Source organism: Clytia hemisphaerica, unplaced genomic scaffold, assembly GCF_902728285.1.
Source record: "Clytia hemisphaerica strain Z4C2 unplaced genomic scaffold, Clytia hemisphaerica genome assembly, whole genome shotgun sequence".
NCBI lineage: Eukaryota > Metazoa > Cnidaria > Hydrozoa > Leptothecata > Clytiidae > Clytia > Clytia hemisphaerica.
The window spans coordinates 130,229-416,964 of NW_027104234.1; the positions used below are offsets into that span (position 1 = coordinate 130,229).

A 286,736-nucleotide genomic window follows, 5' to 3' on the forward strand; every position below is an offset into this window, starting at 1 on the left:
ATAGAACACATAGAACGCATCAAACACATAGAAAACTAGAACGCTAGAACACATAGAACACTAGAACACATAGAACACTAGAACAAATAGAACGCATCAAACACATAGAAAACTAGAACACTAGAACACATAGAACACTAGGACACATAGAACACTAGGACACATAGAACACCTAGAATGCAGAGAACACTAGAACGCATAGAACACATAGAACGCATAGAACGCATAGAACACTAGAATGCATAGAACACTAGGACACATAGAACACTAGGACACATAGAACACCTAGAACGCAGAGAACACTAGAACGCATAGAACACTAGGACACATAGAACACTAGAACGTATAGAACACTAAAACGCATAAGAACACTAGAACACTAGAACGCATAGAATAAATAGAACACTAGAACACTAGAACACATAGAACACTAGAACACTACACATATAACACTAGAACACATATAACACTAGAACACATATAGAACACTAGAACACATAGAACACATAGAACACTAGAACACTAGAACACTAGAACGCATAGAACACTAGAACGCATAGAACACTAGAATGCATAGAACACTAGAACGCATAGAATACTAGAACGCATAGAACACTAGAACGCATAGAACACTAGAATGCATAGAACACTAGAACGCATAGAACACTAGAACACATAGAACACATAGAACACATAGAACACTAGAACGCATAGAAAACTAGAACGCATAGAACACTAGAACGTATAGAACACTAGAACACTAGAACACATAGAACACATAGAACGCATAGAACACTAGAACACATAGAACACTAGAACACATAGAACACATAGAACACATAGAACACTAGAACGCATAGAAAACTAGAACGCATAGAACACTAGAACGTATAGAACACTAGAACACTAGAACACATAGAACACATAGAACGCATAGAACACTAGAACACATAGAACACTAGAACACATAGAACCATAGAACACATAGAACACTAGAACGCATAGAACACTAGAACACATTTTGGTGACCGAAATTAGGACCGACTAAAATTAAGGCCGACTAAGTTTTGGCCGATAAGGTACCCCACGCGTTAAATCTAAATCATAGATTGGGAATCATGCGATTAATAACTTTAAGCAGAGTTGCAATGGTGAAGTAGCTCTGTCTCTGTCGTTATATGCTTTGTTTATGGTTTCAGAGCTTGAAGATGTTTTTTCTATTTCTTCAATGCTGGTGGATCGTCATTAATTTTCATACCTTCAGATAGTTTTTGTAATTCCTTAACAAATATCGGGATTTTATCGTACAGTTCATGTGGAGTCGAATCTTTTGACGGATTATTTGAATTGTGTGTTTGAAAATGATTCGTTAACTTTTGGGTCGAGCAAGAGCTTTTAACTGGTTTTAAGGTGGTTTCTTGGCTGCAGGCACGATGAAAAAGTTTATCAAGTTGTCTATTTATTGCCAATGTGTTTATCTTTCCCGCCTCCTGTCTGAAATGTTCATCATATTTCAAATATCAAATATCAGCTATTAGAATAGGTGAAAATTGGCTTTCAACCTGTGTGGACGATCTCCCCTGTCTCACAATCAAGTGGAATTTCTATTGAAATCTCAATGGGGATAAAAATTCTATTGTTCCAAGCTTAAGAAGTCCAGTGGGGATGGTTTCAGAGTACATTTTGAAACATTGAATTTCGAATGAGGATGAAATTATAAGGTATTTTCCCCAACAGGGATGAAATTTTGGCCTTTTTTCCGGGGGCTGGGGTCCAACTGGGTCAATGACACAGGAGTGTTATAAATGAATTTTTATCGGGCATTTCTCTGTCTAATTACTGTTCTGTTATGTTTTAAGATGATACTCATATACTCATTGGAATTATTCTACGCGTTTTTAAGCTGGGATTTGATTAATTGACCTTAATCAAAGATCTTTGATGTATTGTTATCCAGGGTGGTTTTTTATCTACCCATGATAGGTATTAAGATGCTATTCATGGGTATGTGCGAACTGGCCCTCCACAGTAGCGTAGACAAGAGGGTTGTAGCGGGCATTGCCCTAATTTTATTCAATATTATGAGAAATTACAATTTTGTTTCAATATCATATTATCTCCTTAATGTCAATTTGTAGAACAGTTCATTTGTTTACATTTTCTATTATTATAGAGATAATCTTATCATATATGCTTAGTAATTTTATCTCCTTAGCTTTTATTATATCCTTAATATGTGGCCTTAAATAGTGCACACTCACACTTTTCTTCAGTTAACATCAAGTCACCACAGAGGAAGGAGCTCTCTAACTCAACTCAATATTTTTCATGGTCTTGTGGATCAATCATACATTCACTTGATTTATTGCTGCCACAGCATTTTATATCTGGCAAGCTGGTAAGTTTTGCTTTCCTTGTTTTTCTTTCATGGCAGCCATCTTGTTTTTACTTTTGTTGGGCCTCTGTCTTTGCACTACTAAGTTAAGCCTTAATTTATGAGTAGTGTCATGCATCTCGCTCATCCGTCAAGTAGTGTCCAACGCCTCGCTCATCCGTCAAGTGTCCAACGTCTCGCTCATCCGTCAAGCGTCCAACGTCTCGCTCATCCGTCAAGTGTCCAACGTCTCGCTCATCCGTCAAGCGTCCGGCGTCTCGCTCACCCGTCAAGCGTTCGACGTTTCGCTCATCCACCAAGTGACTGACATCTCGCTCACCCGTCAAGTGTCCGACGTTTCACTCATCTGTCAAGTGTCCGACGTTTCGCTCATCCGTCAATTGTCTAACATCTCACTCATCCGTTACAAATCAGATGTCTCGCTCATCCATCAATTTTCTGACATCTCACTCAGCCTGAAACCACATGCAAAGGCCAAGGAGAACTTGTGCCAAGCGAATCAACTACAATATATTTGGTTCTATATGTGAAAAGATACCTCCAGCAATGGCTGAGAACAAACCTATCCAAGCAATTCCAACTGCAGTCAGTGTGTCAATCCTTTAAGGTGAAATAGGAGATTTCATCAATGACAGCGACCCCACAACCATTCAAGATTCGTATGACTTAATTATGAACTGTCTTGAGAAAATCCAATCACTGCGTGCTTAGTTCCGAACACAACAACACTCTTTCTTACAAGCTGAACTTGGTGAAGAGGCATACCAACCTCACGCAATGAAGTACAAAGAAGTGAATGATTCCATCAGCACGTATGTTCAAAGTGTCAACAAAGTCATCCAAGAGGCAAATAGTTCAGTAAAGACAATCAAAACTAATAAAACCACTTTCTTGACTGATGACAATTTATCCACCTTGCATGTTGAAATCTTTCTGATTGAGGATCGAATGTTTTTCATACACCCCTGTCTCAGTGCCCCGGTGGCCTGATTTCAGTACATGATTTTTTTCAGTACATGGTTTCAGTACATGATTTTTTCCTACGTCACTGCAGTAATCAAATTTTTATTGCACTCATTTGTGAATTGAGATATAAATTGAATAAAGACAGCGACAATAAAAAACAGTTCTTGAATTCCCAAGCCATTTAGGATGATTACAAATGAGTGCAATAAAAATTTGATTACTGCAGTGACGTAGGAAAAAATCATGTACTGAAACCATGTACTGAAAAAAATCATGTACTGAAATCAGGCCACCGGGGCACTGAGACAGGGGTGTATGAAAAACATTCGATCCTCAATCAGAAAGATTTCAACATGCAAGGTGGATAAATTGTCAAATGAGGAAGTAAAGGTTCGCAATCAAGACCTCAGTAAATCCACCAAGACTGTTACGTCATTGTCAGCAAAATTCAAAGAATATATTGAACTAGAACCATCGAAAGTCATCTTTGAAGCTGCAAAGAGGGATTATGATACCATTATGCAACTATGGGAAACCTACAAAGCCCTTATTATCAAAGAGTCCAAAGATCGTGAGATGGATAAAATTGATTCATTCAACAAATCGCAACTCAACATCAATCTTGGCAAGCTCAGTGGGTATGGATCTTCAACCAACATCTACGACTTCAAAAGCAATTTCAATAAACTTTTTGCTCAATCTGCACCTGCACATCTCCAAGCTGATTTGCTCAAAAACAACTACTTGGAGAAGGATGCACTAACACTCGTTAAAAATGTGTTAGAGACAAAGATATTTTTTCATTTGGGAACGCCTCAAGAAAGCCTACGGGGACACAAAGATACTTCTCACAAACAAAATATTAGAACTGACCGATTGTGAAGCACTCAAATCCAAAGATCCTACCAAAATCATCAATAGCATCAGAAAGATTTCCAACTTGATGACAGACCTGATGCAAAGATCCACTGAATACCACATCGAGAACGAGCTGTACTATTCTGACGCATTCGATCAAGCTTGTAATCTACTTGGTGAGGAGAGATCAATCAGATGGCTAACCCTCAGCTGTGAGATACCAAAGGAAGGCAGATGGAAGTAGAGACAAATGCTGGACTTTCTCGATAAGGAAGTCAAGATGCAACAACAACGAGCGATTCTTCAGTCAAAGTCAAAAAAGCAGGAACAATCAAAACAACCAACCAGACGTGGATCTGGCCATCAGACATACTCAAATCCGCCAGCAACAAAACCACAGGCAAATCCTCCACCATGGAATCCATCTCCATCCAGTCAACCAACGACCAATTAAACCATCTGTTTCATTTGTGGAAAGAATGACCACGTCCAAACAAGAGGTATACGTGGTATGAAACTGATTTAATATTTCTCATGCAAAACCTTCGTTGATATGACACCCAGCTGAACGTCTCACTGCACTGAAATCCAAGAATCTGTGCTTTCAATGCTTGTTCCCTGGAGCAAGTGCCAACCAAGAGAAGCTGTCAACATACATTCGTTTGTCAACACACCTACCATCAATCATTTCCAATGAAGAAGCACATTCTTGTTTGTGAGAAACACAAGAATAACGCACAGAACCAGGAAACACTCGAGCGGTTACAAATCAAGATGTATCATCAATCAATCAATCAACCAGTCCTGAATTTCTCCAAAGAGATCAAACTATCTTTCTATGCCGATATTGAAGATAGCAACACAGGATGCCATCTATATGTTCCAAAACATCCTCGTTGCTGACAAAAAGGTGTATAACATCTTCTATGATAATGGATGTAGTGATTTCATCAGCCGCTTCAAAGCCGTTAAACAACTCAAGACACGTGCCAAACAAGTTTATGCTGGATCAATACAAACTAATGGTTTTGGCGATCATAGTCAGCCTATCAAGCAATGACATCTACTCTGTCAACATACCTCTCGCAAATGGAGAAGATGCAACCATGATTGGAGTTTGTATGGACAAGCTCGCACACGACTTTCCAATGTACAAGCTCAATGGTGATGTTATCAATGACATTCACAATGGCTTCAAAGATATTGGTGGTGATCCCAAGAAACTCCCACTGGTATCAGCGCAAGTTGGTGGAGAAGTCGATTTTATGATAGGTATACAATACATGCGTTACCATCCCAAATTCATTTTTCAATTGCCATCAGGGCTCATCCGTCCCGAGTCCCAAAAATGGTGGGAGAGAGTAGATTTTTATGATTAATTATCCATTCATAATATAAAAACATAATTACCGTCTCATAAAAATCTGCTCTCCAACACAAATTTTGCGGCTCTATTGCCTACGCTACTGTTGCAGACCCATGAAAAAACCCGACCCTAAAGAGAGTTTTTTCTTGATTTTTTTGTTTGGATGAAAACAATGGAAAGGATGCGGGAAAGGATGACAGGAAAAAAGACATAGACTTTGGAACCAAATGACATCAATGACAAGCAATGAGAAGAAAATGGTGGGAAGCAGGAGCGTGGTGGAAATTCCGTAAAAACTGTTTATTTCTGCAATACCGAAATTTCATATGTATTGAAATTGAGTTTGAATCCTAGAAGGCAGGGGCTAGAGTTTGGAGCAAATGAAGCCAATAATTTCATACATCTAAAACACGTGAACTGCGTATGTTTTCATGCCAGATAGAAACTAAAATCCATCGCCAGATTTCAAAAAATATGACGCGTGAATAAAAAAGAAAGAAACTCAGTGCTTGTACCTCACACCTTTGTTGTTCGATCCCCAGAGCGGGGCTTCTTAGTACTGGATGCAGGTATGCAGACAGTTTGGTCAGTTTTTTTACTTTTCCTCAAGGGAACTAATTTTCACGGGACCTACTTTCGATGCAAAGGTACTAAACTGGTGCATTTTGCGGAACTATTTTTCGTGATTGACACCCGCTTTTTGCCGAATTTTTTTCATATTAGGGGTTTTTGAGGATTTTTAGTAAAAATTAACTTTCCCGCCCAGTTGACACCCAAAAAATTTGAAAGGACTCTTTTATCAAAATTTTGCTGACATCAGTTTCAGACGAGTCGGGTGTATATAACACCGTATAATTCCTTTAAGCTTATGTAACTTTTGATAAGACTAAGAATGGTCTCTTCGTCTTCGCAGATTGTTTATTAAATTTCCACCAATATAAGATTGGCTATGACTTTGTGTAAGAATACATATAGACGACGTATATTACAATAGACGATATCGGCTTAACGAATTCTCCCCGAATGATTACCCATGATGCATTGCGTAAAAAAATTCACGGACTATATTGACTTACTGAATTTTTTTGCGAAATGCATCATGGGTAATCATTCGGGGAGAATTTCGTTAAGCCGATATCGTCTATTATTATGTATTACATGACCTTGCTCCTGTTCTTATTCCCGTGTTGTTATTCCCTACACTATTTCTTTTCTTTTGTCCTCCCATTCTTGCTCCCGTTCCCATTCTTGCTCCCGTTCCCATTCTTGCTCCCGTTCCCATCCTTGCTCCCCCGTTCCCATTCTTGCTCTCCCGTTCCCAAATTACACACGGCTCTTTTTTCTGTGCCCGTGGCCTCTCAGTGCCTTGTAGGAAGGTTACGTCCACGGCAGCCGTGGTAGTAGTCACTTCGTTTTATTTACATTTTGATAAAGACAGATAAAGATGCAAAGGTCAGTGATAAAAGATGGCGCGGATGTCGGATGTTGAAACAGACAGTGTTTTTGTTTTTTTTGTATCCAATTTAAGATACTCTCCTAAGTAGGAGAGACTGTAGCAGTTATCCTAATTTCTAATAGTCCTTGACTGTCTTTTATTTGTTTCGATTCGTGATCCTAAGGTGTGTAGACTTTTTTTTCATCTTCAGACAGAGAGAAGAAAGCAGCAGGATGCGCAGATCTAGTTCTAGTCATATTTCTAATTCTAGTAGAGTCAAGTTCTAGATTGTTAACAAAGTGCTGTAAAAAATTATGAATGAAAGAAGAACTTAAAATCCTAAATATTTTCATTTTGAAGAATTGGTATGCGAAAAAGTGAAACATGGAAATGTTTCTATGTTTGGTTTTATTTTTGTACAAACCCCTGTAACTATGGGCGTGCACCCCGTTGCTAAGATGTTGGCTTAAGTCGAAAATGAAACCACTGAAAACAAAAGTATAATTGACCCGCACACTCGGACCTGTAATCTTTTGATATAGTTATAGGAGATTTTTAGTCTAAACTTTGGGGCGGGGGACGGCCCTCGACATGGCCCGAGAATTCTCGGGCCTCTTCGGGCCATGTTCAGGCCGAGAGACACTATCAATTCTTTTGGCCCGAACATGACCCGAGTCATTCGGGCCATGTTGGGGCCATGTTAAATGTTAAATTGATTCAGCATGCCCAGTCAAACAAAATAGTACAAAACAAGGTTTGTCTGTTTTGTTTATATCGCTCAAAAAAACTTTACGAGCTTCCCGTGGACACGCTTCAGTTTAAAACCAGGACCAGTTTACTGTCAGACGTCCGCGCTCGATAGGATCGATCATCGGATCGATGACGGATCGATATGTGGTCGATGGATTACTTAACGATCCGGATGTGAGATCGATGGAAGATTCAGCCATAAAAAGTCTTGAGTATCGATCCTTCATTGATCCATTATCAAGCTAGTATTTCAATCGAGTATATCGATCGTTCATCGATCGATCATTAATCGATTCGTCATCGATCGTTAATCGCTTTGTTCTCGATCGTAAATCGAGTATGAGTCGATAGGGTCAATAAAAAATCGATGATAGATCGATAAATAATCGATAACTAATCATAAGCTTAAAAAAATCTTGAGTATCGATCCTCCATCGATCTCCCATCCGGATCGTTAAGTAATCCATCGATCACATATCGATCCATCATCGAGCCGTTCCGATGATCGATCCGTCATCGAGCGCGGATGTCTGGTTTACTAGCAAATATTTCCACCCTAAGTATATTTATAACTATGTTTTCATACCAAATAAGACATTTAATATTTATATGAATTTACAACATTCATATATTTAATATAATTAAGAGAAACCAAGTTTTTCTTAAAGAAAATGGCCCGAATTCTTGGGCCAGCTTGGGCCATACTCGGGCTTTACGCGAATTCCAATAAAACTTTTGGCCCGAGAATTCTCGGGCCATGTCGAGGGTCGTGGCGGGGGAGGTGGCTTTATTATTCTGGATTTGGTTTCAAAATAACAGGTGTGTTTTGGACCCCAGTAACAGATTTTTATATGCAATTGCACTCTTGCAGCCTCGGGAGTTAAGTGCACAATTAAGACAGTCACACTTAGGAAAAACAAGCTTTCAGAAAAGCCAATCAGGTTCGCGCACTTCCAATCGAAACAACAATATCACGTGATTTCAACAATTGTTTAACAGCCAATAGAATTCTGCAACCAGATTTGGCATCTACAAAAATACCCGGCTAATCTGTTATTTCTATAATATTATTTGTTTTAACTAAATGCTATACCTCGAAATCACACGAACAGAGTAGACAGGTCTCCCAGCTAGGGGGGTTCTGTCTTCCCCGAAGATCTTTTTCTTGGGAAGTTGTTCTTTACTGTAAATTTGTTTTCAAGGTTGACTCAGTTCAAATTTTTTCATCTATGGCTCAAAATTCAGGTAATTTCACATAGTTTTTGAAAATGTTAATTTCATTAAAAAGCTCCGGTTTGTTTTTTCATGAATTCCTTTAGAAGTTTAGCGGCGCATTTTTTGCTTGCGAGTCAAGTAGAGGATATACCGTGAAGTCGGGTAACTTGCATCAGTGGAGGGAAACTTGCATAGCCATCAAATGACTGACCAATCAAAGCAGCAAAATTTCAAAACAAATGAACTACACAGCTCTGCTCGCAGCTCTACTCTACCATTTTTGTTTTGATTTAACTTTGTATTTTAATGACCAGCCAGGTCATTCATTTCAGGGCTATGCATGTTAGCCTCCACTGATGCAAGTTACCCGATCTCACGGTTAGCGCTTTTGCAGCATTAAAATCTTGTTTTTATATGCAATTTTTAATTTTAAGTTATTTTTAAGACATAATACTATATTTCTTATCACTACTTATTTACCTTATTCATATTCTTTTCTAGATAATATTTGTTAGAATAGGTTTTGTAAAACCTCCTGTAAATTATCAAATAGAAATAGAAACAATGCTAAGCCTAAAATTACTCAATTTCCAGCAATGTAGGGGTCAAAATATTAAGAATTGGGTATGTATAACGCCTAGAAAATACCTCAATTACACCCTGTATAAATAAGAACAGGATAAGAACAATTTGAGGCTCAAAGTGTCCAAAAAATAAGAACAGCGCTGAGCCTAATCAAAGTTTTACTGGTTCTTATGATAAAGAGGTATCAATTGATTCCGATAGTCAATGGGTAATCAAGCCTATTATTTTGAGACTTGATTGATCATCGATTGTTTTTTTCATCAATAGATCTTTTCGCATTTCCATCTGCCATATTGAATTATTATATCCAAAAAGTTCTGGTGGATTTTCCGTGGTCAGATTTCATAGGAAAATATGCAAAATCTATGCAAATAAAAATCACGCCATTAGACATAAACTCAAGATGAAAAATCAGCAGCAGGTGGTATGACGTCAGGCACACCTCAGGCATAACAAATTTGTGATTTTGATATTAAAAGTTTGGTAATAATTGCTGGTTGAATCTAATGTTCTTTGCTTTCAGTAGCAGAGGAGGTCTGTCTCAATAACAGACTCAATGTTTTTAATGTTCTCAAGAAACACCAAAACAATACAAATAAATGTTACCTTTCTATTTGGATAATTTGATTGAGCAGGATACTTTAGGCGTATAAACTTTCCCGAACAAAAACTTTCGCGATTTTCGCAGATTTTGGCCCTTTTCGCGAAAGTAAATGTCTTTAAAAATTCTAGGAAGGGCCACTCGCGAAGGGCCACTTGACAAAATAGAAAATCTGTAAAACTACAAACTTTGAATAAAATGTAACTTTTATGGCATTTTTAGCCTGCTAAAAGACTATAAGTCAAAGGACAAGTGTTTCAAGCCAATTCAAGAAGTATTTGTCCCTCTAAGCCATTTTTTCATGTAAAAATTCTCTGTTTTATGTCTTGATTTGCGAAAGTTTATGCTCGCAAAAAATATTTTTCCGTTAAATTCGCGAAAGTAAATGTCATGAATTTCGCAATTTTTCGTCATCGCCAGGGGGGGTGCAGTTACTACAAGACAGTATGACACTTACTACCGTGGTGGTACTGTATTCAGAAGTTATGAAAACAGTTACTACACAGTGTAGTAACTGCTGTTTGGGGGTGGTGCCAAGCACTAAACTAGCACTTTTGGTGTAGTAAGTGCTTATATTTTAATTCTTTTAAAAGAACTTTCAAAATTTTTCACAAAAAATGAATTTTTTTTTGAGAAAAAATTCTTTGTTAAAAAAAATATTTTTGTTATAAATGGAAGATATATTTTTTTCAGACCCAACTTTGAAATTATGCTTTCCCTAATTATCATTAAAATGTTCTCAACAGCTGTTAACCAACTACTCTCGGGTACCTAATAGCCGGGGGGGGGGGGCCCGCTAATTAATTTTTCGAAAATTTTCCACCCAGGACATTCTTATTCCAACCCCCCCATTTATTGATTTAGGAATATTTTTTCTGAAAGTTCCCTCTTTTGCCCTAATTCTGCTTTATTAGCCTCCTTTTCGAACATTTTCCACCCAGGGCATTTTTATTCCAACCCCCCCCCCCCGCTTATTAAATTTTTAGATTTTTTCCAACCCCCCGGCTATTAGGTACCCAAGACTGCCCGAGAGTAAATGAAAAGAAAATCTAGCACAAAAATGGCTTTAGGTTAAAAAATTATTGCAATTTAGGGTAATTTCGAGCATGTTTTTGATTATATCACTCAAAAACAGGGGTGGTACCTGGAAATCTTTTCTGAAAACAGTTACTACCAAGGTGTAGTAACTGCAAAGGGTGGTGGTCCTGAAAAAAGTGTTGAAAAAGCACTTACTACACATCATGTCTTGTAGTAACTGCGTGCCCCCCCTGTCCTCGCAAAAGTTTGTACGCCTAAAGTATTCGATGTATATTTTCTTAGATAAAAAATTGTTGATGAAACTTTCCTGCCAATTTATTTTATTTATTTTATTTATTTTTGTTAACTTGTTTTGTTAACTTTGACTTCTAACATTAAACTGTTACAAAATTGTTCTTTAACTTACTGTAATAAAACTGTAATAATTTTGTCATTTTATAGTGAACAGAGAAAAATGTCATTATATTGTGCTGATAATGCGTGTTATATACCTATCGAAGCTTCAGTTTAAAAGTTTGAAAAAAGAAATTACATGTTTACTCAGCTTTATTTTTGCTATATTGGCAATCATCCAGATCACACACCACGAATCAAGAGTTAATTATCATTGCTTGTTGTTTGGGAAGATATCAGAACGTGACCGACTTTTCGAGGAAGGATCAATTCCATTATGTTTGCTTTATGTGTTGACTCAATATTTCATGGCCTTCTCATCTTTGTTCCTTTGGTACCACACTAGAAAATTCCCAGAATTCTCATGGTAAGTATTTATCTCAAAGCTAGATTTAAAAAAAATCAAAACTGGATCAAAAATCGAAAAAAGATTTCAGGATATTTCCTTCATTTTTTTTTCTTTGAAAATTTGTATGATTGAAGAATGGTTTGGCCATGATAATCATGAAATGCGAGACAACTCTCTAATAAATTCTTGATGAAGAATCGTTTACTTTTTAAAATCAATTGTTCGGATATAATGCACACAACCAGTACAACTTCCAGGTCAGAGTGAAATTAATATCCAATTTTCTTTCTTCAGGGCAGGCACGATACAATCAAGAATATGCTGGGCTGTCTGGTTTTTATACCTTTTATCCATGTACACCACAGTGCTTCTAGGGATACGATCAATTTGTAACAGTCTTACAACACCCATGTATATATTGTCTTATATTAATAGCCAAGTATTTTGTTGGTCACCTTCTGCGCCCGAAATGTCCCTCCCCTCATTTCAAGGGTAGATCATACACCACTTTAAAAAATCTCTGATTTGAAAACGAATTTCCAGAGAGCCAAGGTAGAAAATTTCCCCACCATTCAATTTTTTAAGAATAAAAGTCAAGTCTGTTACTCCACCAATATACACCTACCATAGCGTCAGCCCGCCCTTGAAGGTGGGGGGGGGCAGGGGTTACCTTAAAATATACCAATATAAAGAGGGGCTGGAAGTCTACCACTTTTTTGGGGGACCTAATGTACCTGGGGGTTAGAATCTAATCACTAAGTTTAGGGGCTGAATGCTTCAGCCAAATAGAACCAATTTTCCCTGGAACAATATTTGAAAGTATTGAAGTTCGAAATTCCCAGGGGCAGACCCTTTTTCTTACATAAAGGTAGAGTTGTATATATGCCCTACATACGGATGAACAGATGTTTTAAAAAACATCCATTATTCATATTCTTTTTTTTACATTCTAGTTGTGATGATAGCATGATTCTTTACATCGATTTCAAAGTGTTCAAACCGAAATATTTTGACGCTTGGTACTTTCTGCGTTTTTGGAAAAGATCAATGGTGAGCTTTTTACTGCTTTACTTCGCTGTGAGAAACTGTGTATATAATATACCCCTTACTGACTTACTTACAAGGGTTAAACTTTGTACACGGATCTCGAAACCGAAGCATTGCTTTTCTTAGAATTACTTTCATGAAACTGTTAGTTTTAAGTTTGAAAAATTTAAGCAAGTTCTGACCATTTCACAACCACGAAATTTCACCTAGTTTCACTTTTCAGTGCCTTGTGTGTTGCACATTGTGTTTTTTGAGATGAACATAATACTCTCCTTTTTTGGAAAAACTTTTCTTTCAAAATTTACGCATTTCCCCTTATGCCTTTAATAACTTTGGATCTCTTTTTGTATTACAAATTTAAATTCGTTTAACTATCAATTTCTTTCTTTTTTCATTAGATATTTTCATCCCTGTGTATGGTGTCAACCATGTTATTTTGTTTCTTTAATTGGTCCAGCAAAGATGACACGATAACGCCCTCTCCGCCACAAGAGAAGTATACCATCGTGTCAGTATAAAGGAGGGAGATTTCTTATTGTTTCTACTTGACCAATAATGTGGTTTGTGATAACTGCTCTGAATGCTATCAAGCTAACCTACCATATTATGCTCTTTGGCAGGTTTGAAACGTGTATGTTTCATTGTTTTAATCGTCCTACCTGTTGTAATTGGAGCAAGACAGCCCTATATTTAAAGAGCAACTATTTAAGAAGCGTTTGATAGAAAATATTTAAAAAATTGACGCTTGGATGATAACTTTCAAAATCTTTGATAATATGAGAATAGACGTTTCATCTTGTTTGTACATACTATTTTAATCTAAATACGTTTGTAGAGTAGATTTGACGAACTAACTTCATGCCCTTTCTTTAAAGAGATAAGATTTCGTGGTTGATCCCATCCACGAAATTTTGAGTTTTTATGGGGACTTTAAATTTTTGTTTTTAAATAAGAGTGATATCGTTTGCTTACTCATCAATTTTATTTTACAAGCTTTTTGATATTGAATAAACACGAATGTGGAGCAAGATTGGTCAGAAAGAGGGAAAGAAAAACATTTTATTGTTTATATCAGCATAATAAAACAATAGTAAGACACCGTCCTGATATGAAATACGCGTCTGATATGAAACGGAAACATAAAAGATAAAACCTTTAATATGGCGGATGCGCTACTCGAAACTTTTCTGTAGGAACTTCCATAGACCATAGAGGCTTTCTGATACTGTCATAAAACACATTTTTTTGATAATATCTTGGCTACGTTGGCCATCCGCTGTGATGATCTAATCTAAGTTTAGTAGTTTTAATTGGAATAGTTTTTATATTTAATGTAGTTAAACTGGGTTGCTTTAGCTGTATGATATTTTTTTTAGAAATGAGATGATTTAAAGATTAAGTATAAATTTTGACATAATTTATTTAGGTTAGGTCGGATTCTTTATGTAATTTTTACTTTTTTTCTGTTATTCATGTTTTCTCGTTATTTCCGACTATTTCATTCACACATTTAATTTTTAATTTTTTATAGAATAATTTCTTTTACTTTCTGAATTCCTTAACGTACTATAGTTTTTGAATTTTTCAGACGAATTTCTGTAATTGTAAATTTGATTCACTTTCAGCTTTAACTTGCGCCCTTTTACCCCAAAATCGAGAAAACCGTAAGAAATGATTCCATCGGAAATTGTTTCTCCTAAGGTTTTTTGCATTTGATTATTGTGTGTTTTGTTTAATATTTCTTTTTTTGCGAAAGCTAAAGTGCAATTCTTGATGGAAACATTTTGAAAAACAGACTATATCAACAGTTTTATAACTTACATTTCAAAATTGGTGGCGAAATCTGTCTTTTTAAGTTTGTTTTCTCACAAGATATTATTGCTATCAAGATTAATGTAATGTAATAAAAATCTAAGATAATTTGCCTTGCCTTTAGAAATGAAAAACGATCCCAAAAACCAGCGCCCTTTGTAGATAGATATCATTTTCTTGAATTCTGAGTTTGTTGGAAATTACAATTGTTTCTCATCAATCTCTAATTCCGTAGTCAATCATCTGATAAAAATTTTCCTTTCTTGGGGAACTTTCCGATCAATCCTGGTTAACCGGGTAGGAATAGCGGAAAGGTCCACTTCTAGTAGTAGTAGGATGTTATCCCGGGAATCAGAAAATATTGCGGTTGTTCTATAACCGTATAATATAGTTTCGTTTTTTTTATAACAATTGTTTCGTTTTTTATAGTGAACATAATGTTTTTACGATTATTTGGTTTGGAAAAGATATCTGACTTTTTTAGAAATTCACGAAATTGTTAATGTCTCCATTGTCTTGTACTGTAGGATAGATATTTCTATACATTAAGACCGCATAGTATAATATTTGACATAATATTTGGTACAAAAGAAATTTTCCTGCAAAATATTAAAACCCTAAGTAGTTTCATGTGCCTTAACCCTATTCATACTAGGCTTTCAGGGCCGGTTCAGAACAAGGGGGCTTTTCCTGTACCCCCTATAACTTTTTGTATGGAATGATGTCACTCATCATGCCTAAAGTGAGCAAAATCCTAAGATTTCCTTTGTTCATTCTTAAAGCTATTGTGATCTAACAAAGGCTTCAGAAAAAAGTTCCCTTAGCTTAAAAGGCTTATTTTGTCCTAAATATTAAAAAAATTACGGCTTAAACGATTCATATATTCGGAACTTTTTTTTCCGAAAATATATGTCATTTTTTATGACACTTTACTCTCAGAAATGTCATAATGCTAAGATGTGACAATTTATAAGTGTCAAAAATTATTTTATTTTGAAGCTAAATAAATGTTAGCAGTTCACAGGCTTTACAGAATATTTCATTCATGTCCAAATCTCTATCTCGATCTCTATTATTTCAGGAGTTATTAACATTACAAGCTTTTTTTATACGAATGGTGTTTTTTCAATTCATCATAAATGTTCTTTATTTTTTGGAGAAAATCATCCTGAAATATTCTTACAGTATTCTTAGGTTTGGATCCAATCCAAGCCAAAATCTAGTATATGTAATACATACCTCATGCAAAATTTACCATTTTTAGCATTGCTGGGTAATAACTGACAACTTAACGGTAAAATGCTCTAAAAATAACATTCTTGGATTCAGTTACCAGCTTCCATGATGGTGCTATTCTTAACATATTCTTAATTTTTTGGCAAATCTCATCATGCATATTCTTATAAAGTATAATCTTATAAAAGAAGCGTGTAGTTTCCCACGGAACAGAAAAAGCCCCCCCCCCTTAGTAAGAATAAGGTTCATATAGGGTTGGAAAGTAGAGTTTTAACTTGAAACATGGGAGCTTAGGATCTGATAATCCTAGGCTGAGAATAAAGCCTTGAAGCCATTATACCCCTCCAAATCGAAAAGTCCGATCAGATAAAGTAGAAAGCGTGAGAATTTCATTCTCACTCATCCAAACTTTAAATTCTGCAAAACGTTAAAATGCCCAGAAATACCAACATATTCTAACCTGCATTGTAGCTAAGGAGAGAAATGAAAGTATGGCTTTATGCGACAGCGTCTAGAAAGGATCAATAGAAAGAGGTTGTATTCAGCCAACGTAATTAGTGTGTGCACTTAACTTGCAGCGATGTGGTTTACTAGTCTCTAGTATCTATCATCGCCACTTTACAGAGGGAATACCGTGAGATCGGGTAACTTGCATCAGTGGAGGCTAACATGCATAGCACTCAAATGAATGACCTGGCTGGTCATTAAAAATACAAAGTTAAATCAAAACAAAAATGGTAGAGTAGAGCTATGGCTATGCAAATTTCCCTCCGCTGATGCAAGCTACTTATCTGATATTCCGATGGCGGATTGGCGGCCGTCCACGCTAAAGCTCTAAAGGGAGCGGGCCAATTTCCCATCGGAGAGGAATGATAGTCGGCCTTTGATGTGCCGCATCCTCAGTCGGGTTCAACAGTCCTTATCCGTAAACCTAGAAATATTTCGGTTGGACCCGCCAATCCCCGAAAACGAGGGCTGGGTTACCAGACCTCCCGCTGCAAAATTCCTGACGCGGTCTCGCAAAATTCCGTAATGTAAACCTTCCAGATGTTGAAAATTTTCCCGACCTTCAGGGCTTTAGCGTGTCGGAATTTCACCATCTGGGTGCCACATAAGCAAGCTACCCGACTTCACGGTACAATCAGGGACAAAATACTTGGCACAAAAGGGAAATTCACCGGGGTGTTTTGAAACCACAATCGATTTGTAAGTGCTCTAAAGTAGGTTCGAAGGGTAGAGTTTGAACGCGGATTTAATGAGGATCCAAAAGTTCAAAAATGGTCCAGTAGGGCTTGAAATATAGCCTAAAAACCAATAAATCCCTCCCAGATCGAAATACTCGATGAAATCAAGTTGAAGGCCTAAAAATTGACATTCTCGCTCGAACTTCAATTTTCGAAAAATTGTAAATTTGCCAAAAGTCCCAATATATTATGACACTGATGATTGTACCTTAATTAATTCGCTTAATTCGCGGTTTTTCGCCTAAGAACCTGCCAATTACAAATTTTGCCATTTTTCATCAAAAAATTAGAAAACTTTCTAGGAAAATGAAGGAAAAGTTTCCAAGATAAATAAAATTAATTCCCACGAAATGTGCTTTTTTTCGACCGCGAAAATTAGTTCCCTTAAGGTAAGATCAAAACTCGTTAGATAAGTTAAAAAAGGAGCTTCAATTAATTAGACGGACAGTTTCTAAATTGTAGGGTGCTGTCTAGGCCTTTATACGCAGCCTTTTTTCTGCTATTCCTGATGACGAAGAAATCGGAAATGACTCAGGTAAGTTTACTCAAATTAATTCTTTTCGATTTTTGCAGAAAAAATACTTTCCAATTTTAGATTTCAACGATTTCAAGTATCTCTAGTCTGCTCCTACACAACTCTTCCCCAGATCAAAACAAATTTTGAACAATAATTAAAAAAGACATGGTATGCCAAATATGAACATTTTTGAGCTCAAAGTTTTGGGACAGATATACATACATATATTGTCAGATTCTAGATAAACTAAAGTCGATAAAAGAATTCAAAACCAGTCAACCACATCAAAACATATTCATGAAAGAAAGTTTCATAATTTTTTCAGTATTCATTTTCTGAATTCTTTTCTTTTCACGATGGAAGGACATAATTTGTACAAAATCTAGAATATGTTTTTTAACCAAAGAAAGAAGAACTAAAGTGCCAACTACACTGTATTCGAATTTGGATTGCACTATCGAGACAAACATAGCTGATTGGAAAAGGACATTGGACATCTAAACAAAGTACAATTTACTTTTGTAACCAGTACGGCACGATAACCTATATTTAAGGACCGTCCTTATATATAGGGATGTCCTTATATTTGAAGACCTTTTTTTCCCTAGTGATCTTCGATTAACCAACCCTATCTAGTGAGCAGGGGTAAAGATATATGTCCCTATTTATAGGACGTCCTTAAATATAGTGTATCGTGGGGATGAGCTGGAGTTTTTACAAGATACTTCACTAATTTAAAGTGATAGAGATGACGCGTTCTTTAAAAAAAGTAATGAGATTCTTTTATTACATCTAAACGACCAAACAAATCAAATAGGAGCTTGTAAAAACTCCAGCTTGTCCCGTATCGTGCGGTACTGATAACATGTTATACAAAAATAATAGAATGGAATCCGAAATAGACAGCGGTTCTGCACACGTCAATCAGGAATGAAATATTATAAAATTCAAAATAATTTAACAAATTTGAAAAATGAAGAAAAAATCAGCTTCTCATAAAATTGTGTTATAATCACCATTTTCATATATCAGAAAAACTTCAATCTTTGTAAAAAAAAGTCTCAAAAAATATATTTATTCCGTCAACAGCTACAGCTTCAAACTTTTGTCTGGTTATTACTCTACTCTGTACAAGAGTGTATCTCACGTTTATCGTTGTGTATTGCCTCTACGGCAAGGAATTTCGAAATTAGCCGTATATCGGGTCTGTGTACAGACTACTTAAAGACTTTTTTTATTCTAGGTATTTTTGATGACTATTACAGTCAATCAGTGATCAACTTTGGACTAAATCTTTCAATTGAATAAACATTTTTTTGATCACACTGATCATGTTATGAAATAAAAAAAAATCACTCTGGTGAAATGGTAATCAAAAAAGCTCTTATTTTTTGAATTCTTCATCTTCTAATTCTTTCGAAATTGTTCTATTTTTTAATATTCCACTCCACACACTGAATATGTTTACAACAAGCTCAAAACCGCTATCTAATTCGAATTAGATAAACCTAACCCTTTTCTTGTCTTCGCTACAGATTATATTGAGACTTAGTGGAAATTGAAGGTTTTGGCAAACGAAAGGAATTTTAAAAATGAATGAAATGAAATTAACGAAAAAGGAATTCCACGATGTTTTAAAAAAATTACTACAAATAAAACAATTAAGTTAAAATCTAAATTATTGTATTTTTTAATGTAAATGCTACTTTTAATAAATCAAAATTGTCAAAATAATTTTAAAATAATAAAGAAATATTCTAGTAGAAATATCTTTTGTGTAAAATTACTAACAGCTATTGTATTAATGTTCCGCCTCCACCGCCATCAGTAACGCCCTGGAATGAAGGAGAACAATATATTTTGAATGCAGGGGGTAAGATTTTATAAGAGGGAGAGGATATTCATGGGGTGTAAGACAGAAAGCCTTGATATCCAAGGGGTACAGGACAAAATGCTTGGATATCCAAGGGGTACAGGACAAAATACCTGTATATCCAGGGGGTACAGGACAAAATGGTTGGATATCCAAGGGGTACAGGACAAAATGCTTGGATATCCAAGGGGTACAGGACAAAATACCTGTATATCCAGGGGGTACAGGACAAAATGCTTGGATATCCAAGGGGTACAGGACAAAATGCTTGGATATCCAAGGGGTACAGGACAAAATACCTGTATATCCAGGGGGTACAGGACAAAATGCTTGGATATCCAAGGGGTACAGGACAAAATACCTGTATATCCAGGGGGTACAGGACAAAATGGTTGGATATCCAAGGGGTACAGGACAAAATGCTTGGATATCCGAGGGGTACAGGACAAAATGCCTGGATATCCGAGGGGTACAGGACAAAATGCATGGATATCCGAGGGGTACAGGACAAAATACCTGTATATCCAGGGGGTACAGGACAAAATGCTTGGATATCCAAGGGGTACAGGACAAAATACCTGTATATCCAGGGGGTACAGGACAAAATGGTTGGATATCCAAGGGGTACAGGACAAAATGCTTGGATATCCAAGGTGGTACAGGACAAAATACCTGTATATCCAGGGGGTACAGGACAAAATGCTTGGATATCCAAGGGGTACAGGACAAAATACCTGTATATCCAGGGGGTACAGGACAAAATGGTTGGATATCCAAGGGGTACAGGACAAAATGCTTGGATATCCAAGGGGTACAGGACAAAATACCTGTATATCCAGGGGGTACAGGACAAAATGCTTGGATATCCAAGGGGTACAGGACAAAATACCTGTATATCCAGGGGGTGATTCTGTTTTAGGTTGGATATCCAGGGGGCTGTGGATATCCTCAACAGTGGGGGTACGGAAAATTTCTGGAAAAGCCCAATTCTCGGAATTAACCAACACGCTTTGAGAACGCACTAAATTTCTTTGTCTTAGAACGGGACTACACATTTAAAAATTGTATTCTTACCGGGTCATCAGGTCTTGCCCACACGTTGATGTAGCCTTCATACGTAGACGTGACAATACAATCTTCACGAAAAACCAACGAACTAATCCTGTCGTAAGCAATCTTTTTCGCCACTAACGGTTCAAGTTTAGAAGTCTCTGTCATCCGTGGACATATTTTACTACCTAATAACAGATCGTCCATTTCCACGTGTGGCGGTGTATAACTAGAAACAGAGTTTTGATTTTTAGAAGTCAGTCTATTAAGTGTATGAAATTTACCGCTAGATGGCATCTCATCGTTTTTATCATATCGACTAGATGGTTTCATCGTATTACTCGAGAAAGTCCATGAAGGTTGAACGTTCACCGAACTCGAACTAACCGAAGTTGGCACGCGCGCACTCCTCGTTCGAACACGCTGTGGTTTCAGGATTTCTTCATCAATGTCCCATAATAATAACTGCGTATCGTCACCTACGGATCCAATCCTGTACGAAAGAACGTCCTTATTACGACTCTGAGAATGATTCAACGATGCATTCGATGATTCATTTGTTTCTTCGTCTTCACTGTTATCGAGTGAGAATCGATCATTTATTTGTGTCGTGTATGCATCAAAAGAGACCACATTCACCCAGGAACGATGTCCCTCGCCACGCGCGACCACACGCTGCTCGTAAAACGACCAGATGGTCACCAAATCATCTTCACCTCCAGTAACGACGTATTTACCATCCGGGCTCCAACAAACGCATAGAATGCCACCAAAATATGATCGCATGCTACTTATCAGTTCTTGTTTCTCGAAATCAAATATACGTAAATACCCGTCCTGGCTGGCTATCGCTAAATGTTTACAGTCCGGTGAAAAAGCTAATTCATTGACACCTCCATGACCAACTTTCCAGCGGCATAAAGGATTATAGTCTTGTTTATTTTTACATACTTCTACAGTATATCCGTTGCCTCGTTTGGAGACGGCTAATTGTGGTTCAGTAATGAGTGAAGGTAAATTTTTATCGTATATGTAAATGTTCGGATTGTTATAAGAGACTAAGAATTTGGATTCGCTACCAGGTAACCATTTGACACAAGTCACTGCGCCCTTTTCGATCAATCTCTGTTAAAAGAAAGCCAAACAAAATGATGAGTACATATTTCTTTTATAAGCAACCCTAATTTCCGGCTCAGGGCTGCAGTTGCTAAGGGTTTCCCCGATTTCAGCCAAAAAGTTGCCTATGGAGTTTGAGCCAAAAATGCCTAGCAACTTCAAAAATCTTGGCTTTTTTATCTCATTTTACGTCAAAAATACCTCAAATTTGGTATTCAAATACAATCTGTAACACAATTTAATCCTAAATAATGCCGAAAATGCCTCTTTTAGGTATTTTTGTTTGCTTTCCCGGTTCAAGCTTAGTTTCATGGCTAGGTTGCTAAGGCCAAGTATAGGCCCGACCGACCAGAAAATCTTAGTAGCATCCTAATCGTGAACTGCTCACTTTAAGCAAGACCAAATTAATTCAGTGTATGTTCTATAAGCCCGACCGACCAGAAAGTCAAAATTTTATAATATCATCCTTTTTGGAGGGAGACTAAATTATAAACACTTCCCCTAGAGCAAAAACAGGAAGGACACCCTTATAATTTAAGTGGCAAAGAAAAGACAACATAGACCATCAAACCTCATCATTGAAACATTTTCGGCATTCGTGCTGGATGGGATCCATCAATTGAATTTGGCCAGCTGTAAACCCGATGAGTAGATCGATTGATTGCGGTGTCCTTGTCATCAAGTTGATATCGTGACATGTTGGTATGGGACCTTTGTATGTTCGTCTGTCTATTGGATGATTGAGATCAGGTGCCTGTCAAGGGAAATGAGCAATTTGGTTAGACAAAAAAGTGACAATAAAGAAGAAGAAAGGTCTGATAAGAAAGTGTTTTTATGTGAACGAGGTCAATTCATTTACCGATATATAAAGTCGAATGTGTGCAGCGCACTGGGCTCAACTTCAGATGCTTCAAATTATTCATACGGTCAATAATAGCAAAAAAAAAGACCTAAAAGATAACTGCGCAGGCCTTGAAAATCAAAAATTTTGAAAAGTAAAAAAAAGCACCCTCAGATATTCACCCATGGAACAAGTGTGCCAAATTTCAGCCAGATCCGACCATTTTTGACAGACACACAGACACATTCTCAGATTCTAGCTCAACTGGGCTTGAGAATATGTTATCCATATCCAAAAAACTCCCTCCTTTTAATTTTCGACCTAAAAAAATCGAACAACACATTTAGTAAGCCTCCACTTTTCCAAAGGAAGTTTGACCCCCTTCAGTTCAAAAGTGTATTGAATTATAATGAAAAATGGCGGTTTTCTCAGAAGGTAGGTAGATTTTGCATTTTTTTCTCCTCTTCGATTGAACCTCAATTATTGGGAACAACTTAAACATCTGAACATGTACAGTCTCGAGAGAAGGCGTGAAAGATGTCGAATTATATACACATGGAGTATACTTGAAGTGGTGCCAAATTTCGAAGGGGGAAGGTCATTTATTCCATAATTTATTCCCCTATACCTAAAATCAAAATTTTGCATCCCCCTTCAGTTTTCGCCACCTTTGCTCCCAAAATTTTCCAGGCCCAATAGAAGCTTTTAAAAAATGAACCGGTCGATTGGTGAAGCTAAAATTGGAACCTTTTTCATTTTCCCACTGAAAAACCTCAATTTTTGACTTCATTCCTCAAGCAATTGCACAATCCTGGAATCCAACAACGAACGTAAAGAAATAGCCTGGATAGCTCTGGATCCACAAAGTCATGTATCGCAATCACAAGATCACTTCTACACTTGAAGAATATAAGGCGTTCTCAGCATGTTCTTAAGGAATAGTCAGGACTCCCTGATTTTAAAAGCTTAATATTTGTTTCTAAGTATAGCACCTTAAAATCTAAGGTTTGTGGGTTCGATCCCCAGTCACCGCCAACTCAGCGGATGAGTAGCTTAGATTGGGTAATCTGATCTAGGCGGTAAGTTACTGGGAGCTGAGAGTAGGTGCGGCGCTCCACCTCAGCATTCTATCTCCCAGGTCTGGCGCAAATAGAAAAGGAGATAGACTCCCTCACTCCCGGCTCCACCGACAGCCACCAGATGAATATACTTACTTACCATAGGTTACACAGGGACTAGCTATCAATTGCATAGTTACCAAGTATCCCTCATCCTGCGGGACACGTATGCAAATCACCCTTTTGTCCAGCTATACACCCGCATCATCTGTGTGTCCCGCATTTTCAAATATTCATAATTAGAATTGTCTCATCAATGGCTCTAAATTGGGACCATTCTATCAAAACAAGGGACAACAATTCGGCACCCATTTCACCAAACACACAAAGTTTGTTATTGGTTGATTGACAATAGGCTGTTATTTTGTCGTTGTTTACTACTTTATAAAGCCAACCAGCAATAATTTTTGTTTGATATCTTTTGATTGAATGAATATTTTTGAAAATTTTTTTCACAGTGATGATGATCTAAGATTGAAGAATCACTCCTGTGAAAATGGTAATCATACCACATTTCTACAAGAAGTTTTTTTTCTTATTCATTTTCCATTTTCATTTATCTTTTTTTCCAGTTTTTTTTTTGCTTGATAATACAACACTCACAAATACCTTTTCAATGAGCACAAAACCGCAACTCGATTCGAATTCTATCAAAAGTTAGCCATTTTTGTCTCAGATGCAAATTATTTTGAGACATACTTTAGTGAAGGTCGAATATATAGTTTTTTTAAGTAAAAACTTGACGCTTCTGGTTATCATTTTCACAATTAAATCATTAGCCCAAGGAAATTTCTTTTAATATTCATTAGAATCACGCTCAAATACACGCAAAAATGACAAAATACAACCAATAACATAATGAAGATGATCGTAGTTCAGAAGGGAGTCACTACCCCTAGTCTAGAGCAACCTACTCTAGGTCATTGGGATTTTTTCCCCCCGCTTTCAAGACATTATTATGCACCACTCATATTAACCAAAATGATAGCTAATTCACTCCTAAAAAGAGGTGCTTTTGAGTGTATTTATAATATGCCTTCTGAAAAATAGATTGCTAGCGAAGCGAGCATGAAAATCTAACCCAGTCCAGGACTGCAAAACTAGATTTTTAGAAAGATGGGTTCAAAGAATTTTGCGAAGGCGTCAACACCCTCTCAGTTCTAGATGAACATACCCCTTTTAAAAGCTTCCCCCTTTCTACAGGAAATTCTCTTATCCACCCTTTCTGAGATTTTTTAAACATTGCTACCCCCCCCCCTTATAAAGGGAGGGGATGTACAAATTCTTTAGATATGTTTTTGTAATTTTCCCATTAAATCTGATTAAATCAATGTTTAAAATTTTTCTTAGGGGGCTCTGCCCTCTAGAATCCCATTGGAAATCCCCAGCTCTATTTTGTGCATGCTGCACCAGCCTCGGATATCCAGACCATAAACTATTTCACCGTCTATAGTTTTTTATAATCTTGTCTCTGGTTTCTTGTCTGGTCCAACTAACTTGTCTGCAGGGATATTTGTCCCTGCATGCGAGGGCAGCTAATTGATTAAAACGCGACCAGTCACTGAGCAGAATCCTTGTTGAAAAACTTTAAAATTTTAGAAACTTTGTATGTTGAGGTAAGAGTTTTTTTTCTGAAATTTTGAGTCTGGATACCCAAGCTAATGCTGTGCTCGCATCTTGTCCTGCATTCAGAATTTCAAAACTTGGCGACTATGTAATTGGACTTGGGCATATTAAATTACATTGGACAGGACAAAAAAACGTCTTGTGTCTGTTTTTGCGTTACAATATGCAACTTCTTGACACTTTTTGACACAAAACTTTTTCTTTAGCATTTTATTATGCACTGGACGCACCAAACTGATTTAACCTGTTTGGTGTTTCAATACACCTTTCCCATAATTTGATCTTGATTGACAGAACTTAAAAACAGTGGAGAGCATCAAAATAATGCGCGTACATCTGTTTTTTGAATTACGGGAAAGGTAAATTGTCTAGTAGGCGGAAAGAGTTTTCTCTTTTGGCCATAATTTGTAAAAAACTGTTTGGTTCCCCCGTCACCCAACCGAACATTCCAATTTTTCATCAGAAATAGCAGTTGGAGGGTCGGGATGCCGGTTTGTCGCTAGGCTAGAAATCCTTTGTCACCCGCTGATCGCAGTAATTTTATCATACAGCACGTGGCCTGCAAGTGGAATTCTCTGAAATAAATCTAAAATCCAGCTATTTCCCAATTATTTTCACACGTTTTTTCTTACACTCGTTTTTTATTTTTCAAAATTTTAAAAATCAAATCACATGCAGCGCCTTCTCTCTTTCTTTTAAAAACAAGACAAAGATGTTGGATTAGGATGAGTTACGTAATCATGTCTGGTACCGTCAACTGCTCTAACTTGGGACGATTGGTCAAAACATGGGACTGTTGCATATCTGGTCTGTATTTTCACTTAATGTAAAATCGAAAGAGAAATCATGTATTTTTTAATACGCCGTTCCTTAACTCAAATCAAATGACTTAAATGGTTTGGTGAAATGGTGGCCGAATTGCCGTCCCATGTTTTGTCAGATAGTCCCAAGCTAGAGCAGTTGACGGTACAAAAATGTACAACAGAATTTTTTTACCACCAACTACTGACCGATCCACCCACTTTTTCGAAGTTGAAAGACGAGAACCAAACAATTTTTTGCCACCGCATATTTTGGCATCCGGTGCTTAACACCAAAACAGAAAAAGAAAAAACTAGAGACTGTGAACAACACTTAAACAAAACCAGAGGGGTTTTATCCCAAGTAGACTACATGGGGACTACATAGACCAGATGGTACTAATCGAACGTTCGATTGTGATCGAAGTAATCAATAATGATCGATAACAATCGAAGGTGATCAATGTTGCATGAGCAAAATTGACTCTCAAGACTGCAAAATTTCTAATGATCAAGTCATATCTCAAATTTGATCACAGCTTTCAGTTTAGGATCTATCTACATTTTCATCATTTTATTGCATGTCCACTTTGCCTTTTTCTAGTAGTTTTTCTGTTCTGCAAAATACAAATCCCAATTCAAGTTTATTTATGATAATTTATGCATAGAAATTAATTAATTTATATTTATTTATCAATTTTGTCAACTATGTTTAGTATTTATCCACTTTGCTTTTTGTTTATATATCATACTTCAAAACCACATCATCACACATCATCATTCAGTTGTCACTCAGACTTTGAAGAGTCAACATCAAATACAAATGACATCAAATACTTAGTTTTCATATTTTTCAATTCATTCATATACTCTACATCACATCAAGATTTCACATCATTCTTTTATTTGCATTTTCACTTTTGCTTCACACTTTGCAGCTCCCCATTCCTGGCATACTGGTAATTATTCATTTATATATTATATTTATTACATTTCAATTTCAAGACTTTTCTATTCACTTTTGTATTCAACTATTGTTCAATTTCAAGTAGACATTAAAGGATTTAGGTCAGTTTCAACTTTTGTCAACTTTTTGTATAAAAGTAGGCGTGTCATTTATTTTTGTTTAGATTTTGATTTTCATTTTGTATTTACTTTTTAGTTTTGAATCATCTTTGATTACAAATATGTGCTGCGATAAAGGAAAAGTGTGACTCATTTCTTGGTGGACACCCTTCTGTTACATTCAAAACAGTGACCATTCAAAGGTTCAACACTGGTATCCAAAACAGTGGACACACTCAGACCAAAAAAGATGTCAATCATCATTGAGGAAATAGTGTAAATTATAACAAATCAATCAAAGAAATCAACATGGTCAGTATCTTCAAACATCCTCAACAAACTTCAACCAATAAGAATAACGTGAAAGATCTTTTGATAGAGCAAAATGTTATCTCTAGTAATATCATTGAGGACTTCCCATATGATTATGACATAGAAGAGATGTTGAAATTTGAAATCAAGCCTCTCACCGAGGAAATGGAAACTTTAAAATGTCGATATTTGACAATTCAAAAGGAACTAAAAATCATATTCCCTCAAGCCTACGAAGAACAATTTTCAAATCAATACCATCAAACTGTGTTAGCTTTCAAGAAGTTTGAAGAACGCTTAGCATCTAGACTAGTAGTACTGGGCAAGAAAGAACAACGACAACAAGAAAGAGCTGAACTACTAATGAGATTCAGGCGCAAAAGAGATCTAACTGAATCAACCGACAACTTCCAAACTTCAACCGACAACTTCCAAACTTCAACTGACAACTTCCAAACTTCAACCGACAACTTCCAAACTTCAACCGACAACTTCCAAACTTCAACCGCCAACCTCCAAACTTCAACCGACAACTTCCAAACTTCAACCGACAACTTCCAAACTTCAACCGACAACTTCCAAACTTCAACTGACAACTTCCAAACTTCAACCGACAACTTCCAAACTTCAACTGACAACTTCCAAACTTCAACCGACAACTTCCAAACTTCAACCGACAACCTCCAAAATTCAACCGACAACTTCCAAACTTCAACTGACAACTTCCAAACTTCAACCGACAACTTCCAAACTTCAACTGACAACTTCCAAATCTCAACCAAGTACCTACAAAATTCAACCATCAATTCTCATATCCCAAATGCCAGCAACATCAGATTCTTGTTTGTCAATCTCCAAAAGCAATTCCACTTGCTGGAAACATCCCATCCAATCGAAATACTCAAAACACCTCAACCTATCGAAATACTTGAAACATCTCAACAAATCAGCTTGCTCAAAGCACCTCATTTAATCGACTTGATCGAATCATCTCAATCAATCGAATCGTTCGAATTGTCTCACTCGTTCGAATCGTCTCACTCAATCGAATCGTGCGAATTGTATCACTCAATCGAATCGTTCGAATCGTCTCACTCAATCGAATCGTTCGAATCGTCTCACTCAATCGAATCGCTCGAATCGTCTCACTCAATCGAATTGTCTCACTCAATCGAATCGTCTCGCTCAATCGAATCGTCTCACTCAATCGAATCGTTGGGATCGTCTCACTCAATCGAATCGTTCGAATCGTCTCACTCAATCGAATCGTTCGAATCGTCTCACTCAATCGAATCGTTCGAATCGTCTCACTCAATCGTATCGCTCGAATCGTCTCACTCAATCGAATCGTCTCACTCAATCGAATCGTCTCACTCAATCGAATCGTCTCACTCAATCGAATCGTCTCACTCAATCGAATCGTCTCACTCGCTCGAATCGTCTCACTCAATCGAATTGCTCGAATCGTCTCACTCAATCGAAGCATGCAAATCGTCTCACTCAATCGAATCGTTTGAATCGTCTCACTCAATCGAATCGTTTGAATCGTCTCATTCAATCGAATCGTTTGAATCATCTCACTCAATCGAATCATCTCACTCAATCGAATCGTCTCACTCAATCGAATCGTTTGACTCATCTCACTCAATCAAATTGTTCGAATCGTCTCACTCAATCGAAACGCTCAAATCGCTCGAATCGTCTCACTCAATTGAATCACTCAAATTGTTTCAATCAAGAGTTGACTTGCTTGCATTGTATCAATCAAATGGCTTGTTTGCATCTTATCAGCCAAATGGCTTGTTAGAGATTGTTTGTTTTATTTCAGTTTGTTGCACTTTGGTTCTTGTTGTTCTTGAAAGATTATTGCTTTTCAAATTATTATTCATTCGCCTTATATGGGAAAGGTGGAAATTTATTCATTCAAAACTTAGCTTTGGCACAGGCTAGAACGTTTTTAACTCATTCAAAACAATTGAAATTTTGCATCTGCTGTCCGTGCAGTGTTGCATGAGCAAAATTGACTCTCAAGACTGCAAAATTTCTAATGATCAAGTCATATCTCAAATTTGATCACAGCTTTCAGTTTAGGATCTATCTACATTTTCATCATTTTATTGCATGTCCACTTTGCCTTTTTCTAGTAGTTTTTCTGTTCTGCAAAATACAAATCCCAATTCAAGTTTATTCATGATAATTTATGCATAGAAATTAATTAATTTATATTTATTTATCAATTTTGTCAACTATGTTTAGTATTTATCCACTTTGCTTTTTGTTTATATATCATACTTCAAAACCACATCATCACACATCATCATTCAGTTGTCACTCAGACTTTGAAGAGTCAACATCAAATACAAATGACATCAAATACTTAGTTTTCATATTTTTCAATTCATTCATATACTCTACATCACATCAAGATTTCACATCATTCTTTTGTTTGCATTTTCACTTTTGCTTCACACTTTGCAGCTCCCCATTCCTGGCATACTGGTAATTATTCATTTATATATTATATTTATTACATTTCAATTTCAAGACTTTTCTATTCACTTTTGTATTCAACTATTGTTCAATTTCAAGTAGACATTAAAGGATTTAGGTCAGTTTCAACTTTTGTCAACTTTTTGTATAAAAGTAGGCGTGTCATTTATTTTTGTTTAGATTTTGATTTTCATTTTGTATTTACTTTTTAGTTTTGAATCATCTTTGATTACAAATATGTGCTGCGATAAAGGAAAAGTGTGACTCATTTCTTGGTGGACACCCTTCTGTTACAATCAATGACCACTTATCGATTCTATCGGTGGTTGAATACTCACTCAACTCCAAATTATGGCATTTTTATCAACCATTTTTGATTCGTTCGATCGTTTTGATTACTGTTCGATTACTTTCAATCACTTTCGATCATATTGAATACCTTCGATTTAATCAAATATGTTTCCAGTAGCAGCGCGTCAAAATAATCTGAAACCAAATTTATTTTGGCCAATTAAAACATGCGATTCACGCGCGAAAACCACTTTTGTTTTCTCCGACCAATCAGAACGCGCAATATGAGTTACTTGAGGAAACCCAGGGCGAAGGCACACAAAATAGCAGGCAAAATGGGTGGGAAATAAGAGGTCAATCTTTATGGCGGGTCTTCTTTTTGTGCTTTGGTTCTAGGTCAGTTTTTTTGGTTTTTCTTAAAGATATATACATCATAGTAATTGGTTATTGAAGCAATCAATTGGTTATCGAAGTTGTCAAAGTTATCGAAAGTAATCAATAACAATCAAAGTACTCAAACGGTAATCGATTCGTCGAAGGGTTGTTAATAGCCTGGATATCCAGACCGTAAACTATTTCACCGTCTAGTTTTTTTAATATTTTGTCTCTGGTTTACGGTCTGGTCCAAGTAACTCGTCTGCAGGGATATCTATCCCTACAAATGCGAGTGTCTCTAATTGGTCAGTACGCGCCCAGTCACTGAGCAGAATTTTCGTGGGGTTTGTGATATTTTTCGATGTGTGCGCATAATTTATGGAAAAAGCTGACCTTGCAAAAAAAGATAAACAAATGAAAATGAAAACGCAGGTTCATTTCTAAACAAAATGGCCGCTGGAAAAGAGCCTTTATAAATGTGGCTGATGTTTTGATGTAGCTTAAAGTAGTTTTGAAAGTTTTTTGAGTTTGTAAAAGAGGTTTTATATTAAGTAAATTATGTGTGTCTGCCTGCGTTTACAAAGTTTTGATAGTCTGTAAACAAGGGTTCACTCACAGACTGTGTCATTCAAAACTGCATCAGACTTTTTTAGTCGCACCAGACTCTAAAATTTTAGAAACTTTGTATGTTGAGGTAAGAGTGTTTTTTTCTGAAATTTTGAGTCTGGATACCCAGGCTAGGTTGTTAAGATCAGACGTCCGCGCTCGATAGGATCGATCATCGGAACGGCTCGATGACGGATCGATATGTGATCGATGGATTACTTAACGATCCGGATAGGAGATCGATAGAGGATCGATACTCAAGATTTTTTTAAGCTTATGATTAGTTATCGATTATTTATTGATCTATCATTGATCTTTTATCGATTTTATCAACCCTATCGACTCATACTCGATTTACGATTGATAACAAATCGATTAACGATCGATGACGAATCGATTAACGATCGATGACGAATCGCTTAACGATCGATGACGAATCGCTTAACGATCGATGACGAATCGATATACTTGATTGAAATACTAGCTCGATAATGGATCAACGAAGGATCGATACTCAAGACTTTTTAATGGCTGAATCTTCCATCGATCTTCTATCCGGATCGTTAAGTAATCCATCGATCACATATCGATCCGCCATCGAGCCTTTCCGATGATCGATCCTATCGAGCGCGGACGTCTGGTTAAGAAAGTGATCGAAGACTCACAACTTTTTTGAAATTTTGGTACTCAAATTTGATTGTTAATTGATAAATGGTTGTTCGATTACTTCGATCATTATCGACTACTTCGATAATCGAATTTATCGATTAGTACCGTCTGGCATAGACAGAGTTTGTCTGTTTGTTATTGTCTTTTTTTTGTCTTATTTAAATACCTTGTCAGTTACCTTTCGGAATTTGCTGATATAATAAGTATACTTTAACCCTTTAGAGATTTCAACAGTTTTTACTATACTTTATAAACTGAATTTGTCTTAATTTCAGCCTCTATCTGCTCTGGTTTTGTTGCTGATTGAAAAAACTGATGAAAAATCTGTTTCAAAAATTGTTAAAGTTGTAAGTTTTGGCCAACTTGATCATATTTCAAAAATTTTAAAAGAAAGGTTGGAATCTGCTTGTTCCATAGAATAATCTAAATACCTTTTTTACGCCACGAAAGTTGTAGAAAAACATATCTCGTCCAATATTGAAAGCAATTTTGTCTTCGTTATCACCATCAGAATCTCCTCCTCCTTTCAATGTTACAAAAGACAGCTTGACTGGAATATTATTTGGTGTATTGTTCATAGGTCTAGAATAGTCTGAAAGTCTCAATACTCTATACTTCCCCTCTTTCGTACAAAACTGTGTTTTAATTTCATTTCCATGGTGGGTTTTACCAGCAGCAGCTGCCGCCATCTTGGATAGCCTTCGTATGTCTTAGAAACAGGGACAAGATCGAAATTTTTGAGCAATAGTCGATCTCATTGGCCAGAATTTGCGACTTTGTACCTCATCTTTGGGTTAATTTTTGTTGATTTCACAAAAAATTTTGACTTCACCCATCTCAGAAAATCGGGATATCGGAAAACCGGGAAATCCCCGTAATCATTTTTTTGAGTCGTGACGTCATGATTAAATATCTGTGACGTCATCATTAAAATCTTAAATGGCTTGGGGCTGCCGCTGATTGATAGAGGTTTGGCAATTTACAGTTAAAACGGCTCTGTTAGCTTTCTTAGCATATTCTCAATTTTTTTGTTCAATTTCATCATAAATTAAATATTCTTAAATCTTATAAAGTATATTCTAAAAATATGAAATATCGATCCTTATCGAGTTTCAGTCCGTTGTTTTTATCCCCCACTGGCTGAAGAAATCTTCTTAATTATACCGGGTTAGTTGGTGTAGGTGTAGTTGATAAAAAAGGATGTTTATATGAGTTAATATTGAGTTTAAAGTCACCAGGAGCTGGAGGAGAATCTTCGACCTTAAACCAGGCATGACAAAGTAAAGCCTCAAGATTGCGCCGCACTCGTGATGATATCAAGTAATAAATTATATTTTCAAATCAATGTATCGTTTAAAAACCATGTAACCCCCGGGGGATACTTAGGCAAATAATGTGCCGCCGTTAAGGGTACTTTTTTGGATTTCCAAAGTCCCGCTAAGAGTCGGAAAAATCAGAAAATCAAATTTCAGTCCCACTAAGGGTCGGAGAAATAAGAAAATTTCAACTTTTTACCCCCGGAAAGATCGAGATTTGGTCAAAATTGGTCAAATTTGTCCTGCTAAGGGTCGTAAAATTCCCAAAATTTTCCTTTGTTTTCTCTATTTTTTCTAGTCCCGGTAAGGGTCCAAAGGTCGAAAGTCGTGCGGCACCCCCAATGAAGTATAATAAGCCTGAAGGGCTAGAAGTCAATCTCCTTGGTAGGATTTGAAGCCAACAAATGACACAAATGACAGATTGAAACTAAAATTTATCGCTAAATTTAGAAAAAATATTAATCGTAAACAAAGGAATTGCTAGATTCAATCTGTCGTCAAAAATTTTAAGGCTTCACTTTTTCTTGCCTGAGAAAAGTTAGAGATTGAACTCTAGCCCTTCGGGCTTTAAACTCAATGGGCACCCCCCGTCAGCTGGCAACCCTAGTACCCCCGGGCATGTAACTCAAGCGTTATGGATGAGAAATAAATGGCCTTCATTTCACATCGAAATTCAAACTCAACATGGTAATGGATGAAAAATAAAAAATTCATAGATTGTTATTCTATATAAAAAATAGTATTTTCTTTCATTTTTGATGCTTGGAAATAATTTTTTATGTCTTTAAAATTTATTTATCAAGAAAAATTATAAAGGTGTCAATGCTTTGATTGTCTTTAATTACAACATTATTATAAATATCAATTAAAAAGCCTCTCTCGTCCTTAAAAACAAACTATTGAAAATCAATATTATTTATTAGATAAGACAGAATCAAAGAGGCATGATGACCAATTCCTTAACATTTCAGCCATTAATCTTGAAGAATATTCACTACTCCTTGAAGGGCAACAAGTTCAAATGTCAGCCAATATAGACCATTTCCTGTGACTCAATTTTCGTCCACTTTTGATAATTTTTCTGAGCGATAGCACAAAAAATATGTATCTTGAGCTTGCATATGTCAAAGGCTGTTAATACGGAAACAAAATTTAAGTTACTTCAAATTTTACACTTATATTACGTAAGACGTATTGAAAGATACGTCAGAAAGCCTAGGGTTTAGTGTTTTTTTGATAACCCTATATTTTCCGTTTGGTTATGTCAGTTAAGAACAGGCATCGTGCTTAAGTTTTGATTTAACTTAAGATTTCGGAGAATACGACTAAAAGGTACCTGTAAAAACCAAAATACCACTAAAACAGATTCGGCAAGAATAATACAAGAAAATTATCATTAAAATCATATAATGGGCTTAAGAGGTCATTCCAATATAATTTGGCTTGACGATTTCAAACAATAACTTCAAAGGGCTGTTGGGATCGAAGATAAATTTTTAATTAGGGTTGTAATATTAAATTACCCAAATAAGTGGATATCAAAATCAAATTTCAAAAAAATAAAATTATTAATCAAAAACAAAAATAATTATCAAAATGATACCAAAAAATGTATCTCAGAAAAAGAAACCTTCTAATCTTTATTTCTTCGGATATTTTAGTTTAAAGTCAGGATATATTCTTTATATCAAATCAAACGTAGGTCTGTGTTGCCATTTAAATAAAACTCTAAAATAACTTTGTCGAACGTTTCAATATTAGATGTCAGAATTACAAAACAATAAGATTCAATATAAGGCCATATAAGACAAGAATTTTATCCGGTAGCGTAGACAAGGGAGGCGCAAAATTCGTGTAGGAGAGCAGATTTTTATGATACTTTTACCACTCTACTACACAAATTTTGCGCCCCACTTGCCCCCTTACACTACTGATTTCTCTATACCATTAAAATACAATACACTCTACTAGCTTAGACTTCCCATTAAAGCCAATCTGGTATATGATGCTAGCAAGTCCCATAAGCGTAGCAAGATGTAATTATTGTCTTTGCTTTATCAAAAGATAATGAATCTGTCATCATAAACGTCGGCACTCCCTCATAAATTTTGCAGGGTATCTCGCTACGCCTATGCAGTCTAATGTGTAACCAATAACAGTTGGATATGTTTATAGTATCAGGAAACCGACTTCCCAACACTTGCAAGGGGCTGGAACGAGTTTCTTACTTTCATGACAGGATGAGATAATCACGAAGCGACAGAATACTCAACGGGAGTTTTTGAGCGATTGAGTCAATGAAGAAGGAAGGTAAGTAACTTTTTCCAACATCAATCTAAAAACAGAAATTGCATATTAGTAGTTAATAATTTGTGGGCCTAGTATGAATTTCAGGGTGTTGAAAATTGTACTCAAATTTTCAGAGTGGGGAATAAAAGCTGTTCTTTTTTGTTCAATCATTTATGAGCAAAGCAATTTTTTCCCAACGGGTATACAATTCTTAATTATATTTCACGCATTTTCTCAAGGTTATCCTTTTGACCTGGAATAATTGTTTAACCCTTTTTTAGAGACAATAAATGGAACAGCCCTATTCAAAAGAGGTCATATTATTGGTAGAAGATGTATATATTACCTGTATTAAATACCAGACTAGACTCCAGTCCTCGCCGTGTTCTGTATATGGCTCAACAATCCAGCCACTCGGTAATACCTGAATGTTAGAGCGAGTTTTCTTTTATATTGTAATCATAGTTAGAGTTTCCCCTTTAGAAAAGAAGGCACCAGAAAAACCCGAAGAAAAGATAAGAATAAGAAATCAGTCTCAGTACTAAGGGGTTACCTTTCAAATTAAATTGTTTGTATCGATGAGAACTTTACCATTGCTAGAATATGATATCATTAGAATCGAACCATAAAATTAAAATCATTTCGTCATTATACAGTGGACGCTCTCTAATTCGACGTTCTACTATTCGATAAGCTCCCGTTCTCGATCAAATTGGAAGTCACCGTCAAATTTCCTTAAGAAACTCTTATAAACTACGCTCTACTATTCGACATTCTATTATTCGATAAGCTCCCGTTTTCGATGAAAATTTTAAGTCCCTTGAAGGTTTTTCGCTCTCTTATTCGATTTCTAGCGTGTAAAAAGGCCTTTAGGACGGAGTTCGAAATTCAAATTTTCGATTTTTTTGCGTTTGAATTATAATTTCGAAATTCGACTCCTCAAAACTTTTCAAAACAGGCAAATATCGAAAGTTTTCTTCCGAAGAACTTAGGTTTTCAGCAAGAACTTAGACATTTGTCCGGATTCGCGTTCAAACCAATCGAGTCTCGCTTATATTTTTCTTTCTCAGCTCTATAATTCGATATTTACCTCGTGTTTATCGGATTAGGGAGACTTCCCACTATTTGGTACGCTCCCGTATTCGATGAAAATCCGATTCCCCTTGAAAATCGAATTAGAGAGCGTCAACTGTACGTTATTTTTTAAGAACAAACTATTTAAGAGCATAAGGCTTGGATAGCAAAAATATTAAGAGCAATTTCAAAAATTTTGGATGTCCTTATGAAAAACGTGCATTCCAACGAAATTTACCTTTAGGCGTGAATAATTTTTGCGTTCAGGACAATCAGGATGTTCGATTGAGGTGTGCGTTGCGATGAATTTGTTGCGCTCGCTGCGCTCATTGTGTACACAACAACAATCTTTCTTTTGTTTGACGAACAATAAACGGGTCTGGTGCTGCATGTACACTAGAAGAACAATATCATACATACAGTGGATACTCCATGACTCGACGAACACATTAACAAAGTAGAAATTTATTCGAATTATGTATGAGTTATAGAAACTGTTACAAGGCCAAAAAATTAGAAGATTTCGAGGATAGACGAGAAATAACGATACAGAATTTTAGCTAATTTTCTAGAAGTGTCAACAAATTTATAGGAATGTCGAATCCTGAGAGGGATTCGCGTATAAAACATCAAATTTGGTCAACTTGTTGCGAAATTACAAGGTTTTTAAGTTTCGACTTTTAAGTTTTGACTGGAATATTCTCAAAAAAATATTTTTTTTGCCCAGCCATCATCTAACGGGTGGCCAGGTCACAAAATTTGGTGTTACTGTTTAAAATCAAGTTTTAAATCCTCTTAGGGTCGTCTGTGTCAAATTTCATGCTTTTATCACTGTCTGAAGTATTTTTGTACTAACAGACCTTACAATTAGGAGGAGAGCTTTGTTTAAAGGTTTTATTTTTACACAAGTGTTCCCGTTTCATATCAGACACCTATTTCATATCAGGACAGTGTCTTCCTATTGTTATATCCCGGAGGGGGGGTACTACCCTTGTCGACCGACGGGGGTGCTCCGCTGGAGTTCGAAAAATGAACCCTACGTGGGACTCGAAATTTGCGAAAAAAGTGACCCTGAATGGGACTGAAATTCCAAAATGTTCTCAAATTTTCTACTTTTTCCCCAAATTTTCCAAAAATAGGCACCCTACGAGGGACTGATATTTCTATTTTGTTGTTTTTTTGCGACCCTACCTGGGACTCGTGGATGTTAAAAAAGGTACCCTGACCAGCGGAGCATCCCCGTAACCCATCTTGCCCTAGTACCCCCCCGGGTGTTATATTATGCTGATATAAGCAAAAAAAAACGTTTTTCTTTTCCTCTTTCTGACCAATCTTGCTCCACATCCGTGTCAATTCAATGTGAAAAAGCTTGTAATTTAAAATTGATGAGTAAGCAAACGATAACACTCTTATTTACTAACAAAACCTTTAAAATGGGTAAACATTTCAGTCCATTAAAAAAGGAATTGTGACTTACCAACTTTGAGTTGTTCTGAAAAATCCTCCACTATATTGATTTTCTATAAAAGAATGAATTATTTTTAAGATACAGTTTTGACGTTATTGAAAAACGCAGATGTTAATTATTCCAAATTACGAAAGATTTGTGACTTTGAAATGCAAAGCCAAGAATAACATAAAGATCTATTAAAAAAACTGAAAGATCAATAAATTAACTGAGATCAGACCAGAATGAGGAGTTTACTCGTGTGTACTGGATACTTTAGGCCATAGCGCCTGACAACATTGTAAAGCAAGAACTAAAGACCTCTCCAATGGAGTTCTTAAGCCATTATATAACTCTCTTTGCCACTGTGAGTTTTATATTTCATAAAGAAAGGTTAAAAAATGTTAATAAAAACTTGTGCATACTTTAATCAGTTTATCATAGATCAATCTTGACAAAGGATTTCGAACAGTTTCCCAAACACGTTTTGCAGAAGTTTTGATAATGCCACGCCCCATCATACTGAAAATGAAAAGTAATAGATAACCATTACTGGATAGTTTATAATACACTAATCGTGCATTTCCTTAGTCTAGCAAGCTAGACGACTAATTCGAACATAGTAGAAATAAAGCAAAAAGTAATAAAGGGAACAACTAAATCCCGTAACAATAATCGTATTATCATATAACGCCTATACTACCGTATTACACGCATTATAAACGACTCCAGTCTAGTATTTCCTTCACATTTTTTTTATCAAAACACAACCAGTCTCGAAATTAGTAACTTAATCTAATAAGTTTTAATATTGACCCCTTCAGTGAGAACGTGACTCAAAACTTGGATTGAGATGGTAGTACCTGATGATTTGTGGTGTATCAGACCTCTTCTTGAATAACCAAACATCTTTTTGTTGACCAAGGTATCTGTAATGAATGAGTCAATTCGCCTTAAATCAACGTCATCATTTCAAATTCAAAAGGAAAGACATTATAGTCTACAGGGGATAAATTCAGATGATAAAATTTGAAGACTATCCTGTAAGTTTTGGGGATTTGGGTACAACGTTGGTCAGCGTATAACCATCAAGGTATGCAAATAGAAAAGTATTTGCAATTCTGGAACTTTACACCGCCATTAACCAATAAAGTACCTCCCTGATTGTAAAACAGCCTTTGCATTGACCAAAAAGGGAACATACATATATATCAACTCTTAAAGTGTGAGAAGTCTGGGTTAGGAGTTTGCCAGGTAGGATTGACGCCCAAATTCTTTGTCCGTGAGAAAATCAATGGAACGTCTTTAGCTATTTGACCATAGCCATTATAAAAACACTGGTCTGGAAGGCTTTTGTCTCTTTTTATTGGTAAAAGACGGAGCTTACGTACCAAAATCGATTTATTTTGCAAACTTTTTGATCATGTGATTCGAAAATAGACCAATCCCAAGAGGAGATTTTGGTAACGTGGTCAAAAAGTATGCAAATCGCAACTTGTCTTTTGTTTGTAGCAAAAGAAAATTGAACAAAAAGCTAACACAATACAATGCCAGACCGGGTTTTTTTATAATGACTATGATTTGACGTTAATCTTACCTAGACTCAGACCCAGTCTCCTCACGCTTCCAACGTTGAAAGGTGAACTACAAGATTATCCCGGTAAAATAAAGAGAAACTTACGACCATCCACCACAAGTCGTTTTATATGAATGTTCAAAACCAGTTTTCTTTAGCGCTTCCATCAAATTTTCACCCATAAATACCTGTAATAACAGCATATCGAAAAATTCTTAAAAGTTTCATTCTAAGTTACAACATAATGTCGTTTTATAAATGTATGTATGGATACATCAATTTCTAAATCATAATAAAGATGGTTGGAAAAAGCGAAACCATATTATTTCTTTGGGTAGAATAGACCTTTTCATAAATTACGTCACAAACATCACTTGCCTCGTATTCAAACAATTACCATGGTGATTATGTCTCTTGAGACATTAAATGATTTTTTAATGAAAAGAAAGTAGTTTGAATAAAATCCGCTGGGAGTTAATCACCATGTCAACAATTTCAAAACGAGGCATGATGTTCGTAACGTAATTTATGAAAAGGTCTATTCACACAGAAAATCTCAGCAATTGGGCAACATTGTGAAGGAAGATTAGAAAGAACATTCACCTCTCGTAGTGCGTCTGCGGCCGCTTTGTTCCCTTCTGTTTGAAATAAGGTGTGCCGTTCATCGCGATACTCTGAAAAAATATTTTCGGTTTGAATAAAGAAAGAGAGGTCGGTTTGATGGTAGGAAGGTAACCAAGGTAGCCAAGGTAGCCAATGTACGTCTCTACAAAATTCATATGAGACTCCATCCTGCTCCTGATTGCACAACTTTGTAGAGCACTTTAGAGTTGATGTTATACGTTATCATCCACTATCCAAGATGGAGAAATTTTCAATGGAATACTCGACCAAAAATATACCGATGGAAGATAACTTTTAATATATTCATATTAGACCCCCTCTCAAAAAAGTTTCAAAATCCTATCTACTTTCTTAACCAGTTGCGCCCCACCAAAGATGTTACGAATCCTTAGGGTTTGCCCCTACTAAGAACCATCTTTTTTGATACCCCCTTGAATTTTGGTCTAAATCTCAGATACTTCCTCATTCGAAGAGACATTAGAATGAGTGAAAAGAAGAGACGCTTACCTTGTCCAATGACGTCATAACCATCCTTGCTCCTATCAAAAGGATAAGTAAGAAGAAATATAGAGGAAGAATTAGCGGAGAACTTGATTAAAATAAAACGCTTCGGAAAGATATTCTTGAAATTTGAATAAAAATCGACCAGCCGTTTAGGGCAATGAAAAAATCATTGCATAGTGTGAGTGTTATGGTAACGGTCTTTTGGGAATACAGTGAAGTCGCTTTAACTCGAACCTCTATAACTCGAATGGCTCCTTAATTCGAACAGGTTTTATGGTCCCTTCAGTTAACAATGCCTTATAAACCTTACTCGATAACTCGAAATTTCCTTAACCCTCTTTTGAAGAGAGAGTGACAATGAAACTAATTAATATATCTCGAGAAGAGGGTGTTAAGGTGTAAAGCTAACTTTTTACCTCAACAATTCCAAATAATCTTTACGTTCATCAAACAAACGTTCTTGTAATTCATTGATCAAATTCTCGCATTTCACTTTCTCCGCGTTTAATGAGTCGTATTCACTCGATAATTCAGGATTCTCGCTCGATAGCATCGTGTTTTCGATCGAAAATGTATCGAGTGCTGTCGATAATTTCTCGTTGATAGCATCTAATCGTTCTTGTAAATCGTAATTCTCGGTGATTTTTTGATACATTCTGAAACCAAAAAGATACAAGGTAGGAAAATAAATCTTTATCAGTTAAGTATTACTTCTTCGACAATAAATATGTTTAATTCGAATAAATTTAACCTTTGTGTGATTAAATCACATGAAAACTTCTAGACAATGGTTTCAGTACAATGGGAAAGATATTTTTATTTTTTTCATAAAAGCATCAGGTTTATGCCCTTCAATAAAGTGGGTAGTTATAGAGCTCTGTATAATGGACTGATCTTTTTCACTTCCTTAAAATTCTTGCTCACTATTTCGCAAATTCTCTCCCTGACACGGTAAGGTACAGTTGACGCTCTCTAATTCGATCTTCAAGGGGAATTTGATTTTCATCGAATAAGGGAGCGTCGTTTATGAGAGTTTCTTGTTGACGGGGAGTTTAAATTTCATCGAATAAGGGAGCCTATCGAATAACAGAACGTCGAATTACAGAGCGTTAACTGTAGATCTAAATTTAAAGATTAATACAACAATTTATCATAAACTTTCAACAAAAAATCAACCAATCATTACTTACTGGTTTTCCAGTTCATCCAATCTTCGTTGGTGCTCAATGATTCTTTCCGATTCTTTGAAAATATGTGATAATAATTCATCATCATTGTCCGCACTGTCTAAAATTAAAGTCTGTATTGTATCATGTATATCTTTTCGTTCCTGTGATCGCACTTCCTCAAATAAACTTTTCTGCGTTAAAAAGTTTTCAGCAACTTCACGATGGAGTGTCATTTGATATTTCATCAAGTCTTGAAGTTCAGTTCGAATGTTTCCTAAAACTCTCCTTCGTTGTTCATATTGATTATTTTTCTTGATCAAACTTTCAATATACGTTGACGAATTCCCTGCATGGAAAACTAAATTGACAGCTTTATCGACCGCGCTTGACGATTCCGTTTCCACAGGCGGCGCATCATCTCCATCCTGCGCTCTCGTAGCTTTAAGTTCATTGAATTCCTCACGTAAAGTAGCCTCAAGTATTTTCCGTACTTTATCTTTAGACTGTAATAATTGTTCAATTTGTTGCTCGTTTGCAATAACATCCTCCTCTGATTCCTCAGGGCACGCGCTGATGAACGAACGCGGTCGCTCGTGAGCTTTCAACTCATTCTTCAAACTCAAATGATGGTCTGTTTCTTCGCTAATTTGCTGTTCCAATCTAACGACGACGCTTTTTCTATCGGCTATTTTATTCCGACACTCCTCCAATGCCGTTATTTTATCCTGCCTCAAATCTGCTAAAGCGTCCTGTGCATTTTGAAGCATGATCTTATACTTCTCAACCTTTTTGTCATAAGTTGTTTCAAGTTCTTGTTTTTCTTGATATAAATCGTCTAAGGCGGAACGTTGTTTGTCCTCTGTTAAATTGCAATCTAAGCTGTCTTCTTGTGTACTATCGTTATGGCAACAATCTCCGCCATCTTGGCTGCATTCGTGCATTTTATAAATAGTATAATGATGTAATTTCTCTTTGATTTGATCCATCTTTTTATCAACACGTGTAATATCGTCCTTACATGAAGATAACATCTCCTTTTCCTGTTGTTTCACGTCAAGCGCAAAACGCTCAGAATCGCTTATCTTTCTATCATAATCCTGTTCTGTAGAACCGAGCTCATCTGCCGTGACCGATAATCGTTCTTTCTCTTCTTCAAGCTGTAAAGTGTACGTCTCAATATCATGTTTGGTCACGGCAATTTGTTCACGGATTTCATTCAATTCATTTTGTTGTTGAGTCTCATACTCCTTAATTCGTTCTTGTAATTTTTCATCGACCTCCTGTTTCACTTTATTCCTCTCTAATTCGAGTTCGAGTAACAGAGTTTCGTATAAATCCATTCTTTTCCAATACTCTTCAATTTTGACTTTCAGTTTGAATTTCTTTTTACGTAACTCGTGTTCGCTCCAATCGTAACACGCGCGGTGCTCTTGTTTAAGACGCATAAGATTATCGACTTCATTTTCAACGTTTACCCGCTGGTGTTGTTTCTCTACTGATAAAACCTTTTGAAAATCACCCAAGTCCGCGCGGGCCTCACGTAATTTTTCTTTCTGCTGTTGTAACAAGTCTTCTAGGTGGTGTTGTTGCTTGGTGAATATTGCTTCGTTCTCGCGCGCTCGCCTCATGTTCTCACGCTCGATTTCCACACGACTGATTTCAGCTTCACGATAACTTTCGATTAATAGCTTCAGTTGTTCTCTAGAAAGTTAACAAAAAAAAAATTAGTTATTCTAGTGTCATTGTACCTACAAATTTCCGTTGAAGAAATATATCTTAATATGAGGTAAGTCAGAGTCAAGCTATTATCTTATCATATAAGAATCGTAAAAAGCAAGAGACTTTTTGGGGTGTGGAAGCCAGTAATGGAGAGCCAGCTTCATTTACAAAACAATAGAATACTAGAAACTAAACTAGCCGTTACCCGGCGTCGCACCCGCCGAGCAGTAGATAAGCTGAACGCATCATAGTGCATAATTTTATCATTATGATTTTAAGTGACAATAAGTCAAGAAATATTTAGCCAAAAAGGTCAATTATAGACTTTTTAGATGGTTAAATGTTGAAGAAGCTCATAATCTTGTACCGGGTATTTTAATAGTCAAATGTGATATTTGTGCTGCCTTTTAAAAACGATCAAATGAATGGTAAAATTCTCACTTTTTCTCCTTCAGAATATCTGCAGCATCAAGTGCTTCTTGAGCGAGTGCCGAACCCGAGTTTGAGTTATCGGCATGAACGAAAAACTCTTCGAAGTTGAACGACCGACGATTTAATACCGACAAACTTTCGGCTTGTACGATGTCACCAGTCGTTTCTTGTTCAAATTTTCTTGGTGATAAATCCCAAGCACTTTGTGTTTTATCATCGGCGTAATTGGGGAACGACAATTTTTTCGGCGCCTTCCCATCGATTGAAGAGGACGACGAAGAATTTCTCATTTGCGATTGTAAAAGAAAATTAAACGCTAAATCGTCGGTAGATAACGACAAATCTGAAGCCGACGAGTTCCGACTTTTACCGAAAGGCGATAACATTGGGCTTCGGTGTAACGGAGAAGGGCTCGTTTTCATTTCTCTTTTATGTTCGTTTCTTGATCGGGACCGAGAAGTTCTCGGCGTTAATTGATCGGCCGATAAGTAAAGTTCGTTTCGATCAGAATCGTTTAAATTTACGGCTACCGAGGCGTTTGCTTCTTCATGTTTCGGTTTGTCTAAAATATCCGACGCTGATGCCGATTTCAACATTTGCCGACGGGAAGTTCTCGTCTCCAAGTTGTTCTTCGGTGATATTTTTTCTCGTTTTTCGAGACGAGTATCTCTTGAAGATCGTAAAATGACGAGATCTGAATTTGTTGATTTTGGTCGTTCTTTTACTCTTTCTGCACGACAAGGTACTTGTAAGGATAAATCTCTCGGTGGTGAGCTGAAATAAAAGAAAAACCAAAAGACAGTACAAAAACTTATCGTTGGAAAGATATATACATAATAACATTCAAAACGATTTTGAAAGGACCAGGAATTTTATTCAAAGTACAGAAAAATTCGAATAATAGAGGACCGAATTAATGAGTTGGCTTTAAATATTCCCTAAAGCCCGAACGTGAAAGTAAACAACTAGCTTTATTACTGTACATCGTAAGACTACACGAATTCTATGTAATTTTTCAGATGTTAGTGCACGCGTTATATTTCAGATAGCTTTTAAGGAGTTTTTCTGGTTCGAAATAGTTATCATATAATCTGAAAGATTAAAGAGCCAAACCAAACCAAGAATGTCCAATAAAATAGTTCCAAAGTCTTCAATTAACATTCTCAGGCTAATAAATACCTTCTTTGTATTGAAGAGTCGTTTTGAGAAGCGATCGTAGAATTCAAGACAAGTTCGTTTCCACCCACATTCAAAATTCTACGAGTGGTACAATGATCATATCCAAAGTCTTGTTCAAAATCATCAGGGCTAGATAGTCCTGAATCCAGGCTACGGTAATGGTGCATCACCTAATAAGAGATGAGAAAATATAGATAAACCGAGAACTATATCAGACAAAATTATTATATTTTACCAAGATAAAATAACTTCAAAATTTACATCCAGAATTTTGGGCTGAGGCTTCGAGTTAATGCTTTCGAAATTTGTATGTTCCCTAGTCCCTAATCCCTTTTTTTGTTTCATTTAATAGGAAAAATTTCCAACCTATAATCTAATACACCCAATAAAATCGCATTTATTGTCGGTATTACTTCATAATCTCAACACAGATTTTTCATTCCAACATAAATTTACTTTCCTAGAAAAATATACCCTACTGAAATCCGAATTTGACCCAGGAAAAATATGTTGTTTGGATGTGTAAATATAACAGTTGAGTTCTAATCTTCTAAAATTCTTTGTGAATTTTTTTTACATATACCAATTCTTTTTACATATACCAATTTTTATCATCTCTAAACAAACCATAGCTAAAAAGGTCAAATTTTATTACTCATAACATTGTTTGGTGGTTGGTAGGCAGGCATGTAATCAAAGTTTAGAGTCTATAAAAGCTGGGACGAAAAAGAGGAACGATAAAAAAAACCGTTTGACAATATCGGAATATTTATGCAATCGAAGATTTATTTAACATCAGAAAAACTCTTTGATAAGTAAGAAATTCTCTTACCAGAAGAAATTAAGCGAGATATGAAAGAAGTGGTCAAATCTCAAATTCTCCTTATTTCAAATAAATTATCAACGATTCAAGTAATGAAAATTCACTTTCGAAAATCATTTTAAATATCATTTTTTCATCTTCACGCAAACAATTTTCTTGTCAATTAAATTTTCAGAATAAGTTTATAATTGGTTTTACGAAGACGCTGTTTGAGATACCTATATGCAAATAGTAACGTATGAACATAAAAAAATTCAAGTGATAAAAACATCGTCAAGACGTTGAAAAGACAAATATTTGTGATTAAAAATACATCAAAAACTGAAAACTACTACTTTCGCAGGCAGAAACTACACGAGAAATTCGCGAAAGTTTTTTTCCGCGAAAAGTACACTTTTTTTGCTATTTTATACTCAGTTTTCAGTTTTTGTGCATTTTTATTGCATTTTTGTCTGCCAAATGAAATAACATTCGCGAAAGTTATATCCGCTAAAATTCGTGAAAGTTAAATTCGCCAAATTTCGCGATTTTGCAACCTCGCGAAAGTTTCTCCTCTTAAAGTAGTTATTATTACTCCTGGTTAGTAACCACCACAATTTTTCCGTCAACAAAGACGAGAACCTATTTATTGGTAGTCTAGCAAGCTAGACGACTAATTTATACATAATAGAAATAAAGCAAAAAGTAATGAATGGAACAATTTTAGTCGTCTAGAAACTTTTGTGCACTAACTCCAAACAAAAGAAAAGTGTCAATATTGCAATTATAATTTTTTCCTGCTCAAAATAATTCTTGAGAAAAAAAATATATGTGGATTTGTGTATTGAAAGTTTTTCATTTGAGTTGATTTCGTTTTGAGAGTTTGTTGTTGCTTGATAAATTATTTTCTCGCTACGCAAGTTTCTACGTAGCTAGCCCCTGTATCTATAAGGCTGGAACACCGGATTCTTCCAGTCGTTTATACAAACTAAATCCCGTATTATTATTATTAGTATTGGTATTATTAGTATTACACGCATTATAAACGACTCCAGTCTAATTTATTGGCCGAACAATTTAATCCTTTTATATACTGTATCTTTAGTATGAATTTTGTTAACAACGAAGACTTCTTCGTTTCGGTCCTCAACAGTACAGTAAAAGATTGAAATTAAAACTAATTTATTGGTCTCTTTATAGGTCAAAATCTAAATCAATCGGCTGAAGACCCGTTATGATTGTAACTTCCCGAGATGAACAAAATAAAATATCAATTATAATTTTGCAGCAGCTATTATGGACTCTCTATTCGATAGCCTATCCCCTTTTCCAAGATGTCTCCATCTACCTACGCCACGCTATTCTCTTATTGCTGGACATTAACTACTTTAGGCGTACAAACTTTCGCGAGCAGAAACTTTTGCGATTTTCGCGAATTTTGGCCCTTTTCGCGAAAGTAAATGTCTTTAAAAATTCGAGGAAGGGCCATTCGCGAAAGTTTATGTTCGCGAAAAATGCTTGACAAAATAGAAAATCTGTAAAACTTCAAACTTTGAATAAAATGTAAATTTTATGGCACTTTTTAGACTGCTAAAAGAATAATAAATCAAAGAACAAATGTCTCAAGCCAATCCAAGAAGTACTTGTCCCTCTAAGCCATTTTTTTCATGTGAAAATTCTAAATTATACGTCTTGATTGGCGAAAGTTTATGTTCGCGAGAAATATTTTTCCGTTAAATTCGCGAAAGTAAATGTCGTGAATTTCGCGATTTTTCATCCTCGCGAAAGTTTCTGCTCGCGAAAGTTTGTACGCCTAAAGTAAAGAGGAATCAAAAGTACCCTATTTCGGCAATTTTACATTCTATGAAAAACACTTCGAAAAATACTTTACTTATAGACGCGTATTCAAGTAATGTAAAATTACATTTGTCACGAATGATGACACGTGGTTTTCCTTATCTACTTTGTGCTATACAAAGCGTAACAAGCGACGACTTACACATCTCGTACTACACTCCCATGAGTATTTGAAATATAACCTCACTTATTATGAATGAGTGTCATACTATCATACTACACTTACACATGATTGCAGACTTCCCCATATTTCAAGGATTTGTGGTGAGGCCCAATTTAGGGCCCAATCCCACACAATCTAACCGTGTAAGAGATCGGAGAGGTGATTTGAAACAATATTCAAGAGAACAGAAAAAGCTTACCTGGAGATAATATTTTAATCTTGGATCATCCATGTTATTCTGTATTCTGATTATTTTGAAGTTAAAAATTAACAGGAAATTTTTCAAATTCTATATGCCGTTGAGTTAACTATATTCAAAATTTGAATAACATTTCTACAGCTGAAATAATTTCCAATATAATTTTCGCAAGTCAACTTTCATTTTTTCTTAGTGTCTTCTTCTTGATATATTTTTCTGTTTTCAACTTATTTATTTCGCGCGTTTTCTAAAATGTGAGAAAATGATTAAAGTCCAAATCCGTTATCCTCTCTAGCCTGTACCAAACTTTTACCGTGTTTCAAGAAGTTACATAGAACAGAGTGTTTAGTACAGGACAAAGAATCACAAAAAAAAAACAGAGAACTTATGTAAGAGAAATGACTCATCCTCGAAATTCTTACTTATATAAGCTTTTAAAAATAAAATTTCCTATGCCATTTAACAAAGACAAAGGTAAGGTGGAGCCTTTTCTAATGGGCGTTTTTTGAGTGGTCTAGCATAAAAAACAAGAGACTATACCTACAATCAGCGCCGAAATATATTGGCAATTTTGGGTATTTTAACGTTTTTCAGAATTCAAAGGTTGGAGCGATTTCACGTTTCAGTAGTTAAGTGGCTTCCAGTCTATATTTTCAGCCTTATTGGAACATTTTTAAGCTTTTAGATCCTCAGATCCTAGGATCCTAAGTTTTAAGTCTAATGTTAAAACTCAGAGTTAAAACTCTACTGTACTTCAAAGCACTTAAAAATCACTTGCGGTTTTAAAGTCTTGAGGGAACTCCCCTTTTGTGTCAAATATTTCGGCACCGATTGTAGTTCAAAATCTCGTACAGTTCATTGATAGCAGAGCAGACTGAGCGTGGAATCCGTAAAGCGATCGAAACACTGTCTTTCTAAAAGTGCTAGACTTACTGGAATATCTTTTGAACACTTTTCATCCGTCAAACTTGGTCAAATTTTTAAATCAATTTGGGTATTTTACAAAATGTATGTCTTTTATGTGTACTATCAAAGATGAAAACCACATATTATTTCAACTGGGTGGATTTCCGTACTCTAAAACTCCCGTAAACATAAACAACTTTATTATCGTATTCAAATTCTGTCCAGAAAATTCCAAAGCTATCTTCTTATATTGAAAATCTAATTAACCCAAACTTTTGATGCAAGACAATCTTACGGTAGCCAGAAAGCCTTATAGTACTAGAGCTATCCCAGCTGGCACACAACGTTGTTTTAACGTTTAAATAACGTTATTTGGACATTATGAATGTCACATGGACGTTGTTTTGACGTTGTGTGCCATCTGGGATATTCCACACTGTCCGTTCCACACCGTCGTCTGATGAAGAAGGTCCATCGAGTAAGTTGATCTATGGTTTCCAGAACTTAGAACACCAAGAACGTTCGCGCAGACTCGATCTTCCGAAGCTTCCATAGACGAGAGCGGAACGATATGATTGAAATAAATAAACATTTCAACGTCTACGATATATCTTCAATACACAAAAACAAAAAGGAACCATGAACACAACCTTTAACTCGTTGAGCGAATCCCAAAAGAAGGTGTGAGATGTGGACAGTTCAATTCATTTCATTATCGAACACGATCCTTGTAATAATCTACCAGCCGACGTCGTCAAATCCGAAACCGTGCTCCAATTCGAGGTTAACCTGGACGAAGCATGGAAAGAAAGACAGCAAAGATTCCAGCAACCAAACGGGATAGAAGAGAACTTCTTTTCTAAACATCCTTATTGTAGATCCTTTCGGAGAGGCAGAAATGCCTGCGAAGGAGAATTCATTAAATAACAAGCTAGATGCTGAATGGACCTACCTGATGATGAAAGTTGGATAGCAATTCGAGGAGAAAAAAATCAGTCAAAAAATATAGCGTTTAGCGAAAATGCATAACGCAATAAATTCATCATTGATTGTTGATGGGGGGAGAGGGAAGGGTTGTAGGGGAAAAAAATAGAAAGTTCTGGTCGCAAAAATCAGTTTTATTGACAATTGAATCATGCTTGATGGTGAGCATTGTTATCAATAATGTTTTTGTGTGAAAAACATAGAAATACAAGGAAAAAATCTAATGAAAATCTGCAAAAACGGCGATTTCCGGCATTTTCAACCAAAAAAAAAAAACTCAAACTCAGCCATGTTTTGAGCATTGGGAACACGCATCTTTCTGTAAAAAATCAGAAAAAACTTTTGATGAAAATTCGAGAAAATGTAAAAAAACCGGTTTTTCCGGCATTTCTAAAATCGGGCTCCGTCACATTTTAGATATTGTCATATTGCATCAGTGTGCAAAATTTCAAAAAAAAAATATAATGTACAAGAAATACTGTTTTTCCGGCAAAAATAGGTTGTTCCGGCGATTTTTAAATAGCTCCGGCTTCAAAAATCAATTTAAAAAAAAAAAGAAACATGCTTGATGGTGGGCATTGCTATTAATAATGTTTTTGAATGGAAAAACAACCAATTGTAAGGAAAAAGTCTAATGAAAATCCAGAAAAACGGCGATTTCCGGCATATTTACGGCATTTTCGGCCGGAAAAAAAATTTCCTCAAAAATCGAACTCGGCCATGTTTTGAACAATATTACTACGCATCTTTGAGCAAAAAATCAGAAAAAACTAATGATAAAATCTCGAGAAAATGCCAAAAAAACAGTTTTTCCGGTATATTTCCGGCATTTTCGGCCGGAAAAAAATGTTTTTCGAAAATCGGGCTCCATCACTTTTTAGGTATTGTCATTTTACATCAGTGTGCAAAATTTCATAAAAAAATATAAAGTACAGCTCGAGAAATTCAAGAAATACCGTTTTTCCGGCGAAAATCGGCTGTTCCGGCAATTTTTAGAAAGTTCCGGCTTCAAAAATCAGTTTTATCGACAATTGAACCATGCTTGATCGTGGACATTGCTATTAACAATGTTTTTGTGTGAAAAAACAACCAATTATAAGGAAAAAGTCCGATAAAAATCTGTAAAAACGGCGATTTCCGGCATATTTCCGGCAGTTTCGGCAGGAAAAGAATTTTTCTCAAAAATCGGACTCTGCCTTGTTTTGGGCATTGCTAATACGCATCTTTGTGCAAAAAATCTGAAAAAACTAATGATGAAATCTCGAGAAAATGCCAAAAAACCGGTTTTTCCGGCATATTTCCGGCATTTTCGGCCGGAAATGATTTTTTTTCGAAAATCGGGCTCCGTCACATTTTGGGCATTACCATTTTGCATCATTCAGCCAAAAATCAGAAAAAACTAATGAGCCAATCTCGAGAAAAGCTGGTAACAGACGGACGGACGAACGAACGAACGAACGAACGAACGAACGAACGGACGGACGGACATCGGTTAATTTATAGGACCTCCAAGGTAGGTCCAAAAATAAATAAAATAAATATAATCAAAGAGCGCCCATAGCCCAGAAGCACGTAATGAAAGTATTAGCCGAGTAAACGAAGAACATTAAGAAGAACATTAATGAACTCAAAAAAAAAAACTATTCTTGAAAAGGAATAAGAAGAAGTAAGAAGAGATATTTTCATAATATTCTTCGTCTGTGCTTTTGTGTCTTTAAAGAGGGGAAAAAGAGGTGAAAATATAAAAAAATAGACCTTTAAAAAAAATTCTTTTTGTTTTGATAAATCATCAAAGGTGAGATGCTGAGCTATAAAATAGAACTAGACAGGAAAGTTGACAAATATTGAAATTGATTGATTGCTAAAGTGTTGGATGTTAATTTGTTGATGTTGTCATATTTCCTTGATGTTATCCAGTTTTTCAAAAGTAGTCTTCAGACTATCCAGCATTTTCATCAATGTCCAAAGAACTAGAATGTGATCTTCTATTCAGGATTTAAAGCCAGTTCTTTTCTATAACCCCCACTGTAATATTTGACACAAAAGGGGAATTCCCTCAAAATTTGAAAACCGCAAGTGATTTTTAAGTGCTTTAAACTTAAAGTACGGTTGGAAAGTAGAGTTTTAACTCTAAGTTTTAACATGAGACTTAAGACTTAAGCACCTTAGATTCTCAGGATCTAAAAGCTCAAAAACGTTCTAATAAGGCTGAGAATATAGCCTGAAAGCCACTTAACCACTCCCAAATAGAAAAACCCAATGAAACAAAAGTGGAAGTACTGAAATCGCAATTCTCACCCGAAATTTAAATTCTGACAAATATTAAAATACCCAAAAGTGCCATGTACTCGGTAGGGATTGTTCACTAGTCACACAAAACACAGGTTTAACCCATACCGTCACTTGCATCATACGAGTTCGCTAAATCTTTTTATTCCTGTATGGGTAGTTCTGGACGTCCCCCGGCGTGTTTTTTTTTTAGTTAGGGTGTGTACACGCATTTGAAATCAAATAATTTTTGACAATTTTAAGTAACAGAGTGATGGCAGTTCATTGACAAATCTTGAAAACTCTACCACTGCAAACCAGATTCGACCCGACGGATTTCTTTGTTGGGAAGGGTTAAAACGATTCTCTCTTAGCTTTCTAGTTTATACTTCATTGATTTTCACCATATAACGCAACCTCGTCGCCGTGTATTCCAAGCTTTTTTTACGTTACTTATGGACGCCACCAGTGAGCATCAAAAAGCTGATAATACGCTGGGAGCGAGGTTGCATATGACGTACTCCATTCACCATCCAGTCTAACGTAGAATCTTTTTTTTTTTCTTTTTTTTTTCTTTATAATATAGGTTACACGGTACACTAACGAACAAATAAGACGAAACACTACTGGCAAAAAATAATAGCCTTATTCCCCCGCTAGGCACCAAGAAGGGGATATCGCCAGAGGTACAATCTTACAACCCTTGCAACGCAACGTATGTCTGAATGCTTTTTTCTTCTTACACTCATTTACCAAAAAACACAGCTTGGTGGCATATCATAGACACAAATGATTTTGAGTGGAAATAAAATGTGAATACATCACAGCATTAAATACTAATACCATCTAAGTTCTATTATATCTTACTTTTGTTAAAGTGTATTTATTTCCTAAACTGCCTGTATAAGTGACTGATGATTTATTCGAAAGAAAAAATGATATTTTAATTGAAAGACTAAAAGAATCTTTTACACGTCAAATGCTAACTGACAAAGGGCCTTGTATCAGAGGCGTTTGTCCAAAATTATCGTTTTTATCCAGAGGGTTATTCGTCAGAAAATCGTAAATCGATGGAATAATAAGAATTTTCAAGTTTTAATCATTCTTGAAATATGGGGTACAAAGTATGAGTATGTAAGAACGAGCCTAGATTCAATGCTGAAAATGTACTTTCAAATAACAAAAATCTAAAATTTGACAGGGTAAAGGAGTTTTTCTGGAAAACCCCAAATTCGTGGCACGTTAAAAAAAAACAAAAAGAAATCTGTCAATAAGTAACCCTTTCAAGGACCAGATCCTTGTATGTATGACAAATTAGAACGCAACATTGTTAAATCTAAAGCAGATGCTACAATCATAATAAAGGGATAAGCTAAGTCATTAATCGCTAAACGATTTTTGATTACAATCCCTACAATTTGAGAAAGATGAATCAAGTATCACTAAGCAATTGAAATGATTTGAATCTAAAGCGTCAATATTGAAATTCAGAGAGATTTACTTTAAAAGATCAACCAGAACCAATGACATACAGTGTTATAGACTCTCTCGTATTGGATATCAATGAATGCCGAATCATCTACTTTATTTTTTATATGAGAACAATTTTATAAGAACAATGAGGCTCAACAATGAGGCTCAAAAACAACAAGAAATAAGAACCATTTAAGAACAAAGATGGAATTACTGAATTTCAAGGAATTTAAGGGTGAAAAAAGTAAAAATTGGGTAACAAGCCTAAAATACTTCATTTTCGCCCAAAAAGAAAGAACAGGATAATCTGGGATAATAAATAACAAATTGAGGCACCAAAGAACAAAACACAAAAGAACTGGTTCTTTTAACAAAAGAGTGAAGTTAAAGATTCGAGTAACGGTTTTGTCTCTTCGTAAGTCTTTTCAAGCTGGGTTTGTCCTATTGAAGCTATTCTATTGAGTTATTGCTCAGTATTCAAAAGGTGGTACGTGCATACAAAACTGCCTAGGTACAGAAATTGGAGCGGTAACTCGTAATAATAAAACTCCCTGACTTAAGCAAACCTTAAACGCAGCGAAAACCCGGACAAACTATTCTTCACTTATAATGAACCTTTCAAAATACTTTAGGACACTGCCAACTAGCGGATAACCTTCATAACCCAAAACTATAATTAATATGACCTAGAGAAAAGCTGAAAAACACACAACAAAACACACATCTTGCCAAAAAGATTATGACCTCGTATACTAAGTATATAGTACCACACCATAAACACTAACAACTTCAAGCACATAGTAACCCCTCTCCCTGTAACTCAGACATTTGTCATCACACAAGATAAACATACAACAATCGTTTATAATAACAAATCCAACCCCAACTGCTCTATTTAATATAATGACATCTATTTACTTTTTCTCTACATTTCGATCTAAAAGATTGATACCTGTGTGCTTAAAAAATTGTCAAATCTCTCGCGATATTAGATGTAATTGTCCAAATTTCACAAAAATTGCTTTTGTTTTCTGTGTATGCTGTTTTGATGATGACATAGATCAGGAAGTTTGAAATTTTGATAAGTGGCCACAAACAAGAAGAAAAGTCTCGTATATGAATGAAACGCAAGGTCGTTCTTTATCAAAAACGGAACTCTGTGAAAAGTAATTGAAAATGTTTTAAGTAGTTTCCTGGCCAGAATTTTATTGCTACATTAGAGAGGTTGTTCAGATAAATTAATTGAAAAGCGTCAATGCAACACTCTTCATTTAAAAGTAAAAGTTAGAGTAAACTTTTTTTTGCCTTTAAACATTCGATGCAAAAATAAAATTCAATCACTAGACTAAAAGAGAAAGGCAAAATGTAACAGAGCTTGCGCATTAGGATTGCAAAATAAAACTCTATTAAATCATATTTCAATTGAAGACAAATTATCAAATTTCGCAACGCAAGCCAATCATTGAATATATTGTATTAACTGTTGTTTAGTGGCTTTTAGCTTTTCTACGAATTCTTATAGAAAAGTTGCTGGCGGACGGAAAGACAAACAGACACGAAGAAAGCAATACAGAGCTGTTAATGAAGGCCAAAACCTACCTTTTCAAAAGAAAAAGTTTAACAACTGAACCCAAAACCAGCAAATCAATCCAAAGAAAAAATATATACGACAAAATCAATAGTAAAGATCATTGATGGAAAAAGTTCAAAACAAATGCTCAAATACTACCACTATCCAAGCCTAATGTAAAAACTGCCACTTAGTACATATCCATCGACCCAATGCCACACACCTAGATAACCATTTCCATCCGACATATACATTAAAAGACATACAGATTTACCTTATTACACGAATTGAAAAATTTCATGTTAACAAAAACCCCCTTAATTAAAATCAGCCGTGGTGTCCTTAAAAAAGCAAATAAGATTCGTGTTAATTTCAAGGCCGTTGAATACTTGCCTAATAATATTCGCGTAATAAGGTAAACGAACGGACCTGAATGCAATTAATCAATAAGCAACAAAGTGAAAAATAGTAACCTGGGGTAAACGATGGTCTATATTAACTACAATTATCTTAACATAGTATGAACTCACCGCTGGAGAAACACGTCCACTAGTAGAATTATCTGGCAATGAATTCATCCGTCCTGATCTTCTCTTCTCGCGAAGCATGGCTGCTTCCATTGGGTTATGAAAACGAAATTTCCAGAAATGACCGAATTGTAGGATATCACCTTGACGTAATTCCCAGTCTTGTACAGCAAGTTGGCTATTAATGTATGTTGCACCAGCGATAGGGTGTAGTATTACTCGTTCAGAGGTCACGTGCAAATCACAATGTTCTTGCTCGATACCAGACCCCTCAAGCGCTGAAATAGTTTATAAAGATTGTATGATTGTATGGTTGAGATAGCTATTGCCAAGTAACAATTTTATTTTCTTGGGAAGTCAAAAAAAAATCCAGGCCTACAATTGTAAATATTTAGGCCTAAACGGCCTATCCTGGCTCTAAACGCTACCAATTTATCACTTGGGGAAATAATATTCAAACTTACAATCAAGAAAACACTTTAATTCTACCAAATGTTAAACCAAAAGTGGGACTTCACGGACATCACTTACATTGCTTTATCCTTCGTTTTCCAAAAGGGCTATGGGAAAATGACCTTCGAGTCGAAGGAAGGGGCGCCAAATACCGAAATAGAAAATCACTCGTTAGGTACCTTAAAAAGTAGAACAGTTCTAAATACTCAATCCTTTTCAGGGTCACACAAATTTCAACTTAATGTCCATATTTTGAACCTCGAGACCACATTGTCGGTTAGCAAGGTAAGTACCCCGAGTACTCCATTACATGATTTTATAATCTTACCAATGCCTTGCTCATCGGATAAATCGCTACTTCCAATAATCGTTTTTCCTTCCTGAAAATAAATTATAAATGAAAATTTTTTTTAGAAGAAAGAGCAAAGATTCAGCAACTTCTTAGAATTCGTCTCCAAAGTTAAAGTTTCCTTATAAATAAAGATTTTCAATTTTTCTAACTTGCGAGCCATAATCTAAACGTTCACATCTACAGCATGCAATAAATCAATATTGCTAAATCATAACTGCAGAATTTCCACATGGCCATAGAGATACAATAGATTGAAAGGGTCATCTTTCTTACACTTTAGATTGACAAGTTTCAGAACAAAGATATCAGTTTTCTATCAAAATATGTTTTGTTGGTTAGATGCAGTGGTGAGATCCACTGTGGTAAACTTATGTTTGAAATTTGAAACCAAAAAGATAAAAACTTTTATTCGCATACGCGTAATAGTTCTTAGGAGCCAAACATGTATCGTTTCCTATTGACGTGGAAATTTTAGTGGGAGCTAAACGTTTTTTATAAGAGCACTCTCAATTTTTTAAGCCTTCGCTTCAGGTGTTCTTAACTTTTTGAGTTTCAACCCTTTAAATATTCTTCACATGTTCTTATTTTCAGCATTTTTGTGAGTAGTTTTTTTTTGTCCATTTTCCTAAGAAATTGGGTGTTTTAGAGTCCGCAAAGCCTTAAAATGTTCTTAACTTATTCTTAAATTTTTTGTCATCGAAGCCTTATGTTCTTATATGGTTTGTTCTTATAAAAAAACATTAAGAATCAAACAAGTGACCCTTGCCGATTTTAGAGTGATTTCGGTTCCAGTACCAAGAATGTTAAAAGCTCTTTTATCCCAAAATTACATAAAACTTCCTTTCTTTCTTTTTTTCTCTGCACGCATGGCACGTATTCACTAAGGTCATGGATGGCTGCGTAAGAGAATCTGCTTTTGTCAGCGCTCCATTTTGATCTTTTTCATCCAGATTTGGGATGAATACACGTTTTTTTTTTATTAGAACACCTAAAATTTGGCTGAGCCTGGATGTGCTTATTTTTTTTAGCAATTTTCAGCCTAAAATGTTCTTAAATGCGTTCTTGATTTTTCAGACTACTCTAAATCGACAATATGATACAAAATAAAGAGCACTTAAATTTAGCAAAATTTTGATAATATTTGACTCTCGAATTTTGAAGATCCACCCCTAAATTCGGTTAAAACTGCTTAAAAAGAGGAAAAAATTGTAGTTTCTTGTCATTTTTCCAAACTGAGGCTGGGCATGTTCTTAAGATGTTCTTAATTTTTCGACGAATTTCAGCCTATATGTTCTTATAAACTAGGTTCTAATAAAAAAAAAACGTGTATTAAAAGAGCCTTTGAACACGGTGATTGGCTAAAGCAAAAACAATCTCACCAAAATCAAATGTCAATACATTTGAAAATGTTCAATTTTTTCCAGGAAAATCAACTGACCTTTTAAAAAAGCTTACGAAAGAAAAACCTGCTCAAAAGCACAAGGGGGAAGAATTTGAGACTTTATGAAAACAAATCAAAGCATTACAATGACGTGATGGAAATTTCACACCTATTTATTTTTCAAGACCGTCCCATCTGTTTTGAATATCGTCACCTATCATTTTCAAAGACGGTAGTCAATCTCTGTATATTGCATGTTTAAATATATTTTGAGTTTTTTAACCATAATTCTGCCATTCCCCCATTTAGGGCAAAGTTTGGCAAAGTTGAGATATTCTAAGCTTAACCCTTTAAGTGCCGATGTCGTATATATACGACATGGGCTATATAGGAGGGCGAAGCCCTCCTGTAATGCCCAGTTTGAGTTAGAAATCGTTATTTTTGGTCGAACTCGTAGGAATTAGATTGTCCTTTATGGTCAAGCAAAAAAAAAATTCAAAAGTGAGTCTTTCCAGCGAAATTTTAAGCAAAAAAGTCAAAAAAATGCAAAAAATTGACAAAAATTCACTTTTTTGAGATTCTGACCGTTTTTTGACTATTTTTGGTCAACGAGTGATCCAAGAACCTCCAAATTTGGCCCTGTTTTACTTTATTCTGTCTTCTAGTGAATTGATTTGAAATTTTACCACTGGGCACCTTTTCATCAGTTCAGTCAGGTCCGCGCAGCGGGCCTGACTGCTTTAATTCCCTAACCTACCCCCCCCCTTGGCCGCCGCCCACCACGCCCTTCCTAAATCGGGCGGCGCCGAAGGCGCCCAAAAGAAAGAAGAGACTCTAAGCTATCCAACGAGCTATATACGAGCTTCTAATTCCTTCTAGATCAGGAGATATAAGCCCTTAAAGTTTGAACTAGCGATTTTTTAAAAAAAACTTAGAAAAAAGGACCCTGGCACTCAAAGGGTTAAAGCCCCTGTTTTTACCTTTTTACATTGAAATTCAGTTATTCATGACATTCTTTTCTCATTTTGTTGGTGTTTGAGCCATATATTGGTCTTTGAGTGTAATATCGCCGCACTGTTTAGAATAAACAGCAGTTCGGCACTCTTAAATCTGTCGCTGGGGGCAGCTAATGTTCAGATTTACGAATAAATTGTCCTCACTATATCTTATTAGGATCCTGACAAGTGTTCTCTCAGAGCATCATGCATGCATTTTCAAAACTCACAATAAATCATAGAACGGAATAATTCCATAGTCGATTATTCTTTTTACTGAGCTCCTAACTTTTTGAGCCGATTTCCTAGTCTAGTTTGTATACTTATACCTTTTTATGATACCGTTGAAAGACAAAATCAAACATCTCGAAAATGTTATACAATTCAGTATTATATAACAATACTAACGGACGAATCTTATAGACCTTTCTGATTGTGCGATATCAAAATACATGCATTGTCAAAAAGGATGTTTATGTTTGAAAACAAAATGTCAATTTAAAACTGTTTAAAAAATAGTCATTGTAAAATCACATAGTGGAATTTACATTTATTTATAAGAATATAAGACTGACAATGTTATAAGGTAATTTAAGAAAGCGTATGGACAAACTAAAGCTATCACGTAATAGTTATTGCCTTATCATACAACTGTAACACTTATTATAAACGAATCCAGTCTAGGGTCGAGGGTGAAGGAGAGAACTGAGGCTCAAAACTAAATGTAAGATTTTGAGATTATAAGATATTTTTTCAACTTTCATCATTACCCTTGGACTCTTTTTGACCAGGTTTTAAGTAAAAGAAAACGCTTATATAAAAGCTTGTCAAATTCAAGATTACACGTTTTTTTTATAAGAACATACAAAAGTTTTGAAGCCTTGGGATATTCTTAACTTTTTGAGTTTTAAGCCTAAAAATATTCTAAACATGTTCTTATTTTCGCCATTTTTTTAGTATTTTTGTCCGTTTTCCTATGAAATTCGGTGTTCTAGAGTCAATACCTTAAAATGTTCTTTAACTTGTTCTTAACTTTTTGGCCATCGAAGCCTAATGTTCTTATATAGTTTGTTCTTATAAAAAACGTGTTTTACACTCACTATTATCAAGATAAGGAATCCAGAGATGGCAGTTAAAAAGTTATGACAAGAAAAAATGAAAGTGAGGATTTTATACATACCTCCAAATGATAGATGACAATATCTGTACTGAGAGGGTCCACTTCTAATCCAACAAGATGTGGTTTTGATGACGTCAGCACTGTTTGCTGTCCTTGTTGACTCAATGACATACATTTCTCCTTGAAAATGAGTAAAAGCAAGGTTTTACAATTCGTCAATTTTGTTCAAATTGAAAAGCACCGCAACCTCTTCAAAGGAGAGTTTCTGCCCTGTAAATCCCTACAATCTTAAAATTACAATCGCTATATTTTATGTTCGGGAAAGACTATCAGTTTGGTTTAGAACTTAGATTTTTGTTCAGACCGCAATGTTCGTTATTTGTAATCAAATCAGCCTATGCCCAGGCTAGCTCTCAACAACCTGGTTGGATTTTGCGAAACTTTCTTTTAAAATCTTATCGAGAAAGAAGAAGGATGCTTTTATACAATTTCTGTTTAATTTCTTTTTGTCATTCAACCGTGTTGTGGCAACATCTCTCCTGCTTCCAAGTGCCATGAACAATAAGGATTAATTTTTGAAAGGTATGTTGCTTTTTTTCTGGCCGTCGAAATAGATTTACCTCGCTCGCAGACAAACATAAAAAGACTCAAAAAGTGTTTGTTTACATGCATCAACTTTACAGGGGGGGGGGGTTCAGGGGGTACCTGATTCCGCAATTCCGCCAATTTTTTCTCCAATTTCCGTCAAACCGTCTTAAATTGAACCAAAATTCCGTCACCGAAAATTCCTTTGAAATTCAATATTTTTGTCGAAAATTCCGCAAATTTGGAATATCTTTTACCAATTCCGAAATTCCGTAATTTTTTTTGCTAAATTCCGTTTTTCCGCACTAAAATTGTCTAATTTTCTGTCTCCGTCAGAGAACCCAATTTCCGTAATTCCGTCTAAATTTTCGCCAAATTCCGCCACTCCGTCCGAAAAAAGGGCCGATTCCTCTCCTCCGCCAAACGTGAAATCCCCCCCCTTTACAGGCACATGTTCAACTTTTTCGCACTTAGACCTTTTTATCTAAACTTTGTCATCTTTACCCCTGCGGACGAAATTTTCGTAAAAATTAGGGCCTTGGCTTGGAATTTCCTTCCCAGACCCCTGCGCTCAATAATACAATAGGATCTATCATCGGGACAGGAGCTTGCTGACAGATCAAGATGTGATTGATGGATTACTTATCGATTCGGATAGGAGATTGATCAAAGATTGATACTCAAGATTTTATAAGCTTATGATTAATTATCGATTATGCATTCGATTTATCATCAATAATATTTTTCGATCATATTGATTTTATCCATTCTTTCTAATGATCGAGCTCTATCGATTTACAATCGATATACTTGATTGAACTAATACTAGCTCGATAAATAATCAGCAAAGGATCAATAAGAATTTTTTATGGCTGAATCCTCTATCAATCTCCTAGGCGGCAATCACAAAATATCTTCATTTCGCGTCCTCGTCTGGATTTAAAAAGTGAGTCTGTCGGTCGGGTCGGTAGTAAAATTTTCAGTTTTCTTAAAATTGGTCTGTGAGGCGGTGTAAAAGGTAAAGGGCGCGTTAACTGAGGCGGCAGGAGGCCCAATCGCGTGTATGTTTTGCGTGGTTTCAGATCATGAGATTTAAACACTGTGACCTTTGACACTAATGGCACACGTGTAATGATAAACAAAGTTAAAATGCTGCGAATGCGCTAGAAATCGCTCACAAAAATCGACAAAAATAAAATTTTTGAGCAAAGGAAACGTCATCAAAACAAAAAGTCCGAAAAATTTACCGACTCTCCGACTCAATTTCACTCAATTTTCAGGATTCGGTCGGGCGACGCGAAACGAAGATATTTGTGATTGCCGCCCTATCTGGATCGATAAGTAATCCATCAATCACATATCGCTCTGTCATCAAGCCATCCCGATGGTCGATAGGATTGATCACATAGGTCGGGTCATTTTTCAGAAAATGTCTTAGAAATCCCAAGTTTTTCAAAAATCATTTTGACTTAAATTCTGTGTTGCCCCCCCCTCCCATTTAAAGATTGGAATGGCAGGCATTTGCATACGCTTTGGAACAGGGGCAGGGGTACCAAATTTTCAATATTTTCAGTGCACAAATACCATGTGGACAGCCCCAATAGTGGTTTAAATTTTCTTATCTATCGCGTGGATACAAAATAGGAGATGCATAAGATTTTTTATATTGTTGCTGTAAAATGAAAAGGTCTACAGTATTACTGGTATTTTATTGGTTTGATTGTCATATGACTGGCTAGTTTAAAACGCAGGTCACAATTTCTCTCAAAAGAAAGTGTTAATAGAGCAACAGTACTCTGAGGCCATAAAGATTACATCATTTAACCCAGAATTCCCTCTCACCAAACCATTTTCCAAAAGTGACCCAGGAGGGGGAGTGGGTTTGAGTCTTCCCTTAAAATTTAAGAATCTTTGTTTTAATCCCGGATGCGTCAAAAAAAGCAGTGGCACAAAACAATTCAGGAGAAGTTTTAACTTTGGCGAGAACTGAGTTGGGTGTAATCAGTGAAAAAATGACCACCCTGGAGATGGTTTATTTTCAGACAGATACTAATAATCTTTTTTTTTCTTTACAGTGTCCTGGTCAGTTCAATCAACCTTAAAGGCATAGGCAACAGAAGGTCAATACTGGTACCCAATTTTAGGTGAGTTCTCTGTCAGTTTCACAGATTGAAGTGGAAGAAAATGCTTGAGTGATTCTAAATAATCACACTTTTTCCAAAAACATATTTGACCTTTACTATGAGCGTACTGAGGCCACTTTTTTCATCTACTCTTCAAGCCCTACCAGTTGGTCGGGTTAGATATGAGAATTTCAGACCTTCAAATTTTCGTTTGTAAAGGGGACCCTTGATGATCACTTCAGCCCGGGGACCCCCGTGAGGCCCAAACTGGGCCTGTTTGGCCCGTCAACCCTGTGGATTTCTACGTATCAGTGGGAATAAAAAACACTAAGAGAATTTTTCTATTGAAAAGTGTTGGGACAGCGAGTCATGGCCTGGTCTATTTCCCCAAGATTAGTCAGTCATAGTCTGAACCCCTTCAAAAGAGACTTAAAGTGCAAAAAGAGGGGGGGGGGGTCTGGGAGAAAAAGCTTCATAGAAAGGAGATGCAACAAATATTTATGTTATATAATTAATGAAACTCCTTGGCAGTGATTAAATTAAGTAATTTTTCTTTGTAGGGGGCTCAATTGCATAGAATCACATCAACAGATCAATGTTGTTTAATTTTAAAACACCCCTTTTAATTGAAGATCTTGAGATGTATACATTTAATATATTGATTTTTTTCTGTTTTAGATATCATTGCGTCATCATCAGGTGGAGTGCAACAATAGTTATAAATCAGCGAACTTGCATCTATTCAGCTTTCACGGATTTACTTTGAAAACTCAGCTAATCTGGAATCTATTCAGTTTATACGGATTTACTCGGCAAACTCGTTTAACTCTGTTACACTGATTTATTCGGAAACTCGGCTAAACTTGAATCTAATCGGCTTATATTGATATACTCGGCATCTACTCGGTTTAACTCGGCTCAGATTTATATAGCGAATTCGACCCATCTTACAGCTTACTCAACCAATTCGAATTCCTTGAGTTTGCTCGGTTTAAAAGAAATAAATACATTAATATTGTTATTTAACTCTCATTTCTTGTACCTGTTCCCTTCTAAATTTTTTCAAAGCATGATTTTTGCGGTCCCACCGTGCAAAATTTGTGCGAGTAAGGACTTAAACCCGGCCTTCGGAAGCAAAAACAAACTAGATATGTTTTTAGACTCTGGGCCTTCATGCCCTTGGGCCTCTTGTTTGTTTATTATATTTGTCAAGTCTTATTCTCTTTGGTCTTAAAGAATTCGCGATATTTCATTAGTAAAATTTCTTCCAAAAGAAGAATTCGCGAAACATTATGGCTTTTAAAGCACTTAGTATAATTCAAAATATTCTCGAATTAGAAAAGCAGTAGATAAGCTCGTAACAGTATTTCCATCTAAATCTTTGAAATATATAGTGGAAAGAAATCATCAGGTCCAATTGTTCGTTTGAAAATTTAAGAATCGATAATATGACTTGGATATTTATCAATACCTTGAATATTTGTTGACCTTCAGTTATTTTGTTGAGCCAATGTTTGGTTAATTTATCAACTTTCTCTTCATTTTCTTTCAATTTCGCTTCCACCTTTTGACTAACCAATCCACTCTGATCCTGACCCTAAGGATAATAAAGGTACTCTCAGTTTACAATCAATTATCCATTATCAATTATCGCACATCGACGGTGAGTCAGTATAGACCAGTTCGAGTTGTAGAGAATTCAAGCAATTAGGAGACAATATCCCAATGTTTTCTCAAGAACAATTCCATTCCAAAGGATTCAGCGTATAAAATTATAAAAAAAAACCTCAAGTCAAAGAATTCCATTTTTGGACCAGTAATAATTACTGATGAAACGAGAATACCCTCAAAATGTTTATTTAACTCTTTGCAGTTCCCTAAATAATGAAAATCATTTGGCTTAAATGGTCAAATTTGGCGAGATCTTGATATATGTACAGAAGCACCCACCGACCTAAAATTTACAAATATCTGTTCTGATTTGCCAGCTGGAAGGATTTCCCCGAAATTAAGAACAGTTCTTCGTTTTCCAGGGGAGAAATTTTTACTTCAGAGCAGTTATATTTTTCCAGCTAGGAGGTAAAAAAACTTTCGGAACAGGTACGAAATTACCAGATTTTATGCAAGTTAAGGACATGTTTTTTTTTGACTGTACCAAAATCAGGTTTTCGAAAATCGTGAAAATCACTTTATTTCAATTATTTCGTCATTCGCATGATGAATTTTCCCAAAATTTTGATATGTATTGAAATTTGGGAAGGGCTTTAAAATGAGCTATTTGAAATTTCAAAATTCGGAGTATTTCAGGATTAATTAATCATGGAGTGTTTTGGATCTCCATGACTCATTATTCGGTCCTGAGGAGGTTTCTATGCATTCCTGAGGTAGCCTAAAATCATAAAATAGCCTGAGGAGTAATTTTTTTAAAGGCCGGAGTGAGTTATGATAAAAAAAAACAAAGGACTTTTTTAATCATTTTTCACTCATTTTAACAATTCCCGTTTTCTTTAGTTCGTTCCTTTCTTATCAACTAAACAAAAATCTCAAATCACTTCCCCGATAGATAGACTTGTCAGGAAAATATATACGATTAGAATTAGCACCTAGATTTCAAAAATGATCAATTTGATCCCATTTTCCTCCGGTTTTTTCCAAAAAAAAGAGGTCGATGTAAAAATTCAATCCTTTAGCTACACCCTGATATAAGTTTCGTATATAAATTGGACACGACAAAGGCCAAATATAGAGCCGACTTTATAAATCCGAAATAGACTATGATTTTTTTTCATCCTGAAATACTCCGCATTCAACAAGCGATATCTAAGTTCCATAAAAGCTATCAAGATCGGACAAAAAGTATCGGACAGAGCTACTAATCTATTTTCTTATTTTTGAATAACGATAAGAAAGGGTTAGTGCCGATTTGAACCGGGTTGGTTGAAAATCGGCATTTTGGTACAGTCAAAAAAAAAACATGTCCTTAACTGTTCTTATCAACCAGGGCTGACAAAATCTTATAAGAACAGATCGCTAAATTCCAGCTCGACTGAAGGACTTTTAAGAACAGAAACTTTAACTTCCAACTAACAGTTTAAATATCTGTGCGAACAGATTGAACATTTCCAGATGTTCTACACAGATGGAGAATTTTCAGCTGCCACTCCAGGCAACCACATTCAGAAGGAAAAGAACAGATCTCAAAGACTTTTCGAGTTCTTTTGAAATTCCCTCAGAACAGATAGGAAATTTTTAGACACCTTATTTTTTGGATATCAAACTATTTTTTCATAAGAACAGATCATATTTTTCCAGCTGATCCCAATCTTAAGTAGAACAGACCACTTTTTTTCCAGCAGACTTTTTTCTTTAGTCCGCTAAGAACAGACCGCCATATCCAGCTGGAACGTGCCTTCAGAAAAGATATTTTGAAGTCCCTCTTCGGTGGATGCTTACGTATGTATTTGTTCCCTTTAATAAGAGAAGGTCTAATAGTTTAAATTTTTTCGGGCAACTGTTGCGAGAATCTGTTATGAGTGAGACAATCTCAACAAGAGCCCTTAAACAAAGCCATGTTTAAAAAAATATATTGCTTACCATTTTCAAATTCAAAAGCTCGCTTAAAGAAGACCTTTAACTTCCCGACATCCCTGCCTGAAGTTTGCCAAAGCCATCAGATTCGTTTAAATCCATATGAAGATATATAGAAATGTTAAATTACTTTTATAGATAGATTGTAACGGGCATTAGATAACTTGTTAACTTGCAATGAAATATTCAACGATGTAAATAAGCTGTAAATTGTGGTTAATTTATCAAAACCATTTTTACTTTAGAAGAATACTTTTAGAATATTCTTAGCAAGTTATTCAATAAGTTGGCGATGATGGTTAGCGATGATGCATGAATGGAACAATACTGTATTCAATAACATGGATTATGATTATGAAAACTTTGTCCCATTCAATCACAATGGAATAACAGTTGAACACGTGTTTTGAGTTTTGTAAACTTACAACTTTTACATTTTGAAGAACTGCTTGACTGTGTGTGATCAAGGATAATCTTACCTTATTAAGATGTAGTTGTTTTCGAAGTTTTTCAATTTCCGAACGTAATTCACGTATTGTTTTCACGTTGGGATCCTGTATGAAAAATGAAATATTGAAAATAGACTGAGAAAGAGGTCTCTGGCCTAAATTTATATGTTAGGTAAATTGGATCAGGTCGGGTTAGCGTGGTACATGGGTATAACCCGGACAGTGAAAGCGACTGTCCCGCTTTGCGCCCAACAACAATTTTACTGACCAAAAGATTTCCGTCACTTTCGACTGTCCCGCGTCACACCCAAAACGACTTTTTTCGACTGTCCCGCTTCGTATCCAAGACGACGATTGTCGACTGTCCCGCTTCGTACCCAAATCGGAATTACGCCACATCCTTCCACTGTCCCGTTTCGTACCCAAATCGGAATTACGCCACACCCTTCCACTGTCCCGCTTCGTACCCAAATCCGAATTACGCCACACCCTTCCACTGTCCCGCTTCGTACCCAAATAAGAATTGAGCCACACCCTTTCACTGTCCCGCTTCGCACCCAAATTGGAATTATGCCACACCCTTCCACTGGCCCGCTTCGTACCCAAACAAGAATTACGCCACACCCTTCCACTGTCTCGCTTCGCACCCAAATCGGAATTATGCCACACCCTTCCACTGTCCCGCTTCGTACCCAAATTGGAATTATGCCACACCCTTCCACTGTCCTGCTTCGTACCCAAATTGGAATTGTGCCACACCTTTCCACTGGCCCGCTTCATACCCAAACAAGAATTACGCCACACCCTTCCACTGTCCCGCTTCGTACCCAAACAAGAGTTAAGCCACACCCTTGGCCTTTCACTGTCCCGCTTCGTACCCAAACAAGAGTTAAGCCACACCCTTGGCCTTTCACTGTCCCGCTTCGTATCAATTGAATAATAAAAAACAAACTTTATTTGTGTGAAAACCACGCGGGTCAAGTGGGAAATAAGTGGCTTCATTTCCCATCCAGGAGTCTCGTGTCTAGCTTTTTGAGCTTGTAATTTAATGGGTTTCGTAGCCGAAGAATCCTGCTTTGATAGAGTAAGTTATTTTCAAATCACAAGATATTTCTCTTATAGTCAAAACACATCATGTCAACTATTTGGCCTTTTCTCAACGCCAAGAAAACTCAAGTAAATGTGCAAATAGGTTACACGCTTTTTTTTTATAAGAGTGGTGTAAATCCATTTCATCGTGGATATTCTTTTTGGGAAAATCATCCTAAAATATTCTTACAGCATTCTTAGGTTGGGATCCTACTTCAGACTAGATTTAACATTTAGTACAAACGTGTAAAGCATAAAATGGCATTTTTGTGAAAGGAGTGAGCCTTACTTGAGTGTAATTGACAATTTTTAATTGAAAATGCTCTAAAAATGGCATTCTTAGCCTGAGTAGCAAAATTCCATGATGGTGATATTCATTATTCTTAATTTTTTGGCCATTTTTAGCATGGACATTCTTATAAAGTGTATTCTTATAAAAAAGCGTTTTTATTGACAGAAGTCAAAGTTGAATCCTTCAACTAAATGAAGTAAAATCCCGAAGGGCTAAAAGCGAATTTCATACGTAGGATTTGAAGCTGCTAAATCCTACCTAAATTGTGCGGCCTTAGTTGGCTCGTCTTGTGTTTATACAAATTCCAGGATGAAAGTGACATTTTTTTGCTATATTTAAAAAAATATACCACTCGAAAACAAAGAAAACGCTAAATTCAATCCGTCGTCAAAAACACATTGCTTTCATTGTTTTAACCTGCGAGCATCTATGGATTTTTTGATAACTTTTCAAATATTTATCCAATAGATCTTTTCATAAATTACGTCACAAACATCTCTTGCACCGTTTTGAATTTATTGCCCAGCGGATTTTATGGTCAGCCTCGGTGACCCTTCAAATCGGTTCCGCGATTTTTTTCCCGCTCCAGCTCTGGATCAAAATTTTGGAACATTTAAAACCGATTTCCCGATCTCACTTTGATTTCTAAACTTTCTTCCGATCGGGTTAACTTTTCGGGTACTTTTAGCGTGTGTTGTTTTTACAGATCATAATGTGGGGTTTCAAGATGGCGGCTCGAGCGATAAGTCGATAAAGTGTTGTTCCAAAGAATTTCCAGGGTGAATCTGTTGCAAGCTTCAATTTCTGTCATTTATTTTTCTAACTCGGCAAATCAAACACATGATTTTCATCAAGGGGATTCTTTTTCTACATCTTTTGAAGGTTTAAAGCCGTTTGCTCAAGTTTTTGTTTATGTTGAATTTTCTGATACTTTTTATTGTTGCTTTTTATTACAGTACAGTGGTTTTTGCAATAAAAACATATTTTTCTTGTTTGCCTTTAGAGGGGGGATTGATGGTGTTATAATGCTATTGGAATTTGATAAAGACTGGATGCAATCGTGTTTTTTTGGGCTTGGACGTGTTTGGCTTCAGACGACCCTGCCGATACACCGTACACATTCCGGCGTTATTTTTTGTGTGGTGTTTTCTTCATTAAATTTTCAAAAGTGCACACCGGACTACACCGGACTGTCTGGTACATTTTTCTCTCGGAAACAAAGTACACCAGACACTAACCGGAACTTTTGTCCAGTGATTTATCCATATATTTGTGCACCTGACAAACTGCACCGGAATGTCCTGTGTATCGGCAAGGTTGTGGCTTCAGTCATATTATATAAGGCGGATCGCAAAAAAATGTTTGTTTCCCGTCATTTCTACTTTAAAAAGTGGGTCGTTCAGTCGGTCGATCGAAAATATTTTTCTGTTAAAGAAGCAGCTACATCTTGTTGAAAGGGAATCGGCGTGGACTGGTCCGAATAAAAAAATTGAGAAACCGTCAACCGTGGATAAACTGGTTTTCGGTTTACCCTCTATTAGCACGCGGCTCGCTACTTCGATTTGAAAACTTGTAAACACAGAGCGTGCAGAGGTTGATAGTGGGAATCCAGCAAAGCAGCGGAAAAGCTTTCAGACTTACAAACTCATCCTGCTGCCGTGGTACAGTGGTCATCGACCTTGATTCCTGTACGGGAGATCAAGGTTATATTCTTACTCACAGCAGCTCGCTTGGCAAGCGATACAGTTTTTGTTGAAATTGATCAAATTATTTTTCACGCAGTTTCGAACAGCAGATTTTTCTGATCTTTGCGCACGTTTTTGGCTTCAACTAAATGGTTGATATGGAATGAATGGCGACAACAGTTTTTACATATCTTTTATCGGACTTGCAGAAAGCGGACTGCGGAAAGTTATGAGATTATGGTTTCTAGATTTTTTAATGAAGTATATATACCAATACCATCAAGTTGCACAGCATGGCCACTCTTTGGCAAATTGTGTTTTTCTAGAGTGTGCGGTTTGTGACTACTGTAGCTTAAAATTGTTAATGGCGGCCAGTTACAATTTCTGGTAGGAGCTGCAGAGAATTGTGACAAGGTGTTATATATTGGAATTTAGTAAAGTATACAGACTAAAATTGTTCCTGCTTTAGAAATTTATGATGGATAAAAATATTTCTCACAAAGTTATATATATACTGAAGATGCAGTCATTTTAAGGAAAGGAAAAGATTTGATATATAAGCAGCTTAAAAAGATCTAAATTAAAAAGAAAATAATGTTTTTGTATTTTTTGAAGATTATACATTTTTTGATTTATTATTTTTTTGAAATCATTCCAATATCAGATGAAAAATACAATAAGAAAGATTTGGGACTTTGAAACAAAAGAGAGATGGTCAATTTAAAAGAATGAGAAACACAAAACCACCAAATAACAACTCTCAACACACATATATAAATAGAAAACAAAAACTATGCCTGAAGTCCCGGACTTGTGACCGGTTCAAAGCGACTTTACACATGTTACGGGTACCCAACACTCAGTCTCCCTCAGGCAATATGTAAAACCGACCTGCAGTTCCAAACACATAAACAAACTAAATAATGAAATAAAATTAAGAAGAGCTAAACAAAGCTAAAAGATATTTATAACTGATCCATTTCTATATAGGCAGAAACTATGTTTTTCAGGAGTTTGCGGTTTTCTTAAAGTTTGTAGCTTAATGGCAGTCAGTTACAATTTTTAGAGGAAGCTGCAGAGAGTTACGGCAAAGTGTTATAATGGGGTTTTAACAAGTAAACAAAAAAAGTACAGTTTCTATGTAATGAAAACTAAAAATGGTTCTGCACTAAAATTATGGCATGTATCTCTATTTTGGGTTTGACTTTTTGGCAATTTTCTTATTTATTTGTAGTATAACACTTTGGTCAGATATGGATATTGTCTACACCCAACAGAAAAAATGTATTATAACTGACTAAAATGAACAAAGAGTTTAATTACACTAGACTAACTAACATCCCAAACGAGCGATGTTCCTGGACTTTTCAACCGGCAGATAATTGCCATTGTATCGAACGCTGATCTAACATTTGCTCGCATCTCATCAAAATTATCCCTTTCACCCCTTTGACCCTCTAACCCCTTTGACTCTCTAACCCTTAACCCTCTTAGCTCTTTTGGCTGACCTTCCAGCCTCGGCTGGTTTATTACAACTACTTTCTATTCATAAAAAAATCATTTAATGTCTCAAGGAATATGATCATCATGGAAATACGAGGAATACGAGGCAAGTGATATTCGTGACGTAATTTATGAAAAGGTCTATTGACTTTAAATCATGTAAGTGTGCACGAAATATGAATTGGCATCTCAACCTCGCCCCGGTGTATTCCATCCTTTATTTACGTTACTGATATACGCCAGAGAATATTATTATCTAGCGCCGCGCCATCAGTAAGCATCAAAAAGCCGATAATACGCAGGGAACGAGTTTGTTGGCATCTTTGGTAAAAATTCTACCATCATTGATTGCCATTGTCACCTGATGACGTCGTCATTCTTGAAAATACCGAAAGTATTTTCTAACTTGTTTCATTTTATTTTTCTTGCTCGAATTTTGTAAGGTAGTTCCAAATGACATGTTTTTTTCTGGGCAAAAGATCAATTTTTTGCCACCTGTTGATATCGTGTATTTTACAGAACGGCCCAAATATGCCCTTTTTGCTTAAATCAGCCCTAGGATACTGCAATGACTGATTAGTAAATGTTATTGACTTATTATTTTGACAAGTGTTAGGTATTGATAGTACACATTTGCGGTCAAATTTCAGCAAAATCAGACGAGTGGTGTTGGTGCTGAGAGTGAGTATATTTCAGGTAGGATACGGACCGATCTGTAAAATTTTGCACATTGTCTTAGATGGTCAATATTTATGACTAGGAAGAATTTCAAGTCAAAAGCTCCAGTATTTCCTGAGTTCCAGCAGGCGATGAACGTGTATTTTACAGATCGTTCTGCAAAGTTCCAAATACTCACGGGAACGAATATATTTTGTTATTGATCTCTTTTCTTCGACAAATCACCCTTCAGCGGAAAAAGTCAACCAGTCGAAACACGATTTCAGTCAAGTTTACATTCTGGTCTGTAAAATACCAACCAGACGAAGAAAAATAGATGCTTACCCTAGTAAAAAAGTGAGAAGATGCTCGAACTTTAAGTCGAAGGGCTATGCAAACAGTTAATAATTACTTATCAAATTTCAGCCCACTAATTTTAGTGTTGGAGATAGCACAGGACCATTTTAGAAATCTAAACTAGAATTTCCACTTCTTATTATAATGGCACTAATACTTTTGACGATTGATCTGATCAGGTAGAATTATGAATTCAGTTTTTTTTACAGTAAATTACATTAATTTAGCTGGGTAACGTTACCTGTATTTTGTGCGTTTTTCAAGTCTATACCAATCAACGTAGAATTTCACTTTGATTCAAAAAATCCGAAAGAAAAGCAAAAGTTTTTATATCAAAGTTATCTTATCAAAGGCTCTTAAAGCCCGGTACTCACTTGTGCAAAAAAATCGTGTTTAATTGCGTCTAAGTGCGCCTAAGCCTAAGTGCGTTTATCAGTTAGGCGCACTTAAACGCTATTTATGTACTCACTGCAAAGTGATTTGAATGAAAGAGAGTGAAAAATGAGTTAAGCGCACTTAAACGCAATAGAATATCCCCATCTCTCTTCAAATCCAAAAGAACTGAAAAGTGTTTATACGCGGTGTCTTTGATGATCGCGTCGAAATATCGAAACTTTTTTATATTCGCGTTTAAGCGCGCCCAGCAAAATCAAGGCGTTCATGTGCGTATGTGTGTCTAAGTGCGCTTAATTTTGTTTAGCAAACGTACTCACTAGAAAGAAAAGATGTGTTCGACGCACTTAAGCGCAGTTAGACGCACTTAAACGCGATTTTTTGCACAAGTGAGTACCAAGCTTAAGCATACGAGTATGCTCGTATTTGGCAGCGAATGTGTTAAAATTCGAAATACCTCAACTAAATGACGTTAGATTATCCTTGATGCAATGGTAACTTTCGTTTTTCAAAAAGAGTACTCCTATGCATGGAGGTATAATGAAACAGGAGAAGTATACTATTGTAACCAAGCTCGCCCTACGATTAAAAAAGTTACGATGTATGCATGCTCATATCTTTAATGAGCTCTTTTATCCATAGGTGAAATCTTATTGGCTCATTTAAGCTTTAGAAATTGAATGAGACGAGATTCATTGTTTATTCTGACATCCGAGTAAGAAAATATTTGGACTAAAAAAAGACCTGTACACTTGGCAATCCTTCATCAAATGATAAGATTTTTTGATCAATGTTTTCTTTAAGGTGAACTCTATTGCTTGATACTTTCCTCCAAAATTCTCCAGTGACTTTATGTCTACAAATTGAGTCTGAAATTGTGTCTGCTTATAAAGGACTTATTTCATCGGGTGGGCTTAGAATTTCTTTTGATACATTTTATAAAAGAAATAAAAAGACTTTAACAACCAATTACCGACATATTCAACTCCTGTTTTTCTTTATACCTCCATGTCCTATGCAACTTCTCGAAAAGCTGTGTGAACATCAAAATTCAAAACATCAAGAAACATCAGAAACCGTATTCTTTAAAATAACATGAACATATAAATTACTGGACACCCATCTCCTTTGTATTTTTGAAGATAACACTGCTAGCTTCGTTGCCGCCTCGTTAAAGTCATAAAATGAAACAATAAATTTTGATGATATACCTCTTGGGAATAACTTGCTAACAACGTCAAAACTTTGACAAAAGTCTCTGTTGTTCTACTCTTCTCAAGTCTTTTATCTATATCATGACAAAGATAACCGAGGCAAAATCATCAACAGCTTGTCAAAATTGCGACTAATATTCTTAAATTTGGACTCAAAAGTATGGAATAATTTTAGAGAGTATGGGATTCAAATAATGATAATCTTGTGACACAGCCTCTCAACTTTGGCACACAATGTTTTTCATGTCATAAAAAAGATTATTGGAGTGACAAAAGTGATTCAAAAGTAAACACGTAGTTGAAATTCTGCATTTCTGCGTTGAAAAATGTTGATATAATATATTGCAAACTTACTAAAACATTTAGAATAATTCTTTTGTGAATCATGATTAATGTTCAAGCTCCATGAATCCTTTTACCTAAGTAATTCCAAGAAATGAAATTGTGACAGAATATTGTCAGATTTTTTCTACCAATTTTGAAATACAGACGGCAACGAAGCTCGCTTCAAAGACACAACGGAAGATAGACGTCCAGTCGTTTATATGTTCATGATAATAATAATGATTCAAGATTGGGTACGAAGCGGGACAATGGAAGGGTGTGGCCCAATTCTAATTCGGCCACGAAGCGGGACAGTGGAGGGGTGTGGCAGCATCCCACTTTAGGTACAAAGCGGGACAGTGGAAGGGTGTGGCACAATCCCACTTTGGGTACGAAGCGGGACAGTGGAAGGGTGTGGCATAATTCCGATTTGGGTGCGAAGTGGGACAGTGGAAGGATGTGGTTCAATTATTATTTGGGTACGAAGCGGGACAGTGGAAGGGTGTGGCGTAATTCGGATTTGGGTGCGAAGCGGGACAGTGGAAGGGTGTGGCGTAATTCCGATTTGGGTACGAAGCGGGACAGTGGAAGGGTGTGGCATAATTCCGATTTGGGTGCGAAGCGGGACAGTGAAAGGGTGTGGCTCAATTTTTATTTGGGTACGAAGCGGGACAGTGGAAGGGTGTAGCGTAATTCCGATTTGGGTACGAAGCGGGACAGTGGAAGGGTGTGGTGTAATTCTTGTTTGGGTACGAAACAGGACAGTGGAAGGGTGTGGCGTAATTCTTGTTTGGGTACGAAGCGGGCCAGTGGAAGGGTGTGGCGTAATTCTTGTTTGGGTACGAAGCGGGCCAGTGGAAGGGTGTGGCACTATTCTTGTTTGGGTACGAAGCGGGCCAGTGGAAGGGCGTGGCACAATTCCAATTTGGGTACGAAGCAGGACAGTGGAAGGTTGTGGCGTAATTCGGATTTGGGTGCGAAGCGGGACAGTGGAAGGGTGTGGCGTAATTCCGATTTGGGTACGAAGCGGGACAGTGGAAGGGTGTGGCATAATTCCGATTTGGGTGCGAAGCGAGACAGTGAAAGGGTGTGGCTTAATTCTTGTTTGGGTACGAAACAGGACAGTGGAAGGGTGTGGCACAATTCCAATTTAGGTACGAAGCGGGACAGTGGAAGGGTGTGGCGTAATTTTTGTTTGGGTACGAAGCGGGACAGTGGAAGGGTGTGGCGTAATTTTTGTTTGGGTACGAAGCGGGACAGTGGAAGGGTGTGGCATAATTCTTGTTTGGGTACGAAGCGGGACAGTGGAAGGGTGTGGCGTAATTCTTGTTTGGGTACGAAGCGGGCCAGTGGAAGGGTGTGGCACTATTCTTGTTTGGGTACGAAGCGGGCCAGTGGAAGGGTGTGGCACAATTCCAATTTGGGTACGAAGCAGGACAGTGGAAGGTTGTGGCGTAATTCGGATTTGGGTGCGAAGCGGGACAGTGGAAGGGTGTGGCGTAATTCCGATTTGGGTACGAAGCGGGACAGTGGAAGGGTGTGGCATAATTCCGATTTGGGTGCGAAGCGAGACAGTGAAAGGGTGTGGCTTAATTCTTATTTGGGTACGAAGCGGGACAGTGGAAGGGTGTGGTATAATTCCGATTTGGGTGCGAAGCGGGACAGTGGAAGGGTGTGGCTCAATTCTTATTTGGGTATGAAGCGGGACAGTGGAAGGGTGTGGCGTAATTCGGATTTGGGTGCGAAGCGGGACAGTGGAAGGGTGTGGCGCAATTCCGATTTGGGTACGAAGCGGGACGGTGGAAGGGTGTGGCATAATTCCGATTTGGGTGCGAAGCGGGACAGTGAAAGGGTGTGGCTCAATTCTTATTTGGGTACGAAGCGGGACAGTGGAAGGGTGTGGCGTAATTCGGATTTGGGTACGAAGCGGGACAGTGGAAGGGTGTGGCGTAATTCCGATTTGGGTACGAAGCGGGACAGTCGACAATCGTCGTCTTGGGTACGAAGCGGGACAGTCGAAAAAAGTCGTTTTGGGTGTGACGCGGGGCAGTCGAAAGTGACGGAAATCTTTTGGTCAGTAAAATTGTTGTTGGGCGCAAAGCGGGACAGTCGCTTTCACTGTCCGGGTTATACCCATGTGCCACGCTAACCCGACCTGATCCGGTAAATTGAACTAGGCGGTATTTAGCTGTATGTCGATAAAAAAACCTAGAGCAAGGAAGAGTAAATAAATTTCCTCGATCCTAGCGACCAGATGACCCTCTAACTTAGTATCAAGAATTAGGTTTCAACTTAAATGAAAAGGACAAAATTAAACGAAATGAAATCAGCCTGACCTCGTTGATGATAGGTTTGTTGACGATTTTTCGTGCACGACTCGCGTACCGGAGTGTACTCAAAGTTTCTCCGTAATGATGCGATGCTGGTGAAACAGCTAGAAACGAAAATATTTACTCAAAGTTAATGAAAGGTTTACACATATTTGCGACATCTTTTTTAAATGAAAATAAATCAAAGCGGTATTCGAAGTGTTTAAGATTCCTAAAAAATTCCCTAAATTCCCAATTATTTGGAATTTCCGAAATTCCCAATTATCCGCCAATTCCTTTGCTCCAACCACAGTGTACTCGACTATAAACTTAAGAAAAAAAACCTATAGGGTTTTATATCTGGTAGTGGTAGGTTGTTTGCATTGAGTGCTCTCCGGAGAAATAGATACCAGTAAAAACGAAAATATATCAAACTTTACTACAGTTTCATCAACACTTACTAGCAATCATGATGGTTTTGGAATTTCCACCGATGCTATCTTTCAATAACCAAGTTAATATAGAATCACGATAAGGGACAAAAGAAGTTTTGCGTGGTATCTTTCCTTCACTTGATTTCCGACTCGAATTCTCCGCTAGAAAGACAAAAGAAAATCGAACAAAATATGGAAAAGTTTATGTGTATAGTTAAAAAGAGTTTGTAGGGAGTCTTTGGGGAGAGCTAATTTATCGTCATAGGTCTGACTGATATACCTAGGGGCTCCAGTGGCTAAAACAAACTTTAAAGTAACTCTACAGAATTCTTTTCTTATCATATTCAATATCCTGCAATATCCTGAGAAGAGTAATTTGTGATTCCTTGATTCTTACCCAAAGCAGAGATAACAAGTCCAAGAGTGGTCAAACTTTTATTGATATTTCCACCCTCTTTCAATCGTATACCGCTTGCTCCCGATTTCGATATTCTTTCACTAAAAATGAAGACGAGAATTCGAACTTTATAAACAAGATACCTCTTTGAATAATCTTGTTTTTAAACCTTATCTAGATCAAACTATACGCTCAAGTATTGTTATTCACTTCTAGCGATTCATAAAAACTCAAAAACGAATTTATCTGACATAATACTAAAGTCAGTCAAAAATATAAAACATAATATTAAACTCAAGTAAATGAATCACCTTAAATTAAACCAATGCCAAACACCAATGAAAACATTATTTTTTTCAAAAATCATAGACTTTATCAAGGGTACTAAAGAAATACAAACCTTCCAGCCAAATCCACCAAATTGATTTTACTAACAGTCTCACTGGGAATATTACCACAAAATTTTGCTTGCGTCAGTTTCATCATAAAAATTGAATGTGATCTACTACTAGTACTATTCATTTTGGTTCCTGCCGTCACCCTGAAAAAAAATCAACATTATGAAGGTGAAATCCTTATTTTGACTTCAAGATATTTTATCCTAATATCACTTTTTTGAACTGTTTTTTGGACTAAATCGAGGTGTCAAAAGAAAGGGAGTTTTCTAGTAAAATAGCTAGATCTCGAAAATTCTCAAAAAAGTTTTATCATTTATTATTTATTGAATAGTCGCAAAAAAGGGATGGTAGTTATTCTGATCTGGTTCAAGCCATAGTGTAGTACTAAGTGCCGGCAAATTAAATACAATCAAATAAGACATATAAGGAACGTCTTTCAAACCCTTCATACATCAAAAATATCTAACCACTTCACATATGAAAGTGAATAATAATAGGTATTTTTCTAACCTCAATCTGTTACCTTCTTCAATGATGGCAGATATTGATGTATAATCTGTGACTGGATGGATGCTCAAATCTGAATAAAATAAGAAATGCTATCAGCCCTTCACCTCTGTGGACTTTTTTGAAAATTATCTCTTTTTGCTTCTTGTGGACACTTAACTTTTTTAACAATTTCTCACCATCCATTTATGTATTTAAAAGGTTACAAACCGTTGGAAAGATATCTAGGTGAATAATCTAATGGATAAACATACTTAAAAGATAATTAAATTTGGTCTAATATCTGAAACATAGGTAAAAGTTGCATAGTTTTCATATAAACAAAAGTCTAGTACTTAAAGGCCAAAAAAAAGTACAACGAAGCTAACAATATTGTCAAAATTATTATGCAATACCTTGAACAAAGGGTCCTTCTTTTGGATGTTCTCGAACTTTTAAAGCCTGTGGTGCATCTGCTTTGGATTTCTTTTTCAGTAAATCACGACATTGTTCGTTATAAATCTCCATATAACTAACTTCAAGGCGTGATGTAACATCTTCTCTCATTTTCAAAAGTTCTTTGAAAAGTCCCTGGTGAAAAAATGAATCTATATAGGATATTGACATCATAATGAGATTACTCAATGGTCTTATACTGGTGGTAGGTCTGAACCTAGGAGTGAAATGACCCATTCTGCCCTTTTGTTTTACACCAGAATAAATAACTAGTCCAGATTGGCATTCTTTTCTTAGTTGTTAAGAATCAAAAAGTGTTTGAAAAGTTGAAGTAACGGAATGATGGGACCTGAAGGGTTAAACAAATGCGATAGACAGAAAAGGAAAAGGATGATATAATTAAAAATTGAGATCAAATTTAGATTGACTGAGCTTTGAGCAGAAATAATGTCTAGGATAGATAAGATTGATCGATTTCATTAAATAAATAAAAAAGAGGGAATAATAAAGTGAAGAAGGAATCAGAAAATTGTGAAAACAAAAATATACCTGGCAAATTCTTGGAATCAATCCAATGTTATCTTCAGTCCCCATCATTGTGTAAGATTTCCCAGATCCTGTTTGTCCATATGCAAAAACACACGCATTGTACCCTTCGATTGCTGATTGCACTACATTCTTACCATACTCCAAAAAAATCTATGGGAAGAATAGAGAATATGGGAGAATAGCACATGAATTAATAACAAATTCAAAGATTTTCAATAAATTTCAGCACCAAATCACAGGGATTAACTATATGTTCCTGTTTGGCTGCCTGCCTATAGTAACAACTGGTAAAGATGTACCAGAGAAATATCTTTCCCACAATGGTTTCATAAACACAAACACACAATTAATCTCCTTGCATTTACGCGATAAAGTCATATCAATTTGGTTGAGCTAATTCAATTTGCTAGAAAAAATGTCTATCATATTGAATGAGGTTTTTGCTTGGCTTAAGATATCACCTAAAATTCAACACCCTAGAAAAAAAATTAAGATTGTAGATTGTTGAGCAGAAATTTTCAATTTTAATTTGAATAAAAATGTGATTGAAAATAAAATTCATAATACCTGTTGCTGGTCTACAAAGTGTTCATCTTCTTTATTTACTGACCAGAACGAGCGGTCAAAAAGAAATTGCTTTTGGGAAAAGCTGTCCCTTTTTCCAAGTCCTAAACTTTCACTGCTGTCATCCTAAAAGGCGTAAATAATTATATTAAATGAATAACTTTATACTAGATTTTTGTTCAAGTAAACTTTCCCCAAAAAACCCTATCACAATACAATTGTAGACCTGCTCTGTGAAGTTGGTTTACTGTTTTTCATGAGCTAAAAATATAAAAAGTTTTCATGATAAAATATATTTACCCTGACATAATTCAAGTAGGTTTTCTGTTTTTCCATGGAAAGGATGATTTCAGCTCCATCTTCTATCTCACTGAAATCAAAACAAAATTTTCATTTTCATGCAGTCAGAAAGGAGTTTTTACAAATTTTACTTGATTTTTTTCCATACAGTAACTAACAACAAATTGGTAAAAATGAGCTGGAAGAAGCATGCAAAGAACCTGTAGAAAAGAGAATGAAATCAACAAAATGTTAATTCATTATAAATTCTCTTACCTTTTAGAAAATGGTCTTGCTCTTAAGATGACATTAACAGAAGACATCACGATTAAGGTACTTTTTCAAAAAAAAATTATCTCCATTTGTCTAAAAATAAAATTGTTATTTCTGAATAAGAACAATTTTGTAATCTATGTGCTCAGTAAACATATCTTGCACCCCCTTTTTTATAGGGGGTAATGCCAAAAATTTTGATGGCCTTTGTAGGGGGGATGGGGATGTATGGTGGGGTCAAATAAGAATGGGGTGTTGGAGATTTTGGTCAATTTAATCATATACAAATGGCTATAGTCTGTTTTAAAAATTAAAAACATGTACCAACAAAACACAAAATATGTGTACAGTATCATAAAATAATAAATATGAAATAAAATGTTAATAAAAGCGCTAGTTATATTGTTATATTGTGAAATTTTTGGCTTATGATTATATATATTTTTTGTACTCTTTGATCACTTTGGTGGTGCATAGAGCGAAAGGTTTTCTGACCTCTAAGGTTTGGTTTCCAATTTTAGCTCCATCTAAAGTATGGATATGTACCATGGACTAATGTTGCCATCCCTAATTCCAACATTTTTTTTAGAAATATGAATAAGAAAGCAGGTCGAAATCACTGATTAAAAAAAATATTTACTAAAGAATGATCGCTAAGGAAAGAAGTACACTTTTTTTTATAAAACCAGTAAAATTTTTCTGAAGCTAGGCTGTTCTTATTTTTTTGGCACTTTGAGCCTCAAATTGTTCTTATCCTGTTCTTATTATAGGGTGTAATTGAGGTATTTTGGGCGTTATATCAAATTTTTACTACTTTAACCCTTTATTTGCTTGAAATTGAGTAATTTCAGGCTCAGCATTGTTCTTATTTTTTGGCAATTTTGAGCCTTATTGTTCTTATATAAAAAAAATGTATACATAGTTTAAATAAAAAATTTTAACTACCACAATTGAGACGGATAATTCCTTTTGACTTTAGGAAAACAAGGGTTGACCAAATGAAGATTTTAAGTTTCTTCATGGATTGTCATTGTCTAATATTCTATCTGAAGCATAGAATTAAAAGTATACTCCTTTAGGCGAACAAACTGTCTACACGTTTTTTTTTTTATAAGGAACCTCAACTTTGCTCTGAGCCTGGAGTTCCTTATTTTTACAGAGAATTTCAGTCTCAAAGTTCCTTATCGAGTTCCTTACTACATAGGAAATTTTGAACTTTTTGCCCCTTGAAAGATCAAAATTTGGTCAAATTAGTCCCAATAAGGTACCTCTTTTTTACGTGTTTTTTACACTTTCCGAAAAGTGAATTTTGACTTTAAAAGCTCATAAGTAGAGAACAAGTTGGTCAAATTTAAAAAGTGATAGCTCAAATTTTAAGCTAGGATATTTACTTTCTAAATATCAAAACTCCAAGCACTTTGGGACATTTGTTCGGCCTCAAGATGTCGGGAAACGTCTAAACTTTTTCGTGGGTCACCCGGTATATTATACCTATAAATAAGTTTCGTTCAAATAGAAACTAAAGGGTAAAATTCTCCCCAATTAGCATGCGATAACATACTGTAACACTGCAAATCTACCCATGTGATTATTAGGGACTAGGGTTATGTTAAGGTTTTATTTCCAAAATACGGAGCAAAAAATTTCTGGCCTGAAGTGGTGGAGTAATTCAATATGGCAGAACTGAGTTGATAGGCCTTTGCATTCTCCTAAACAACTATTTGAGAGAAATCTCTAGAGAGCATCAGTTACGCCATCTTTGTCATCCTAAGAGCTTTTGATGCGCAACTTAACAAGCTAAACCGGCATTTGCCACAATGGGAACATTCTAGTAGCTTCTATCTATCAGCAATCAGCTATTACAACCTTCCTCCTATAGTTGTCGAAATTAGGTCTCTTACATTTAGCAGCTAGAAGTAGATTGTATTTTTCTATTCTACACACGACACACAGATTCTTGGATCCAACTGTATACACAACAACACCTCTTCAGTTCAGATAGAGTAGTCGTAGAGAAAGCCGCACATAAAAAGCATAAACCCAGCCAGTTAAAAGTTTGAAAACAAAAAATAGCTTTACCTGATATCAAATTTTATAAAACTGCTGACATTGCTGTCAAAAATTAAACAAACAAATAAATTTGACTTCAAAAAGACACAGACATACAAAAAATAAATTAAGATCAAATGACAAAGATACACACACATGACATGACGTTCAACGTTGGCGGTGTTTAGGAAAATAAATGTTGATTTCCCGCGGTAAATAGATCTCTTGATCTCGTGTCCAGACTTCTTTCGCAATTCCAAGAATTACGAAACGCACGCCCCTTGCACGCCCTTGTCCTGTGTTGACACCATTGAGTTTCAAGCCCGAAGGGCTAGAGGTCAATCTCTTTGGTAGGATTTGAAGCCAACAAATCCTACCAAAGTTGCGCGGTCTTGAGCGACCCGCCTGGTTTTTACACAAATAACAGATTGAAACTAAAATTTACCCCTTAATTTCGAAAAATATATCACTCGAAAACAAAGGAATTGCTAGATTCAATCCGTCATCAAAAATACGGCGCATATTTTAAGGCTTCAATTTTTCTTGCCTGAGAAAGGTTAGAGATTGACCTCTAGCCCTTCGGGCTTGAAACTCAATGGTTGCGTCCTTTAGATTTTGACAGATGAACTCATATCGAGAAATCTTCTTTGTACTCTTTTTCATTAAGACGATATACCGCGACGATCAATGTGGCCCAAAGAAGCTACTTTATGCATGCGGAACTTTTTATTGATCAAAGGGAAAAATTAGTTACCCCTGCCTTCTGCAACCTAGACGATGCTATCGCCCGTTCATATTTTCACTGCCTGTCCGATGGCGATAACTAGCTCAATTACTTTCAACTTCAAGTGTTTGTGTTTCACAACCCCGTTCATCAACTTTTGTGTGATGTGTGTTATCACCTCAACATTTTTATATAGAAAAAACTTGTTGTTGTTGATGCCGGTTATACAACGCTGTTTTGGTTTTAAATATTTACTAGATTGCTATATGATAACTGTCACATCTATCTTGAAAATAAAGTTTCCGACCCCAAAAAAACAAATTCTATCAATTCTACTTGATCATATCACGAGTTTAATTTTACTATATTTAAAAGACAAACTCAAATAAAAGAAGTAACAAAAACCACGTCATTGCAAACATTAGAGTTAGAATATTAACATAGGTTTGACATTTCTCGGAAACCAAGGATACTGTTTGTCCTAAACCGTCCTGCCCGAAGTCAATGTACACGTTCTTTTATAAAAATGAACTATATAAGACCAAAAGGCTTCGATGACCAGAATGTTAAGGATAAGGCTTCAAAAATTCAGAAAATGAATGGTGGGCGTTGCCGGCAATATTTAAAGTTTTAAATGATTTTCGAGACTAAATAAAACCTATAGAAAAATAAAGCAGCTAAAATATTTGTACAAAAAATGAAACAGTGAAAGGTTAAACCACGAATAAAAAAATTAAAACATCAAAAATCGATAAACAAAATCAAAAATGAATTCTAAAAACATCATCAAAAAGTACCAGCTCAAATCACTCTTGCCAATAACCAAGTTTTCTCAAACAATCAACACAGAAAAAAATAAACAGTTAGGTAGAGTACACAACAAAATGACGGAAATATTTCTATAGAAACTTTCTAACAATCATTAATTAATTTAATCACACAAGATGATTTATAACACACTTCCGTAATTACAAAATCAAAGACTTTTTATATGAACCGTACACCCTCGTAAGTATTCTTAGATTGTTCTTATAATTTTGTTTTTCTAAGGTTGACATATCCTTACAAAAGAATGGTTTCTCAAGTCACAAGTTTTAGAGATTAAGAAACTTCTTTTTCAGCAATTTTTGAAATTCCACAGACTCCAGTTCCTCCAGTTGTCCTCCTTTTGTTAATTGAGCATCGAGTTTTTATAAAATTATTCTTATAAAAAATTAGTATTTAGTGAATAAAAGCTAAAATAAATTTGAAAGAATAAAAAAGCAGTAAATAATAATTTCCTTATGACGGATACAGTAGTCCGGCAATGACACTAAAGATACATAAACTAAAAACGAACCTCATTTTTAGGTGAAAAGTGTGAAAACTTTCCTCTCCTCTTCTCAATCGAGTCAATTTGAAACTTGTCAATTTAATGAAATGTAAATTAGCAGGGAATTAGCAAAAAAACAACAACAACAATATCCCGGAACGGTTTCTCATTCATTCCCAAGTAAAATATTATTTATCTACTCTTTCGATGTTTTCTTGACCGCTCATCATGTCTTTCCGCGCGTTCCTCTTGTCTTTCCGCTTTTCGTTTTGCGCGTTTTTCTAATCTACGTTGTTCTCGTTTCGCTTGTTTTTCTTTTCTTCGTGCTTCTCTCTTTGACAGTCGTCTCACTGCACCTTTTTCGTCAACTACCATGCTATCACCTGATGCTGGTGGAATGATGGCTCTGGTTCTTCGCAAATGTTGAAGCTAAGATAACAAATGGATTTAAGATAAAAGTTAAAAGCTTAACCGTGTTTATATTCAGTTATAGTTCTAATCCGCACCATTCCAAACGCTCAATGCGTACCGGCCGTCCACGCCCGGGGCTCTAAAGCTATCTAATACACCTTTTCGAGCGTAGCCGCGGGCCGCGCAGGCATATTTTTGTCCGCTTTATCCCACTAAAACCGTTCCAGTAATTTTTTTCGCAACTATAGACAATAGAAAAATGTGTCAGGATTGGATCGAGTTTAGGGAGATAATTAAATAATTAAGTGGCACGCGCCTGACGGCGCGACTACGGTCGGAAAGGTATCTTAAAAAGCTGAATATTTTTCCGATCTTTAGATCTTAAGCAAACCTCTAACCAGGCTTCTGCTCATCCTCTAGCGAAAAAAGTTTCTTATAGAGGAAGTATAGGTCTGCGAATCAGACTAACCTCAAACCAAATACGTTATTGTCGAGGAAAAAGCCATGGTCGTTTGTTTGGTACAGAAAAATCTTAAGCGCGTCGTGAGAAAAATTTTACATCGAGATAAAAAAAGACTGTCGCTCATCACATTGGTCGCATTTCTTTAAAAAAGAGCGTAAGTACTGGCGGAATAGAATCTCTAAAAGCAAAATGACAGCACATTCTTCTACGGTTGAAATATTACCTAATCGGTCCTTTTTACAGCGGCCCTTATTGGCGTCTTTTTGGGGCTCGTGGCGTAAAAAGGACCGGTGTTAAAAGGGCCAGTGTAAAAAGGGGCAAGATTTTGCAATTTTAACGTAAAAGCGGCGTAAATTTTGTATCATTATTTCTCAATTTAAAGGGCATATGAAGAAAAAACGATAAAGTATTCATATTATTAGTACCTGATGTGGCGAATAGAATGAGATGTAGAATTCAGTCCAACCACCAGTTCTCACTCGAACCAAATCATATTGCTCAGGGTTTTTCATCGCTCCATGGAAAGTGTCTTGATCCGCAACAGTGACTAAAGGAATAATAATTTCAATTAAGAGTTGACTTTCATTAAGTATCATAGCGTTTAATACAACCATATTTCACACAGGATTTTCTTCAAATCCGCCAAATTAAGTTCCCGCCAAATTCTATTTTCCGCCATCCACCAAATTGAATTTCAGCTAAATTTAAGTTGTTGCATTCATTCCCCATGTGTATGCTGTTTCAGGCCTTAAAACAGGTTTTTTGTTATTTAACATATCCTTCATATTAAATTCCCATCTAATTCAATTTATCAAGCCATCCACCAAATTAAATTCCCTCTCGAAAAAACTTTTTCAACCATCCGCCAAATTCAATTTCCACCAAAATTTCTTCCCTTAAGGTACTTGTTAACCCCCTTTCATAAATTACGTCAACATCAACGTTTACCTCGTTTTCAAAATATTGCTATGGTAATTGATTCCCAGAGGAGTTTATAAAAAAGTGAAATTTTATCATCTTGGAAATGGTTTCAAAACGAGGCAATCTTTACACTCAAAATAATTTATGAAAAGGCATATTTAGTTTCCGTTGATTTGCACAATTTCTCTTCTGATCGTCAGCCGTGCAAAATTACTCGAATCTGATTGGTTTAGAGGAGTGCGTTTAATCGTTAATTGCACTATTACCACTTTTTGCACTCTTCGGCGGGGGGACACTTTTGTCCCCTTATTCTTTTCTCTCCAAAAAAAAAATATAAGAAGGATCGTGCTTTTTTATGAATTTAGTCCTCATACTTCAAAAATTCGCTTTATGTACATAAGTTGCATTGCAATTCGAATGTCAAAAATTTTCCCTTTTTCTAAAAAAACTATGATTTACTAATGATTAGTTACTGACGATTACCTCGGAATCGTATGATTTGTCGTGCAATTAACGATTAATCACTCGTAACAAAGGAGAAAATACCGTAATTTGCACTCGTCTTTCGGACTCGTGCAAATTACTATTTTCTCCTTTGTTACTCGTGATTAATCGTTAATTGCACTCCAAACCATACGATTACTAGTACTAATAGACCTTTCCATAAATTACGTTACGAACATCACTTGCCTCGTTTTGAAATCGTTGCTATGGTTATTTACTCCCAGCGGATTTTATTAAAACTACTTCCTATTCATAACAAAATCATTCAATGTCTAAAGAGACATAATCACCATGGTAACTGTTTGAATACGAGGCAAGTGATGTTCATGATGTATTTATGAAAAGGTCTGTTGGGCGGAGGATATCTTTCAAACCTTGAGCAAATCATTGTTTTATAATAGATTAAAAAAGAAGACTTTAAGACATTCAAAGGTTCGAATTAGAAAGATCTGAACATAAAAATTGACTTGATTGATTGTCAGCCACTTACTGGTCAAGATATTTCCACCGAGGTTTTTTTCCTGATTAGCATAATGACGTAAAAAGTCGGTGAGGTTATTCTCATCAGTCGCTTCACTGATGGTCAAGTCAATTTCGCAACCATTCGAATATTTTGTCTTTAATTCTTCAATATCCATGTATGGTAAAATTCTGAAGATGATAAAGAAAAGTTATCTAACGGCCATGTTTTTTAAGCTAATCCGGAAATAACGGAAAAATGTTTATTTTTGATAGAATCGTTGTTTAAATATTATGATGTTTGAAGAGTTATCACCACTGACCTTTATATATCCCTGGACCAAGTTACTCAATCCCGGCCAACCAAGATCTTTGAGCGGAGTTTTTTTTGAAATTGGTATTACTCAATAGCGGTGAGAATGCATCGGAAGCGCTAGATCTACTTTTCCTCGAATACTTTTGATGATGTAGCGTCGTTAGACGTTATTTTTAACATTGTAATGGCTTCTTCTCGGGTACCAATTTCGAAAAAAACTCCAATCAAAGATGGCGGATATAGCTCGGTCCAGGCATATATAAAGGTCAGTGATTATCACTTACTTGTAAATGTCATCAATCTTGACAACAGTATCTGACACGTCTTGAGGTGTTGGTGTAGGGCTCATATCAGATGCAATAGGTTGTGCTAAAAATATTTAAATACAATTGTAATGATAACTAATGATAGTATTACACGCTTTTTTTATAAGATTGAACTTTATAAGAATATTCATGATGAAATTGTCCAAAGAGTTAGGAATATGCTAAGAATATCACTATCATGGAATTTGATAGTAGGACCTAAGAATGCAATTTTTAGATAATTTTTAACTGTAAATTGTCAATTATCCCCAAGTAAATCTCAATGCCATTTTATACTTCAGGTATGTTTTAATTTTACAATTAGGTTCAATGTCGACCCTAATCTAACAAGAATACTTTAAGAATATTTTCGGATGTTTTTTCTCAAAAAAAGTTTAGAATATCCATGATAAAATGATAAAACACCATTGTTATAAAAAAAGCGTGTAGCTAAATTTACATTTTTTTTTTCTTTAGAAAGACGCTTCTTTGACATGCAGCACACTCTAACTTATTCGAATTTCTTATTATTCGAATCTCTCTACAATTCTTACTTATTCCCAGTTTCTCCTGGAATGTGGGATCTCTCCCTCTTGAAATATATTCTAAGATTCGAATCTCTCCGTAATTCGAGTATATAAGATTCCTTACTCGAACTCCAATCAGCCAAATTCAATAAATGATTAATAGCTTTTACAAGACTAGGTTACATGCTTTTTGGGTTCATTGTTTTTATAAAATTATTCTTAAAGAAAGAAGAGGCTAATCATTTGAAGAAGTTTAAAGTTCACCTTTGCGTCTGCCATCAGCTGATGCAGCACATCCTAATCCCCATCCAACATATCCTTCAAAGGTTCCTGAACCCAATGCATAGTGGAATTCATTAGGATATTTTTCATCCAATCCTTTACGAATGGAATTACAGAATGGATATTTTCCATCGGTGGTGACATCTTTGAATGATTCTACAATCTCCTTGGCTAACCATGTGGCAATATCTTTCAAACTTTCACGATTTGATGTTGTCAAACGTTCAGCATCTTTGGCATCTTCTCTGGTTTTTAAACCATATTTCGGTAATTTTAATGATTTCTCTCGGAGTAGCTTCATGTTTAAGCCTCTCATTTCAGCAGACACTTTACCATCAGTTGGATCTTGCCATGGCTCTTGCAAATTGAATCCCCAGTCAGACATCAAAGCCAACAATAAATAATCCAAAGACACTTGTGAATCGTCACCAAAGCATAACTCTTGTATAGCATAAATGGAATCGACTGTATTGGCAAATGAAATAGCCATCAAGCCAATCAGTTTGATGTCAGCGCCGCCATTATAGATATCGAGCCCTTTATCCAAGCAACCATCAATCATACAGGAGAGCATTTGTGAGGCGTAGATGTTGTAAATGTTGCCATAGCTACCAAGGAATGACAGGGCATCATTCATCTGCAGGCGGAGATGTTTAGCAAACTGCTTCTTGAGATCATTAATGGACTTAATATCTGCAGACCCTGGTCGGAATTCTTGCGACACAGTATAACCTCTCATACCTTCTGGTCCGGCATCAGAGATAGTAGCACCACGGTTGATGGTCATTTCCAGGACTTGCAGTAAGGGAACGTAACAGAATGAGAATTCAGATTTGCCAGGAATGATTGGTTCGTAGCAACCATCTGAAGAATAGCCAGCAGCTCTTTCTAAAGATAATCCAGTGGTCTGAAGAGCAGGGATGATTCTATCATCATGGTCAATGACTGGGTGAGCACCACCACTTAAGATGGTCTTTGAAGCCTCCTTCAAAACCTCCTCGTTGGTCATATTGTGCAACCTTAAAGTGAAAGAGTAGAGAAGTAGTAAGGTAAAATTTTTTGGATATCAATAGATTGTTTAAGGAGTCTGACCAGCCGGTTTGGTTATCTAAGAGCTGAGTGAGTGGCACCCTCCCTTACCTTCGGGTAGACAGCTATCGGGTCGCCCTCGACTGCAGTCGCAAACTTACTTACTAAGAGCTGGACGAAGGAAAGGGGATTCGAACGAGGGATCCTTGGATCGCCGTTGCCTTGGACAATTCGGTCATTGCTCCTTAATTCTGTATTTCTGTATTAAACCAAAGAATACTACTAATCAAGAACTCAAAATTAAAAAGTAGAAATGTCGAAGACAAATTTCGAATCAGACGCTTACCTTAAAGATACGCAAGGAGCGTTTAAAGGTAATCTTCGAGCAGCTTTTAAACACAACTTGACGATTTCATTTCTGGTGTCGCTTGGAGGGACCAATTTGACACCATCTGGTGAAGTATAACCACCAATAGTAACTTGCTGCACCCACTGGTTACACCCATCACCTCTTGGGAAACGCCCATCACTACGGTACGGTACAGCAATAGTTCCAACTTTGTACAAATCAAGACGTGTCTCACGACTTAATTGAACTTTCTCTCCAATCTTGATCCAGAAAGCATCAATGACATCTTGGTAAAATTGAGGATCAGCTATGAACTGGTCATACTCTTTTTGCAAGAACGGCTCCAACATCATATCAAGACGGCCAATCGATACAGGTTCGGACGTCATGTGCAAGCAAGCATGAAGTGTTAAAATCAGTTGGACAGCATCAATGAACGTAACTGGTGGACCAGTGTTGGCTAGATAGTTCATCCTGTCAGCAACTACACGGAGATTAGCAATTTGATCTCCATTTAATGCATAATCAACACCAGAACCAGTGCCCTTGTCAGCTAGATGAGTAGCAAGGTTTGCATAATTCTGCATATATTCTTGTACGCCAGTGTAAACGAGTATGCAGCAATAATAATATTCTTTCTTAGTTTGATCCGTGCATTTGTTGTAACGATTCTGCAGTTGTTGGAGAAAGCCTGGTATACCAGCATCGATGAGTGTTTGATAATTAGGTACCACATGACCAAAACCAGAGACTTCATTCAATTTATGAGCATAAGCATCGATGTTTTCTGCCGATAATCCACCCTCTGGATCTGGGTTCAAATATGGCATTGCAATTTGACCAATACCAAGACCATAACCTGGCATCTTACCAGCTAGGATATCATAAGGACTGATTCGAAACAAATCGTTAGCCACACCATAAGAATTTTTGAAATCACCTGTAAAATCATTGGTAGTATAAACCGAGCTTAGTGTAAGTCGAACAGCGTGAGCTTGACGAAGGAGTTTAGAATACGTCTTGATGTTTGTGTCCGTGCTTGTCTCGTACAAGTGAGGGATGGGATCAGCACGTCTTGGATGGAACCACGTATCTTCCCAATTCTCAAACATCTCTTCAACAAGATGTAAGACTCTCTGCGATGGTGGATCTGGATATGGATCATTCTCAGCATTCTCTTCTCCACTGACATTAGCTTTTCTTGCGGAAGACATACGACTCATATATTCTTTATGATTATAGAACAAATATTCATTATCTTCAGGCTTCACATCCCAGTGATCAAACAAAAGATCTGACATTGGTAAAACACCTGGTGGTTCCATACCAAATTCCCTTACAGCTGGTAGGTAATAGAAACCACCCTTCATACAAGTCGTGGATGCGATCAAAGAATCATGGGTAACTCCTTTGCGATCTCCAACCATACTTGTCAACAATTTCATGACGTAATCTTGAGATTTTGAAAAAGAGATGTAGAAAAGACCAGATTCTTTGCTACCTCCACCAAATCCTCCTGGTGTCTCCTCCTTTTCTTCATCATCATCAAAAGGCATGGAAATACGATGTATACGGAAATTTGATGTGTTATGTGGGTGTGGCTCCACGTGGTGAACACGTGTTAAATGGGTTCGCTCATTGTTGCCGAATACCAATGTATTTTCTTTATGACGACCAATCATTTTGGCCAAGTCGTGAGCACCTTTAAATAAAAGAATTCAAACGTTTTAGCTGACAGATGAAGACTTACTAGTTTTAGAAGTGGACATCAAAAGACTATTCATCCTATTAACTCATTTTGACAAAATCCCGAAACGAATGCAATACGACCTGTTTAAACTTGTAAGGCCATGAAAGTTAAACATGCAATGGACTCTTTCAGAAAATGTCCGTACATGGGGGGTGGAAGGTTTAGTGTCCCGGGGGTAGTGAAGAATCTACAAAATTTGCCCTGTCCGGGGGGTAAACTTGCTCTATTTAGGGGTAATTTTGCTCAGTTTGAGGGTTATTTTGAATACCCAGGGGGTCAGCTGATGCTTGTCCGGGGGGTCGAAATTCAGAATATCCGGGAGGTAAATTTCTAAAAAATGGTATATCCTACAGCCCCCATATTCAAATTTTTTCTGGAAAAAGTCCAATGGTTCAATTGAATTCTTTGCACTATCAGTCTATTTAATGGTTCAATTGAACTCTTCGCACTATCAATTTTTTTAAAACATGTAGTCTAGCAAGCTAGACGACTAATTCAGACATATTAGAAATAAAGCAAAAAAGTAAATTTTAGTCGTCTAGAAACCTTTGTGCACTAACTCCAAACAAAAAAAAAGTGTTAATATCGCTATTAAAAATTTTTCCCGCTCAAAAAAAAATTTTGAAAATAAAATGTGTGTGGATTTGTGTGTTAAAAGTTTTTCATTTCAGTTGATTTTATTTTGAGAGTTTATTGTTGCTTGATAAATTGTTTTCTCGCTACGCAAGTTTCTGCGTAGCTAGCCCCTGTATCTATAAGGCTGGAACACCGGATTCTTCCAGTCGTTTATACAAACTAAATGCCGTAACATTATTTGTGTTTATTATAAGTATTACATCCATTATAAACGACTCCAGTCTATAAAACATGGGATATGGAGTGCACTTCATGTTAAATTGACAATGCGGTGATTTTATGTACAAAACACGGATCCCTAACTACTTGACTGGATCGTGCTTCCCATATAAAAGGAAGTGTGTCCAGTCTAAGAGCTGCTTAGTTCGCCATCTTATATCATATTCTGATTGTCAACAGCGGGATTCGAATGTTTTGATGTTCAAACTATCGAAAATCTAGTGTAAAATAAAAACAACATGGCTAGACTAGTCGACCATAAAACTAGACATGCTTTCACTGGAAACCCTATGTAGTTTGTAAAGCAATATAATGTTTGTGGTACAAACTGGTACAAAGTCTGTTTTTTACCAACCTTTTTCACTGAGTAAATCCCATGCAAATCGGAATTTTTGCTGCAACATGTAACTACCCCCAGGATATCCATTAACGCCCCCTTTACACGCCACAGCGGCCTGCAAGGCCGAAGATTCTGATTTATTTCCAAGACCATCAACAAAAAGACCACTTAAGGCATCTTTGGCGCCACAAACGGTTTTATCAATTGTTAATCCATATTTGGAAGCAATGGTGTTGAACTGTTTTTCCACTATTGCTAAACGTTCGTGAAATCCTGCCACATCTTTTTCGACTGATCGACACATTACAACAGCGAATCCTGAAAAAGGAGATATCTATGTATTCGTTCAGTTTTCAACAAGTTTACCAGTTAAACTTTCATGGGTGAAATAGCTGTTAGTTCTACTTAGGAATTTTAATGCAGCGAGAAGATAAAGTTTGACTACTTCATAGCGAATAATATCTAAAGAAAACTGGCGGAAGAAATTACTCCTATTAGTGTATCCTCGGACTATAATGGTTCGAAAGTAAAATTATCTGAGATTCCATGGTTCCTGGTTTTCTCTAAAAGCTTTCGCAAGCTTTTCTTTTCCCGGTTTACCGGTTTCAATTTGAATATCATAGACGTTGTTTAGACATTCTGTAACGGCTTGGGGCCTATTTGTTTCACTTACTATAAATGCTGTAGATGCTATTTGCTAAAAGTGCTATGAAATTCCATGAAAACTTTGAAAATGATAGTAAATATTACAAGTTTTGTTGTCTGCCATCTTTATGATCCCTGGTTGTACTTTGAATTTTGAAAAGTAATTTTCAATCCACTGTTTATTTACGGTTGTGTGACCACCATCCCGCCATTATGAAAACAACTGCTATTTTGATTTCAGATATAGACCCGTGCGTGGAGCAAGCTACAGTTTCAGCTCTTCACTTCTCTAATTTTATTGGTTTAAAATCGGCAATCAGGCTAAGAAAGTATCATCCAGTCTAATTTTAGATGCAATTTTTACTGTGAAGAAATTGCAAACTTTGCTTTGCTTGCAGAAGGTTGATGTCTTTACTATTTTTGCTAAAAGGGAGTTTGCAAGTTTATTTACAAAAAGTGCTACAGATCTGGACAGAAAAAATTGAATCGAGTGCACTTGTAGTAAACATAGCAAAAATAGTGATGAAACAAATAGGCCCTTGGATTACCATATGAGGACCGATAACTGTTAATCCAACCCGCATATGCTAGCCTCCTGTATTCTTATATACTGATTCATATTCATAGCACATGTTTTAAATAGAAAATAAAGAATGGGCAAAGATGGTTATGATTAAATAGTATCTGGTTAAAAATCTTACTTACATCCTTAACGCCCTTAACGGTTTTAAGATATTTAGACTTAAAATCAATTTACTTTTTTTTAGACCCACCCGGTATCTCTGTTACTACGAATTTTTCACTTTTTGGGGACAAAGCAGTCTCAAAAATAACTAAAAAAATTAAGCACCTCCGGTATTCAAGAATTTATCACTGCCTTCAATAATTTGTCTTGGTGATTTTCGCATTTCTAGATTACCAGCAGCTGCTGACCATCCTTCCACATTAGCCATTGTCTGATTCCATACTTCTGGATCAAAACCTGCCACAACATTGAATTTTGTGGTACTGACCTGTGGTTTCCATTGATCGGCTATGACTTGCTTCAGTTCAATGCACGCCTGGTAGAGAAAGAAAATGGTTTAACTAAAGTCAAAGGATTTATTGTAATACGTCAATTTTTAATGTATTTTGCTTTGGCTTTGGCTAAATAGGTCATGTTTGGATACTTTGGAAAACTGCCAATTTTTTTCTCATTGAGTCCTCAGTTGAAATTACCGGTAGACGAAAAGATCGTTCATAAATGAAGGGAAGTTAGCTGGGTTGAAAGAGTAAAAAACCCTCTATTGTTTTCTAAAAGTGTGTGATTCAGTCCGATTTGAGTCATTTCAGTACTCATTAAAAGCATAGTGTATCCGATGCATAAACCTATTTGTAAAGGTATACATACGTATTATGACAAATAGCTAATTCTTCATTATTTGCAGTCCAACCCGCCGCGTACCAGTAATAGAGAACCCTTTGATCCAATGTTTATGAGATTCTAAGTAACAATAATTTTAAATCCCTTCTGATGAAGAAAACCTAATACATTACCCAAAAGTATATAATGGAGTCTACAAACTATGGAGTAAGGTCTATAAGGCATTGTTAACTGAAGGGATCATAAAACTTGTTTGAGTTAAGAAACATTCGAGTTATAGAGGTTCGAGTTATAAAGAGACTCCACTGTAGACTCAGGATTGCCCATTTTTAGACATTACGGCTAGCCTGGTGCAAAGAGGTATTGGAGTAAGTATGGATTGATTATCGAAAACCAAAAAATTCTCCGGAAAAATAATTTTTTCTTGTTTTTCTTTTCTTCTATTCTCTATTACACATTTCCCGTAATTCAAACTTCTCAGAAATGGTCCGGGAAAATTTGCGCTCCACCGTTGTGTATAAAATTGTTTGGGAGGTAAACGAACGCCGTTTTGCCTACGAGAGGTTAGGGAAAGTGGGTTTTCAACTTTTGATAACAATCTTTGTTTGGCAAAAAGATTTCAGGGTGGTATAATATCACGAATAGAAAGAACATACTAAAATTTGAAGGGATTTTGATCGACAGAGCAGAAGAAAAACACAAAAAACCAACTTTCCCTAAGGAAACGCAGGCAAAAACGGGTTTGTTTACCTCTAAAGACCAAACGGTGGAGAGCATCAAAACAATGCGCGCGCAACTGTTTTGCGAATTATGGGAAAGGTGTATTTCTCCGCCTACCAATTGAAACAAAAACTAATCTAATAAAAATCTTTTTTTTTTCTCTGTGGGTGGTGGTCTCAGATTGATCCACCATACCTTTAAAATCTAATTCCCTTGAAAAGCTTATAATTGTATCAAAGGGCAATGGAATAGAAAAGGTATTGAATAATTCGATTAGAATTCTCTTCGGTCGAACTTTACAGGTTCACTGCACTTAAAAAATTGTTCTTTCTGTCTTAAATGAGATCAATTCGGATTTGTAGAAAGCATAACAGGATGATTGAATTTTCACTTTCGGGTGGCTTAAAAAAACTGGTTTCCAGGGAAGAGTTTCGTTAGGTAAGATCGGAGACTGGAGACTACAATTGGCGCTGAAATGATTGGCACAAAAGGGGAATTTCCTCAAAACTTTAAAAATACAAGTGATTTTTAAGTGCTTTGATATACAGTTCAGAAGTAGAGTTTTAACATTAGACCTTAGGTTCTCAGGATCTAAAAGCTCAAAAATGCTCCAATAAGGCTGAGAATATAGCCTGGAAGCCACTTAACCCCTCCCTAATCGAAAAATCCAATGAAGCAAAGTGGAAGTACTGAAACTGCAATTCTTGCCTGACCTTTAAAGTCAAAATTGCCAATATATTTCGGCGTTAATTGTAGATCAATCTAAATGGATTCACATATTATTTTTCCGCGTTTCCTCTAACGAATTGCAAGGGTTTATTTAACACGCGGACTGCTTTTATATGATTAAGGATCAGAGAAATAAATTGCCTTTGTGTGGCTTATACGCAACGGTTGAAAAGAGCTTGGATGGATTTCTGGTTTAAATATTTTTATCATAAGAGCAAAGAATATAGGAACATGAAATGAGTTCAAAAGATATTAAGTGCATTGTAAGGACATTGTAAGGAATTTGTAAGGATTAGCAGATGTAATTATCTAAAAAAAATTAGAACATTTCTATGGTAGTATAAGAAACCAAAAAAGTCATCTATCCGAAAAATTGATTTCAATTCTAAATTCGTATAAAAAATTTATTTAAATAGACCATTTCATGAATTACGTCATGAACACATGCCTCCTTTTGGAATTATTGCCATGGTGATTAACTCCCAGCGTATTTCATCAAAACTACTTTCTATTTATAAAAAAATCATCTAATATCTCAAGGAACATAATCACCATGGTAATTGTTTGAAAGCGAGGCAAGTGATGTTCGTTCGAACTCGTATAAAAAACGTGTAATGGAATCAGACAACAAATTAGATTGTGCAAACGAAAACCAGACACCTCAAATCTTTGAAAAAATTAATCACTGCTTAATTAGATCAAGGGCATAATTAATTTTAGATTGACTCTAATACTAAATATGGAGGCTGCAAAAGATCTTCTAATTGCTGCATCTCGTGCAGCTTGAGTAGCTTGTCAAATTAGATATTTATGATGTCTGAAAAGTTAATTGGTTTGAGGACCCGACATCTTCAAATTCTTGTTTAAGTAGGCAATAATTGCTTACTTCTTAGCTAGATTTTTGGAATAAAATTTTCCTCTTTCGATTTGCATTCAGCCGTTTAATTACCTGAGCACGTGTTCATGTTTTTGAATTGGTTGCCTGTACCAGACGTATACGGTCACACTTTTATAAAAAATCGTGATAGATTTAGGCTACTTCCGATGTTCTTGAAAAGAAATTTAAGTTCAGGCTCTCCAAATTCGTTCACCTCAATATTTTGTCTGTATTCTACGAAAATACAGAAGGCAGCTGACCAGGCATTTGATAAAACATGAAAAAGAGGTTACAAACAGACTAGTGCTTTGGCAGCCAACAAATTGACGACCCTCAAGAGGTAGAAAAAAAAGAACCTACATCCAAAATACTTTTGAGGAGACAAGAACAGAGGTTGTGAGCGAGCTGACCATGCTTATGAAAGACCGAAGCACCTGGTATGTAAGATCGCGAGTCAAATAATCACTAGGGCGCCCAGGAAGGCAACCTAGGTAGTTTAGAATTTTGGTTAAAGCTAGTTAAGAAATTGTTTTTGAGAATTCGTAAAATTTTAACAGTTCTTAACAAGGTTCTTATCTTTTAGCTTCTGAAGCCTTTTGTTCTAATATAGAATTTTTAACAAAAAAAGAGTAAGGAAGGAAACTCTCCCGGATTTGTAAAAGGCTTCCCACAATGGGGAAAAACCAGATAAAACATCCACTAAATCTCCCTGATGTAAAATTATGTTTGTTAAAAAGTGTTGACGTCTAACCAACCCATAGCGGTACTTTAGCTCGTCCTGTTCCAACATATCTATTTACAAATTGTATGATTTTAAACAAATCAAAAGAAAGAAAACAATAAACAAATTTACTTACATTAACTCTATCCACTAAACCAGTGCTTGGTTCTTCGAAAACAAACACTGTGCCGTATTTAGGTTTAGTGTACAATAAACCTTCTTGCATCAAAAACTTATCTGCAGCTTCTGTTGCCATTTTGCAACGATTTTTTGTTGTCGTTGAAAATCTGCAAATTTTGTAAAACGCCCTTTTTTTGATTACTCGAGCATGCGTCCTTTCCTGCAGAAAGACGGAGAAAGAGTGATATTAGATTTACAGGGATGGTATAGTAATAGGGTAATGACGTCTGCCTTAATCAATTAAATTACAATATATTTCATTCGAGAACAATTAAATAAATGGTCTATTTTTGACGAAAAGATGTCTGAAGCTTTTGTTAAACTCATAATCATGCGAATTATACTACGTGTAAATAACAAAATAATAGGCCAAGTTTGTACCCAGGCTATTCTTTCAATACTCAATGAAGTATAAGCCCGAAGGGCTAGAACCAAATCTCTAACCTTTCTCAGGCAAGAAAAAGTGAAGCCTTAAAATATGCGCCATATTTTTGAATCTAGCAATTCTTTTGTTTTCGAGTGATATTTTTTTCAAAATTTAGCGGTAAATCTAAGTTTCAATCAGCTATTTGTGTAAAAATCAGGCGGGCCGCGCTAGGCCGCGCAACTTTCGTAGGATTTGTTGGCTTCAAATCCTACCAAGGAGATTCCATTCTAGCCCTTCGGGCTTATACTTCATTGTCAATACTGCTAAATGTTTATGTCCAGAAAATAAAATGGATTATCGCAGATTGGTTTTACCTTTTAGGACGATAACTCCCATCCAACTGAACAAGAAGCACCAACTCCCTCTGTCTAAATCACAAAGTCTGAAGATCATTCTGATAAAATAGATTTGTTGTTGTTTTTGTTGTTGTACTTGGACTTCAATGTTTGTTGTTTCTTTTTCACTAAAAATAACAATCTCAGGGAAAAAGAAAATAAATGATTTTAATCGAAATCAATGTCTCTTCTAGCCAACAAGTAAATTCAGCTTTAAATCCCGTTGATTAGAAACGTTTGTTGTTGACTTGCCCAAAATAACACTTCCAAGGGAAATTGAAAAACAACACAATATACATTAATCTAAATTAACGACCTCGAACCCAAACCAAACATAGACCTATACTTCATTAAATTATTCACCTTTTTGTTCTGAATGGACTTTGATAATCAGACTCAAAACACCGCTCAAAAGTCAACGAAGTAGTCGTCATTAAAATTCCTCGTCTTATTTTTATTATCTTTTAAAAATTCTATATTTATACAAAATAGCAAAATTAATTCTTTATAAATTACACAATAAAGGCGACCTAAAAGTTTAGGCTTCAGTGTATCTTTAAATTAGGAATTCTTAATTCCTTGGCCTACTAGCCTAATTTTCAAGAGAACATAATATTTTGTACATAATTGCAAAGCTGAATTTAGTTTTATGTTTGAGCGATTCTTTTGGTTGTCGGTAATTTTTTATCGAGAACTTAAACTGGCAGAGTAAAAGATAGATTTGAATAAAGCGGTCCAACGAACCCAAAAATGACACTGAAAAAAGGGACAAATCAAATGTTTTAACGACACCTCTTTAATATGATTTGTTGCTGAAAAAGTGTCCCTACGTTAAACATTTCTTTACAAGAGCTTTTCGGTAAAGTTATCTTAACAGTGCTCTTATTGCAACCCCTACCCTCATAGTTTAATCCATCAACAACTTCCTTAAAGTTTTGACGGGCGTACGCCTATCCTTCTGTACATAGTGACTACTGCAGCACCACCGATTCCAAAATTATGTTGCAAACCAATCTGAGCTCCTTCCACTTGACGCTTGCCAGCTTCACCACGAAGCTAAAATACAAGGAAATTGAAATTGAATTAGAGCCTTAACTAATCTAGCATCTTGGAGTCCTCGACCCGCCCCCAAGGATGCTTCGCCTAGTAAAAAAATAGGAAGATACTCGAAGGGTTTAAATTTGCTCACAGTATTACACATTATCATCCTTAATAAAGAGACAACACAAATTTAGAAAAAATGCTTAAGATGGGCTCCTGATAACCTTTAGATTGATATTCAAAAGATATGTATGTATAAGGTATTTATGTAAAAAAACCTAAAATTACATCTCTTTCTTGAATTTAGTAAGACATAATCATAAATAATTATTTACAGTTATGGAGACCGTACTGTATAACGGATATAGGGAATTAGGTTTCATAACATCTTAACCTGATATACAATTTCGGCGCATTGTGCGATACCAGTAGCACCAATTGGATGACCTTTAGATTCTAATCCACCATCTGTGTTCACCACCCATTTGTTACCGAGTTGACAAAGTTTACCACCTGAAAAATATCATAACATTTTGTTTAACGTCTGATTTCTTTCCCCCATCTTAAAATTTAATTGAACTTGCAAACCGACAATCGTGCAGCATTTCATTTCTCCAACTATTTAAAGACCAAGGATGTAATTTTCATGAAACGCTTGTCCCCAGGCAAAGCATTTCAAAAAAGAAACTTAGCTTATTAACCGGAGCAATTACGATTACGTGAATCTTCAACCATATTTGATCATATGGTACCTAGCCAAGTTTATTACCAGGAAAATCAATCTCAATCTCCTTGAAGCTGGCTAAACTTCATTATTTTTCAAACTAGTTGGAAGGTTAATCGGAGATTTTATGAAAATAAAAGATAATTATGAAGGACAATATTCAAGTATCAAAGCTTGGTTCATGTTGTCATACAAAATAAATAGCTATACCTTGTTTATTCTCAATCCATTTCGCGTTATCGATCAATTCTCCAGCTTTGCCAGTTTCACACAAACCAAGTGCTTCATACAGAAGTAACTGAGAAAAAAGAGTAGACTTTTAATCCTTCATTGGAGGTTCTTTTTAATATAACCCATTATCATGTGATATTGAATAATGATTTATACGACTCTGCACCGATAAGGTTTAACGCTTAAACATAGTACAGTGGAACCTCTAATTAGCGGACACCATCGGGGAAAGGGGTCCGCCTTTTAGAAACTTTTGATCTCGGAGCTCCAATTTTGAAATTAGGCCATCCCAGGGTGTCGAAAATACAAAATTGGGATCTGAAGTACTTATCTGCAGACATTAGGCCATAGAAGAGCTCGAGTGACTGGCAAGAGGTTAAATCGAGGTACGAACTTGAAGTACCAGTGATTTATGATTTCTTTGGCCCACCTAAATTCGTTGAATGGGTCAAGGGAAAACTGGAAATTTGTAGAAATAATTTGAATAATAAGACTAGTAAGTGCTTGAAATAAAAATACCTAAATTTTTTTTTTTCAATTTTGGACGTCTGTGACCCGTTTGATATTCAACGTCCGCTAATTGGAGAGCTAAAATAGGGGGTTTTGGCCATTTCGTGCGAAAAAAATTGTCCGCTAACCAGAGGGTCCGCTAATTGAGTGTCCGCCTTTTAGAAATTTTTTATGAGAATTTGACTAGGAAACGGCTGGGGAAAATGAAATTGTCCGCTAATCAGAGGTGTCCGCTAATCAGAGGTGTCCGCCTTTTAGAGTGTCCGTTAATTAGAGGTTTTACTGTAGCATCGCGACCCATGAAATTTTACATAAATACGAGTATCGAGGTCGCGTAAACAGATTCATGACGTTATTTTACTTCTTGCTGTCGTAAGAAATGAGAATTTGTGATGGGAAGTTTTTGCTTTATAAACATATGAATTTATTACAAATCTTCCCCAATTCATTAGTAGGGTAAACACAGTCCGTTTCACGAGGAAAAAAAAAGGAGTTCCAACGCAAGTTGACTTTTAGAGGCTTGAAAAGGCTTCAATTTGAACGGAAATGAACGCAAGGTTTCATATACATTTCAAAAATGCGCAATAAATAAGTAAAATGTTTGTATCAAAAGTTATTGCCATTGGAGGTTCCTCTCGTATTTTGATGCCTCTAGTTCGGGAGCAAATGTATTAACATCTATCACTCGTTGAAAAAACTGCATACAAACCTCAGTTGGGGCGAAGCAATCATGTAACTCAATAACATCAACATCGCGCGCCGTATACCCTGATTTTTCATAGCAATAATTGGCAGCTTGACGCGCCATTTCCAATCCACCAACATTGGTGACATCAGTATTGAAAGATGAAGGAAGGTCGGTGGTCATTTGTTGAGCTATGATTTCTACCGCTTTGTTCTGTGAATTTAAAGGGATAATCAGGTGGTTTGAGATTTTTTTGAAATTCATACTAGATTTTGCTCAAGATCATGTAAGGAATCTACAGGTAAAATAGCTGAAACCATCGCCATAATCCCTTTAAAACCGTCATAGAATATAGCTAGAAATCTAAGCTAGTTTGATTCAGTCACCAGGATAAATCTGATAGTAAGTTGGGACTGAATAACTAGTATTTCAAAGCAAACTTAAAATTCGCAAATATAAAAAATCTTTAAAGCCCCGAAGCCGCTATATTACCATAAGCCGTGTGTCCTAACCTTGTGAATACGGGCTTAGTTAACTAGGCTACATAGAATAAACTTATTTAAAAATAATGCTTACCACTGCTTACCATATAACCCTCAAGGAAATTTTCTAAAATATTTGTGCAACGCTGTGCTCTTGACTATGTTCTTAAACTGACTTTCTCCTTGATTAAAGTCTATTTCAAATTAGCTTGCATTGTTTTTTCAAACCTCTATAACTTTTGATAGAATTTGGATTAAGTAGCAATTTTGTGCTCGTTGAAAAGACAAACAGGAGTGGGATATTGTCATAAAGAAAAAACTCAAAAAAGATCGGAAAATGAAGATTGAAAATGAAGAAGAAGAAAGCTGTTTCACATTTGTGACGTTCTAAGATTGAAGAGTTTCTGATACAAAAATGAAGATCATAGCATTATTTTTAAGTTGATTTTCTTCTTAATTTTTCGTTTTTCCATTGTTTAAATTTTTTTTTATTTTGATTATTCCACTCCGGATTATCTTTTTAACAAGCACAAAACCGCTAACTAATTCAAATTCTATCAAAAGTTATTGAGGTTTGAAAAAACACTGCCATCTAATTTGGAATAGACTTTAATAGGATTATAAATTCATTGCACATAAAGGAAGGCTTTCATGAGATTTTTAAATATGGGTGGTCTATGAGTTTCCCTCTAATGAAATTTACTATTAACCAATTAACCACAGAGAAAATTTAGCATGTACAATGAAGTACGCCCTATGGTGAGATTCAAAGAAAACACATACTTGTAGTTTATGCTTGATCATGAAATCCTTATTACACACCACGGCCGCTGCACCACCGTCGGCCGTCAGAGCGCACATGGCGAGCGTGAGCGGATAAACGATTTCACGAGCGTTTATTGCTTCCATGGGTAAAACTTTTTGTAAGGAAGCATTGGGGTTGTATTGACTGTGGAAGTGGTTCTTGTATGCGATTTTAGCAGAGTGTTCTTTGGTTGTCCCATACCGCTTCTCATGCTCGCGAGCACTGTAAGCGTATATCTGAAGGAAGAGGTTTAAAATAAATAAAATTAAAGAGCAAAGACAGATATATAGATCAATCAGGTCCTTTTTATTTTATTCGAGGGGTTCCGATGAATACGTATTAATAATTATCGGACAGTTGCGAGTACAATATGAGAAATATTGTTACGAGATTTTTCTGTACAATATAGGCTCGGAAAATATCGTTGCTACCGCTACAATGCAACAACATCTTTTCGTCAATTTATATTTATGCATGGAAAATACAAGATATATTGTACTGTACTCTTTTTAACCAATCAGATTGCTGATATTTTGGATCGCCGATGAAGTTGAGGTATAATTAAGCTGGCCGACCCTAAATATTTTGTTACAGAGATAAAATCTAACGAGCATCAATAAATATGAAAAGGAGTAATGAGTGAGTTTGAGTATGAAGAATTAAAAATTTGATTGGTGAAAAGATATCACTGGTTACTTTTTGAGTAAACTTCCGTGTGTCAAAGAAGGGGTCTTAATCGAAAGTTGGTCAAAAAGGGGAAAAACTCTTAAACTCCATTCTAAATCGTTGAGACAGGGCTGTGTAGTGAGAGTAATGATTACGAGTATTTTACCTTCATAACTTCCGAAGTAAAATGAGACAGGGTTGGAGTAACAGAGCCTTTCGGTACACCACATTCTTCCATACGATCAAAATGTCGTTGAGATGGATGTATTCGATCATCCCATTTCACTGTCAATCCTGAATCCATTTTCTCAAATCCTAGTGAAGTGAGAAGAACAATTTTCAAAAATTTTACGCCCTATGTCGACGAGGTCATTATTTTTGGAATTTCAAACCTCTTGGATTTTTGCGGGAATTTTAACGACCTCCCCTTGAATGTTGCTTGTTAAACCCTCCCTGGGTAATTTTCAAGCTCGTCTCCTTACCAACGTTTTGGTGTTTCTGAAAATTTAGTTTAAATGTATACCACTATTAATTGTTACCCACCATGGTTGGACGACAAAGAAAATTATCACCCTCTAAAACACCCTAAATAAGTGCTACCATGCATCTTAGCCTAAAACTTTTACATTGATTATGAAAATCAATAAACTTTTATTTGAAATACTCTTTTTTAATGGTGGATGGTGTTGATCCTCATCTTAATTGATTTCCCTTTAAGTTTTTGAATCCTTAAATACCGTGAATTCTCTACTTTGCATTTTTTAAACTTTATCATTGTTTACTTCTTGAGTTTGAAAATTCAATTTTAAAGTCTGTCCAGATATAATTGGCAGTGGAAACAAGAATGCCTGTAACTTTTGATAGTCAAATATAATTATGGAATTTTTTTTTGCTTGTTTCAGAGAATCAAAAGCGCTATATTTGAATGTATTTTTGGTTGAAAAATTCGCGATTTTTAGCGGTTAAATTTGCGATTGCAAAAATTGAGCCTTTTTTCTACTTATGCTATAACGTTCATTTTTACACCAGTGGTAGTTCAACCTTTGGTCAAGAAGTTAGTTAAATTTCAAGGCGAACAAAAAATTCCTTTGGAAGATATGGGACCCGAAATACTCCTTGGTAGCACTTTTCTGTGAAATATCAAATCTCCAACTTATTACTAAAACGGGGGTAGTGACATGATAAAACAGTTGTTTGATCATAACACATTTTACGATCTCTTTATTGACCTCATAGCCAAACTGTATTTAGTGTTTTGGGAATTAGCAAAATTCTTTAATGACTTAAAAATAACAAAGGCAATATAAGTTCATGCTTATCTTTTCAATAAAAACAATTATACTGTGATTTCACTTCGTTTCGAAATAATCAATGATATCAATAATACCAATGCACAAACACTTTCCAACTTTTAATTGCACTGTTCAAAAAAGATAACAAAACCCCCGTTTTTAGTAATAAGTTGGAGATACGATATTTCACAGAAAAGTGCTACCAAGGGGTATTTCGGGTCCCATATCTTCCGAAGGACTTTTCTGTTCGCCTTGAAATTTAACAAACTTCTTAACCTAAGGTTGAACTACCACTGGTGTAAAAATGAACGTTATAGCATAAGTAGAAAAAAAGCTCAATTTTTACAATCGCAAATTTAACCGCTAAAATCGCGAATTTTTCAACCAAAAATACATTCAAATATAGCGCTTTTGATTCTCTGACACAAGCAAATAAAAATTCCATAATTATATTTGACTATCAAAAGTTACAGGCATTCTTGTTTCCACTGCCAATTATATCTGGACAGACTTTAAATCGAGTTTTTGGTAAATACGTGTTTGAGAAATACCCCAATCTCTTGAATTTTCAATGTCTTTCGAGGGCACCTCGTCAGGAGCTATCGTCGAGTGTTCAAGGCGCCAGAGCCTAACCAGTGGTCTCCTGCTCAATTCTATATGTTCCGTTCAGTTTATAGATAGGACCCCGCAAAACAAATCTAAAGACTGTCTGGCTAGTGTCTGTTTCATTCTTAATTCTCGAAGAGACTTTTAGAGAAAAAATAATGCTATAAATTGAGCTGGTCCGAGCAAGGTCAATATTTAGAGCAAATCTTATTATTGTGTAGTCTAAGTAGCCCTTTACTTCTACAAATAGAATGTGCTTGTTGAAAAGACTTTTCTTTGTTTTTTTTTTTAGTATTTTACTCCGTTGGTCAAAAACGATCTTCTAGTTAAAAGAGATGAATATTATTATTACAAAGTTCAAGGCTAATGCTATCTTTCTCAGTTTTCTGCTTTAGTGAGTAGAAACTAAGTTTTCGCTAAGAAGTCGCACAGGAAAATCAATTAAATGGCATCACCTAACTATGACGCAACGAAGACTTTTGCTTTATTATCATTAATAATTTGTGCTATTATAGGGGTAAAAGACGAAGACAAACATCATTATTAAAAATCTCTGTTGACAGAAGCAGGAAAATTGCATTATTTTCCTCTACTGTGGACGTCTTATATCTAAGTATAAGAGTGATGTTTTAAGATCATATTACTTCAAACAGTCAAAGCTCTTCCTATGCTCTTATGGTTTAAGTTTTTATACATGTAGATTATGTAGAACAACAGTGTATGTAGTTTTGTATTTCTGCGACTTGTCTTTATATTTTATAAATGACATGCGAGGATGAGAATTCTTGAATTAAACGAGAGCATATCTATGCCTCTATTTTCGTGTTAAAATTTTAAACCTTAACATATAATCTTACACTTCCTATTTTTTCAGAATATCAAAAAAAACAGCAGCGATAGTTACGATGTTGATATACTTTGCAACATTCCTTGCACTCCTATTGGCAACATTATACATTATATGGCGAATCAGAATTGCTCAGATTGTGGGTATCAAAGCGTTGCCACATTCTTTCCCTGTCATTGGGTCGTGTCTCCATGTGGAGACAGACGGCCCTAAATTTTATAAACAAATCAGAAAGTGGATCCCTGAGAATGGTTATTTGTTTGTTGTTTGGTTGTGCTGGTATCCTTTCATATGGATAGGCAAGGTTGAGATGGCTGAAGCTGTCCTTAAAAGTCAAGAGATTCTATCCAAATCAATTGTTTATGATTGTATACAACCATGGCTTAGCACTGGTCTGTTAACTTCTACACATCAAAAATGGAAAACAAGGCGTCGAGCGATAACACCTTCATTCCATTTCAATATTTTAAATGAATTTCAAAATATCTTTGTGAAACAAGCTGAGGTTTTAGCACATAAATTGAAATCGTATGCCGATAAAGCCACTCCGTTCGACGTACAAATACCCGTCAGCCTTGCCACTTTGGATACCATATGTGAGACAGCTATGGGTGTTACTGTCAATGCTCAAAAAGATGCTGATTCGGAATATGTGAATGCTATCAATGCTGGCAACAAACTTTTGCAAGAACGGCAAAAATATCCCTGGTTATGGCCTGATATGGTCTATTGGAATACTGGAAATGGAAAACTTTTCCGTGAGAAATTGAACATTTTACACGGATTTACAACTAATGTGATTAACAATAATATCAAAGAGAGAAGCCAAGACCCAACCAGCGAACCAAGGAAAGCTAAAGCTTTTATGGACATGTTACTGGACCTATATGAGAAAGGGGAAATAGACATTGAAGGGATCCGAGAAGAGGTGGATACATTCATGTTTGAAGGCCATGATACAACCGCATCAGGGTTAAGTTGGATTTTATACATGCTTGGTTTGTATCCTGACATCCAACAAAAGCTACATGAGGAGATTGACCAAGTAGCTGATAAGGCTGGTGATTTAGTTGAAAGGATAAGAGGTATCAAGTACTTGGAGCATGTTATTAAAGAAGGATTACGTTTACATCCACCTGTTTTGATATACGCTCGCAAGTTGGAGAAAGATAGTAAAATTTGTGGAGTCTCCATGCCAAAGGGAACCCAACTGGTGATCGATGCACACGCTCTGCACACCAATCCAGAGTACTGGGACGAACCAATGAAATTCAACCCAGACCGATTTGCTGAAGAAAAATTCGCTAAACGTAACCCGTATTGTTACGTCCCATTTTCAGCTGGTCCGAGAAATTGTATTGGGCAAAAATTTGCGATGTTGAATGAGAAGATTTTATTGTATCACGTGATGTTGAAGTATAAAGTTGTTTCGGTACAAAAGGAGGAAGATGTTGCTGAATGTTTTGAGATTATTCACAAATCGGAAAATGGACTAGTGGTGAAATTGGAACACAGAAATCATACTTCTGCAAAATAAACACTTACTCTCTTGTTTGGATTTTTCTAAATAAACTCACAGTTCATGTTTGGATGATTGTATGATCATTTAAAATAAACAATCATAATTATGAAATTGTTACACTTTCGATTTACTAAAATGAATAAGGAGACATAGCTAGGATCTGAATTTAGAGATCTTTATATCAGAAACACTAACAAGAAATAGGAACAAGTACTCGTTTGAAAAATGCATGATGTAGGTTTTGAGAAACTATTATCAAGAAAAACACCACTCTATTTTACTCTCGAAGATCTTTTATCGTTTGAAGTGTGAGATACAAGTGCAAAATTAATTTTCCTAAGGTCACGATATTAGCAAATTTCTTACTGGCTTGGAAAATACACGGAAAATCGTTCTGATCTAATATAACATATGGAATTGATTTTACGATATTATTATATTCTTAATTATGCCAAGATTTTTTACCTAATTGTAATTTTATCCCCGATGAAACACAACCGAGTTTAGTACAAAATTATTTCGAAAGCATTTTTCTTTGATTGGAGGTCAGCAATTTAAAACAAAACTTTCTCATGCAGTCAAACGAGAAAGATTTTATGGAAAATATTTTTTTCTGAATGCCCCAGGAAATATCTAGCTACAATGGGTAAAAAAGTCAAGGCTGCAAAAAAACTATTATGTTTGAATTTAACAAGATCAGATTTTTCAAAAAATATTATCACTTTTACTCCTATCAAGTACAATGTCTCCCCCATACGGCCGTGTGCGATAGACTAAATGTCCTCTCCTATCAGTAACGCAAATAAAGCCTGGAATACACAGGGACGGGAATCCCAATTATAGCAATTCAAAGTGCAAATCCCACCTTTTCTAAAGGGAGGGAGGGGCAGAACCCCCTAGACTTTTGAGTCTCACCCACATTTCTGGTACAGAATGATGGTAAAGATTTGTTCTGGAACAAATGATCATTTCTAAATTAGATGAATATATTTTTGTTTGTTCGTTGCTTTTTAGTCACTTGATAAAACAGTGCCGTAGGAAGCATTTTCATATTGGGGGGGGTGAAGTTTAGTGACACCGCGAGGGCCAACCATGGTTTGGCCCGAGGGGGGAAATTTTGAAAATTTGAGCTCTAGATTGCTTAAAAATACACTCAAAACATGCACATAAATTAAAAAAGAAAAACTTTTTATTTTGCAAAATAACCATTTTTGAAAAAATTATTGGGGGGGGGCATAGCCCCCCCTTGCCCCCCCAGTTGCTACGGCACTGTAAAAGTATTGGGGCGGTAAGAAATTGAGATTACTCACACGTCGATAGATGAGATACATAGATAGAATTTCTTAGATTGTTGCTGTGATTTAATGAAGATTTCCTAAGCCCCCCAGGATCTAATCAAGGACATTTTGGTACCCCCTGATGTAGAGGGTACCCTCTGAGATTTCAGAAAATTTCTACTCCAGTTATTTTGAGGAACATTTTAGGTATATGTGAGGGTTATGGTAACATCTGAAAATATCTTGATAAGATTCTTACCAAGAGCCAGAACACAGGAATATTCACCGCTCATCACCAAGAGACGACTCAACATTAAAGCACAGGATGCTGATGAGCAGTTATTGTTGGTGTTGAAGATTGGAATGCCAGTCAAACCAAGTTCTGATGAAACAGAAATTAGATTCCAAGTCAATTCTTTTTATAATGAGCCTAAGGGGGGGAAAGAATTCTTTCTATGTTGCCTTAATGCTTAAATTTTAGGTCTACTTTTGTAGAGTTTCTGAATAATAAGAACATAAAGTTTGATAAGAGATCAAACAATTAAAATCTAGCTTGACTAGATAGGTTAACTTGAGTTTCTATACGAAAAGTTAATGGTCGATATTCCATTCAAAATATTCTGATTATGTGATCGAGATTGATAGAAAAAAGTTCATAATCGATTATCTTACCATATAGTGCTTTCTGCCCTAAAAAATAGAAAGTATGATTGAGTGTTGATTTAACTAGCTTCCATTCAAACCTACAATCATGGTTGAAATATATTGAGAATTTCGGTTATTTTAACGTCTTTCAAGATTTAAAGTTCCGGCGGGAAAGTCGATTTCGGGCTATCTCTTTCTATTAATCGAATATTTCAATTTGGGAGGGGTTGGCAGACTTCCAGGCTACATTCTGAGCCTTATTGGACTATTTTTGAACTTTTGGTCTTAAGTCTATCGTTAAAACTCAGAGTTAAGACTCTACCCTTCGAACTAAAGTAGGTTCGCAGCACTTACAAATCGATTGTGGTTTCAAAACTTCCCGGTTAATTTATCTTTTTTCTCAAATATTATGACCTTGATTGTAGATGTATAAATCATTCTGGCTCAACATAAGAATTTTCCATAATTGAAAGAACATTGTTCACGTAAAAACAGTGAAGTTGAATTGAATAATTAGTGATTGTGAGATATTTGTTACCTTAAAGGCATGGGGACACAAGAAGTTTTTTTTGCATTGGTGCAATGCAACATGCTCCATCTCACCAACCTGAAACGCTTTCTCGTGTCTCCACCCCATTTCTCTTTCTACCAATAAAGGTTAAATCTCACTTTTGTCTCTGGGACAAAATCAGTGTGTCTTTTGGGTATTTCCCTCACTTTTTGTCCCATGAAACAAAAAAGGAAACATGGGACATGCATTTTTTTTCTTGTGTTGGTGGGATAAAGCATGTTGCATTGCACCAACGCGAAAAAAACTTCTTGTGTCCCCAAGCCTTAAGGTCAGTAAATTGTCTAATACCTGAGGTAGATTCGCCATAAACATGGCTGACAACAGCTGCATCGATTTGACTGTAGTCAATACCAGCATCATTCAGTGCATTGGATGCAGCTTCTCTGCCAATGTCTACAGAAAGAAAATTCATAAAAAAGGAGAAGCTATTGTTATCAATTCCATTCCTTACTTAAAACTTTCTTCTTATTGTTTTATAAAGTATAAAGAACAGTAATCAACAACAGGACTTGGCTTTGAAAACTTCATAAAAAAATTGACAATACCTGGATAGTCCCATTTTCTTGCATGAGGTTTTGAAAATCTAAAATTAAGAAACATCTTATTTTAATTGTTTTGGCTAATTTTTATACAAACTAATATCTACAGAATATTGAATATTATGTAACTCACAAAAGTGGAAAATGGAATATGGTCAATAAATTTGTTAGAGAATGGGAAAGAAAAAAAAAAGACTTACTTTGTTAATCCAACACCAACAACAAACACCATTTTTGTGGCTTTGAAATGTGAGCTTTTAATAATTGTCAATTATTCTTTGTAAACTGCAATATCAAGTATGATTGAGTGATATATTAAGAGTAATTAAAATTAGAGAAATTGGAAACCAAAATATTTATCAGAAAACTCATGAAATAAATATTAGAGATCAGTTTTTGCATTTACATGAGAAGAATTCAAAACTTCAAAAACTTGCCTTTTAACAAAAATTATAGTAGGAAGATAAATATCAGAATAAAAATCAAATTCATTATTTCGATCATCAATATTTTTTCTAATAAATAAATAAACCCATGACAAGAATTATTATTTTGCAAACTATTAAATAAAAAGATCTAATCTAATCTAATTGTTTTAAAATGCAATATTTCTATTTAAAAAATAAATCAATTTCAGAAGACTGTAAGAAATAAACTTCTTCAATCTTAAAGATTTCCCGAGAACACAATAAAAATCAAAACTTTAAATCTGATTTTCTTAATAATAAAGCTTTACAGGTTTGCAGGCCACCGTGAAGACACATGGGCCTCTATAAACCGCTCGTACTTTATACTAGGAAATTCTAGAGTTTAAAGAAGCAAAACATTAAAAAAGATAAAAAATATAAATTCAAAGTGTTTGTTTTGTAGTGTACTCGGAATACTAAACAAAATAAAAATAAATAAAAATTACTTCAGTGTATGCATAATTGTATGAGTTAAATAATAATTAAAATTTTTATAAATCTAATTGTTTCAAAATGCACGTGACTGTCCCAAATACAATCTGATAAGACTAAACAAATAAAATACAAAGAATAAAAAAAATAAATTCAATTCAATTAAAAAATGACAAACAAATGGAATGATAAGATCTATAAATTGTAATGATGTAAGGTTGTTTCATAGAGGTCAATAGACCTGAGAATTACACTTCTGAAAATTAAAATGCAAAGATGTTTTCACCAGGAGAGGTGTATAAGCTTTTAGTATGGAACCAAAAAAAAAATAGAATATTATATCTAATTTTGCATTCCTTTGCCTTTTGGAAAAGTTTTTGTAAAAATCATTTAATTAATGAAAAATAATCTCACTGTAAAGTAACATCATAGTTTAAAAGAATATCAACTAAAATTTCAGAAATTGACAGTAATTGAAATGGATGATGCTTAGCAATTTCAATTGCATTTGGAATTGTATCGGTGATGTAAAAAGCATCAAACAAATCATTTCCTGTAAATTTGTTCCAAGAATCTTTTGGAAAAACAGCATGTGTAGCAAAGGCTTTACAATTTCTTGCACCATTTTCTTTCAAAACTTTAGCGCATTCAATCAAGGTTTTGCCAGTCATAACTAGATCATCAACAATAATACATTGCTTACCAGAAACTTCACCTTCTTTTATCTTGATAATTCGATCTTTCCCTGCTCTGACCTTCAGGCAAGTGGCAATTGGGAAATCATTTTCAAAATGACTTTTGAAACGTTTTGTTGCACCCTCGTCTGGAAACACAATACATATATCTTTCATGTTCTCTGAAGCAATCTTCTTCAAAAGCAATGGCATAGCTGATTCTAATCTTGGGATGACTGTATCACCAAAATAAAACCGTTCTTGAAGAGCATGTATATCAAAAATTAGAATTTGACATGGACCTCTTGATGAAAGTGGTGTTGCAGATATCATACGAGCTAATGTTGATGCTGTAGCAACAACTCCTTCTGTTTCGACACGTTCCATTGTTCCAGTAGGGAAATAAGGAAGAATGAATGTCACAGACTTACATAAATATCTTGGTAACTCAAATAAAATGGCCAACTGCTCGAAAATAATGCCAGGTGATTCAAGATTACCAAGAAAAATAACATTACATCCAACACAATTCTTCTTGACATCTTCAATAAAAAGATTAGGCCACTGGTCTGGAAATTGATCCCATGTTATTTTCCCTTCTACAATTTTGTTTCCACAGGCTTTGATGATGTTCTGAGCAAGGTTTTGACAAGAAGGATGATAATAAAAGACAGATGGCTTCATTTCTATTATATAAAAAGTGTTCCTGAAAAATATTATTTATGTTGAAAAATTTTAATCCTTTTCTGTCTGGATTTCTAGTATTTCAATCTAAAATTAAAAACTTTCTTTTCACGTTTGTACTTTGTCTGCTTTTGCAAACAGTCAAGACTTTTTGCCTAATTAGGAAAGGAAAACTTTCCAAATTAGGAAAGTGAAACTATTTTCATAAATTTTGCAAAAAGTACAAAAAGTTGCATGTTCCCAACAGCACAATTTGATAGATACCCTGGGATCGGGTAACATGCATCAGTGGCGGTTAACATGCATGGCCATCAATTGAATAACCTGGCTGGTCATTAAAATACAAAGTTAAATCAAAACAAATTCTCCTAATCATGAAAGTGATGTCATGCATAATTATGTTTGAGATCATTATTGAATTTGAGATTACATGTCCAGCAGCCATCTAGAAACATCTGAATTCCCACCATCTTAAAATTTATGATCTAGTATGATTTGTTATTATCCAACCACGCAATTCTGTTGGCGAGTAACAATATAAAAAAATACTCACTCAGCAGATACACCTTTTTTCTCTTTTTTAGAAATCCACTTTTAAGAAACATGAGCCTCAGAATGCCTAAAAGCTAAGAAACATGCTGAGGCTGAAAATGAGAAAAAAACATTTCTTAATTCGTTTTTTTTTAAGAACCTTCCAATCAAAACAAATGTTTTTTTTTCTTTGCATGAAAAATAGGCTGATTATGTCAAAAAGTTTAGAAACATGTAAGAAACATTTAAGCCTAAAAAGGTCGATTCCTTAAGAAACATTGAGGCTGCTTGGTAAAACTAGTTTCTTAAAAAAACAAAAAAAAATGTGTATGCGATTCTATCTCAATCTATCTATTATGGTTGAGTTACAGGAGGCTCTGGGAGCCTATTCTCGCAACTATAGATGCTTTGAGTAAGCATCCTGTCAGCACCTTGATCTGACTACCCAATTCCCCTCACACATCACATGACATGGGTTGACCCGAGCGAAGGTTTGTTCACACTATACCACAACGCCTTAAAATATTAGAGCAGAGCTTGCATAGTTTATTTGCAATGTTAGCTTTTTTAGGCTTATGCAAATGAATGGATAGAAATAGAAATTTGTTTTGAAATTTTGCTGCTTTGGTTGGTCAGGCATTTGATGTCTATGCAAGTTTACATCCACTGATGCAAGTTAACTTTTTTTTCTATTTCTACAGATTTCTATTTGGTTGAATTGCAGGAGGCTTTGAGGCCTATTTTCGCAACTATAGATGCTTTCAATAAGCTGTCAGCTCTTTGGACTGACTACCCAATTCCCCTCACATGGCATGGGTTGACTCGGGCGAAGGTTCATTCACTTGCCAAGTGACCCGCTGCGAGCTGGAATCGAACCTCAGTCGCCTGTGCAGCAATCAAGGTCAATGACCACTATACCACAGCGCCTGCTATCAGTGGAGGGAAGCTTTTTTGAGCACTGTACTAATTAGGCAAAAACTCCTGACTGGCAAAGTCCAAATATGTGTTCCCTTTATAGATTTTGTATGAAGAGTTTTTGAGGTAAACTGTCTAAACAGACTGAGGACTCTTTCCTTTTACAACAATACAATGCTGGCAAGTTGACACAACACATTTCTGCCAAGTACCTACCGTAAGTTGGTCTAATATCGACATCCCTCGTCTAAATTCGACATCCCTCGTCTAAATTCGACACCCTTTTCTAGAGCTGAAAATAATAGAAAGGTCGAAACTATTTTTCTTTGCTTAGTGGTAAGAGAGGAAAAATTCTTTTTCAAGCACGGCATCCACCTTTATATCATTCCTATCTCTAAAGAAGGGTGTCGAAATTAGAAGACGGATGTCGAGATTAGACCAACTTACGGTACTCCACATAATAACATTACTTTCTCTCAGACAGTACAAACAGGATAAATCATTAAATGATCAGACAAATCAATAAGATGACATTAAATTATCATTAAAAAAATTTCTGCTGGAGTAATTAGCTAGTCTGTTTTAGTTATCCAGGCGGTGTCAATCGAACTGTTCGATTATGGAACTAATCGAACTTAATCGAACCCTATCGAACGATAGCTGTTCGATTACCGAACCTAATCGGCTAGTTCGAAACACGGGTCACGGAGTGACGGGGCAGGTCAGATCAAAGTAATTCAAACAGAAAATGTTTTAAAAACACTAAAAATTATCGAAAAAATAAATTTTAAGGTATTTTATCCACATATGACTATTTAAAACGCTAAAACCCTAACCACGTGCTTTCCACGTGCTTTCAAGTTTGCGTCGTGTATAATGCAGACCAGAAAACACCGCAACATATTACATACATATAATAAGCTTATATTATCAATAATACACTTTTAGTGTTATATCCATGTTATATGTTATACGTAAGTAATATACATATTACAATTCCCATCGCCTGAAAAGCGAGCTTTCTCAAGAAAATGATAGTACGGCTATTGTTAAATCAAATCTCATTATATCCCCTCTTTACCTTGAGTATGAATATAATTTTAATGGATAATAACGTAGAAATAATGGTATTTTATAAATGTGTCAATATTTTCCACCTACCATTATGAACTTTTAATAAAAATGACGTAATTATACTCATATCTCTAAAACCACTATCTTGCAGCATTTAATCGTTTCAAAACATGTCAATCTATATCCAGTCACATGATTAGCATCCTATTGAGTATGAAAAAACATTTTGCTGTAAATTGGTTCAGAGGCCTTATATTTCATGATTTTGACAATATATTTGTCATTCAATATCATTTTGTCAAAATTTGTGGGTGACATATTATTTAAAAATTTTCATGATAATACTATTAGTATATAATTGTTTCAGACATACTATACTAGTAGTATTAGTACTATTATATGGGTTATGTAGTACGTGTTATGAATTATACGTCATGATATCGTTATATTTTTTCCGGTCTGTAAATTGTATGCCCCGTACCCCGTGCCCCGTACCTCGTACCCCGTGCCCCGTGACCCGTGTTTCGAACTAGCCGGAACCTAATCGAACACTTATCGAACCGGGAAACTTTCGTAAAGTTCGATGACTGTTCGATTATACGATTATAGTTCGATCGCAGTTCGATGAATACGATTGAGGTTTGATCAGTTCGGCTAAGATCGATGAAGTTTGATTGGTTTGATTAAATCGATTTATACCTTGCCGCCCAATTTTTTATTTATATTCCGAGGGCGTATTGACGGCCGCCCACGGGGCCATTCTCGCAGGCCATCCTATATCTATCCCATCGGATGGGACAGGCTGGAGCTTTTACAAGCTCTTTGGTCATTAATTTGTAAAAAAAAAGATTTTAATTTTTATTACTTTCTTTAAAGAAAGTGTCATCTCTATTATTTCAAATGAGCAATAATGAATGAAGCATATGGTGCCTGTGTTTTGATTATTAAACAACCTTGTAATTTTCTGAAAGGTAAAGAAAAGTAGAATCAATCCAACACAATCATCGAACCACATCAAACTTAAATTGAACTCATCGAACATCAATCGAACTTCATCGAACAAAGAACACTCATCGAACTAAATAATCAAACTTATCAAGAAATTTTCGTAAAGTTCGAGGATAGTTTGTTTGATCGGGTTTGGTAATAGACCTTTTTTTAAAGAGGCAGCCATGTTGAATAATTATATACTCCAGCATAAAAACAATGATACAGCCATGCATAATTACTGTATCATACATATTTTAAAAATTATGCATGGCTGTATCATTGTTTTTATGCTGGAGTACATAATTATTCAACATGGCTGCCTCTTTAAAAAAAGGTCTCGATAGTGTTTGGTTGACACCGCCTGGAGTTATTCAAAAGATAGAAGACCCTTGCTGGGTTCCCATATGCGTGTTCAACTATGGCTGAACACCTTACCTTGTTCCTAGCTAGCTTCCCTACTTTTCCAAATTACCTATGATTATAAATAAACAATAAAATACCTATATGTTTAGAATATGTTTAAAAGCATGAAGAAGGTGCAGAACAAAAGAACAAACCTAAAAAATTGCAGGCTAATATGTATAGGCAATATGCAAGTTTCTGGTTTTGAAAATGTTTTGTTTTGATTTCGAACTTTCCACTTTCGTTTTCGCAAATAATACTGATTTCCAGGCCCCTTGACATTCCGAGAACAAGCGAGCCCGTATGTTTTCGAGTGGGACGGAAAAAATGGAGTACCGTAGCAAAAAAGGCGGCAAATTTTTATTTATATTGGCTTCTTGGTTTAATGGTTCAATCTGGTTCAATTAAGAATTAAATCATCAATAGTTTGATTTCATAAAAAGATTCCAAGAGAATTGAATTTCTATTTACATTCGATCATCAAGAAAGTAATAAATTAAATTTCTGTAATCCAAATTATTCAAGCAAAAATTATTACCCTAGGGGAACTGGTTTGCAAATTGGCAGGTACGCCCCACCCAGAATGGAGAATCGGAACTTACAGGGGAAAAATTGAGATGAAGTTACCCTTGACACCCACTCTCAAACACAGGGCTTATCTGACCCCTTACGCTATTAATAAACTGATAGATGCGTTGACGGGGGATATCAACGATTTCTCTGGTTTTACGGCACTTGCCTCTTTACATGCGCTCACATACCTGGTACTTATTCTTCTCAGGTATACCCCGGTCATCTATTCCAAGATTCCCTAAACTCAGAAGGAAGGTAAAGTATTCGCGACTATGTGCTCGAAAAATAAATATCGTAGTGTCACTCATGTCTTCGACAAGTCACTTAACCAACTGACAGGTTCTTGACGCATTTGGCTGGCGTCAGCTTAAATTTACTGCTTGTCATGAGCGTTTTAGAAGAGTTCGAATAAATATCTTGGAACGTAGATGATGTGGATGCTCTTAGAACTTCCAATATGAATATATGAAATAAGGTGCTGTTCGTTAACGTTCGATCGCATATTATTCTTCGTGATCGTCGTCAAGTGTGATCTCAACTGAAGAGTTCTTGAAGTAAATGTCGTTCTTATTTGCTGGATATGCTGAAAATTAATTGATCAATCTAATCAAATTGATCAAAAAAATTAATGAAGAAAATAGATTCATAAGAAAGCGTAAAACAGTCTTAAGATGCAATTTTTTTGTCTAGATACGCTAGAGGATGGACAACAGTCTGGTAACGCTCTTTTGTTTAACGTCAACGCAAGGCTGGTCTCATCTAATGGCGTTGATGTAATGACGTGATGTAATCATCATTTCTGAGAGAATTTATCACGTTAAATACCTTTTATAAATGTGTTATGCGAGATTCGGATGGGTGATTTCCCATTAAGGCATACTTTACACCTCATTTGATTTCTTGATGGACTGAAAACTTCATTCTCCAAATTTTGATTATAGAATCGAATGGCACCCCCATGATTTCCGTTTCTCTCACGTTGCCAGGCTGGATGTTTTGGAAATAAATCGAATATCTGAAAAATATGTGAAGTTACAAGGACAATGTAGATAACAAAGCTATCAAACAATCCTTATTGGGAACCAAATAAAACGACCATGGAAGACTTTCTGTAAAGTTCATTCTGCTTCACTCTGATAACTATCGTATATAGTTTTAAACATGAATAACAAAGACCTGGTAAAGATACTTAAAAACATGGGATGTTAAAAGGAAATAGATCACAGACATAAGACCAGAAAAAAATCGGTAATTTATTCATACTGACACCGCTTAGTAAGAAAAATTTTATATCTGATGTTACTAAGAAAGCGTTTAAAGTAATTTTGAAGCTCAAAATCATAAAAACGAACCTCATCACAGGTTGTTCTACTGACGACAGCACGAAACTTCATTCGTTGTAAAAACACGTTCCTCTTATATAGAAACTCTTTAAGTTTGCTTCTCCACAACTCTGAACCAAGAGCCCATGGATAAATCTCCATTTTTAATTCTTCATCGTCCTCTTCTATTTCATGAGCAATATACCTGAAATATGCAGTTTTGTGATACCTTAAAGAGGAAAAATTGGTCGGGAGAGAAGTGACAAATTAGTCATCAACTTCAAGAGAGAAGTGACAAATATTTTCATAAAAGTGACCAAGTTTTCCCCCACCAACTAAGATTTCTTCCTCCTGTAGTATGAAAGTCCAAAACTCGAACTCACGTCAGTCACTTGGTTCGCTTTTTATGATTTTGATAGTGTACTAACATATATCAGAAAAATCAGTGGCGGCTCTGGGTTCGAGAATGTCCATCATATGTGTACCTTATATACAGTGGATGAGCCACCCCCCCCCCCCCCAGCGGACCCTCAATTCACGCAACCACGCAATTTTTTTCGAAATTCACGAAATTTCTACTATGGATAAATTTTTTGAAAGCCCCCAGTGGATTCTTAAACAGTAAACTTTACAACAGTCAGTCAATTTAAATGTAGCATCCCGTTTGCCATGAAGCTAAAATCCTGGTCAATTAATGAAATTTCAGTCTATTTCTGCGATCATATCAACGATAAAACCAAAGTGCCAAGAAAGACTTACAGTGCAAGAAAGAAATTTTGACGTGTAAAATCCTTTCTTGTTAGTTTGGCTCTGCGAAAATAAACGTAAATCATCGCCAGCAGATACTATAAAATAAGATTGTGATTAATTCTAAATTGTCTAAAGTGGTCCATCAAATTTTAAGGCCTTGATAATGTTTTAGAACAGAAGTATGGTGATACACGTACACCATTCCCCTCATTTGACAGAGCTACCTGAGTCGTTTACTTTGAGCAAAGGCTCCTTTATAAAGTGAATCGTTGTAATACAGGGAATCAAGCTGATTACTCCTACACGGGAGACAAAGACGATGAAGAACTCTGCAACGTGATTCCTACGCTGCAGCTTCACATTGAGAGTGTGGGGCACCATTGGGACAATTTTTCTTGATTTTTGCCCCTTTAGATTGCCTTAAACAAGTATATTTCAGGGTTTAAGGGAACAACTTTACTTTAGTTTACGACCTAGAGTATTTATGTTTCAATTTTGTGTTCATGTGCTGAATTTCAGGTTTTGTACGGTATTCCTTTCAAGATTGCCTCTCAATTTCAGTAAAATGATTTCCCGATGAAAATTCAACTACCGCAATTGAGGGATTTCCCTGACTGTAGACCCCGGGGGGGGGGGGGTACTAGGTTTGCGAGGTGACGGGTATTTCCGAGCCAAAAATCGAAAATCGACCCTTTGAGAGACAAAATTTTGGTGATTTTGGGACCCTTTGAGAGACTTTTTCCTAAATTTTGGTCCATTTTTTCCAAATTTTGGTTTGATTTTCACCAAATTTTGGTCAAAATTCTTAGAAATCGTCACCCTTTGAGAGAGAAATTTTTTATTTTTGAGCTTTTGGGACCCTTTCAGAGACTAACTTTTGAATTTATACCTCTTTGAGAGACTATTGAGGAATGAGAAAAGGTACCCTTATGGCTCGCACATACCCGGCACCCATTTTGCCTAAGTACCCCCCGGGCTGTAGACCCTTGAGGGGATTATCCAATTAGTATTTATGTTTAAAAAATTTCACATCTCCGATTTTATATTATATAAAACGACACAACAATAGTTGCAACATACTACATACTAGTACCTTATCGCAAAGGGTAAAACATCTATCCAACCATAGAAAGTCTTGAATGAAATCGTCATCTAAAACATTGAAAGAATAACTGCTTGTAAAAATTGTGAGAAGAAAAACACCTAAATCATTTGATCTCCACACTGCCAGAAAAGTTAGAAAACTATATAGGCTTGGGGAATTTTGTGTTTGGGGTGTGGCCTGTACCATAAACTTGGCTCTTGAATACTGTAAATAAACCGAATTTTTGCGATAAAAGTGACCCTTTTTAGAGCAACAGAGCAACATATTTGAAAAGTTAGACTTTGTGACTTTGTGACTGTAACAACCCCCTCCACCACTTGAATGACTTGAATGCAAAATTTCAAGGGAGTTATCTTTACCAAAAAGTCGAAAAAAAGCTGCCAAATAAGATCCTCGTTCTGATTGTTGTAGTGTTTTGATTGAAAGCATGTTACTGAAAAGTTTACAAGCTGTAGATGAATTTGAAGTTGAAGGAGTCATCAACTGTAAACATTTCCTTTTGACTTCAGGCATTTTCCATTCTGGCGTTGTATTGGCTAGGGAGAATTGGTGTTCTGCTGATGATAAATTCTTGAATTTGCGTTTAATCTTTCTTTGTTGCTTGTCAGATTTTTGGATTTGCTGTTGTTGATTGTTTTTCGCTTCGGTTGTGGAAATTTTAGAGCCCATGGATCGTTTGTAATCTAAAATTTTTGGCGAAGAAGTGGAGAAGTTCCAGCAGAAAAGAGTTGAAGAGTCCAACCACGCGAACTGCTACTGACCACACACAACAACAGCAAAACAATTTTTTTTGAAAATGATGTTCGAAACTTTCCCGCCAAAATTAATTCGGGAAAATAGTGGATTATTTCGAACAAAACGGGATAACGGAATTCTAAATTCCATCATTCAAACCAACAGCGGTTTCTGAATGCAAAGATGTCCAACTTTTGGTCGTGAAAAACGTGAACCAAAAGCAGCAAACAGACAAAGTTGCTTGGATAAAACAGCTTGTTGTAATTATTTTATGGTTGATCCGGTATTATAATAAATCGGTAAGTATGGTTTTATTCTTTTCCTTATAACTTTCAATCTGATTGTTCATTTTATTTTAAAGATAAGCCGAATCATCTCGGCCAGGCTGCCCCCACCAGCCCACTCTGCTGACACTGTGAAAGCAAGGTTTCTAAACTTTAATTCACTTCTTTCAGTCCTATATGGGCCAACCACATCTGCTGTGTTGGTATCTGAGTAATCTATTAATCCTAGTTCTGTGTCCTTTTGGGTTGGGTGTAGCTTTTTGTCATCTTTTTAAGCCTAAGGGGTCACAGCAGTGTCACTCACATTATTGATGTTTCCATCCCATGACTAACGTCAAATTGACGCCAGTGGAGGGGGTCAAAGGCAGTGACGCTACGATGAAAATCAATCTCAAAACATCAATTTAAATTTTCAAGGCTGATTTAATTCTAATTTTTCTAACATTTGCTAGATATTTATTTATTTTGTTATATAACGCCTTTCGTTACTCATAGTTTACAGTTGACAATCAACTTTTTTTTCCAAAGAACAGCATTCATTTATTTACTTTATTTATTTTTCTGCTGATTCAGAATTTCATTATTGGAGAAATTGCTGTTTTCAGAAATAATTGCCAAAAAGAGCAATAATTGCCGTTTTTATCTTTATCGTTAAAACACCCAACTGGTTTAGTCATCTATTTTCATGGTTTTTACAAAAATTGTCAAAACGAGATGAGGTCTGTGACTTAAAGTCATTTTGACGTTAGTCGTAGAAAAAATGGATATGTGAGTGGCCCCAAATAATAAAGAGATTTTGGACTGTATTCTCCAGACCTGATCAAACCAGCTTAATTACGACCCATGGCATGGCCCGAACATGTTCGAACTAATAAAGTCAATCAAATCCTTAGATTTAAACCAGACTGTCATTATTGGTAAAATCAGTCATCAAATTTATAATCGATGTTAATCGGGCAGGAAGATTCAGAGCACAATCAACTGCCAATTTGGGAGGATACTTGTTTAGGCAAACGTGACGAGGTCTATTCCAGTATGGATTCCACGAAATTCGCGCCTAAGATATTTTTCCATACAGCAGGCCTCACGCCAAGCAAAATTTCTTTTGTACCAACATTCAATTTTTCAATAAGGGTGCAAGATGGGAAAAGAAGCGCATGCGCCAACATGATTAATAAATTGATGTGAGCGTAAGCGAGCGAAAGCAAATTTAGCCAAATGAAAGCTAAAAATCGATGGATTATGGAGTCATTCACGCTGAGCTGGAATTATCACTTTACGCCAACTGAAAATCAAACAATCTTTGTAAGTACCCTTACGCCAATGCGCCAAAAACGTTTCAGTTGTACGCCGAAGATCTTCGGCATTAGTTACACGAAATCCATACTGGGGTCTATTGCATAACCATTTACTCCACACTTCAGTCAGTTAGTCACACTAGTGTCCCGCCAAAATGAGCATCAAAGATTAATGCTTCTAAAGGGCTATATCATTTACCGTCAACTGCTCTAACTTGGGACGATTGGTCGAAACATGGGACTGTTGATATTCTCCCCTGTATTTTCACTTACTGTTAAATCTCTTTGACAAGAAATTTGTTTTGATAACTCCACCAAGTTTATCAATCATACTTTCTGTCATAACATGTCACAAGAACTTTCACTGATAGCGCGCCATCTTTAACTTTTTTGTTTTCATTCAAAATGACCGGAGGCCAATTGGATAATAAGAGAACGCCTGCCACCTAATCGCCTATCACCGAATGGGATTACCAAATAACTAGTGTGTAATATGCCGCGTGAGTGACGTCAAACGCTCCATCGTATTGCCACTAATTTGGTCTTCTTCATTCCAAACATTCGCATGTGTTCCACTACCCACCACGGACTTTTTTTCATATTTCGATTTAAAAGCCTACTCGGTGCGAAAGAGAAATCGTGTATTCCCAAGTTAGAGCAGTTGACTCGCAAGTAGAAATGTGCCGCAAAAACTTCTAAATGAATTCATGAAAAAATAAACTGGGGCTTTTAAATGAAATCAACATTTCAAGAACCACGAGAAATTACCTAAATTTTGAGCCATACATGTTTTTTTATAAGCATACAAAAATCCGAAAACAGGCTCAGAGATGCTTAGGTTGAAAGCTTAATGAGGCTGAAAAATGCTTGAGGGGATGCTTAAATCTAAAGCATAAATTTAGGGAAATACTGAAAATCCGTGAAATTCCAGCCAAAAAAAGCCAAAATCAGGAAAAAAATATTTTTTGTAGCCCCAAGCAATGCTTGCCATATGCTTAATTTTCTCCATATCTGAGCCTAGATATGCTTATAAGTGCAATGCTTATAAAAAAAACATGTAGATGAAAAAAATTGAGCCAAGTCAAGCTTGAAATAGCTAATTTGAAGAATGGCTTTCCAATTGATATCGCCGCGATTGGATAATAAAATATTTGAAGCTTTCGTGTGTGTTTGAGATTGACGAAAATGAAATAATCTAAATATTTTCCATGGGGTGAATTTTTACTGTTTCTTATATTTCTTTATGTTCGCCAATCCACAGGAAAACGTCAACTTAAAATTTTGAGTTTGGCAAATCCCCAAGATTCGCGAACAATCATTTTTTCACACTTACAGCTTTTCCTTATTGATCATTTATTGGTTTCTTTTGTATTTATGGGCGTTGTTGTTGTCAAAAAGTACTATCATTTTGCATAAATTATGCAGATTGTGTTTTCAATCATTTTTTGACCACAAAAATATCTATAACTTTTTATCTGAGAACTTCATGTCATACATTTTTTTGTTCAGTTTGAAAAGATCTATCATGTTTTATAGGTCTTTTTTGATCTTAAAGACCTCCCAAAAGTCATTATTGCCCCGCAGGGGCTTTTGTTGCTTCACGTAGCGGACCTGCTCGCCAGAAAAATATTCATATTCATATTCATATTCATGTTTCGTCCAATTCTGAGCGGACCGCGCGCGGTTAAAAAATGTTCGCGCGCGATATCTCTTTTGCTGCTACTTTGTATTGATTTCCTAGCTATGCACGGACAGAGAAGGTAGCTTCCCGTCTGCACTGCCAGTCCACACAGCTAAAGGCTTTCACAAACAACAAAACAAACAGCACACAAGATTTTTGCTTGGTTAATATCTTTTTAACGTAGTTGCTCAACTGGATTTACTTGAGGGACATTGTTTGCTACTGTATGAATAACTATCAAACTACTGATATTAGATCAAACCTTATACAATTGTCAGAATGGACGATGGACATCTTCAATGACAGTGTGTTTTAGACACACACAGAGTGTTATGCGCTGCTCTATCGAAACCCTGCTGATATTATAAAGGCATAGACAAAAGGGAAGTTGACCGTTAATTCATATTGTTTACCTATATAGTGATTTCATTTTGAAGGAAATTAAATTGAAATTTTTGGTGGAAAGACAAAACCCAGAGTACCCTATAATTATATGGATATTGCATGCGCCGAAAGTAATTTTTCAAAGAGTAAGCCTTGCGCCAAAACGTGCCAAAAACTGGTACCAGCATCGAGTTTCTTACAAAAGGTTGAAATTCCCTTAGCCTTTATTTTCAAAACAAATGGATTGAAGACAAGATGAATCTGTTTTTATGGGAGCGAAACAAACACACTTGTTGAAATACAAAGTCTGGCACTACTTTAATTGGATCAATTTATATTTCGCAGGAATTACCTTAAGAGTATGAATTTATGTGAGGATAAATTAATGCAGGATTAATTAATGCAGAATTAATTAATCAGGCCCTAATTCGCATTATTTAAATTTGGCAATTTTTCAGCCAGTCACATTGATTAATTCCGCATGATAATTTATTCTACCATTAATTTATACTCACGGTTGGGCATCTACTATCCACAAAATTTAAGCTTTTTGCAAGGACTTAGTTTCGTGTTTTCCCACGTTAAGTTATTTTCAAAAAGTGACGAAATACGTTTTGGTATTTTTATGTATTAACAGTCCTTTCGTTGAAGAATCTCCGCTTTCTTGCTTGCCAGAGAAGTGGAAGTGGATTACAGCAATAGAAAAAATTGTGTACGGTGGCGGATTAGATGATGTTTTAATATGTTCATGGTGACTAATTTTCGCTGAAGGCACCTTTTCAGATTTTCTTAGAATTTTATTTTAATATAGTCTTTCGTAAATAAGAACAAAGGCTGTGAAATCCGGGAAATTTTTAATCCCTGAAAATTAATACCTTTATTAAAAGTATCTGATTCAACTACCAATTTTGAGAGCATATCTTTAGAGCAAATTCATATCTTTAGTAACCATGAAGAAATTTTATTCTAACTAAAAACTTGTTGCAGAAACACGTACAAAGATTGTTAAAGTTTTTCAGATAATTTTCAGTAACCTTTATGATACAAATAAATTATATCTACAGTATGACATCAGCCCAAAGTTACTTACTTTTTAAATTTCAAATCAGATGACTGAAATTGTATTCAATTTAATGGAATTCACCTTTAATCTGCATTATGTATTCTTTATGGGAGGGAAGCACTTTCAGTTTCACAGTACACATTTTTATGTTTGGTTTTTCAAAAGTGATTTTTATCTGGTGATTGAATAGAAAATGAACTTTGATATCATTCTAGTTCTTAACATGTTGCGAAACCTGTAATGGTTTTAATTCAGGTCACTTTGCATCAGAAAGTGTAGATTTAACAGGTTTTTTTTTCGATTGACACTTTCGTTATGTATGGATCTTACTGAGAAAATTTCAACCGCATCGGCTCGTGCTTCTTAACTTTAAACAGCTCTAGTAACATTGAGCACTTTTTATGAAGACTCATTTCACCAATTTATAGTCTGATTATGATTCCCTTGCTCTCTTCATGACTAAGTTACTCTTGGCTAATATCTGCTATCGGCGGGGCATTCATAGCGACAGCTAATTGCTAGTTTATTACAATTTTGCCTGAAAACGCAAAAAATTGTAAATTACGCAAAAACTGCGGTTTTACAAGAAACATTCAAATTCGGAATCAGCACTCTTAATTAGCTTGGCTAGGAAACATATCAAAAAGTTGGTCACAGATGTTTTGAATTTTTTCTTTATTTTTCTAACTTTAGCAATTGGCCATGGTTTAATAGTGTTTTTTCTAAAAGTTTGATTTCCTAGTGCGACTAACTGTCAGTGGATGCAAGTAAAACAAGCGGGAAATTAGATATTACCTATATATAAGTTTTTCTCAGATTGGCACGCTAATATTCTAGCATGCCATAACCAGTCAGGACTTCCTCACACACAAAATGGACATAAAAATCATCTGATAGAAAATGATCACCTGCTCTTTGTAATTCATATTCTTTCTTTTTTAGATAAGGCAAAACAAAAGTCATAAAATAAAGCTGAAAAGTTATGGTAAGAAAGCGAGCTCAAGCAGAAAAGGCACTTTCACCACCAAGAGAAACAAGTAAGGCTGATACAGACTCAAGAAATAATTCAGCAAGCCCAGAAGAAATTCCAAGAAAGCGTCAAAAACAAGAGCCTGAAAGTACTGATCAAAATGGTAAACTTTTTCAAAAATGTTGTTACATTTTAGTAATGGTTGATGGCTGGTATTGGATACAGTTAATTACTTTAGCTTTCTACACTAGTTGACAATGTTTATATTGATATGAATATTTTTTCCAGCTCAATACAACAAAGTAATAGTTTGTTGTTGTGTCTAGTGAAAATTCCAAGCAGCACTTTTTTGTGGCCATTATACAGCCTCAATAATTGAAATAAATTTATTTTATGTCAAAATATTTCAAAAAGATGAAGATAGTGAGCAAAATCAGAATGTATTCTCTCTATGTTATTGAAAATAGATTCAATTCAATACATTTTCTTTTTGGACCTACCCTGGTGGAGGTCCTATAAATTAACCTGTGTTTGTTCGTCCGTCCGTTCGTTCGTCTGTTACCAACTTTTCTCAGGATTGAATCATAGGAATCTTTTGATTTTCGGTACAAAGGTGCAAAATGGTAGTGGCCAAAATGTGACGGAGCCCGATTTTCAAAAGAAACAATTTTGGGCAAATTTGGGCCAAAAAACGGCTAAAAAACGGGTTTTTTGGACTTTGTGAAAAGTTGGATCATTAATTTTTCCTGATTTTTAAGTAGGGTACCATCATAGGTAAAAGATGGCTCAAACAGATTTTGGCTAAAAAATTTTGTTGGCGCAAAAAACGCATGTTTATCTATAAGAATCACTATTAATAAGCATACATCAATGTTCTTAGTCAAATTACTCAATTTTGTTATGAGATAGATGTTTTTTTGCTCATGAGGGCTTACTTTTGAAGAATTGTGTGTTTAGACATGAAATTTTGGTTGCTGGGCGTGTTTTTGGGCCAAATTCGAAATTTTTTTATAAGCACATTAACAATTACTTAGGTATTAGCTTTTCTCAAGATCGGCTCTTTCATTCTTTATGATTTTTTGCACAAAGATGCATAACTATAAACCCTTGAATTTGACGGAGCTCAATATTTGAAAAAAAATTTTTGAGGTAAATTTCAGCTAAAAAATGGGTTTTTTGGACTTATTTAAATATTGGACCTTTTTTTTTATGACTTTTTGCATGAAAGGTAAAAGATGGCTCAAGCAGATTTTTGTAAAAAAAGAATTTTTCAGCTGAAAAAACGCATCTTTATCTATAAGAATCAACAACGAAGGCCAAAACTCAATTTCTAAGTCAAAAAACGGCCATTGACCAAAGGGCTTGGAATTTTGCCTGGTGTCATACTTATTTAAAATGTGAAAAATTCACAAAATAATCAATAAGACTTATCTTCAACTAGGAGGACAGGTGAAATCACCAACATATGGTATAGCAACAACAGATGAAACAGAAAACTCCACAAATACCTCTCCTGACCTTTTACATGACGAATATGATCAACTACCAGACCCTTTAACCCTACAAAAAGAATTGAGTGATGAGGGCAAAGCATTTTGGGAAACCGTAACTAAAGACTATCACCATTTTTCAAACTGGACAACTTTACTACAATATATTACTGAGACAGAGGTAAATGAACTTCCTTGTATATTTTATATTCCTTGAAAAAATAATTTATGTTGAAGTACCATCTTCTTGGAGCATTATGGATATTTAAAGGGATCCAAAAAATTGTTATAAAATGAAATGCTTGCCAAAATTTGAAGACTCTTAGGATATTAGGGTATTCTGCGGTACTAAAAAAGAGGTTCCAGTTTGAATTAATATTATTTTTCGCTCAACTTTTCTCTTTTGCCTCATTTTAATTACTTCTCTTCTTAAGGACAACCTGGAAGCTTCTCAAGCAGTTTACCGTTGTTTTTTACGCTACTTCCCATATTGTTATGGTTATTGGAAAAAGTTTGCTGATATTGAAAAGAGGAATAGTGACATGGATGCAGCAAGAAAAGTGAGTGATATCTTTTTCTCAATTATAACTTACTATACTAAATCGAAGAGAGATCATTTTATGTACATTGCACACATAAAATATATGAAACTTTCTTGTAAGAAGAACCAAATTCTTTTGGAGGTCAAGAAAAGATTCTTTTTGTCACACTTGAATAATAGCTTATGATATTCAAAATTTTCTTTTTTAAACAGTATATGTAAAATCTTTTTTTCTTCAACCTATTATGATTCAGAACATTTTATAGAGAAGAATCTTCTGTCTTTTATAGATCTTTGAAGATGGATTGAAGGCCTTTCCTATCAGTGTTGACCTTTGGGTTCATTACATCAATTTTCTGATGCAACAAAACAAAGGAAAACCAGAAAAACAGCAAGAAATAAGAGAGTATGTACCATTTCAGATTATTTTGATAACACAATTGTGTAAAACTTGTGATTATTATTGTGATCTATATATACTCAATAAGCAATATCAATCAAGTTTGTTCTCAGAATTATTTTTTGAAACTTTGAATGTTGTTATTGAATTGTATTGGAAACAATCCTACATCATTTTTTTCTTCATTTTACTTAAACCTTTTATTATTATTCTCTTTTTTAAAGCACGTTCAAAAGGGCAGTGAACTCTGCTGGTATGGAGTTCAAGTCTAGCAAATTATGGAATGCATTTATTGAGTGGGAAAACTCTCAATCAAACCTAAAAAACGTCACAGAAATCTACGATCAACTCATATGTACCCCTACACAACAGTATATAAAAAATTGGCAAAAGTAAGACAACCTACATTCATGATTTCCTTTAAAGGGATAACCAGCTTTTTCTCATTTTCAGATAATGTTATAAAGTAGGCTATTTTTGAGAAGAAAACTTACTACACCATATTTTGAGAGAGATGAGAATCACATAATTCTACCAATTGACATCCTTTATACTAGTTGGTTATTTTTCAAATCAATACATTTCAAAGTAAAGTGTAATTTTATCTCATTTTCTGATTTTCTTTTGAAAATTCACCTCATTTCTTCACCTCAGATTCAAAGTTCATCTTGAGACATACAGACCAGGTGAAATTCTCCCTGCAAAGGAATATGGCAAATTGATGAAAGAGATGGATGCTTTTCCACCTGGGATGGTTATTGAGGACGACAAATCAGGTAAAAATTGATGTTACAACCAAAAGAAATTTATATTATAAGCTGACCGGCAAATATGTAGAATCATAGTACCGGGTGTCTCTGAAAAAACTTCCCCCTGTTTGATTCAAAATTGCGAAAAAGCGAAAAAATATATTACTGTAACTTGATTTTTTCAAAATCGTTTAGAGGAGGGTTTAACTTAAGTTTTGGTATATCAAACTTTAGAATTGCTTCATTAGACCAAAAGTTATGACAAAAAGAGTAAAAATATCTTTTTCAAAAAGAGCGAAAAAAGACGAAAAAACAGGGTATCAAATCTTTTGTTAGAAAAAAGGCACTGAAACTTTCTCTTCTCCACTCAAATAGACTCGCTAAGCTTTGGAAATTTTTGGAAAAATTTTTATAAAAGTTTGTTGCTTGTTTAAACTTCATGCTCATTAATGAATCCAAAAAGAGCTCTAAATTGGCAATAAAAATCATTAAAAACGAATAATAAAACAAAAAAGATGCACAGAAGTTCAAAAGTAAAACTTTACTGTCAATAAAGTACAATGTTTTCTTGTCTAATTTGATACCCTGTTTTTTCGTCTTTTTGCGCTCTTTTTGAAAACAATTTTTTTACTCTTTTTGTCATAACTTTTGATCTAATGAAGCAATTTTAAAGTTTGATATACCGAAATTTAAGTTAAACCCCCCTCTAAACGATTTCGAAAAAATCAAGCTAATATATTTTTTCAATTTTTCGCAATTTTGAATCAAACAGGGGGAAGTTTTTTCAGAGACACCCGGTAGAATAACATTACAATACAAAATCTCTAATAAGAAATTTGTTCATTCAATTATTTCTATATTGCTCACCTTTGGTTTCATTTTTAGGAGATGAAGAAGGGGAAGTGACTCTTGGTGAAGACGAGGTAAAGAATGTTCAAAGTTTATTTTTTGATTTGAATAATAATTGATCTCATGTTTTTGTTTGAATTTTTATAATTTCTTTGGCTACAATTTTATCTTCTAGGGTTTACTCAAAGAATCTTACACAGAAGTCCGTAACAGAGTCCTCAAAGATAGGGAGTCTGTTTTTCGCCAAACAGCTCAAGAAATTGTCAAACGCTGGCGGTTTGAGGAATCAATAAAAAGACCTTACTTTCACATAAAACCACTAGAAAAGTCACAGATTAAAAATTGGAAAGACTATCTGGATTATGAGCTGAAGCAAGGCAATCACAAACGTATTGTGTTTTTGTTTGAAAGATGTATAGTTGTTTGTGCACTGTATGATTTCTTCTGGGAAAAGGTAACTGATTTTTCCAGAACAGTCCATTTAAAAACCACAATTCTGTAATTAATGATGGTGTATGACCCATTGATCCATCTCCATGGGCCCAATGTCCTTACTGTTGGTAGCCTGTCCAAAACTATGACTACTGGTAACATCAATAAAGTTATGAAGTGTTTGAGATCTCTGATTACATTCTACTGAAAGCAGCCCTTTAAATTCATGTAATTTATTTGCATGGTTGATTCATTTATATTGTATCATCTAGTACCTGGATTATATTGAGACAAAAGACCCATCACAAGCAAGAACAGTATTCCTCAGAGCATGCAACATCCATCTAGACAAGAAGTACAAGCTTCATCTACGCTGGGCCATTTTTGAAGAACGACAAAGGAATATGAAGCTTTCAGCAGCAATCTTGAGTAGGATAGATACCAACTTTCCTGGTATGATTCTAATAACACAACACCGGATTGGATTGGCTAGAAGAATGCAGGATTTTGATGAATTGGTTTCCATATATGAGAAAGTCATTGAATCATCTGAACGTATTGAAGACAAAATATTTTATAGCATCAAATTCTCACATTCGCTAGTTAAGGTATGTATTTTAGTTTGGTAAACTGTTTTGTCTTTTCTTGACATATTTATTGCTTGCTGTTGCATGCAGATGGTATTTTTTGAGACACAGCCCTCCACTTTTAGTGACGAATTATGTAATGGAAACTGCTTTTATAACCTAAAATTGATAATGTTCTTATTTTTCTCATTTTCTAGTTTTGTAATAAAAAAGATCAAGCAAGAGAGGTCCTTTGGTCAGCTCTGGAGCTCGGAAAGGTATCTTTATGGGCACATATTTCAGACTTTATACTTCTTTCTAACCTTACTCTCACTTATGTTTCGAATATTCAGATGACATTTACAACAAGTCTACTATATTTTCTTTGATTTTTAATTTAGTTTGTCATATTACAATTCAAAGGAATTATTTACTCTGTTTTCCTCAGGTTTCAATAGAAACCTGCTCAGGCTGGAGTGCTTTGGTTTTAGTGTTGAAATTTTGAAAACTGTTTTTCCTTTTCTTTAGAAACATAAAAGATTATATTTAACATTGCTGGATTTAGAAACACATTACGGCTATATTGAGATTGAATTTGTTAAAAAACTTTTTGATGCCATTCAAAAGGATTTGACCCTTGAACGTGAATTCCGACTAAGTTGTGCGCAAAAGAAAGTTGAGTTTTATGAAGAGTTTGCTGATAGTATTGATGATATTGTTGATGCGCAAAATGCATATGCAGCAGAACAGAAGAAGATGGAAGCAAGACAAAAGGAGGACCAAGAGGAGAGGTTGCTAGTGTCAATGTTATCACTTAAATTTTTAATTATTTTCTTGTATTCAATTACCAGTACTCACTGTTGAGCCTTTTGAAGTTCATTCAAACTAACTTTGAATATAATAACTATGATAACTTTGCACAATGTACTTGATGAATGAAATTCAAAAAATTTGTAGTACCCTGGCTGGCTTGATTGAATATGTCAGCATCTCAGCGCCATAAAATCAATATTGTGGTACAAATATTACTTTGTCTTACGTGAATTTATTCTTCACTTCTCTTTTTTATTATGGACAAATTTAACTGTGATTTTATGTTTATTCAGAAACACTTATTCAAGGAGTGCAAACCAGGGAGAACAAGAACAGATATCAGTCCATGAAAATACACATTATGCACAACAACATCAACAACAGCAAGCTTGGTTTCCACCAAATAATGCTGGAGGGGTAAGTGATATTTTTTGTTATCAGTACCCACACTGTTCAAAGTTCTTCTATCTCAGTAAAAAAGAGACTTCACTGTCTCATAATTCAACAAAATTCAATAGTATAGAATTTTGACTAGTAAGGTTATGTTAAGAAAAGCCCAGTCTTGGGCTTCAACTAGTTTTTTTGAAAGTTGTTTTTTGACCTTCTAGTGTTTTTAAACTCCTTTGTTGTTGTGCATTCTTGTCAAATTTTTGGAGTGGCTATTCTTCTTTCTGTAAACAGGAGCTCTCGTCAAAAGATAATATATAATCTGTTGTTTTAAATTGTCCTCTGTAAATGTAATTAGGTCTATTTCTATTATTGCAAAGTTTTGCCATATGGATCTTTCTTCCTTTATAGCATGCAGCAAACTTTGACTGGCAACAACAATATGCAGCTTACTCACAATATAACAATCGACAATGAAGGAAATAACACTAAAAACATAATTGTGACCCAAAATCAAAGAAGGAGAAAAAAAAAACAATAAACAATAAGAAATTGATAAAATCAAAAGGAAGAGCTCTAGATACCAACCCGGTTTTAGAAGCTTACTTTCATAATAGAGACATGTACAAATTTTTACGTTTTTTACTTGATGTATAGACCTTTTATCCAAAAAAAAGAGCTTGATCCTCATTTATTGATAGCTCAAGAAAGAACATGGATACTTCTTATTATGCAACTTTAATATTGTTTATTGTTTCTTCATGCCTCGGAAACCTTTGTATCGTTTCAGTTATTAAGATATAAAATAATTTATGGTGGTTGTGATGAAGAGACAAAATTGCATCAATTGTATTTTCTCAAGTTGGTATGGAAATTTTAAGCAGATTACGTTTCGAAGTAAAATCATTAAATTGTCATGTGAATTTGTTGAGTATTTAAAAACTGATGGTATTGTATTGCCAGATTCGAATGCACCAACATATTCGAATGAGTTAGAAGGATATTCGGACGAAGATGACAATGTCGAATGGGATGAGCAGGAAAGAAATGTCACAATACCAGAGTTCCCTGAACTTCAAGAAGAAGTCGAAGCTGCAATCAAAAGTTTAGGTAATTTTCTTAATTTTTATCGCCAAGATTTCTATTGAAGCGTCAATCAAAAGTTTAGGTAATTTACTCAATTTTTATTGCCAATATCCCTATTTTAATTTTGAAGCAAAGCTTCATTATTGAAATTTTTTTTCCAAGCTAAATCTCTTTACCGTCTTTTTATTTCGCTTGATTATCTTACTGAAATATCTTGTAAATTCTTTTTTAGAAAAAGGACATCTTCTAACATATTCTAGAGTTTTATTTTAATAGGAGGAGAAGTATTTCCAAAATTGAATTGGAGTTCACCAAAAGATGCAGCATGGATGAGTCATAATGGCACATTGAAATGTACAAATTTCAGTGATGTGTGTTTATTACTAAAAAGTTCAGATTTTGTAACCAACGACTTGACAAATGCTTATAAATTTTGTGAAGATGACCAGTCATCTCAACCATCTGATCAATTTGAGCTAGTGTTACGTAAGTATATCAGTATTGTGCCTGGAATGGAGTTTCGTGGATTTGTCAAAAACAATAAATTGGTCGGTATCAGTCAGCGCCACTATAACACATTTTTTGATTATTTGGTGCAAAATAGAGAGAAGATCTTGCGTGGGATCACCAATTTTTTCAATAGCAGAATCAAAGATGAGTTTGCTGAATCTAACTATACTTTCGATGTGTACATTAACTCTCAGAACCGTTTCTACGTAGTAGATTTCAATCCATTTGGAGAATTAACCGATGCTCTTCTTTTCACCTGGGATGAGTTGAATGGAATTGACACAGCAACCAATATTGACGTAGATTCTGAGGATTTCTTCAGAATTGTCACAGAGAGTAATAACATTCAACCAAGTCCTTACATGAGGTATGGTATGCCAACTGATGTGGTTGACTTGGCATGCGGCGAAGATATCCAAAAAATGATTGATTTTCTGAATGTTAAAGAACTTGTTGTAAAACCAGGGGAAAATGTTGAAAAAGAGAATGGTGATGAACCAGAGACTTGATCAGCCTCAATAATATATGAAATTAGGGATAAGCAATTTTGTACAATTGAAATTTAGAATACAGAAATGTTGAATAGTTTTTGGTGCACGTGTCTTCCTTTTCCAAACCAAGGACTTGGACAGCTTTTCACTTTTCTATTGAATAATCTACTTTTGCAAAACTAACTACTAATGCATTTTTCTTTTTTATCAAGAGTTTTTGTCAAAATTTCTTATATTTGCATTCATTTATTGTGCTTCCTAAAGCAATTCTTTTTAAAAGCTATACCAAATTATAACAGGTAAAAACAATGTTTGCCTATTCTGGATGTGGCTGTTTGCAAAGAATCAAGCACATCTCAAAATCTATATCGCCGCTTTTCTACACAATAAGTCGACAACAGAAAAATTTAGTTAGATTCTCTTCTATCTTGGTGGCAAACAATGGCATCGATCGGAGACAGAAACCATCATCCAATATCAATCACAAACATCAACCTCCATACAGCCAGCTTTCAAAACATTTAATAAAAACTTCCAACACTCAACGACGTTCATACTCCAAACCTGTGGATGAGGTTAGTTAGAATTAAAAAAAAAAGTTTATTATCAAGTTTTGATATTTTTTTTATTGTTAAAAATCTTCATTGATTTTCTACTTTGCTTTAAAAAACTTTCTTTGGGCCCAGGGCTTTGAATAGCTTGAGCGTTCTAGGTTACGGGCTTTACGATTATGGACCTGTAATTTCTGTGGGTGGTTGTGAGCCTCAAAATATTTTGTCTAACTATTTTCAAAAGATCAAGTTAATTCAAGTAACAAGTTTTATTTTCGTTGCAAGAAAACAATAGAATTTCAATACAAGAACTGAGTAAGGCCATAATATTTTGAGGTTTTATTCAGCCCTACCTAGGGGACTAATTCATTAAATTCCTTTTATATGTTCATTTTATGTATGTATTATTCAAATTGTATACCTTTTTTATCTCAGCCTGTAAAAGAATCAAAATTCCTCACCATACCGAATGTTTTAACCGGATTGAGAATGTTAGCTTCTCCTTATATTGGCTACCTTGTATTCTGTCAAGATTTCGATTGGGCCTTGGGATTGTTTATGGCTGCAGCTGTCACAGACTCTGTAAGAATTTATTTCAAAATAGGATGATCCCTAATGATTAATACAAGTCGCCGTTGACAAATCAAAAGGTCCAATCTTAAAATTATTGCCCGAGAAAACTAAAAGAATTTTTCTGTTTGTGTGAGCATAAATTTTGTGATTGACCCTGTTTCATTTAGATGGGACCCTCCTTACTATGCAAAATGGGCCAATTCTCAAATTTAAGGCTAGCTAGACAGAAAAACTCTTAGCTTTCCCAGACACTAATTTTGTGATTTGCCCTTTTGATTTGTCAACGACGAAGTTTGAATTGATTTAAATATGAACTAGTTTTACTTAATGGTACTATAGTCATTCAATATTGAAATAACGTCAACTGACAGATTTTCTCCCATTCAATGTCTCCAACTTTTTGTCCAACAATGATTAATATGATTTTCTTCTTTATTATGCATGACTATCTCTTTATCTTTCTTCCTTTTTATCTAATCTTTCTATAATATCAGGTTGATGGTTGGATAGCACGTAATTTCAAAGGACAAAGTTCGATATTTGGTGCATTTATTGATCCACTAGCTGATAAAGTTCTTGTTAGTGTTCTTACCTTCTCTTTGACTTATGCTGGAATCATACCAAGTAAGTCACATCAAGGAATTTTCTTGGTCACACAGACCTAGTTTAGACGACCACCTTGCTTGACCACTTTTTGCCCTGCTTATTGTAATTGTGGGCAGAAAGTTGACGGTCTAAAGCCAATGCATTGCCCTGTTCTGACTTCAATGCAATGTCTTTCTTCAAACTTTACAGAGCAAAGACTCTAACTACCAACTTTCTGCAACTTTTTGCCATAAGAATAGACAGGACTTCTTAGAATAAGCAGGGCACAAAAGTGGGCCGTCTAAACTAGAGCATGCTGGTTTTGCTTATATAAATTGATAAATTGTCCTAGTTTTAATCATCTGGAATTAGGGTCTTCAGGGGCTTTCAAAACATTTAGTTTAACCATTGGTGAAAGGGAAAAAGAATGGTTCTTATGGCTGGTGAAGGGCAACCTCGTTCAATGAGTATTATCAGCTTTTTGATACTTACTAATAGTGCAAAATAATTCTCTACACAGGGACGAGGTTAGATATAGAGCGCTTTACACACGCCAGTTAAATATTGACTAAAAATATTAGCGTGTATAAGCAGCTGTTCTTCAATTAAACATCCGTCATTTATTTTGGGCGTGTAAATTTTCACTTTATTTTTCTATTCATCAAAATTTGTGAGTCTTTAAACCAAATCTTTATATTTCATACTTATCAGCCCCGTTATGTGTGATGATAATTCTTCGAGACATCATGATTATGACATCGGCTGGATATTTCCATTACAAACATTTGGAACCACCTGTAAGATTGTCTTGTTTGATATTTTTTAGTTATGGTCGGTTTCAGTGAAATATGTGTCTTTCTACATAACGTAGACCTTGGGATGGTTAGCTCAAAATTTACATAATCAAATCACAGATTTAGCTAAACTGACCTAATTTGATGAAAGAAAGCAGCAGCAAGCACTCGTTTTAGATTGGCCGTGACTCTGAATTTCATAATCATTTCTATGTTCTAGTTTTGCTATACCATGTTTTTTTAACAATTTGGCCATGTGTTTTGATCTGATTCTTTTCCTTAGAAAACATTGGAGAAGTTCTTCGATTTTGAAAACTCGAAAGTACAAATGGAACCAACACAGATCAGCAAGGTTTTTAAAGCACATTCTTTTTTTTTATTTGCTGATGTCCGACCTGATTAGCATAGTGGGCAGGGGGGGTTTGAGAATTTTACTGAATTTAAAAGAAAAGGGCTTGTGAAAATTTCAAATAAAAGGGGTGACATGGACAAAAAGAGGGGGGTTGATTTTTTAAGTGGGGGGACTGTTTTTCATTCATTTTTAAATTTCTCAACAATTATTATATTTCCATTATTTGAATGAAGCAAAAACTCTGTTTCTAGAACTCTTGATGGAGTATGTTGCTTTTTCAATCTTTGTAAGACAGCTGCTTTTGTCGAAAAGGTCGAAAAAAGAGGGGGGTTGATCTTAAACCTTGGGAAAAAGAGGGAGTCGAGGAATTTTCATTTTTAAGAGGGGGGTTGAGCTAAAAGAGGGGGTGCCATTTTTAAGGGGTGGCTTGATACCCTTCTGCCCACTATGATTAGATTTAAATGTTTAAATATAAAAAAAATCATAAAATATAAATAATCACGACTTTTCTGTGAAGCTGACTTTAAATTCAAGCGAGATAATTTCAGAAAGACTGTATTTGCACAAATTACTATATCCTTGATCAGTTTATTTCGATATCGAACTCATTCATTTTTTCAGTACAATACATTTCTTCAACTTGGTTTGGTAGCTTTGTCAATGACAGCTCCTGTGTTAGGCTTTGTCAACCACCCTTATCTTCAAGCTTATTGGTATGGTTAAGGCTTTCTCATTTGTTAGAAAAGTAAAGGCGTGTCCTCGGGGGAGGGGAGGGTACTTGGGCTAAAAGGGGTACGGGGATATGCCGCTGGTCAGGGTAACCTTTTTCAATTCCATGAGTCAGTCCCTCGTAGGGTACGTTTTTTGGGGAAAAATATCGACAGTTTTGAGAAAATTTTGGAATTTCAGTCCCATTCAGGGTCATTTTTTTTTCAAATAAACGAGTCCCACGTAAGGTCCATCTTTTGAACTTAAGCGGCAAGGGTAGTACCCTGATCCCCGGAGGCGCGTGGTCACACATACTCACATGTGGAGAGTCTATGAAAAATCCAAGGTTGTTTTAGGTAGCTTCATGTTTGTGTATCACAAACCCAAAATTATACATCGTCCTGTTTATTTGGTATTGGAAAGTTTCAAAGCAATTTCCTCACATTCCAAATTCAAATGATTTTAGGAAAAGCGGTGTGGCTTTGAACAACTTTGTATAAAAATTTTTTTTCAGGTATTTGGTTGGTTCGACAACTGTCTTGTCTGGATTGAGTTACGTTGTGAAAGACAAATCATCATATTTTGTAAAATAATTATTTTTATAAATTTTTAGAAAAAAAAAAAATAGGATCATTATTTTTTTATAGTTACAAAAATGCATTTACTTTTTACGGATATTATCGTCAGTGTTAAAATTTCAAATACTCTTATTTTTTCATTATTCATCAGTTCAAAACTTTTTCTGTATCATTTTCCCTTTGTTTGACTGGAATGGCGACTGTCATTCTCATCTTGATATCGAAATCGTTAGTCAAAACTCTTTACTTTTGCTCATATCTGGTGTATTTCTTTCTTTTTTTTCTAGGTTAAATTAAAAAAAGAAAATAATAAATTAATATAAACAAAATGCCACCGACGATACAGAACTCAGGGACAAAGAAAAAAGAGTAAGCTACGAGACTTTTTTCCTTTTATATATAGCAAACTTGTATTCTAGCTTCAATTTTTCCCATACTCTAAAGGCCGCTAAAGGTCATTTTCAAAAAAGAATGAAAAGTTAACTTTTAGAGACTCCTCTGGTAATGAAGCTACGTTTCAAATTTTATCTTAAGTTTGTTGAAACAGCAAATTTTTTGGCCCAATTTTTGACAATATTAAAATACCGTCTTTTTTTCTTTCTTTTCAGCCGTGACAAGGGGTAGGTAACAGTACTTACTGTAAGATTTTAATGTTTGACTGACAGCAGCATCAAGTCCTATTTGACTTTGTATGAGTTAAACTCAACTTTTAGAGATTCGTGTATGTTTCGATTTACACAGTTACGATTCAACTTTAATTAAATTTAGTTTAAAGAGTACTGGTGTGGAGACCTCTTACATTGTGTACTCAAAAAGTTCATTTTCTAGAAATGCAAATATATTTCACTTTAAATCACGACTCTGTGTAAGTACCTATATGAATAATAGGTTCGCTCGCGAACTCTGGAGATCTTACAAAGGGTAAAGGAAGTAGTCGTTGGATCGAATTTTATTTTTATCTACGTTTATATTCATTTTTCAAAATTGACCCCTTTTTTGTAGAAAGGAAGGTTTCGTCTGCAACGTCAAATATACAAACACGTTACCAGACATCCCATTCGATGCCAAATTCATTGCATATCCTTTCGAAGCTAACAGGTATTCCATTTATTTTGAACTCTGATTATTAATGATGAAACTTGTGTTGCTTATTATGATGTAACTCAATATGTATCTATATGTATGTTCTTCAAACTGGCTATTGGGTTATTTAAATGGTTTATTTACCCAAAATTTGCAATTATCAAACTGAAATTGGAGTATGCCGTGTTTTTTTTAAATGGAGCTTGTTTCTGGAGACTGAACTTATATGGATAAGCGAGCCGTAGTGTAAGAGTAGAGTGTTCGTGCGCAGTAGAGTATAAGGTTTGTAAGGTTACGAGTATGATTCCCGGGTGAGTACTTAGTAAAAAATGGTACTTGATGTCTCTCTGCTTAATGCTCAGTACCTATAGAGAGTGAATGGAGCAATCCACGGAGAAAGAGTGGCACCCTCCTTACCTATCTATCATGGATAGCTATCGAAAGAGGAGCCTTCGTATCGCGGTTGCTCGAGTTACTTTTACATTTCGATCAATAACTTACGACTTTTTATTGTAGATTTATACAATACAAACCGACATCACTGGAAAAAAACTACAAACATGAATTACTAACAGAACCTGACCTCGGTGTAACTATAGATTTGATCAACCCAGAAACTTATGATATCGACCCTAATGGTATGTTGATTTGGAGTATTTCTTAAGAGTATGTAAACACACTCACAAACAATAGCGAGATTATGTATCTGGAATTTTCTACGGCTACGGTTAAAGTGGTGAGGGAAATGGCGAAGGCAAGTAATGGCGGGTAAAAGCAAGTTCAATATTTGACGTACGGCATTATGTCGACTTTGCTTATACGGTGTTTTTGTGTTTTGCCCGCACAGAGCAAAGTAGACAATGACATGTTGCCTTTGGTGACGACCCGTATGGGTAGCACCGCAACCGTAGCCGTAGAATATCTCCGATACATAATCTCTCTAATGATTGAGCTTTCGGATACGATGCGGAAGGTTGTTGGATCAATCACCAGTGGATCTTGTCAAGATCTAGGAAAGATTTCTGATTAAGGCTCAATGATTGAACGAGGACCACCTCCTGCCTAGTGTAGATACCACTCAAGTGAAGAGCTCTTTAACGCTAACTTGCATACATTGAAAATTTTCATGAGAGAACCAAGTCATTATGACTACATCCATGCTGTTTATAAAAAGGCTTGAATAGATTGTCCTATACTTTTGGGGTAGACCGGCTACAGTTTTGCAGTACAAATGAATTATCTAGATTAATAATTAAACCGAAATCATGAATATATTCAACATTTCTAACTATTTAACAGTTGAACTTGACCCGGCAGATGAGAAACTGTTAGAAGAAGATTTGGCACCACAAGCAGATAAAAAGAGGTTTGTAACAGTGAATCCAGTTTCAAAATGATATTTTAACGGAATTATTTCAGTTCTCATTTCATTCTTCCCAATGACATTGCAGCAAAGGTTTTTCCGTATACAGTTTAGATGGTAGGGGGCACTCCGCCTTCGTCCAGACCAATCATACTGGCTATCTGACCCCCCCCCTATGCCGATTGGTAAATCTCTCTAAGGAATCAAGTTATGGTTTAACACAGAAAATATCTACGTATATAATAATGTATCAAGTAATTTACGTTAAAGGAAAAATTTAGTTGGGGAAAAGGAGGAAATTCTTTAGGCAAGTGACAAAGGAATTTTTACGTGACGAAAAGTTTTACCCGACTTAGTTTTCCCCTTTAAGATATAGAGAAATTCATGAAACCTCCTTTTTAATTTTTCAGACAACGGCAACACGCGAAGACTGTGTCATGGCTTCGAAAAACCGAATACATTTCAACAGAATACAATCGATTTCAACAGAGCAGTGATATGGCTGAAACAAAGTAAGAAAATTACATGTGATTTCACAAAAAAAGCATTTTTCCACTACTACTGTATGTACCTTTTGTAGAAAAGTGAAGAAAATCACAAAAGTTTCTGCCTGTCAATTTTCTCCCCTCGAAAGTAGCTGAAATGGCTTGATGTGTAACTGTAAATTAATATCAAGGCCACCAGTCTAGAAGAATAAGGACCTTTCCTTCAATGGCGTTGATATTGAAATCAATTGTGAGCTCATTGTAAAGATATCCTGCCTTGGTGTTCTTTTTCAGAGTTGGCTATTCATCGAAGAAAAAGAATAAAGGAAACGTCGAATTATATAAGGTAATCTAATCTTTTATCCTTTGGTATTATTTATCATAGGTCTATTCTAAGTTCCACTAAAGGAAAGGTTTAGGATAGAATGACACAAAGTTTTATGAATATGATCCAACGTCGATTGATTTTTGTAAACCCGAATATACTTCCAATGAATGCTGTATAAAATATTTAGGATTTTTCGATTCAGTTAATCCCTTTTCGTTGGCTTTCATTTATCAAAAATCATGTTAAGGCAGGGCAAAGACAGTCCCTGGAAAATCTGGAAAATAAAAGCTTTTGGAGAAATCTCCTAGGCAACAATGGTTGCACCTGAGATCTATAATTAGTCATTTAGGGATTAAGTTCAGGGATAAATCGGCCATAACTTGTTCCAAAATAATTTCTTGATATCTGTCTGAGCCCTGTAAGGATCTTCTTTAAAAATTAAAACCATTTTTATCTGACACTTCAGGATAGAGAATCACAACTGGAAGCTATCGAAGCAAGTTTTGAAGCTGCCAAGAAACCAGTAAGTCAACAAGTTATCCTTGGAAAGTTTTACTGACCATGATTTAATGACCTCATTTTTCGCAATTAAATGGACCATCCCTCTGTATTTATGGTGAACAAGTGACGTATTATATATCTTCTGTCCACTATTTCTCTCATAAGTTCATTTTGTGGTTCAGAGTTCCTGGCTAAATCGATTTGGCAAGCATAAGGTACGCAGTGCTGATGAGTTGAAGAGTATCGCATGTGCTACTCTCAAACCCAAATTTCAAGAGTGAAAATAGTTGGACATGCATTCTTCTCATTCATTCTTTATTCTTTACCTAGATGTATTTATGGTGATGTGGTGCAAATTCATTATTGAAATATTGTATCTCCTTTCTCCTTCAATTTAGATCACACGTCATTACTCGAACCCAAGGCTGAAACCTGTCGAAATTTTACCTTTTTTCCCAGATTTTCAGGTATATTTCTTGTTTTTTTTGACGTTTTTTCAGCGAGTATTTTGGGTACTATATTCAGAAGTATAAAAAGGTAAGGAGTGTAAGAAAGATAATTATAAAAATAGTCACATTATTGCTTGTAAAACATCCTGTAATAAGCCAACCCATTTTGAATAATAAACAACTTTAAATTTATATTGCGGCCTATTATGAAGGTTTTTTAAGTCACCTTTGGAGTCTAGCGAGAGAGGGCTTGTGTTAGTGATTCTGAACGGTTCTTTTCATTTTCATCCCGTATATATTGACGTAAGTGATTTTGAACAATAATTGACGTCAACCATGAAAAGTGACGTCAAATATTTCAATTCTTCATCAAAACTGTTCGTCAAAAACTTTTTCACTAAATTAAACATCGCCCTCTGCAAAGAGAAGTCGTGTTTTTGAAGCAAGGTTAAGTTGCTGTGAATATTGTGTAAAATATTGTGATAAAAATGAGAGAATTCGGTGATTATCGAATTCAATCAGACGAGTATCGTCTCGTCTCTGTTCACCAAGCTGAACAAATCGAAGAATTGAAAAATAAAGATGTCCGTCGCGACTTTACAGTACAATCTCTGCAACGTCAAATCGCAGAATTGGGAAAACTCGTTGCGAGCAAGGAAAATAACATTGAAGAACTTGAAGGAAAACTTGATAAACAGTTGAAAGAAACTGAAGAATGGAAAGAAAAATTTGAACTTCAAGATTTGAAAACAGAACGCGCTCATGAACGGCGAATGGAGCAAGAACAGAGAGCTGATCGTTTAGAAAAAGTTGTTTCTGGATTGAAAAATGAGATGGAGAAAGTGAACTGTGTTCAAGTCTTTCTTGGAAGTCAAATCAATGGTTGTCGACAAAAGATTGCTGAGCAAGCTTCTTTGATCCAAATCATGGAAAAAGAAAATGTCAAATTGAAAGAGAAAGTTGGAGGTTTGAAAGATCTGGTCAAGGAAGCCAAAACGAGGATTGATGTCGATGCAAAGACCATCAAAAGCTTGAAGAAAGTCGTCTCGGAACAAAAGGATGACATTTCCAAGTTCAACAACTTTGTATCGGTGATCAAGAAACGTGAAAACAAGATCGTCAATCTCTTCAACAAATTGAAAAGACATTTTGAAGATAAATATAATGGACTTTGTTTCAAGATCTTACGACGTCGACGACAAAGTGGTGCTTTAGATCTGGTGATGAGCCTCGGTGATCTTCTGGTAAATGAAGAACCCATTCCCGATCCTCCACTACTCCATACAACTTCTTCAAGACAACATATGTGAATGGTTCCAAACCAAAAACTTGTATTTTAGATTTTTATATAACATCACATTAAATCAGAACATCGAAATACAGAAATATAAAGTGTCTTCTTTCATTTTTGAATAGACGATTTTAATATTGAGAGATTGGAGAAAATGTTTCCCTAGATTCTATCACTCCCTCGGTTCTCGGAATATGAAATTATTTTCATTTGAAAATGGGAAACTATAGATTTAGTTTAGCTATCATTATTTAGAATCTGACAGTACTGTATAAACTGTCGTAAAATTTGACACATTTTCAGTACAATTATTTTTAACGAAATTATATCATTTAAACCGTCATTCATTGAATTTTGGATAAATAAGCCTTTAGAACTCTGAACTTTTCTGTAAAGGCTTTGTTAGTTTACAATGGCTTTTTGAAAAAACAAAGGAGATTTTCGGTTTGCTCACTTAAGTATGATTGAGTGACTTCAACAAATAACTTTTTGCCAAGAGTTGCCTTATATGACAAGGGTGTTTTGTGTATCAAATTTATTCAAAAAGGGAGAATAGATCAGAAATTAATTAAACCTTCCCCTAAAAGCCTAGTATGTATTATGAACAGAGTAAATCACCCATCAAAGTTCTTTCAAGCTTACGAAGAGGTGTGACATAATAGAGCTGTGCGTAAAAAAGTGTTTTTGTAGTCTAGATTCGAGTTGAAAACACTGGTTAGTTCGTAATGAATCTAGTATTTTTCAAAGTTTGTTGAGACCTTTGCCATGGGAAGAAGTACTTGGGTGGAAATATTTTACGTTTACGTTAGAAGAAAATTGAATTCAGTTAAATCACCAAATTATCCCAAGAAGAAAAAAGTTAAAAGACATGTTTTTTACGTGCAAAGTGCAAATAAAATAAATGCAATGTATTTGTTCTTCCCATTTCAGTTTTGGCACATGCCTTGTGCGCATGTCATTTTCGATACAGAACCAACGCCACGTGGTAAAAGTGAAGCTGCAACTGTCGACGAAATGAGTCTGGGTATGATCCGGTATGTTGAAATTATACCAATTTTTATTTCACCCCCCTTTAATGGGTTCAGAATGAATCCCTAAACAGTATTGTAGTAGGAAAACTAACCTTAACGATTTGGTTTTAAAATGATTATTTTGCTTTGAAAAGAAAGGTTTCGAGCTTTACAAATTTGTGAAGCGCTTTAACATTTTCTGAACTTCTGGCAAAGTAGAAAGTGTTACAACGTAATATTATAAAATATTTGTTTTTAATAGAACTTGAAACATTCTATTCGCTGTTCGCGGTGCCAAGTATTCAAATTTTCGTTAAAACTGACCTGAATGTTTTTCACCAGTTAGCCAAAATTTCGTCACATTTTCCTGGTAGAATTTTTCCCTGAAAGGCTATTAAGTTGGCTACTTGAAATTTAAATTGAGAAATTGTTTGAAAAATAGATAAAAATATTACATAGATAACGAGAAATTAATACATTATACTCTCGTTTTTCGAACTTCTATTCTTAGAACTTATTTCCAGGAGTATCCATCTTGAAATACTTTCTACAATTCGAATCTCTCTGTAACTCGAACAAATCTAATTCCCCGTTCGAATTCGAATTAGCGAGAGTCAACTGTATTGTAAATGAGCTGTAAACGAGTTTAAATTTTATCGTTCAATAACGATAAGGTTTGTGTTGCAGCGCATGAAATAATTACAATCATGATAATCAATGTAGTTCGCGTCTTCGCGGAATGAAACCACATTCACCCATTCAAACCCTTGAATAAACAAACAGTCGGTCAACAAGATGTTACCGTTTTTGAGAACTTCATAAGGGTTTTCCTCGGCCTTGAAATCTTTATCAGTGAAATCGTATCTCTTCCATTCTTCGTTCATTTTATCTAGGACTACCGTATGTTCTCCCCAATGCTCGCCATCGGTTCTCGTATCAGCGATCACCAAGATCCCTGATTGTGACAACTTTCGCATTTCCTTGATTGCATTTTCAAAGGAATTTACGTAAATGGGCGGACGCCCACTTGGGAACATGGGTGGAGGCAAAACCAACCCACTTTTGTATTTGTAGTGTTTCTTGTCAGCAACATTTTTAGCCTCCTTGACCAACTCTCTACTGTTCCTGAAATTAGTAGAAAGATCAAGCAACGTAAATTGTTGGGCTGCTTTTTCGGTGTGAGCACTCTTTCCACCTTGAAAAGCGATCCATATGATTTCAAGACTTTGGAAAACTGTTTCGTTCAGCATCCAAGAGAAAAAGTCGTGATATTGTTGTTCTTTCCACTCGTCAAAAAATAATGCTTTGACCTTTTTTTGACGAACTGTTCGCACCAATAAATCTTGTGTTCCCTTTAGAAGTAATAAGTAAAAAATAATAATCATTAACTAAAGGTAATACCGGGCGAGCCACAACCTACGTGTGAAATATTTGACCTGTTAAAACAACTTAACCTCCGATTTTCGAAATGAAACCCTGTGAAGAAAAGAAAAACAAGGAAAAACAAGTAAGTCTTTATTACCTTCCCAACATTGTGATCCAATCCCATAATGCTCACTCCGTGCTTTTCTTCTAAGTCTAGCTTCAAACGCCATTCAAGTAAACTAGTTGGCTCAACGCGCCAACAAACATACACAATGTTGCCAGCGTAATGTGGATCTCTGCTCAGTTGTTTTGCTTTCTCCTCCAGTAAGAAGCTTTTTCCTGTTCCATAACCACCCCTGATGAGAAGTTTTCGAAGGCGTGGCTCGTTGGGATTCATTATATGCATTTGAGTGTTGGAATAAAAAACAATATTTTCAACGGTTGAAATAGATTCGATGGCGTTTGACGTATACTCGACCCAATTTGAGGTGGTTACTGGAGCACTTTTTGACACATGGATTGTGAAGATGATCATTCTTAACACATTTTTGACTTGATCTAACGATGAAACGGTGCATGGTAATTCAGGATATTGTGTGAAAATCCCCGAGAGCCATGATTTGATGTTAGTTTGAAAGGTAATGTAGTGTTGTGTTTGATTGAGATTATGATGATTTTTCTCGACACAGATTACTGGTAGGAAAGTCCACGAGTTGTCAAGTTGATCACCAAGTTTTTTGTCGAATATCTGTTTGTAACTTTCCAGCTGTCCGATTGCATCCATTATTGCTGACGATTGGCGTTTGATTTCAACAGCGATGATCAGTTTTCTTGACCATGAGAGGAGAAGGAAATCAAACTCTTGATGAAATTTCTTTTTAATGTTAGTCATGAATTTGACAGATTGTAGGATGACAGTATCGTGAAGAATTTCATCGGATAGTAATGCTAAAAATTGATTCCGAAACCAATCTTCAGCATTTTCCCCTAATTCTGCCAGGTTCAATTCAAAATACCATAAGGCTACAGGATCACTTGGTGGATTACTCTTAATCAGATTTTCAATTTTTTGACGCAAGTTGGCCACACCACCTTTGAGTATGTTTTTTAACTTGGATGATGGTGGTGGTGAGTTTGAAGCAAGCTCTGCAAGACAAGCTCTGACAAAAGATTCAGTTTCTGAAGTTGTTAGTAACGGCAAGTCCAACGTTGCTGCACCACCACCAATCTCTTGAATGGTAAGGTAAAAGATCTTGCAGTGAATAATCCATCTATCAAATTTCTTTTTATCGATATCCTCGCTTGACTGTTGCGCGTTTTCGTCATAAAATGCTTGCATTTCCTTTGTAAACCAATAATCTGGTCGTTCATTGGTCAGATTCTCCAAAGTGTTTTGCATTGTTGCCATTCCTATCTCGTAATCAAGGATGTTGACCGGAGAGCTTTTAGCATATTGATTTGAATTGAATACTTGTGGGATTATGACAGGTGCCCGCTGTTTTGGATCGTACAAGGAAGTTTCACCGTATTCCCGTTGGAGTAGATACTCAGCAGCCGTCAGGGGGTCTGCACAATGGTAACCATTCCCAAGGTTGTACTTCTTGTGCTGTGACTGTAGTACACTTTGGGAGTGTCTCAAGATGTTTTGGTGCAATGATGTTTTGTTGGTACATTTGTTTTGGTTGATGAGCTCTGGTCTCAAACCAGATAGTTTTTGTTGCAGAAGACTTGCTTCCATTTTCCTCTTTGGTTTTAGTGTCTTTTTTATGCTCTGAAAGATAAAAGTATAAACAGATATATTTACATCACCTGTTTTTGAAACTACTGTCGTTTGTTTGGGGTTCATTTACTTTCGCTAATATTCAAACCTTCAAACAGAAGAGTCTTCTGGCTGGTAGTTGGTAATTTGTCACTTATGCTGGAATGTAAATTAATAATGAAGACATTATTTTTCTAAAGGCTACGGAAACTACCCCTCGCCTAATCGTTCAATTTTGATATTAGTTTAATGGAATCAACATGAAAAATATTACAAGATGGCTCAAACATATCAAAGACCTTCAATTTCTTACGTCAAATCTAGTTACATATACGATGGGAGAATGATAACCCCCCTCAATTTGTATCACAACACAGAACTCGATAAGAGAGAAAGTTTCAAAGTTTCTAAATTATATATTCAGTTTCTTTCTTTACTTTATCAGATTATGCTTGTGTCTTTCCAGTAAATATCAGACAACATCCATAATTTAGGATTCTTATTCAAGTTGATTTAATAACATTATCTTTCTCTATCGAAAAAAGTTTGTCTCATGCTAAAATTCTTTAACACAACAGACAATATTTGTTTTTTGTAAACTGATATCATAATAACAAAAGTCTAATTCTAAAATACTGTTTGGCATCATTTTACATCCCTTTCTGACAACCTTAAAGGGACATAAAAGTAGTAAAATGTAAACATTACGCTAACCACGTGTCATTAAAGTGTCCAAAGCAAACTTGTTTTGTAAAACAATTGAAACAATAAAAATCAGCCATATTTGTTTTGATTTTTTATTTTGACATGTGACATTTGTTTTGATTTTGTATCCCGCTGCATACTTTTTTAATTTCGTCAGTACTTTTATGTCCCTTTAAAAATAGTATGCACCGCCACCCTTTGAATGATAAAACTGAAGTGAGTTTTTAGATAAAGTTATTAGAATTTCTAAAAAAAGGGAAACTCAAAAATTAAGAAGGAACTAGGAAAAGTTTAATTTTTTGCTGCTTATATCCAAGTTTTATATACTGAGATGTTTCATTTTTTTCAAGAAATATGACTAAGCGTGTACCTGCTTCTATTCTTCTAGATGAATGAGCTATTTTTGGAATTCTCATTAACAAATTTGATCAGCTGTTTCGAACAATTTGAGTTTATATGACCAGATAGTACTAAGCTTAATTCTTATATGGTGAGCTGGAATGTAAATTAAAATATGGAAGAAGTACCTTCACATACTTGTTTTGGGTTATTTGTTTTTAGAATGACTTTCAAAGGTCTTTTTTTAGGATTATAAGGGCCCCAAGTGTAGCATAATTTAAAAAAATCTCGATCAAACACACGTTTTATAAGAACAAACTATATAAGAACATAAAGGTTTCGATGGCCGAAATGTTAAGAACAAGTTAAGAACATTTTAAGGCTTTGTGGACTCTAAAACACCCAATTTTTAAGGAAAATAGATAAAAATACTAAAAAAAAGTGAGAATAAGAACTTGTTAAGAACATTTTCAGGCTTAAAACTCAAATAAGTTAAGAACATTCGAAGACTTCAAGAATTTTGGATGTTCTTATAAAAAAAACATGTAAATAGTACTTTATTTAGATGTGGTTAAACTGCTGAAATTGGATATCTTGATAAATACATAATTACATATTACTCCCGAATACCGAGAATTTTCTACTTTTTCTGCTGATATTTTGCTGATTTTTTTTCTAATTAAATTTCTAGGAAATGTTTATCAGTGCTCGTCATTTTTGTCATTATGAGAACGTGACCGAGGACACGTCTGTTCAGATTAAGCTTTAGAAAAAGAGTTTGTGTCACAGTTCCACAGTTAATACACTCTCTTTATCATTGCGACCGTAGTGCAGTGGTAGAGCATCCGGCTACGGTTCGCAAGGTTGTGGGTTCAACCCCGGCCGGGTCATACCAAAGATTTCCAAAATGGTACTTGATGCCTCTCTGCTTGATGCTCAGCAATTAAGAGAAGGATCAAGGGTAAGTGGAGCAATCCAGGGAGAAAGAGTGGCGCCCTCCCCTACCTTCGGGTAGATAGCTATCGAAAGAGGAGCCTTCGGGTCGCCTCCGACTGCGGTCGCAAACTTACTTACTACTTATCATTGCTGTGAACTTTTGGGTAACTTCAAACTTCATCCTTCGAAATTCGGACAAGATTTCTGTCCGAAACGAAATAAATTTTTTTAAATGCTATCAAGAGCGCAAAAGTCAAAAGAAGTTTCGCTCGGTTCTCTTTCATTTTCAACCCTCGCCTATTGCTGCTGAGCTGTATGATTGAATTAGTATAAGGTAAAGACCACTGTCCTGGACAAAAGTCTAAACTTCCAAAACCCATTTTTACCCAATCCAATGCTGTTTTATTTTGATTAAGTGATCTTGGCTGACACCTGCAGAAGCTAAGTCAACTCAACGTTGAAATTGGTTGTTATGTTCGAATGCCTGTTTATATTTGTTCAGAACTGAAAGTTTAATGATGTTTTCTCTTCGACATTCTCACCCACAAAAAAGGTCATTTTATCAGATTTGGACAACTGGGTGATTCTAGTGTACCAGTAATCTTATCGACATAATTCTGAGATTTACCACAGAATATGTCAGCAAAAAAATATAATAATTCCATTAATTTATCGATAAGATTTTAATCGATAAATTAATGGAATTATTATATTTTTTTGCTGACATATTCTGTGGTAAATCTCAGAATTATGTCTTTTTTCTGCTGTCATCGCAGGAAAAAAAATATTGAGTGACTTGTCACCGTACAAGTTTTTTTATGAGGATGTCAGATGCTATTAGCATTTCGGGTTTTAAGCCTGAAAAACAAATGAAACTCTTTATTTAATCAAAATTCCTCTACAGTTTATGAGTTACCGACATATAACCGTTTATAATCGACCTATTTGCCAATTGTCGGCATATGCAGACATGAGAGATCACAACACTTTTAGCATCACTTTTAACTTTATTTTCTGAAAAATATGAGAAATATAAGTAATATGTGTTCACTTTGAGTGACAACACCCATTTTTGCACCTAGTACCCCGCAGTACTAAGTGCATTTGACTAATGCCAGGCTGGCACCACTCCCTCTTTTGCCCTGTTTAGTGGTCTTGAGTGGCCGAAACTCAAGGTAATCACTATTTGAAACCAGTTAGTACCCTAGGAAGCCCTGGGGTTGACACTAACTTTAGTAATTTTTCTCTATTTGATTTATAATAACCACAAAGCCCAACATATATGATACAAAGCTACAAGGCCGAACATCTAAAGTCAAGTCTGCCCAACATTATTTAGGTCTAAAACCCCAAAAATAAAAAATATCACTTTTCCATTGTTTGACGAAAGACTGGGCAATTTAGCTGCACATAATTTTAAAACGAGCAATCTTTGACATGTGATTTAAAATTCAAGCTGATGCTATTTTTTCCTAGTCTAGAATGCTCAACTAATTCAGACTTCAGAAAGTAATAAGCAATAACTATCAGAAAGGACAACTTTTACTTTCAAACTGATATTACCCCGTGCAAACTATCGTATCATATAACAAACTTATTACTGTATTACACAAATTATAAACGACTCCAGTCTATATCTTTCCTATCTTTTTTAGTGGTATGGAAGATGAAAGCGGGGATCAATTCGTCGCTTATTTCCTTCCCAATAAAGACACACTTGAAAAGCGAAAGAACGAATCAGCGGGCGGTACAGAACCTACAGACAGTGATGAGTAAGTGATATAGATTCGTGTATAAAACATCAAATTTACGAGGTTTTTAAGTTTTGCCTAGACAGGCTTGTGATGACGTCACCACAAGAGTTTCAACCTTCATAACTTTTGATAGGAAGGCATCCTTTATACCTCAATTTTCATCAGCATTTCATGCTCTTTCCGCTGGAACCATCAGATTTTTAATATTTTCAACAAAAAATAATTTTGCCCAGGCACCTGATGACGTCATTAGGCAGGTGGTCAGGTGACAAAATTTGGTGTTACTGTTTATAATTGAGTTTTAGACCCTCTAAGGATCATCTGTGTCAAATTTCATGCTTTTGTCATCATCTGAAGTATTCTTACGTTTTTATGTGCTACCAGACCTCACTATAAGTGAAACTATTGTTATCAGAAAAGTTTTTCTGAGAGGCTCGTTTTTTTGATAAAATGCTCAAAACAAATTAAGAACAATCGTGGCCTTGGGTTCGGGTTTCTGAAGTTGCTTTTATTTAAAGGCTGAAAATCACAAGCTGCTGGCATTGATTTTAAAGCCTCGAAGGGGCTAGATTCGAAACTCCTGGATATGAAATGAAGCCATTTATTCCCCATCCAAAATACGTGTCACGTTTCAAACAAAAATTCAATGGTTGGTAGGCTTAAAATTTTATCTCGGTAGGGATAGAAATTAATTGCTCTTTCTTTTCCTATTCCCTACATTTCAGATATTTATACAAACTTGCTCGTGAATACAATTGGAACGTGAAGAACAAAGCAATCAAAGGATTCGAGGTATCAAAATATCTCCTGAAATTATTTCTTGTGAAAATTTTTGTTTTTATTAATCGCAAAATTTATACTTTTTGCTATTTCTTACTACTACCTTATCCGAAAGTCAAATTATATTTTAATCTAGCCATTTCTTTCTTCAAGATGAGAATTTCATCTTCATTTTCATTTTTACAAGGATTTCTTTCACTTATGACAACTCTACCCATTTTAATTTTTCAGGAAAATTATTTTTTCGTTTTCCGCGAGAACGAAGGTGTCTTCTACAACGAACTTCAAACCAGGTTTGTTCGTTTTAACTTTTAAAAGCATTATATTCTGAGATGATTCACCTCGTCTTAGTATTGAAAATCTGTCTAGCATTTTGTCTACCATGTTTATTTTCTTATAGGAAATTTCGAAATTATAAGCATGATAATTTTCTTTTAAATGATTTCTTTATTCTGCTTTGTTTTTCTCAGGGTGCGGCTCAACAAACGACGCGGACGTGGTGGTGCCGGTGGAGTGTCCTCTTCAGTTTCCAAACTTCTTGTCAAGAATCGTGAACCGACTGAAAACGAACTCAGGTTACAGGTTAGTTGTAGTCCAAACTTCTCACGGCCATTCTTTGTAGCCTCTTGATGAAGACTTCAACAGTTTCAATTTATTATAATTTAGTGTCTGTCGCAGGTGAGAATGAGAATTTTTTTCTACGGAGACATAGCCATACTTCCATTTAGGGGAGGGGTATCACCAAGTCTGTTATACGGGGGTACGTTTTATGTTGTTGTGGTTCAATGTGAAATCTCTCTTTTTATTCAATAATTTTCTTAAATTACCTAATTATCTCCTTGGGTCATTTTCAGAACGCGCGGTTAGTGCAGCTCGAGAACGTCGCCCAAGAAGAAGACAACGACGAGGAGGGAGACGATTCCGACGACAACGAAAATAACGCCGACAATGAAACGACAATCAACGAAAATAAAAATGACAGTCAAGACAATGACGACGATAAAGATAAATCTGGGAGTGACTCGGGAAGTGATTTATTCGGTTCTGATAGTGATTGATTTTAATTCAGAATGAAGATACATTGAAATCGAATCATTAGATAAAACCACATCTACTAAATAACTATTACAAGACATTGCATTGGAATAGACTTTGGAACAGCTCTGAACGAAACATGTCAGTAGATGTTAAAGGACATTTCTAACTGGGATTGGTTAACGTATTGTGGAAATTGCTTTCGAAAGTACTGATCCTGTGAGAAAGCTTAAGCTCTAAATCTCTTTGAACTAGGTCTCCATTAGTCTAAATGGTACTGACTAGTGTGGTAGGTGATTTAAGATCAAATCTATACACCTGCTCAGATGTGAATTGAATCTGAACTTTGTAAACATCTTGGGGATTCCTGAAGAAAAAAGAAGCCTCTTCCCTTATTTCCATAATTTTTAGAATATTTTTTGTTTTGTACATATTTATATCACTAAAAAACTTTTTAAAAATAAAAATGGTGAATGGCCTCGCTTTCAAAAAGTTTTTGTGATTTTTTTGTTGGATAGTTTTCAAACACTGTATCATCCTGGTTCAGTAGTTCAGGACAGAAAATTATTGATTTTTCAGGAATAGCCATCTTGAACTCTCCGAGTTCTTTGGGAATTTAAATTTAGCGCTGCATATGGATTTATTTCCGTTAATGTCCGCCGTGTTAGTCTGTGTTTCTTCTGGGACGTCGAGCTAAAGGTGTATTTTGTTATAAGCCTGATTTGTTCAAAACTTAATTTTTGAAAGGTTCGTCTGAATTGATTCTGAATAATTAATTAATGTTTTAAAATTGACCTGAGTTTTGGGAAATATTTTTCAGAGTATGAAAATTTGAAGATATCAAATATTTTGAATTTGTGTTTAGCCGCCATGTTAACCAAAATTATAGAAAATATTTACTGATTTTAACAAAAAAGCTACTCTACTAACGAGACTAATAAATTTATATTTTGAAACATTTGGGACTTTTTCAATTTCTAGGACCTGACTTATGGAAAAAATTTTAATTTTTCCTGATGAAATGAAATGATAAACTTTATTTATCTTTTTTAACAAAAACATTTTTCAGTCAAATGAAAATTATGAAATATTGATGATAAAAGTTCCTATGAATAATTTCAATATATTAATTTATCGACAGATGCTCTTTTGAGTTTCACAGATTTTGTATCGTTGAAAAGGCTTCCCTGTTGAGCTATTTTAAGGATTTATGAGGGATTTTCTTGCACGGGGCTAAAATGTCAGTCAAGGTTAAACCAAACCAACGGGTCAGTTAGCTAATTTCTTCGACATTTTGTTTAATCATTTTTGCTCTTCTTATGTCAGAGGTCAATCTTAAACTACTATTCTTCTATGCGAAGTTACGAAGGTTGTTACCATAGAGTTTTAAGTCATACAAAAGAAAAAAGAAAGGTGTTTAAATATTTTGTTTTCAATCTGTCGAGTTAATATATTTCTTTCGCGAAAAAGTTTTTGTTTGAAAAGATTTTTAGCAAGAGGGGGTTAGATAAATATTTCGTTTCTTCATTTTTCTTCAATCTCAGTCTCAAATCTATATCGCTTTTTATTTCCCGCCGTTAAGGTTAACATGGGTTTTATTATTTGACACAAAATATAATATAACAAAAATAATAATTTTTCACTTTGGGTGTTGAATTTGAAATTATGTTGGTAGTAGTGTTGACGTTCCAATCGATCTAAACAAGAAGGAGAAACTTCAAAAAAGGTAAAATCTGACATTTTTTTCTGCCTCAGTGATCTGTGTGTTTTTGAGCCCTGAGTCCAAGATACCTGTACCAAATTTCGGATAAAGCTTAACTGTTCTTAATTTATGAATTAGGCTTAGATATGAAAAAGGCTTAGATATTCAAATGTTCTTTATAAAAATCCTAAATTCTTCAATTAGTTGCCTCTCCAGTCTTGTTCAAGCTACAACGCTACTAATTTTATACCATGTCGACACCCCTGTCTCAGCAGTGACTCGGTGTGGGTTTAGATATAAGGAGCTCAATATCAAAGTGGCTGGTGAATTCGAACTCTATCCGGAGGGGAAGGAGCAAGGAAAATGACCGACCGTAAGTGCAACCCTTAAGGTATTAAGTGCACTCTAAGGGTGTAAAATTTGGAAAATCTGATCACATTTTGCCTTTTTTAGTCCAGATTTACTAAAATTTGGTTAAATTTTCTCTGCACTGTAAGGGTCCCGGGGGGGGGGGTACTAGGTTTGCGAGGTGACGGGTATGTCCGAGCCGAAAATCGAAAATCGACCCTTTGAGAGACAAAATTTTGGTGATTTTGGGGCCATTTGAGAGACTTTTTCCTAAATTTTGGTCCATTTTTTCCAAATTTTGGTTTGATTTTCACCAAATTTTGGTCAAAATTCTTGGAAATCGTGACCCTTTGAGAGACAATTTTTTGATTTTTGTGATTTTGGGACCCTTTCAGAGACTAACTTTTGAATTTGTACCCCTTTGAGAGACTTTTGAGGAATGAAAAAAGGTACCCTTATGGCTCGCACATACCCGGCACCCATTATGCCTAAGTACCCCCGTGTCCAATTTCAAAGGTCTGATTTTGGGTCCCACGTACGGTCGTTTTTTAATCGAGTACCCCCTCCCTCCGGGATTCTATTCAGGAATTTATGGGAGGAAGAAAGACTTTAGAGGGTATCCTCATTTCACTGTCTTTATCAGAGGCCAAATGAGTCCAAACTATCAGAAATATTTCGATATTTCGTCATTCTATCTGAAAAATGATAAATTATTGAATTCACATTCCCTTCCATATAAAAAATTAATACCGAATGACGACACTGTAATTAAAAATGTGCTTCATTTAATTTAAGATCATTAATTTCAATCCACTTACTGTAGAATACTTATTGATCTCCCCTTGCTCCCTTCACAGTTTCCTTATGTCAACAACATCAACATTACTGCGTCGGAATTCTTTGTTGTGTAAAAGTACAAAATGGCGGAAAATCATTTTTACAGCTTTCGCTACTGTCAGTGCAATTAAATTTGCCTCCTCAGTGGGAAAGAGTTAAAAAGATAAACAAACAATACAATCTTCATACTATATGATGATATTAAAAATCAAAGAGATTTTTTTTATCCCAGATATCATCTGCTTTTATTTGAGATTATGCTCTGTAAATATTTAACACTAACCCAAATGTCTTACCTACATTCACGTAAACTGAATCATAATAAACTTCATCCATCGAAAAACGCGTCTTCGTAAAAAATTGCGCCTGCTGTAGGATCCTGACGTGTTCTATTCCAATCTTTACCTTTAGTGCATTGTTGTTGAGGTAAAGTCCGTTCACTATTATTTGGAATTTCAATGAAAAGAATCAAATGGAATAAAGTACTTCTAAAAAACATTTTTAAGTGCACGGGCTATACAAAAGCTGTATAGATGACAGCCGTCAACTCAAGCTCATTTTAGACCGAAAATTGGGGAACTCTGTATTTTAAAACCTACTAAAAACATATTTATTATTGTATCGATTTGCTCTCAGATACCCATACAAAGTAATACATATTTGACGACATTTGTGCACGCCACAGTAGTAGTAAATTCATAACTGGTACAATTTGATTATCAGCGTTTGGCCGTGGCTCGCATCGAGAATGCGCTGTTGTTAGAGTCGTTTAGCTACTCGCTTAGTTCGTCACATTGAGCGCCAAGGCAAATCCAATGTATTTCATTGAATTGTAACAAGAGCTCGATACTTACTAAATGTTTTCCAATGTCATAAAAAAACACACACACCCATTACCGCTGTTGTTAGAGTCGTTTAGCTACTCGCTTAGTTCGTCACATTGAGCGCCAAGGAGCGGTATCCGTGTCAAAAACATCCAGTTTAGATAACGGTCGGAGGTTTGTAACTGATTGGGTCGGTTTGAAAGGTGATTGGGTCGGTTTACATAGTGATTGGGTCGGTTTACATAGTGATTGGGTCGGTTTACATAGTGATTGGGTCGGTTTAAAAGACGATCGGGTCGGTTTGAAAGGTGATTGGGTCGGTTTAAAAGGTGATTGGGTCGGTTTAAAAGGTGATCAGTTTAAAGATCGATTGGGTCAGTTTAAGACGCGATTGGGTCAGTTTAAGACGCGATTGGGTCAGTTTAAGACGCGATTGGGTCAGTTTGAAATGCAATTAGGTCAGTTTTAAAAAGTTGGCTAGTTCAAAAGTCGACTAGGTCAATTTTAAAGTCAATTAGTCAGTTTAAGACATGATCGGGTCGGTTCAGAAGTCAATCGTAATTTACAAACCAATCGAAAAAATCGCCGGTTTACAGTGCCAGATTTTTCGGGCAATCGGATTACGATTTTTCGGATTTTTGTAAATCTGGTCTGTAGATTTGATGTACAGCCTGGAAAATAGTAAAAGAGAAAGTATTCCAAGGCTGGTGATGTAAACAATGCAAAATCTGAAATCCTTGTATCTTGTATTAATTGCATCCATTTCATCCAATCTTGTATCTGTTAAGGTATTTTTTTTAGCTTGGTGTTTTGGAAAAGATTTTTAAAAGAAAAGTGAAATGTGACATTCTCCAGACCAGACTTAGAGGATTGAGTAATCCGATTCCCGGGGAAATCCGAAAAAAACCGGCGACTTAAACCGGCACTCCTTCCGATTGATCTTAAAACTGATTAGTATTACTAAACTCACTCAATCACTTGTTAAACCGACCCGATCACCTTTTAAACCGACCCGATCACCTTTTAAACCGACTCGATCACCTCTTAAACCGACCCAATCACCTTTCAAACCGACCCGATCACCTTTCAAACCGACCCAATCACCTTTTAAACCGACCCAATCACCTTTCAAACCGACCCAATCACTATGTAAACCGACCCAATCACCTTTCAAACCGACCCAATCACTATGTAAACCGACCCAATCACCTTTCAAACCGACCCAATCAGTTACAAACCTCCGACCGTTATCTAAACTGGATGTTTTTGACACGGATACCGCTCCATATTTAGTTACAAAATGCGGTTACGTTAGCGACGAAAAACAATTTTCTCCGCGCGGACAATACGCGCTAGGAAGGGGGCGGTGACAATCAGACTTCGGAAGCTAAAAACTACGGAGATACCCGTTCAAATTAAGAATTATAATTTGCAGACCAGATTTTAACAGCGCGCGCGGCAGCAAATTGATTGTCTTTTTTTGTGCGGAAAGTGCGTAAATCAAGGGGGAGACTTCAGTGCTTTTTTTGCCTTTAATGTATATTGATTTGGAAAGCCTTTTTATTCAAGTTTGAATGTAATCATAGCCTGTAAACACATTCGACATTAGGTAAACCTTACTTTAATAATAACTCTAATGATAATAACTACATTATAATGTTTTTAACCGATAGAAAAATCAGGGGGTGTTTTTAGTGCCAAACTCTATGACTATCAAAGACATTAAACATTAATGATGAAGAAAAACTTATGATTTGAAAGTGTACACTCCTTATTTAAAAACATTATTCATTCACTCCGGAAGAAAATCTCACGACATAGAAGTTATCCGATCTATGCTAGTTCGTGCGCAAATATTCTCACTGCGCGGGCGATTTACAAACCACTTGTAATCGCTAGGCAGATTTGACAATTTCAAATGACGTCAATGTACCGCACAAAAAGAGGGCCCTGGGGCCTAGTTTCGGACAATAGAGAGAGAGAGCGAGAGACCTCGGGACTAGGTTGGCTGCAATTACAATCCGCTCAAAAGCTTTCAAGAATACAAAATTGTTTTGTTGAATAACTTATAAACAAACGGTTTATTGAATATCAATTTGTCTTTCCAATTTTGATGATAATTTTGCTTTGTGTGCGCTTGTATAGTGCTTTTAGTGTTGGTTTCTTTTTGTCAATATGTGTTTATAGCCAAGCTAAAAAGGAACTTTTATTGATATCACTATGTCTTGTCAAGTTATAAACTTTGTAAACTTTGAAAGGAGATTCAGTTGTTTTGTACAATTTGAAGAGAAGGAGTGGCTTGAAAAATTTTAATAACTAATTTATTTGATGCATTTAAATCCTTGTTACTCGTGCTGCATAGACCAAGTAAGGAACAATACCGAATATCGTTATCTTATATCGGTTTTATGTTGTTGACCGTAAAGGTCAAGTCATATAGGACGCGGTAGACTGTTTAACCGTTTAAATGTTGCTTTTTAATTTTCTTTGTTGGCAGAATGCTTAGATGAATTATCAAATTGACCCAACTTTAGTATTATTTCTCAGATAGCTCCATGAGTGTATACAAGTAAGTGTCTTGTTTAATGATTTTTTTACCTTCAGGTTTTATCCAATCGTTAGCCCTTAAAACAAGATGCCGAAAGAAAAACAATGCCGTACGTTCTTAATTCACATGGACAAAGTGACTAAATTCAAGGATGAGAGGGGCGAAGAGAAATCACTCGAGGATTATATTGTTTCGTTTAAAAATTTCGTCTCGGAAGCTTCATCAGAAGTTACAACATATAATCAACTAATGGTGTCTGGAGATCCTCCACAAAAATTTGGTGAAAGGTTAATTGAGAAATTGAATAAAGCTGATGCTGTATTCATTTTAGTTTCGGAAAACTTTGCCAAATTTATCAATGATGAAAGCGACACTGATACAAAAGATATTTTACCGGAACCTTTAGATCTTGATCGAAAACTTACCCATGATACATTTAAACAGTTTTTTGCAGAAGAAGTTACCAAACAAACTCCGAAGCTTTTTTTGATTTATACTGGTAGTAAGGATGGCAAGATTCCAGACTGTCTTGATACTTATAAGCGCATTACTGAAGTATCATTTGTAAAGAAAGTTCGAAATAAAGCCGGTAAACTTGGAAACCATGTAGGTTACAAAGAGGTTCGAACCCATCTGCTTTCCGTAATGAAACAATAGCTAAACAGCTATTGCGCCATAAAAGTCGAAATTTGGTCATGTCTATGGTATTTATCATTCCCACACAGAATTTTGAACATAAATTAAAGTTCTATTTGTATGTAATTGTGTTTTAATATCATAAATAGATAACTCAACCAAAAAGAATATAAAAACATACGTCCGAGTCCGAAAAAAGCTCGTCTTTTTTCGCTATTTTTCTCTCATAAACGTCAACAATAAAAAAAAGAAGAAAATAACGCACTCCCAGCAGAGCGCAAATAAATAGCTATTATTACGGCACCACAAATCGAAAAATAGGGAAAAATTTTGTGCTCTCTCCAACATTTGCTTTTATATTCTCTTTGAACTTCTTACTTTCAGCAAAATAATCATTCTTGATGTAGAATATCTTTTTGTATTGTTATAGAAATATTTAACCGAGTCACTTCAAATTAAATTATAATTTTTTTTGCCACACTTATGATGCGTTTTCGGTGGTTGTATTTTGCGAAAAGTTTGGTCCTCAATTTCTATCAAAGCGTTTTGCCGGTCTATAAAATATTATCTTTCATATTCCGGATATAAGATTCACCGGAGCTCCATGCAAAATCAAAACAATCTCAGGATCAAAGACTGAAAGTGAAAGAGGAGTGGAGGACTTTTGGGCTTTTAAATCTACTGTCTACATCTACAATTTGGCAAGAAACAGTTTTTTTTACATCTTAATACAGCTATTTGTTAATTGCTAACTAAGTTTTCCTCTTTGCATGGACCTAAAATATGTATAGTAGTACAAAAGACAGTACACCTTTGATGGAGTTAAATAAGGAACCAACTGTTGTCGATTTTTCACCAAATGACAAAGATTTTCTGAAGAACCCATTTCGACACGATGATTCAAGTTATGATTTTTGGGAAAAGGTATGATTGATAAATTTTCCTTTATTATTGTATATAACATGTATAACAGAAATCATCAAGATCTGCCATAGTTGTTTTGGAGAACACAAACGACCCACGGCATGGCCCGAACATGTTCGGGCCTCTTGATTAATACTTTTTTAAATGGCCCGCGCAGTTTCGGACCATGTTCGGGCCAGATTTTCGAAAACTTGCTACGATCGGGCGTGTAATTTCAGGACCCAATATTTATATTTTAAATTCCTTATTTTAACAAACAAATTTAAAAATCTTCATCTTTATTCAAATATATATATTGTTCAAATATAAAAGTTAATCATCTATTTTCCAATTAAGTTAGGAAAATTATTAAAAAGAATGATTTGAATCTTACATAATATGGCCTTCTTTTTATTCTTTATCTCCTATTCGAAGCAGAATTTTTCTGGATCGTTTTTTGTACTGTTATACAACTTGTGAATCAAACTAGTATTCAAAACTTTGAATTTGTCTAATGAAAATATTTAACAATGGATGATGATAATAATATGGCCCGAACATGACCCGAGCAAATCCGTATCAATTGTAAATACATGGCCCGAACATGGTCCGAACAAAATGTTCGGGCCGATTCAATAATACTTTTTCGTGGCCCGAGCATGGTCCGAAAAGGCCCGAACATGTTCGGGCCATGCCGTGGGTCGTGAACACAATGGCCTATTGAATAACAAATTACTCCACATCCGGTGAAAACTAGTTTCAATCAGGAATTCCGCCCCTTCAATTTTTTTCGTTCTTTCTAGTCCATGGTTATTTTCCGGGGGTCAGGAATCAATTATTATCAGTTAGGGTCAGGGTTGGACTTGAGAGTCATAATATAGGGCCGAAGGCCCTCTTAGGGGCACTCGTACTACCCTGTGACTAAACATAGGGCTGCGTAGCAGCCCTTTTAGGGGCACCGGTAGGGTTGGGAGTTATAATATATAGGGTCTGTAATTTACACGCTACAAGTATTTGCGCATTTCGTTTACTGTCGTATCTCGTTAGCGCAATGCAAGTGGTAAGGCGTCGGGTTTGGAAACCAAGGTTGCTTGCATTTGGTGGTTCGAACAGAGGTGTGGGAGTATAGTTTCAGAATAAGCAAAATAGCTTCAATTAGTCAAATTCAGAAAAAACTAAGTCTGTAAGTCCAGAAATCAGAAAAAACAGATTTAGAGATATATGAAATAGAGAAAAAGAGGAGAAGGGCGGAATTGGTGATTGAAACTAGGTACTAGGTACTAGGGTTGCGAGCTGACAGGGGGGTACCACCCGACTCTCGAACTTTGGACCCTTACCAGGACTAAAAAGAAGAAAACAAAGGAAAATTTTGGGAATTTTACGACCCTTAGCGGGACAAATCTTGACCCATCTTGACCAAATTTTGATCTTTCAGGGGTAAAAAGTTGAAATTTTCCTATTTTTCCGACCCTTAGTGGACTGAAATTAGATTTTCTGATTTCTCCGACTCTTAGCGGGACTTTGGAAGTCCAAAAAAGGTACCCTTAAGGGCGGCACATACCGTACCCTCCATTTGCCTAAGTACCCCCCCCCCAGGCTCCACATACATTACTTTTTTTTGATAGCTGACGATTCGTAAAAGATGAAACTTGAAGTTCTATAATTCAAATTTTTGTTTTTTCTTGTACACTGTACATTACTTTCCCTCAGCCAATAAAAACATGATACATTTAGTATGTCTCTTTAAGACTAGGACTAGGTAACTATTTAGAGTAATTAGTTATTCAATAGGCCGCATTCTCCAAAACAACTATATTGCTTACTTTTGCTTACTTTAGTTTACCGTAACTTGGTCTAATATCGACATCCCTACTCTAATTTAAAGGTGCCGTGGTATAGTGGTAGTCGACCTTGGGTTCTGTGCAGGAGGCCAGGGTTCGATTCCCACTCACGGCAGTTCACTTGGCAAGTGAACATTCCTTCGCCCGGGTCAACCCATGCCATGTGAGGGGAATTGGGTAGTCAGTTCAAGGTGCTGACGGGACGCTCATTAGTAAGCGTCTATAGTTGCGAGAATAGGCCCCTAAAGCCTCCTGCAACTCAACCAAATAGAAATAGAAATTTCGACACCCTTTTTATCAGCTGAAATTGATAAAAAGGTTGAAACTGTTTTTCTTTGCCTAATAGTCAGAGAGGAATAATTCTTTTTCAATCAGTGATTCAAGCAGTATAGACTTAACTTATCAAGATTACAGGATTTTGAGTACGATTTCATTTTCGATTTCAAGCCAACATCTCAGCAACGGGGTGCTCGCCCATAGTTACAGGGGTTTGTGCAAAAAACTAAACATACCGGGTGTGCCACAAATAAGTTACCCTCTTTGACTTGATATTGCTGGCAGTAGCAGAAAAGTTTTTCAAAGATTGTTTCGGAATCATTCAGAGGATGAAAGCGTAACTTAGAATTTGGTGTATTACTTTTTAATTTTACTTCATTGGTTCAAAAGTTTAATATGTTGTGTTGATATCCCTCTTCTATAATTTATTTTGTCACTCTTCTTTAGAGATAGGAATAATAGGAAGGTCAGAATCACTGATGGACTCCTCAACAACTTGTCTGTACACAAACCCGATATCTACGGCTTATTTCAAAATTCATTACCGTAGAGGGTCTGTTGTCATTGTCTTTTCTGGTTTGAGATTTCTCAAACCAACCGCTGCGATAGAGTGCTGTTGGAGTTTGGCGATAAATCGGAGACGATAAGAGAAAATGGCCGTCAGAATTGTCAGAAAGTATTGGAGTTTGTCAAAAAAAAGTGTTTTCATGACAAAACTGGCTTCTTATATTTTAATAATTGGAATAAAAGAGAGCTCTAAATGAAGATATTCTATTGCAAAATAACTCTTTTTGCACAAATCGAATGTTTTTTGTTTACATTTTGAATCTTTGAGAAAGAAGTTGTTTGATTGGAATCTTGTTTTTAAAGTGAACTTCAGTTCTTAGCAAAAGAATATACTCAGAGTATCTCTGTATATGTTTTTATGTTCCAATTCAGTATTTTTTTACTGCATTTGATCTATGTAACTATGTAGAGTGGTTATAGTTTGTTTTGTTGGCATTTTCTTTGGCGGACTACATTTTTCTGTTAGACAATTTTGAATATGTCTTCGTTACTTTTCAGCTTTTAGTTTGGCTCAAAAACATTAAAAAAGCAGCCAAAACATGCTTAGAAAGTGACCCTCAATCATGGACTCCATCCCTTTGTTTACAATTGTCTTAACTTTGGCTGCCATTTTATTCTAAAATTATACTTCATCGTAGAGGTCTCCGTACGGGAAATTTTTTATCAAACAGACAATGCACACAGAGTGTACTACGCTACGATAATCGTGAGATACACTCTGGTACAGAGTACTCAACAACTAAATGCTGAGCAAAGAAAATTAGTTTCAATCAGTGATTCTGACCTTCCTATTATTCCTATATCTCTAAAGAAGAGCGACAAGATTAAAAGAGGGATGCTGACATTAGACTAACTTACAGTACCTCAGTTCGGAGTTGATGTTTTGGGAATTCAAGCTTTAATAAAACATAATTGACGAAGGAAAAACAGGTTGTAAGCCATCTGACTGGTTGTTATTTGCTACAAGGTTTTTAAGGATCTTCCATATGTGTAGATAACCATGTATCTTTTTCGTCTTTGTTCCAGTGCAAATAAAGTTTGAATGCCTCCAATCTTGACCAATATGTCTTTTCAGGGTGGTGTATTTTTCACATAAAGCTCAACTGGACCATCTCAAGACTTTGTATGTCGGCTTTTACATTAGTTTCAGAGATGTAAGCAATATTCTAGTTTTGGGAGAACAAGAGATCTCCAAAGGGTTAGCATTGATGTAGCTGCTCTTGTTCTGAAAGTCCTGGGAATCCAGGATGAGTCAAGGTTTTCCTGAGCATCGAGAGTAACATTGTTTATTATGGTGCTTGAATTTACATTCATTGGGCATCAACACTGAAAGGTCTTTGACATGATCACATTCTTGAATTTCTGTGTTGCTGCTATTCATGTAGCCAGATGTAGCTAATCTCTTTTTTGACTCCACAATTTGATAATAGCTGAAACTTTAAATGTTGAACTTCATGTTTTTATCATCCAACCCATTGGTGAACTGAATTTAGGTCTCCTTGAAATTTTCACAATTATCCTCAACGTTTTCTACGTACCTTTGAGTCATCTGAAAATGTTGAAGGGTGATGGACTTCATCATCAATGTTTCCCGTTAAGATCAGGAAAATTAATTAATGGCCCTTTTTTGAAAATTGGTTCCCTAATGTCGGCACTACTCGATAGAGGTGTAAATGCATCGAGAGCGCTAGGTCTACTTTTCCTCAAATTCTTTTGATGATGTAGCGGCGTTAGACGTTAATTTTTAGCATTGCAATAGCTTCTCCTTGGGTACCAATTCTAAAAAAACTACAATCAAAGATGGCAGATATTGCTTGATCCAGGGTTATATAAAGGTCAGTGGATATGACAGGTGAACCCCATTCACTATTACAGTTTGATGATGATTTGTTAAGAATTTCAATATTTTTCCACCGTTACCAAGATTTTGGACTCTGGTGAGTGCTAGGTTTAGTCTACTTTATCAAATACCTTAATAAAATCAAGGAGACAACAACTGCATTTCTGCCTTGTTTCAATATAGACAGAATTTCATCATAGTGTGATAATAGTTCACTGAGGTAGGATCCCTGGGAGCGTAAGCCATGTTGATTTAGATTGAACATAGCTTTAAATGCACTTCGTCAATTGTCTTAGTAGAATCTTTTCAAATACTTTCACAAGGTAGAAGGTGAGGGCTAATGGGGGATATTTTTCAAATTGAGTTCGATTTCCTCCTTTGTTTTTTAGGGACAATGAAGGATTTTTCAGGGTTCAAGGGGCTTGTCCAGTATCCAAGCATTTCTTTATAAAAAAAATGCGAAGAGATCTGACAGGGATTCTTTGCTGTTCTTTAGAAAGAATGTTGGAAAGCTAGCTGCGAAGGTATTATCAAGTTCATCAATCGTTTTCTCAAAATCTTTCCATATTATTGGAGTATCTTCAATTTGTAATGGTTGTTCAGCTGTTGGAGGAGAAGCGTGTACTGAAGACTAGGCTGTATTGCGTTAGAGAGAATCTCTGTTATCTTTCCTGGATTGCTGATCAGATTACTTTCTTCTATTAATGGTTCGATTTTGTTTAAGATATATTATATAATATGAAAAAATAAAATGATTTCTCCTGTCAGACCTACAAACAACAAAGAGTGACCGAATTCTTTTTCCTCTTAGAGAGACGATGTTACAATGAAAGGATAATCAGTCCTCTCTGGGTCCCTCTGTCTTTATCCTGGCTTGGGACAGGCTGATTGTCATTTAAGACAGTCAGGTGACATAACCCCAGCGGTCTGTACAAGATGACAACAAACTCCAGGTAGACTGACAAGAGAAGAAAACAAAATATGAATCAACAAAGGTGTAAACACCTTAGACTCCTTTGAAGCCGACTGCACTAGACACCAGGCAGGGGACATCCTCGCACATCCTGATGTATATCATATAATATATTTATTTGGTGGAAACTCGCGAAGGTACTTACTTGTACTTACAGCTTTAGCCGGATCATCATTGCGACGACAGTCGGCGATCAACGTCTGTATGATCATTCCCTCCTTTTTTCTTCAAATCAAAGCATCTTTATAAAATCGATCTTTAGTGACATTAAGCTTCTTTGTCTAACTTTGTCCTCGAGTGTCTCCATTGGACGACCTTTTTGTTGTTGTTCTTTGTTGTCATTAAACAAAAGTCTCTTTGTCAGCGAATTACTTTGTTGGCGAGCTAAGCGTCCCAGGTAGCTGGTTTGTTGTTTAAGGACGAAGCTTTGAATGTCAGAGGTTTTGCATCTTTGAAGAATCTCATGATTGGTCAACATGTATCTCTTGTAACTCTTCACCTTTGCATCCATTTCTCACAAGTTTCGTTAACATTGAAACGTAGATTGAATTGCTCCTTTGAATTTGTACCTCTGATAAGTTCCAAGTCTGGTATGAGTATGTGAGACGACTTCTAACAAGCGAGTTGAAGATCATTATTCTTGTGCTTAGATGGATCTTGAAGTTTGTAAGCTTCTTAATAATTTCGTAAAACTTGGCTTGTGCGATATTAATTCGTAGGTCAATCTCGGCATCTCCCGTAGAAGGCTCGTCGTATTTTACTTCATCACCAAGATACTTGAACACCTTGACATTTTTGATTGGTATATTTTCGAGAGAAACGATAGACTCAGGATAGACAGAATCAAAGTCTTTTTTGATATATTTGAAATTAAAAATCATTGTTTTAGTCTTTTTTATATTGATGTGCAATCCAAATTTGTCGAATAATGAATGGAGAATATTCAGGGGTTTTTCAAGATCGTGAACATTTTCAAGAAAAAGTTCAATATCGTCAGCATATCCTGACTAATTCATATAATGATCGCCTTGATATCCATACCTTCTTTGTTCACGTGTGCATGCAGTCGGACGTATTCTGTATTTTAGTTTAACAAATTGGATATTCTCTTGAGCACATTTTTGTTCGAACGCCCGCATGACATGTCCATAAATAAATTATAGAGAGGAGGAGATTCTGGACCACCTTGTCTGACTCCAGTCGTTGGGTTGAATATATCTTCCGGTGTTTCCGATAGAGCAGTGGTTGTGTGCGAATAGACAGCCTCCAAAATTTGAAAGAGTGTATTATCGGCATTAGGAGGAAACCTTTGTTGGATGGATTTGAATAGCCAACTTCTCACGACATGATCAAAAGCTGAGCTGAGGTCGACGAACAAAACAACTACTAGGCTTTTTCATCATATCGGTTATTTGCTGTATTCTTTTCGTCACGAAAATACCGTCAGAGGTTCCTCTTCCCGAACGAAAGCCTTGTTGTTGGTCGGGTAGGGTCTGGTAGTACCAGCCTTTAAGTCCTTTTAGGATAGTGATAACAAGAATTTTACACATAATTGTTCAAATCTGAAGCCCTCGATATGTTTCAGGATCTGTCTTCCGTTAGATGCACCTTTCCACAAACAAACAAGTTTCGAATGTGTCCAGTTGGTCAGAATGATTTTGGTTTACCAAAAAGCACAGAATATTTTGTAGATTTCATCTAACATTTCTTTCGAGTTTTCAGAGTATTTTAGAAATTCAGGAGGGATGTCAGTGGAAGCCGTTCCATTATTTAACGATACCAATGTCTTACATTCATTATTTCCACATCTTCGCTGAAAAAACACTGATATTGTGGGATAGAATCTATGCCAGCCAGAGTGTATTTTTCTTGAACATTTTAGGGTTGTCCTGGTACCAAGGCTGCGAAAATTCTTTTTGTAATTCTTTTTGCATTTTCCAGCTGGATTCGAGCCAGGGGCGTATACTTCATTGATTGAACTTTTCCCGCAGCTTTGAGCATTTTTCAGCTAGATTTTTGTTAACAAACCTTTTTGACACAACGCGCTATTCTTTCTTTTCTCTTGTCCAATTAGCTGGGAATGAAAAGTTTCTCTCATGTATACCGAGTTTATGATTCTAATCTGTAATTTTAGCTTTACTAAGCTCATTTGATATGTTGACATACAATTCGACCATCGCCTACCAATTTTTAAGTTTTCCTTAAAGATTGTTTGCTCCAAAAATTGAAGCAATTTCAAGTATGAGAAATTATATATGCAAATTGTTTAGATCCAAGTATAAAAGAAGATTGAAATTTTTTGATACATTCAAATAGTTTGTGCCCCACCACAGAAACTCTTGCATTAAAAGGGATTAGCATATACCTTTGTCTATCTGTCTTTGTTTAATTATTTGAATTACTTGATTTATTTCAGGTTGACGAGTTAGAGGAAGAGGGTTTATCATGGGATGATGCCGTGACCACTATTCAAGTGGAAGAATTCAAAGAAAAATGCGGCAACGTAGATCCTATGATATGCCTCCTAAAAATCCATGATGACTACACTAGATTAGAGAAAAATGGACAAGATGTTGAAAAAAGAGAACTCTCTGGTTTTATCAAACAGGTAATAAGGCGAGACAATTTTGATTTATTGTTCTAAAGGAAGACATTCAGAAAAACATGGGTCGGTCGGTCGGTATAGTACCTTATCGGGGAAAAAATGCCGGAGTTTTATTTAGTCGGGGTTTTTTTTTCGTCGGGGAAAAATTTCGTCACTTAGAGGCACCGACCAAAATTTCTAATTCGTCACTCTTCCCCGACGAAATTTACAATTTAGTCACTTTCACCCAACTAAATTGTAAAAATGAAATGATTTCCTTTACTAGCTCGAAAAAAGATCTTGTAATTCGACGTTTAAAGCACTAATTTCGGTTAATGAAGGTGTAAAAAGTTTAGATTTTAATTTTGGTTGGGGTTTAAAAAATCGGGTAAAAGTTTTGGTCGGGGATAAAAAAATCGGATAAAAGTTTTGGTCGAGTGATAAAATAAAAATTCGCCCGGGAAAGTTTCGTCACCCCCTCAAAATTTTCGTCACTTTCCCCCAACATTTTTTTCCCCGATAAGCTATATGGTTTTCTTAAGATCTAGGGTCGGAAAGTCAGGATCTAAAGATTATGACGTTTTAAAGCAGTAGACTTTTCTCCATTTATTGATGAGCGACTTTCGTGCCATTTCCATTGCGATATTTTAAATTCTTCTAAAGTCACGGATTGTAATTTATACTTTTTCAACCTTCCTCCAGCTTTACAAATTCAATTACTTTTTCGATTTTGGAAAAAAAACAGGGTCGGTTGCTCCTGTAGAAGGTCATAATATTTGAGAAAAAAGGGAAATTCCCACGAAATCTTATAGCCACAAACGATTTGGAAGCGCTCTAACTTAACGTTAGAGTTTAACGGTATAGTTGAAAAAACTCCGAGTTTTAATATTAGACTTAAGACTTACGGCCTTAGGATTTGAGGATCCAAAAGTTCAAGAATGGTCCGATAGGGCTTAGAATGTAGCTTGAAAGTCTATAAACTTTTCCCGAATTGAAATATTCGGTTAAATCTAACTTAATAGCCCAAAAGCGACTTTCTCGCCCGAACTTTAAATTGCTTAAAACGGGGAATTAACCAAGATTCTCAATATGTTTTGACCGAGATTGTGACTTAATAAAGTTGATATACTAATAAGTGGCAAATAACAATACGCTTACTTAATTTTGTGTATTCTTATAACAACGTTTGCGCAATTTCTTTCTAATGAAAATTGAGTTTTTTGAGTTACAAACATGGTCAAAATGTATCAGGTATTTCGTCGCTTTTCAAAATTTGATTTTTGTTCGAAAATTTCAATTTCAGTATTTCCACTTTTATTTCATTGGATACATTCTTAGCCCTATTGGAACATTTTAGCTTTTAAATCCTGGGATCCTTAATTTTAAATATCACTTGCTGCTTTGAAATTTTGAGGGAATTCTCCTTTTGTGCCAAATATTATGATGTTGGTTGTAGTCGTTCAAATTTTGCAGACTTGATCCTTTGGGACTTTAATTTCTAGTCCATTTCTATTTTAAGGCCAGTAAAAATTTGGTGTATGCTGTAGAAATTGTAGATTATAATATAATAAAAATTTGGTATTTGTAATTTTTCAACATTTAGTTCACCAAGTTAGCGTCAATGATTTTGAAAATCGATAAAGAGACGGCGGAAAAGAGAGACGAGAGCGGCATTTACGAAGATGTAATGCATCAGATAGAAGACAAACAAACATTACTCCATATGTTTGCCTCTAGAAATCTGATTGACATATGCGAGATATATGTTAAAGATTATTATCCTCACCATCTTGACTTGCCGAATGAGCCGAAAACCCACAACATTAAAGATAAAGATGACAAATATCAAGGTGAAAAAGTACCATTCGAGTTTGCCTTGCAAGAACATCACGACAAAACAGCAGCATTCTTAGCAGGTTCAATGAAGGCTTACAGGTAATTTTGAATGGTTGTTCTTTTGTCTGTCATTTTATGATGGTTTTTTTTATATAGTAGTTAAATGACTTTGTACCTGTTTATCTGTCAAAAATCCTGTCACTTTAGAGACGACGCAGGGCCTTTGGGGAAAAACTACATTCGAGGAACAATATGTAGAACTGAGCGATATTATGCCTCTCTCTTTTCCATAAATTGATGGAATTATTAGGGCGATCTTTCTTTTTCTATTAGATCTTTCAAACTAGCGATTCCTAAACCCTTTACCACCTTTACCTACTTACTCTGTACCAGAGTGTATCTCACGTTTATCTCTTCTTTGTACACTCGGTGCGCATTGTCTGTTTGGTAAGAAAATTCCCGTACGGAGACCTCTACGATGAAGTATGATTTATAAATAGCAAAACTTCTCTCGTCGTCTCCCCTCTCTCACCAACACTTCATCGCAGCGGTCGGTTTGGAAAATCTCAAATGAGAAAAGACAACAACAACAGACCCTCTACGGCAATGAATTTTGAAATAATGCCGTAGATACTGGGTCTGTTTACAGACAATTACCTACTCTGCCCTTATTCGCGCTAACTCGTCGCCCGAAAATGAAGCCAGGCACAATTTTGTGGACGCAGTATTGCAACTGTAAAATTGATGGACTTTATATAGTAAATATTCTATGGCCAGGATCTGATTGGAGATCGTCTTGCAACTGGTTTTAGTCAACCAATAAATGAATTTAACACTTTATTTAAAAAATTATAAAAATGTAGCCTAAAGAGTAGAAGATTTCGCGCAGAAATGAGAAATGACCAACATCTCTTAATGCTTTTTTAACTCTAAATATTTTCTTCTTTTTATTTTTCAGAGTTCGAAATTTGTTCCAAAGAGATGCAGAGACGGGTACCTTGAGGTGTAGTTTTGCAGATGTTATCAAACTAGGGATGCCGGTAAATCGAGAAATATTTTTAACGAAAAAAAGGAACTGAAAGGCACGTTTGTGACTGAAAGTCACAAACCACCTTACTTTAATGGCATACAATTTCGCGGGGATTACATTTCACGGATTTCGCGGATTTGAGGGCATCCGCGAAATTAAGGTCATCCGCGAAATCAAGTCCCAATGGAAATTTGGAAAGTCCTTATCCACGAAATATTTTCAAACAAACTTGTCAAATAACTATTTTTTAAATGTTTACTGGCATCAAAGAAACGCTAATGCGTATTTCAGCAACCAACAGACGAGGTTTGGCAGAAAAAAGACGAAATCGTGAAAATATAGTGCCATCCGCGAAATTAAGTCTTAAGATTTCGCGGATGAGCTCGACCGCGAAATTTAATCCCCGCAAAATTATATCCTATTAAAGTATGTAATAATTTTTAAATGATAGATGGTATTTAATGCTTCCAAAGTCGATCTTAATGATTCGGGTAGCCCTACATTTTTCAGTAAAGCCAAAAAAAACAATACACGTTGTTCTGAGTACAAGATAAGCAAACTTTAAAAATATCTAATTTTCAGGAGACAGTTGTTAAAATTCTTGACTGTTGTATTAACCCGGATTGGCCCCATGTACCGATTCGAGATGGTGATATTGATGAAACCTGGAGCAATGTCAAAGAAGATCCTGTGGCTTACCATTTCCATTATGACTTATTAGATAGTGACCAATTGGGTAATATTTAAGTATTAACTTTCAGTGAAGGTGTATATTCAACAAAACATTAGAAACGTAAAAGTTGGTGAAAATTTGCCTTATCTTTTAATCTTCGATCCTCTTTGAAATTCATATTTGTCTGTTGTATAATATTGTCGTTATATCTTCATCAGTCTGAACGACATATTCTGATTAATAGGACGAGAACCTAAGGAACCAGTTGCAGGTGAAAGTGAAGAAAATAAATTCAACCACATGGAATCATCTCCATTCCAACTCTTGGTTACAAATAAAGTCACAAAGGAGGTTTGTCTAGAGAAAAATTTCATAACATAATTATCCATTGTGATTATCATAAGAAACCTTTTGCTCCTTATTTGGACTCCGTATCCAGAAAAGCCGTCGGTTGAACGGGTTTCAAATTAGTTCTCTGCGTTGATTCCGTAATTTGCACAAAAATGTTCAAGTGAACAAAATTTGATTTGTAGATTTGCACACATTCACATATACTCCAATTGTGCTTTTAGGCAGCCATCTCACATCCTACCGTCCGTGAGTTGGTTGATAGAAAATGGAAGAAATTTGGGGAACCTCGTGTAAAGTAAGTAAAAGATTTTGATATACAAACTATAACTTTTAAAGATGCTTGTTCGCAACCATTGTTACGGTTGTTCCCTCCTAATAAATATGTCGGTCATAATAGAAATAAACCAGCTGCGCTGGAAGCTCCGGCTTAAGAGATTAAAAGATGTGAAAGAAGAGTTTGTTGAGTTAGTTGTGTTAGAACGTTGCCCACAAACTACTAATCAGAACAGATCAGAAAGCAAAGTAATAATTCTATTGCAGAGCGACTATGAGAAATAATCTTAACGAATATAAATAAACTAGCTGAAAGTTTAGCTCTTCTAAGTGATTACACACGCATTTTCTTGCCTAAACAACCAACCCCACCCCCCCACTCATCGTCGACTAAAAAGTTCAAAATCGGAGCTTAAGGAGATACACGCTTTTTTTTTTCTTTATAAGAATATCAGGGTGAGATTTCGGGTTTAAAACAATAGGCCTATTGTTTAGAACAATAGAAAAATAAGAATAATGCTTACCCTCAACCAAAGTACACTATTCTTATAAAAAAAAAGCGTGTAAACGTTTTGGGAGTCAATATTTCCAAGTTCTTATAAATTTATTTTTTTCTAAACTTGCCAATAGTGAAGCCATGATGCGCCGTTGATTTGATTGTCCGGATAAAATTTTGGGGAGAAAAATAGCCTAAATTAGAGGCCACGGCTTTTAGTAGCTAAGCATTATTTTTTCTGTGGGGAAAATACTTGGAGGAGAGTAGGATAAACCAAATAAAATGGTACAATAGTGTGTATGTAATAAATAGTGGTATATTTGGAAAAAACCTGTTTCGGGTTTGAAAAATCTTCAAAAGGAACGGTCGCCCCAGCCAATGAAATTACGACAAAGTCCAAAAAATATCATTTTCAGTTATAACGCTGTGAAAATTTCTCTGATCTTGTTAAAATTTACACAGGAATTGTGTTTTAGTATCCTTTACTGAATTCTTATAGTGATATGTTTGTAAAAAATCTGTGTCAGGTTTGAAAAATCAAAAGGAACGGTCGCCAGCCGCGATGAAATTACGACAAAGTCCAAAACGATCATTTTCAGCCATAACACTGTGAAAATTTCTCCAATCTTGTTCAAATTTACACAGGAATTGTGTTTTAGTATCCTTAACTGAATTCTTATAGTGATATGTTTGTAAAAAATCTGTGTCGAGTTTGAAAAATCAAAAGGAACGGTCGCCAGCTGCAATGAAATTACGACAAAGTCCAAAACGATCATTTTCAGCCATAATACTGTGAAAATTTCTCCAATCTTGTTCAAATTTACACAGGAATTGTGTTTTAGTATCCTTTACTGAATTCTTATAGTGATATGTTTGTAAAAAATCTGTGTCGGGTTTGAAAAATCAAAAGGAACGGTCGCCAGTCGCGATGAAATTACGACAAAGTCCAAAAACGATCATTTTCAGCCATAACACTGTGAAGATTTCTCCAATCTTGTTCAAATTTACACAGGAATTGTGTTTTAGTATCATTTATTGAATTCTCATAGTGATATGTTTGTAAAAAATCTGTGTCGGGTTTGAAAAATCAAAAGGAACGGTCGCCAGTCAACAATGATGAATACAAAACAGGATCATTTTCAGCCATACACATAAAAATTACTCAGATCGTTTTCAAATTTGCACTGGAATGTTGTAATTTTAGTATTCTCTTTTGAATTCCAATGGCTGTGTGTTTGAAAGTTTCATTTCCAAGTTACTACAGAGTTTTATGGTTTTGGTGCGAAGAGAAGTTAGCCATATGCAAGATTTAAAAGCACTCGATCAGCTGACAATTCATGGCCAAAGTTTCTCCAAAGTCTTTCCACATTGTAAGAGAACCAGTATGCATCAAAATTCTCATAAATCATGTCCAAAACATCATGAATAATGATGAAAATGATCAATTTTCACTGACATTTGCCCATTCGCTATGCACAGTCAGCTAGCCCACTTTCGGCAGCCATCTTTTTCTAAATACTTTCCGCCAATCAAATCACAATATTATCGAAATCCAGATAATCCGTTTTTATTAAATCGGAATAGATCATCGGATTAGATAAACAAACAAAAAATGTCTTAAGCGTCGTCGGACGAGAGAGAATTTAAGGCTCCTAGGCCGGAGCAATTATAATTAATTTTTTTCAATTTCTTATTTTAGAGTGTTTCTGGGAATTTATATTTTCTTTTTGCTGATGTTGGCGCTTGGACTGTTCTTCAGTGAAGATTGGGGATCTAGAATTGACAGCGTGATCAAATTGATCGTTGTCATCTTCAATATCGTATACACCTTTGAAGAGATTGATCAACTGACAAAGTAAGTTTGATTACTTTTTCTGACCCTACAAACTACCTTTTACTTAAGATAATTACCTAATTAACTTGTAGTAAAATTTTATTATGCGAAAACTTTCACGATGTACTCTTAGCTCCCAAAACTCATTTTATACTCGCAATATTTTACCAGAGATAACTACTTTTCGGTAAATAGACAATTCTTCGCGGGTGGAAAATTTAGATTATTCTTGTTTATTATTCACCAGGGAGGGACGAGATTATTTTGCTTGGACGAATCTATTTGATGTTCTTGGTATTGTAGCAATCTATGCTTTGATTCCTCTGTACGCGTTTGGTGAATACAAAATATATTATGGAGTTGCATCGGCTGCCTTCATCCTCAACTTCTTTCGAGTGCTGAAATTCTTCGCTACTTTTGAGTAAGTTTTTTTTTAACGCTCAAATCTGTTTCACAAAATCACTGTCAGAAAAGAAAAGGCTCGTTCATAATTTCTTGCTAATAGGAGTTTTAATTTGAGAGTCCAGCATCGATCTTTAAACTTTGGGTAACCTAGAAACTTAAAAATGGTCTGATCTGGCTGAACTATTGAACATATCAATCGATCTTTAAACTTTGGGTAACCTTGAAACTTAAAAATGGTCCGATCTGGCTGAACTATTGAACATATCTTCCTTGGGTAAATTTGAAAAGCTTGATTTTTGGAAATAAAATATTTTTACTATTCACAATTGTATCATAAGGTCGAGCTAATCATGGTTACTATGTCTAATACTAGATTATTTACTTTTCACTCCTAGAGTTGGGAATTATGCCAGAGTGTTTATGTTTCTGTTGAAAGAGGACGTTTGGGTTTTCCTTCAATTCTTTGCTGTCCTCATGGTTGCATTTACTGGAGCTGTTTTCTTGGCTTTGAAATCCGAAATGTCCGATGGTGGAAAAATGTAACTCTAATTCTGAAGTTATTTTTTTACTTTCCAAAAATTTTTACAGACATTTTTTTTGTGTAGAACCAACCAGGTGGAATTTGTTTTGCGATTTTTCCATATCAATCCCCATCGTGTTTCAGTCAGTTGTTTTTATTCCCACGGGTTGAAAAAATCCTACCGGGTCTGTGAGACGGGGTGTTTAAGAAGAATGTATATTTCTCTCTATTAAAGCAATTAAGTACTCTCGGGTACCTAATAGCCGGGGGGCCCGCTAATTAATTTTTCGGAAATTTTCCACCCAGGACATTCTTATTCCAACCCCCCCGCTTTGAATTAGGAAAAAACCGCCAAATTTTGAATCTAAATAATTACTGATTAGATGATGAATGTCATCGATGATTAAAGAATTCTTCTTCAATAGAATTGATGGAAAAAACGAAACATTGACAATTTGGTCAACAATGCTGAGAGAAGCACGAGCACTGGCTGAGGGCAAAGAATTTGCTGACGACTATGATGGTGTCTATTCGTAAGTCTTATATAGACGTCTCATTTCCTTTATAAGTTAAAAGACAGCATCGTTTCCCATGATAGTTCTGTCGCGGAGAGGATCTCTAAATACAGAAAATGGAATGGCGAGCGACAAACACTTGAATTAAAATGATCTTAAGTATACATCACTGTTTCAGTGACCCCATGAAAACTTTTAGTCAGTGGGGATAGAATGTAGTCGCTAAATTTCAAAAGGGGCGGAATTTCTCTAATTTTCAACGAGTAGGGATTTAAGATTCTATCGTTTTAAAGGTCAAAAATACATTTGAAGGATCAAAACTCAGTTTTGTCCTTTTTTACAAATTGTTCTCTTCGAAGAATAAATTCTAGCTTAAGCTTTCCAGTTTTGATGAAATTTCAGAGTATTTTTCATCGACATGATTTTGGGGCGCATAATTTCAGTGGGTAGGAGTCCCAGCGGGATCACGCGTCTCCAATCTTGGTCCATACGAAAGCTAAAAGAATACCAAAGAATTTCTCATAACATTTAAATGCCAACAGTTTAAGACCCTCTATTTTTATTCTAGATTTCCCCTTGTCATTTTCCTCTTAATCAATATGGCGGCCATTATTGTGGTTCTGAGTAACATATTGATCGGTCAAATCAGTGCACGTTACGAAGACGCTGCAAAAGATGCGAAAATCCAAAGTGACATTGCAAAAGCGAAAGTCATCTGTAAAATCGAGAAAAGCCGATTCGTTTGGAGGGTAAGTTTCCATTTTGTATTGTCCAATTTCACCTCAGAAATAAGATACTGTATACGTCACAGAAAACTCGGGTGATTGACGTTAGCTAATTGTAAGTTTGATTTGCACAAGTAAAAATGAAGCTCATCTTTCCGTCAGCGGATGCAGGCATAATTTAATGGCTAAGAATAATCTTATTATTCAGATTCGGTACCAATATGATTTGAATCATTTTTCTCTATTGATGGAAAAGATTTTTTGTTCTCTTTAGAATCTGAGAATCAAACATTACATGCCGGGTGATCACGTGACTGATGAGGCTCTAGTCAAAGGTAAAATTCTCAATTTTAAATTCATCAACAATGTAATTTTTCTAATGTAAAATACAGTAAAACCACAGATCTGTAAAGCCCGAAGGGCTAGATTTGCGGCTTTTATCGAAAAGTGAAGCCTAGGTTTGGAAGGATTTCCTACCAAAGTCACGTGACTAAAATATGCAATTTCACCGGTTTAAGAGATGTGAAATAGCGTTTGCCGCCTACTTTTTTTGATCTCGCGCTCCGAAAACAATTAAAATGCTAGATCCTATCCATCGGCACGAAATTTAAAAAGTCAAATTTTTGCTTCACTTTTTTTTGCTGGAGAAAGCTTAAAGTTGCCTATCTAGCCCTTCGGGCTTTACAGATATCTGTGAGTAAAACTGCTTGCTAAAAACATTTTAATATTTACATGTCAATTTCTTTTCTCTATACTAACATTACAAATACACGTCAACTCAAAGAATTTTTGTTGGTAAAATATTTTTAACGTCAGATACCTAAGATTTTAGCTCAATCCTTTACTGGGGATTTATTAGTCTGCGAAAATATGTCTGGATTTAGTAAACTCGCATTTCCGGCGGAAAAATTATCTAAACTATCCACTTTCGAAAACGAGTTGCCTGCACCAAGCGCATCCGGGAAATCAAATTCTCGCGAAATCTTTTCAAAACAAATGTTTTGCGAATCGTTTTCTCCCGAAATTTAATCCAACCAAGGTAATGCTTTACCTCAATATTATAATTACCCATTAAGCCCCTCTTCTAAAGTTATTTCTTAAAATATTTTATTGTTTTTTAGAACGATTATCAGAGTGGTACGAACTGAAGAAAGATTCTGATTCGAATAGAAATGCAATCAAGTAAGCAAGAGAGGTTTTTATTATATAGCGGGGGCAATCATTAAGATGCTTAAGTTTTTTAATCGGAAATCAGGCATGGAAAAGGTTGATTTGGCCCAAAAAACTGACGTTACAGGTCAACAACACGAGTGAGGAAATATACTTTTTTCAAAGTTGAATTCAACAAAAAAAGATTGATACCATCGGATGGAGCATGAAATTTGAAACGAAAATATACACCACAACAAGTCTTGTACTCATTGGGCATTAAAATATTAGTTCTATCATGGCTTGACGTCAATCTTTTTTTCCTAGAAAATTACAAGAGGGTATGAAAAAGTCAGATACAGTCACCATGGAGACTCGCATGAAAGGTTAGTACTTAAAACATACAAACGAACTTCCGCAACTATTTCTTTGTTCGAGGATCGCTCCTCCAAAATGTAGAATTGAGTTGTTTTTGATTTCATTTCTTGTAAATTTAATTGTTGAGATTTCGTAAACTGAGGCTCAGCATATGATTAGCCAATGTTTTTCGAGGTTTGCTTATAAGCGTTATGCTTCTAGAAAAAGAAATTTTCAATTAGAGCGAATTATGATATCTTGTACATGGAATTTAAAGAAAATAAATCAGCGCGAACAATGTCAATATCGGGTACCTAATAAGCGTCCCCCCTCTAATTAGTTTTTCGAAAATTTTCCACCCAGGACATTCTTATTCCACCCACCCCGCTTATTAGGTACCGGAGAGTAGTGTTGGTAAATCGAATGTATACTTAAGTAACAACAAAAAGGAGATTTAAAGTTTTATTTTGTCTTTTTTTAGAAATGCAAACCGAACTGCAAGATACAAAGAGATTACTAGTGTAAGTGCTCTTCATGTTACCGTAAGTCTGGTTATAAGGCGCAAGTCTGACATCAAGTCTAAAATGAAAAATAGTCCAAAGCACGCATTGTGCATTAAATTTTGATTACTTTGCTAAGTACAACAAGTACAACTTATGATTTCCTTTTTGAGAACTAACTCTATTGGTACTAATTTTCTGTTTTGGGTGTTTACCGTGAGAATTAGCTCCGCGAAATACGATTTTATTTGATTTCGCGGTTTAGCCATTTTGGTGTGTTTCGCGGAATTTAACTTCGCGAATTACGCCCAAATTCGCGAAATTAAATTCTGCGAAAATTTCTTCTCGCAAAAATTTCTTCCTTTAGTGAACTTCCGGGTGGTTCTTTTGGATTAAAGATATTTGTTAAAAAGTTTTTGCCGAAAAACGTCTAGCAGTTGGTGTCAAGAGAGGAAATAAGCTACTCAAAAAACGCCAATCTCACGCCCTGGCACTGCGAAATTGATTTGCCAAATTTAGCTTCTTTAACCCTATTAGCCCCAAGCTTTTTTGGCTTTGGTATCCCCAGGGGGGGGTAGAATCTACCACCCTCGATTATTTTTGATCTAGAAGAGCTATGGTCATGAAATTTGGTACAGATGTTCTCCATCATGAAACAAATTTCCAGGAAGAAAAAAAAATTGATGACGTCATTCAAAAACCGATGACGTCATCACAAAATTTCCACTTGTCGGAAAAAAGCCCAAATATATGGTTTACTAAACTGTCTATTACAATCGTACCAATAAAGATATTTAGATTCTGTTTAAAGATTCAGAAAGATAAAAGGTTGTTCTTTAACATAATTGCTGGTTTTAAGTTTTCCACGAAGACTTTTTCCTAAAATCTATGCTGAAGATGAGTATAATTTTCAAAATTTGATGACGTCATAAATGATGACGTCATCATTATCAAATTTTTTTTTTCAATTTTTCAAATTTATATTGTCAATGCCTATCACGTGTCAAAATTTGAAAATAATTGAATAAATAGTTCAAAAGTTATCAGCACTTTAAAATTTTGAGTTTTAAGCGGTTTTAGCTGGGTTTTATGTCATGTTTCACAATAAAGCCATAAAACCTGATCTGAGCAACCTATAACCCTAAAACTTTGCCCAAGTACTCTTAATAAGATTTTGTTAAAAGTCAGAAAGTTTCAAGTCGTTTAAAAAAATTTTCTCAGAGATATTCACAAAAGAACTCCAGCGTGGTAGATTCTACCCCCCCCTGGGGCTAATAGGGTTAAGGTTTCTTTCAAATCTTGCTTTCTTCTACTTGGAATGTCAAAATCTCATTGATGACTTTTCTGACCTCTTTTGGCAATTTCATTTTGAGCTATAATCTAAGAAAACCATTTCTATATCTGAAAACTTTGGGGGACTGAATTTGGCTGAAACTTTGCACACTTGTTGATATGTACTAAATAATAGGAGTAGATTCATCATTCATTATTTCGATTTCTTTTTCAGAGAATTGATGGAAAGGCTCCCGGCTGCTGACAAGTAAATGGAGCATTGTGAATAAAAGTCGAACTTTCAATAAAGGCCAAAAAGACCTTTACGAAAAAACTTTCGTTATTGTTAATCGAAATCATTTATGTTCGTGCAGTTATATTGAAAAAAAATAAGTCGGATATCAGCCTTCCTTGGCTAAAACAAGATTCGCTGTCTCGAAAAAGGAACAGCATTTTTTTCTAAGATGCTTCTTGCTTGTTTATAAGCATACGAGAAAATCGGTTCGAGGCTCAGTATGCTTAGCAAAATCTCATTTCCACCCTCAATTTATGCTTATTTATATGCTTAGACTTCTTTTTGTAGATTTTCTTTTAATTTTTAAGTAGGAACATTGATTCGGCTCAAAAAATTACAGTTTTGTGTTGTAATTTGGCGCCTTAGGAGAAAAGCTGCACAATTTTTTTGCATTTCAACTATGCTTATTTTTTACCGAGTTTGAGCCTGCTAAGTATGCTTATAAACATTATGCTCACAAAAAAGAGTGTAATGTGATTGCTTCGCTATCTCATCTTTTACAAACATACATACTATTTTACTTTTTAAACTCTTCTATGGTTCATTGTGCCTAGAAAGTATTATCACAAATCATTTGATTGATTTTTAATGTAACAGAAACACTTTTAGATAATTTTGTATTGAAATATTTTGTAAGTTTTATCTTTATTTTTTCTACATACACAACTTTTTAGTTTTTTAATGTTTTCCTTTTAGCAATTGAAATTTTACTTTATTTTTTTACCTTGCAAGATTGTAGCTTATTAACAATATATTTAAGAATGAACGAAAAAAAATCTAAATTCGAATGATTACAGTTCTTATAATTGTTTGTATTAATTTTGCAGTTTTGGAAAAGTCTGTCCCAAAAGTATGGAGCCACGATTTCTCAGCATGTATTACTTTAATGGGATTAATTTTCGCGGTTATTTTATTTTGGTTATCATCCGCGAAAATAAGTCCCAATGGAAACCTGAAAATGTCTTATCCGCGAAAGTATTTCGAAAAAAAATAAAATATGCTTGACTTTTCGCTAGAAAGATGTTCTTGAGAGGAATAATCTAAAAGATGAAATATATTTGAAAAGTTGCAAACTAAAGAATAAAAATGAAGATTTTTTCTACTTGTTCAAAAATTGTGTCAGACTTTTTAGAACTTTTAACCCTTGCTGATTTCTAATATGTATAGGCTAGAGTTTTTATATCATTCGTAGGCCTTTGTGTATGTTATTAAAGGCGTATGGCTTGAAAGATTTTATCACCCGAGGAACTCAAGTATTTTCGCTTAAATATTATCTTTCTATTTCATAAAAGTTATTTGTTACAATTTTCTACATTATCGTTATTTTCATTCTTATTATTGTTGGTCAGAAGTTTCCGAGACACCAGCCACTCGTTGATGTTGTTCTCTGATGTGTCAACGATGTGTTTTGCGAAGAACTGAAATGAAAAGGTTTTCATAAAAAAACACTAATGATTAGGTTAATTCAATTAGCAATGAAATTATCCATTTATAGATAAGTTAGACTCTTCAATCTTTTCAAAAAAACAATCTTAATAAATCTTAATCTAAATAAAAGGTTGAAACACAACCACACAGTTTTGAGATGATTTTTTTCGAAAGTATGTCTCTTTACCTTTGCCGCATCTTGCATTGGAACTTTACAAATTTCGTACGCCGGTAGCGATAAAACCAACAAACACAGTTTCGCTTTCAATACAGCTGAGCCTTGAGTATCCACGTATTTTCGCAACTGTTGAAATTTTGCTCCCATACCAGCGTCGTTCTTTTTGATACCAAGTTCTTTTTGTTCCATCTTCAAAAGTTCCATCCTGAGATAAAAGCAATCATATAATCAGATAAATATCACCAGAATGAGGATGTACAATCCTGGACATAACTATTTGTCACTCCCTCTCCCATCTTCAGTGTTAATTTGGAGTCAGTGGGGGAAGGGGGAACTCAGCATAGGGAAATGAGTAGTCAGACGCAATTCTGTCAACGATTGTAGTACGATTGAGAATAACTCTCGGGTACCTAGCCGGGGGGGGGGCGCTAATTAATTTTTTGAAAATTTTTCACCCAGGACATATTCCAATCCCCCCTCCGCTTATTGATTTTTGGGAATTTTTTTTTGAAATTTCCCTCTTTTGCTCTAATTCTGCTGTATTAATCTCCTTTTCAAAAATAGTCGAACGTGCGCAACGCACTGGGCTCAACTTCAGTGGCTTTAAATTATTCATAGGCCCAATTGTAGACCCCCAGATATTCACCCAAGGAACAAGTGTGCAAATTTTCAGCCGAGTCCGACCATTTTTGAAGTCTCCAGGCTGCCCCAAAGTTTTAGCCTCGTTTTGGCGAAAAACTCGTCTTCAGGCCCCAAAAATCTAAATAAAAAAAAAAAAAGTGTGCCAAATTTCAGCCAAATCCGACCATTTTTGAAGTCTCCAGGCTGCCCCAAAGTTTTAGCCTCGTTTTGGCGAAAAACTCGTCCCCAGGCCCCAAAAATCTAAATTTTCAAAAAATGAAAAAATGCCCCCAGATATTCACCCAAGGAACAAGTGTGCCAAATTTCAGTCAAATCTAAGCATTTTTGAAGTCTCCAGGCTGCCCTAAAGTTTTTATGACAGACAGACACACAGACAGACATTGTCAGATTGTAGCTCAACTGAAGTTGAGAATTTTCCACCCAGGACATTTTTATTCCAACACCTCCCCCTGCTTATTAAGTTTTGAGATTTTTTCCATTCCCTCCGGCTATTAGGTACCCGAGAGTACTTCCTGGAATTTTATCACCACTATAAATTATGAGAATCCTTACCGAATTTAAGGCTATTTCCATTCCCATTGGCATTCAGCTCCCTAGTAATTCCCCACACTGACTGAAATATTCTTATCATCCTGATTCACTGAGACAGGGGTGTCAATCTTTAAATTGTAACAAGAATTTTCACAATATGTGACCTTTACACCTTTATTCACGAATTGTTCCACTGCAATGACTTTATTAAGCCCACTTGTCTTTGTTGGATAAAACGTTACCGCCCGAAGGTACGAAATATCTGAACACAGATTTGAAATTTCTTTTTGATTTTTCTTCAAGATTTCAAAGTCTTTACTTTTCTAGATTACTCTCCTTAAAAATATCTTTCCAACGGTGTATAGCTTTTTTATACAACATAAAACATGCTTAAAAATTGTCAAAAAAGTACAGTGCCCAGATACTTTTGAGACAGACTCTAAGTATTTAATTCTAACTTTTGTAACACCAATGTTAAATCGGATTATAAATATAGATTCTTTTGTAAAAAATGACAAAAGATCGAAAAATATTGCAAGGGTGTATATCCCGAATAAGGGCACAAAGGAATATGTGAGGGGTGTGACAACCTCTCCTTGCAAGAAGAATCAACTTCTTCAAAATAAAACATTTCCATACCATGTGGGAGGTCGTGCACTTTCTGCATTGATCAGTTGTCTCCATTCTTGGACACGTGTGCGCATGCGCTTCAAATCTTGTTCTTTCAAATGTGTCGCAGCGATCGCATCGTATTGCACTTGGTAAGCACTAAAAACAAAAGAACCTTGAAAAAATAAAAACAGTCACAATAGGCATTTTCATAAATTACGTCACGAGCAACGCTCACCTCATTTTTATAATATAGCTTAAAAGTAATTAATTCCCAGAGGTATTTGTTATAAAAAATCTAGCCCTGCATGCATGCATTCATTTATTCATTCATTACAGAAAGCCCGTAACATCTAAGAAGGATTTAAAAAGTAGAATTTTTCTTCATACTCTGCTCTATTGATTAATTCTTTTTCCACTTTGTCAGCATATTTTTTCTTGGTCTTCTCAAAACCGTTCACCAAACTGGACAAAAGTTCTTCGTGCTTTTCCGAGGACGATTTTCTAAAGAGAGAGAATCATTTGGTCAAACCGAATACCAGTATCGGTACTCAGATTTTGGTAGGTGGTGATTAAACTAAAGTGGAAGTGAGCCACTGTTTAAGGCAAAGTTTTGTCACATTTTTGGTCACACATACGTCTTTTAGAATCGAACACCCCGCTGATGAGGACTTTCCTGCAATCGCATAGCATAATTATATAAACTAAGAAATCACTCGTGCGCCACAAAGAAAAGGTCGGAAATTTGTTGAAAGATACATTGATCGCAAGCGGAATGCGAAATTTCAACAAGGATGAAAAATATTCACAACCTACCCTTGCTTCTTTGCGTTAGCGTTCTGTATATCTAAAAGTGAGTTAAAGAAAGACTAAATGAGCGTCATTTTAGCAAAGCAATACCGATTTAAACTATGCATGATCAATAGGAAAGTTTTTACACACCACTTGCTCACAATCCAAGTGAAACTTTTTCTCTCAGTGGGGATAAACATTTCTATCGAAATCCAAATGAGGATAGAAAATCTATTTTTCAAAAAGTTCAACAACGTCAACAGAGATGGTTTTGGAGTGCAATTTAAACCGCCTAATTTCGAATGGGAATAAAATCGTTGAGGAATTTCTTCCACCGGGTAAGATTTTTGGCAAGTTTTTGCAGTTGGTCATTCCGTTTTGGGTTTGTGACACAGGGTCGTTTTTACAAATTACTATCCTGAAATCTGTTCTTCCTGGAGCAAATCAATTGTACAAAGGTGTCAATATCCCAGACAGAACTTAACTTTTCGAAATCGAATGCACGATTATATCATATCATCGATTATGAAATCGTCTGAATCGCAAACTACTACTCTACAAACCACACCGAACCAAGATTAAATTTTAAAAACCAACCAAACGGTCTGAGAGACGAACCTTTTTCATTGATATCGCGTTGATGACTCTGTTGAATGATTTTTTGCCACAATGGAATGTTTTCAGTTGTTTGTTTCGTGTTCCACGTGTGTACGCGTTGCCTGTGAAAAAAAGGGTGTTCGGGCTATATAAGTTGATACTTCTAGGCTAATATATACCGATGCCTATGAAATAACTCGATTAGAAAACAAACGTATGTGCGGACAAAGTTTTAAGATCTCAAACATTGCACAGAAAATTTATCCGAATTTGGTGCGTTTTTTTAAATTTTCAGTCCATGATCAAGGGCATAATGGTTTATAAATGTTCCACAATTCTGCCTAAAAACTTCGTTTTTCTCACCATCTTATTTATACCGACCCTTACATTGCACTTTGGGAAGCCTGTAAAACTTACCCTTAAAGACCACATCCAGTAAAGCTTGAGTGCCCAGCCCATTCTAAAATGTCTATTACAAGAGTTCATTCAGTCCTGATTGCTCTTGAACTGAGCTTTATTTTCGTACGAAAAAATCAGACTAGAAAATATTTCACCTTTTGAAGCTCATCTGTTGTTTAGACGTGTTCGAATGAATTCCAACTCGAGAGGGTCCTCTCACAAAATTATTATTGACGTCCAGCTGATTTTCAGTCGTCTCATTCTTATTAGCATTGGCCGCTGCTTGACCCCCTGTTCCAGTTGTTGTGGTACCAGTTTCCATAGAAACAAATTCATCCCAGGTTTCTGGTACTCTGTATGATTGTTGCTGGGACATGACGGGTGATTGATTTTTGTTGTGTTTGTTATAGATAGTGATTCTAGAGAAAGAATACGTACATAGTTCAACGGGAGAAGGTCCCACTTTCCGGAAGTAAATCTAGAATTAACTGTATATACATCAGAGACGTACACTAGTCTACATTAGAGAGATTATAAATTACATTCTTAGGGTCATTCTTAGGCCCTAAGAATGTAATTTATAATCTCTCTAATGTAGACTAGTGTACGTCTCTGATGTATATACAGTTAATTCTAGATTTACTTCCGGAAAGTGGGACCTTCTCCCGTTGAACTATGTACGTATTCTTAGGGTCAAAACTACCCAGTCATAGCTGAACTACGCTAGTTGCTCTTGAGATTTCGTAAACTTTAATAGAGCTATAGCTATACCAATCCTTATAAAAATGCTTTTTGGTTTAAAATAAATTTGTTCTTCCCTATGGATGATCAAAAGGCATTCTTTCCGTTCTTTCGCCAACTCCCCTTTGAAAAGACGGACTAGGAAAATAAAAGAATAGGTTTTATAGGTTTTAGTAACCAGTCCTCCTGACAGATATCGCTCTTACTTTCTTCTGGAAGATGTCATAGGGTTGGGACTATTGGAGGCGTTCATTCGGCTGGGCGTTGCGTCTAAAGAGATTGGTGGCAGGGTCTTCGAAGAGTGACGAGCTCTGGCTACATGCCAAAGCGATGGTTGACGTTGTCTAGAAAAAAATTATGTCTTGCTGATGAGATTTTAAATTAAGGATTTTAGATTTAGAAATCTTTGGAAATCATTAGCCGAAGAAACTTATTGTTCATAGGGTCAAAATAAGCTCCAGATCGAATATAGTTATAGAGGTGGAAATACACTTACCTTTTATGACTCATCTGTTGTCTGGACACATTAGCATTCATCCCGCCATGTCTAGAAGGTGCTACCTTCATCCAATTGTTATTCACTTCTAGTTGTTGGTCTGCTGCTGTCAACGGAGTTGCTGGTTCCACTGTGATGAAGTCGTCCACATTCTCGACGTGCCGTGAAAAAGAAACGGGCGACAAACGTCGGTTTTGTTTGGAATTCGTTGCTGTACTGTGGAAGTAAACTTATTTAAATTCTTTGGTGAGGCTCGACTGTTCTCATTTTTCTAGCACTTTGACAATTTGACACCCTCAAATTGTTCTTATCATATTCTTATTTTTTGATTGAAACTAAAACTTTTTATAGAAAGCGTAGTTACTTTACTTCTATTAACATAACTATGGAATGATCGTGATTGGCTGGCTTACTTACTTTCTAATTCTGGGTGTGGCGAGGTTTGGGCTACCAATCTCACTATGGCGACTTGTGCTTTCATGAAGATTACTAGCATGTGGTATCTTCGTTCCGGCGTCTCGGGTTTTGGGCGTTGTGCCATGACTTAACGATTCGTGGCGTTGAGATAGGATGGAAAGACGCCCTGTTCGCCGGTTCTCGTAGAAATTAGAGTTCTTTAAACTTTTCAGCGCGTCCAGTGAGAGAGGAGTCTATGAAAATCAAAGTTATAGCAATTGAACCTGTTTGAAATTGAAAATTCATGAAATGCATTGCGACGCGTGAAGACATTGCAAGGGTGCATATCATGATGAATAATAATACCGAAAATCCACTGCTGTAAATAACACACAAATGTGTTTCACAGCCTTGAAGTAGTAGAAAATTAAGAATTTCAAGTATGTACTTTTTGAGGTACATTTTATTCAAGCTTGTTTTAAAAAAAAATGGTTAATCTTACATCACTATTAGTTCGAGAGCTTTCGGCCTTTTTATTAGGTCATAAGCCTCAGAATTTTAACCATCCTCAACGTGTTCGCCGTATCGAATACTGTCAAAAAAGTTTCATCAGATCGAACACTGGCGGTCTCTTTGATCTCTACGAGCCCAAAAAAGAGGTCAAAAAAGGGCTTAAATCTAGGTCATAAGCCTCGTGGCTGAAATTTTACAGGTGATTAGTACAACCCTTAGGGACAATGAAAATCGTAGAGATCAAAGAGACCGCTAATGTCTGATCTGACAAAACCTTTTTGACAGTTTTCGATACGGCGAACACGTTGAGGATGGTTGATATTCTGAGGCTTATGACCTAATAAAAAGGCCGACAGCTCTCGAACTATATGTATGAAAAAGAAATTAAATTCTATCTTGCACTTTTCCGACCCTAAATTTTGGAAACATTATCTTTATTATTACGACCGATCGACTCTTACCTTAGTTTTGAGATCTCTAGGTCGCATGTTTTGTACAATCTTAAAGATAGTGACTATATTCTCCAATTTCTCAGCGAAATATCGGTAGCTTCTTGTTTCTCTGAAAGAGGAAGTATAACGTGTCCTTTAGGTAGGCTTGAAGAGTTTTTTTTCCAAGGAAAATAATGCGAAAGTCACACAAAAATCCTGAGTTTGATCAGTTTTTTTTAATAACGAATGCGTTGAAAACTACTGCAACTTGGTAGCCTTTTCAAAGCCAAAAAATTATGCTTACACCAAAGAAAATATGAATTCCCAATTTTAGCAATGAAATCAACCTTGGCCTAGGGCTTATCGTTAAGCATGCCGCCTAATTCGAATATTTGGAATATAAAAAATTATCAGAAGAAGTTCAGTTAGTTAAGTAGACCCTAGGTTACGAAAACACAAACTCACGTTTGATTGTCAGTTTGACCATCACCACTTTGTTTCTCATCATCCGTGGTCAAATTGGTTACAGGGATTGAGTTCTTTTTGCAGGAAGGATCAATCATCACCATATCATCATTCCAATCTCTCCCTTGTTGTCGTTCAAGCTCCTGAGAAAAGACGATAAATGGGAATCTTTAGTCTAGACGATGGACTTTCTCCTTTGCCACACTCTAACTTTTGACGAATATTGACAGAAAATCAACTCGTCTCATATTTGGCAATAATTTAGGCCTAATAACAGTGATTAAGTGATTAAAGGAAAGTCTTTTTTGTCTCAGATGGAAACAACCTAGCTAACCAAAATTCTTCGAAATTTGTTGAATTTGGAGATCGAAAAACCTCTTTTGTACCTCGCTGAGACAGGAAACTTTGTACATTATTGTAATAAAGCTAAATTCCTTTTTTAGAGGAACGTAGAAAGATTTTCCGTTGAATCAGATGATTATTTTCATCCAAGAACAAAACAAAGTACCTTTTCAGCGTTTTCTTTGACCAGTTGGTCGGCCAATTTCTGTCCGGCTTTGATGAAGGTGATTCGCTTTTCAGCTCTTCTTAACCTTTCCTTGATCAGCGAAAAACCATTGTCAATATCACGCTCGTTCTTATTCGACCGTGCGATGGACAGGTGGGATGATTTTTGCTGCTGAAAGGGTGATATCAGTAAATGTAAGTAAGCTAAGTAAAAGTAAAACTAAGACTAAATCCTTATCTGAGGAGATAATCTCCAAGCCTGTGGAAAATACAAATAGGTTCTGCTGTTGAAGCGAATTTACATCCGGTAGACTTAGCGGTCTTCGAAACTCACTCACCCACTCACTCACTCTCCTGGCGTTTACTGTCTCTTTAACGGATGATGACATCGATAACAATATATAGCCATAGATTTATAAAACCTGAAGGGCTAGATGGAGTACGTACCTTTGCTGAAAAGTGTGTCGTGGTTAGGTAAGAAATCCTACCTAAGTCACGTGACATTACAATAGAATTTAAGCGCTTTACCAATAAGAAGCTTTCGCGGGTTTTCGAAAACAATAGCAACAATATTTCTTCAGATATTCACTTTTTTTTGCCTGCGATGACTTAAAGTCCGACATCTAGTCCTTGGGGCTTTACAAATCTATGTCTATAGCGGTCTTTTTTATGGGAAGTTTCCTTTATTGCATCTCCTTTATTGTGGCTGTAGATGTCTGTAATGACTGGAAACACCCATCTATTGATTCAACTTTTGGATTCAATCAAATCAAATGACGACTTTCAGTTGGTTAAGACGCAAAAAGCTCCACAACTTGAGACAAACAGAAAGACGTAACGGGAGCGCAGTGGTCCTGATGACAAGTGATTTTTTTCGACCGTGAAATACCCTCTAAACCTTACCTGTTGATTTGCTTGCGTAGTGTCTTTATTTTCTTCTTGACGTGCATTCGAACGGTTTTCATGCTGAAATGAAGATGGAAATGTTTTAGTAAGCAATCAAGCTAAGTGATTAGACTACGGTGCTCAGGTCGTTAGCACCTTTTGAAGTATACTGGATAACATCTCCAGCATTGACTCCAGTTGGGGGCGTACATGAGTCACCTACACAGAAAAAGCGACAGTTTTTTTTAAATAACTGACAAAATCTTAAAATTGAATCGAAAAACCTACAGCTTGTTTCTTCAAACACTGAAACATCGACTTAAAAAAGACTAATACGTCGAAACACCGTTAAACCCGTACGCTACCTAAATACACGCTTAATAAGTTTACATTACATGTATCCTGATTAGACCTTTACCTTATCGGGAAAATTTTCGTCGGGGAAAAATATTCGTCACTTGCTGGTAGTTGGTAAACGCATTTAAGGCCGGGGAAAATTTTCGTCGGGGAAAAATATTCGTCACTTGGCCAAAATTTCGTCACTTTTCCCCGACGAAGTTTTCCCCGATAAGGGCAATTAACTTTTGCTGGGAAAATCGGGATTCTGGGAAATTATACTTAAATAATCTGAAGTAAACGGCCTATACCTGAGTATGAAAACTGTTTCCTATTTCTTTTAAACTACTGATGACTAGTTTTTTATTCTTCAACACTACATTTCCGCATTCCTTGTACTTATAATCGGGCCTTGCAAAAAATCCACAAGATTTCTGTTCCGTTCTTCGTTCTAAGGTTCGTTTCCATTCATTCGCGTCCTTCAGGAACCCGTCTATGGACCTGTTCTTGATTCCAGGGTCGTTAGCACCTTTTGAAGTACCGGATAACGCATTTCGAACATATCTTACAACCTCTCCAGCATTGACTCCAGTATTTGATAAAGGTGTGTTGTTTTGAAGCGTGTACATCGCGCGTAAATTTGTAAAAAAAAACTTATTCAGAGTGAAGACCTTCTATTGAAGGTAACGATCAGAGGAAAATAAAATTGACGTCAAAGATTCATGAGGTGACCACGCCCACTATCTATGCTGTAATCTTCATTAGGGGAAAATCTTAATGTTCCTCCTGTTGCACAATACCGAGTTTATGTATGTGTGTTTTCCTGCGACGGAGACGGTAAGGTTCTAATTTGACTAGATCCTAACCAACTGAGGATGACGGTAAATCAGCACTTTTACCGTCCTCGATTTTGCGGGGCAGAACTGCGGGTTATTCAAAATCGCTTCAGTCACTTTACCGTCCTCAAAAGCGTAAATACATAAACTCGCTAATGTAAAGGCCCGGTCTCAACTTTCGCGCGAAAAGAGCGAAAACTTTTCAACATTTTTGTAAGGTCGGTTGAAAAATGAAGCAATTCCATTGGTCAAAATTGACGTAACGGTTGAAAAAAGTAGAACTTCCTTCAACTTTTTTTTTGTTCGCACAAAACTTTTTTATGACGTAATCTTTTCTTTAGGCAAAAGCGGTTGAGCAAAAAACTGTCGCCCATTTCACGCGAAAGTGGATAACGGCTTTAAGTCTGCGAATATAAAATGTTACTTTCGATATTTAAATTTTGCTGAACATCTAAGTCGAGCGTCGATCAATTCGTCTTTGAACTTAAAAAGCTAAAAAATGCAGGTTGACTCTAAGATTGCATGTCTTACCTTAATTATTGAGGTCATTTTCAATCAGTGAAATTCAAATATTCATCTACAAAAGATGTTTGAAAGGGACATCGCCATCACAACGCGCACTTCATGATGAATTGATAAAAAATCATGCTAGTTTTATCCTAGAAAGAAATTACTCGAACAATGTTTTCTTGAACTTCTTATCAATCGCGGTTAAAATCACTTTCACTCACTTCTCTTTCAAACTCTTTATTCTTTTTAGGATTTGTCTCAGTATGCGTGGAGGAATTTACTTCAAAAACTGAAAAATATGATCATGACTAAAATAAGACTTATAGTATCGTTTGAAAACACCTGTCTGTCGTAAGGAGCTACGTAAAATCTACAAAGACTCTAACGACAACTGATCTTATATCACAATAAAATGTTATTTAAGGGTAACTTAATTCTGCCGACGTTTTGAAAACAAAGCTAATGATATTTTCCACAATGGTCACGTGTCCGGTAATAATAGTAACCTTAGAGAAAGATCGCTAATTTAAGTTCCAGCCACTAAAAGTAGCGGAAGAAATCATAGAAAGAAAAAAATCCAAAAAAACCCTAGACTGGGAATCCATCGTTTAAAACGTTTTTGTTGAAAGCGGGAAATTTTTATGTCGGGATATGGTTAAAATAAACGACTGGGCTAAGGTGGTTTCCGTAGCTTACGGGAGTTCCAGCAGGGCCCGCAGATTTCTGCGGGGCGAGAAAACAATCATATACAACAAAATACATAAACAAATAAAAATTTCAGCCAATGAGAATTTCTAAGTGAAAGAAAGAAAAAAAAACCAAAACAAACCAACAAGACCCCCTGAAAATGTTATCCAAAAACATGAAAAAAGAGAATTTTTATGAAAAGTTTGTTGTGCACAAAATATTCTAGACGACTATATTGATGCTCCTGACAAGTTTTCTACTTCCTATTTTTTACTGAGTTAAGTCGTCTAGCATGCTAGACTAAAAAAACCCCAAAAAATCGAGATAAAATAAGTTGCTTACTCTCTTTCAGTTTACTTCATAACATTTCAAATTCTTTGGGTCACAAATGAATATTGCATCGGAAAAAGCTTTCCGGCATTGAGTTTTGATGAAGCCATTTTCAAAAATCTGGTTGGTTTACAACATCGTTTGTTCGCCATCCTTTTTTTGAGATGCCTGTATTTACATTTTACTTCTTAAAAAATCAAAATAGAGAATTTGTTATTGTATAAAAATTCGATGGTGTTTATTACTTAAATTGCCATTGAATCCTAGTTTTAAGAGTCAGAATTAACTAGACACAACTACTAAAAGATCATTTCAAATTGCCAGAGGGAATGTGATAATAAGCTACTTGCCTCAGAGGTCAAGGTCAGCTTTATCTGCTTTTATTTTCTAAAATAATTGTTCGCAGACAAAAAGCTTAATTCGAGAAGCCTTCGTGCATCTTCATTTTTTCTCTTAGGAAAGCATCTTGTTGGGGAGAGCTCAAAGTCTTAATATTAACAAGTACTTGGACCTTTAAATTTAGACCACTGTTAAATACAATATGATACAATACAAGTGAATTTGTCTCGTTTTTTATAATTCTTTTAAACATATAATCATGCTTTAAGGGGAAGAAATTTTCGCGGAATTAAATTTTGAAGTTGACAGCTCAAATTTGGAAGTTCCGCGGAATTAATTTCGCAGTTTAGAAAATTTTTAAATAAATCAAAAACTTCAAAAAGATACACACGACAATGTCAAACTGAAAGGGAGAATAAAAGAACTAGGAGATCACTTAAAGCAAATTAAATAGCGGTCCCTCAAAACGCTTAGTAACAAGGATGGAATATACCGTTATATCATATTCTTTTAAAATTAGCTGTCAGTTAAACTACGGATGAGTTTGATTTGAATTGGATTTATTTTAATCTTTTTTAACATTATCGTTTTTTTTATTTTCAATAGTATTCATATCAGTGAATTTTAGAAGATTGTAATTTTCGAAGATATTCAAAATATTTCGATTCAGATACAGCCCTATATTGATCACTGTTTGTCTGCAAAAAACGTCAAAGACACCAAAAATTGATTGAAAAAATAGTTTTTTTTGTTTTCTGTTGTAAAAATGGAAGAATCACTCATGTGGAAAAGGTAATTATAGCAAGCTTCTTCAATTCATCTTCATTTTTTATTAAGATAATATTTAATTTATAATTAACTTTTTAACGATCATAAAATCGTTATTTGCGTTTTTGTAATTTTACTGACAACTAATAATAATATTTGGAACAATGCTATACTTAGGGTCGCCATAAGAAGTATTCTGCAAGATATTATGTTTTGAGATTGAAGGCAAGAGATTGACAGTTGTGACAAAAGTTTATCAAAATGCGTGTCACTGTGAAGGATAGTAACCCCGCCTACGTATCTCAAGTCTACAATAAATCGACTTTTTTTAAATCATACACGACAAGAAAGTTAATGCACTAAAAGCAAGAAAACCCAATATGATGTCATTCTCTCAGAAATTTCTTTTTAATCATATTATTCCAGTCACACAAATTCTTATTTCTTGAATTGTTTAATGTACTCTTTCTCACTCCCGTTAAATTTAAAGTCAAAGACAGATTGATCATCAAAAATCGACAGAAATCCGCAGTCTTCCTCATTGAACAACATCTTTCGTTTTTTTTCGTCGGAATTTCGAAGTAAAAGCCACATACGTTTTCGAGCAATCAAGACTTGCATTTTCGAGCTCAACTCCATAAAATCCTTCGACATGTGAATATCAAGGAAATTATCCTCAATTGAGTTAACCAATACCTCACACGGATCGAAATTCATTGCTTCACAGAGCAAAATACCTTTCAAAATCCATCTCTTTGTTAAGAATCTTCCTTTATTGATAAAATCTCTAATTTTTTCCAACAACCAATCGACTTGGTACTCTCTGCAAAGCTGTGATAAGATAAATACATCGGGATAATCTGAAAAAAAGTGAGAGATAAGTTGCAGTAACTATTTTTTTAAAAAAGCAATTAATTTTGATATGAATTTATGTATAAAACATCAAATTTGGTCTATTTGTTCCAAAATTACGAGGTTTTTAAGTTTTGCCTGGAAAGGCTTGTGATGACGTCATCACAAAAATTTCAACCCTCCATAGCTATTGAAAGGAAGATTTTCAAGGTATGTTTTATACCTCGATTTTCATCAGCAATTTCATGCTCTTTCTGCTGGAAAAATCAGATTTTGAATATTTTCAAAATAATAATTTTTTTCTTAGCCACCTGATGACGTCATCAGGCAGGTGACCAGGTGGCAAAATTTGGTGTTACTGTTTAAAATTAAGTTTTATACCCTCTAAGGATCATCTGTGCCAAATTTCATGCTTTTATCACCATCTGAAGTATTCTTACGTTTTTATGTGCTACCAGACCTCACTATTACTCTTAGGTTCCAAATAAACGCCCTCCCCCCCGCTTGTTAATTTTTCGAAAATCCCTGGACCTGGATTAATTTTTTAAAGAATTTTTTCAGCTTTCAACTTTTTTTTGGGATTAAAACTCTACTTTCCAACCGTACTTAAAAATTTCGCAGGGAAATCCCTTTTGTCTCAAATATTTTGTCCATGATTGTAGACCATAAATCATAAGAAAAACTTAAATTAAAGAGAGATAAAAAATGAAACCCTACCACAAATATCTCTTAAATCTTGAGGTGAGTGAAGGCATTGGAGAAAAAAAACTACTTCCAGGTACTTTTTCCCAGGCAACTCTATTCTTCTGTTCTGCCCTTCCTTGAACGAACTCGAATTCAACATGGCTTTGAACACAGGCGAGTTATTTGTCAAAAGGAAAGATTTGACGTTTATTTCCTGATTTTCAACGATAATTGTGACGCAATCTTTCAAGTCTTTTTCACAAGATATTAATTTGATATCAACGGAATCTTCAAGGGTAACCTCGTGAAATGGTAAAGTCCACAAACATTTTTTTGCAATTATATTAACAGCCCGGTTCTCGTAAACCATCATATCGAAAAAATTGAAGATAAATTTCAATTCCATTAATTCAGCATCATAATAGCTTGCTTCCTTGTTACCATCGTTTTCTCTGTAAATGGCACCTTTCAATATCTCGTAACGTATTTCTTTGTGTAGTCTTTTAAAGCCTACTGTTTCTATCAAATCAAAGCTCTCCAGTTTAGCTCCATATCCATTAGAGAGTAATTTATTTACGAGAGTGTACATTTCATGGCGTTGTGCGATATTTAAAGAGTCAATGAAATCACTATCAATCTCATCCACCCAGAGATTATCTACAAATTGGTCGATTACATATTTCTTCAATGATTTCAGATTTAAAATGTTGGAAATGTGAAGTAACTCATCCAGGGTGGAATCTGAAAAATAAAACCAAATTTAGCTTATTCCAGAAAAGCTGAAGTCAGAACAAGTGATACTTTTATGGACCTACTTGGTTATGCATTAAGCACATATATAATTGATATCTGCGGGAAGTGATCATTAAACAATCATTTAGAACACAAATGGTGACGGTCTATTAAAATTAGTCGTTTGTTTCTTATAAAAAAACGTTAAGAAAGCAAAATTTCATGCTCTTGAAATATTCTTTCATATTCAATAATTTGTGGGCAAAAAAAACATTCATCTCATCAAAAAATTGAGTAATTTGGCTAAGAACATTGATGTATGCTTATTAATAGTGATTCTTATAGATAAACATGCGTTTTTAAGCCAACAAAATTTTTTTGAAAAAATCTGCTTGAGCCATCTTTTACCTATGATGGTACCCTACTTTCATGCAAATAATCAGAAAAAGTTTAAAATGATCCAATTTTTCAAACTCCGTTTTTTTAGCCGTTTTTTGGCCCAAATTTGCCCAAACCCCCCCCCCGAAATTCGGCTCCGTCACATTCGAGGGTTTAAAGTTATGCATCTTTGTGCAAAAGATCATAAAGAATGAAAGCGCCAACCTCGAGTAAAGCTAATACCTAAGTAATTGATAATGTGCTTATAAATAAATATTGAATTTGACCAGTTTTTCCAGGGGGGGGGGTCAACATCCAGATACCAGACCCATAGCCGGGTGGTGGTGTCTTTTTTTCCTTTAAAAGTCTGAAAAGTCAAGTTGGTATTGATGGGGGTGGGTCCCCCTTTTTTTAGAAAAAAAGAGTTATCCTCAGTTGGTATTGATACCAAAATAGGGGGTGGGTGCCCCTTTTTTTAAATAATACGATTCAGAAAGTTGGTATGTATCCATATCAAAATGACAGTAAAACTTTCCTAATTTTTGCCCTTATAGCTAGAAGATACCCCGGAGTACATATCAATCTAAACAGGTTTCAATTGGATTTGTTTTAGCTTTTGAGTATAATGACTGTAAATGAGTAATAAGTATAAATGACTTTGAAGTTTGTTTATTTTGGACTTTTTCGATATTTTCAAGTTTTATTTTTCAAGCCTGAAGCAAAAACATTTTTTCTGTGATAGCATTTGGTAATGAGTGAATCTATTCCGTTCTAGAATTATGTACTAATAATAGCTTCTCCTAGTTTTTGCACATCAATTATATTCAGATAATATTGATTCAGATTGATTTTGCTAGCTTCATTGGGTTTGTTTTTATTATATTGTCAGTTTTCAGTCATTTTCTAGTTTAGCATATGACATTTTTTGTGTTGTGTTGAAGAAAGAATTTCAAAAATGAGTTTTTTTGAAGTTTCTCTTAGTACCCTGTTTGTGTGGGAGGGGATGGGTCCCCTTTAAACAGCTTTAAACTTAAATTTGTCAGATTGGTATTGGTACTAAATTAGGGGGTGGGTCCCAGATGCTGGTCAAAAATAGAGGGGGTATTTGTGACATTTTTGTCGAGGTTTACATTTAGCCCCATAAAATGTGCTAAGTTTGAGGTTGACAACTGAAACTTTAGTATGGTTAGGCTGAATAATTTTGCTTTCTAGGCATATAAGTATCTTTTTATGAGGTTTACCCTAACTCGAGATACGCTTTTTTGAAGTGGGAGCCAAAGTTGAGGTTAACATGACCTGAGGTTGACACTGTTGACACCTTGTAAGTTGACTTTTGAATTAGATTTTGGATATGTAATAGCTCTGAAATTATCTCAAAGGGTTGAAAATTGCTATGAAGGGTGTTATTTGAGGTTGACATTTATTAAATGGCTCCAAAAATGAGGTTAACATTAGTTTTGTGCATAATTTTGATAAAGGTAGATCAATATGATGACTTTGGCTTACAAAATATCATTATTGACCATCTAAAAATCTTTTTCCAAGGAAATATCTGTTATTTGAGCAAGTTTTGAGGTTTACAACAACGTTTATTTCAATGCAAGGTAAAGTGCCTTATGATGGAAACAGCCAGAAGCTCTTTTAAAATCATTTGTAAACCTCAATTATATTTGTTTTTAAGACAGAAAGACTATGGAATTGGATTCAAATGATTATTGAAGCGTTTTTTGAGGTTGACAGCCCAAAAAGCCTTTTCTCCCCACTTTTGACTCAATACAGACTTTTGCGGCTTGTCAACCTCAAAAACAGCTCATTTTAATGGGTTTTGTTTAAAAATCTATCTTTGCTTAGCTTTTTTGCCTTACTTAAAACTTATTGTAATGTTCAAAGTCCAAATTTTGAGGTTTACAGTGCATTTTAATAACTTCGACTTTGTCAACCTCAAATTAGGTAATATAACATGAAATCTTGGTTCTTTTAACACTTTTTGTCTTGTATAACTATCCAGGAGGCTATTCTCACCATTTTTTACATTTCCTTTTTAGTTCCCTTTTCTGAGGATGACATTTCCTTGACATTGTCATTTTTGGTCTGTCAACCTCAAACTGGCTCGAATAAGGGAAATACCTATATCCATGGCTTTGTCTTCATTAGCTCTATCACCTCCTGAAATCTTATTTCAGGATACCAAGATTTGAGAAAGTTATTGACAAAATTCTAAATTTGGTGTTTTTTTGGAGAAATAAAAATGTCACACTATTTTTGACTAGCATCCCCATGATATTTTGTTAAATTCAAAAAGTCATGTTGGTATCGATACCAAATTAAGGGGGTGGGTCCCCCCTTTTTCTGAAATTTATGATTTTCAAGTTGGTATCGATACCAATTTTGGGGTGGTGGTGTTAACTGAGCTCAAAAGGTCAAAAGTCAGGTTTTTGGGCTATGGGTTGGTATTATAAATGTTGACCCCCCTGGTTTTTCTATAGTCTAGCAAGCTAGACGACTAATTTATACATAGTAGAAATAAAGCAAAAAGTAATGAATGGAACAATTTTAGTCGTCTAGAAACCTTTGTGCACTAACTCCAAACAAAAGAAAAGTGTCAATATGGCAATTATAATTTTTTCCTGCTCAAAATAATTCTTGAGAAAAAAAATATGTGTGGATTTGTGTATTGAAAGTTTTTCATTTGAGTTGATTTCGTTTTGGGAGTTTGTTGTTGCTTGATAAATTGTTTTCTCGCTACGCAAGTTTCTGCGTAGCTAGCCCCTGTATCTATAAGGCTGGAACACCGGATTCTTCCAGTCGTTTATACAAACTAAATCCCGTATTACTATTATTATTAGTATTACACGCATGTCTAAACACACACATTCTTCAAAAGTAAGCTCTCATGAGCAAAAAAAACATCTATCTCATAAAGAAATTGAGTAATTTAACTTATAGATAAACATGCGTTTTTTGAGCCAACAAAATTTTTTGAAAAAATCTGCTTGAGCCATCTTTTACCTATGATGGTACCAAGGATTTATTATACACTGGATATACAAGTAACAGATTTTTGCGGATTTCTCGTGTACTAGCTATGTCCGCAGTAATGATATTATTGTTCACTCTCCTTCCCTCATTAAATGTTTTTTCGAAGCATTTTTATTGCATTTCTTATTGAAAACCACTCATCCAATTCCCAAAAGAGACCTAAAACTTTCCTGTGAGAGTCAGATTATTCCACTTAATTGATAATTATAAGTCGTTATGACGTTTCAAGCTGTGAGAAAGATGCAAAAGACGTGTTGTGTATAAGAAATTGAATGTTGACACCGGAAATTTTCAAACTTCAACCTCAAAAAAACCACCTTGCAACCACGTGCCTCCAAAGGATTTTCATACCACAGTGGAGCCAAGACACTCAAGTCTTATGTATGCTAATTTCAGCTCTTCAGGGGACAGTCTTGGAAAGATATTTCCAATTGGAAATTTCGTGTCACTATAAGCATTTTGTCTGAATTTCTTGTCTAATGATGATTTTCTCACACCAGATTTCACAAATGTATCCAGCATGGTATGCTAGCCTTACTTTCAAACTTTATTTTCTGCAAATGTACAAAAATAAAGAGCTAGAGAACTTTTTTAAAATAAGACTGATAAACATTTTTTTAAATCAGACATCTTCGAGCCACCATAACAGTGGTCCTTTGCGGACAAAGCTTGAACATCAATTGTTTTCTGAAACAATGAAAATACAATGATCGCTCTCCATCGTTTTATGAGTCGTTTATCCAGTGTATAATAAATCTTTGATGGTACCCTACTTTCATGCAAAAAATCTGAAAAAGTTAATGATCCAATTTTTTACAAAGTCAAAAAAACCCGTTTTTTAGCCGTTTTTTGGCCCAAATTTGCCCAAATTTTTTTTTTCGAAAATCGGGCTTCGTTACATTCGAGGGTTTATAGTTACACAGCTAATGAGCCAATCACGAGAAAAGCTAATAACGAACGAACGGACGAACGTTCAAAGATTAATTTATAGGACCTCCACCCCACCGGGGTAGGTCCAAAAAGTAATATATGGATAGCATAAGTAAAATACAGCTGAGCAATTCAACTTGTAAACAATTTGTAGACCTAATAAAAAGGTAAAGTAAAAACCAAGATAATTTTAAAACAAGCTTAACTTCATTATATTTCCAACTATATAAAACACCTGACAGTAGGAACTCAAATAATACAGTCTAGCTGTCACCCGGCGTCACACCCGCTGAAGAGTAGATAAGCTGAACGCATCATAAGCCCTTTGGATAGTAAAGGGGATACTACAGACTGATTTAAGCACAAGGAACGAAAAATTGCCATTAAGGACCGATCAAAACTCGAAAAATCTCAAATTTAATGTCCAAAGACGTCATCGAGTCAATTTGCGAATTTTGAAACTTTTGCGGTCAATGGGCAGCTTATGCCCCAAGAGTCCCAAAAAAACAAACAAGCAACATGCTGAATGGACCTACCTAATGATTAACATCAGATGAAAATAAGAAAAAAGTGACAATAATTGTACAAAAATTCCGAATGGAAAAATAAAGCTTGTGTTGAATAATGTAAAATGGTAAAAAGGAATTTCCCCAAATACGAAAATCACTTAAACCATTCAGGCCCAAAAAACCTTTTAAGCTGTTTTTGGCCCAAATTTGCCCAAAAAGATTTTCCTTAAAAATCTGGCTCCTTCACATTTTGGGCATTGCCATTTTGCATCATTGTACAAAAAATCAGAAAAAAATTATGAGTCAACATTGAGAAAAGCTATATTTTCTTATTTGGTTAAAGGGAATTTCCCCAAAATACGAAAATCCATCTTTTAAGGCGAATAAGAATTTTCCAGGAAAAACCACTTCAGCCATTCTTTAGAGAACTTGCCCTCCATCTTTGTACAAAAAATCAGAAAAAAGTAATGACAGGATTTTGCACAAAGTCCAAAAAACCCTATTTTTAGGCAGTTTTTGGCCCAAATTTGCCCAAATATATATTTTTTCGAAAATCGTGCACCGACACATTTTAGGCATTGCCATTTTGCATCGTTGTGTAAAAAACTCAGAAAAAAATAGCGAGTCAACATTGAGAAAAGCTACATTTTCTTATTTGGTTAAAGGGAATTTCCCCAAAAATACGAAAATCTGTTTTTTAAGGCGAATAAGAATTTTCCGGGAAAAACCACTTCAGCCATTCTTTTGAGAATCTTGCCCTCCATCTTTGTACAAAAAATCAGAAAAAAGTAATGACAGGATTTTGCACAAAGTCCAAAAAACCCTATTTTTAGGTAGTTTTTGGCCCAAATTTGCCCAAATAAAATTTTTCTCAAAAATCGGTCTCCGTCACGTTCTGGGCATTGCGATTTTGCATCATTGTGCAAAAAATCAGAAAAAACTAATGAGCCAATCCTGAGAAAAGCTGGTAACGGACGGACGGACGAACGAACAGACGAACGGACATGGGTTAAATTATAAAACCTCCACCGGGGTACCCGGAGGTAGGTCCAAAAAGATCAATTATTTCCAAGGGAAAGTGGGTTTTTAAATTTGCGAAAGATTGACACTGCAAAGACCTCTTCCCTGAAACGCTAATTTTCACACTCTTCTCCTGAACTCTTTCGCTTTGGTTTTCAACCGTTTATTCAAACAATCTTTCACGTAACTCTCGAACCCCATCTCAAAAATCCATAATGGTTCCCCCACGGCTCATTCAGAATTAGACTTTTAGTATGTAGAAGACAAGTAGAAGTATAATAAAGCTACCAAAAAGTTTCACCCTCATTTTGACAAAAATTGACTAACCAATATGACAGAAACATTTGAGATTCAAGCTAAAATTGTGTTGAGAACTGCAGTTGTGATTAAAACATATAATCTGACAATTGTCTGAGGTCTACAAATTTCCCCCAAAGTAATGTGGGAAAGTTCACATTGTTACTGTTAGAGATGGTTAAAACATGAAAAGAATACTTACGTTTAATGTCATCACTTTCTTTCCAGTTCTTTGGGTCATAAAATGATAATGCATGGATCAAATTCTCCGACATAACATCAATCATTTTTTTACCAGTAACAAATGCCTTGCTATCTGATGACATCATATTCAAAAAGCTTGATGGTATATGTACAGTTTTATCCTTTGTCATAATGATGGTGTCACAGTCACTTTCATCAAAACCAAGAGGTATCAGTTTTTCTTTGCTTTCCTCATTTTGATTGCTTTGTTCACCACTTTTAGTAATTTTTGTTGTTGGAGATTCCAAGGTTTCTATTTTTCTTTTGACCATTTTTTTTTCTTTCTACCCTATCTTAACTAAACAAGGAAAAATGGAAAGCATAGATTACGAAATTAAAACCACCATTGAATTTCATAATTTTGTGATGATTTTAACCTTCAAACTTCTTCAAATCCAATTTTACGGATATTCAATCATAGATTGAAAACTTTCAACAGCTTTTTACAGCTGAAACGAGATGAAATGAGATTAATTAAACAACATTATAATAATTATAATGATTTGATTGTAGGTCAGGTCATTCTGTGTTTTACTTTTGAGAGACAAGGATAAAAAAGTCTTTATTTATAAAAATGTGAAAATTATCTGGTGATCTCGGAAATCCATTATCACATTAAAAAATGTTTCAAAATGTTGTTGTCAGATGTCTTTCTTTCAAAACGATATCAACATTTAAGGATGTTCTACAGATTTCCCAATTCGTATGAACTCATCCAATGGCATTGCAATTACAATCCAGGTGCCTTGCTTTTCAAAGATAGTTGTTATAACTTATTTAAAGGGTATTTACATTACACCTGCAAAAGGGTCCCATATCTATTTCAATGCAAGAGGGTTTTTCAAAACCAAAATCACTGAATCTCCACGTAGAAACATTTTAGCAATATATCTGTCCTTGTTGATAGGTTTTGCTTTCTTTCCTTTTCCTGTTTTGGGGATTTCATACCACATTTCTTTAACATTTTCCAATACCATGTTACAATGTCTATCAAAAGCTTTCACACGACCCAATAACTTTCTGTTGTTTCTGCAGTTTATGAGTACTTGAGTATTATTCTTCACAGATGACATCAAAACAGATAGGGGTCCAGTCTTGAACTCCTCCTCTTCTCGCTGTTTCAATTCTTCAAATGTCAGTTCACTTTTTGGTTTCCCCATTAACCTGAAAATTTGAAAAACAGAAAAAAACATTTCACTATCATGACTAAAACCTTCAATTTCGTAGGAAGTATTGTTGAATAGGGTTTTCTTTCTGCAGATATTACCAAAGTGCAACTGGTAAACTAAAATAGCAGTGTAAATTGTATAATTTTTACAGACAGTTCATCTCCATCAGGGCCTATCTGAGAGCAAAGTGCCAAACCCTCCCAGGGAACAGGGTGTCCTCCGTGTGGGGCTGAGCAGCTGCTGGAAATTGTAATTGTGGTTCTTATTTTGCCCAGTCAATTGAAAATTTGAGATCTACATCTTGATTTTTTTGGGTTGCACTTTTGTTGAGTTTGACAATGGAGACATTATGTAATATTTTAGTAAATTACTCAATGATTTAGCGTTGTTTCAGGGGGGGGTCAAGCAGTTATTACAAGACATCATGCCTACTAAGTGATTCTTTGGAGGAAAGAGGCCACACCACCACCCTTTGACAGTTAGTATGAAATATACTAAGTGATTTCAAAGGAAATCCACTAAGGACCACCCCTTAAAACCTATCAAACGAGAGTGTGATATTTACTTTTTGTCAAACCATGTTCCCAAAATTGTTTTGAAACAGTTATTGATTTGGTATGATGAATTAAAATGAATCACAAATTTTATTTTAACACAACGCTGTACAGCGATATATGTACAAGAGTTTCAAATAACGAAGTACTTCTCAATTGATACAATAATGAAACACCGTAAACCAAAAACATAAATATAATATGTAGCGTTCAATCAAGGCAGAAAAAAATACTTTTCCCACATTCACTGCAAACTTCATCATCTTTGCCACTTGCACTTCCAATTGAATTCGTCTCATCAGAACCAGTTACATTTTCATTATTATTTTCATTTTCATTATCATTTTTGTTTTCGTTTTTGTTTTCGGTTTTATTTTCGTTTTTATTTTTATCCATTTTCTTTGTCTTATTTTTTTCAAATATCATAAATTCCTAATATCGGACTCTCACAGAGGTTTGGCAAAAGCAAAACATTCGAACATTTCTAAGAAAAAGATGCATATTAGACAAAATAATCATTTCATTAAAAATTATCACTACAACATCAAGCTTTATTCCAACACCGCGTCTATTCTACTAATAACACAAATATCAAACCAATAAGTGTGACATCATTTAAACACAAAACTTTTCTTAAGTACAGGGAATTACCCTACGAACATTAGGGGAAAATCAACTTACTTTTTTCTTTTATTTATCAATCTATAGTTAGGGAATTCCCCTGGTATAGTGTTTAACTAAAGGGTAATACCAAACAAACTCCAAAGGGGAAGACTTAAATGTCTTAGGTTCTTTGATTTCTCTTATGGAGGGGGATTTCCGTGATTGCTTTTAGTATTTATTTTTAATATTTTTCTAGAAAAGGTAAAAAAGTAGCACTTAGTATTCATTTGTACTAACTGTTTTCCTAGATTTTTTACTTGACACCACCCTAGCAGTCACTTAGTACCATCAAGTACTAACTGATTTTTGAAAATTTTGTAGGTATACCACCACGGTACTAACCGGCATGATGTCTTGTACTAACTGCTTGACCCCCCCCTGGTTGTTTGCATATTGGTAGGATACTGTTACTATAAAGGCTCATTATTTAGTGTGTTCTAAGGTAAAGGTTGATGTCATAGTTTGTTCTAGTTCTAGATTGTTCTAGTACTGTGTCTCTAGTAAAATTTGGTTTGTCATTTAGGATTTTGAGTTGTTAAAATTCATTGGTCCTTTGATTCTTCTTATTATGTGGGAAAAGTTTTAGTGTTTTCTGAAATTTGATTAGCTTCTTCAGACACCATATTACTTCGAATAAAGGCCCCTTTCTTTTAAAAACGCCCCTCCTAAAAGGAGAATAATTTAACAAACACCCCCTCTAATAAACGCCCCCTTCAAATGAACTCTAGGGGAGGGGCGTTTATTAAAAACTTGTGACTTTTAAATACTTTGATAAAAGCTTTGATTAGGATTGAAAAGGAAGATTTTAGTCTTTTTTGTAACCAGATCAGTTTTGATGCAATTTTAGTTGCTGACCCAAAAAAATTTGCACTGAAATCCTGGTATAGAACTAAAACTAAAGTAGATTTGCTCTAAATATTCGAGGTTAGACTCAAATAATTTAATAAACGCCCCTTCTTTTAAACGCCCTCCTCCCTCGAATACGCCCTCCTAAAATCGAAAAAATTAAATATACGCCCGGGCTTTTATTTGAAGTAATACGGTTAATGATTTGAAAAAAATACCCAAGTTAAAATTCGACAAAAGAAACAAAATGTTGATAACTTTGGAATTCCAGGCCAAATGAGATTTTGGCATTAAGTTGTTGTAAACCTATAAACCCTCAATTAAAAAGTGGTCAAGTTTAAGGGGCGTGGACAAAGCAGAAAGCACAAAGCGATCGAACCTATCAAACTATAATTGAGCCAAAAACCATGTAGCTGATGTTTTGATATGGTTTTTAATAAGTTTAAAAAGCTGTGTTGTTGAGGAGATTTTATGATAGGTCAGGATAGGTTAAATTATGTGAAATCCCGTGTCGCCTGGTTTTTCTAACCTGATAACAGGTGTTCATTTTCTTACGCGCACGGTAACCTCTGAAGGCGTTCTGAGGAAAATGGGCCATTCCAGATCATATTTTTTTCCAGTGGTGGTCCGAAATTTCGATGATAAATTCATGTACTTTGGCAAAATGTGTTGGTAATTCCACCCTTTTTTACTGATTTTCATTCAATTGCTTTAGAAATTCATACATTTTTTCTTTCGCCTTGGAAATTTTGAATTTTGATGAAAACTTTTGCCTTCTGAAATCCCGCGTTGATCTTCCCAATGTTACAGACAAATTCTGGAATGGCCCAATAGTTCTCCTCCAGAAATTCTACAATAAAAATCTTGTTGAGCGCCGGAGAAAAACAAAAATTTTCCTGAAATAGCGCCCCTAATTTCAAACATTTTCACGCAACTTTGTTGTCATTCCCAGTCCTTTTAGATGAACGCAGTCCTTTTAGATGAACGCAGTCCTTACGATTTTGAGATGTATATTAGTTAGGAACATTTGGCGAGTTCCTGTACGCGGCCGCAATAAAAAAAATTGTAACAGCGCTCATTAATTAAAAAGTGGCATTCGTGTCTTTTCGCACTTTTTTAGCCTAGACGATGTAGCAAACATAGTAAGTATAAGCACACTGTGTTTTTAATTGGCTGAATTTTTTTTTACGGCAAAATTTTTTTTCCAAACTTTCAGCGATGATTGACCAAACTGTTACAATGAAAATTATCCAGCACATTTTTTATCTTCTTACCTTCTTAATTTTCAATGAAGCAATAAAGTTTACTGAAGGTAAGCACAAAAGATATTCTTTTTATAATTAATGATATTAATTGAAACACGCTTCGGCAACTAACTCGCTTTCTGTTGGAAGATTATATTGGGCGTTTTGGCGTTACCACCCTTGAAGCAGCGGGTGCCTTTGTCTTTCCGCAACTCTTTCCACCATTTTAGATGGCCTCAACGATAGATTCAAAAGGGCGCCATAATCTTGGAAGATAATTTGTTTTGGTCTCTGGCTTTGGATTGGGAATAGCAATGTTTTTGGTTGTTTTCGTTGGAAAATGATAAGAAACTTAAGTTTACAAGTATCATTTAATTTTTGCTAGCTTATAGAATGACAGGATCCTGGATGGTTTCCCTAACTGTATATTCGTCAGATTGTTATGTTTTCACCCATCTCATATATAAATAGAGATCTGTACAGAACCTACCAAATCAAAACCAATTCAATCAAATCCATTGTTAATAAACACTTTCGCTTTTTTTAATGTTCAAGGACTTTGCCCCCAAACTGTTCCGAGCAAAGTCCCTTTTATAACAAACAATATATGCAAAAATTTATTATTTATTGGACTTTCTGAAACCTGGCTTCATAAGGGTCATAAAGGTGCAGAACTTCAGATAGAAAATTTTACGTTATTCCGCTTTGACTCTTCAAGAAGGAAGAAAAGCAGAGGAAGACACACTGGTGGAGTTTGTTTTTATATAAGGAAAGACATCGGAGCATCATTTTGAAGAACTTTATACATACTCTTCAAAAACATTTCAACTTCTCAGTCTATACTCAAAAGCTGAGAATATGGCCCTGCTGGTTGTCTACCGTCAACCAGACGATAGAAGCAATGGAAATCCATCAACGGCTAATAATTTTACTACCCCACTCAATGGAGAAAAACTGGCTTTGACAGCATTAGGATCCAACCCAAGTATAATTTTTGGTGGTGACTCTGGGTGACTTCGACCTGCCCAAAAGCTACATGGCCAGCTGGTACACCAAAATCTGGCTGTCCTTTGGATGACAGAATCGTACTAAATGCTCTAAATCTATTTTGCAATGACCATTTCATCTCCCAATATGTGGACACTTCCACACATAAAGATGGAAACATACTTGATCTTGTTTTTACAAACAATGAAAACATTATCCACAACTGCACAACAGTTCCTGTCCTACAAAGCACATCACACCACCAGATTGTTCTTGTTGAGCTTTTACACAGTAACTCGCAAAACAGAAAGGCAAAAATCAAAGAGGAGTTGCTACAAATTGGGAAAAAGCTGCAAAAATCTTTCAAAGACTCAAAGCAATTTGCTGAAAATAAAGCAATTGAATCTATTAAAAAGAATTCCAAGTATTTCTTTGCATACGCCCGCAAGAAAGCAAAAGTAAAGACCAAAATTGGACCACTGATAGACAACAATGGAAAACTTACAATAAAAAATAAAGAAATGGCTGACTTCCTTTCGAAACAATACTCTAAAGTATTCAGTCGACCTATGTCACTAGATGCTGAATCCTTTGATCCGGGAGCAACCAAAATTTCAGAGATAGTGGTTACAGAAGAAAATATAATGAAAGCCATCAATGAGCTTTCTCCATCCTCAGCTGGCTGGCCCAGATGGCTTCCCAGCTATATTTCTGAAGCATTGCAAAGAGGAATTGGCTTTCCCGATGTGCCATCTATGGAAAACAAGCCTTGCAAAATTAAAGAAATCAACCATTACCCCCAATCTACAAAGGCGGAAATAAGTCAATGGCTTCAAATTATAGACCAGTTGCACTAACCTCAGGCTTTGTCATTTGAAAATTCCAGGCGTGTGGTCAATTGCACTCCTAAAAAGTACTTTAGGCGTGTGATAAGGAGTGCTATGCATAACTTTAAGTAGTAAAATCCAAATTTATGGTGTGTGATTAATCACTCTCCTCAAAGATTTTAGGTGTGTGTGGAGGTGTGCGCGTGCTATCACACCCCTCAAACGATGCAGCCTGTAACCTCACAAAGGACTTTTCTGTTTGCCTTGAAATTCAACATACTTCTTAAACTAAGGTTGAACTACCACTGGTGTAAAAATGAACGTTATAGCATAAGTAGAAAAAAAGCTCAATTTTTACAATCGCAAATTTAATCGCTAAAAATCGCGAATTTTTCAACCAAAAATACATTCAAATAATATAGCGCTTTTGATTCTTTAAAACAAGCAATAAAAATCTCCATAATTATATGTGACTATCAAAAGTTACAGGCATTCTTGTTTCCACTGCCAATTATATCTGGACAGACTTTAACAGATTTTTTTTCAAAAATGTTTCATTCTCATGGGGGGGGGGAGGACACTATGAAAACCTGTTATACTGTACTTCACCATCAGGAGATAAAATTCAAGAAAAAGATTTTTTGTTAAAGATTTGTGAGTCCTAATGTCCACTGATTGTCACTTTAAAGATCAACGCTACCTTAATTCAAAAGGGGCCTAAGTCCTGTGAGCCTTAATTCAAAAGGGGTCTAAGTCCATTTGGGTCATTTTGAGAAAATTGCAATTAAAGTTTTTCCTTGATTCTGAAACCATTTTTGATGGTAAAGCTTTGAAGTAAATGTTTTCTGAAAGCCATAGCTATAAGTTGTTTTTCCAATGAAAAGGCATTCGTTTGAAAGGAATGTATTTTTGTATGTAACAGGTGCAACTTAGTAAATCTTGCAGAGTGGACTTAGGCCTTTTTTTGAATTAAACATGAATTTTGAAAAACGTGCGAGGGTTAATTTCTGCCTTTTAGAGTTCAAAACCTGCACATATGACACTCCAAAATAAAACCACTTACACCTAGATTCAAGATAAAGAGAAAAGACAATCTCAGTAAAATAAAGAAAAACTCAATTAAACTTTTTAGAATGCATGGACTTAGGCCCATTTGCAATTCAATTGGACTTAGGCCTCTTCAAAACTTAACAAACTTATTTTGGTGGACTTAGGCCTTTTTATTGTAAAAAGTTGATGGACTTAGGCCCTTAATTGTAAAAAGATGATGGACTTAGGCCTCTTTTGAATTAAACATCACTTTTATCAGAGCTTCAGTATGAAGTTTTGAACCTTTTTAACTTTAAAAACTACTTGTTATGTACATCAAAAGAGAGCAAATGAGCCAGAGATTGAGAAAAACTAAAGATCTCAAATTTCATAAAAATGGACTTAGGCCCCTTTTGAACTGGGGGGTACCTGGACTTAGGCCCCTTTTGAATTAAGGTAGCGAAATTGAAACAACTATTGAAAAAGCCAGAAATCTCATTTCTTGGATATTGCAAACTTTCACTTGCCACTCATCTCATACTTTGCTTACTCTATATAAATCGCTTGTTATCCCAATTCTGGAGTACTGCTCAGTTCTTTGGAGCCCTGTTGCTGTCGGCCTTATTCAAAGACTTGAAGAGATATATACAGAAATCTTTTTTAAAGCAAATAAGAGGAACACCTCAAAATTACTGGCAGCTCAAGATATAACTCACTTCAGAGAAGGAGAGAACGATATAGGATCATATATACTTGGAAAATTCTAGAAAGCATAGTACCAAATATCAATGATGGCTGCAAGGCAAAAGACCACTTGCGTCTAGGACGAATGTGTGTTATAAAGTACAATGGTCCAAATAATTTGAAATTACGTGACAGCACCTTAGCAATACATGGTGCAAAGCTGTTCAATGCAATGCTAAAGTGCATTAGAAACTTGAAAAATGTTCCAGTTGATAAATTCAAAACTGCACTGGATACCAGTATGGATTCCACAAAATCTCGTGCTGAAGATATTTTTCCGTACAGCAAGCCTCACGCCAAGCAAAATTTCTTTTGTACCAACATTCAATTTTTCAAAAAGGGTGCAAGATGGGAAAAGAGGCACCAACATGATTAATAAATTGACGCGAGCGTAAGCGAGCGAAAGCAAATTTAGCCAAATGAAAGCTAAAAATAGATGGATTATGGAATCATTCACGCCGAGCTGGAATTATTTATTACTTTACGCTAACTTTTCAAACAATCTTTGTAAGTACCCTTACGCCAATGCACCAAAAACGTTTCAGTTGTACGTAGAAGATCTTCGGTGTTAGTTACACAAAATCCATACTGGACTGGATAACAGTCAGGGAAATCCCTCAATTGCGGTAGTAAATTTATACTGCAATTGCAGTATAAACGTCAATTTTACAATTTTCATATACCGCAATTGCAGTACATTCAAGAATCAGAATTCAAGATTCAAGGAAAAAACAGGCAATTTTTGTACATAATTGATCATATCTTTTTAACGCACAGACAAAATATTTTTTTCCGTAGATCAGATTCTTTTAATAAAGAAAAGCTTTCTTCTCGTACGATTTTTTATATTCGATGTTTGTTTATCTTTGTCGACCAGCACTATATATAGTCGTTATAAGCCTTTGTAGGCTAAACACGAATGAAAACTACCGCAATTGCAGTATACCGCAATTGAGGGATTTCCCTGACTGGATAAGCAGCTCAAAACAATTCCCGATGAACCCCAAATCTGTGTTATACTGTACAGGGTGCAGGAGGGTTGACTCAAACTCAATTTTAGACATGAAATCTCTCCGCTGATCCATTTTTCCTTCAGGAATTGTGGATTAAACGAAGATTGTGGTGTGGATCAAAAGATTCTTGCCAGAGCTATATGCTTGAAGACAACCAAAAGTAACCAAAAGTAACCAAAGTAAAAGTATAGAACTTCAGAAAACAACCAAAATCTGATCTCAGGTTAGGCTTTTCAAGGTCACACAGACTGTACCAAAAATTCTGTATCAGACTGATCTACAAGCAACAAGCACTTTAATTTTAGAACTTTGTGATCTGAGGTAATTATTGCTTTTTTTTAATTTTGAGTTTGAATTCGCAAACCCATTTTAAAATTCGTCAAAATTGCAATCTTCTAGAAATATAGCTGTAAAGTCCATAAACTGATATTTTGAAAAGTAATTGAAGAATATATATTACTTACGTAGACATGATTAGATTGATTCTTTCTGATAGCCAAGTCTCTTCGGTTCTAGAATACAACAGCTTTTATCAAAATCTAAAGGCAAATGAAACGTTCTGTCTACGATTTTTACCGCGGAATTGATGTACCGGGTTGGCAAATGATCAAATATTGCTAATGATTGATAAAACTGGCTGGACAAAGTTTTACTTTGATAGCCTACATGGAAAATGTTCGCTACCGTGAAATTTTAGCGAGAAGAATCAAAAATGGCGGATGAAGTTGCGAGAGAAATAAAATCGCATGGTAAACGTTTTGTGGTCTGCGGTATACGGAACTGCCTTTCGTCTCTGAGTCTTTTTCTGACCTCTGGTGACTTTTCTAACTTATTTACTGCAATTTATGAACTATATGAATTGAACTAGCTGTATTGTATAAGGGTTGCGAAGCGATCCAGATTCCACCTCAATTCGCAAGTTGAGTTGCTAGCAAAATAAAAGCAACTAGCCGTATTGTATAAGGGTTGCGAAGCGATCCAGACTCCACCTCAATTCGCAAGTTGCTAGCAAAATAAGAGACTCTCTAAAAATCCCTCTTCTAATAAAGCCGCTATAGAGACAGGGTCGTAAGAGCCTTAATGCCCCTAAACACATTACATAATCCACGGCGGCACAACACCCGCCGCTGCCCGCGCATCGAACTTTTGTTTTCCTTCTAGTTATTCTAGTGTAAATGGTGCCTTAATAAAATCGAACGATATTCGTCGAACGATCGAACATTTTTATTCGAATCACGAATCGCCCGTGCCGTCGAAATCATCACAAACAAAAACAAAAATGTACAAAGATGGCTTGTTGGTTCTTCGGCAGTTTTGATTTATTTCTTGACAAATTCGACAAATTTGATTACCTCCGTACTTCTTTATCATAGAATATCCACTTGGTTTTGCAAGGTAAGTTTCGTTCACTAAAAGAGCACTCCTCCCACCCGCGCGACTTGCAAAAACCTCTCATTGATTGACCTTATTTTTTGATACTTGATACTTGCTGTTAAAAGTCAAGGGATGATCCTTTCTGTCACCCTTCAAACTATTTTTTTTTTCATTTAACAGCAAAATAAACATTAAAAACCGAAGAACCACTGCTTAGATTGCTTAGATGCGTGCCGCCCGCGCGGCAATTTGATCAACTTCAGATTCTAAGTCCGTGTTTCGGCTTCCGGTAATTTTGTTGCTGTTCACTGCTAGGGTACACCATTTTAAAACAGCATTTTTCGCAGTCCTAGCTACCAAACCGAGAAAGTTTTCTTGGCTTCAAGCCAAACCATTCAAGGTCATTTTGATAAAATCATCGGTTTGAAGATGTGATTTATATAACAAATTTTATAGCAAATTTTCGCTTGGGATAGAAGTTAAAGGTACGTGCACAATATAGCAAAACTGCTTCGCTCATAAATTCGCTTCGCAAAAAGGGAAGATGATAGAAATTAACCGTCAACCGAACATCCCCTTTCTGTTTTTCTACTTCCTATCTCTCTATCTCCTTTTCTAATTTCTGACTTTCTGAGACTTGTTTTCTGATTTCTACTAACAGTCAGGAACAGTCGCCTTATTAGGAGACGCCTCCTGCTGATTTAGGAGACCCGTCTCCTAATCAGGAGGTTCACGTCTCCTAATCAGGAGGCGGGTGTAATTATCTTGTGAACGAGCAAACTGCGCATGATTTGATTGCTCCCAATGGAAAGAGCACAAAAAATTGATTCCATATGGTGATTTTCAGAAAAATCCACCGGTGGAATCAATCACAATTCTAATAATCCATAAGAACCAATCAGAAGTAAGAATATGTCTTCTGAACAAAAGCGTCTCAAAAAGAAAAATGGCGGACATGAAAAAAGTCAATAAGGGGCTTCCTTGTAGTGCTTTATATTAGGATTGTGATCGATTGCACCGAGAAACTTTGATAAATTTTTTAAAACTTTACCAATTCGAGGCTGCTCTTTCCATTAAAACTAGTTTCAAAATGCCCGGAAAAGCCTAAAGCCCTTAAAATTGAGATCAAAGTTTTATGTCTCCTAATTAGGAGACGGGTCTCCTAATCAAGCGACCCCAAGCGACCTACATGTCTCCTAATCAGGAGACGTCTCCTAATCAGGAGGCGTCTCCTAATAAGGCGACTCGCGACTGTTCCTGACTGACTAACTTTTTTATGAATTTGATATTTCAAACTTTCTCCAAATATCAACCCGACCGGGATTCGAACCATCAAATGAAAGTATCTCTGATCAGAAACCCAGCTAGCCTGGGAATCCATGCTATGATTTGTTCTTTGATAAACTGATGGCAAAATGTATAGCATGGTATGGGCTGAGAGTTTGAATTTCTCAGATTCTTATAACGGTTGAAAACATAGCCAATCAAATTTTGTTATTCTTTTACTGGTCACACTTTCTTAGAGAAAGCGCAACTTTCGAAATTTGGTTTTTATTTTAGTAAGTGAGGACAGCGCTAAATTCAAATTTCCCACTGTAAAAAATGTGAACAGCTCAAACCCGTCTTGTGTACATCAAATTATAAAAAAACACACAACGGGTCTCCTGTCTAAAACCCAGCTTGCTATCCGTTGAGCCACACTCGCACAGGAGAATACAAAATTTGTAAATACTTATAGAATGACAAAAAAGACGGGGGTAATGTTATTATAATATGGGTAAGAGTACCCCTTTTTACTGCTTTTTTAACATGACTGAAATTCGAGCCGTTACTAGCAACCCTGCGGTTGCCCAAGGCACAGAGTATGCTCCCGGCACAGTGACAAGCCGTTACTAGCAACCCTGACCCTACCGAACTGTTAGTTATTCAATTCCAAACAACAAAACCCCCGGAAACACAAAATCGTAGATAGGAAAAAAAAACATGTTTGACCCTGCCTAAATCCAACCCCCCCCAAATAACTGCTATGAAAATTAAAAAAATCCTTTTGTGTACAAACAGTCATTCTCCAAGTTGAATAATAAACTATTGCAAGAACTCTCGAAACAAAACATCTAACAAGATGACTAATGTCAAGATGTAAATTACTGTAATGTGTTAAAAAAAGTGGGAGTTGTAAAAATAATATTATCTCTATTATTCTGAATCCATTGCTCGTGTTTAATACGTTAACAATTTTTTAATAAAAAATTATGTTTTGTATAAGAAGCAATTATTGTTATTTGGTTCAATTGGTTCAGTGTATCAAATCTCTCAGTTTAGTTGACACTTTGGTATCTTCGTTGCGTCACAGCGAAAGGTTTGTTTTTATTTTAGTTTGTATCTTTGAAAGACCCCATCGGATTTAGGCAGGGCTGTCGGATTTAGGACCACTCACAGTAGTTAGTTTTAAAAGTCAAGGAAGATCTGATGAAGATCCTTTCTGACACCGTCCAAATTAATTTTTCCCATTTAACAGCAAAATAAACATTTAAAACTGAAGAACCATTGTTTAGATGCATGCCCGCAGGGCAATTTGATCAACTTCAGATTTTAAGTCCGTGTTTCGGCTTCCGGTAATTTTTTTGCTGTTCACTGCTAGGGTGCCATTTTAAAAGGCATTTTTTGCAGTCCTAGCTACCAAACGGAGAAAATTTTTGTGGCTTTAAGCCAAACCATTCAAGGTCATTTTGACAAAATCATCGGTTTGAAGATGTGATTTATATAGCACGGATCTTCAGTGGATAGTATTAGAAGATTCTTCCAAATTTAGATGAAACTTTTTGAACAGGAAGAACTAGTGTTTCTAATTGGGAGATCCCTTGCTTTAATTAGGCTTAGTTACAACTTGATCTTTCTGCTCTTTGGTGTGAAGTGTGACTTCTGAACTGGTTTCAAACTTCCTATTTGGACTGCTTCAAAAGAAATTTGACAATCAAAGCAAATTTGAATTTTTTTCCCCTGATTAAACCCCTTGAAATTCAATGCTTTATCATCAAAGAATGAGTTTTTGTAGCTTCGCTTAAAATTCATTTATTTCCCAAACAAAGGGCAGGATTAAATTTCCAAGAATTCAAGCTACTTCTTACTTTATTCTAGTGGTGGATACTATTCATCTACTCTTGTTTATTATACGAAAGAGTAATATGTTTTTGCCTTCCTTTGTCAATTTTCTTTACCTGGTACTCATTCTTTCTCATTTCTTGTTTTTTAGTGTAGGTACATAAAAAAAGAACAAAATGTCTTTGGCGGATGAATTATTAGCAGATCTTGATGACATTGAGGATGAAGAGGTTACAGCCAATGTTGAGGATAATGGTGATATCCAGGAAATTATGGAGACAGATGATCTCCAACAACAACAAGACAACTCCAAGTCTGTCAGTCACATTGCACGGCTTCGGGACAGCAATGAGTTCAAAGAGACTTTAGAGAAAATGAATTATTACTTAGAGAATCCAAGGAGCCGAGACACTGTGATGGGTCCTGTTGAGGAAGACCCTGAATACAAATTGATTGTAACTGCGAATAATTTGACAGCGGAAATCGAAAATGAAACAAGTATCATTAATAAATATTGTAGGGATAACTATTCCAAACGATTCCCAGAGTTGGATTCTCTTGTCACAAATGCCTTAGAATACATACAGACAGTCCAAGCACTGGGTAATGATTTAGATTCAAATAAAATTGACAATTTAGACTTTTTACCGCCAGCTACTCGTATGGTTGTCAGCGTTACAGCCGCAACCACACAGGGCGAGCAAATCGGACAGAATGAACTGGATAATATCAACGAAGCTTGTCAAATGAATATGGACTTAGTAGATGCTAAAATGAAAATTTTCCAATATGTAGAATCGAGAATGTCCTTTATTGCACCGAATGTGTCGGTAGTTATTGGTGCTTCAACTGCAGCAAAACTTATGGGTATTGCTGGTGGCTTGACCAATTTATCTAAAATGCCTTCTTGTAATATCATGCTGTTGGGATCTCAAAAGAAAACATTGTCCGGATTTTCGACAGCTTCTGCACAAGTGTTGCCACATACTGGATTCATTTACTACAGTGATATCGTTCAGGTAATATCGATATTATTGCACCGAATTTTCTCTTGTTTTTGTCAACTTTCAGTTTTAACTCTTTTCCAAACTCAGGAGATTTGAGGAGTTTTACATTTTCTGGAATAAATGATATCTTGTTTTGTTTCTCTTTAGTGATTTTCGATGGGGAAATTTTTTAATTTGTTAGAGATACTATATATCGATGTACCTTTACACTTCTCAGGAAGACGTAAGTGGCAAGAAATAAAGTAATACTCTCTGTGTTCAAACTTCTTCCGTCTCATACGGATTTCCGTCTTAGTGAAGTAAATAAAGAGGTATTTCCGTCTCAGGCGAAAAACATTGGTTTGACCACTGACTAGTCTTGTGATAAAAAAGATGACTTTTCTTCTTATCAGGGTTTACCACCATATTTGCGAAAGAAAGGAGCTCGATTGGCATCTGCTAAAGTAACATTGGCCGCTCGTATCGATAGTTTTCACGAAAATCTTGATGGTTCTGCTGGTCGAAAACTCCTAGAAGAAATCGAGAAGAAATTTGATAAGCTTCAAGAACCGCCCCCAGTCAAGGACGCCAAAGCTTTACCACGCCCAGATGACGCCCCACGCCAGAAGCGAGGTGGAAAACGGGTCCGCAAGATGAAAGAAAAGTTTGCGATTACGGAAATGAGGCGACAAGCTAGTCGCGTGACGTTTGGAGAAATTTCTGAAGATGTTTATCAGCAGCATGTTGGATTTGGGATCGGCTCCTTGGCTAAGGAAAGTGCTTCGGGTAAAATCAGGAACCCTAATGTTGATAAGAAGACGCAAGTTTCGATTTCCAAACGTTTACAGGTATGGATACTTCTTGTCATTATAAATGAGTGTTGCAACTTTCCCGTCTTTAGGCGGGAATGCGTCCAGCTGAGATTTTTCACTTTAGTCTTCTATAAACCTTGGAAGAGCGAAATTCTTAAATGGTGATTGCAACACTGATAAATGACTGTTGCATTTACAGTAACATTTAACAGTGTTAGAATTTCTTCCGATCACAGACAGATTTGCCCCTCAGTGAAGCACATTCCGCTAAAAAATTCGATTTAAAAAGATCTCATAACAAAAACTTGTGTTTTTTGGTTTTATGTATGCTACAAATAATACAAAACGGTATTTTTATGCGAAAAAGGATACGAGGGGGAGGGTTCTCATTAATACTTAACATTAATTGTCACTGATTTTTCTTCTTCTTTCACATAACAGAGAAATTTGGCGAATATGAACCAATCGTATGGTGGTAAATCAACAGTGCGTGGTCAAGTCTCCGGTACTGCGTCTAGTGTGGCTTTCACACCTTTGCAAGGGATCGAAATCGTCAACCCGAAAGCTGCAGAAAAACGTGTTCAAGAAGCTAATGCTAAATACTTTTCAAATCAAACGGGATTTTTTCGGGTTAAGAAGAAAGATCAAACGAATGGTGAAAGTGCGACAAAAAGTTCAGCTTCTTCGTCCTCAGCGACTTTTGCTAAACCAGCACCACTCAATAAATAGTTACCATATTTCTGATGGAAATTTACCAAACAGTTGTTTGACTCTTCAAGAAAAGGTTTGAGAAAAGGTGTCCCGAATGACTACTTAGAGAAAATTGGTTATATATGACGTGCAGCTTGTTAAGGTCCTTTTTCCAAACTTTAAAATAACTAAACATGGTTGCAAAATTAACAAATTAAGAAAAGATATTTTAGGTAATTTTTTTAACATTTTTCACTTTAGGTTTTCCTCACTCAGGGTCCAGATTTTGTCTGTTAGGGTCAGATAGGACACTGGATAGGATTCAAATTTATCTCAACTCCAGCGGCACCCACTTCCCTGTGGATAACTGATAATTTTCTAGGTACCTGTCGGGAGCACTGTTTGTGGTAAAGGGTTATTTCTAGAATAACCTTTTAAATCATCATCATTAAGTTAAGTTTCCAACCTCACATTTTGAAGGGCCCCATGCTAGTCTAAATGGATAATATTATTGCTCTTAGCGCATTTGGATAATAATTTTAGGTCTTCACAATGGTTTTTTATTTTTTACTTCCGAGACTTGCTGACTGGCTTGTTTTACCTCTAATGTACCTTTTATGGATTTTTATCTATAGTGTAATGTATTTTACAATTGCTTAGTTCTTCAAAGATTTCGTTTTTGAAGCTTGATTTTTTTAACTGTAAGTACAATGTCTTTATCACGAGAAAGCAAAGTTATAAAATCCGAATTCATTAAATTTATATGTATTGCTTTCGCTTCTAACATAAGGGCAGATGAAAATTATTTGACCACCCAGATTTCACATTTATTCATGTTGCTAAAATGGGATATATTTCAAATCAAATATTTAAAACATTTTGATTTTCTAACGGCGCATTTGTATTGGAAGTTTTTATAAATATCAAGTAAGTATTCTTTCCATAATCAATATTAATGATATCAAACCAAAAATACATGAAAAAGGGTCGGCCACTGTCTCTGTGGTGTCTTCTTGAATGGAGAAATATGAAATGGTAGCCTAGCTAAGAGATCTTTTGATATGGGGAGTCCCCGGTTTCAATAATTCAATGATTCAAAGCAAGCTAACCCTCTGAAGACAATTTCAATCTTATTCTCGACTATACACTCTCGAACTACCTTGATCCCTCGAATTTTCTTTTCTCTCTTTCGAACCTTCAAAATCTGACCTTAAGTATACATACTGTCAAACTTCAGGCAGTGTTTTTTATAATGACTATGCTTCAGGTACCTTGGCTGTTTATCTTATCTTTTTACAGTAAGAATTTTCAGCCTGGCGGTTGGCAGGAATAGTTTCTTAAATTTGCCAAAAAAGGTGTGCTTTTTTATGAAAATATGAAGGATTATTTTGGAAAATTACTCTCGGGTGTCTAATAAACGTACATGTACGTTTATTTTTTCTATTCTTCACACCCCAGTTGCTATTTTCAAATAAAATGGAAAAAAAATTCATTCATATAATTAATTTGCGCAATTTTTTTGCAAACAATTTCCGATAATAATATTTTATCCCAAACTTTTATTTCTATTCATTTTTTTGCAATTTCATGAAATTTTTATTTTCGGAATATGGAAATAAGTAAACAATTTCAATTTTGTTTTGAAATCAGCAGAATATCCCTGCTGGCACTGTTATTTATACCAAAGTCGCCTGTTGTTAAATAATTTACGAGGTAGTAATACCCTGGTAGAGTTTTACTTTTAGATAAGACGAGAGATAAGATTTGATTCTTGTAACAGAAGCAAAAGAGTCGATTTCTGATTTTCGATATACATGCCTATTTTTTAGATGTACTATAACTTTAGACGATCCTACACAAGGTCACTAAAAAAGTGAATGCTTTAGGAGGCGGTTTAAATTTGAAAAAGGAGTTTTGGCCCCCCGTTTTAGCCCGGGCCGGGATAAGCTGTGACTGGGCTGTTAACAACTTGCTCCAAACTCTACCGCCACTATTTTTTTTCACAAACCTCCGTGATTGCTGTAATGATTTTCCGCGTCTACTACATTGACTTCCAAGCCCGAGGACTAGACTCGAGATTCCTAGATGGGAAATGAAACCACTTATTTCCCATTCAGAACGCCCGCGCGTGGTTTTTACACAAACGCCGGATTAAAACTAAAATCTATATCGCTAGATTTAAAGAAATGCAGTCCTCGAAAACAAACTATCCGCTAGATATAATCCGGCGTCATGTCGTGATTACGGCGGGTTCTAGGCACGTTCTGAATGGCAAATAAGTGGCTTCACTTTTTCTTGCCTGGGATGTGGGAAAGGTTAGAGATTCTACTCTAGCCCTTCAGGCTTTAAACTCGATGGTCTAAACGATAGCATCGTCTAATGTAACTTTCGAAGGCTGCGTCGAGGGATGAGTAGTACATTATAGTCGTTCTCTTTTAAAACTTTTACTACCGTCTGTGAACTATCTATCAACCATCGGTAATTTATTTCCAAAAGTGTCATATTATCTCATGGGATAAAACCACTCATTTTATTAAGCTGAGTAAGAAATCCACATAGACCACCTTCGAATTTATTTTGATTTTGGCGTAACCCAAGGGAATTATTTCTCTCCAGTAATTAAAACATACATAACATGTTCCAGTAAACTTAAGCAAGTCCCACGCAAATGGAGCGTGATTGTCACTGATTTCACTAGACGATGTTATCGTCCGTTACAGTGATAGTAAAAGTGGGAAATTATGGCGGTTTGGCGTTGTGGCGGTATACGAAAAAAAAATCGGCGGGAGAGTCTCGAAGGCTGGCAAACTCTACCGGCTGTAAACTCTTTTCAGTAAAAAACCCGTTTGCGAATTTTCTCCGGCTTTGGGCTTATTCCTTAGATAATGATTTGTTTTAGACTATAGTATAGCATAGTCTATGATTTCACTTGAATTAGGCGGTTTGTTTTCGGATTGATGTATATTTAAAGAACATACAAGATTGTAGAAAAATACTATCAGGGATTTCTCTATAAAAATTTCAAATTTGAATTTGTTTTAATTAAAAGTAAATGATTTTTATTGGAGTGTAACAAAACTTTACGAATTGAAACGCGAATGAATGAATTTTCAACAAGAAACTGGAAGCAAAAACATTTCTAAGATATTTCTTTACAGGAAATTCGAAAGACGTTGAAAAGATGTCGTAAAGTGTCACTTCAAAAATTGAAATTAACCTTTTGACTCAACTTTATTTGTAAATTTCTAATGCATAAATTAATTTGTTTTGAATAATTAAAATTGCTAAATTTACATTGCAGAATTTTTTTCAATAATTCATGCATAACTGTGCTGAATGAATGATAGGAAAAGCTTTTCAGGGGGTTTACTCTATTTAAAATTTCGGGTGACTTTCAAACTAAAAAAGACGAGAAATCAACCCCCGGTTTTGTCATATGATTCAGAGCGAAGAACTTTTTTGTAATTTTTTCTTCTTTTTTCAAAACTTATGAAATCATAATATCAATTTGGGCCAGATATTTTCGAAAAGTAAAGAAGGCGATGGATTTGGAGAGGTAAATTTAGATAATTTGTGAATTAACGTTCATATAATTTCTTCAAATTTTCATTTAGATTATACCTTGTTTTGTATGAGTTTATCAATATTCTGACCCTAAGGGAAATAGTAGATTTGAACGTTTACGGGAAAGATTTATAACGGTTATAACCTTAGTACACCCCTTCTCATAGACCTGATTGTTTACAGCCATTGGGGGGGGGGTAAAAATAACGGACTGAAACTCGATCGGGATTGAGTGTTTTGTATGGTTGGGAATTTGAATTGTTTTCAAGTAACTGTATTTTGCGGGGATATTGAAAAAAATGTACCAATATTTAGGAGTGAGGATTTCATTATTTGATAATTTTCAGCGGGGACAAAAATTGGAGTATAACTTTCCACTGGAAGCGATATTTTGGTCAATTCTTCCAATGGGAAAGGGACCATCAAGCCTGTGAGAAGGAGATTACATTGCGAGTTGTATATGATAGGGTGAAACTTCAAAATTGTAAATGTTGACCTTTTCATTATCTACGCATGTCTCAAAAGTATCACCAAATTCTCTACCCTATCTCACTTTCAGTTATTATGGCTCATCCTCCGTCCAGCAACATCAACAGCAAGCATCATTCAAAAATCACATGACTTCAAGTCAACAATATCACGAATCTATGACTTCAAGTAAAAAAGTCACCAAAAAGACAACCACAACATCGTCCAATTATGAAGATTCATCAAAAACCTCTCGTCACATGGAAGCTCAGGATATTTTGGATGAGGATTTCTTAAAAGAACAAGAGTTTATTGAGAATTACATTGAAAGTTCTCTTAAAGAGAGTCGTGAGCGCTCCATAAAGCACAGCCAGAAGACATACACCCAAGATACATCTTTCGAGGAACGCAAAACGAACAACAAAGTGTCAGTCAAAGCGATCAAAGGAACAGTAAATAAACAAACCAAAAAAGATGACGTCATCGATGGTTTCCAAAAAGTCACCGTCTCGTCAGGGCCCAATGAAGTCAACCATTTCTCAAGAAGCATATCTCACGATCCGGAGAATGACGTCACTAGTAGCAGCGAAGATGACTTTGATGACGTAAGCCGAGAAATGGTAAACGAAGATATGATCGTACCTCAAACAGACCCAATGAATGACCTGTCCGGTGAACGGTCTTTCGAAGAGATCTACGGACAAGATCAAAACCATAAGAATGTTTACAAAGAACAGACAGTCAACATCAAACTGCGTAAAAACGAAGATCAGAAACAATCCAATCAGCAGCAGTTCTTTGATGATCAACCAATCAGAATGAATATTGATGTGTCACGTGATCGAAATCAACATCAGTATCATCAAGTGGATGGCCACGATCACCAAGCCAATCAACATCAACAATTCACTAAAAATGAACCAATCAAAATGCAGATCGGTGTGTCACATGACCAACATAACCATCACCATCAAGTGGATCATCACAAACACCAACAAACCAATCACCATCAGCACTTCACCAAAAATGAACCAATCAAAATGCAGATCGGTGTGTCACATGACCAACATAACCATCACCATCAAGTGGATCATCACAAACATCAACAAACCAATCACCATCAACAATATACTAAAAACGAACCAATCAAAATGCAGATTGGTGTATCACATGACCACCATCATGGGCACACTCACCAAGATCAATCATTCGAAGAAATCACTTATCGCATACCAGTTGAACACAACCACGGCTATGATCAACAGGACGGTGTCAGCAACAGACGTGTCCAAGTCATGGTTCGATCACCACGAGATGGACAACCTGATTTCGAAAACCATGGAACAACCACCAAAGACAACCGACTTAGTGTCAACGAATCTCAAATCCCTATCGACATTCAAGTCCAGCAAACCAGTACCAGACCTGGTGCGATTCGAGTTATGGTTTCTCCGAATCCACATTCTCAAGAGAAATCATCAACAGGCTTCAGACCAATTCAAAAGAAAGATTCACCAGAGTTGCATAATCATCAACATGTGATCACCATCAAACCAACAGCTGTTCGTAAGAGTTCAGATTCATCAACACACTCCTTGGAGAATCACCAGAGCCATCATCACCAAACAAACAGGCAAACACATAACGTGTACGGTCAAAACACATCCTCAGAGCAATACCACAGTCTGCAGCACCAACACAATCGTAAACGAAGTGATGATTCAGAACAAATAGAAATCATCAGAAGTATCCGTAAATCAAGTCTTCCAGAAGGTTTTGATTCGGATTCAGAATTCCGTCGTGAGACAGATTTACAACTGCAACGACAACGTGACCTTCAACAACGTATGTCACAACGCCAACACAACGAGGCACGTTCATTACAACGCAATCAACAAAACAGTGAATACTACAAGCAACAACAATATCATCAACAAAAATTGATGCAACACCAACAACATTTACAACGCATTCAACAACAACAACAGAAAAGGAAACAACAAAGTGAAGAGAAGCGTTGTGAAGGTAAGGAAATACTTAAAATGTTTGTCAAATGTTTGTGCCAGCCTCGTCCCCGTGTATCACAGGTTTTATTTACGTTATAAATGAACGCTAGAGTTTTATCTGGCGCTATCAGCAAGCATCAAAAAGCCAATAATGGACAGGGAACGAACGTCCTTGCAAGTCGTAGTCAGAGATGGCCATGTAATACTTACTTTCATAATCGGTAATTCAAACTAGCCCTGCTCGTTATGTTATACTCGTTTATGAGATAAAATACCAGAAATCTCATATCTATATGTTGAATCTTTTCAAAACTTTCAGAACAACTTTTCACTAATAGCCTAAAACATAAAGAACTGGGTTGCACATGTTTTTTTATTCAAACCAAAAAAACCCTTCATATTCTTTCATTCTACAGGGGATAAACATGCACATGTTGTTCTAAACGGACGAGTAATGCGACGCCATTCCTTTGATAACTCTTCGCTCACCGAAAGGAAACAGGATGACGAAGAACAAAAATACATTGCAGAACATCAACAAAGAAAAGTCAAAACACAGCGCGGTGAACGCCAACAAACGCGCGTCCGTCGTCTGTCGTACGAACAAGAACGAGATAAATTGGAAGAAGAGTTGAGACGCTTACAAAAGAAAGAGGTTCGAAAACAACAACAAGAAGAAATTAGAAGCAGCAAATCAAAACAAAACTATCAACAAAATGAAAACTACCAACAACAAATTGATCTACAACAACAACATCAACAAAGAAGTCAAAGCAGTCAACACTATGAAAATCAAGAAATGTTCCAACAACAACAACATGAGCATCAGCAATCTAAAAATCATCAACAATATCGTCAAAATCAACAACTCCTCCAACCACATCAACAACGGAGTTCAAAACAACGGGGTCAACAACAAATTCAACAAACCACCACCACCACTACAACAAATATTCACGATCATCAAACAAGACAAAATGAAATCTTCAACGACCATCCTCAACAGTACTACAGTCAATCTGCATCAAACACACCTGTCATTCAACGTCGTAAACTCCTCCCAGACAACCAACAATATCCAGCATCTGCTAACACAACTCCAAACGTTCAACGTAAACGTGGTAAAATCCCCAACGTTTTGAAAGTTGCATTCCAGAGTGAAGATATCATAAATACAGGCACACAAAGACGTAAGTCAAACCCAAACATCATTCTTGGCCGAACAGACATCAATAAACAAAGAAATGAAATGGATATTACACACCATAGCCATACACTACCCAGAAATTTCGGCACAAAGAAGAAGAACCAGCAGATCAAAACAAACACGGTAAGCTAATCTACAATAACAGTAGAGTCTCTCTAACTCGAATGTCTCCTTAACTCGAACAAGTTTTCTTATCCCTTCAGTTAATAATGACTTAAAAACCAATCTTCATAACTCGAGATTTCATTAACCCAAACAAATTTTTGTTCCCTGTGCGGGTTCGAACTATGGAGATACAAAGCATCTAAGTGGACTAAGTAAAGCGTAGATCAGATTTCGAAGCATCTTGATGACTTTGATAACACCAAAATCAGTCCATACACCGGGATAAATTGCGGTTCAAAACAAAATGACATAACCTTCAAAATTTATTAGACTGACCAGGTACACGCATAATCATTCATCTCTAAAAGAACTTTTTACAAAATCAGAACCACAAATAAACTAAGCTTTCCTGTAATATATATGTAATGCATATCCTCTGTAATCAATTTTTGACCCTTTCTCAACAGTTGACAACAACCAGTACAACAACACGCTCAACGCGACCCTCGCGATCCAACAAAGATGTCAAAAGCAGAAGCAACAGTTTGGGTAGTTCACATTCCTTATCAATGTCAGTACTTGACGAAAGTCGAATGAATAAAGCTCAACAGAAAATTATTGAGCAACAAAATTCTAATGTTCAGAATTATATTGGTCAACAAAATAATGTCAACCAACAAGCAATTCAACATCAATACGATCATAATCAACAAGTCAATTCAACAAAAAGCAGACAACAAAATGTTGAGAACAATACCAACCAGCAAACCATTCAACATCAATACGATTATAATCAACAAGTCAATTCAACAAAAAGCAGACAACATGTCAAGAACAATGTCAACCAACAAGCAATTCAACATCAATATGATCATAATCAACAAGTCAACTCAACAAAAAGCAGACAACAACGCGTTGAGAATCGTGTTGGTGTTTCAGTCAACAAACAACGACATGTACAACAACAACGTGGTCTCACAACACATCAAATCTTAGCTGAAACTATGAAAGCACAAAACAAACAACAAGCTGTTTCAACAGAAAATGATGGTCTTACCATAATCAATGGTAGTCATTTCAAGAAAGAGCAACCAATACGAAAAACAAGCACAGCCTTTACCAAGCTGACAAAACCACAACCTAAACGACCTACACCTAATAAACCAAAGCGTGTTGAACCTGCAAAACCAAGACAAGAGGATGTGTACCAGTCAATCAAAGTGTCCGCAAAAGGGGGTGTCATTACATTATTTTCGGACAAAGATTCAAAGAAAGTGGAAGTTTCAGATTCGATGAAACAGAATATCACAACATCAATGTATGGATATCACCAAAGCCATAAAAGTAAACACACATTCCAAGACTCTAACGAACAACATTCAACTTGTTATATCGAAGATCATGATTCAACCGCTTACCGTGACACCGTACAGTGGAATGCAGCTCCAGGTTATCAAAACGAGCAAGACACAGAGTTGGTCTACTATACTGTTTGTACACACTTCTTTCATCCTGAAAACAACGATTGGATTCAGAAGATTCACCGAATGGGTCAAGCACGTGTTCCCAAGAATCGTCCCCATAACGAGAAGTGTATCTTCTTGAACCATTTGTATGACCCAGATAAAGAGGAAATCATTGTCCATAAAGTTATCAACCAAAACCAACAGATTATGGGATTGGACCAATCAGACAATGTACCGCAGTATCAAAATAAAAGAAGAGATCCGGTCCTGATTAACAACAATTTCGAGCAACAAAGATCCAATCAACATATGCATGAGAACCAGCAATCGATGCAAGGGGTCTACGGACAACACCAACAAAACATGTCTATGGCAAACCATGGATCTCATGACCAACAACATTTACCTATACCTTCAGCAGGGTTGAGGAGCAGAGCTGACAGTCATAATAGGAGCTGGGTTGACCAAGCGTTCAGTGATGCTTACGATACAATGAGTGAACGAATGGATACAACAGGATATTCAACAACATTCGATGAACTGGACACTGCCTTTGATGCTCGATCTATTGATTCATCAATCTCATCCAAGAGTGGTTACCAGAATCATACTCAACAACAGAGACAACACTTTCAACAATCTGGTAATTCAGTTCAACAACAAAATCAATATCAACAACAACAACAACAACAACAAAGAAATATCAATAAAGATTATGCAAAGTTTATTAAACAACAAATGAATACTTCATCGGAAGGACGTTGAATTCAACATTATTGTCAATGACACAACAGTTTAGCATTGGATGGAGTTAAGTAGGCGGAGAATGGAGGAATCAAAAAGAAAACGCGTTAACAAACCATCTAAAAGACCTGGTGGTGAACAACGAATATAAGTTGCCAATGAAATTAAAACAGATAGAACATAGAGCGATTACTTGTGTATATATGCAAAACATTTTTAAAAGATAGACTGATAGAATTCATATCAGTTCATATGAATAAATGACCAACTGTTCCAGGTTTTACCAATCTAGAAAGGAAATAAAAACGAAAACAAAATTATCAGTTTTGGTAAACCCATATAAGTTTTTGGATAGAAACACAATTGAATGGCAATCGAGCCAAATAATCTATAATTATTAGATTTTTTTTAAGAATTTAGAGAGAATAATTTTTATGTGTTTTACTATGTTTGATTTTAAAACATTTATTGTTGTAAATGCTAAATTGTCCATAGTCATGGAACCGTGCTAAGTTTGGGTAGTTTTGGTAATGAAATGTGCATGTTAATTGATAGATTTTTTATAAGGGATTATTGTTTACTTTTTTGTAAGTTTTCTATTTATAAATATCGTGAGAAAATTCTGACAATTTTTACAAAAAAAAAATTATTATACTTAAAAATCAAAGTGACAATACATTCGTACTATCCCGTACTTTCCCTAAATTCTTTGATCACTTCCGACCAAATTTCAATCCAATATTTAAGATTTTCGGAAAATGACGAATAGTAACCGAAATTCTGGTTTTGCGAGTTTTCGTCTCAGATAAATTCATATCGTCTGTTTTATTAAGAATTTTCTTTTCAGATAGAATATCTGTTGTTCTTTCTTCGATACCATGTAAATAGTGGTGATACATATCTTCCTTGAAGCATACAAGACTCCGTGGTTCAAGCAGAAACGAACCAACGTATCTGGAGGATAAGGAAATATCTTCTCCCTAATAAAAAAGATAACAAATCAATAATAAACTATTGAAACTTCATGATTGAGCTGCAACCCTAGACTACTTCTGATGCCTCCACTTTGATATGTTTTGATATATGGGATGTGCAACGTATTTGAAATTCCCGTTCTAAACCTTTTAAAGAAAATTGAAATAACTCTCGGATTGGAATTTCATAAACGATTAGCATCCCCTTACATCAAAACATATCGGAATGAATGCAACTTAACCCCTGCTCAACAAGAGAATAACACTCCATATCACAGACCTGGTTTAGTCCCATATCAATCTTGGTATGGGAAAAATAGTCTGAACTAGTCTCAACTCTACTGGGATAATGCTTCTTTATCTCGTCAAGCAAATTCCCAGGTGTGTGGATGAAATAGATAGAGGTCCCTTACAGAAAAAAAGCTCATCTATAAAAAATCTGAAGTCTCATCATCTTTGGGATTATTAAAGGTTTTCTACGGGAATAAAAGGAGCTTATTTTAGGCAGTGTCTTCATACTGAGTCAGATGAATTAAAGCTACTTTTTTACGCAACGATATCCTGCAAATAAGTGAGAGATCGAAAGTTGTTTTGAGATGTGACCTCGCATTCTATTGCTTTTGTAAACAGAAAAATAGCAAAGTTGATTTCGAGCAAATTTACAATCGTATGTTTTGATAATAGAAAACGTTCTATTCATTATAAACATAAAAAAAACATTCGAGAGAGTATCAGTAAAAGTCCCTTTGTTTGAGGAATGTTTTTTTTATTCAATGTATTTTCATTTTTTCAAAACCTTTTTCTAATCTTGTCGCATTTGTTTTTACTCTACATCAGCATCATCAGACCTTTCAATCTTAAAAAAACTTTAGCAATAAAATTCAATATACAAACCTCGTTTTCTGCCAAGGGTTTGTAAAAATCCAGCAAAGTATGCGATCCAAGATTAATAGTTGAAATGGTCGGGTAAAATGCTGGACCATCAACATGAGGCTATAAAAAAATAATTCATTAAAATCGAGATTATTTTAGGGGGAATGTGAAATGAAAGACGTATTCCCACATTTAAGTAATTTGGATAAAGTTCAGCCTAATTACTCTTAATTAAAAGGATAAGCCTAAAATTTTAATCTTAATTTTCAATGGAGAGATGAAAAACTGAAGATGAAAGTCAGTAGGGTTTGCTTTCCATACCATGATGCCTTGACCAGGTAGATATTCATTAACCAATGCATGGTTTGGTTTTTTACCGTCAAAGATATTCATTGAGTAAAGTTTTTTGAAGTAGACGTCTAACCACTGAAAAACAGAAAATATTTGATCCTGTTCAGCCTGGCTCGCCATATGAAAACAAGGAAATTCTCATCTGAGTGGGTAAGCCTGGCTTATCGGGCCAGTCCACCTCCTTATGAATAGCTTATTACATTAAAGGAAGAAACTTTGGCGGGAATTCAATTTGGCGGATGGCCGAAAAAGTTTTTTCATACGGAAATTAATTTGCCGATTAATTTGAAAGATTGGCAGGAATTTAATTTGGCGGATGAAGGACGTTTTTGTCCAAAAGCCATGAAAAAAGGAAAAACTTGTTTTAAAGCCTGAAATAGCACAAATTTGGGGGAATAAATAGAGCAATTCAAATTTGGCGGAAATTTAATTTGGCGGATGACAGAAAAAATTAAATTTGGCGGGAACTTAATTTGGCAAATTTTGACCAAATCTGCCAAATCTGCCAAATTAAGTTCCCGCCAAAATTTCTTCCTTTAATGTAGTGGAAATCCACCATTTTGGAAGAAACATTTTAATCTGAAGAGCGATTGTTACGTTTATTTCCTTCGTCTGTAATGACAGAAGATACACGATTTAGTCAAGTTAAAAAGTTCTATCAGAAAATAATAAATACAAGACTAGATTTCAAACTTTTTGATGTGTTTTTAGTATATTAAAGGTTTTGTTTTTACATAAGTGTTTCCGTTTCATATCAGACACATATTTCATATCAGGACAGTGTCTTGCTATTGTTATATTATGCTTATATAAGCAAAAAAAAAATTTTTCTTCCTTTTTCTGACCAATCTTGCCCCGGGGGGGGCACTTAGGCAAAAATAGGTACGGGGACGTGCCGCTGGTCAGGGTACCTTTTTCAGTGTTGCAGAATTACTGGCAGGGTATCTAAAATTGCAAAATCCTGATCTGACAGGGGCGCAATTTCATGATGTGTATCTGACAGGGTCTGTTTTCGCTTTTTAACCCCCAGAATGTAGGTGAAAAGATTCCGTTGCTGAGAGCGAAATTTCAGTATTCATCGGAAAGTTTTGTTCTCTAAGTGAAATTCATACTTTAGAAATATACTCTGACTGACAAAAAATTAATAAAGATATTAATTTTATCGTGCTACAAATGATGAAAAGTAAAAGAAAGGACGAAAAGAAGAGACGAGAAAGTTGTTTTTCTTTTGTAGGTTGAAGATTCTGTGTTAAAATATGTGAATAATGTAACAAAACCTCTGCCTCACGGCCCCGGTGGAACTTTTCCCACATCGGGTCAAAAAATTTCTACTAAATTCCCAATAGGGATAGAAATTTTATTCTTCAAAACTTAGGCAAATTTTCTGATTGGGCTGGGGTCCCAGCTGGTCTGGGACACGTCGTAAAAGCTTAAAATGCCAACATTAATCATCCCTCGGGTAATACTTTCATGTTATGAAAGTACAACAAAAACGTTTTATATAATTTAACAGACTTTTTATGTCGGGTTATGAAGGCTCCCAAATTGAAGGTCAACTAACCCCAAAAAGTAGGTCAAACATTTTGTTAAAATATCTAACTTAGAACAATAAATATTCAAATGGACTATTTTCCACATTTCCTTAGTTCATTAGGAACAAGAGCCGCAAAGATGCGGATAAATATTTCCTTTACAAATGATAAAACAAGAGCCGCAAAGATGCGGATAAATATTTCCTTTACAAATGTTAAAATAATATTGATATCCTCAAAAGATTTCAAAGTGCTTTAAATCTCAGATAACATCAAGCAACACAAGTCCCTAAGAATTTCAAAATTCCATTTATATTATTGCCAGTACTTACAGGATTATTCATAAGATGACTGTAGGTTCAAAGCTACGGATCACGGAATATATCCAAGCTGAACCCGACTGAGAACAACAATGCAGTAATCAAATTGGCTGGAACTTTAATTTTCATTAGGTGGACTTTAAATTGATTTTAGTATTATACTAGCGGTCACCCGGCGTCGCCCCGCCAAGTAGAGTGTTGTTGAACACATCAAAAGACCTGATTATATAATTATCATTTTAAGCGCTGATTTCCAGAAATATTACATAGCCAAAAACTCAAAAAGGGCAAATATTTAAAATGAAACAATGACAAAAAGGAGGATACTTCACAGTAAGAATACCAAAGAAAATTTTATATATTTTCAAAATGAGATGAAATATTTTGCATTATATTTTCATATATAAAATATTGTAAAAAATGTAAAAATTTAAAGTAACTTTTGGAGTTTTTTGAAATAATGTACTACGTGCTAAAAAGTAAAAATCTTTCAAAACAGGGAAACAATTTCATATTTTCCGACAGAATGCAAAAAAAAAAAAAATCTCATTTTTATATACTGGGAAACATTTCATAATCTGAAAGAATGTCGATAGGAAAAAATTCCCCTAACAGAAGCCATTTTATGATTTCCAAAAGCATGCTGCAAGAGCAAAAAATTCACTTACTTGGATACACTCAAAATTTCCAAAAAAATGTCAGAAAATAAAATCAATTGTAAAAGGGGTTACGCACGATACGAAAATCTCGTGTTCGCAAGCGAAAGGTTTTTTACACTACATACCGTAAGATTGCTAAACTTCCTCATTCCCAGCGAAACTTTCCGATTGCTAGTGTACAACGGAAAAGGACCAAAACGCCACAAAAGTAGATTTAACACCGATTTTAGCCAGAGACGCCTAGAAGCAAAAAGATCCCTGAGACGGGGCAGATATGTTATTCCGGAAATGAGAAAGTTAGCCATTTTGTGATACAATTTTAAAAAGTTGTACCCAGCCGTTTGCGTGATGCGTGATCGGGAAATAATTCGAGGCATGATTTGGGCTATTTTCGCGATATTTGCATGGTGAACAAACCTTTTTTGGTAATTTTCATGATCGTCACCAGAGCAAGGAAAATTTCTATCAATGCATTTTAAACATGTACAAACTATGGTGAACCAAAAGAAAGTTGATATTCTATTTTCAAAACAAACTGCTTTTTGGAAGTTTTTTCAACTCAAATATCTTAAAATTTCAACCTAAAATACTTTTTCTCTTTTCTCGTTTTCTTAAATCAGGGGGTAATGAATATCTACAAAAATTGATCTTGTTCATATCAAAAATTGAGAATATTTTACAATAAGAAAACCAAAGGAGAATTTATATTTTCAAAATAGATGAAATATTTTGCATATACTTTATATATAAAATATTGGAAAAAAGGTTTAATATATAAAATATTGGAGAAAAGGTAAAATATATAAAATATTGAAAAAAGGTAAAAAATTACCGGGTGTCCCAGAAAAAAGTCCCCCTCTTTGAAGTGAATTTTCTCGAGTTCTATGAATCTTTAAAGAATAAATTCTTTTGCATTGGAAAGAGGAAAGATAAACTTACATTTTAAGGGGTCATTTGTCAAATTTTGTCAATTAGATCAAAAGTTATCGTCTAAATTCTAAAAAAGGCAAAAAATGAGGGTATCAAATCGTCAAAGAAAGCACTTCCTTTATAAATTTATTAACAATCAAGTTTTCTATGTTGTCCTTTAAGGTAGACTACACAACTTTTGCAGGGATTGTTAATCTTGTACATATAGGTGCTTTGGAAAAAAATGGAAAAATACATTTCCTGATGAATAAAAAAACATTTTTGTGACTTTGTCTTAAATTTAATACCCTCATTTTTCGCGTTTTTTCGACTTTTTTGAAAGGTAATTTTTTAGTATTTAGACCATAACTTTTTATCTAGTTGACTAAATTTAACAAATAACCCGTCAAAATTTAAGTTTATCCTTCCTTTTTCCAATGCAAAAGGATTTTTAATACTTTCAAAGTTCATAGAACTCGAGAAAATTCATAATTTCAAACATACACTTTTTAATATAAGAACAATTTTATAAGAACAATGAGGTTCGAAATCGCCAAAAAATAAGCACAATTTAAGAACAATGCTGAGCCTGAAACTACTCAATTTCAATCAATTTAGGGGTCAAAGTAATAAAAATTGGGTATAATTCCTAAAATAACTGACTTACATCCTATTAATAAGAACATGATAGAAGCTCAAAGTGCAAAAAAAAAAAAAAAAAGTCGAGGTCGAGGCTCAGAAAAATTTTACTGGTTCTTATATAAAAAAAGTGTAATGCAAAAGAAGAAAAAAAAATCTCATATATACTGGGAAACATTTTCATAATCTGAAAGAACGTCGGAAGGAAAAAATTCCCCTAGCAGAAGGCATTTTGTAATTTTCAAAAGCATGCTGCAAAAGTAAAAAATGTCACATAATTGGCAATCATAATTTCCGAAATTTCCAAAAAGAAAAAGTCTTCATGCCAGGATATTGCTTGAAAAAATTTTCAATTGAGGCGAAAATAAAAAAATGTAGCGTTTCTGGAAACCAACCGGGTGAAAAATAATAATTTTCTGATCTGGCCGCAGACTATGGGTTCATCTATATAGTTCATTATAAAAGAAATCAAGTTGGAGCATTTAAGCTATAAAAGTAGTTTGGTTAGATATTCTCACTTGTAGATCAAGAATTGTTTGTTAGATAGTATATAGTTGATACATTAGTATTCAGGACACGTGAAAGAAAATGTCCAAATTCACAACCAAAAGTTTTCCACGTTTTAAACGCACATGGAAGAAAATGTCCAAATTCATAACCAAAAGTTTTCCACGTTTAAAACGCACGTAGAAGAAGATGTCCAAATTCACAGCAAAAATTTCCACGTTTTAAACGCACGTGCAAGAAAATGTCCAAATTCACAACCAAAAGTTTTCCACGTTACATTTTTAAAACATCAATCATCAATCAGTAAATTTTGCTCTGGGTTTAAATTTTTACATTGAAGCTAACCAGTTCATATCCAACCACAACCATTTCCTTGGGTACCGCACCTACCATCTGACATATAAAAAAGTGAGTTCAAAACGTTCAAACGTTTTTGATGTCGCAAGTATTTAATTTTTCAAATATAGCATGGTCAGATTTATCCACAAATATTCAGTCAACTGCCTTGTTAGAATTTGTGTAAATATACGGGCAAAATTGAAGTTAGTTTGTTGTGAAAGTTGATAAAATGTCCTGTCCTGTTTTTCAAGAGACAGCGAGATTGCATCTCTCATGCTAAACCAAACGGAACATCAAATCCAGGAAGGAATAATAATAAACTTCATCATCAACCATTTCTTGTAACAATCACACAAAAAGCATGATCCAATTCAACTCATTAAAGCATGAAAAGCAAAGAAAATAGCGAAATAGCAGTTAGCAACCAGTTGTTTATTTTTGCCGCCATCTTTGATTTGACTGTTAGAAAGCAGTATGGTCCGATCAACAATACGCTTCCGAACCAGGCGACGTTTCCCGATCGAGAAGGATAGTTATATTTTCCACCGACGTTTCTCGAAGAAATGACGTCTTCATCCTCGTAAAAAAAACACCCTACTGTTTATCACGCCGGAGCTCGATTTACAAAGAGATTTGGAAAAAATCCATTACGTAATGCTTCCAACAGACAGTCGGGTACAGGCGACAATTCTCCATATTAGGACTTAAGACAGTTGCACACGACGACGAAAGTCTGAATGGAAACGAGGCTGAAAAAGGGTAAAAATCGATTTTATCACTCCGCATATCAGCTTTTTTTCCCGCGCTTTTGCCAAAAGAATCGCACTCGCTCGCTGCGCTCGCTCATGCGTAATTAATTGTCATGCCAGGAAATCACTCGAGTTTTCTTCATTTTTTAAATGCATGTGGAAGAAAATGTCAAGTTCACGACAAAAGTTTTCCACGTTTTGAATGCACGTGTAAGAAAATCTCCAAATTTATCACAAAAGTTTCCACGTTTTAAATGTACATACCGTCAACTGCTTTAACTTGGGACGATTGGTCGAAACATGGGACTGTTTGATATATGGTCTGTATTTTCACTAACTTGTTAAATCTCTTTGACAACAAATTTGTTTTGATAACTCCACCAAGTTTATCAATCATACTTCCTTTCATAACATGTCCTGATAACTTTCACTGATAGCACTGATTGGTGAATTAGAGAACGCCCGCTGCCTAACCGCCTATCGCCCGATGGGATTAACAAATAACGCGTGTGTAACTTGCCGCGCGAGTGACGTCAAACGCTCCATCGTTTTGCCATTTTTTAATACGCCGTTCATTAACTCAAATCAAATGACTTTGGAGGTTCGGTGGCCAAATTGCCGTCCCATGTTTTGTCAAATAATAGTCCCAAGTTGGAGCAGTTGACGGTAAGAAAATCTCCAAATTCATGACAAAAGTTTCCACGTTTAAAACACAAGTTGCAAAAGATCTAAGTTTCCCACGTTGTAAAATGCACGCGGGGAAGAAATCCGGTTATCAGCTTTAAAATTTGAAATTTATAACCGCAACAAGTTTTCACTAACTGTCACTAACCCCAGCAGTTAATTCATTGTTGTAGATAAAAAACCAGGCGTACCCAATCGATGAAATCGATACGGGAAATCAATCGATATTAATCGATTTTCATCGATAATAATCGATAGTGATCGATAACTAATCGATAAACAATCGATAGCCAATCGATACTAAGACTTTACGTTCTTATCGATTGGATTCGATTGTTATCGATTGATATCGATTAATCGCTGATTGCTTTCGATTGTTATCGATTAATATCGATTTCTTTATATTCGCTAAAACGCAACCCTAACGTGGTTTTTCTAATTTAACGCGTGGCAATAAATAATTATTTTCGACGCTAGGCGTGAAAAACTAGAGAACAATTAATTACGATATTCAAGTGTTTTAAGTGTACGCGTTTACGTAAAGGTAATAAATAATTATTTTCGAACGCTATGCGGAAAAAACTACGAGAACAATTAATTACGATGTTCAAGTGTTTTAAGTACGCGTTACTTAAAGGCTTGTGTAATATATATTACATATAGATCGTATAATGTATTAACAAGCATTAGCTGATTTGGAGGAGCCAGAGGAGGATGACGAAGATCCCTTTAATTTGTGTTTTTGAAAGAAAGAAGTTTATCAAAAATAAAACTTTCCTGTCTAATTTTTCTTGTCCAAGGCTTGATCACGCGTAATAATTAGAGTAAGATTAATTACGATTTTTCGCCAAAAACAGGGAACGCGTTAAATTAGAAAAACCACGGTACACGGTATTTGGCCATTCCTATTCCCCTGTGCATTAATCCGATTAATACAGTGATTTGTTTGTGTGGTTCTACCCAAGCCCTGGTCGCCGAAGAGGGTTAGAATTTGCGGGTGGAAAATTCGGAAGTCGAGATAGTTAGTTCGGTGCCGCGGTGGCAAAAAAAAAACCGTGAAATTAAAATGATCGTGCCGCGAAATTTTCATGCAATAAAGTAGTTACCCGGTCGGCGGAAATTTAGGAAAATTTACTGGCGGAATAGTCCGGCCCACGGGGAATAGTCATTGGCCGTCGGAAAAAAAAGTTATACGGTCCGCGGAAATAGAGGCCGGGCTAGTTTTTTTTCGAGCTATTTCGGCTTTCGGCGGCCGGACGACTATTCTGACGGCCTACTCTCCGCGGGGCCGAAAAAAACTATTCTGACGACCGGATCACTATTTCATAATTTCTATTCGTAAAATATAGTTCATTTTAAAATCATTCTGACGTCCTCAAGTTGATATCTAATCGAGTGTACCCTAATAGTTTTGCTTTATTTGTTTTTTCAGGTTTTAACGTACTGGACATCACTCGGTCAATAAAATGATTGGAACGCGCTGATGAAACTGATTTGTGGTCTGGAATTGCAAAACGAAAAAAAAAATTGTCGACAGAAATCAGATCCACTGCTGGAGAAAAAAAGAATAACGGGATTTTTTTCTAGAAAAAAAACACATAATCTAGCAAAGTACTCAGTCATTGATTGGAATTCGTCAAAACTGGTCAACAATACGAGATTTTTGATAAGGAATCCTTCCGCACAGCGCGACAAAAAAGGGACCCTAAAATGCCCTTCTAAAACCGACAAAATAAATATGCTAGTAGCCAAAATTATTATTAGTATGTCGTATTAAGCTAAAAATATACACATATTACGAAAAACAACTAGCTGAAGAAGAATTCCATGGTTACCTTATCGGGGGGAAAAAATGTCAGAGGTTTAATTAGTCTTGGAAATACGGATTGTCAAGAAAATGGTTGCTGTTGTGGTTTGCTTTTATTTATTTGGTTCTATTTAAGTATTTTATTATCAAAGAACTCGATTGAGAGAAAAAGAAATTTTTATTTGTTCAATTAAGAAGCTTCCATGAAAAAGTGCAGAACGAAAAATTACGATAAGAATCCCTTCTTTTCAAATATAAAAATCGGGGGAAAATTTTGTCCGGGATTATTAAAAAGCGAGTAGAAAATTTCGTAGGACATAAAAAAATCGGGGGTAAAGATTTGTCGGGGAAAAAAAAATTTCGTCACCTCGAAATTTTCGTCAATTTACCCCGACATTTTTTTCCCCCGATAAGGTGCATGCTTTCGCTCGGATACGTAATAGCCGGGGGTTTGGAATATAAGCGAGGAATGGAAAAAATCTTAAAACTTAATAAGCGGTTCGAATAAAAATGTCCTAGGCGAAACATTTATCGGCTATTAGGTATCTGGGAGTATTCTATAGAGAATAGGATAAGAACAATTTGAAGCTCGAAGTGCCGAAAAAAATACTGGTTCGTATAAAAGTGTTTTAAAATTGTATTTTCGCATATTGATAACAAAAATAATAGTTTAAATTACAGCTTCTTTTGAATTTTCGCCTGGTGTTCTCCCGGTGTATATTCCCCATCTCTCTGTCGTTTTCTCGCATTTTGAAACCAAATGACAGCCTAAATGATAGGTAAATAGTGCTTGATGTCAAAGTGCGGGTTAAGGGTGGTGTCTAGATTTTCCAAATTTTCTAAAATCACAATTCCCAACTTTGAGACCAATAGCAACCATACTCGCTGATGAATTTTTTATTGACCCTGCCTAAAAATAGCACGGAGCAAAATCCTCGTCTTTTCGCCCACAACGCAAATTAGCCTATAGGCTCCTAGATTAAAACCAACGATGCGTAAAGCCCAAAGGGCTAGATCTCTAGCTTTTGCTGAAAAGTGTGTCGAAGTTAGATTGGAAATCCTATCTAAGTCACGTGACATTACAATAGAATTTCAGCGCTTGACCAATCAGAAGCTTTGCCGATTTTTCGGAATAAACAATAGCAGAAAATATTTTTCCCCGGTACTCACTTTTTCTTGCTTGGAAGAGCTTGAAGCACGCTATCTAGCCCTTCGGGCTTTACAGAAATCTGTGATTAAAACTGAAAGGCGTGGATAACCACAGGGAAATCATCTTTTACTTACGTTTTTCGCAGGTATGTCAGCGATTTTAGATAAGGCTTCTTTTGTGTCCTCGTCAAGGATTCCACGTTTTGTTTTGGTAATATTTATCAAGTAAAGCTATTTGAACTTTGCTGAACTTGTATGGTTTTGCTGACTTTCTGAAGTCCAATTTTTCTTTAACTAAAAAACAAACAAATAATTCCAAACGCAATCTTACCATCAAGCTTCGGATCTTAATAGGCAATAGACACGATTTTTCAATAAAATTAGTACAATTATTTTTATTTCATCTTCGAGTTATGTTTTCTTATAGATATAGATTAGATAAAAATTAATTACAGAGCTTTAAAAACAAATTCACAATTTTCGCCTGGAGGGAGAGTGTCGTGAGTGGAAATGTATTAGAGGCGACGCTTACATAGAAACTTGAAAACATTAGGGCGTGAGTACAAAAAGCATTTCGTTGATCAAAATCATTTGAAATTAAATTTAACTTACCTTCCCGGTTTTTGAAGGCGGTTATCAAATCCGATTTTTTTTTTCTTGGTGCTTTCGAGAAATTCTTTCATTCGGATCCAAGGGAGCCAACCTTGACTGGATTTTGGTATTTTTTTTATTTTCTTTTTTTCAAAAGATCGCAGAGCGTAGACTGCCTCTTCTTTAAGATACTCTCTGCGAAAAATGTTTTGCTCACACCAGATTTGGCAAGCCAAGCCTCGACCTTTTTTGATACATCTTGGACGTTTACCATTTCTTCTTCATCACTTTCTTCTACGGAATATTCATTATCTTGATGATCTTGAGCTTCCGTATTTTCTGGAATTTCTTTGGGAGATGATGTGCTTGTCTCATTCATATCATCAGGAACAGGGTCGCATTCTTCAACGACTACGTAGTCGATTGATTTTGACTTGAGGAATTCAATAACTTCATTTGTTTCTTTTTCATTCTGACATTTTGCAATCAAAACCATCTTGACTTGACAACGCTTTTAATTTTTTCTTGACACAAATACACACTACTCACACTCATTTACGCGACAGTTCGAAAAGTTACTCTCCAACAGATGTCATTTTCATTCAATTGTTTGTGTCCTTGGCGCCGAATAAAAAGGGGAAAAAAAAAAAAAAGAAGAAAAAAGACATAATGAAAAAAAAAAAAAAGCAGCCACGGTGAAGAGCGTTTCTACAGTGGACTTTCCAAAAAAATAAATGCCTCTTGTTTTCGGGGGGTTAATATCCTAACATAGAATGTATTACTATTATACTATTGACTCTATGAATCTTTTTAGTATTTTAGTGTGTTTTATAGATACAAACAAATTACAAAATGGTAGTTTTCTTTCTATTCAGGATATAATATACTGACTTGTCACTTAAAGAAAAAAACTCAAACCCCCTGAAAGATTACACCGAAAATGCTTTCTACATATTTTTTAAACGGTCAAGTGTATGGTGTTGCAATTTGGCGTTATTTCTGTGAAAAATCTTATTTTTAATTTCTGGTAATTTGAATTCGCATCATGCTTGTGAGACTAACTTTCGATACTGTTTGCAAAGGCTATCATGAATGTGGCTTTCGTGTTACAAGGATGGATAAATTTATTTTTCATAAGACCAATCGAGGGCATGGCGATAGCATTACAGGAATGGATGACAGAGGAATCTTGGGAAATTTGGAGAGGAAACTTGGAGATATTTTATTGCGTTTCCCGTACCTAAACATTTATGGGTATACATGTTAAACTCTTATCGATATTCAATTTCCCCGAGCGGGCCACACCACTTCAGCGTTTGATGTCGGGGTGTAGCGTTGCTAAAGATTCTTTTTTTAATCTTAAAGTCCCATTTTAGCAAAAATTGGAATTTTGTTCCTTCCAGCCTAATTAGACTACAATTTCGGACTTAATCAGGTCATCGTAAGGTTAGACCACAGATCTGTAAAGCCCGAAGGGCTAGATAAGCAACTTTTATCGAAAAGTGAAGCCAAGGTTTGGAAGGATTTCCTACCAAAGCCACGTGACTAAAATATGAAATTTCACCAGTTTGAGAGATGCGAAATAGCGTTTGCCACCTACTTTTTTTGATCTTGCGCTTCAAAAACAATTAAATGCTAGATCTTATCCGCAGGCACGAAATTTAAAAAGTCCATTTTTTGCTTCACTTTTGTTTTGCTGGAGAAAGCTTAAAATTGCATATCTAGCCCTTCGGACTTTTCAGATCTGTGGGTTAGATCAGAATCTGCTAACATAGCCTAATTTACAATAGTTCCTGACTGAAAAATCGAAACGAACCCTAGGGCCTGTTAATATCGCTACGCGGAAACTCTATGGAATGGGGAAACCAAAGTAAAAGATCAATTATGTTTACACAAGATTTTTCTTCCTTTTATTTTGAAAAGTAAATTAAAGCCTCGATTGATCACGAAATATAAAGGCCTATCTACACGTATATTTATTCTCCTTTTTCGATGTAATACATTAACCAAGGTATAATTTATTGATATCAGAAGGATGTAATCTATTTTGCGTCGTGTTCGTACGCTATTCTGTAATGCGGAAACCCTCTTTCCAAGTGCTTGTATGCTATTCTGTATTGCGGAGACTTTCATTTTAAATCTTGGTATACTATTTTGTAATGCAGAAACTTTCATTTGAATTAGAGAGAGAGCATAGATACTAAGAATCATTCGGACTCGAATTAGAAAGATAAAGTACACGTTTTTTTATAAAAACATCCAAAACTTTTGAAGCAAATAAAAGGAGAAAAGTTCATGTGACAAAAGTGGCAAGTGTGAAAAGAGCTCAAATCATACGCGTTTAAAAAGACAGAGAGAAAAAGAAAGAAAAAGTATCAGACGATCATGTTTATTTAACGCATCAATAGCTTTATTTATTTAATTTGATCACACCATGAATATTTTAGTGGTTTCTACATTCCATAGAGTTTCCGCATAGCAATATTAACAGGGCCTGAACCCAAAATCCCGCAACCCGGTACCCTACATAGGGACCCAAAATTTTCCAAATCGGGATAGAGATTGGTGTCGTGTATATGCGGGTGGTAAGAGTTGAAATTTCAAATTAGGAAAACATGATACCCCCTGGACTTGCTTTGATACGAAAAATTCGCAAAGTTTTGTTATTGAGCTTATTAATGTTGATTTTATTCTAGTTGTGTCACTGGTAACCACTTTCCGGATCCTAGAGGCCGATACAACTATGGAGGTGGTTTGAATGTACCAATCAAACTAGAAATTTTAGTTGGAGAAGGACAAAGGGCATTGAAAAACGAATTAAGAAGAGCGGGGTACAATTTTCTAGAAGAAGTTGTATGAAATATATATATATAGTCCTATATATAGATAAAGAAATTACTTTGTTCTTTTTCATTAGTTCTCATCCTCACAAATTTTCTTCAGCTAAAGTAGGAGATAGGAGATATATCTATAGAGGTTTGCGAATCAAACTACAGCTAAAGCGGAATTATTTGCTTCACAGGACTCTTCTAAATCGAACAAATTTTAGTTTCGTCTTAGTTTACAATACTTTATAAATTCTACTCCATAACTTGTAATTCCTTAACTCGAACAAATTTGTAACCCCTGTTTATAGAAACTCATAGATACTTCACTGTTGTATATATTTCCAGTAGAGTAATATTAAAATGTTAAAATAATCGAATCCAGATGGATACTTACGATGAGGAAATATGGAAAAGTATAACAACTTCTTTAAAATGCATCAACAAATCGAATGATATCAAGCTACTAGGACGATTGACCGACCCAACGTTTTCAATATCATGCAGATGTATGAAAACTCTAATTACAAAAAAAGAGGTCAAGAGTCAATGGGCAATATTGAAACGACACGCCGATACTAAATCACATCAATTGAAATGTGGCTGGACCTTAACAGCAGATTGGAGATGTAAAAGTATCACGACAGGTAAAAAATCTTTTATATACAATAGAATCTTCATAACTTGAAAGTATGAGTAAAGAAATGAACGGTTTTGATGCAATGTATAGTTTTAGTGAAGATATTTAGTTTTCCCGTGTCAAAAACCAATTACTAAACGATTTCAGCTCCACTGGGAAATTACTGGAAATTGTTTTTATTTCCTTTGGAAATTCAAAGTTGCGCTCCGATAACATCCTAATTGATATTTTGACCCAGGAAACAATGGGATTCCTACTTCCAAAGAAATTTTGTAGAAATGTTCATCCCCACTGTGGGAAGAATGTGTTGACCATCACAATCAACAGATAAATTTATATGTGTTCTTTATTTGTAGGAGCTGCTGACATTAGAGGATTCTTCAATCTCGGAAATGGTTCACGGAAACGTCAGGCAGAAAGTACAAATGAAGATATTTCTCCAAGCCTTACCGATCAAACAATTCAAATTGAAGCACACAAGGTAAGAATTTTTAAGTTGTCCTTCAAATGCACGTTTTGAGCTCAACCAAATCGACCAGATTTTCTTTGGTGTCATCATTTGATCATTCATCATTCATCCACTTATGAGTGGAAAAAAACAAAGATTAAATTTTTGAAATAGATAAATTCATAAAACCATTACCGTCTTTGCAGATATAAAAGAATTTCGAAATTTCGAATAAAGAAGAATATCTGATTGAGGTGGACATTTACAAATCCGCTAAACTTCCCTCCTTGTTGATTAAGAGTGTGTCCCTTTTTTTGTTTCAGATGGCGAAAAAAATGTTGAATTCGTCCAAATTAGAGAATGCATCCAATGAAGTGAACCGCCATGAAGTGGAATCGAAAGAAGCTCGATCATTAGAAATTGAATGTCAAATCGAACAGGTCGAAAGATTTCAAAAAGAAAGAAATGATCTCCGTTGTATCGAAGGAGCTAAACTTGAAGCAAAGATTTCTGAAGAACATCGAATATCGTTAGGCAGAGAACACAATAGATTGACAGAGAAAATAATGGCGATGACTCAAGATCAAAACAAGGTTTGACTATCTATATAAAAATAGCCTTACATACCTGAAGCCTTTTCTGCAGTGATTTTGTTTCGCTAGCGATTTCAGTTTTGTTTTTTCTTAGTGGGTATTGTTTCATTAAAATGCAACAGTTTTCTGTCTGTTTTATTCAAAATACAATTGTACGATCCCTTGTTGAAAGTCGTAAAGACGCGGTACAAAAGTAATTGCCGAATAAAGAAAATCAGTATTACTCTAAACAAGGCCTCATGCAAATTCTAATCTACAATAATTGAAAACGATAATTGAATACAATTATGATTTTTTTTTCAGTTATTCGATCACGAAGCCTTGCAAAAATCAGTAGAACAAATCACTCTTGTTCTGGACATTAAAGAAAAACAAGCAAACGATGAACAATTGAAACTTATCAAGTCTTTGGCCCTTATATCTGAACAACAGGTTAACCTCTTATATCATAATCTACATAATTTATCAAAAATATACAAACTTTGAAGGACTCCGACCACAATTGACCTCTTTCGATAGCTTTGCTCGTAAAACAACCATTTTAAATTGCCCTTTGGTTGTAGGGGTTTTTCCCCTTTGAATGACAATTACTTCGAATTATAGAAACATTTGAATAATACAGTAGAGTTTAAATTAGTGAGAGATGACAACTTATAAAAGTGTTTGTTTTATCTTCCATCTTCAGAAAATGGTATACGATACCAAAAAACTTATCCTGGGAGTCGACATTAAAGAAAGTCTGATGATCAACAAAGGAGTCGACAAGCCTTACAAGAAAGACGTCATTGAATTGGCCTCGAAAATAACCGCCATAAAGTCGAACCCACAACACGAGACACTGTACAATTTTGTTCGAGACATTTTTTACAATTTGGAAAAGAAAACTGGAAAACGCTGGACCGAGTCAACTCAAACACTTTTTGCCACTGTCTTAAATTATGGTGGTAAAAAGATAGCTACAATCCTTTCAAATGAATTAAGTGGACCCTCGACCCAGACCATGTACCGACAAGCAAGAATGTCATTTTTACTTCCAATGAGCATTGAAAATAGGGCTTTTGCGTATGCCTCAAAATTGTACCAGCTATGGGGTTTTCCAGGGCCTTTCATTTTAGCTGTAGATGCAACAGTCATTGTACCAGCATTGAGAATAAGAAATAATCAAGTGATCGGTCTTGCATCTAATGAAAAATTTATGGTAACGACTGCCGAAGATATCATGGATCTGCTGCACGTTCGAAAGATTGGAAAAGCAAACCAGGCCAACCTTTTTCTCTTGGTACCGGTAATTGACAATATTCCCTGGTGTATCATTAGCATTCAACCCGTTGTCAAAGGTAAGAAATATTTCACCAACGCGTTTGATTTTAATACTAAATACTCCTAAATACGAAACTCTATAATATACTAATTGGAATTGGAATTGCAATTTCCCGTCAAAAGTCCCATATATCTTTCCCCTTGGAGGAGATTACTTTATGTAATCTAAATCATCTTCAGACGGTAAAGAATTCGATTTTGTTTTACTCTTTTGAAATATTGATTTATAGGTGAAGATTGGAAAAAAGTCAAAGATTGGTTCGATATATCACGAAAAATGGCAAGAAATCACCAAATTGATATCATTGGTTTAGCGGCAGATGGCGATTCAAAGGTATATAGTCTTACACAATTCATGAATGAATAATCGATTTTTTTGCATGGAGAAGTCACAAAGTTGTTTCTAAAGGATTCCTGAATTTTCATTTTAGTATCGGAAATATTTCATAAGTACATTCTCCGCACTGCGTGAAAAGGCAACACTACCGTCTCTTGATCTGATGATTCAAACAGAAGAATCACTGGCTCCATACATCCCGTTCTCGGATTGGAAACATCTCATTAAAAAGCTTCGTAACCAGTTACTTAACATGAGAAGAACATTAGTGCTTGGGAATCATTTGGTTTTGCTAGAGCATCTCATGCAATGTTTTGAAAAGTAAGCACAGTATTTTTTATTTTTATATAATATTATTATTATTGTTATTTTGATTGATAGAAATAACAATAATGAATAACATCTGATCCTTTGAACCTACAATCTTTCGAGAAATACATTGAGATTTAAGTGCATTTTAACGTTTTTCAGAATTTGGAGTTCGGGCGAGAATTGCTATTTTAGCACTTCAACTATCTTCCATTGAACATTTCGATTTTAGATGGGTTTAGTGGCTTCTAGACTAGATTCCAAGCCTCATTGCAAATTTGAGCTTTTGAATCCACAGATCCTAAGGTCGTAAGTCTTTTGAAGTCTAATGTTTGAAACTCTACTTTAGAACCGTACTTTAAAGCATTTAAAAATCACTTGTGGTTTTAAAATTCCACCGGAAAGTCCCTTTGTCTCATATTTTTCTTGAGAGACTGTAGAAACAAGAGTGACATTCAAAAGTATACTAGTACAAGGTCAACTTTCTTATCTATAGAAAGAAACTTAAATCGGGTTTATGGAAAACAGACATCTACGTTCGGGACAAACAAAACGTAGACGCTGCAAAACGAATACTGAATCCAACCGTCAGAAAAACACTTTCAGAAGAAGAAAATGCTGGGAATCAGAAGAATCTTGGAACGAGAGTTTACCTGAAGATTGGCGCAGGAATCTTAGATGCATACAATGACAATAAGCTTAGCTTGAAAGAAAGAATAAAGAAAGCATGGACAGCTGTTGTTTTTTTTAAGTAGGTAATTCGTCCTTTGAGCAGTTAATAGTCAACCCAGGGGGAGACACTTAGGCAAAATGGGTGCCGCATATGTGTGAGCCACAAGGATCCCTTTTTCAGAACCTCGAAAGTATCTCAAAGAGATAGAAGGATCATTAAAAAGCAAAGTGAGTCTCTGTAAGAGTCCAAAATTCACAAAAAAAATCTAAATTCCTATCCTTGCATTTTGAGAGAACTACCAAATCAACCATTTTTTTAAATAATAGTTTTCTATACGGTGGTTTATACTGGTACAAACTTCGGGCACTCCCAGCTGGCACAAAACGGGTCCACAGAACGTTCTTTAATCTAACGTCCATGTAATGTTATTTGAACGTCGAAACAACGTTGGATGCTAGCTGAGACGCAGGCGTATTTTAGATTTTATTTCAATGAAATTTGAAATAAAATCTTTAAATACACCTACATTGCCTGAACTTCACGCCAGCATAAAACACCGTGTAGCAATTGATGTATACTTATATTATTGAACTTGTAATTTCGTATTTATTAGATTGTGGAAATCGTGGATTGACATCACAGAAAGTGATGATGAAAAGTATTTTATTACGAAGCAGACCTATAATGACGTGATAATTGCTGGTAATACAATCATATTGACATCGATTCTATTCCATCGGTACTACCCTGATGTCAACTACAATTTCCAACTACTCGGCTCAGATGGTTGTGAACAAGTTTTTGCAAGACTCCGTGGCTTTGTCCGAGGAAAACCAGCATTTACGATGCTAGAAATGTTGGATTTTGCTGCCAGGTAGATTTTTTACCTATATAAAAAATAGTGCATAAATTTAATTCGCTGCCAAGTGTATTTCCACAAGCCAACAAGAGTACCACATCATTGACCATCACATCTAGTATAATAAAAAGAAAGCTAGTGTTTTGTTATTTTTGCCTGCTTTTAGATTACAACGGTTAAATGAACTAAATGTGAAACCGATAGCTGTAACACAGAAAGAGAGCCTGCCAAATATTGAAGAACTGATCAAAGAGGGTATGAAAGAAGCAGAAATCGAGGTATTTCTGAATGGTATTGATAACCTTTGTTCCTCGTCTCCATGACAAGTGCCCTCTAGAGACCTAAAAAAGAGGGAAGCATATTGATACATTAAGATGAGGATTCCAACAACTTAGAAATTTATATCTTCTACAAGTACAAAACTGTTAAAAAGAAACGGCCATTTCAAACTTTTATGAAAGCAAACTTATACTTTATATTTTTTCTAAATTTTCAAGGTTGTATCAACTATAAGAAGCCTTGGAATGGTAGAGGATCTTATCACTGGCCGCGTACTTGTAAAACAAGGAGATGACATACTTTTGAAAAACATCACGTATCATGGATGGAATATCAACTTATCAACGCCTGATCAGCCAGACGAAAACGATGTTATTGATTTTGAAATTGATGATATTGATGATGAAACCATGGAAGCCCAGGATAGTATTGTGGAGGATTCTCTAGAAGATTTGGTCACTGTTGCGTCAGAACTTGTTATTGATGGTAGGTAAAACAAATCTTCAATTTGTCGTTTGTGCTATAATTATCCTAAAAACGAGAAGTTGGATATCAGACTGCATTCAAAGAAAAGTCTATAGCCTTTTCTTATTGTTGTTAGCCAAAGATTCTTTTAATCAATTTCGCATCGATTAATTGATTTCAAACTTTGTGAGTTATGAAACATAAAAACCCTTAGCAAAATTCAAAATAGAAAAAAAAACAGAACACATTTTTCTTTAACGATATTTCGACGCTTAAGTGTCTTTTTCAAGTTCAATTACTTCTAGTTGGGCACATTTGTCACAAACACCTAGACTTGGCTCAAATAACGGAGTATTTTTAAAATTAATTTTTAGCAAATACTGAAGAAGCGAATAAGCCTTCTCAATCAAACGAATGTTCACTTGCTACTAAAGACAAATGCCTTCATGTGATTGACGAAAAAATAAAAAGAAAGACGAAAATCAATTGGATACAATGTGAATTCCCTGGGTGTGCGAAATGGTATCATTATGAGTGCGTTGGTATCAAGTTTAAACCGAATGAAGCAGCTAATTATCACTTTGATTGTCCCGAACACGATGGAAACAGTAACCAATTGTACAGAGTGAAGGTTTCTTCTACAGATGTGAATGTTTTGGCAGATGAAAATGAATTCACTTCTCATTCCCTGCAACGTGAAGTATCTGGCAGGAATAAAGGTGCGTGGCGTCCACGATACGTATTTTGGGAGGGGAATTATTACCATATTTCAAGATTTCTTTCACTACAAGCTGGTAAATCGTATACACCTGCCGCTTCTAGAGCAGAACGCTGGAAGTCAACAAATACGACCTCTTATTTTGATAAGCTTGGCATTGTGCATGATGGTTTGGGGCTTGGTGAAATTATCGTGTACCGCAAGGACAAAAAAACTTGCGCCGTTGGTTTTGTTGTTCGGATTGCTCAGAAATTTGGTGCGAAGGCAATTCACCCGACTCTATCTCTAGAGAAAGAAAAGAAACTCGATACAATTATTTTTACGTGCCACGGTATCGAGTTCAAAGGAAAGAAGGCCATTTTTTCAATGCCCCTTGTGAAAAACATTGTATTAGTTAATGGCCAGTCATTTATCTCTAAAGTAAACTTAACAATGGATACTGTAATAGAAAAGAAAACTCTAACTTTGTTAAAAAAGTACAAAGTAATTTGAATACTTCACATACTGGAGTCGTTTATAATGCATGTAATATAGTAGGCATTATATGATAATACGATTATTGTTACGTGATTTAGTTTGTATAAACTAAATACTTCAGTGCATTTTCGCTAATTCGCTAATTCTTTTATTTGAATCTCTCTTTAATTTGAATCAAATTTCAGTCGGAAAAGAGATATAAATACCGTAAAGAGATTTCTTCGTAGAATGCTTTCGATAATTCGAATCTCTTCGTATTCGGACCAATCAGTCCGGACCGATGAGATTAGCACCCGTTTGAATGCAAATTGGCAATAATCAACTTTTATTATTTTGTTAGCTGCATAGATACTTTTTGATGGTTTAAATCGATTTAGATTTTAACGTTTTCACTACACTGTTTCTAATCCTGTAAATTTTGTTTAAAAGAAAACTTAAATGAACTCTAACAAAATAGTTGAAAATACTGAATATTCACTTTATTTTTCGAGTCCTCAATTTATCCCCTCTATTCTAAGGTCCCACCACCCCGCTTCTTAATTTCAGAATTTATGTTTGTGACCCCTAAAGCCGATGGTCGTCGAATAATGCTGAGTCCAATCGGGAAAATCCCTCATTTTACTCTAGCCTTTATTTTAGCCTTAATTCACATTATCAGGGGCTTTCATCGAGTTTCAAGCCCGAAGGGCTAGAGGCGAATCTTTAACCCTTCTCAGGCAACATAAATTGAACCACTTATTATTTCCCATCCAAAACTCATCATTAAGACGGATTATATCTAGTGGTTCCTTTGCTTGTTGAAATCTAGCGATAGATTTTAGTTTTAATCTGGCATTTGTATGAAAACCACGCGCAGGCGTTTTGGATGGGAAATAAGTGGTTTCATTTCCCATCCAAGATTCTCGACTCTCCCTTTTGGCTAGAACTCAATGAATACCCAGCCTTCTAATTTGTTAAAAAAATTGGTACCCCTTTTATACATTTGTATACCTCTTCGGGTAGCTTATTCTCACATTCCGGGATTCACTGAGGAAACAAGACGCTAATTATAACCTCGAATAAGGACAAAACAATGATTTTTGGCACTGCAAGCGATCATATAGTCTGTACACAAACCCGATTTCTATGGATAATTTCAAAATTCATTGTCGTACTACCTTAAGGGAACAAATTTTCACGGAACAAATTTTCGCGGAATTTAATTTCGCGGTTTTTCGGCAAATTTTGAGCTGTGAACCGCGAAAATTTCTTCCCGCGAAAATTTCTTCCCTTAAAGTACGCTACGGTATTATCGTTAGTTTGATTCGCAAACCTCTATAGATATATCTCCTATAAGAAACTTTTTTCGCTAGAGGATGAGCAGAAGCCTATATTATCGTGAGATACACTCTGGTACACAGAGTAGCGATCATACATACAGAAAATTAGCACAATCGATCGCAATCGATCTTAATCGATAACAATCGAATTCAATCGATGGCTAATCGATAATAATCGAATTTAATCGATGTTAATCGATACCAATCGATAATAAAATTTTACGTTCCTATCGATTGGCCATCGATTAGTAATCGATCGATCATCGATTACGAACGACTTTTATCGATTGACATCGATTAAATCGACAATCGATGTTATCGATTGGGTACGCCTGGAAAAAAGCCAAAGGAAACTCAATCATTAACCAGTCAATTTTGCTCCATGTTTAAATTTTTAGCTAAAATCAGTTCATCAACCATTCCCATTGTTTTGTTGCATTGCATTCGTTCACGTTGTCGTTGGGTGCAAACTTTTTTCATATTGCAAGTATGTAATAGTCAGATTTATTCACAGTCACTTGCCTTCGTACGATTTATGTAAATATACAAACAAAATTGAAGTTAGTTTGTTGTGAAAGTTGATAAAATGTCCTGTTTTTCCAAGACAAGACCAAGAGATTGTTGTATCATCTCTCATTCCAACAGAATGAATGTACAGTAATGTACAGTAAACGAAACATCAAATCCAGAAAGGAATATTAAGAAAAGTTCACTATCGACCATTCCTTGTGACAATCGTACAAAAATCATGATCCAATTCAACTCATCAAAGCATATAAACCAAAGCAAAGAAAAGTAGCCAAAGAGCAAAAGTTGTTGTCTATTTTCTGCCATCTTTGTTTTGGGAAAATTCTATTTGTCATCAACGATCCTGTTGTTTTTTTTCCACAGAAATTCTAAGTCCCGAAGAGCATGGGTATTAAGTTTACAGACCAGAATAAACTCATGACGTAAGTTTATGATTTCTGTTATGCGTATTTGTTATGAAATGCGGGCGGGAAACAAAATTAACCAATTGGCTCCCCAAGTGCTAGTAGCGCAAACTACTGTTATTATGCAATTGTTTGAATGAGTTGATGGTGTATAATCATATAATTGGCGTGTTTAAAAAACCTTTCTTTTGGCTTGTGAACATGAGACTCGTTTTCGTTCATAACCACTAAAGTAGAAGCGTAGAATGTCTTTCATTTATTTTAAGTTTTCCACTGCAGTGAACTTTTAAATAAATCCTCTAGTCAATCGACTTCTAAATTTAATATATTTTATGAGGTGCCTTTTATAGCTTCCCCTTTTCTCAAAATTTTCCTTTTCATTTGACGATTTGAAGATCAAGTCTAAAAGCATATCCCAAAGACAAAAGAGGATGCGTTTTGATAAAAAATATCAAATCGTTTCCCGATCAAGTAAATAGTATCCAGTCAGGCAAATCCTTGTATTTGCACGGGGTGTGCATTTGCAACAGGTTTTCCCGACCCTGTGCAAATGAGCTAGAACGCGTCAGGCAAATACGTCAATTTCAACTTTGAATTGAAAACGGGGGAAAATGAAGACGAACGGGGCTTTCATTTTTTCTTTACGAGATTCTTCATTCGTTAATAAAGAATTGTGTCCATGGAAAAAAGATTCCACCCATGCAATCTTTTTTAATCAAGCAAAATATTTTTGGTAAGTTTGAGTATTTCTAAACGCCCGCGTCTAGATCGCGCGATTTCACACAGAGTTCCAAAAATCCAGTGTATTTGCACCGGGTTTTCGCGCTACTTTCGATTTCGACCCGTTGCAAATGCAACGTAGCGGACCCCGTGCAAATGCAAGGATTTGCCTGACTGGTATCTTATTGGGTAACCCTACTACGGTTAATCTCATAACCGATCACCATTGCTAAGGCATATGATGCAGAACCATTCCCTTTAGAGAGCGCATCTATCTGGCATGCATGGAAAGTGCATAGAATGTGTGGAGCACGAAGAGCTGCTTGGAGGTTATACTACGGTTGATTATTCTGGTCTGTAAATTTAATATCCACGCTATTCAAGACTTAGAATTTCTGCGGAAACAAAACAACAGGATCGTTGATGACAACTAGAATTCCTTTGTTTTTTGACAGTTAGAAACAAAGCAGTATGGTCCGATCAACAATACGCTTCTGAAACGGCCGACGTTGCCCGATCGAAAAGGAGAATAGAGCGCCGTACGGATATTTACAATAGACGTTTCTCGAAGAAATGACGTCTTCCGCCTTGAAAAAAGAACACCCTACTGTTTCTACCGCCGGAACTTGATTTAAAAAGAGACTCATGTACAAACTCACGAAATTGACCAAAACCGAGCGTTAGACTTGAAGAAGAAGAAGAAGAAGGAGGAGAAGGAGAAAAATTACCGTTTTAACAAATATTTCCTATATAGATAGGAAATATTTAATAATTATTGATGTCCTCAAAAGATTTCAAAGTGCTTTATCAGATAACATCAAGCAACACAAGTCCCCAAGAATTTCTAAATTCGTTTATGTAATTGCTAGTATTTGCAGGATTATTCCTAAGATGACGAAGGTTCAAACCTACGGATTACGGAGTATATCCAAGCTGAACTCGACTGAGAATATAACAATGCAGTAACCAAATTGGCTAATTTATTTTTCGAAGATTTTCCACTCTGAACATTGTTATTCCACCCCCCCCCCCCGCTTATCAATTTTTGGGAAAATGTTTTTGAAAGTTCCCTTTTTTTGTCCCAATTCTGCTGTATAGACTTTTTTCAAAGAGGACGTCCTGTTGAATAATTTTGTATTCCAGCCATAAAAACAATGATAGAGCCATGCATAATTACTGTATCATGTATATTGTATACATTATGCATGGTTTTATCATTGTTTTTCTGCTGGACTACACAATTATTCAACAAAGGGTGGCCTCTTTGAAAAAAGGTTTATTAGCCTCCTTTTAAAAAATTTGCCACCCAGGACATTTTTTATCCAACCCCCCCCCCCCGCTTATTAAGTTTTGAGATTTTTCAACCCCCCCCTTATTCCAATCCCCCCGGCTATTAGGTACCCAAGAGTAGGTGGACTTTAGTTGGATTTTAGTATTATACTAGCCATCACCCGGCGTCGCACCTGCTGAGTAGAGTGTTGTGTTATTGAACACATCAAAAGGCCTTGGGATAGTGCATAATTATATCATTTTATTTTAAGCGCTTATTGCCAGAAATATTAGCCAAAAAGGGGAAATATCTGAAATGAAAGAATGACAAAAAGGGAAAAAAAGTTCCAGGCCAGGCCAGGAAATCACTTGAAAAAATTGTCAATGAGAACGAACAAGTTTTCTTCATTTTTTAAATGCATATGTGGAAGAAAATGTCAAGTTTTAAACGCACATTGAAGAAAATATATATTCATAACAAATGTTTTCCATCTTTTAAATGTACGTGTAAGAAATCTCCAAATTTATAAAGTTTTCAACGTTTTCAACTCGTATTGAGGAAAATAAATTCATAGCAAAAGTTTTCCATTGTTTAAATGCAACCTTTTGCCTTTAAAACGCACGTGGAAAACAATCTACAAATTCACAACCAAAGTTTTCCACATTTTAAATGCACGGGAAAGAAAATCTCCAAATTCACAACAAAAGTTTCCACGTTTAAAACGCACGTGGAAAAAATCTCCACGACCAAAGTTTTCCACATTATAAATGCATGGGGAAGAAAATCTCCAAGTACCAAGTTCAAGACAATGATTCCAATTGTTTAATTCCATATTTAATACAATCAAAATTTTAAAAGTTAACATTCTTCATATTGGCCAAGGTGTTCCGGTTATATCAGCTTAAAAAGTTTGAAATTACCAGTTCTGTGAACCGCAACAGAATTTTCCCCACAAAAAGAGTTTTCACCAACTGTCACTAACCAGTTAATTCATTGTTGTAGATAAAAACACCAAGGGAAATTCAATCATTAACCAGTCAATTTTGCACCATGTTTAAATTTTTAGCTCAAAGCTAGCTAAATCATAGTTCATCACCAACCATATCGCCATCTGACCATGACCATTGCGCATTGGGTGGTGCATACCATAAAAGTGAGTTCAAACTTTTTTGATGTCGCAAGTATTTTTTTCAGGTATAACATGGCCAGATTTATCCACAATATCACTTTTAGGTAAATATACAGGCATGAAGTTAGCTTGTTGTGAAACATGAATAAAGTTGACAAAATGTCCTGTTTTTCCAAGACCATCAAGATAAGAGATTGTATCTCTCACACCAAGAGTATGTAAACGAAACATCAAATCCAGACAATCGTACAAAAAACTCAATTCAAAAATAGCGAAAATAGCGAAAGAGCAACATTTGTTGTCTATTTTTTGCCTCCATCTTTGTTATGACTGTTAAAAAGCAGTATGGTCCGATCAACAATACGCTTTCGAACCGGGCAACGTTTTCCGATCGGCAAGGAGAATAGACCACCGTACGCATATTTCCTACGACGTGTCTTGAAAAACTGACGTCTTCTGCCTCGAAAAAAGAACATCATACTGTTTTTACCGCCGGAGCTTGATTTAAAAAGAGACTCATGTACAAACTCACGAAATTGACCAAAACCGGCGTTAGACTTGAAGGAGAAGAAGGAGAAGGAGAAGGAGAAAAATTACCGTTTTAACAAATATTTCCTATAGATAGGAAATATTTAATAAGAAAATACCCTATTAATTCCATAACATTTCGATTTAGAGGGGATTTATTTTAAAAATGTCTCAATTCGAGTAGTATCCAATCAACTTCGATACTGATTTTCGCCTGAAAAAATCAATTCAAGCATAACTCTCGTCGTCGATTCTTTTGGTCGGTTTTCCAGGTATTGAGGTTTAATGTTTATGCAATGCTGTAGTTTTTTAGCCTGGAAATGTTGATATCACGTTATGCTTTACGAAAAACGCGAAAAACGTGTATAAAGAGTAGGTTTTTAACATAGAATCTGACAGGGTAGGTTTTTCAGGGTAGAATCTGACAGGGTAGGTTTTTCAGGGTAGAATCTGACAGGGTAAGGTTTTTCACAGTAGAATCTGACAGGGTAGATTTTTCATCGAATTTTTCTTCTGACAGGGTCTATTTTTCATCAAATTTCATTTCTGACAGGATCGACTTTTGAAACTCCAGCGGCACGTCCCCGTCGGTCGTCAAGGTCAGTGCCCCCCCCGGGAATCTTGCAGTGTGAAAATTAAAATTGATGAGTAAGCAAACGTTATCACTCTTATTTAAAAACAAGACTTTTAAAGAAAAGCAAGGTAAACTTACTGGTGGAACCTTCTCAGGAATCATCCCCTATTGAATCGAATGAAAAAAAACATTAACAAAAGATGAGTAAAATAAATAATATGAAGAAAAACATTTTCATCGATCTTAACTTTATGCAGGAGAAAAAAAAGATAAATGATTTTTGAAGAATGAATGTAATTGTACCTTCTCATGGGGAAGTCCACCTAAAATATAAAGGAAAAAGTCAAATCAACTAAAAAAGTTATCTGCAAAACCATATGAACAAAATGGCTTAGTTTTGTTTTTAAATAAGAGTGATGTCGTTTGTTTACTCGTTAATTTTAATTTACAAACTTTTCTACATAGAATTGACGCGGGTGTGGAGCAAGATTGGTCAGAAAGAGGAAAAGAAAAGCAGTTTTTTGCTAATATCAGCATGATATAACAATAGCAGGACACTTTCCTGATATAAAATATGTGTCTGATATGAAACGGGAACTCTAATGTAAAAATAAATTCTTTTAAAGGTATATCAGATAATATGTGTTGAAGATTAAGCGACGCTACAAGAGTGCTCTAAAAGGTGAAGGAGTATGATACAATTTTCAAAAAAAAATACAAAAATTGCTTTACAGTACTTGAAGTTTGATGTTGTTACAACCATCAGCTGTATATAACAGAATCAGATAGTATAAAAAACTAAAAATTCACCCCAGTTTTGAAGTCTTCGGTTTGACAATTGTGTCCATTTTGGCTTCGGTGCTTGTTGTATCTAATGAAAATAAACAAATAAATCAAATAAATAACAACTCCGGGGGTACTTAGGATAGGTGTCGGGTATATGTGAGCCATAAGGGTCAATTTTTTTCACACTCTCGCCAAAGGGGTACAAAAATCATTAAAAAGCAATTGAGGGTTTGTAAGGAGGATTGTAAGGGTTCCAAGATTACGAAGATCAGAAATCAGCTACCTCAACGGGTCATAAATTTTTGAAATTTGGACTAAAATTTGAAAGTTTTGGCTGAAATTTTGTGAAAATAGTCTTTTTAAGGGTCGATTTTCGGACATACCCGTCATCTTGCAAACCTAGTACCCCCCCCACCCCCAGGTAATAACTTTTAAAATGTCCTTGTCTTTCGGTGACAGATTCTTACCAGACAAAATATTTTCATCATAGCATTTAAAGCATTTTAAGTGTTAAAATTTTGTAGATATTGAAATAATGCTCACATTCTTTACCAAGTTTGCTTCCTCTTCTTTTGTGATAAAATTTGGAATATAAAATGCTGATGAGGGAATCTAAGATGTAAATATGAACATTATAAAAAAAAGGAATAAAATAAAATGGACAGTTTGAATTGATATTAGCCGTCTAACAAATGAGAGGGCGCGGTTAGGAAAACTGTTAAACATAGCCTAATTGCCAGAGGATTGAAAATAGTAACTTTAAAGTTCATAAAAGTGGGTAAAAAACCAGGCCACTTAGAGAAAAATTATGAAACTTTTCTTTTTCAACAACCGAAAATAATCTCAAAATGTTCACCTGAGGATGAATACAAATGATGGAAAGGGTTAAGCATTAGCTTGATTATAAATCAGAAAATTATTTACCTCTGGCACAAAGAAATCTTTATAATTTATTTCAATCATTTAAATTTTTCATATTCACTGTAAAGAAAAGAAGTTTTAAATGAATTTCATCTTATCAAAGTTCTTTGAAGAGGGATTCTACAAAATATTAACAGGTATGCCTGTATTTGTCTTTAAACCAGCTTTGTTGCATCGTGAAACACAAGGATTATTAATATACAAAGATAATCCTGCTGAAATCACCAATAAGTTTTATTATAAGATCAAGACCTTTATTACCCAATGCAAAGGTTAAATCAAAAGAAACTTCTGGAATTCGAAAAGCAAAAATACCGGACGTTTGCCACACAGTGTTGAATTTAAACAATGAAAGTGGTAACAAACGCCCTGTATTTTTAATGTGTTTCCGTATAAAAGATTACATCATGAATATCAATTTTAAAACACATTATTCTGATATTAGAAATATATTAGTACTCATCATCTGATAAAAATATCATCGATATATTATTTATGTACAAATTTTCCAAAATATTACACTCTAGTATAACGCAAATAATACAATGGTTATTTGTGTTGCCAGTTATAGTTTATCCCTCAGCTAATTAGCCCGAGGCTAAGAAATTAATATAGAAAAACAAACTATATGTTTAAATTTCTAATGGATTCAAACCAAACTTTGATAACAAAGCTTTGTTTCTACTTTGAATTTCCATTGATTCATTTTGCCAAGCACTCCGAGCTACTTGCATTTTATCTACAATCGCATCAAAAGCATCATGTAAAATATTCTCATATGCATTTTCAATATGATCAAGCCTCCTCTCTAATTTAAAAATCACTGAATCTTTTTCCTCAATGATTCTTTGTTTCTCGGTACGCTCATTAGCTAATTCTTGTTCAGTAGTTGTTAAACGTGTAGTCAAATCAAGGATTTTGTTTTCCAGTAGATAAGTCTTATGCGTCAAATCTTTTTGCATACTTTTGTATTGCCTGATAAGATCTGATGATATATCGTGTTTGCTTTTGCGTTCTTCAATTATCTCATCATTAGCTTTTCTCATCTGGTCTCGTAAATCATATGATTTGAGCTGTGAACGACGTGCTATTTCAGTGCGCATTGCCAGATGATCTTGTAGAGAAGTAATCTTTTGAATAGTTTGCTGATATTTTTCTTCGATTGTTGGTTCACTAGCTTTTGCACTTTTTGCACGCTTCTTTTTTACTTTTTTCTTTGGAGGCATCTTTTGATTTGTTTTTTGAATTCTAGATTTTCTTTCTTCTGCTGAAATAGATTAAAGTTATATTCAACTTCTCAATCTTAAACAACCCCTAACTTAAATTCATCCATTTGAAAAGAATCTTTTTCAGAGAGCAGTTCTGAGTTCCCCTGTTCGTTACTATGATGGTGAAGAGCTTAATGCTAAACTCAATTCAGAATTAAATCAAGCTTTTTACAACAGCAGATCCCTTTATTTTAAGATACAAATACAATTTTTTTGGTTGATTTATTTGATAAGCCCTATAATTCTCTAGATATAACAATACAAAATGATGTACCTTGTACCAAAAGTTACATAAATATGAAATTTTCCAAAGTTCTATACATAAATAAAATATATCCAAGGAATCGAATAAGGGAAAGCCATAAAGCTCAAAATTTAGATCAAGTTCTGCTTCGACGACGAAATATGACATTAATTATATTGTAATATCTGTCAGAATTTTGAGCTTCAAATGGCTGTATTTGTTTTCAGAATTTTATACTTTACACAAAAAGTCTCCAAAAACATTCTTTTCCGAATGGGTAAGAGTTTGCCAGGTAAGGATGAAAAATCTGTGACCCAACAAGATTTAGCAAATTACAGAATGAGCTTGCTTTAAAAAAGGCATTAATATCAATTTTTTTTGTAAATTCTAAACATCATGCCCTTAGGATATATCCATGAAGGCAAAAATGCCCTTCAAATAGGATTTATTATTTAAGAAGTCCCCACCCATTCAACTTTGTACAAATGCAAAATAAGCTATAACAAAGAATAACATGATTGCCATTGACAACATCATGCTTCTTCTGTTCTCATGGCGCAATTCTTTCAACTGGGTTTCTAAAAATAAACAATAAATTAAATTTTATTTATTTTCAAAAACAGATTCACTGAGTTATAAGATTCGTTCATGTGGAATATATAGTTCTAAAAAGTTCTAAAAGATCTTCAGCATTTCTTACCATGTATTAAACTTATTTACCAGGTGTGCAAGAAATAAGTTTTCCTGTTTGATGTGAAATTTCTCAATTTAAATGACTTTTCAAAGGCTTTTTATCTACAAGAGGAAAGATAAACTCAAATTTTCATACGTCATTTATCAAATTTGGTCCAGTAGATCAAAAGTTATAAGCTGAAATAAAATAATAAATCACTTTCTAAAAATTCTAAGACCGGTCTAAAATAGACCTTTCAAATTTATATTAAAAAACAGAACAGTGAATTATTGCCTTTTGCCTGAATAAAGCAGTTTAATTGCAGTAAAAAATATTTAAAATATATTTTAAAGGCCTCGTAAATGGATTAAATTTACTTTCTGTCGAACTTTCAATCTATTTGGAGATCTCAAGAAATTGCACTTTGAAGAGGGTACATAACTTATTTTTAGCACACCTGGTATTTCTATCTGCTAATACCCCACTAATAATCAAGTTCTATCACAGTTTTAATTAGTTCTGCTGTAGGTTTGGGACATATTTAAAGTTGGCAACAACCTCATCCAAAATACGGTTATGACAGGAAAGTTTTTTTTAATTTGATATTTGGAACTTAGCCTGTCATTTATTCATTTTTCAACTTGTACTTTACACATCAAAAAGGCACAATGATGAGGCATAAATAATGCAAAGAAGCAAGCTTACTATATTCAGTAACAGTAGATGTTAATTGATCCCTCTCTTCAGACAACTGTTCACTAAGAAAGAATGTAAAGGATAAAAATAAATAAAGAGAGTTTGGTGAAATATTATCTCATGAAAATGTTTCTGATTGAAAAATTTAAAAATATTTTATAACAGTAAATCAAGGACTTACTATTTTTCATTTGCTAGTTTATCTTTACGGAGAGTCATGCCAATGTCATCCAGACGATCTTCATAACTCTTGATTCTTCTTTCACAGTATTCTATCTATATTGTGAAGAAATAAAATACTGTATATACATCCTTTTCCCTGAATGAAGACAATCCAAGAATTTTAGCTGAAACTAAACATTGATTCTAACGAAACCTATTACTAATTGAGTATTTAATGTATTTAATCCATTGAAAATGAATTATCTTAAAAAGAATGAAAACATTATAAATATCAATTACAACATTAAAATTTTACCTGAGAAACAATGGAGCGATTTGAACTCATGTTTTGCTTTTACGCAATCTTTAAAAAACTAAAATAAATAAGTGATACTTTTATGGATCTACCTGATTAATAAACAGAAAATATTAAACTCAAAATCAGAATATAAAGGAAATGATTGATCCAATCAAAAAGTACTCAGAAAGAAAATCTAAATCTGTACTGTATGTATTGATTTCTTCTTATTCTTCTGAAAATTCACCTGTTGAGGAGATGACAAATAAATTTTATTTTGATTCTAAAATTCAATGTTCCAATTTTTTAAGCTAGCCCAGTTGACATATGTACGCGCACCCATTGCTTATAGTTTAGCTTGAAGTTTAAAAGAAAACCAAAACCCAAACTGCCATGCAAATAATACTGAAATAGACAAAGGAAGCTCATATTAACATGGCAAGAATAAAATATCTTCGGGTCCATTTGTTTCATCACCTTTTATGCCACTTATGCCACTTATGCCACCTTATTCCCATTTGTTTCATCAAAATGTGTTCAAAAGTGTTAAAAAATACTTACATTTTTACCACTTTAATTTACATTGGTCATTTGTGTTCTTTTTGTCAAAAGTGGAAGTTTGCCAAGCTTTTCCAAGCAAAAAGAAATTCGCATTTGTTTCTGAATTCTGGGTCAAAAGTGGAAGAATGTTATTGTAAATGGCGGCAATAATCGAATGCATAATTACGATGCGTTTCACTTTCGTTTTCTTGTTAGTTTGTTTATGTTTCCGACATAATTTATGCGGCCATTATTGACGTAACTAAGAGTTCGCAAAATGGTAGACTTTTGCCATTTTTAACACGGTTTCCATTTGTTTCACACGATGGTGGCATTTGGGGAAAAGATGGCAAAAATGGAAGTTTTGAGGTAAGAAACAAATGGACCCTTCATTTTGCACCCATTTTACTTTTCAAAATATTGGTTGATAAAAAATTGTTGTTTAGTTGGTAAAAGACTTTATTGGAAAATATAAAATTCACAAGCAGCAGGCGCTTTCAGACAGTGAGACAGAAAACCTATCCATACCTAGCCTAATGATTGTATGTTTTTTTTTTTTAGCTTGACATGCAGACACTCTTGTCACTTGTATGGTAAAACCAAAAAGATCAGAAGGAACTTTTGAAGTGTCTAGAAATCGATCTACTGTCAAACATTGGCTTGTTGGGAAACCAACCAAATTTTCTTCATAATATCAGTCCAGCTTTCCGTGCACTTTTGAGCTCGATTTTTTGTAAAATTGAGAGCAAGTTGTGGAGCTTTCAAAGTTTGTAAAATTGAGTAGCGGCTTTCATGAGCTAAATTTTGGTACCATTTTCAACTTTCCTCCAAGTTGCCTTTCTCCAAAATGAAGGAGAAGAAATTTGCAGCATCATGATGGAGCACATAATGTCATCCAAGTGGCAAATTACACACCCGTAATTTGTTCATTATATTTAGGGTGGTGGGCAGTGGGCAGTTTGGCAGTGGGCGCTCTACAATTCTCCAATCAGCGATGGCCATTTTGAATGAAAAAAAATTAGAAACAACGTGCTAGCAGTGAAATTTCATTTGTCATGGTGTCTCTGTTGCAGAAATTGTGGTTCAATTGTGTTGTTAGATGCTGAGTTTATGGATGCAAAAATAAGACTGTGTGCTCTACTGAATATACCTTATTTGTACAAATTTTTGTATATGCTAATTTTTGTACCTGCTAATTTTTGTATGTGCTAATTTTTGTGTGTGCTGATTTTTGCGTATTTGCACAAAATAGAGTCCATTTGTTTCTTACCCCAAAACTTCCATTTTTGCCATCTTTCCCCCAAATACCACTATTGTGTGAAACAAATGGAAAACATTTTAAAAATGCAAAAGTCTACCATCTTGCGAACTCTTAGTTACGTCAATAATGGCCGCATAAATTATGTCGGAAATGTAAACAAACAAACAAGAAAACGAAAGTGAAACGCATCCTGATTATGCATTCTATATTGCCGCCATTTACAATAAAACATTCTTCCACCGTTAACCCAGAATGTAGAAACAAATGCGAATTTCTTTTTGCTTGGCAGTCAGGACCTCCTTTCACTTTATCGATATTACGCAAACGGCAGTGTGCACTAAATTATTTTGGTATCGCTTTCGATTTCAAGCAAAGGTCTTAGCAACAGGGCACGCGTACATAGCAACAGGGCTAGGTAGAAAAATCTAAACATAGAATTCAAAAAAAATTCCGATCATCTTATAGAGCACTAAAAATACCCCCTTTCTATGTTTAGTTTGTTCTACCTTGGATTATAACTGAAAATATCTTTAAAAAACCTTTGTCCGCTATCAGCCTGCGCGGTAATCTTTGCCCGTTTCAATTCTTAGATAATGAATAAGAGAGATGCCCTTAGCTAAGCTGTGCTCGCGGGTGATAAATTTATGTTTACTTATCTTGTATATTTTATTGGTATTTATCCAATGAAAAGGACGTTGACAAAATATGCACGGCGCTGAAAAAATATGCACGGCATTGATTATGACATCATTAAATATGTCAATGTTGATTCAACGCCCATTGTTAAAGAAAATAATTTGTAAATAGTTCTTTTTATCGTGAAATTTAGAAATACAAACAAAAAAAGAATCAAATTTAATATTTGTTTCTTTTCTAGATTATCAGTGCGTCACAAACAGCAATATTTCGATCGGGACTGTTAATATTTTGCGATGGCGGTCGGGAAATTGGGAAAACCGGTTCACAACATGGATAAAAAACGTACGGGAATGAAACCTGACAGAAGGTTTTCAACCAGATTTATTCCGATAAAGCTATAAGAGGTTCATTACTTGTGGATTTTAAAACCTACATAACCAAAAACGAAAGTTGTTGGGGAGGAAAGAGTAAACGCAAGACAGAAGGTTTGGTTGGTGTTGATCAGGTAGTTTTCATTCTATCTATCAGAACTAATAGTAGGGGCCACTATGTCGCGAAAAAGCTTCCCGTGTGCAGCAGCTTGTGCAAAGGGATTTTATGATTGAATATTGTTCCTTGAATGTAGAAGATCAAAATTTAAGAGGTGGGGCCGGGTGTGACCACCCGTTGCCATGGAAACTGACGTCATTGGTTACTATGGCAACCAAAATAAAACGTCGTCAAAATTGAAAATTTTTTGTTTCAGTCGAAAGAGCATGAAATACTGATAAAGAAAAAGGTCACAACCTATATCTGAAAATGAATATATCAAGAGATATTAAGGAAATAAGGCAAAATGACGTCATAAAACCATGACGTCATCGAAAAATAAAAATTTGCCAAAATTCAAAAATTTTTGGTTTTTTGGAAAGAATACCTTCCAGTGAACAAAAAATATTATTACGAAAAAGTCTGAAAATCCTTTTTAAGAAGTCTATGAGCAAAAATTGATATTTTTAAATTTTGCCTGTAATGTGCTTGGGCAAGCTCCAACCTTCGACAGGCAAAAAATGAAATTGCCCTGGTATCAAAATCAAGGATAATCCAAGGATATACTTTGGACAAATCAAGTACAAAATTAAGTACACCTTGGGAGCAAAAATCCTTGGATATCAAGTACAAGAAATCAAGTACAATTAAGGATAATAAAGGACTTTTTGAAATGGGATATCCATATTTTTAATCCCGGGTTATCCGAGGTTATCCTTTGATTTAAAGTCCATGGTTGTACCAGATTGTACCAGGTTTATTTTCGATTTTAAACAGTGTTATCCTTGGATATCCAAGGTTATCCCTGGATTCTAAAACCATTAACGTCCATAAAGCATCTTTTAAACGTCTTTAAGATGTACCGATTTATAAAAAGTTTGTTATAAGAACCAAAAATTGATATCAGTTCTCCTTGAATATCCAAGGTTATCCCTGGATTTTAAAACTATCAACGTCCATAAAGCATCTTTTAAACGTCTTTCAGATGTACCGTTTTATAAAAAGTTTGTTATAAGAACCAAAAATTGATATCATTTCCTTGCATAAACAACCTTCCCTATGACTATTGTAATGTTGTCAACATCAGATATAAATCCCTTTCCATAAACTCAGTGTCTGTAATAAATGAGGACTTTATTGTGGGGAACTGAAAATTGTACCCCTCTACCAAAAATAAGGTAATCAAAGACCTGGCTATTTAGCTATTTAGGGGTACTTATTAGGCACATCAGAATGAAAAGTTTTATCCAAAACCAGTGTCATGAGCCCCCCCCCCCAGCGGCACCCACAATCACGCAATCATGCAAAAAAATTTTCTCCATCACGCATCACGAAGATAGCTAAAATTTGTCATCACGCAAAAAAAAGCGAAAAATAGCCCAAATCACGCATCACGCCTCAAATTTTTGCCCTATCACGTGTCACGCCAAAATCTTGATCACGCCATCACGCCATAAAGATCTCTAATCACGACATCAAGCAAACCGCTGGGGGGCCTCTTTCATTACAAAGGAAAGTCAAGGTAAAATTAATGCAAAATATACCTGAATTGAAGTTCAACTTTAAGCAATCAGGGACCGAGCCAAAGGAACAGTGATCAAGTCCAGTATCAATAATTTCGATTTGAATCTTTTTGAATAACTTGCTCAAATTTTTAATCACATTTTTAAAATTTTTATTTTCATCATTCTGAAAAGAAAAGAAATTCAATTAATATACAGATTTTTTGTTATAAATCAAATTTAAGACCTGTTTTGACCAATAGATTTGAGACAAAAAAATAACTTTTCAAGTTTGGAATCATACAGACAGAAAATAGAAGTCTTGCAAATTAAGAGCGTTTAAAGCAACAAAATACTAGTACCAGATTCTTTAAAAGTTTGTTAAAACAGATATGATGCTAAAATTAAAAAACAATGCTAAATAGATAAAAGAAATAGTTATAAAGAGAAAATAACAAATAAAAATTAAAATAGAAAAATATATAACAAGAGAATGAAAGTGAAAGAAATATGTATAGAATAAAAAAATACAAAGAAATATAAGGGCAATCAAAAAGTGAGTACTAAAAACAAGATGTAGAACAAAATATTTACAGCAAAATGGACCTATAGTAAGGGTTTTTCATCAATAAAATAGGAAATATAAAATATTACTGTATCATGTTGGGTGATTGTAATTTTTAAATATTACATTGACCAGTTAAAACGTTGTGAAATTGAAAAGTTTAAATATAGAATAGATAACTCTGCAGTAACAAAATGAATATGGGGTGGCAGGAATAGGCTTCTAATGATTAAAATAAGAAAAAGTAGTCTCTGGTAGAGTAATATAGTTTTAAGAATCATTTTTTCACAAGAGCTCTTAAATTTTCAAAATTTACTTATGTCTTACCAAAAGAACAGTGTTAACCTAAAAATGGAAATAGCTCAAAAAATAACTGAAAATAATTCTCAATTTTTTGACGGCCTCATTCTTGAATTGAAGGCTCTAACCACAACCTTCAAATGATTTGTCATCTGACTGTGCATTTTGGAATTATTTTCCCCATCCGGAAATTCGTCAGGAAATCTTTTTCTGATGTATTCTATAAATAAAGTCTTTGAATTAATATAATATAACAATCTTTATTATAATCTACACAAAAGCACAAGAGTAAGCAGGAGTAAGGCCAAAAATAAATAGAAATTGCGCTGTCCAACAGATATTCTAGTTGCTAAATTAAAAAAAAAGATACACACAGGAAGCCATATAAAGTGGTGTGTGTTTATTCAAGTTATTCTAATTCACAAAATCATATCTTTCTTGTGCTTAAAAAAAAACAGATCTTCACTCAAATTAAAAAAAAACTACTCTTACTATAAATTATATTCATTCCATCAGATGGTAATGCCCCTCTCGCCTCTTTATTTTTTTGACTTGCCTGACCACAAGGTGTACAAGAAATCATTTCTTGTTCAGTGAACACAACATCCATCATCCGGTTTATTCCACCCTTGTAATTCACACAAGTTTTACCAATCTCTTTGACTTTTTTCTAAATAAATAGAATGACAAGTTGACAAAGATTTGTTAAAAACGTTATAATTAGAAACATTTCTGTAAATGTCAATAATAATTATGTTAATGTTGACTATCAACTATTTCCAAATTGTAAAATTTGCTGTGAAATAATTTTATGTTTTTTAAAACTTACAATTTGCTCCTTTGACAGTTGGCCGTAATGTCCATCTACTTCTTGATCAGGATTCTTAAATAACAATAATTGTTACACATTACCAAGTGCAATATGGGAAAATTTTTTTGAGATTTTGAGACAAATGTAACAAAATAACAAGATTAAAGTGGCTATTTACATTTGGTCTGTTATCGTTTTGGCTTTTCTCCATCAACATATGTACAACTGTCTTCAGGTTTGAATTTTCATCTTCAAGAGCCTTGACCCTTGCTTGAAGACCGTTGACAATCTCGCACAAAGATGTCAAGGATTGAGAATTATACATTCTTTGGTTATTGGTAACAGAATTTGATGGTGTATTGTTATTTGAATTATTCCAATATCCATAATTGTTGTTTAATTCATTAACAAAGCCAGGAGACCCAGTACTACTGGTACTACTCTCTAAAAAACCAAGTGGGTTTATTCCCAAAAAATTATTAGACGTTGGAGTGCTGTTTGTAACTTGCTTTTGTGTTTGCTGTTGCCAAGGTTGTTGTTCAAAATTATTTAAGTTAATTGAAGGCCTTGGTAGGCTATTATGGGCTTTTTTTCTTGGCGAATGGGCTGTAGAGTGGTAAAGTTTGTCTTTTCAGGACTTTTGGTCATCGAAGGTATCAGGTTATGTTGTGCCTTTTCAGGACCTTTGGTCATTGATAGAAAAGATTGTGTCTGTAGGCTATTATGGGCTTTTTTTCTTGGCGAAGTCCTTCGAATGGGCTGTAGAGTGGTATTGTTTGTCTTTTCAGGACTTTTGGTCATCGAAGGTATCAGGTTATGTTGTACCTTTTCATGACCTTGTGTCTGTCTAGCCACCGTCGTTCTCTTTGGTGAGGCAGGTTCAGCTACATGATCGCTACTCTCACATGACACTTTGTTGGGAGACAATGTGCTGACATTCAGTAGCTCCTCGTCGTTTTCTGTATCAGAGTTAACACCTTAAAAAAAATAGCTATTTTTGTAGTGGCTGAGACAGTGACTGTTATGGTTCTCCACAGGATGTTTGGGGTTTTCCCTATTTTGGGGGTTTTCAGCTTTTTTCTGTGTTTTTCTATTTGGTCAGTGTTTTTCTGTATGGTCAGTGTTTTTCTGTATGGTCAGTGTTTTTCTGTATGGTCAGTGTTTTTCTGTTTGGTCAGTGTTTTTCTGTTTGGTCAGTGTTTTTCTGTTTGGTCAGTGTTTTCCTTTGTTTCCAGTCTCTTTTTTTGTTTGCAGCTTTTGCACGTCTTTTCAGTATCCAAGCCATCATTAATTAAGTCTAGTACATTATAGTAGCATTTGTTTATATATTGTGACTTTATTCTGTAAATTATCAATGTTAAATGTTGGTCTGTAAATTGCACATTTTTGTTGTGATGTATCAAGTTGTCGGTAGCATTGTCATCTCAATGTTGTCATAGTGATGTCATGTTATGTTATTGTATTATTTTAGTGTTATATGTTACCTTAAGGGAATGAATTAATGCGAGAATTAATTAATGCAGAATAAATTAATGCGGAATCAATTAATGCAAATTTGAAATTCCGCAAAACTTAAAAAATTTCGGCCATTCACCATTCGCATTAATAAATTCCGCATTTTTTTCTAAAATATTGCTGATTTGGAGGTGTAAATCCCAAATATTCATTTTCTGGACTCCAATGCATAAATTAAGCACTTGTATTCCCATATTTGACATTATTATCTTACTTAAAAAGCGCCCAAACTAATTCCGCAATTCCGCAAAACTCCTTAAAATGGGCCTTTTCGCATTAATTTATTCCGCAAAACATATAATTTTTTGGGGGTTACTCGCATTAACTTATTCCGCAATAATTAATTCTCGCATTAATTTATTCCCTTAAGGTAACTCATGCATACTAATTGTCTATCATCTTGTGAATGCACTGTTGTGTAAAGTCTTTTGGATTCATTTGTTACATACTTGTGTATATAATATTCATATAACATAGAGAGAAAAATTCAAGCAGTTTTGAGTTTAAAACCATCTGACAAAGTATATTTTTATTAATTCCCCTTAAAGATCGAATCAGAGAGCATCAACTGCACTTTCAAAACAAATAGTAAAACTCACTGGTTTGTTCGATTGGTATTTTAGCAGCATTCAATTTTTCTTTCATCTGTAAAAAAAAGTAAACTCCTAGTCCTTTAATCATGCATATCTTTAAGTAAAAAAAACAAACCTTTAGGATAAATTCCAATCAAAAACAAAATACATCTATTGTTCAAGTATAATTCCCTTATTCGAAGAAACAAAATACCTTTTTATGCTATAAAAAAAGGGGAGAAAACTCAAAAAAGAGGCTACTTTCAACTATAAAAGTTTGAACAAAACCTGAGCTATACAAAGATAATTTACAAAATGTATTTACTGTTTTTATTTCAGTCATAAAATCTTGGTGTGTTGCTTTCTGAGCATCTGCATTAACGTTCACCTTGTAAAATGGAAATAAATGAATGACTGCTTCAATAATTCAAAACTGGTGTTTTGTTTTTTTATACCAAACTCTGAATGTAGTTTTACAATGTTACCTTTTTTTTCTTTCCATGTTTATCATCTGCTTTCACTGATACTTGTTGATTGCCCTAGAAAAAATGAATGAATGATTTGAAACTATGAAGTGCAAAATGTGGGTTTCATAAATTTATTAAGTATAAAAATCTTACTGTTCATCAGTATATTTCTATTACAGGCCTGACCTGGCATGCTCTCGCACACGCTGACACACACGTAAAATGATTTGCAACTGCTAAAATATCACTCCTAAAATATACAAGTTTGAACAAAACCCTCTTTAGGAGTGCTAATAGCACGTCATAATCTGTTATATATTTTTCATAGAGTGCTACTTTAGCACATGCAGGCTTTGTTCATGGCCATAGGTCTGCTATTAATTCATTTCTTAAACAAAACAAAATTTAAGCTTGTTTTCTTACATTTTTCTTTTTGCTTGTAACAGTCTTCAGAATTCCAGTGTTATTTTCTTTATTCTCACTCTGTGATAAAAAAGATGCTATTATTAAAATATAGACGCGTAAAAACAGAAATTTGGCTTGAGCGAAAATTAAAAAATCTAAATATTCAAGAAGGATTGTGATCATGATTACTTAATTTTGGAAACAATTATTATGGATATCATAATGAGATCATATATATGGACCTGAAAACCCTGATATAGATAGATAGATAGATATGCCCTCCGATGTATCGGAATGGGTCCTACCCACGGTGGAGTAGGAATCACAGCGCAAGCAGACATTGCAACCCTGCAGATGCGAGCTGCCGAGCCATGGTGTATACCACGACACTCGAACTACACGGGAGAACGGATGTCCTCGCAAGTGTAGAACCTCCTGAGTGTCACGGCACACCACAATGTCTGAAATATCTACCCATACTCTTGTATCAGAGTTATGGTACCCAATTCCCCTCACATGGCATGGGTTGACCCGGGCGAAGGAACATTCACTTGCCAAGTGAATCGTAGTGCCACGGTGGGTATCGAACTCGAGCCTCCTGATATTGATCACAAAAATAGCAAATTTACTGGGACTTACCTTAGTTTCAGAAAATGAATCTTGGCATGAAATTCAATAATTTGTACGTTAACATAATTTCTATTGAAGAATATTTTCTTACTAATTTCTGCTTTTTTTCTTTCGCTGACTCGTCCTCATCATCTGAGTAGAAAAAAAGAAATAAAAAGTGCAGGAGCAAATGCAACACTGAAGTCCAGCTTAAAAGAAAATTTGAGTCATAACACATAGCACAAAATCTTTTTATTAAGATTTTTCCCTGCTAATCTCTTTATTTCTATTGCACATCTCAAATAATCTTACCATATTCGTACATGTTTTCTGATTTCTTCTTTCTAGCCCTTTTTCCATCAATGGCTTTTTCAATAAAGATATCCACTTTTGGGAGTGTAGCTTCAGCAGCTCGTTTATTATCTGCAATGAAAAAACATACCCTTCAACTCTGGCTACGCCTCTGACAGAGCTGCTATTAGAGGGCTCCCCCAGCGGTCTGCGTGAATGTGTGAATGGGCTTTTTTGGTTGCGTGAATGTGTGAAAATTGAAAAAAAATTTTGTGAATGCGTGAATTGAAAAAACTTGCGTGAACGTGAAAATCTACTTTCCGATTCCGTGAATGCGTGGGGGGGGGCTCATTAAAAAACTTATACAGGACTCTATCATAGTGTGCAAGGGGGTTCCAGGTCCCACCTGAAAATTCAGGTCCCACCTTATCCTAAAATTCCCAACTTCAGCCCAGACTCCCAGATCCCAGCTAAGAATAAAAAAAATATACTAATTCGAGGAACAAAACAAAATTTCTTTACCGTAATATGAAGATGCAATATATTGTTCGTCAATATACGATTATGATTGTTAAAAATAAGAGCAAGAATATTTCTTGCGTATTGTTCACATTATGTAAGTCTAGTTTTTATCATTATTTTACTGTGGTAATTATTCGTATATGTATAGTTCCATTTCTTACATTTTGGTGCTTCTCAAAATACCTTATTAATTACACTCATATAACTACTCATGTTATTAATGCGAATTGCTTACCTCGCGTTAATAACAAATGTTTAAACAAAATTCGAGCCGTGGTTATTTTCGAAAACCCTGCCTTTCGCGTTAATAAATTCTCGCACTCATTTTAACCGCGTACTTTTACTTGACTAGTTATATAAGTGTAATAAGGTAATCAAAAGTAAAAAAAAATCATTCTTAAAGATATTTATTCACACATCAAATGACCTGTAATAATAAAAAGAAAAGTTTAGCATGGTAAAAAATTATTTATGAAATATATAAAGAAAATATATCATAGAATGTTTTTCCAAAACACCCAAAGTCCCACCTAAAGAAATTAACTCCCACCTTAACTTGTTTCTCCCACCTAAAACCTGGAAAACCCCAAATCCCACCTGAAAATTTTCGACCCAAATCAACAAAACCCCCCCCACTATTCTGGGGGGGGTGCACACTATGTCTATGCGGGTGAAGTAATAAACAAAACCTAAAGCAAATGCCGATATAGAAAAGGGCTTTATAGCTGTCGAAAAAAATTTCCAACATTACTGGGGACTGGGCCATCAACTCAGCGAACTCGGGATTTACGTTAAATTAGTTTAGAAGGTGAGGTCGCACAATGTCAATGCGAACAACATATATGGTCGCCTACTGTAATCAATAAAAAACAATTGCATCTATCTAAAAAGAGATCGATAATCGCAAGCAGCCCAAGCTGCATAGTTCATTTGTTTTGAAATTTTGCTGCTTAGATTGGTCAGCCATTTGAGGGCGGGCTATGCATGTTAGCCTCCACTGATGCAAGTTACCCGATCTCACAGTATCAAAATCTATCATATAGCTATAATTGAGTCACAAAAAATTGTGAATCAGTGATATGATCAGCCAGGGGATCGATTGGCTTTAAGTTTGATAGAGGGTACCGTGAGATTGGGTAACTTGCATCAGTGGAGGCTAACATGCATAGCCCTCAAATTAATGACCTGGCTGGTCATTAAAATACAACTACGCAGCTCCACTCACAGCTCTACTCTACCATTTTTGTTTTGATTTAACTTTGTGTTTTAATGACCAGTCCGGTCATTTATTTGAGGGCTATGATGCATCATGTTAGCCTCCACTAATGCAAGTTACCCCATCTCACGGTACGTAAAATAAAAAGAGGAGATTAATTGAAAAAAAGAGCAATAATATACCATGAAAACTTTTAATTGTGCCTGTGGATATGACATATTTGTTGGTTGTTCTTTCTTGGACAATTGGATTTAAGAATCTTCCTTGGACTTTACTTCCAATCTCTTTCACTGCACCACCTTCCGTCCACAACTCCTCCACTTTTGCAGACATTTCTCCACCATCATTCCAGTTTACTACAGCCCATGTTTGCATCTTGATAACCTTTAGAAATCAATGTTCGATGAATATTTATAACTAGCATGAATTTGAAGCAGGTCTGCTAGCAGCGTGATAAGTAGAAGAAACGCGAAGGTAGTCTCATTCGGTTGCCGTAGATATTTTCTTATCACTCTTTATTGTCACACGAAGCGTGCATTTATGACTACGCTTAATATTGACGTATTAATCGCGCGGTGGTACAAATAAAATAGTGCGAGTCAAAAGGGCAATAAGCAAAATGGCGTCGACTCGAGAGTAGCGTCACAGAAGTAAAGTCACAAATGTTTTTTGAAGATTTTAATTGCAGTTACAATGCTATTTCAAAAAATCCTTATTATACCTTCGAATACATTGTTCAAGGATTCATATTTACAAAGTTTTGTTCATGAAATGCATGGTGATGTATGTATAAAAGTTGGCATATAAATTGACAGCTTGGTAAATCGTGTGTTTTGTTTTTGATTTAAATAAAAGTTCTCACAGTCTTTTTACGCCCCTTGACAGCTGACAATTATGCCAGGCTAGACTTACCTATTTTCTCTTTTCATTCCTAACAATAAATTGCTTGTCTGACACATATCTAATACACTTTATTGACAGAATATTTCCATGCATGTTTATTATACTATCAGACTATAGAGCAGCGAAATCTGCAATAAAAGCAAAAGTGGTCCTTATGGTCTCTTCTTCTCGGTGGCTTCCGGAGAATACGCTCCATCGGAAAGTCTTTTTAAATTTCGACTAATGAGATTGCTGCGTATAATGAATGTCAACGACTGGCTCTCTGATTATTGGCGCTAAATGACGACCAGCAGTATGGATTTCGTGTAACTGACGTCGCAAAAGATCTTCGGAAGACACGCAGTCATGTGGTGCTGGCATACTGGCGCAAAAGATGACATTGAATTTTGGATTTGACGTACAAAATTATTCTACACGGTGTTAGTTTCGGCCCCCAACCATATTCTTCAAACTTTTTCTCTCTGTGATCTAAGTGCTCTCTTGCAGGTTTGGAGCAATTCCGTTTCAACTGCACACTTGCTTTGCTATGCTGTATTTGTAAAGCAGATGATCGGCCACACACAGTGGCGCACACTGAGTTTTTTTCTTTACGGCTGTTACCTATATAAGTGTCCACACAGCAAAGCTAAAAAGTGGACATTCATCATCAGGTCTTTGAATTCGCAACCTAATGAATGCACATGTACTTTCTAGCTTATAGACCTTTTTTCAAAGAGGCCACCCTGTTGTATAATTATGTAGTCCAGCAGAAAAACAATGATAAAACCATGCATAATTATTACAATATGCATGATACAGTAATTATGCATGGTTCTATCATTGTTTTTATGGCTGGACTACATAATTATTCAACAGGACGTCCTCTTTGAAAAAAGGTCTATTGCCACGCAGACACTTGTATATAACAATCGATATGACCGTGATTGGATGCTGTAATAAAATATTTGACGCTTTCATGAGCGTTTGTGATGGAACAAAATAAAATAATCTAAGTTTTATTTCCAGGGGTGAATGATTTTTAGTTTTTCTTCAATTTCTTCAAGTTTGCCAATCCAAGGAGTCTCATGAAAGCTGCTAACTTTATTGAAAAAGAAGAAAAGTGGCGGGACTTAACATACGGATAATGGGCCTTAGGGCCTCTTAGTACCAAATATATAGATAGTTAGATAAACTGCAATTTATAGTATTTAGAGGGATAAACTGCAATTATATATTATGTATAAGGTCTTTTGATATCTGTCGGGATTGCATGTTAATAATGTTTTAACTTTTCCATTAAAGAGGTTTTTTCACCATTTTCATTTTTACAGCTTTTCTAGCTTATATCATCATAATGGCCTCAAAAAAAAAGTTTAAATATGATATACCAAAAATAAAAAATAAATACATATGTCAAATATGTTTTATTACATCTTCGAAAAAATTCAACATAGAGAGACATATGGACACAGTTCATGCTCCATTAATGTCACAAGATGTGAAAAGTAATACTGATAATGCAAAAAGCAACCTTGATATTTCCATCAATGATTATGATGGTGATTGCAATAATGATAAATTTAATGAAGAGCAAACAAATGACTCATTGGATGAACAATCTGATGTGTATGATGCATCCCATTCACATTCATCCAAAGAAACTGCTATATTGGAAAACAGTCATGACACAGATATGTTCCAAAACAAGGTCATTATTATAAAAACTCTACACTGAGACCTTATAACCTCTAAAGAATTGTGTGTACTTTCTATGATAATTTAAACCTTTACAGCAATTTTTCTGAATCTCTTTGTTTTTGTGTTAGGATGGAGAAGGATTTCATTTGAGCGCAAAGGATTTATTACAAAAAATGAAAGAAAGTATGCTAGCTTCAAAGGCAGCAGACTCAGGTTAATTTTTTTGATCATATATAACTCTCCTTTTTTTCACAGGTCCCGTACTTTAACCACTTCTGTTTTGTAAATATATGTTACCTACAGACTACAGTGGGTAGAAGAAAATCTCGGCTGTAGGTTTTTCTGGGTTTTTAAAGCGTTAAGATAACATTTTTATAAGGAAATTTTCCTACAATAATAATGGAATGCTAATTTTCTTTAATATTTAGATTCTGATATTTCTGATTCTACCTCTGATGTCACTACCAGTGAAAGTGAATCCAGTGATGATGATACTCATTCAGACAGTGATCTTTCAGATTATGAAGATGATTGGCTCTTTGATGAGTCACCAGGACATTCAAGGCTAACAAAGAAAGATCACGCTGCTATAATACTTGGCCTTGCTTTGAGGCATAACTTGTCCAACGAGTGTTTAAAGGATATTTTATTTGCTCTTAAACTTCATTTGCCTGATTCTAATCGAAGTTTCTTGAATCAATACAAAGTGAAAGCTAGTATTTCTGGGATGAGCAGTACACTCAAATTTATCGAATACTGTGAGAAATGCTTTGCATTATGGCCTGAAGATGAAAGTGTTTCTAAATGTCCAAATACTTCCTGCTCTGGGTAGGTGTCAAAGAACTTTTTGAAAAACAGTTTTATTTACATTAAATCATGTCTGGTTTCTCTTTTGTTTAATAAATGCAAGCTTTGAATTCAAACATTTTTACAATATAGTTTCATCTTTTTAGCCAGCGATACAGAGGAAACCCATTGAAGAAGGTCAAAAAGAGTTTTATTTTGACATCCTGCTTAAAGGAACAACTTAAAGCTATTCTTGATAGTAAGTTTAGACTGGCAAGCAGAAGCTTTTTTAAATACATCAGAAAAATGAAGATGTTCTATGGTACTAGCTAGACACTTGAATTGAACTATATTTTATTATTTTTTCATGCATACATAATTTAATCCTACTCTAACTCATTACTAACCTTTCGTCATTAAACTCACTCGTGTGTTGTTCTAATCAATCTTCAATATTGTTGATTTCAAGGAGATGGAATGTGGGAAAAAGTTCTTAATGTAATAAAATCAAGGGAAAGTAACAATGGGGACTGTATAACAGATGTGACTGATGGAAAAAGGTATAAAAGCTGTTTCTTTTTATCATTTTATCCAAATAATAGCTACAAAGTGGAAGTGAGAAAAAAAAATAGACGTTTTGACCTAAATGTCATTAAATAAATTTTTGTGTTTTTTTAGATATAGGGAGCTCTGTCAGCCTGGTGGTGTACTTCATGGAACTGAAAATCTAACTATAATCTTTAATACTGATGGTGTTGCCTTGTACAAATCATCGAGAATAGAAATATGGCCTGTGTATGTTGCCATAAATGAAATACCAGCCAAAGAAAGGTGATCCTTTTTTCACTACCTTCTCCTTCTTTCTTCTACCTGCTTCTACATCAATTAAGATTTTATTTTAGCCTTCATACATATTTTTACTGATTTATTTTATTTTTTATTTATTTTATTTTATGACATTACAGATTCCAATGCAAAAATGTTGCTTTATGGGGTCTTTGGCAAGGGAAAGGTAAACCACCAACCTATGCCTTCACGAAGCCTTTGGTAGAAGCATTAAGAGAAATTGCTATTGATGGTAAGGTTATGCTAGTGAAATTCTTCCTTTGTCAGATTTTTCATATGTATTCATCATCATCATCCTTCAATCTAGGTCTTTGAAGACCTTTAGGTCGGAAACATACAATCATCCATTCTGCCGGTCAGAACAGTTGTCATATGTATCAAACAACCCATTTAAAGTGTGCAATCATTAGTGGTATACTTTATGAATTTATTTCAAAATTGTGATGTTAAAAAAAGTTCATTGCTTCCTGTTGCTTCATGTTTTCTAGTTTTATTTGTATGCTAGACATGAAACTGTTTTAAACATCATTTTGAAATAAATTCATTAATTTACTCCACAAAGTTATTGAGCACTCTTTTAAATGGTGTTCGGCAACAATATTTTAGTGGCATACTGCTTAATATATCAATGCTTTTTGTTAGGATTGATGTTAACTAGTGGCAAAAGAATCAAGTTCTACACCCTAATATCAACAATGGACTTGATTGCAAAAGCGCAAATCTTGTGTATGAACCAACATAACGGTTTCCATGGTTGCTCAACCTGCCTTATCAAAGGAGTTCATGAAAACAATGTTCAAGTATATCCATATTCAGAAGCAATCGATCAGAAGAAAAGTGCAAAGAGAAATGATGAGAAGACTTTTAATGACGCCATAAAAGCCATCTCATCAGGACAAAAAGTAACTCATTCACATTTAAAGTATTATCATATCCTTTAGCTTGCTTTTCTTTTTTTATCTTTCATTTTAAGTATTTTATTTAAAAAAGACATAAGAGTATTATTGTATTACACGTAATCTTTTTAGGTCAATGGTATCAAAGGGCCATCTTCCCTTCACCTTATACCAGAATTCAGTATAACAGACGGTGTTGTCCCTGACTACATGCATGGAGTTTTATTGGGTGTCGCAAAGGTCTTAGTTGCATGCTGGTTTGACCCCTCAGAGCATAGAATCTTTTATAAAGAAAACAGGACATACCCAGAATATTATATTGGACACATGGTATGAATTTAAACTAATGAAAATTATGTTTTTCTCAGATATCTTGCTTGCCGCGAGAACAGTTTTTTTAATGTTCTAGCTAATTAACCTTTGTACACAGTCATAAGAGACTTTGAATTTTATCTAACTATATCCAGATTCATGATGTAGATGTACGATTAGAAGGTATGAGGCCAGTGGATTATATATCACGCAGACCAAGACCACTGTCTGGAAACCTCGGACATCTAAAAGGTTTATAGTAAAGTACTTTTACAAAAAATGATAAACTTGTTCTTTTAAATTCGAAATTCCTAACTACTTTTATGATAATGGGTTTCAACTTCCAGTTCTTTTATTTTCATGATGTAATAACATTAGATCTTGAAAAAAGCAACTAACCAAACTATTCATGGAAAAAATGATTTATTGTGCTTTTTTTGCCTACATTGTATCATTATTATGTTGTTCTAGCTAATGAATTAAGAACTTGGTTACTGTATTATTCGCTACCCTGTTTGGAAGGTATACTTTTGCCAATCTACTGGAATCACCTAGCGCTGCTTGTAGAAGCAACACATATTTTGCTTGGCGAAAAAATCAGCAAGACAGATTTGGAATGGGCAAATGATTGCTTACAACTCTTCTACAAATATTTTAGTGAATTTTATGGTATGATTTTTAAAACTCATTTGCAAACCTTTTTTCACCATAGAAAGCTCTCTTCTATTTAAAGCATTTTATAAAAATTTTCATTTTTGATTATTGTAATGACTGAATCGTTTTATTAATAGAAAGAAGAAAAAGTGGATTGAATATCCACAATTTGATTCACCTTCCACTTTATGTTGAGTACTGGGGACCTCTATGGGCATATTCATGTTTTGGTTTCGAAAGCTTGAATGGATCAATTATTAAGCAGGTCCATGGAACGAAAAATGGTAGTACACAGGTAATTCTATAAAGGTCACGTCCAAACCGTACTCTGTCCTGTCCTGTCAGAATTTTTGTATTGAAAACTGACTTTCTTTTAGAATTTTGGTTGTTCTCATTTGTTGTTGTTGATATTTAATGATGTTAGATACTCTACAATTTGTTTCCATAGATCATTAAGACTTTCAATGCACTCAAAGCAATCCATATCATGATGCAATCACAAAATACCAAGGAAATTGTGCGAAATGCCTTGTCATCCATGCTTATGAAAAATCGTAGGTTAGCAAATTATTTATGTCTTATCTTTGTAAGTATCATAAACTATATGCACAGATTTCAAATAATCAAAATAATGTTTCTTGATTATTTGAATGTATTTTTTCTACATTAGAAACACAAATTCCTGGAAAGCTGTAAATGAAAAATGTTCTGTTGGTGGAAAAGCAATGCATCTTGATAAGCAAGAACTTGAAAAGTTCAAGTTGAAATCACATTGTAAAAAATATTTGCAGCTTAAAAAAAAGGGAGTTTATTTCACCTCATATCAGTACAAGCGTGCCGTTAAAACGGTTAACTATTTTGCTATGTGCCACAAGGACGGAGAAAAGGTCATTGCAAAAATTCACTATTTCGTTGTTGATGATGAAAAAGTATATTTTTGTGCACAAGAAGTACAAAGAAACAGTGAATGGAAAGTTGTTCCACAGTGGAATCGTAGTTGCATCATTAGAATCGAACCTAATGAAAGGTTAGAACATTTGATTTTGCTAATTCTTTATTAAATTTAAAAAACCAAAATGATATGAAACAAATTTAAATTATGTATCCTTTGTATTCTTTCTTTACAGTGCTCCACTGTTTCTCGCACCATCAGATTTCCTCAATGAAAAGCTATTTTTAATGGATGGCAATTTGGATTTTATGTGTGTTTGCAAGATTCCTAACACAGTTGAAGGAGATTGATATAACAAAGATGTGTTCTATTGGATTTTTCACTAGACTTTTGTAATCTTCTAATTAATTTGTAAAATATATTGGTTGTTTACTTGTCAATTTATCATAATTTTCTATAAAAAATGAATATTATAAAGACGGGGATCTTATCATCATTTTTCTGAGCCCTTTAAACTAATAAGATCTACATCATTAACTGTTAATAACATTTCAGGATTCAGAAGAAAATCCAAACGACAACCTGTAATATGTTTCTATTCTTTTTCAGCAAAAAAAACTAGAAAAAAAACGGTAAAATAAAATTGAAAAATTTGCAAGTGAATGAAGGAGAGATTAAGCTTGTCTGGACAGAAAGTTGTAGTAACTTGCTTGTATAAAGGAAAACATCCAAACAGCATCTAGAAGCAAGTAAAATTATGTTTATATCCTATTTTTCTATCTTTTGTCTGCTAAAAATATAGCAGCCAGTTTATTTCACACATAACAGGGAATAAAGTTTAAAATGTCCATGATAGTACCTAATTATCCCTATCTTTAATTTTTCTAAATTAAGTTTTTCTTCAGGAGATTTAAGGTGTACCGAATTGTACTTGATTATCCCTATCTTTAATTTTTCTAAATTAAGTTTTTCTTCAGGAGATTTAAGGTGTACCGAATTGTACTTGATTGTACTAGATCCTATCCAGATTTATCCCTGGTTGTACTTTGTTTGAATTTCTTATCGTTTTACTGTCCTAAATTATCCATATTTTATCCCTGCTTTTCTCAACATATATCTTTTAAAAACCAGGGATAATTAAGTACACCTTGATTGTACCTAATGTACCAAGTTTTGTCCAAAGTTTGAATACCAGGGTGTCAATTTTGACCAATAGATTTTTTTTGACGAGTTTTCAAACGTTTTCGTAATAATATTTTATGTTCACTGGAGGGTCTTCTTTTCAAAAAACCAAAAATTTTCGAATTTTCGCAAATTTTGATTTTTCGATGACATCATCGTTTGATGACGTCATTTTGCCTTATTTCCTTTATATCTCCTAATATATTCATTTTCAGATATAGGTTGTGACCTTTTTCTTTGTCAGTTTTTCATGCTCTTTCGAATGAAACAAAAATTTTTCAATTGTGACGTCTTTTTATTTTGGTTGCCATAGTAACCGATGACGTCAGTTTCCATGGCAACGGGTAGTCACACCCGGCCCCACCTTTCAAATTTTGATCTTCTACATTCAAGGAACAATATTCAATCATAAAATCCCTTTGCACAAGCTGCTGCACACGGGAAGACATAGTGGCCTCTACTATAATAATGTTAAATACCCCTGTACATTTTTTTTTTTGGAATAGCCCAGGGCAGGGTACATCTAAGCTTTAAATTTCAGACAAAAGTCAAAATTCCACATAAGACACTCTGAACCATGATAAAAATGAAATAAACACAGTAAAAATATAAAAAATCAAACCCATTATGCTGGAGTTCTGCTCTGCTGGTTTTAGTGCAGTGTGATCAGTCTTGCTAGCGCTGTGGACGTCTACCATATTTGTTTATGTTCTTATTTGCTGATTACAAACCGGGGGTTGCACCTCATAATGTGATAGAAATCGATAGAAATGAGAATATGAATATGAATATATTTTGATATTCATTTAACCTTTTGAAAGTTTCTATTTTAACGAAAGAATTTAGTTAAGAAATAAATAGTATTAAAAAACCGTGTCAAGATCAAAATCAAATTTCTAAAACTGAACAACTTTACCCCCGGTTGAGCTAACTTAAATAATTGCGCGGGAAAGGGGTCTGGGGAAGACAAAGCTGGCATTGGAAATTCCCGGAATTCTAAAAACCTTTCCGACCGACCAACTAGGGCCCGTTTAGACTAGTATAGTCGTTGAATGAAAAACATCACACCGGAAAATCTTACTAGAAATGTAAAATCGGTCTGAGATTTCAGTACGCCCAACGTTTGGTACACTCACGCTTTTTTCATAAGAATGGTGTAAAGTAAATCTATTTCTTTTTCATCATGAATATTCTTAACTTTTTTGGGAAAATCTTCCTAAAATATTCTCATCCTAAAATAATCATCCGGGAAAATGTACATATGTACCCTTCGGATTCATTTATAGAAATAGATAATACTCTTACAGTATATATTCTTAGGTTAGGGTCCTAATTCAGACTAGATTTAACATTTAGTTCATACGTCTCAAGCATAAGATGACATTTTTTTGAAGGAGTGATCCTTACTTGGTGGGGGTAATTGACAATTTATAATTGAAAATGCTCTAAAAATGGCATTCTTAGCATAAAGTAGCAAAATTCCATGATGGTGATATTCTTAGCATATTTTTAATTTTTTGGCCATGTTCATCATGGACATTCTTATAAAGTGTATTCTTATAAAAAAAGCATGTACGGTCCAAATCACTACCGTGAATATCATCCCATATCTTCCGAAGGACTTTTCTGTTTGCCTTGAAATTTAACAAACTTCTTAAC

At 35.3% G+C, this 286,736-nt stretch overlaps 23 protein-coding genes, 1 long non-coding RNA gene and 1 pseudogene across 30 annotated transcripts; 10 read left to right on the top strand and 15 right to left on the bottom strand.

Moving 5' to 3' along the window:
• Positions 1 to 11,618: 11,618 nt before the first annotated feature.
• On the top strand, positions 11,619 to 14,768 carry LOC136816000 (uncharacterized). Its single transcript, XM_067072422.1, has 4 exons — positions 11,619 to 11,969; positions 12,246 to 12,362; positions 12,905 to 13,001; positions 13,397 to 14,768. Exons 1-4 carry the CDS (start codon positions 11,686 to 11,688, stop codon positions 13,514 to 13,516), a joined length of 618 nt encoding a protein of 205 aa, XP_066928523.1. The 5' UTR covers positions 11,619 to 11,685; the 3' UTR covers positions 13,517 to 14,768.
• A 4,646-nt stretch (positions 14,769 to 19,414) lies between these two features.
• On the bottom strand, positions 19,415 to 32,832 carry LOC136816003 (WD repeat-containing protein 20-like). The gene is made up of 4 exons (XM_067072424.1): positions 32,471 to 32,832; positions 22,418 to 22,600; positions 20,755 to 21,855; positions 19,415 to 19,642 (listed from the first exon to the last, which is right to left on the bottom strand). Exons 1-4 carry the CDS (start codon positions 32,726 to 32,728, stop codon positions 19,601 to 19,603), a joined length of 1,584 nt encoding a protein of 527 aa, XP_066928525.1. The 5' UTR covers positions 32,729 to 32,832; the 3' UTR covers positions 19,415 to 19,600.
• On the top strand, positions 26,589 to 30,356 carry LOC136816002 (dentin sialophosphoprotein-like). Of its 2 annotated transcripts, none has more exons than XR_010847790.1 (2): positions 26,589 to 30,107; positions 30,311 to 30,356. XR_010847790.1 is itself a non-coding variant. In XM_067072423.1 (2 exons), exon 2 carries the CDS (start codon positions 27,606 to 27,608, stop codon positions 29,556 to 29,558), a length of 1,953 nt encoding a protein of 650 aa, XP_066928524.1. In that variant the 5' UTR covers positions 26,589 to 27,190; positions 27,394 to 27,605; the 3' UTR covers positions 29,559 to 30,356. The 2 variants fall into 2 exon arrangements, 1 of the variants encoding a protein (XP_066928524.1); XM_067072423.1 differs by having other exon boundaries at positions 26,589 to 27,190; positions 27,394 to 30,356.
• A 2,667-nt stretch (positions 32,833 to 35,499) lies between the features above and the next one.
• LOC136816004 (kinesin-like protein KIF16B) lies at positions 35,500 to 80,917 on the bottom strand. The gene is made up of 28 exons (XM_067072426.1): positions 80,826 to 80,917; positions 80,571 to 80,640; positions 80,274 to 80,396; positions 79,707 to 79,856; positions 79,118 to 79,292; positions 78,726 to 78,795; positions 78,218 to 78,358; positions 77,818 to 77,918; positions 77,448 to 77,582; positions 77,014 to 77,111; positions 67,194 to 67,268; positions 64,598 to 64,723; positions 60,479 to 60,598; positions 56,899 to 56,950; positions 56,121 to 56,395; positions 45,369 to 45,538; positions 44,199 to 44,963; positions 42,060 to 43,739; positions 41,286 to 41,525; positions 40,873 to 40,904; positions 40,345 to 40,415; positions 39,847 to 39,929; positions 39,029 to 39,094; positions 38,591 to 38,687; positions 38,196 to 38,238; positions 36,957 to 37,114; positions 35,991 to 36,068; positions 35,500 to 35,690 (listed from the first exon to the last, which is right to left on the bottom strand). Exons 1-28 carry the CDS (start codon positions 80,870 to 80,872, stop codon positions 35,586 to 35,588), a joined length of 5,346 nt encoding a protein of 1,781 aa, XP_066928527.1. The 5' UTR covers positions 80,873 to 80,917; the 3' UTR covers positions 35,500 to 35,585.
• Positions 80,918 to 84,216: 3,299 nt separating this feature from the next.
• Positions 84,217 to 98,833, bottom strand: LOC136816005 (uncharacterized). Its single transcript, XM_067072427.1, has 9 exons — positions 98,610 to 98,833; positions 94,914 to 95,124; positions 93,434 to 93,736; positions 90,471 to 92,175; positions 89,078 to 90,114; positions 88,266 to 88,350; positions 87,697 to 87,857; positions 86,207 to 86,328; positions 84,217 to 85,336 (listed from the first exon to the last, which is right to left on the bottom strand). Exons 1-9 carry the CDS (start codon positions 98,727 to 98,729, stop codon positions 85,100 to 85,102), a joined length of 3,981 nt encoding a protein of 1,326 aa, XP_066928528.1. The 5' UTR covers positions 98,730 to 98,833; the 3' UTR covers positions 84,217 to 85,099.
• A 1,012-nt stretch (positions 98,834 to 99,845) lies between these two features.
• On the bottom strand, positions 99,846 to 112,145 carry LOC136816007 (sterol carrier protein 2-like). Its single transcript, XM_067072428.1, has 11 exons — positions 112,059 to 112,145; positions 111,865 to 111,902; positions 111,608 to 111,712; positions 110,776 to 110,793; positions 110,363 to 110,485; positions 104,726 to 104,874; positions 103,872 to 104,129; positions 102,631 to 102,819; positions 101,391 to 101,478; positions 100,851 to 100,969; positions 99,846 to 100,471 (listed from the first exon to the last, which is right to left on the bottom strand). Exons 1-11 carry the CDS (start codon positions 112,088 to 112,090, stop codon positions 100,343 to 100,345), a joined length of 1,248 nt encoding a protein of 415 aa, XP_066928529.1. The 5' UTR covers positions 112,091 to 112,145; the 3' UTR covers positions 99,846 to 100,342.
• Positions 107,336 to 109,343, top strand: LOC136816006 (cytochrome P450 4V2 pseudogene; annotated as a pseudogene).
• Positions 112,146 to 113,111: 966 nt separating the features above from the next.
• LOC136816024 (uncharacterized) lies at positions 113,112 to 114,270 on the bottom strand. Its single transcript, XM_067072449.1, has one exon. The coding sequence runs from the start codon at positions 114,113 to 114,115 to the stop codon at positions 113,168 to 113,170; it is 948 nt and encodes a 315-aa protein (XP_066928550.1). The 5' UTR covers positions 114,116 to 114,270; the 3' UTR covers positions 113,112 to 113,167.
• Positions 114,271 to 118,404: 4,134 nt separating this feature from the next.
• On the bottom strand, positions 118,405 to 122,538 carry LOC136816008 (speedy protein A-like). Of its 2 annotated transcripts, none has more exons than XM_067072429.1 (6): positions 122,137 to 122,538; positions 121,766 to 121,824; positions 120,682 to 120,767; positions 119,953 to 120,127; positions 119,426 to 119,615; positions 118,405 to 119,183 (listed from the first exon to the last, which is right to left on the bottom strand). In XM_067072429.1, exons 1-6 carry the CDS (start codon positions 122,444 to 122,446, stop codon positions 119,104 to 119,106), a joined length of 900 nt encoding a protein of 299 aa, XP_066928530.1. In that variant the 5' UTR covers positions 122,447 to 122,538; the 3' UTR covers positions 118,405 to 119,103. The 2 variants fall into 2 exon arrangements, with proteins under 2 accessions (XP_066928530.1, XP_066928531.1); XM_067072430.1 differs by having other exon boundaries at positions 118,405 to 119,203.
• Positions 122,539 to 122,667: 129 nt separating this feature from the next.
• Positions 122,668 to 135,161, top strand: LOC136816009 (pre-mRNA-processing factor 39-like). The gene is made up of 14 exons (XM_067072431.1): positions 122,668 to 122,811; positions 128,165 to 128,355; positions 129,634 to 129,863; positions 130,117 to 130,242; positions 130,514 to 130,629; positions 130,848 to 131,015; positions 131,278 to 131,399; positions 132,258 to 132,295; positions 132,397 to 132,675; positions 132,926 to 133,261; positions 133,438 to 133,497; positions 133,748 to 134,010; positions 134,326 to 134,449; positions 134,831 to 135,161. The coding sequence occupies exons 2-14, from the start codon at positions 128,205 to 128,207 to the stop codon at positions 134,894 to 134,896; spliced, it is 2,079 nt and encodes a 692-aa protein (XP_066928532.1). The 5' UTR covers positions 122,668 to 122,811; positions 128,165 to 128,204; the 3' UTR covers positions 134,897 to 135,161.
• A 70-nt stretch (positions 135,162 to 135,231) lies between these two features.
• LOC136816010 (cell division cycle protein 123 homolog) lies at positions 135,232 to 136,606 on the top strand. Its single transcript, XM_067072432.1, has 2 exons — positions 135,232 to 135,529; positions 135,782 to 136,606. Exons 1-2 carry the CDS (start codon positions 135,232 to 135,234, stop codon positions 136,522 to 136,524), a joined length of 1,041 nt encoding a protein of 346 aa, XP_066928533.1. The 3' UTR covers positions 136,525 to 136,606.
• LOC136816012 (probable cardiolipin synthase (CMP-forming)) lies at positions 136,600 to 140,744 on the top strand. The gene is made up of 7 exons (XM_067072433.1): positions 136,600 to 137,081; positions 137,493 to 137,639; positions 138,125 to 138,254; positions 138,927 to 139,012; positions 139,293 to 139,361; positions 139,983 to 140,074; positions 140,584 to 140,744. Exons 1-7 carry the CDS (start codon positions 136,815 to 136,817, stop codon positions 140,660 to 140,662), a joined length of 870 nt encoding a protein of 289 aa, XP_066928534.1. The 5' UTR covers positions 136,600 to 136,814; the 3' UTR covers positions 140,663 to 140,744.
• Positions 140,745 to 140,932: 188 nt separating this feature from the next.
• Positions 140,933 to 156,322, top strand: LOC136816014 (RNA polymerase II-associated factor 1 homolog). Its single transcript, XM_067072435.1, has 15 exons — positions 140,933 to 141,016; positions 141,256 to 141,267; positions 141,650 to 141,745; positions 142,247 to 142,368; positions 143,030 to 143,096; positions 143,504 to 143,605; positions 143,873 to 143,924; positions 144,373 to 144,429; positions 144,806 to 144,874; positions 147,078 to 147,181; positions 153,917 to 154,033; positions 154,741 to 154,807; positions 155,027 to 155,088; positions 155,266 to 155,377; positions 155,650 to 156,322. The coding sequence occupies exons 1-15, from the start codon at positions 140,976 to 140,978 to the stop codon at positions 155,851 to 155,853; spliced, it is 1,284 nt and encodes a 427-aa protein (XP_066928536.1). The 5' UTR covers positions 140,933 to 140,975; the 3' UTR covers positions 155,854 to 156,322.
• On the bottom strand, positions 147,632 to 150,324 carry LOC136816013 (uncharacterized). Its single transcript, XM_067072434.1, has 2 exons — positions 148,680 to 150,324; positions 147,632 to 148,509 (listed from the first exon to the last, which is right to left on the bottom strand). The coding sequence occupies exons 1-2, from the start codon at positions 150,258 to 150,260 to the stop codon at positions 147,811 to 147,813; spliced, it is 2,280 nt and encodes a 759-aa protein (XP_066928535.1). The 5' UTR covers positions 150,261 to 150,324; the 3' UTR covers positions 147,632 to 147,810.
• A 28,889-nt stretch (positions 156,323 to 185,211) lies between the features above and the next one.
• LOC136816015 (uncharacterized) lies at positions 185,212 to 194,544 on the bottom strand. 2 transcript variants are annotated; one of them, XM_067072438.1, is made up of 15 exons: positions 194,198 to 194,544; positions 193,569 to 193,631; positions 192,667 to 192,834; positions 192,159 to 192,301; positions 191,724 to 191,823; positions 190,771 to 191,003; positions 190,354 to 190,569; positions 190,064 to 190,201; positions 189,272 to 189,535; positions 188,739 to 188,839; positions 188,145 to 188,175; positions 187,719 to 187,832; positions 187,359 to 187,487; positions 185,556 to 185,751; positions 185,212 to 185,358 (listed from the first exon to the last, which is right to left on the bottom strand). In XM_067072438.1, exons 1-15 carry the CDS (start codon positions 194,513 to 194,515, stop codon positions 185,233 to 185,235), a joined length of 2,340 nt encoding a protein of 779 aa, XP_066928539.1. In that variant the 5' UTR covers positions 194,516 to 194,544; the 3' UTR covers positions 185,212 to 185,232. The 2 variants fall into 2 exon arrangements, with proteins under 2 accessions (XP_066928539.1, XP_066928538.1); XM_067072437.1 differs by having other exon boundaries at positions 185,218 to 185,358; positions 192,667 to 192,837.
• A 3,198-nt stretch (positions 194,545 to 197,742) lies between these two features.
• Positions 197,743 to 206,353, bottom strand: LOC136816016 (uncharacterized). The gene is made up of 3 exons (XM_067072439.1): positions 206,000 to 206,353; positions 198,926 to 199,633; positions 197,743 to 198,216 (listed from the first exon to the last, which is right to left on the bottom strand). The coding sequence occupies exons 1-3, from the start codon at positions 206,310 to 206,312 to the stop codon at positions 197,795 to 197,797; spliced, it is 1,443 nt and encodes a 480-aa protein (XP_066928540.1). The 5' UTR covers positions 206,313 to 206,353; the 3' UTR covers positions 197,743 to 197,794.
• A 505-nt stretch (positions 206,354 to 206,858) lies between these two features.
• On the bottom strand, positions 206,859 to 207,200 carry LOC136816037 (small nuclear ribonucleoprotein Sm D2-like). The gene has a single exon (XM_067072467.1). The coding sequence runs from the start codon at positions 207,198 to 207,200 to the stop codon at positions 206,859 to 206,861; it is 342 nt and encodes a 113-aa protein (XP_066928568.1).
• Positions 207,201 to 219,738: 12,538 nt separating this feature from the next.
• On the top strand, positions 219,739 to 222,842 carry LOC136816017 (U4/U6 small nuclear ribonucleoprotein Prp31-like). Its single transcript, XM_067072440.1, has 3 exons — positions 219,739 to 220,611; positions 220,992 to 221,426; positions 221,832 to 222,842. Exons 1-3 carry the CDS (start codon positions 219,769 to 219,771, stop codon positions 222,117 to 222,119), a joined length of 1,566 nt encoding a protein of 521 aa, XP_066928541.1. The 5' UTR covers positions 219,739 to 219,768; the 3' UTR covers positions 222,120 to 222,842.
• Positions 222,843 to 225,557: 2,715 nt separating this feature from the next.
• On the top strand, positions 225,558 to 232,134 carry LOC136816018 (uncharacterized protein DDB_G0290301-like). Its single transcript, XM_067072441.1, has 4 exons — positions 225,558 to 225,636; positions 226,204 to 228,137; positions 228,535 to 229,448; positions 229,898 to 232,134. Exons 1-4 carry the CDS (start codon positions 225,623 to 225,625, stop codon positions 231,659 to 231,661), a joined length of 4,626 nt encoding a protein of 1,541 aa, XP_066928542.1. The 5' UTR covers positions 225,558 to 225,622; the 3' UTR covers positions 231,662 to 232,134.
• Positions 232,135 to 232,188: 54 nt separating this feature from the next.
• Positions 232,189 to 261,907, bottom strand: LOC136816019 (alpha-ketoglutarate-dependent dioxygenase alkB homolog 6-like). The gene is made up of 8 exons (XM_067072442.1): positions 261,849 to 261,907; positions 261,468 to 261,536; positions 260,949 to 261,009; positions 260,442 to 260,461; positions 260,277 to 260,303; positions 233,809 to 233,913; positions 233,509 to 233,607; positions 232,189 to 232,620 (listed from the first exon to the last, which is right to left on the bottom strand). The coding sequence occupies exons 1-8, from the start codon at positions 261,885 to 261,887 to the stop codon at positions 232,354 to 232,356; spliced, it is 687 nt and encodes a 228-aa protein (XP_066928543.1). The 5' UTR covers positions 261,888 to 261,907; the 3' UTR covers positions 232,189 to 232,353.
• Positions 242,640 to 243,783, bottom strand: LOC136816020 (uncharacterized). The gene is made up of 3 exons (XR_010847791.1): positions 243,745 to 243,783; positions 243,268 to 243,426; positions 242,640 to 242,751 (listed from the first exon to the last, which is right to left on the bottom strand). It is a non-coding gene; the product is annotated as an uncharacterized lncRNA (long non-coding RNA).
• Positions 261,908 to 262,477: 570 nt separating the features above from the next.
• LOC136816038 (dynein regulatory complex protein 12-like) lies at positions 262,478 to 263,071 on the bottom strand. The gene has a single exon (XM_067072469.1). It carries the CDS (start codon positions 263,069 to 263,071, stop codon positions 262,478 to 262,480), a length of 594 nt encoding a protein of 197 aa, XP_066928570.1.
• A 245-nt stretch (positions 263,072 to 263,316) lies between these two features.
• On the bottom strand, positions 263,317 to 285,799 carry LOC136816023 (coiled-coil domain-containing protein 167-like). Of its 4 annotated transcripts, none has more exons than XM_067072445.1 (5): positions 285,700 to 285,799; positions 265,205 to 265,262; positions 264,908 to 265,002; positions 264,736 to 264,788; positions 263,317 to 263,935 (listed from the first exon to the last, which is right to left on the bottom strand). In XM_067072445.1, exons 2-5 carry the CDS (start codon positions 265,232 to 265,234, stop codon positions 263,829 to 263,831), a joined length of 285 nt encoding a protein of 94 aa, XP_066928546.1. In that variant the 5' UTR covers positions 265,235 to 265,262; positions 285,700 to 285,799; the 3' UTR covers positions 263,317 to 263,828. The 4 variants fall into 4 exon arrangements, with proteins under 4 accessions (XP_066928546.1, XP_066928547.1, XP_066928548.1 ...); XM_067072446.1 differs by lacking the exon at positions 285,700 to 285,799 and adding an exon at positions 269,699 to 269,801; XM_067072447.1 differs by lacking the exon at positions 285,700 to 285,799 and adding an exon at positions 266,997 to 267,311.
• Positions 270,475 to 277,407, bottom strand: LOC136816021 (uncharacterized). Its single transcript, XM_067072443.1, has 11 exons — positions 277,112 to 277,407; positions 275,213 to 275,323; positions 275,013 to 275,053; positions 274,310 to 274,369; positions 273,905 to 273,958; positions 273,745 to 273,807; positions 273,447 to 273,492; positions 272,158 to 272,309; positions 271,351 to 271,404; positions 271,014 to 271,191; positions 270,475 to 270,741 (listed from the first exon to the last, which is right to left on the bottom strand). The coding sequence occupies exons 1-11, from the start codon at positions 277,302 to 277,304 to the stop codon at positions 270,608 to 270,610; spliced, it is 1,086 nt and encodes a 361-aa protein (XP_066928544.1). The 5' UTR covers positions 277,305 to 277,407; the 3' UTR covers positions 270,475 to 270,607.
• Positions 279,147 to 284,374, top strand: LOC136816022 (uncharacterized). Its single transcript, XM_067072444.1, has 15 exons — positions 279,147 to 279,519; positions 279,638 to 279,722; positions 279,938 to 280,337; positions 280,463 to 280,554; positions 280,765 to 280,855; positions 280,974 to 281,126; positions 281,261 to 281,373; positions 281,784 to 282,043; positions 282,170 to 282,367; positions 282,505 to 282,601; positions 282,821 to 283,018; positions 283,141 to 283,298; positions 283,452 to 283,561; positions 283,674 to 284,030; positions 284,131 to 284,374. The coding sequence occupies exons 1-15, from the start codon at positions 279,166 to 279,168 to the stop codon at positions 284,243 to 284,245; spliced, it is 2,781 nt and encodes a 926-aa protein (XP_066928545.1). The 5' UTR covers positions 279,147 to 279,165; the 3' UTR covers positions 284,246 to 284,374.
• Positions 285,800 to 286,736: the final 937 nt, after the last annotated feature.

Excerpts from the sequence above, each read along its gene's own strand:
- LOC136816009 (XM_067072431.1), top strand. The coding sequence starts at position 128,205 with ATGGTAAGAAAGCGAGCTCAAGCAGAAAAGGCACTTTCACCACCAAGA. Across the intron at positions 133,498-133,747 it reads CAGCTCTGGAGCTCGGAAAG|AAACATAAAAGATTATATTT; the intron begins GTATCTTTATGG and ends CCTTTTCTTTAG. Across the intron at positions 134,450-134,830 it reads CACCAAATAATGCTGGAGGG|CATGCAGCAAACTTTGACTG; the intron begins GTAAGTGATATT and ends CTTCCTTTATAG.
- LOC136816004 (XM_067072426.1), bottom strand. The coding sequence starts at position 80,872 with ATGTCTTCTGTTAATGTCATCTTAAGAGCAAGACCATTTTCTAAAAG. Across the intron at positions 79,293-79,706 it reads TGATTCCAAGAATTTGCCAG|GGACTTTTCAAAGAACTTTT; the intron begins GTATATTTTTGT and ends TTTTTTCACCAG. Across the intron at positions 43,740-44,198 it reads GATATTCTGAAGGAGAAAAA|AGAACAACTGAAGCTATTAA; the intron begins GTGAGAATTTTA and ends TTAACTTTCTAG.
- LOC136816022 (XM_067072444.1), top strand. The coding sequence starts at position 279,166 with ATGGCCTCAAAAAAAAAGTTTAAATATGATATACCAAAAATAAAAAAT. Across the intron at positions 282,044-282,169 it reads CCATCTCATCAGGACAAAAA|GTCAATGGTATCAAAGGGCC; the intron begins GTAACTCATTCA and ends TAATCTTTTTAG. Across the intron at positions 283,019-283,140 it reads ATATTTTAGTGAATTTTATG|AAAGAAGAAAAAGTGGATTG; the intron begins GTATGATTTTTA and ends TTTTATTAATAG.
- LOC136816024 (XM_067072449.1), bottom strand. The coding sequence starts at position 114,115 with ATGAAGCCATCTGTCTTTTATTATCATCCTTCTTGTCAAAACCTTGCT.
- LOC136816013 (XM_067072434.1), bottom strand. The coding sequence starts at position 150,260 with ATGGAAGCAAGTCTTCTGCAACAAAAACTATCTGGTTTGAGACCAGAG. Across the intron at positions 148,510-148,679 it reads TGGATCACAATGTTGGGAAG|GGAACACAAGATTTATTGGT; the intron begins GTAATAAAGACT and ends TTACTTCTAAAG.
- LOC136816010 (XM_067072432.1), top strand. The coding sequence starts at position 135,232 with ATGGTGGTTGTGATGAAGAGACAAAATTGCATCAATTGTATTTTCTCA. Across the intron at positions 135,530-135,781 it reads AGCTGCAATCAAAAGTTTAG|GAGGAGAAGTATTTCCAAAA; the intron begins GTAATTTTCTTA and ends TTATTTTAATAG.
- LOC136816016 (XM_067072439.1), bottom strand. The coding sequence starts at position 206,312 with ATGGTCAAAAGAAAAATAGAAACCTTGGAATCTCCAACAACAAAAATT. Across the intron at positions 199,634-205,999 it reads AGAAAGTGATGACATTAAAC|ATTCCACCCTGGATGAGTTA; the intron begins GTAAGTATTCTT and ends TTTATTTTTCAG. Across the intron at positions 198,217-198,925 it reads AGATTTAAGAGATATTTGTG|ATTATCCCGATGTATTTATC; the intron begins GTAGGGTTTCAT and ends ACTTTTTTTCAG.
- LOC136816007 (XM_067072428.1), bottom strand. The coding sequence starts at position 112,090 with ATGGTGTTTGTTGTTGGTGTTGGATTAACAAA. Across the intron at positions 102,820-103,871 it reads TGATCAAGCATAAACTACAA|AACAAAGCGGTAGAAATCAT; the intron begins GTATGTGTTTTC and ends TTAAATTCACAG. Across the intron at positions 100,970-101,390 it reads ATGGATTGAGAATAAACAAG|GTGGTAAACTTTGTCAACTC; the intron begins GTATAGCTATTT and ends GATATTTTTCAG.
- LOC136816012 (XM_067072433.1), top strand. The coding sequence starts at position 136,815 with ATGTTTGCCTATTCTGGATGTGGCTGTTTGCAAAGAATCAAGCACATC. Across the intron at positions 138,255-138,926 it reads TTATGCTGGAATCATACCAA|CCCCGTTATGTGTGATGATA; the intron begins GTAAGTCACATC and ends CATACTTATCAG. Across the intron at positions 139,362-139,982 it reads AACCAACACAGATCAGCAAG|TACAATACATTTCTTCAACT; the intron begins GTTTTTAAAGCA and ends TCATTTTTTCAG.
- LOC136816002 (XM_067072423.1), top strand. The coding sequence starts at position 27,606 with ATGGTCAGTATCTTCAAACATCCTCAACAAACTTCAACCAATAAGAAT.
- LOC136816019 (XM_067072442.1), bottom strand. The coding sequence starts at position 261,887 with ATGATTGAAATAAATTATAAAGATTTCTTTGTGCCAGAG. Across the intron at positions 260,462-260,948 it reads CCGAAGACTTCAAAACTGGG|GTGGACTTCCCCATGAGAAG; the intron begins GTGAATTTTTAG and ends TTTATATTTTAG. Across the intron at positions 232,621-233,508 it reads AACCCTTGGCAGAAAACGAG|GGAGAAGATATTTCCTTATC; the intron begins GTTTGTATATTG and ends CTTTTTTATTAG.
- LOC136816023 (XM_067072445.1), bottom strand. The coding sequence starts at position 265,234 with ATGAGTTCAAATCGCTCCATTGTTTCTCAG. Across the intron at positions 265,003-265,204 it reads ATCGCTCCATTGTTTCTCAG|ATAGAATACTGTGAAAGAAG; the intron begins GTAAAATTTTAA and ends TTCACAATATAG. Across the intron at positions 263,936-264,735 it reads ATCTACTGTTACTGAATATA|AAACCCAGTTGAAAGAATTG; the intron begins GTAAGCTTGCTT and ends GTTTATTTTTAG.
- LOC136816018 (XM_067072441.1), top strand. Across the intron at positions 228,138-228,534 it reads TGAAGAGAAGCGTTGTGAAG|GGGATAAACATGCACATGTT; the intron begins GTAAGGAAATAC and ends TTCATTCTACAG. Across the intron at positions 229,449-229,897 it reads AGCAGATCAAAACAAACACG|TTGACAACAACCAGTACAAC; the intron begins GTAAGCTAATCT and ends CTTTCTCAACAG.
- LOC136816003 (XM_067072424.1), bottom strand. The coding sequence starts at position 32,728 with ATGGCGGCAGCTGCTGCTGGTAAAACCCACCATGGAAATGAAATTAAA. Across the intron at positions 22,601-32,470 it reads ACTTTCGTGGCGTAAAAAAG|GCACCTGATCTCAATCATCC; the intron begins GTATTTAGATTA and ends TTCCCTTGACAG. Across the intron at positions 19,643-20,754 it reads GGGCAAGACCTGATGACCCG|GGCGTTACTGATGGCGGTGG; the intron begins GTAAGAATACAA and ends CCTTCATTCCAG.
- LOC136816037 (XM_067072467.1), bottom strand. The coding sequence starts at position 207,200 with ATGGGGAAACCAAAAAGTGAACTGACATTTGAAGAATTGAAACAGCGA.
- LOC136816038 (XM_067072469.1), bottom strand. The coding sequence starts at position 263,071 with ATGCCTCCAAAGAAAAAAGTAAAAAAGAAGCGTGCAAAAAGTGCAAAA.
- LOC136816015 (XM_067072437.1), bottom strand. The coding sequence starts at position 194,515 with ATGTACACGCTTCAAAACAACACACCTTTATCAAATACTGGAGTCAAT. Across the intron at positions 188,840-189,271 it reads CAACAGATGAGCTTCAAAAG|GCAACGCGTACACACGTGGA; the intron begins GTGAAATATTTT and ends TTTTTTTCACAG. Across the intron at positions 185,359-185,555 it reads CAATGCAAGATGCGGCAAAG|TTCTTCGCAAAACACATCGT; the intron begins GTAAAGAGACAT and ends TTTTCATTTCAG.
- LOC136816000 (XM_067072422.1), top strand. The coding sequence starts at position 11,686 with ATGCGTGTTATATACCTATCGAAGCTTCAGTTTAAAAGTTTGAAAAAA. Across the intron at positions 11,970-12,245 it reads AAATTCCCAGAATTCTCATG|GGCAGGCACGATACAATCAA; the intron begins GTAAGTATTTAT and ends TTCTTTCTTCAG. Across the intron at positions 12,363-12,904 it reads AACAGTCTTACAACACCCAT|TTGTGATGATAGCATGATTC; the intron begins GTATATATTGTC and ends TTTACATTCTAG.
- LOC136816005 (XM_067072427.1), bottom strand. The coding sequence starts at position 98,729 with ATGGCAACAGAAGCTGCAGATAAGTTTTTGATGCAAGAAGGTTTATTG. Across the intron at positions 95,125-98,609 it reads GTTTAGTGGATAGAGTTAAT|GCGTGCATTGAACTGAAGCA; the intron begins GTAAGTAAATTT and ends TTTCTCTACCAG. Across the intron at positions 87,858-88,265 it reads AAGATTGATGACATTTACAA|AATTTTACCATACATGGATA; the intron begins GTAAGTGATAAT and ends TATCATCTTCAG.
- LOC136816014 (XM_067072435.1), top strand. The coding sequence starts at position 140,976 with ATGCCACCGACGATACAGAACTCAGGGACAAAGAAAAAAGA. Across the intron at positions 143,606-143,872 it reads AGTGATATGGCTGAAACAAA|AGTTGGCTATTCATCGAAGA; the intron begins GTAAGAAAATTA and ends GTTCTTTTTCAG. Across the intron at positions 155,378-155,649 it reads AAAACGAACTCAGGTTACAG|AACGCGCGGTTAGTGCAGCT; the intron begins GTTAGTTGTAGT and ends GGTCATTTTCAG.
- LOC136816008 (XM_067072429.1), bottom strand. The coding sequence starts at position 122,446 with ATGGGCTCTAAAATTTCCACAACCGAAGCGAAAAACAATCAACAACAG. Across the intron at positions 121,825-122,136 it reads AGCTTTTTTTCGACTTTTTG|ATGACGATTTCATTCAAGAC; the intron begins GTAAAGATAACT and ends TCAATGTTTTAG. Across the intron at positions 119,184-119,425 it reads GCATAACACATTTATAAAAG|CATATCCAGCAAATAAGAAC; the intron begins GTATTTAACGTG and ends ATTAATTTTCAG.
- LOC136816021 (XM_067072443.1), bottom strand. The coding sequence starts at position 277,304 with ATGCAAACATGGGCTGTAGTAAACTGGAATGATGGTGGAGAAATGTCT. Across the intron at positions 275,054-275,212 it reads AGAAAACATGTACGAATATG|ATGATGAGGACGAGTCAGCG; the intron begins GTAAGATTATTT and ends TTTTCTACTCAG. Across the intron at positions 271,405-272,157 it reads AGACACAAGGTCATGAAAAG|AATCCTGATCAAGAAGTAGA; the intron begins GTACAACATAAC and ends TTGTTATTTAAG.
- LOC136816017 (XM_067072440.1), top strand. The coding sequence starts at position 219,769 with ATGTCTTTGGCGGATGAATTATTAGCAGATCTTGATGACATTGAGGAT. Across the intron at positions 220,612-220,991 it reads ACTACAGTGATATCGTTCAG|GGTTTACCACCATATTTGCG; the intron begins GTAATATCGATA and ends TCTTCTTATCAG. Across the intron at positions 221,427-221,831 it reads CGATTTCCAAACGTTTACAG|AGAAATTTGGCGAATATGAA; the intron begins GTATGGATACTT and ends TTCACATAACAG.